The sequence below is a fragment of the Haliotis rufescens genome, unplaced genomic scaffold (genome assembly GCF_023055435.1).
Source record: "Haliotis rufescens isolate VD_foot unplaced genomic scaffold, xgHalRufe1.0.p SCAF_19, whole genome shotgun sequence".
Taxonomy (NCBI): domain Eukaryota; kingdom Metazoa; phylum Mollusca; class Gastropoda; order Lepetellida; family Haliotidae; genus Haliotis; species Haliotis rufescens.
Window position 1 is genome coordinate 8,515,796 of NW_025963879.1, and position 288,358 is coordinate 8,804,153.

The 288,358-nt window shown below is 39.3% G+C and overlaps 1 protein-coding gene across 1 annotated transcript; it reads right to left on the reverse strand.

The window, feature by feature from the left end:
• Positions 1–9,582: 9,582 nt before the first annotated feature.
• Positions 9,583–220,651, reverse strand: LOC124123236 (FMRFamide receptor-like). The gene is made up of 3 exons (XM_048398843.1): positions 220,248–220,651; positions 168,390–168,468; positions 9,583–11,445 (listed from the first exon to the last, which is right to left on the reverse strand). Exons 2-3 carry the CDS (start codon positions 168,440–168,442, stop codon positions 10,149–10,151), a joined length of 1,350 nt encoding a protein of 449 aa, XP_048254800.1. The 5' UTR covers positions 168,443–168,468; positions 220,248–220,651; the 3' UTR covers positions 9,583–10,148.
• Between the last annotated feature and the right edge of the window lie 67,707 nt (positions 220,652–288,358).

The following is a 288,358-nucleotide window of genomic DNA, read 5'->3' on the forward strand; positions in this document are numbered from 1 at the left end:
TCTGATGGAAACCCTCTCAAACTAAATCCTTTTGCTGTCTCCAAGGGCATTCAGAGTTCCTGTGGAGAAGTAAAAAACGTAACTCGTCTCCGAAATGGTTCGCTTCTTGTGGAATGTGCACGGAGACAACAATCTGTCAATCTGCTGGGTCTCCAGCAGTTTGTTAACACCCAGGTTGTTGTTTCAGTGCACAAGTCTCTGAACTCCTGTCGAGGAATTGTTAGAGATCGGGCAAAGTGTCTGTCTGACATGACGGAAGATGAAATTACAGCAGCATTGACAAATCAAGGCGTTACCTCTGTGAAACGTTTCACTAGAAAACAAGACAATAATATTATCAAAACAAACACTTACCTGTTTACTTTCAGACTCTCTACTCTCCCCAAATCACTTAAAGCAGGTTATTGTAACATCGGTGTGGAGGTATATATACCTAACCCACTCCGATGTTTTAAATGTCAACAGTTTGGCCATGGTGCCAAGACCTGCACTCACAAAACTGTCTGCATTCGTTGCAGTGGTGCTCATGAGAGCCCTGAGTGCACAAATGAAATCAAGTGTGCCAATTGTGATGGTCCACATTTGGCATCATCAAAATCCTGCCCAAAATTTGAACATCAGTCGCAAATCCTCAAAATTAAGTACACCAACAATATTTCTTTTTTTGAAGCGAAGAAATTAGTCCCTCTTCAATCTTCACCTCATTCTTATACGTATTCTGCTGCAGTTTCTTCTTCTCCTGCTCCTGTTCCAACTGCTCCCAAGGTTACAACAACTTCTATTTCATGTCAAACAGACATATCTTGGGTGACAGATCCACAGGTCACGCTTGATGAGACGCAAATTAGACAGACGAGTACATCAGCCTCTCAGACAGAGAATCCAACAGCAGATCCATTTGAACCACCATCTGACCCAACATCTGAACATGAAATTGAGACATTACCCATGACAAATAAGAAAAAGAAACAGTTGAGGAAAAAAATCAGGGCACTCCAGCATGTGGAGGTGCCTCCTATTTTAGAAACCCCTGTAACGGTTCACAATTCGTTTGAACCGCTTGATATGGATGTCACTCCATCACACCCAGTAAGTGGTAGTGGCCATTCCATACGTTCTAGATCCCCAGTTGAGCCTCCATGAGTGGCTCCCTAAATTTGATTCAGTGGAATTGCAGAGGCCTCAGGAAGAATTTTAATGAGGTACAATTGTTGGTACAAGATTTTAGACCATCTGCATTATGTCTACAAGAGACGTATCTTAAGCAGACCGACAACTTTGATTTGCGTCAGTACACGTCATATCATTCATTTTCTCCACCGGGAAATAAAGCTACGGGAGGATCTACGATTTTGGTGAAACAGGGAGTGATCCACAGCCCTGTTTCACTTCATACTAATCTTCAAGCCTGTGCAGTCCGATTAACTTTGCACCTAACAATTACTTTGTGCTCTTTGTACATTTCACCTTCATCTGCTCTTCAACAGTCTGATCTTCAGAGGCTATATGATCAGCTCCCAAAGCCCTGCATCATCATGGGCGATTTAAACGGGCATAACCCTCTATGGGGAAGTCCAAATACAAACAATAAGGGGTAAATCATTGAAGACTTTGCATCTGATAATAACTTATGTATATTTAATGACGATTCAAGCACTTATTTACATCCTGCCACGGGAACTTATTCTGCACTTGATCTATCCCTCACAGATTCAGATATTTACAATGAATTTGAATGGTCCGTACATGACGACCTTTGTGGAAGTGATCACTTCCCTACTGTTCTAAAAGCTGTAAAACCGAATGATGACCCACCTTCATCGCGGTGGAATTTTACAAAGGCAAATTGAAAGAACAAGCAAGAAAGTGTAGGAAGAAAGCGGAAAAGTATTTCCGTAAACATCCTACTGTTCACAATTTGAATTATGTCAAAATTACTAGTGCCAAAGCACGACGTGCTTATAAGCAAAATAAGCGCCGATCTTGGAGGAACTATGTCTCCAATATCAATTCACGGACACCCATGTCCAAGGTATGGAACATGGTTAAAAGAATTAAAGGCAAAGGCTCCAAATCGTCTGTACATCATCTTAAAGACGGTGACAAATGTATAACTGATAAAATTGATATTGTAAATAAACTTGGCGAAACTCTTGCCAAAAATTCTTCATCATCAAATTATGTTCCTGAATTTCAGAGTTATAAGAAACTACAGGAAAAGAAAAAAAAGTTAATTTTGATTCTAACAATGGTGAAGATTACAATGAAATTTTTTCATTGCATGAGCTACATACCGCTCTTGAGCAAGCTCATGATACTGCAGCTGGGGATGATAATATCCATTATCAGTTATTGAAGCATTTGCCTGAATCATGTCTTGTGACACTTTTGGATATTTTTGACCAAATATGGACTTCAGGGAATTTCCCTCCTTCATGGCATAATGCCATTGTTGTCCCTATACCCAAACCTGGCCGAGATCATACAGATCCCTCAAATTATCGCCCTATATCGTTAACCAGTTGTGTTTGCAAAACCATGGAACGAATGGTGAATAATAGATTAGTTTGGTACCTGGAAACCAATAACCTTCTCACAAATATTCAATGTGGTTTCCGGAAAAATAGAAGTACTATTGATCATTTAGTACGCTTAGAATCCTTTGTTAAAAATGCTATTGTCAATAAACAACACGTAGTATCAATTTTCTTTGATCTTGAGAAGGCCTACGATACTACCTGGAAGCATGGCATTTTAAAGGATTTACATGATTTTGGCTTGAGAGGTCGTTTACCTCATTTTATATCTCAGTTTTTAACAGACAGGCAATTTCAAGTCCGAGTGGGTACAACCCTGTCTGACCATTACAATCAGGATCAGGGTGTCCCACAAGGCCGTATATTGTCTGTCACTTTATTTAGTATTAAAATAAATAGTCTGTCCAAGGTTTTAAACGATTCAGTAGATGGATCACTTTTTGTGGATGATTTTAATCTATCTTGTTGTGGGAAAAATATGCATGCAATAGAGAGGCAGTTACAAATCTGTCTCAATAAAATTCACAAGTGGTGTCTAGAAAATGGGTTTAAATTTTCTAATTCTAAAACTAACTGTATACACTTCTGCAGAAAATATAAGCCGCATAAAGACCCTGAATTATTTTTGAATGGCACCTCTATCAAAGTTGTAAAGGAGGCCAAGTTCTTGGGACTCATCTTTGATAGCCATTTAACTTTCTTACCACACATTAAATCACTTAAAGCTAAATGCCTGAAGGCGCTTGATTTATTGAAAGTTGTATCAAATTCCAAGTGGGGAGGGGATCAGACATCCCTCTTACACTTATACAGGTCACTGATCCGTTCAAAACTTGATTACGGCTCCATCGTCTATGGTGGAGCCTGTAAAAGTAATTTAAAAAAACTTGATACTATCCATCACCAAGGACTGAGGCTTTGCCTTGGAGCCTTTCGCACTTCTCCTATTCCAAGTCTGTCTGTTGAGGCGGATGAGCCTTCTCTTAAACACCGCCGCCTGAAACTATCATTACAATACATCACTAAATTATATTCCAATCAGTCAAATCCAGCCTTTAATTGCGTCTTTAATCCTCTTTACGAAGATATTTACAATAAGAAAACATCTCTTGTTCCACCACTAGGAATAAGAATTAAATCAGTCGTTTCTGCTGCGAACATTACCTTTCAGGATATAGCTCCCACAAATCTTTTTTCATCGCCTCCTTGGCAGATGGTAAGACCAACTGTAGACCTCACATTAACTAGACTAAAAAAATCTGATACCAATCCACTTATTTATAAACAAGAATATAATCAATTACGAAACACTTATGACACTTATAAATCTATATTTACAGATGGATCCAAGGATGGTGGCGCAGTTGCTAGTGCCACCGTCATTGGATCCAGAACAGTATCTTCGCGCTTGCCTGATAATAGTTCCATATTCACAGCAGAAGCACATGCAATTTTAACAGCACTTCAGTATATCAAGAACAAATCCAAACACAAAGAATTCATTATTTTTTCAGATTCACTTTCGTGTCTTCAGGCTATTAAAAATATGTCCTGTAAACATCCATTTTTAATTGAAATTCTTGAGTTATTTAATGATCTTGCTACTGGCCAATGTGACATCGTCTTTTGTTGGTTACCAAGCCATGTTGGTATTACTGGTAACACTATGGCTGATGCTGCTGCAAAAGCAGCACTCAACAAATCTGTGACACCACTTCTTTTACCATACAGTGATTATAAACCTATAATTAGATCTTACATCCGTGATCTGATGCAAAAGAAGTGGGACACCCAAGTAGGTATCAATAAATTACATCAAATTAAACCAAATATTGGTTACACCTACTTGGGCTGTCAGTCCAGATTTGAAGAGGTCATTATGCGACGATGTCGTATTGGCCATTCGAGATACACGCATGAATATTTATTGAAAGGTGAGGATCCTCCGTTTTGTATCCCTTGTGATGAAAGAATCCCGGTCAGGCATGTCCTGCTTGACTGTATTGATTTTTCCATCACAAGGGATAAATATTTCAGTGCAACATCAATAATGGATCTTTTTAATAATGTTTCGTCTCATTTAATAGTTAGCTTTTTAAAAGAAATAGAACTTGTACATAAATTTTGATATACGTGTTTTGTAATTAATAAATGATCTTTTACTACTGGTCGAATAAATTGGATAACTAAGATTGTCAGTGGCTGTACCTCGAAGGGGGTTGAAGTAGTGTAAAATGATTGTCCCCCGGAGATGGTACGTCAGTCCACGTCATTCATAGTGTATTTATTACTACCATGTTTTTAATTGCAGAATATATGTTGTTTTAATTCGGCTAAATTGGCAATAATCGCCAACCACTGAAGGGATGGTGTAAATCCTGCTGGGGTCCATGCAGGTAGCTAAAGTACTGTAAGTCCCCATGGACCCTGGCGTGGTGATCTACCTTCAGTTGTTGGTGATCTACAGCCTGTTTTTATGTTGTGTTGTAAAATGTTAATAATTTTTTACATGCTCTCTGACTAGTTTTATGTGAATCTGTGATATTCTAGTTATTATACTGCCCTTCGTCGGCAGAATTGTATTCAGTTTAAAATATATTGTTCATGTCAACTTTTGTTTCGTCACGATATGGCTGAAATATTGCCGATGTGACGTTAAACTTTAACTCACTCACTCACTGTCCACTGACGACAGATTTTATATATTTATGTCTATATTTATGTATTATTACTGTACAACTTGATTTAGTCTCGATATGGCTGAAACATTGCCGATATGACTATAAATCTTAACTCACTCACCAAACAGTAGTCTGCGTATTGTTAGGATATTACAGGAATATCTTGCGAATTTCAGCTGTCCATAAGCTACTCACAGCCGCATAAAGCTGTAAGTAAAGATACTGTGTCATGTTGGATCAGTTGAGTGGAATAGACATGGACACGTTCACGCCACTCAGTACTGGAATGGCGTCGACTAGTGCCGCTTAAGGACATTCTGTGCTGCTCCAGACTATACTGAAAACGACAGGGTGGAGTAGTTCTGCGACTTTCTACATGTTCTACAACAAACCAGTGACTGACAATACGTTCGCATAGGCCATCCTCGACAACAGCTGAACCATTATGCATCTAATCATGGAGACTTGTCATATTCTAGGGCTTCAGAGGTAGAAGTACATAGACTTGCCAGTGGTTGTTTGAGATTGCTAATTTGGAAGTTTCATTTGTTCAGATTTTTTTTAACTCGCTTTCAGCTTATAATCAGCACTTGTTCTTTGTTTGAAACACCTCCTGTGCTTGAAACATCTCACGTGATCACGATCATCGTCGTGACTGGTTGAAATATAATCGTACATTAAACGAGACCTACCTGTAAGTTGAAGGTTGATAAAGATTATATGAAATACGAGGGCTGGTCAAAAAGTTCTAAGCCTAACAAACAAAACCAACAATTGTGAAAGTGTTTTTATTTTTATATTTCAACATAATCTCCCTGATTTTCAATACACATCTCATATCCATGGTGAAACTTTTCAATTCCATTCAGGAAGACGTTTTCTGAAGCCACCCTGAAAAACCCTTTCACGGCAGTTTGAGGTCATCGGCGCTTTCCACGAAGGTGTTCTTTCAGTTTAGGTAACAGATGGAAATCACTTGGTGTCAGGTCCGGTGAGCCTGGAGGGTGAGGAAGCTCTTCGAACTTACATTCTCTTTGATAGACGATGAAGCAAATCAGCAAACTAGGCACCGGTAATCGGCTTGCACTTTGAATTAACATTTTTTAACATTTTTTAGGGTATCTGGTATATGGCATTGTTAATAACTGATTATATAATTAAACCACAATATAATTACACGTTTAGCAGCTAATATGTTAAGGGTGAAGTGTCCACATTCCTTAGTAGATTTCCTTACTCCCAAAAGTCTATTAAATGTCAATATCTGTACAGATTCCAAATATTATATTTTACACAACCTTGTTGAACAGGGTGTTACATTCGAACAAGTCCGAATAAATAAAAGCAGCAGAAAGTCGAAAAAAACCAGAATTGTGTCGACAGAATCAGATGTCTGGTGGACGCTGATGAGGAAAATCATTACATGTTTGTGTAATGCTACAACTGCGACATGTGCTGAAACATGTGAACGAATTTGTCCGTTTGAGGCACGACGAGAGGAATCATAGGCAACTATATATAACACCCAACATGTATATCTATGTCGAGCAACTTTAAGACATTGCCCAAAAACCAAGTTGTTTGCTCCTTCCATGATCAACGACACAATGTACAACAGCATGCTTTAGGGGCTGTTAACTCGTATCTCAGTAGGAACATAAGAACCGCACATTGTCTACACAGCAATCACGATGGTGCTCTGTGACAACAAGCATCTAACATAAAATGCCAGCCGAATACTCATTTAGTACATTAGAAACTCAGTAGCTTATTCTCAAGTGACATATGCAAAAGACAACCTGTTCAATACACTTTCGTTCATATTGTGTTCCTACATGGAAGCACGGTATTTTAAAAGACTTACATGACTTTGGATTGCGAGGCCGTTTGCCTCAATTTATATCCAAGTTTTTATCTGACAGACAATTTCAAGTCCGCGTGGGTACTACCCTGTCTGATCATTATAATCAGGATCAGGGTGTCCCACAAGGCAGTATTTTGTCTGTCACATTGTTCAGTATTAAAATAAATAGCCTTTCTAAGGTTTTAAATGACTCCATTGATGGATCTTTATTCGTTGATGATTTTAACATATCATGTCGTGGTAAAAACATGCATACTATCGAAAGACAATTACAATTATGTCTAAATAAGATAAATAAATGGTGTTTAGAAAATGGTTTTAAATTTTCAAAATCCAAAACAAATTGTATACACTTTTGTAGGAAATACAAACCCCATAAAGACCCTGATTTAATTTTAGATAACACTCCGATTAAAGTTGTGAAAGAGGCTAAGTTCTTGGGTCTTATTTTTGACCATCATTTAACGTTTTTACCTCACATAAAATATTTGAAAAATAAATGCCTGAAGGCCCTTGATCTCCTAAAAGTTGTTTCCAATTCCAAGTGGGGAGGGGATCAGAAAACCCTCCTTCAACTGTACAGTGCACTTATTCGCTCTAAACTTGATTATGGCTCCATCATCTATGGTGGAGCCTGCAAAAGTAATCTTAAACTTTTGGACTCTATTCACCATCAAGGTCTGAGACTCTGTCTTGGATCTTTCCGAACTTCTCCTATTGACAGTTTATACGTTGAGGCTGATGAACCTTCCCTCAAACAACGCCGAATTAAATTATCCTTACAATATGTCACTAAATTACGCTCTAATACCTCGAATCCTGCATATGACTGTGTTTTTCACCCCCTTTATGAAAATCTCTATAATAAACAATCATCGGTTCTCCCCCCACTTGGTATAAGACTTCAATCTGATATTTCTGCCGCTAAAATTAATCTTGCAGCTATCGCCCCCACGCAGCTTTTGTCTTCTCCACCTTGGCAGTTGGTAAAGCCAGAGGTGGATCTGACATTAACTAAATTAAAGAAATCGGAAACAAATCAACTTATTTATCAACAAAAATATAATGAATTAAGAAACACATATAATACTTACAAATCTATATTTACTGATGGATCCAAGAATAGTGGCGCTGTTGCTAGCGCCACTGTCATTGGATCCAGGACTATCTCCTCCAGATTACCCGACAATAGTTCTATTTTTACAGCTGAGGCCAATGCCATTTTAACAGCTTTACAATATATCAGTAAACAGTCAAAATATCAGAAGTTTATCCTATTTTCCGATTCTCTTTCTTGCCTGCAGGCTATCTATAACATCTCATGTCAACATCCACTTTTAATCAAAATTATTGAATTATTTAATGAACTTGCTACTGGCCAATACGACATCGTCTTTTGTTGGTTGCCCAGTCATGTGGGCATCAAAGGCAACTCAATGGCTGATGCTGCTGCAAAAGCAGCACTCAACAAATCTGTGACACCACTTCTTATCCCATATACTGATTATAAACCTTTAATCAGATCTTATATTTGTGATCTGATGCAAAAGAAGTGGGACTCCCAAGTCGGTATCAATAAATTACATGAAATTAAACCAAATATTGGTTACACCTACTTGGGCTGTCAGTCCAGATTTGAAGAGGTCATTATGCGACGATGTCGTATTGGCCATAGCAGGTATACACACGAATATCTTTTAAAAGGTGAGGATCCTCCATTTTGTATCCCTTGTGATGAAGGAATCACCGTCAAGCATGTCCTGCTTGATTGTGTTGATTTTTCCATCACAAGGGATAAATTTTTCAAAGTTTCATCCTTAAAGGATCTTTTTAATATCAGTGTTCATTTAATTATTGACTTTTTAAAAGAAATTGAATTGTTGCTAAAATTTTGATTGATATGTTTTGTATATAGTATAGTTTTTATAATTGGTAAAATAAATTTGTTAACTGTGATTGTTAGTGGCTGTATTCTCGAAGGGGGTTGAAGTAGTGTAAAATTATTGTCCCCCTGAGAGGGTATGTAAGACCACGTCTTTCAAAGTCTATTTATTTCTACCACGTTCTTAATCGTAGTATATATGTTCATTTAACTTTGGCTAAATTTGTCATAATCGCCAACAGCTGAAGGGATGATGTAAATCCAGCTGGGGTCCATGCAGGTAGCAAAAGTACTGTAAGTCCCAATGGACCCTAGCATGGTGATCTACCTTCAGCTGCTGGCGATCTATAGCCTGTTTTTATCTTGTATCGTTATGTATAGTGATATTCTCTTTTAAAATTCCGTACTAGTTTTATATCTTTTTCTGTGATGATCTAGTAATTTTACTGTCCTTCGTTGACAGGTTTTTATACAAATTTCAATGTATGTATTATATTTAACTATTGATGGTCACGATATGGCTGAAATATTGCCGATGTGACTTTAAATTTAACTCACTCACTCATATTGTGTTCATAGTATCACACTACTGACAACAACAAGGTAACTAATGATCTGAATGTAGCTGTCCTTTTGACACAACGCAACATCTAATCACAATGAAATTTCACATCGTGTGTGAACAGCACGTGATGCACGTACTTTTAAGCAGTAATATAACTTCTTCGTTTAAAACCTGACAACTGTAACTATGAATTTAGAGATCCAACCTCACAGGACGACAATTCTATGCACAGTGGTTTATGTCACTTCGAGCAAGTGCTTCGAAATCTCCCAGACAGCTCAAGGCATGACATCAAAATAGTCAAGATGGCCGCACTTGATTGCAAATGTATGCAACTACTTTAATAATCTAAGAACATGTAGTGCAAATATACATGAAGACAATTTACTTATTGCCTGAAGAAAGGACAACTGATTTATTGAACATGCATTACGAATACACCACAACGTTTCCAAGCCAGGACATGCTATGTATTGATCATTTAGAACACACCTTGAAGCATGCATACTCCAAACTAAAGACTTCGTACATGATCCATTCGTGGTTTATATCACGAAAGATAATAATAGTAATGTTTAGCTTTCAGTATATATTTCACGCGCACATAAAAGTAATGTATTCAGAGTCTTGTCTTCATGACTTTCCTACCACAGTTAAGGGGACTACACTCAACCTTGTGATTCAACAAAAGCTCCCGTGTGTTTCTCCCTAACGATGTTGTGTTTGTGTCTTCTGTGACTGACGTCCATGACGGTGACGGATCTTTGTGACATATCAACTCGAGTACTTGTTGTCGAAACTTTTGTCCTGTGGCACAGTATAGAAAGAAATTTATGGAATGGTTGACGTACATTAACAATTCAGTGACTGTCTTTGCAAGATTGAATTGTACAGTTTCATGTGTATCATTGTTGTCGTTGCGAAATGCCAGGACAATCATTGAAACGTTCATGGGTAACGTGGTGATGAGGAAGTTGAAGGATACCGTAAGCAACATAACGGTCAGTTTGGTACTTCCTTCTCCTGGCTGTTTCTTCCCTCCTTCAAGCTTCCTTCTTTCCGTCATGCTCCTCATCCTCTCACGACTGCCTCGTGCATTGAGAACTTGTCGAATAATGAGAATATTCAAAACCAGGATAGTAACAAATGGCAGGAATGAGTAGATGATTCCGTCAACCCATGGCCAAACTTCATCCACCAATACTGTGTGGTTGGCTACTGCATCACAATTAGCAATGTTCTTTCCATCTACTGTTGTCTCTATTAATTCAACTGTCCATAAAAAGTGTAAATTTATGGCAAACATGAGGCATATTAAAATGAAAATTACCCAGCGTGCGCGGGGAACGTTGCACATTTCAGTTGCTTTGAATGGATAGCATACAACGATAAACCGCTCTACCGTGACAGCCATGATGAGCCATACTGAAGTGTCACTGGACACGTAGCCCAAAATAACTGTAAGTTTGCACAACCAGTTGGCCTGTACCTGGATATCCACACCGGTCAGTTCCCCTATCCACAACCTCAACAACCCGATGTACAGCACTAAAGAATCGGCTATGGCAAGGGAAGCAAGGTAAAAATATGTAGAAACTTTTAACATCGGTCGACGACGTAACACAACGAACGAAAACAAGTTACCAAATGTTCCGATAATAATAAGAATGGGTGGCACATATAATAACAGCAGCTTGTTAATTCTGTATTCCTGATAGTGCATGACAGGCTCCTCGAAGCCTTTAACATACATATTGTCACCATTCAGAAGCCGTTCAAGCTCATACTCTCCTTCAATGCCCGCCTGCTCAAAGAGCATCTGTCGATCTGCCGGAGATAGCTGCTGTATTAGGCTCAATACGGCTGTCAGGTTGTAGGAGTCTGCTGCGCCTGCACTGTTATCACCTTGCATTATGCTGAAACATACAGAAATAGTGTTTTCTGTTTGTAAAATAGCACCACGACGGACAGAAGATATAAACTAACTCTTATAAGGAAGTTTAGAATGGGAAAACAGAGTACCCACTTCAATTTTATGAAAAATACTGCATATCTTTAAGGCAAAACGCTTTCCGTGTCATATGAATGTACCCCACGATTAAAGACAAAGATTAAATTACTCATGCAGGAACTGATACTCTTCTATGGTTTTCATTCTCCAAATTCTGAAATTGAATATTTCGCCAAAGTTATGTAGATTGTATCATCACATGGAATTCGCTCAAGTGAGTATCAAATGTCATGCAGAGTCTGTTTGCTAGTGCCCATAATGAAGTATAATGTGACTATGGATCGAACCCGTATCCGGCCAAACGCTCTTTTCACAAGACCATTGAGGCAGCCCCTGAATGAAGCCCTTCACAACACTCAAAGGCACTTGGACAGTTCAGTTTGTGTGGTTACTGAATGAATGTTTTTGGCAATATATTCTGATGAATCTATCTAAAGTGCAGGAGTTGTTGAATATACATACTTTATACCACTTCTCGCAATAATCTTGTTATATGTCTTGAAGGTGATACCTGAAAAAGGGGTTACCATGCAGGGAATCGAACCTTGATCTTGGCACGATGAACTCTTTAATCATTCCCACTGCCCAAAATATATGTAATATTTTTACAATTGCTTCACACTGATCTCAAATATAAACCCATCCTGCCTAACAACCACTGCGGGACATGCTCTCCCTTTTTTTGTATAAACTAACTGCCTGAGATATGTACCTCATTGAAATCAGTTGTTAGTGTTTGCAGCCCGCTACACATAAATCTGAGGACATTCTGTTACACGCTAATCGCTCTTCCCCCGTGTGGACTCGGGGTAGAATTTGTCCACAGCACCCCATTGCTGGTCGTACAAGGCGACCGAATTGGGCAACCTGTTTGCCGTTGGTTGCGCCCCTGTGTCGGTGGAGGACGGGATTCTGATGGTTGAGGGCACTGGAGCCAGGAACAGTGTTCCTTTTGCCCAACACACCACTTCGACCCTTACTTCACCTAGACGGGTGGTAGAATGGGCCCGATTCTATCAATCGGCTGGTCACGCAATGCCTTGTGCATGGAAGTTTGAATTTCAAAACATTATGATCACAAAAATGCTCTTTAGTTATGAAATTGTTATTTTGATGATATTAATTTTGCCTAGAGTCCTATGCCAGAAGGCGGTGTGTTACGACGTAAATTGTAATAAAAAAGGTAAATTGTAATACTTGCAGCAAATTGTAATAATTTTGACGTAAATTGTAATAACAACGTAAATTGTAATAAAATTTGAGGTAAATTGTAATACGCAAATTGTAATAAAAATTGACGTAAATTGTAATAATCTCAACTTGCGGTAAAATGTAATAACTTTTTACGTAAATTGTAATAACCTTATAAGTTTAGTGTCAAAGGCGTTAAACGACTAGAACCTATCCTTGTCAGGGTTGGTAGAGGGTGTATCGTACAATCGTCATTAAAGTATGGGTGTGGGGGAGGATTGAGGTCGTTATCGTACATTGTTGTATAATTATATGTATATATAAACGCATTGGAATTTCATTTCTATGGTTGTCCAGAAGAGGATTTATTACTAGAATGAACTTAGTTTTCTTATTTATTTGAGAAATACTCTGTGTGTTTTGTATTATATTTTGACGAAGAATTCAAATACAACAAATGAGTGACAGATCTCCTGTGCAATGTCAAATGGAAAAAACCAGTCGTCAGCAAATGCAGCATAGATTTCCCATGCATGGGAAAGGAGAATACTTAATACATAACATTATATACAATGTTTTTATTAATATCAAAAGAGGGGCGTGGATATTCTTTACCTACATTGCATATACTATTAGATATTGTGTATTCTCGATCTCTGTAAACTTCTCACAGATAAAGAAATAATAATAAATAAATGCAAACCATGTTAACTTATGCAATATTTGTAGCAATGTATGATTAACATATGGATCATTAATATAACATAAAATAATTCCTTTCATAGGAAGAAGTACATTTAATGAAATAAATGAATAAATGAAGAACTAACAACAACTTACTGACAACCTTTGCTGGGAAAATAACTCCTTGCCAACAAAAACAGAATCCATCATGATAACAGCACGAAATCATAATTCACAAGCATATACAAATAATATCCAGTATCTTCGGGCATGTCTTGTTGAGTTTCAAAGAGCATCAGAATGTATAATAAATTTGTTGCAATCAATTATTGCTGAAATAAAACTGTTTTGATCAAAATTGAAAGGATGGAACATCTATATTGAAAAGGGTTTGTCACTAACGTAAATATTCTCTTTGACCTTATACGAAGAGTATTCTAAGATCATTAAACTCGGCAATCGTTGGTGGATTGCGCCAAGCAACCTTGATACCAAATTTGGTACCTCACGTATAATGCGGTATATAATTTTCGAAACAGATAATAACGTTTTTCATAAGTTATCACTAATTTGTGACATATACGGACAAAAATTACCTCAGAGGATAATCTTCTCTGGGGGTTAAAGAGGATTAAAATAATTCCAGCTAACATCAAGCACTGTAATAAAATATTGAAATTAAAGCATACCTTCTTTACATTCCAATGAAAAGAAAAGTGACTAACTAAATTATATTTATCTCCGATACTATGCCCTCATCAGCACACACACACACACACACACACACACACACACACACACACACATACACACACACATACATACAAACACATACACACATTGGTATGTATGTATGTATGTATGTGTGTGTTTGTGTATGTATGTATGTATGTATGTATGTATGTATGTATGTATGTATGTATGTATGTATGTATGTATGTATGCCAGTAAATACGACCTCTATATGTCATTGGCATCAGATCTATGACTGCACTTCTACATATAGTTCCAAGTGAAAGATGAGTGACACTACTTTGTGAGAGGTCCAAAAAAATGCCGATAAGAGCAATTAAAAACAAAATGTAACTAATGAACAAAGTAAGATATTATAAAAGATAAAATAGAAACACAAACCTGTAGATATACGTATTAGAATGTAGCAAATACATTAGATAAACGTATCTTCTACGTAGATAAAAGTATGTCCGACGAAGACATAAGTATATTCTTACATTCACACCCCCCCCCCCCCCCCACACACACACACACACTACATACCCATACAAAAAAACACAACACAAACACTGTATGTATGTGTGTGTGTGTGTGTGCGCGCGCATGTAGGTGTGTATGTAATCACAGTTAATGTTAGCTCTATGTCATTGTTATCACATATATGACTGCACTTCTTCATACTCTAGATGACAGTATCATGTACGTAGATGAAAGTATGTAAGTGGACGATAGTATCTAGATGGCATACTATCATCTACGTAGAAGATACTATTATATACGTAGATGAAAGTATCTTCTACGTAGATGATAGTACTATTAAGCCTATACCAGACAGACAGACAGACTAATTTATTCGTTACTTCAGGCCACCGGCCCATAATACAATGGAAATATAATGTATATATATATATTTGCATACTGGGTAGATTTAATAATGATTTACCGTTCCACACTGTTTTCTTTCAATGTTCATGAGTGAGTGAGTGAGTGAGTTAATATTTAACGTCACATCGGCAATATTTCAGCCATATCGTGACGAGAATTAATACATTAATAACATATAAGTATATATACTTTATAAAAAACCTGTCAGCAAAGGACAGTACAATAACTAGAATATCACAGAGTGTATTAAAACTAGTTGAGGAACATATAAAAGCAGAAAGAATTAACAACACAATATAAAAATGGGCTAGAGATCGTCAGTAACTTAAGGGAGATCACCATACCAGGGACCATGGGGACTTACAGTGCCTTTGCTTCCTGCATGCGCCCTGGCTGGATTTATATCATCCCTTCAGTCACCGACGATAGCTTACCAGTTAATCCTTATCTTAAAATGACAAAAATACTACGTTTTAAAATTCTGGTATGCATAACAATACATTGAATGATGTGGGACTTACATACCCTCTTAGGGGGACAATAATTTTACGCTACTTCAACCCCCTTCGAGGGTACAGCCACTAACAATCTAAGTTATATATTAGCACTACCAATATATAAAAACATATTATGTACATCAAAATTTATGTATTAAATCAATTTCCTTTTAAAAAGTGCAATACTAAATGAGAATTAACTTGACATAAAAGGTCCTTGACTGTTTTGACACTATAATATTTATCCCTTGTGATGGAAAAATCAATGCAGTCAAGCAGGACATGCTTGACTGTGATTCTTTCATCACAAGGGACACACAACGGAGAATCCTCACCTTTTAATATATACTCATGTGTATATCTGCTGTGGCCAATACGACATCGTCGCATTATGACCTCTTCAAATCTTGACTGACAGCCCAAGTAGGTGTAACCGATAGTTGGTTTAATTTCATGTAATTTATTGATACCTACTTGAGTGTCCCACTTCTTTTGCATTAGATCACGGATGTAAGATCTAATCACGGGTTTATAATCAGTGAATGGAATAAGAAGTGGTGTCACAGATTTGTTGAGTGCTGCCTTTGCAGCAGCATCAGCCATTGTGTTACCAATGATACCAACATGGCTTGGTAACCAACAAAAGACGATGTCATATTGGCCAGTAGCAAGATCATTAAATAATTCTATAATTTCGTGTAAAAGTGGATGGTCATATGAAATATTCTTAGTGGCTTGAAGACAAGAAAGGGAATCAGAAAATATGATGAAATTATTAAGTTTGGTCTGAGTATTTATATATTTGAGAGCTGTTAATATTGCCTGCGATTCTGCTGTAAAAATTGAACTTTCATTTGGTAATCTGGATGATATGGTTCTGGATCCAATGACGATGGCGCAAGCAACTGCGTCACCATCCTTGGATCCATCTGTAAATATAGACTTGTAAGTATTGTATGCGCTTCTTAATTGATTAAATTCTTGCTGATACATGAGTTGATAGGTGTCTGATTTCTTTAGTGCCGTTAATGAAAGATCTACCTGTGGCTTAACTAGTTGCCACGGAGGAGACGAGAGTATTTGAGTCGGAGATATGATTGTGAGATCAATATTTGCAGCAGAAATGTCAGGTTGTATTCTTATTCCAAGGGGTGGAACAAGCGACGGTTTCTTATGATAGAGGTCTACATGGTGAGGATGAAAAACGCAGTCATATGCAGGATTTGATTGATTTGAATATAGTTTTGTGATGTATTGTAAAGATAATTTTAGGCGGCGTTCTTTAAGGGATGGCTCATCAGCTTCAACATACAGACTAGATACAGGAGATGTTCGGAAGGCACCCAGGCAAAGCCTGAGTCCTTGATGGTGGATAGAATCAAGCAGTTTTAAGTTACTTTTGCAAGCTCCACCATAAATGATGGAGCCATAATCCAGTTTGGAGCGTATGAGAGCTCTGTACAGTTGGAGGAGAGTTTTCTGATCCCCTCCCCACTTTGCGTTGGAGACAACTTTCAACAGGTCAAGTGCCTTCAGGCATTTATTCTTTAAATATTTGATATGTGGCAAAAAGGTTAAATGATTGTCAAAAATAATGCCTAAGAACTTGGCCTCCTTTACAACTTTAATAGGAGTGCCATCTAAAACTAGATCTGAGTCCTTGTGAGGCTTGTACTGTCTACAAAAATGTATACAATTAGTTTTAGATTTTGAAAATCTAAAACCATTTTCTAATGACCACTTTTGGATTTTGTTGAGGCATAATTGTAGTTGCCTTTCAATAGTATTCATATTTTTACCACGACAGGAAATATTAAAATCATCCACGAATAAAGATCCATCAATGGAATCGTTTAAAACCTTAGACAGGCTATTTATTTTTATACTAAACAGTGTGACAGACAAAATACTGCCTTGTGGGACACCCTGATCCTGAGTATAATGATCAGACAGGGTAGAACCCACGCGGACCTGAAATTGTCTGTCGGATAAAAACTTGGATATAAATTGAGGCAAACGGCCTCGCAATCCAAAGTCATGTAAATCTTTTAAAATGCCATGCTTCCATGTAGTGTCATATGCTTTTTCCAGATCGAAAAATATAGACACTGCATGCTGTTTGTTAACAATGGCATTCTTAACAAATGACTCCAATCTAACTAAATGGTCAATGGTACTACGATTTTTACGGAATCCACATTGAATATTTGTAATTAAATTATTGGATTCTAAGTACCATGTTAATCTATTATTGACCATGCGTTCCATGGTTTTGCAAACGCAACTAGTTAATGAAATTGGTCTATAATTTGATGGATCGGTATGATCCCGTCCAGGTTTCGGTATAGAAACAACAATGGCATCACTCCACTAAGAAGGAAATTTTCCAGAGGTCCATATATCATCAAATATGAAAAGTAAGGTTTCCAAACATGATTCTGGTAAATGTTTCAGGAGTTGATAATGTATGTTTTAGCCCCTGAAGCAGTATCATGAGCTTGCCCAAGGGCAGTATGGAGCTCATGAATGGAAAAGACTTCATTATAATCTTCCCCGTTATCTGAATTAAAATTAATAGGTTTCTGTTCCTGCTGCTTTTTATATTTTTGAAATTTAGGTACATAGTTAGACGAGGAAGAATGCTCAGCTAGAGTTTCACCCAGTTTGTTTGCAATATCTGATTTATCAGTTAACAACTGATCGCCATTTTTAAGATGATGTATGCTTGATTTATTACCCTTACCTTTAATTTTCTGAATCATGTTCCACACCTTGGACATCGGCGTACGTGAATTAATTTTGGACACATAATTTTGCCAAGATTGGCGTTTGTTTTGTTTAAAAGTACGCCTGGTTTCAGCATTTACAATTTTGAATTTATTTAGGATAGCGTCGGAAGTACTTTTCAGCCTTTTTCCTTGCCTTCCTAGCTTGTTTGCAGTCGTTGGTAAACCATGGTTTTCGAATGTGAGGATTTGCGGAGGACTTCGGGATACATTCTTCAGCTATTTTATTCAGTTCGCCAGAGAAAAGTTGTATAGGGTCAGGAACATTGAGAAACTTTTCAGGTTTTAGTGCGTTAGTACAAAGTATTTCATATGAAACCCAGTTGGCCTTAGTAAAATTCCATCTCGATGACGGAGGTACATCAGATGGTGTCACAGATTTTAAGACAGTAGGAAAATGGTCACTTCCACAAAGGTCATCGTGGACTGACCATTCAAATTCACTTAGTAAATCAGAATCAACAACTGACAAGTCCAGACAAGAATACGTTCCAGTTGCAGGATGGAGATACGTTTCAGAACCATCATTGAAAATACAAGTCGTTATTAATGAAAAAATCCTCAAATAATTTACCTTTGGAATTGCTGTCATTACTACCCCAAAGTGGGTTATGGCCATTCAGATCTCCCATGAGAACACAGGGCTTAGGGAGTTGGTCATACAGTGCCTGAAGATCAGACTGTTGGAGAGAGTACGTTGGAGGGACATACAAAGAACACAAAGTAAAAACAATATTCAATGTTATACGTACTGCTACAGCCTGAAGAGGGGTATGGAGAGGAACAGGACTGTGAATGATGCCCTGCCTCACCATAACAGAAGATCCCCCAGTTGCTTTATCCCCTGGTGGGGAAAAGTAATGGTAGGAATCATATTGTCGTAAATCAAAATTATCTGTAGTTTTAAGGAACGTTTCTTGCAAACAAAAGGCCGATGGTTTAAAATCTTGAACTAAGAGCTGAAGGTCATTAAAATTGGTCCGAAGTCCTCTACAATTCCACTGGATTAAATTGGGAGAGCAACTCATGGCGGCTCAATTGGAGATCGTGAGTGTGGAGAAGGTCCTTTACGCTGTAATGACAGCGATGGAGTGACCTCCATATCTAAAGGTTCAAAGGGATTTTGAACCTCCAGAGGGAATGTCAAGGGTGAAAGCACCTTAATATGTTTAAGGGCCTTAGATTCTGTTTTCCTTTGTTGCTTTCTTTCCTTTCTGGTTTGGGTCACATCATTTTTTTTGTCACTTTCAGGTGAGGTATCAAGTTGAGAGTGAGTGAGTGAGGGAGGTTCATTTTCTGGCAGAGGTTCCGTTTGTGAAGGTGTTGAAGTGGATTTGGGGGAAGTGGTGGTATCTTCAGCATCAATTTGAAACAACTCAATGTTCATGACACACACACACACACACACACTAAAGCCTATACCAACCATCCCTAACTTAACAGTTTTGTACGTTTGTCATCATACACAGTATTTCTCGAATTGTACATGTGAAGGCACTCTTGAAGAGGAACCTCCTCGTTGTGAGTGCTGGGTAGCGCTAATAGCTCTTCCCCCGTGTGGAACCGGGGTAGAATATTTCCACAGCACCCCATTGCTGGTCGTAAGAGGCGACCAAAGTGGGCAGCCCGTTTGCCGTGGGTTGCGTCCCTGTGTCGGCGGAGGACGGGAGTCTGGTAGTTGAGGGCACTGGTTCCTGGAACTGTGTTCCTTTGCCCAACACACTACTTTGACCCTTACTTCGCCTAGACGGGTGGTAGGATGGGCCCGGTCTTATCAATCGGCTGGTCATGCCAGGCCCTGTGCGTAATATTGTATATGAACACCTGTGTTGTATTTTACTGTATATTTTGGTCTTGGCCATGCATAACTTGTGTTAATCCTAATTTTGCATTGAATAAATTGCCCAGAGTCTTACGCCAGAAGGCGGTGGCTCATGGGCCAATCTGGTGATGTTGACCTCTGTATTCTGTATGTCTCCAATTCCTGTCATGGACTGAACCTGCCTGGCACTACATCTGGTAGATAAATATAGCTATTCAAGTCATATTTTCTGGAGTATAAGATCCCTGTATCCCTGGTGTTTGCATCCTGGATATCCGGTGCAATATAACACTGTCCTTGTTGACACTCGATGGTGGGTGTGGAGCAGGGATGCTGAAACTTATACTTACAACATGTCTCTAAATCTGCACTCTGGTTCTTCAAATACAAACAAGCGTAGGCATACAGATTCTGTCTCGTCTGATGAAGATGTCTCTCCACAAGTGGCCGATTCTTGGCCTAGGTTCATCGTTATTTCATCCGCTGATGGCTCTCCTTTAAAGCTCAATCCTTTTGTCATCTCCAAGGGAATCCAAAGTACCTGTGGGGAAGTCAAGAATGTCACACGTCTTCGTTCTGGCTCAATCCTTGTTGAATGTACACGGAGACAACAATCCGTTAATCTGCTGGGTCTCCAGCAGTTTGTTAACACAAAGGTTGTTGTCTCAGTGCACAAGACACTGAATTCTTGCAGAGGTATTGTGAGAGATCGCGCTCGCTGTCTGTCAGACATGGCAGAAGAGGACATAGCAAATGAATTAAAAAATCAAGGCGTCACCGCAGGTAAGCGTTTTACCAGGAAAACACAGGAAGGAACTATTGTTAACACCCAGACTTATCTGTTCACTTTTTCAATGTCTACTATTCCAAAATCCATTAAAGCTGGCTACTTTAACATCGGAGTTGAGGTTTATATCCCAAATCCACTCCGGTGTTACAAGTGTCAAAAGTTCGGCCATGGAGCTAAATTTTGTACTGCTAAGGCAAGATGTTTCCGTTGCAGTGGAACTCATGAGAGTTCAGACTGCACAAATGAAATCAAATGTGCCAACTGCAACGGAAAGCACTTGTCCTCATCCAAATCTTGTCCTGTATTTGAGCAGGAAACTAAAATCTTGAAACTGAAATGTACAAACAACATTTCTTACACAGATGCTAAAAAATTACTCCTTCCAACGCAAACTTCTACCAGAACTTATTCAGCTGCTGTGTCCTCTCCTACTCCAGCTGTCACATTTTCAACGTCCTCCACACAAACTGATATCTCGTGGATACAGGATACACAAATTACTATTGAGGAGACCAGTAAGACATCTCGAAATGACCCATCCAAAGCAACATCAGCTTCTCAAACAGAGACTCTCTCACCAGAACCTACTACAACTATTCGTTCAGAACCAGACACCGTAATTGAAACTGTTCAGGGCAAAGCCCAAATATCAAGGTTGAACAAAAAAATCTAAGAAGAAAGGCAAGCCCATCCAGCATTTGGAGGTGCCTTCTCCTACAACAACTATTGAGGTTCATAATCCTTTTGAACCTCTGGAGATGGAGGTTAGTCACTCAGTCCCAGCTCATGGGAATGGACCTCCCTCCCGCTCACGATCTCCAGTTGAGCCGCCGTGAGTAGCTCTTCTCACATTATCCAATGGAATTGCAGAGGACTAAGGAACAACTTAAATGATTTACAATTATTAATTCAGGATTATCAACCATCAGCACTGTCCTTACAAGAGACGTACTTAAAACATACTGATTTAATTGACATCAGACAGTATGATTCGTATCATTTCTATTCACCTCCAGCTGCTAAAGCCACTGGTGGCTCTTCTGTCGTGGTGAGGCAGGGTATTATACACAGCCTTGTTCCTCTTAATACGCCATTTCAAGCTGTTGCTGTTCGGTTAACTTTAAACTTTGTTTTCACGTTATGTTCTCTTTATGTACCTCCATCTTCGACTCCTCAAATAATTGATCTTCAAGCCCTATATGACCAGCTCCCCAAGCCCTGTATCATCATGGGAGATCTCAATGGGCATAATCCACTTTGGGGTGGTACTACTACAAACCATAAAAGGAAAATATTAGAAGACTTTCTTTCGAACAATGACTTATGTATTTTTAATGATAACTCTAAAACTTATTTACATCCCGGTACAGGCACATATTCATCTCTTGATTTATCACTCACAAACTCAGAACGATTAAATGAATTTGAATGGTCAGTCCACGACGACCTCTGTGGAAGTGACCATTTCCCGACTATTCTTCAAAACATAACTCCATCTGATGTTCCTCCAACATCAAGATGGAACTTCAGTAAAGCTGATTGGTCGTTGTTCGAATTACTCTGTGAAAACAAGTTACATCCTGGTCGTTTTATTGATGTTCCTAATTCAATACAAATGTTTTCTGATGAACTAAATCACATAGCTGATGAATGTATTCCTAAGTCCTCTGCTAATCCACACATCCGTAAACCATGGTTTAATGATACTTGCAAACAAGCTAGGAAGGCACGGAAGAGAGCTGAAAAGTATTTCCGTCACCATCCTATGGTACATAATTTAAATAAATTCAAAATTGTAAATGCTAAAGCACGGCGTACGTTTAAGCAAAATTAACGCATGTCTTGGCAAGCTTATGTTTCAAAAATAAATTCACGTACGCCCATGTCGAAGGTATGGAACATGATTAAAAAAATCAAAGGTTAGGGATCTAAATCTGGTATCCACCATCTTCAAAATGGGAATGAATTATTAACTGATAAATCAGATATTGCTAATAAACTGGGTGAAACTTTGGCTAAACATTCTTCCGCATCAAATTATGTACCTCAATTCCAAAAATACCAAAAACAGCAGGAAAAGAAACCTATTAATTTTAATTTAGATAATGGAGAAGATTACAATGAAATAGTTTCTATTCATGAACTACATACTGCCCTTGGACAAGCTCACGATACTGCTACTGGAGCTGATAACATACATTATCAACTCCTGAAGCACTTACCCGAATCATGTTTACTATCTCTGTTAAATATTTTTGATAAAATCTGGACGACAGGAAGTTTTCCGCCTTCATGGCGTGCGGCTATTGTTGTTCCAATACCTAAACCAGGACGTGATCACACCGATCCATCAAATTATCGTCCAATTTCATTGACAAGCTGTGTTTGCAAAACCATTGAACGCATGATAAACAATCGACTTGTTTGGTACTTAGAAACCAATAATCTCATTACCAATATACAATGTGGTTTCCGTAAAAACAGAAGTACTATCGATCATTTAGTACGTTTAGAATCATTCGTTAAAAATGCCATAATAAACAAACAACATGCAGTGTGTATCTTTTTCGATCTCGAAAAAACATATGACACTACATGGAAACATGGTATTTTAAAAGTTACATTATTTTGGATTGCGAGGTCGTTTGCCTCAGTTTATATTCAACTTTTTAACAGACAGATAATTTCAGGTCCGCGTGGGTTCCACCCTGTCTGATCATTATAATCAGGATCAGGGTGTCCCTCAAGGCAGTATTTTGTCTGTCACATTATTCAGCATAAAGATAAATAGTTTATCAAAAGTTTTAACTGATTCGATCGACGGATCACTTTTTGTGGATGATTTTAACATTTCCTGTCGTGGTAAAAATATGCATACTATTGAAAGGCAACTTCAATTATGCTTAAATAAAATTCATAAATGGTCTCTTGAAAATGGTTTCAAGTTTTCAAAAGCTAAAACAAACTGTATTCATTTTTGTAGAAAGTATAAACCGCATAAGGACCCTGATATAGTTTTAGATGGTGTTCCTATCAAAGTTGTAAAAGAGGCCAAGTTTCTTGGTACTATTTTTGACCAGCACATGACCTTTCTGCCACATATAAATTATTTAAAGACTAAATGCCTGAAAGCATTGGATTTATTAAAAGTAGTTTCAAATTGAAATGGGGAGAGGATCAGAAAACCCTCCTCCAACTATACAGAACGCTTATCCGCTCTAAACTTGATTACGGCTCCATTATATATGGTGGAGCATGTAAAAGTAATTTAAAAAAACTTGATTCTATTCATCATCAGGGCCTGAGGATTTGCCTTGGAGCGTTTAGAACGTCTCCGGTTCATAGCCTGTATCTCGAAGCTGATGAACCATCACTTCAACAACGTCATATAAAGTTATCTTTACAGTACATTTCTAAATTGCATTCTAATAACTCCAATCCAGCCTTCGGTTGTGTTTTTACTCCCCTCTATGAAGAACACTACAATAAAAAATCAAGTCTTACTCCACCCCTTGGAATAAGAATAAAAATCATATTTCAGCTGCTAACATACATCTTGACCTTTTAGCTCCCACAGAACTTTGTCTTCCCCGCCATGGCAATTGGTAATGCCAGAGGTGGATCTATCCTTAACTAAATTCAGGAAATCGGAAACAAATCAGCTTATTTATCAACAAGAATATAATGAATTAAGAAGCAAATATGATACTTATAAATCTATATTTACCGATGGATCTAAGGATGGTGACGCAGTTGCCAGCGCCTCCATCATTGGATCCAGGACTATATCTTTAAGACTTCCAGATAACTGTTCCATTTTTACAGCCGAATCCAAGGCCATATTAACAGCATTAGAGTACATAAGTAAACATTCCAAACATAAGGAATATATTATTTTTTCAGATTCTCTTTCTTGTCTTCAGGCAATTAAAAATCAGTCTTGTAAATATCCACTTTTAATTGAAATTATTGAATTATTAAATGTTCTTGCTACTGGCCAGTGCGACATCGTTACCCCGCCATGTTGGGAACACAATGGCCGATACTGCTGCAAAAGCAGCACTCAACAAATCTGTGGGTTGTCAGTCCAGATTTGAAGAGGTCATTTTGCGGCGATGTCGGATTGGCCACACGAGATATACACATGAGTATCTTTTAAAAGGTGAAGATCCTCCGTTTTGTATCCCTTGTGATGAAAGAATCACGGTCAAGCATGTCCTGCTTGACTGTATTGATTTTTTCATCACAAGGGATAAGTACTTCAAAGTATCATCCATTAAGGATCTTTTTAATCAGATAAGTCCTCATTTTATACTTGCTTTTTTAAGAGAAATTGAATTGATTGATAAATTTTGATGACTATGTATTGTAAATAAATAAATAACTTTTACTATTGATAGTATGAATAATTCACTGAGATTGTAAGTGGCTATATCCTCGATGGGGGTTAAAGTAGTGTAAAATTATTGTCCCCCTGAGAGGATATGTAAGACCATTTCATTCAAAGTAATTTATCTATCCCTGTTTTTAAATGCAGAATATTTGTATATTTTAATTTTCGGCTACTCTCGTCAACATTCGCCAATGATTAAAGGAATGGTGTAAATCCTGCTGGGGAACCATGTAGGTAGCAAAGGTAATGTAAGTCCCCATGGTCCCTAGTATGGTGGCCTAACTTTAGTTGTTGGTGATTAATAGCCTGTTTTTATAATGTGTCGTCTGTCGTAATCCAATCATTTTATTGATCTAAAACTAGTTTTAAATTATAATCTGTGATCTATTGCTAGTTGTTGTACTGTCCTTTGACGACAGTTTTTTTTATATATGCTATACCTTGTTCAAGTCACGATATGGCTGAGATATTGCCGATGTGACTTTAAATATTAACTCACTCACTCACAATACTTGGGTTGTCAAGTCCAGATTTGAAAAGGTCGTATTAAGGCGATGTCGTATTGGCCACAGCAGATATACGCACGAATATTTATTAAAAGGTGAGGATCCTCCGTTTTGCATCCCTTGTGATGAGAGAATCACGGTCAAGCATGTCCTGCTTGACTGTGTTGATTTTTCCATCACAAGGGATAAATATTTCAAGATTACATCTATGAAGGATCTTTTTAATATCAGTTCTCATTTAGTTATTGTTTTTTTAAAAGAAATTGAATTGTTCCATAAATTTTGATTAATATGTTGTGTACATAATATAGTGTTTTATAATTGGCAGAATAAATGTGATAACTGAGATTGATAGTGGCTGTATCCTCGAAGGGGGTTGAAGTAGTGTAAAATTATTGTCCCCTGGAGAGGGTATGTAAGACCACGTCTTTCAAAGTAGATTTATTCTTACCATATCTTTTAACCGTAGAATATATGTTCGTTTAATTTGGCTAAATGTGTTAATAATTGTCAACACCTGAAGGGATGATGTAAATCCTGCTTGGGTCCATGCAGGTAACAAAAGTACTGTAAGTCCCCATGGTCCCCAGTATGGTGATCTACCTTCAGTTGTTGGAGATCATAGCCTGTTTTTATAATGTATTGTTATGTATCGTAATATCAATTTTATGATTCCATACTAGTTTTAAATATTTCTCTGTGATAAATCTAGTTATTTTACTGCCCATCGTTGGCAGGGTTTTTTATACGTTTTCAAAGTATTTATAATATTTAACCTTTGATAGTCACGATATGGCTGAAATATTGCCGATGTGACTTAAAACTTAACTCACTCACTCACTTGTACATGTGAAACGCAAGCTCAACTGACAAAAATCATTTCTAGTCAATTGGCGTTTTGGACACTACGGTAGTAAGGTTATTACAATTTACGTAATAATTTATAACATTTTACCGCAAGTAGAGATTATTACAATTTACGTCCATTTTTATTACAATTTGCGTATTACAATTTACGTCAAATATTATTACAATTTGCTGCAAGTATTACAATTTACCTTTTTATTACAATTTACGTCGTAACACGGTGGCTCATGGGCCAATCTGGTTATATAGATCTCTGAATTATGTGTTCTTGAGAAATGTGTCATGGGACGAACCAGCCTGGCACTTGTGCTTTAAGATATCATAGCTTTTTATGTCTGTATTTTCTGGAGTATGACACCTTTGTAGCCCTGATGTTGCAGACTGGCTGCCGCTGCAACATCGTCCTTGTTGTCACTCGATGGTGGGTGGGGAGCAAGGGTGTTGAATTCTATTCTTCTACCATGTCTCACCACGCTTCTTCTGGTTCATCAAAGACCTACAAACGTAGACATGTCGACTGTATTTCATCTGACGATATTGCACTCGTGAAGAGCAACCTCCTCGTGGTGAGTGCTGGGAAGCGCTAATAGCTCTTCCCCCGTGTGGAACCGGGGTAGAATATTTCCACAGCACCCCATTGCTGGTCGACCAAAGTGGGCAGCCCGTTTGCCGTGGGTTGCGTCCCTGTATCGGCGGAGGACGGGAGTCTGGTGGTTGAGGGCACTGGTTCCAGGAATAGTGTTCCTTTGCCCAATACACCACTTCGACCCTTACTTCGCCTAGACGGGTGGTAAGATGGGCCGTGTCTTATCAATCGGCTGGTCATGCCAGGCCCTGAGCACCTTACCTTTTTGCTCAATGCTCTAACTATTCGGCTTGGAAATATACATCTATAATTGAATGACTGTTTTAATTTGTTGAATTTATGAAATGTTTGAATATACATGAATATTGAATTTTGCACTACTTGTTAAAATCCAAATTTGCCTAGATGCCAGTGCCAGAAGGCGGTGGCTCATGGGCCAATCCGGTGGATTTATTTATCTTTCATTAGTACTTCTGCTTGAGTATACCCTCCTGGTATCCTTGGTGCCGTCTGATGGAGATCCACAGATGTGTGGCATCGTCCACGTAGACACTCCATGGTGTGTGGGGAGCTAGGAGGGTGAATCACATTTACTACTACCATGGCATCCCCACACAAAAAAACGTTCACACGAATCTGATGATGAAGATTCTAATAAACCTCTCATCAATCCTAATTACTGGTCTAGATTTCTCGTTCTGTCTGCTCCAGATGGTGGTCCTCTCAAACTTAATCCGTTTGCCATAGCAAAGGGAATGAAGGTTTGGCTGGTGATGTGAAAGAAGTTAAAAAACTGAGATCTGGTTCTCTATTAATTGAATGTAGAAGGGCTATACAATCTCAAATTCTGTTATCAACCAAATCACTGGCAAATGTTCCTGTTGAGGTTTCTCTTCACAGGACTTTGAATAGCTGTAAAGGCATTGTCCGTGACATTGGACGTTCCCTTTCAGATATGGCGGAGACTGACAGTGTTACAGAGTTACACTCACAAGGAGTTACTGCTGATAAACGCTTCACAGCTAAAAAGAACAATGAAGTCATAAAAACCAATCCTTATCTCTTCACATTTTGTCTTCCCGTGCGCCCAGAATCACTTAAAGCTGGTTATTGCAGCTTAAGGGTCGATACATTTATACCAAATCCCTTAAGGTGTTATACTTGCCAAAAGTATGGCCACGGATCAAAGTCATGCCATGTACCAGCTGCCTGCCATCGGTGCGCAGGAACATGTGAAGACAGTAATCTTTGTGATAAACCTCATCACTGTGTTAACTGCTCTGGAAACCATCCATCTTCTTCAAAAGAATGTCCCACCTGGAAATTACAATCCAAAATTTCAAAGGTTAAGTATGAGCAGAACATCTCTTTTTTCGATGCAAAAAAGGTTGTTCTCGATCAGGAACAACCAGGACCCTCTTTTGCCTCTGTTGTTTCTGCTTCTCTGCAGTCATCAAAGAACAAAACCGTGTCATGTCATTCTGTTGGTTGCCAAACCGACTACACGTGGGCTACGACATCTGCCCCTGCCCTGCTGTCTACAGCAGTCCAGATGAGGCCCCCACAAGAGACATCTAGCTCACAAACAGCCTCTACATCTCCAATCCTACCTCAATCTCAGGCATCTGGTGATAGGGATTCGTCTCTATCACAGAAACAATCGCCTAAATTAGCTGAAGCACCACAATCAAAAACAAATGTGAAACAAACTGCAAAAAGCAAAAGCAAACCTAAGACAAGAATCGTCACAAAAATATCTCAGCGGCAGAGCCTCAAAAGGGGACAACCAGATACAACTTTTTAATAAGTTTGGGTCCTTAGAGGACATGGATGTATCCGATAACATCCATTATCGGACACATAGCTTGTCACCCTCAAGGAAGGTGAGGGGTAGATCCCCAGTTAATCCCCCGAAAATATGTTGTACAGTGGAATTGTAGAGGAGTAAAGACTAATTTTAATGAACTACATCTATTAGTCCAGGATCTTAATCCATCAGCATTCTGCTTTCAAGAAACATATTTAAAGCAGACAGACAATTTTAATTTACGTCAGTTCAGTGCATATCATTCGTTTTCTCCTCCAGGCGATAGGGCCACTGGAAGATCTTCAATCATTGTGCGACAGAATGTTATTCACAGTCCTGTTGTACTTAAGCTGTTGCAGTGCGACTTACTTTACATGTTGCATTTACATTGTGTTCTTTGTATATTCCGCCGTCGTCAGCTCTCCAGCAGTCTGATCTTCAAACACTACACGATCAGCTCACTAAGCCCTGTATAATCATGGCCAAAATCCTCTTTGGGGTGGTACAAACACTAATACTAAAGGTAAGGTACTTGAGGATTTTATAACCAATAATGATCTGTGTATCTGTAATGATGACACTAATACTTATCTGCATCCAGCAACCGGGACTTACTCTTCTTTGGATTTGTCCCTTACTGATTCAAATCTACTAAACGATTTCGATTGGTCTGTCCACAATGATCTTTGTGGAAGTGACCACTTCCCAACTATCCTATCAACTGTGAATCCGTCTGATGTTCCTCCATCTACAAGATGGAATTTTACAAAGGCCAACTGGTCTTTATTTCAAACAATGTGCTTAAATCAAATAAAACCCGAATGTTTCACTGATGTTACGGATTCTATTCAGGATTTTTCTGACGTTTTAAATAGAATTGCTGATGAATGTATACCTAAATCCTCTACAATTCCACATATACGTAAACCATGGTTTAACAAAGAATGTAAACAAGCTAGAAAAGCGAGGAAAAAGGCAGAGAAATATTTTCGACGCCACCCAACTGTCCACAATTTAGATAAATTTAAAATGTTAAATGCTAAAGCTCGTCGAGCATTTAAACAGAATAAACGCCAATCATGGCAAAGTTATGTCTCTAAAATCAATTCCTGTTCTCCAATATCTAAGGTTTGGAATATGGTACAAAGGATTAAGGGCAAAGGATCAAATCTAGTGTTCACCATCTTAAGGAGGGTAATACACTATTAACCAATAAATGTGACATAGCAAACAAATTAGGAGAAACTCTTGATAAAACATTCTTCCTCATCAAATTATACACCAAGATTTCAAAAATATAAAGACCAACAGGAAAAAAAGAAAATTAATTTTAATTCTGATAATGGTGAGGATTACAACGAAATTTTCTCCATCCATGAGCTGCTTACCGTCCTTGGGCAAGCTCATGACACTGCCACGGGTGCTGATAATATTCATTATCAGTTACTCAAACATTTACCCGAGTCATGCTTAGAAACATTATTGACTATTTTTGATCATATCTGGACAACGGGGAATTTCCCTTCACCTTGGCGACAGGCCGTTGTTATTACAATTCCAAAACCTGGCCGTGATCATACTGATCCTTCCAATTATAGGCCGATATCGCTCACTAGCTGTGTATGTAAGACCATGGAAAGAATTGTAAATAACCGACTTATATGGTATTTAGAAACTAATAACCTTTTAACAAATATTCAGTGTGGTTTTAGAAAAAATAGAAGTACAGTTGACCATTTGGTTAGACTTGAAACATTTGTGAAAAATGCTTTAATAAATAAACAACATGCGGTATCAATATTTTTCGATTTAGAAAAAGCGTATGATATCACCTGGAAACATGGAATTTTAAAAGATCTTTATGACATGGGTTTGAGAGGGCATTTGCCAAATTTTGTATCTCAATTTTTAACAGATAGAAATTTCCAGGTTCGTGTGGGATCCACTATATCTGATTTTTACGATCAAGATCAAGGTGTCCCACAAGGTAGCATATTATCGGTAACGTTGTTTAGCATAAAAATTAACAGTTTAGCTAAGGTTTTAAAAGACTCTATTGACGGGTCTTTGTTTGTTGACGATTTTAATGTATCATGTCGAGGTAAAAATATGCACACGATCGAGAGACAATTGCAACTTTGTTTGAAAAAAATCAGTGTTTGGGCACAGCAGAACGGATTCAAGTTTTCTAAGTCTAAAACTAATTGCATTCACTTCTGTCGTAAATATAAACCACATAAGGATCCAGATTTACATCTAGCTGGATCTCCAATTAAAGTTGTAAAAGAAGCTAAATTTTTAGGAATAATTTTTGATCATCACCTCACTTTCTTACCGCATATTAAGTATTTGAAAGCTAAATGTCTGAAGGCACTAGATTTATTAAAGGTCGTTTCTTATTCCAAGTGGGGAGGAGATCAAACGACCCTCCTTCACTTATATAGATCACATCTAAGCTCGATTATGGCTCCATCATCTATGGTGGAGCCTGTAAAAGTAATCTTAAATTACTCGATCCCATACATCACCAGGGTCTAAGACTTTGTCTTGGATCTTTCAGAACCTCTCCCATTGACAGTCTGTACGTTGAGGCCGATGAGCCGCCACTTAAACTACGCCGAACTAAATTATCTTTGCAGTATATCACAAAATTATATGCTAATCCAACTAACCCTACTTATGACTGTGTGTTTAATCCTCTTTATGAGGATCTGTATAGTAAGAAGTCCTCTCTATTTCCGCCTCTTGGAATAAGAATTAAACCTTTGATTTCTGCTGCTGGTATTAAACTGGAAAATATCTCTCCTTTCCGCCTGCTTTCTTCACCTCCTTGGCAATTGGTAAAGCCACGGGTGGATCTTACATTATCTAAACTAAAAAAATCGGACAGTAATAAACTCCAATATCAACAGGAATACAATAAGTTAAGGTGTGAATATGATACGTATAAATCTATCTTTACTGATGGATCCAAGGATGGTGATGCTGTTGCCAGCGCCACTGTCATTGGATCCAGAACTATATCAACCAGATTACGCTTCAATTTTTACAGCAGAATCAAAGGCCATTTTAACTGCTTTAGAATATATTAATAAACAATCTAAACATAAAGAATTCATTATTTTTCAGACTCCTTATCCTGTCTTCAGGCCATTAAAAATACTTCGTGTAAGCATCCAATTTTACTCGACATCATTGAACTACATAAAAACCTTGCGACTGGCCAATATGACATCGTCTTTTGTTGGTTACCAAGCCATGTTGGAATTGTTGGTAATACAATGGCTGATTCTTTAAAAGAAATTGAATTGTTCCATAAATTTTGATTAATATGTTGTGTACATAATATAGTGTTTTATAATTGGCAGAATAAATGTGATAACTGAGATTGATAGTGGCTGTATCCTCGAAGGGGGTTGAAGTAGTGTAAAATTATTGTCCCCTGGAGAGGGTATGTAAGACCACGTCTTTCAAAGTAGATTTATTCTTACCATATCTTTTAACCGTAGAATATATGTTCGTTTAACTTTGGCTAAATTTGTCAATAATCGCCAACAGCTGAAGGGATGATGTAAATCCGGCTGGGGTCCATGCAGGTAGCAAAAGTACTGTAAGTCCCCATGGACCCTAGCATGGTGATCTACCTTCAGCTGCTGGCGATCTGTAGCCCATTTTTATATTGTATCGTCATGTATTGTGCTATGCTCTTTTATAATTCCTTACTAGTTTTATATCTTTTTTCTGTGATAAATCTAGTGGTTTTACTGTCCTTCGTTGACAGGTTTTTAAATCAGTTTCAATATATGTATAATGTTTAACTATTTATAGTCACGATATGGCTGAAATATTGCCGATGTGACTTAAAATTTAACTCACTCACTCACTCACTCATCTGACGATAAAGCTAATCCTCCAAATACTGTTTCTTGGCCTCGGTTTATAGTCATTGCCTCTGCCGATGGCAATCCATTGAAATTAAACCCGTTTGCTATCTCCAAGGGCATAGAAGGTGCCTGCGGAGTAGTAAAAAATGTGACCCGACTCCGAAGTGGTTCACTTCTGGTTGAATGTTTACAGAGGCAACAATCTGTTAACCTGCTGGGACTACAGCAGTTCGTTAACACCAAGGTTGTTGTCTCGGTGCACAGGACTCTGAACTCCTGTCAGGGTATCGTTAGAGACTATGCTCGTTGTCTTTCTGATATGAGCAAAGAAGAGATTGTAGATGAACTAAAGGTACAAGGTGTAACCGCTGTAAAGCGTTTCAACAAAAAAGAAAAATGAAAAAATCATCAAAAGGAACACGTACTTGTTCACTTTTGATCTGCAGAAACTCCGGACTTCTCTCAAAGCTGGCTATTTCAACATCGGAGTGGAGGTATACGTGCCAAACCCACTCCGATGTTTCAAGTGCCAAAAATTTAGCCATGGTGCTAAATTCTGCAGCCGCAACACTGTCTGCGTCCGTTGTGGTGGAGCTCATGAGAGCTGCGACTGCACAACTGAATCTATCAAATGTGCAAACTGCGATGGTGAACATGTTGCTTCATCGAAAGTCTGCACATCATATATATACGAGTCCCAAATTCTGAAAATAAAATGCACCCAAAATATCTCGTATCACGACGCAAAAAGATTAGTTCAACCGCAATCCCAAAATACTGCTGCAAAAACGTATTCTGCTACAGTCTCTTCGCCAAATCCTGTCAAGAAAGTTCAAACAATTTCCACTTCTTGTCAAACAACTTTATCTTGGGTGACAGAACGGCAGATCACCCTTGAGGATGTGGCTCCCATCACTAGAGCACCGTCACATGTCTAAACATCAGCTTCACAGACTGAATTCGAACATTATGACCAAGAAACAGTTAAAGAAACGGAACAAGTCAAGGGCGATGCCCACTTGAGCAATAAAGAAAAAAAACAGATTAAGAAAAGAGCCAGGGCCCTCCAACACTTGGAGGTGCCTTCTCATACACCTAACCCTGTTGAGATTCACAATTCGTTTGAACCTCTGGAGATGGAGGTCACTCCTTCCAACTCCATACCTGGGAGTGGTCCTCCCTCACGTTCCAGATCACCAGTTGAGCCACCATGAGTAGCTCTCCAAATATCATCCAGTGGAATTGCAGAGGACTAAATAATTTTCATGATTTGCAATTATTGATACAAGATCATAAACCATCAGCATTTTGCCTCCAAGAGACTTACTTGAAAACAACTGATCTCAGTGGATATCAGACAGTATAATTCGTATCATTTCTATTCACCTCCGGGTGCTAAAGCAACTGGAGGTTCTTCTGTCTTGGTGAGGCAGGGTGTTATTCACAGCCCTGTAATTCTTGATATTCAACTTCAAGCTATCGCTGTCCGTATAACTATGCACATTGTTCTTACCCTATGCTCTGTTAACATCCCTCCATCGTCTTCTATGACGCAGACTGACCTTCAGGCCCTGTATGACCAGCTCCCGAAGCCGTGTATTATTATGGGCGATTTCAATGGACATAACCCGCTTTGGGGCATAGAAGATTTCATTTCTGATAACGATTTGTGCATATATAATGATGGTTCGGACACTGATCTACATCCTGGAACAGGTACTTACTCTTCTCTGGATTTGTCAATTACAGATTCAGAAATACTGAATGAATTTGTATGGTCAGTCCACAATGACCTCTGTGGAAGTGACCATTTCCCTACTATTTTAAAGCCTGTGACCCCATCTGATGTTCCTCCATCATCAAGATGGAACTTGAATAGAGCTAACTTGGCCTTCTATGGAACTCTCTGTACAAACAAACTTAAACCTAATCTTTTTATTGGTGTTCCTGATCCTATCAAATGTTTTGCTGATGAATGTATTTCAAAGTCCTCTGCAGTTCCTCACATACGAAAACCATGGTTTAATGATGCGTGCAAACAAGCTAGGAAGGCCAGGAAAAAGGCCGAACATTATTTCCGCCGTCATCCAATGGTGCATAATCTAAATAAATTCAAGATTATGAATGCTAAAGCCAGGCGAATATTTAAACAAAACAAACGCCAATCTTGGCAACAATATGTCTCTAAAATAAATTCACGTACTCCATTGTCTAAGGTCTGGAACATGATTAAAAGAATTAAAGGTAAGGGTTCGAAAACTAGCATCCACCATCTTAAAAATGGGGATCACTTGTTGACAGATACTTCAGATATTGCCAATAAACTTGGTGAAACTCTGTCTAAACATTCTTCCTCGTCGAATTATGTCCCTAGATTCCAATCCTACCAAGAGCAGCAAGAAAAGAAATCTATCAATTTCAAATCAGATAATGGGGAAGATTATAATGAAATCTTCTCCATGCATGAGCTCCATACTGCTCTTGGGCAAGCTCATGATACTGCTTCAGGGTCGGATAATATACATTATCAACTCCTCAAACATTTACCACAATCATGTCTAGAAACCCTTTTAACAATATTTGATGATATCTGGACTTCAGGAGAATTTCCTTCTTCGTGGCGTGAAGCTATTATTGTTCCAATACCTAAACCTGGTCGTGATCCTACTAATCCTTCAAATTATCGACCAATTTCATTGACCAGCTGAGTTTGCAAAACTATGGAACGTATGATCAATAATCGCTTAGTTTGGTACCTGGAAACCAATAATCTACTAACACATATACAATGTGGTTTCCGTAAAAACAGAAGTACCATCGATCATTTAGCTCGTTTTGAAATTTTTGTTAAAAATGCCATCGTAAACAAACAACATGCAGTTTCTATCTTTTTCGATTTAGAAAAAGCATATGACACTACATGGAAACATGGTATTTTAAAAGATTTACATGATTTTGGGTTGCGAGGTCGTTTGCCTCAATTTATCTCAAATTTTTTTATCAGACAAGCAATTTCAAGTTCGTGTGGGTTCCACCCTGTCTGATCATTACAATCAGGGTCAGGGTGTCCCACAAGGCAGTATTTTGTCTGTTACCTTGTTTAGTATTAAAATAAATAGTCTGTCCAAGGTTTTAAGTGATTCAGTGGATGGTTCTCTGTTCGTGGATGATTTTAATGTATCTTGTTGTGGTAAAAATATGCATACCATAGAGAGGCAGTTACAAATCTGTCTCAATGAAATTCATAAGTGGTCTCTCGAAAACGGGTTCAAATTTTCTAAATCCAAAACCAACTGTATACACTTCTGCAGAAAATATAAGCCACATAAGGACCCTTAAATATTTTTGAATGGCCCCCCTATCAATGTTGTAAAAGAGGCCAAATTCTTGGGACTCATCTTTGATAGCCATTTAACTTTCTTACCACACATTAAATCACTTAAAGCTAAATGCCTGAAGGCGCTTGATTTATTGAAAGTTGTATCAAATTCCAAGTGGGGAGGGGATCAGATAACCCTCCTACACTTATACAGGTCACTGATTCGTTCAAAACTTGATTACGGCTCCATCGTCTATGGTGGAGCCTGTAAAAGTAACTTAAAAAAACTTGATACTATCCATCACCAAGGACTGAGGCTTTGCCTTGGAGCCTTTCGCACTTCTCCTATTCCAAGTCTGTCTGTTGAGGCGGATGAGCCTTCTCTTAAACAACGCCGTCTGAAACTATCTTTACAATACATCACTAAATTATATTCTAATCAGTCAAATCCAGCTTTTAATTGCGTATTTATTCCTCTTTACGATGATATTTACAATAAGAAAACATCTCTTGTTCCACCACTTGGAATAAGAATTAAATCTGTCGTTTCTGCTGCTAAGATTAACTTTCATTATATAGCTCCCATACAACTGTTTTCATCGCCTCCCTGGCAAATGATCAGGCCAAATGTAGACCTCACATTAACTAGACTTAAGAAATCTGATACAAATCAACTAATTTATAAACAAGAATACAATCAATTACGAAACAATTATGACACTTATTAATCTATATTTACAGATGGATCCAAGGATGGTGGCGCAGTTGCTAGTGCCACCATCATTGGATCCAGAACAGTATCTTCACGATTACCCGATAATAGTTCCATATTCACAGCAGAAGCACACGCCATTTTAACGGCACTAACATATATCAAGAACAAATCCAAATATAAAGAATTCATTATTTTTTCAGACTCACTTTCGTGCCTTCAGGCTATTAAAAATATGTCATGTAAACATCCATTTTTAATTGAAATTCTTGAATTATTTAATGATCTTGCGACTGGCCAATATGACATCGTCTTTTGTTGGTTACCAAGCCATGTTGGGATTGTTGGTAACACATTGGCTGATGCTGCTGCAAAAGCAGCACTCAACAAATCTGTGACACCACTCATTTTACCATACAGTGATTATAAACCTATAATTAGATCTTACATCCGTGATCTGATGCAAAAGAAGTGGGACACCCAAGTAGGTATCAATAAATTACGCGAAATTAAACCCAATATTGGTTACACCTACTTGGGCTGTCAGTCCAGATTTGAAGAGGTCATTTTGCGGCGATGTCGTATTGGCCACTCGAGATATACACACGAGTATTTATTAAAGGGTGAGGATCCTCCGTTTTGTATCCCTTGTGATGAAAGAATCACGGTCAAGCATGTCCTGCTTGACTGTATTGATTTTTCAATCACAAGGGATAAATATTTCAGTGTAAAAACAGTGAAGGACCTTTTTAGTAACGTTAACTCTCATTTAATACTATGTTTTTTAAAAGAAATAGAACTTATACATAAATTTTGATGTAATTGTTGTATTGTTTTAAAGATTGGTAGTGCAAAATTCATAACTAAGATTGTTGGTGGCTGTACCCTCGAGGGGGGTTGAAGTAGCGTAAAATTATTGTCCCCCTAAGAGGGTATGTAAGTCCCATATCATTCAAAGTATTTTTCTGCATGCCAGGTTTTTAATCGTAGAATATTCGTCATTTTAGTTTGGCTTAATTGGTACACTGTCGCCAGTGACTGAAGGGATGATATAAATCCTGCCGGGGTCCATGCAGGAAGCAAAGGTACTGTAAGTCCCCATGGACCCTAGCATGGTGATCTACCTTCAGTTGCTGGCGATCTCTAGCCCATTGTTATATTGTGTTCCCTGATACTTATGACTTTTATATATTCTCAACTAGTTTTAAATAGATTCTGTGATATTCTAGTTATTGTACTGTCCTTCGTTGACAGCGCTTTTATATTGTATACATTTATGTATTATTAATGTACTTCTCGTCACGATGTGGCTGAAATACTGCCGATGTGACGTTAAATATTAACTCACTCACTCACTCAATTATACAGGTCACTGATCCGTTCAAAACTTGATTATGGCTCCATCGTCTATGGTGGAGCCTGTAAAAGTAATTTTAAAAAACTTGATACGATACATCACCAAGGACTGAGGCTTTGCCTTGGAGCCTAACGCACTTCTCTTATTCCAAGTCTGTCTGTTGAAGCGGATGAACCTTCTCTTAAACAACGCCGTTTGAAACTATCTTTACAATACATCACTAAATTATATTCTAATCAGTCAAATCCAGTTTTTAATTGCGTATTTAATCCTCTCTACGAAGATATTTACAATAAGAAATCCTCTCTTATTCCACCACCTGGGATAAGAATAAAATCTGTCGTTTCTGCTGCGAACATTAACTTTCAAGATATAGCTCCCACACAACTTTTTTCATTACCTCCTCGGCAAATGGTAAGACCAACTGTAGATCTCGCATTAACTGATACAAACCCACTAATTTATCAACAAGAATACAATCAATTACGAAACAATTATGACACTTATAAATCTATATTTACAGATGGATCCAAGGATGGTGGCGCAGTTGCTAGTGCCACTGTCATTGGATCCAGAACAGTATCTTCACGATCACCCGATAATAGTTCCATATTCACAGCAGAAGCACACGCCATTTTAACGGCACTAACATATATCAAGAACAAATCTAAATATAAAGAATTCATTATTTTTTTAGACTCACTTTCGTGCCTTCGGGCTATTAAAAATATGTCATGTAAACATCCATTTTTAATTGAAATTCTTGAGTTATTTAATGATCTTGCGACTGGCCAATATGACATCGTCTTTTGTTGGTTACCAAGCCATGTTGGGATTGTTGGTAACACACTGGCTGATGCTGCCGCAAAAGCAGCACTCAACAAATCTGTGACACCACTTCTTTTACCATATAGTGATTATAAACCTATAATTAGATCTTACATCCGTGATCTGATGCAAAAGAAGTGGGACACACAAGTAGGTATCAATAAATTACATGAAATAAAACCCAATATTGGTTACACCTACTTGGGCTGTCAGTCCAGATTTGAAGAGGTTGTATTAAGACGATGCCGTATTGGTCACTCACGTTATACTCATGAATATTTACTTAAAGGGTGAGGATCCTCCATTATGTATCCCTTGTGATGAAAGAATCACGGTCAAGCATGTCCTGCTTGACTGTATTGATTTTTCCATCACAAGGGATCAATATTTCAAAGTATCATGTATCAAGGATCTTTTTTATCAGGTAAGTAGTCATTTAATTATTGTTTTTTTAAAGGAAATCGAATTACTACATACATTTTGATTGATATATTTTGTAAATAAATAAATAACCACGTCTTTCAAAGTATGTTTATTTCTGCTCGTTTTTAGACGTAGTATATATGTTCATTTATTCTGGCTAGATTTGTCATTACTCGCCAACAGCGGAAGGGATGATGTAAATCCGGCTTGGGTCCATGCAGGTAGCAAAAGTACTGTAAGTCCCCATGGACCCTAGCATGGTGATCTACCTTCCGCTGCTGGCGATCCATAGCCCTTTTTTATATTGTACCGTTATATATATTGATATCTTTTATAGTTGTATGCTAGTTTTAAATATTAATCTGTGATATTCTAGTAATTTTACTGTCCATCGATGACAGGTTTTAATTTAGTTAAAACATATGTCTTAATAAATGAAATTTCTCGTCACGATATGGCTGAAATATTGCTGACGTATATGTGACGTAAAGCTTTCACTCACTCAGTATTAAAATAAACAGCTTATCTAAGGTTTAAAATGATTCCATTGATGGATCTCTATTCGTGGATGATTTTAACATTTCATGTCGTGGTAAAAATATGCATACTATTGAAAGACAATTACAGTTATGTCTAAATAAAATCCATAAATGGTCATTAGAAAATGGTTTTAAATTTTCAAAATCAAAAACGAATTGAATACATTTTTGTAGAAAATACAAATCACATAAAGACCCAGAACTAGTTTTGGATAGCACTCCTACTAAAGTAGAAGCCAAGTTTTGGTGCATTATTTTTTACCACCATCTGACCTTTTTACCACACATAAAATATTTGAAAAATAAATGCCTGAAGGCCCTTGACCTTCTGAAAGTCGTTTCCAATTCAACGTGGGGAGGGGATCAGAAAACCCTACTCCAACTCTACAGAGCCCTTATCCGCTCCAAACTGGATTATGGCTCCATCATCTATGGTGGAGCCTGTAAAAGTAATTTAAAATTATTAGATACAATACATCATCAAGCCCTGCGGCTTTGCATTGGTGCATTCAGAACTTCACCCATTAATAGTCTGTACGTTGAGGCTGATGAGCCATCTCTAAAACAACGTCGTATAAAACTATCATTACAATACGTCACAAAACTATTTTCTAATCAATCTAATCCAGCATATGACTGTGTTTTTCATCCTCTGTATAAGGATCTGTATCAAAAGAAACAATCCCTCAATCCACCCCTTGGAATAAGAATAAAACCTGAAATATCTGCTGCAAAAATTGACCTCAATAACATCTCTCCTACTCAAATACTGTCGTCTCCTCCGTGGCAACTGGTAAAGCCAGAAGTAGATCTTTCCTTAACTAAACTAAAGAAATCAGACACTAACCAACTAATGTATCAGCAAGAATTTAATCAATTAAGAAGCACTTACAACACTTCCAAGTCCATATTTACTGATGGAAACAAAGGACGGTGACGCAGTTGCTAGCGCCACTGTCATTGGATCCAGAACAATATCATCCAGATTACCGAATGACAGTTCAATTTTTACAGCAGAATCACAGGCACTCTTAACAGCTCTCAAATATATTAATACTCAGTCTAAACATAAGCAGTTCATCATATTTTCTGATTCCCTTTCCTCTCTTCAGGCAATTAAAAATATTTCATCTGAACATCCACTTTTACGTCAAATAATATTAGTACAAAACGATATCGTCTTTTGTTGGTTACCTAGCCATGTTGGAATTATTGGTAACACAATGGCCGGTGCTGCTGCAAAAGCAGCACTCAACAAATCTGTGACACCACTTCTGATCCCGTACACTGATTTTAAACCCGTGATTAGATCTTACATCCGAGATCTAATGCAAAAGAAGTGGGACACCTAAGTAGGTATCAATAAATTACATGAAATTACACCAAATATTGGTTACACCTACTTGGGTTGTCAGTCCAGATTTAAAGAGGTCATTATGCGGCGATGTCGTATTGGCCACTCGATATATACACTGCAAACACGAAAACGTCGTTTTTTTTCCGTATATGGTCATTGGACGGAAAAACGACGTTATTTGGACGTTTTCAAACCATCGTTTTTCCGTCCAAATAACGTCGTTATTTGACATCGGAATTTACTGGGAGAGAACGATAGCGTTAGGCTCCTCCCTTTCTTGATTGACATTGTCAATCAAGCAACAGCGTCTACCGGTATTTCTACTTCTCAGATTTCATTGGTCAGTCCCCGCGTGTTAGATTACAGGCCCGCGTTTGACGCTGCACTCGAAGTGCTTAGCGGAAGTACTGAAATCAATCGTTCTGCGCATGCGGATTACTTAATGCCTTGACCAAATTTTCCGTTCTGTGCATGCGCGACCTCGCGTATTGTTTCCTAGATTTAATGTCACCACTATTTGACAATGGTTCATAAACACAGTCACAAGAAGGTTCGGAATCGTAACGAGTAACTCCATTTAAATTGAAGAGGATTCCCAGTGATATGGGAGATTCCAAGATGAAACTATTCTATGGCAAATAGGCTGCCACCCAAACCGATCTAAACGGGACCCGATAGCTTATTGTATGCTATAAAGTCATATGGAAGTGGACAAGAACTATACATTGTATTCCGGCCGATTGTTCTTGCATTTACTTTTAAGTCAGAAAAATGGACTTAAAAGGGGAGATGTTGAATGTAATTATTTTAATTATTAAATGTTGCCTATACACTAATCTGGACGAACTTCTCATTGTTCTGTTTATGTCATCCTATATACTATTAGTATGTTACCGTTCTAAAGTCAACCTCTCACATAACATTATATTGTTCATAGTATCAAAGTTTAATCAACAATATCAAGAGCAGCGATTTAAACCACTAAAACGCCCAAACACAAGGCTGTTATCAAGCGCTAGTGCAGACGTGATGCATCGTAAAAACTGTATCGTGGTGTCTTCAGAAATTCAATTATACTACGAGATAGTACGGCTAACGCTGACTCACCGGTGGAACAAAGACAATATCGCTAATACAGATATAACGTATTTGAATGTTAATACTAAAGACAAACAATCATTATTTTTGCAGTGACGATATAACACGTATACACGTTTATTGTTAACTTTCATCAATTTTGCTCTTCATTTTAATAACTTTGTTTTCACATATATATATGTAGCAATACCCGACAAGCATGTCATACATAATTATGGGGCAGTTTTCAATCTTGTACTGACTTACCCTGGTGTTAATGAGCGAAGTTTATTGGCTTGTGTGTAAAACCCCGTTTTTCTGGTAATCCTATTATTACTTAGTTTATTTCTATCTAATGACACCCTGTTCTCTGGATCATGGCTCCGTGCCTGTCCATAACAATTAAGATGAACATTCAGTTCAAGTAAATGAATGAGTTTGTTTTGACGCTACAGTCAGTCAAAAAACCAATGCTGTGAGGTTTGATAACACACTTCTACCAGGTCGAACATCGAGGATCCTCATTTTCTGCCTAAAGAGAATCATAGTTCATATGCTAATCCATCTGCGAATACCCTCCTACTCAAGATGACCTTACTTGTTGCTAAATCTATCATCTATCACCCTAATCTCACCCGCCCCCACCCCCCACACGCACGCACGCAAACACGCACACACGCACACACACACACACACACAAACAAACAATTGACCTAAATAACCTGGACAGGAAATACTGCTGATAGCCTCTGGTCAACTCAGCCGCGCCACCGCAGAATGTTCGTCCAACTCTGCAGGGGGCATTCTCAGTGACTTCAAACGCGCTGAAATGTTTTCGCCTTGCATCCAAGATGGTGGACAAGTGAAATCGGATGAAATTTGGCTATTTTAGGTCCTATCTCTTTTTTGATTACCCAATAAAGTCAATTCATAGTTACACGGTTGTGAAGAAGCTTACAACTTTATAAGACTTATTCATCTCATTCCAAAAAAGCTACTCGCGCTCACATAAAGTTGTAGTTATTATGTCACTGTTTTATTTCTTTAAAAATATATTACATGTTCAACAATAACAATTAAGATGAACATTCAATTTCCGATATAAGTAAATGAATAAGTGTGTTTTACGCCACAATCAGCCAAAGACCAACGTTGTCCGGTCTGATGACACACAATCTACCAGGTAGCACATTGTGTACACCCTATCCCCATTGAAGTCTCCACTGTGGGTATTCCTGGGGACGAAAAGGCCCCATGTACCTAGGAATTTCATCAATACATTCATGCGCGGCATTCTCTGCCTAAAGAAGATCATATAGTTAACATGCTAATCCAACTCGAACTACCATCCCGCTCAAGATGAATGTTTTATGTAACATCCAACAGGCCCACATTTACGCACGCACGCACGCACGCACGCACGCGCACACACATATTTGGATTTACCAATCCCTGAATTGAGAAGACGTGCGTTACGAAGCTCCTCCAAGTCATCATCAATATCCGTATATGTCTGTGATATCATTACCCATTCAAAGCCGAATATACATTTATTGTGTTTTCTTGACAACAAATGTTATAATTGGGATAACACTTTCTGAGTAAAGTACAGATTCTCGTACTTTCTTGGGTTGAGCCCCGTCCGGGATTTGAACCCACACTGTGAGTGAGGCACCCAATCAATCTAACCCAGCCACCGAACCAAAAATGTTAGTCCAGATGACGTATACTTTCTGTACTCCTCTGACAAAATGAGAAAAATGGCACGGCTTCTATGACCACAAGCTTTGAACCAACAATGCCTTTAAGAAAGTGGTCAACAGTAACACACATTATATTTGGATACCACCTTCTCAGTAAACTACATATTTTTAGGGTGGAGATCATAGACGCTGATGGTTGATTATCAATGGACAAATTAAAGCCAAAACTTAACTTATGAATGATTGGTAATGGGAAATGGACAATGGGCAAGCGGGAGGCGGGGTAATCAGCGCCATGCCAGTTATCTGTTGGCTTCCCTTGTTGCGTTCCCTTCTTTGCTATCTTTTTACTTTTGTTGTTCTTACAGGTACAAATATATGTTCTCTGCCTCATAGCATTTAATAATATGCACCTGATAAAGGAGAAAGTATATATTCCGAAACGCAGTGTTCCTCCGTTGACATCCATAAATATTTTTCCTTGTGTGTATCAGTTCTTAATGCCCTTCAAAGACTCAATCTAGCTTTGTTTTTAAATGTGGTGATATTTGCGTAGAATATAATATGGTCATGCCTATATACATTTGGGTCTTTGTCTACATAAGCATTTAGACATACAATTTAGAGCTAAGGACATTGCTAATTCTGAATTCTGGCATGAAGTACACGTCATAGCAAGCTGTGATCTTTATTCATACTTTAGATATTCGTAATGGAGATCTGTAACTGAAGTTTACCGTAATCTTCGGCAACTCTCACCTCCTGACCAGTTGAACGTCATAGTGCATTCAGATGCCATTGTAAAATTCCAGGCTGCCCCTCTTTCTGTGATGTTTTGACGGATGAAATCTATTGCGTTATAATAATCTCTGTTTGCTGATATATAATATGTACATGTTGTAAAATATTTACGATATTTTAAACGTGTAATTCGAAGCATATGCAATGCAATGTGAACATAAGTGCGGATGCACGAAGGCGGTTATAGTCATAGTTATACTGCGATGGATGTAGGGGAATGGTAGGGGGGTGTATGTATGTATGAAAGCACGAATACCGATACATGAGGGCGGATATAGTTATAGTTCGAATTGGGGAATGGTGGGAGGATGGATTATGTATGAAAGCATGCGCATGGATCCATGATGGCTGACGTAGACATAATGGTGGGGAAAGAAGAATGTGATGTGTGAGTGTGTGTGTGTGTGTGTGTGTGTGTGTGTGTGTGCATGCGTTGTGATACGAGGGTTGGCGAACATGTTGTCAGATGATTGTGTGAGTAAGTTAAGTGGTTGAGGATGTGGCAGGTATGAGTATTGATACATGCAGACTTGGGATTGGGGGACTGGGTGTGCCTGTACTGAGGTCTTTTGTTTCACTCACTTATAGTGTTTTCTTTCACTCAAATACTGTTTTACGCATTTTAATGACTGCAACTGTAGTGACTCAAAGGTCATACTGGCCGGGCATTCAACATATCTACCCCAACTACATACGTAGCCATTTTTATGGTGTACAATTCTTCTTCTACCTCACACACACACACACACACACACACACACACACACACACACACACACACACACATTAATTGTTTTATTAAATGTATCTTCGAGAGTCAGTAAGAAACTAGAAATAACTGCCTTTGTCCTGTAAACCTCACCAAGTTTCAACTTTCGCCTCTTCCTTTGTGGACTGAGGTTTCACATTTGTAAAATGATCTCTCTTATCTGTCTGTACCATCAACTTAACTGCCCTCACCCCCTGCAGTTTTCCCGTCCCATATTGCCAAGCAGGTGACCCACAAGCAGGAATACCGCCCTCCCTCAGTCCAGTGATACTGTGCCTTGCACAATATGTTGGGGATACGTAGCCTTGCTGTGGGCAAACATTTTGTAACAATTTGGCAAACTTTGATATGTAAACAGCAAATATTATTCAGTTTTATTTCAACAAAAACGGAAAAAATCGGATCCTACTTATTTTGTGGATACCATAACAATAAATCAAGCCAATAGATCGTTTGAGCTGGCATGAATATAAAAAATAATTAGCAAGTCGATAGTCATAATTCCCTCTGTTGGTCCCACGTGAAATGTTCTTCATGAATAGAATAGATGGCTGATAGACGTTCGACCGAATAATATCATTTGCTAACTTCAACTGTTCATCTAATTTCCATGAATGTATGTTACATAGTTCATATGTTCATGGGCTTCTTCACTAAATGTATAGTGTGGAGGACTACTTCACTTGAGGATAAGTAACATAAATAATGATGATAATTATGATAGTATTGCCATTATTATTCCTTCAGATTATTAAAAAAAAGTTATTATGTTTTCATAGAGAGAAAGAGGTATGGAGATTGTGAGATTATTTTTAGCATCGGATTTGTTAACATAATTCTTAAAGATATTATGTTTTGTTTGTTTATTGTTAAATGCTGCACTCAGCAACGTAAGGATATTTAAACATTACATTTAGGTTCAGTTGTATTTTTATATTTGTATCATTTTGCAAATGTTACAGAGACCTGATAAGGGATATATAATAATGTATAGTCGCTATTCTTAAAGTAAGAATATGTTAGATTTATCAACCAGAAATATTGCACACAAGAGGATAATCATATTTCATGACACTATTCAACGTCGAAGTCAACGATATTTGTGTATGTTATTGCTACATGACACTGATACGTCATGATAAAGCAATTAGAAATTGGCATTTGATGATATTAGATAGCTACGCGATAAATCACAAAGAACAAAGAAGGAAGCGATATTTATTTCACGATAAAACATTGTTCTATCATGACGTCATTTATTGAGATTCGAACATGCACTCGCAACTTGAAAAGTAAAATTTGTAAATTTGACCTTATTTTTGAGAGGTATGTGTCTAGTGAGTTGTTCCCAATAAATTTTGCTGGAGAATCCGAAAATGAGAGTGATATGACAATCGGTATTGGGAGAAAAGGTACAGATGATTGACGAGAAAATTGTGAGAATATGCGGGACCAAACTCAAATCCTAAAATGGTATTATCTAGCATGGCCACTGTCGGATTCTATTCAAGGAATCATCATTATTCAAGTACGGGTAAATATTGTAAAGCGTGTATTGTTTCCTAATTTAACACCCTAAAAGAGGCTGTACGTAATGTTGATATCTCATATAGAAATAAACGAGTCTCGGTCGTTGTTTATCGTACAATAAACAACTCCCACTCGTCGTTCGTTTCTTAATAACATGACCATATACACTAACATTATGTCTTTTCATGTTTATCGGTCAACAAAAGCGACATAAGCATTTCCATTATCATGAGAAACCCTTGCGAATTTTAAAGTAGCGCCAACTGCACCATTGCGACAACATCAGGAGCATGTTTCATGATTCATCATAATAAATGATGACATTGGATGCTCGCAAAAACGCGAGCTCATTCCGATCCACTAGTTGCACCCGCCACAAACACATCCAAAGGCAAGCCAATCGTTCACCCGAAAAGGCAGAGAAATGCATCTGATATCATTTTTGTCATTGATACGTCAAACCTGGAAATGCCGTCTACACGTCCAACACAAAGCCCAAGCCAGGACCCAAATCCTTCAAACCCGGCCAAAGTTCTGTTAATTACATACATTTCCCCCTAACCTTAAATAATCTATACTAGTTCTGAAGTAAATCGTATTTACCCGTATGAATCATCTTATGTTATTTATTGCCGATAAACAGAATATGCACACTTTCTGAAAGTACTGTGTGATAAGTCACGCACCAAACCTATACTCTCGATATACATGCTGTTCTTACTTAAAAAAGAATATTGGGTTAACAAGATACGTATATTAAAGTACCATGCTTTCCTGATGTGCTCTCATTCTAATTTGAAATATTGGCATAAATAGTTACCACTCATCTTTCAATATTTTTCAAGTTTAGGTTAATCACGAACATATGTACAACATCTTTACTTACTTATCTTTATACTTAAAGGCATCAGGTTTGTCTGTCATAAGACCCCGAAACAAATTTGTCCAACACAGCCCAATATTTGGCTCTTGGCTCCTTGTTCTTATATTTTATAAGTATTGTTTAAACAACTGTTTTTTTCTGTAAAATATGTTTATTTCAGAAATTAGATGTTATTCTAGCATTAGGTCTGTGGTACGTTTACTGCATCAGCATTACATTAAAACGATATAACATTATATAAATCCATACAGAGGAAATGCTTAACATTTATGTTTTAAGGAAGAGTGCAGGACGACTTGCTTTATACATATAAATGTGGACATATATGTATGGACATTTGGATGATACAGATATACTTCCTTAAAGATAGTGTTCGTAGATGACTGTAGAAAATGGAATAATTATGTGAGTAATCGGGTTAATACCACGTTCAGCAATATTTAGCCATATTGCGATATTGGTTTCCAACATACAAGACGGACCATGAAATTATGACTTGAATTTGGACCTGGCTTTCTGGTGTGATGTAACACCCCAGAATCTCCGGTAGAAAAAGGGCTCAAAGCACGAATTAAGATCACGAGATGATACTGATATATGCATCTGGACATATATTTGCGTAGTATTACTACCTTAATTCATCAGTATATATGTATTTTGCAAAAAAGGATATTATAGGATCGACGCTGACATGCGCATATAACCTATTCACCAGTGCTGTAATATTTCATTTCTTCTGACACATATCGACACGAGAAATTAGATTTAAATTTAAAAGGAGCCCAAGTGGGATAGAAATTTGAGTCTGAACCTGTTGAACAAGGCTTGTTTCATTTTGGGCTATAGCATTGCCGCAAGGCCTTGGCGGAAGGGAACACTTGTTTGCACCCATCAGATACCAATCACAACTTCTCTCTCCAAACGAAAACAAAATACGATAAATGTCGGAAGTGTATCCTTCTTATTTTCTATTTAGATACATGTTTTAACTTTAAAGTAATTATATGTATCTCATGTATTATTGGTATCTGTTATGCTGGTACCGTTTTGTTGCCATTGTGTAGCTTTTGTGGAGTTATTATGAATATCAAATACATGCCTTGAAATATGGACTTGTGAAAGAACTCATCATTGAATCATTTGCATTTAAATTAATGCATATACCATTTACTTGGCGTGTATGGACATATTATCCATCTACTTATACACACTTATTATGGACATATACAGAATTTCATTGTACTTTATTATTTAAAAAAATACCCGTGAAGATCCGGGTTAGAATAGGCATTCAACAACCCATGCTTCTACGAAGGCGACTTGGCTCGCTGACTTGGTTGATGCATGTCATCGTATCCCAAATGCGTAGATCGGTGCTCTTGATGATAATGACTAAATGTTTGGTCCAGACTGGATTATTTACGAACCACCGTCATAGAGCTGGTATATTGCTGAGTGCGGCGTTAAACAACAAACAATCAAACAAAATCTATATAATTATTAAACACCTTCCAACAATGAGAAATTAAACTTATATTTTCTAAATATTCTGTTATTTTTATAACATAATTTGATTCATAATTAAATTATTGCGTTGCTTTCTTCCCTGTCATTCAATGTGCATGTTCAAACCCCTAAACTTTTAATATTTCATTTTCATAAATTGCTACGTTAGTGCGTTGCCTAGATCTCTCGTTACCTACTCACAAGAATAGATTAAAATAATTTGTTTTACTATCATATTTCTGTTTATCTAATTCATAATACGAAATTGATAATTCATTTATAATAGTATAGATCATATTCGTGTATATCACTATCTGATGCTAAGGTTTTATTTCAGAAAATATAATTAATTCAAAATGTAGAAAAATACACAATTTGCCATTATTTGACTTTTAAACTGTACAAAGTATGATATAATGATCAGAATACCTGTAACGGGTAGTATTTAAGAAAGAAATATTTGTCGAGAAGTCCCATTTTTCAGATATGCCCTTCAGTAGTATTATTGCATATCTCCAGAGAGAGGTTTACATTGTAGTTCTCATTATTTGTGGATAATTAAAAAAGCAACATAGAAAATATATATGCTACCATGACGAAATAATACAGAGTATACATAACTCGCAATTCTATATATTCAGCAAACAGCCCAAAACCGAAACTCCACAACATATCCGATTACACTGATTAAGGCTGTCCCAGTTCTCCATGCGATACTGACGCCCGTTCGTCTCCCAGACCATACAGAATAAATTTAAAAGGAATCCAGCTCAAGTCTAGAACGATTTGGCAAGCCTAGATTGCCTTAATTCTATCCATGAAAGTAAGCATTAATAAAAAAAAAATATTGTTCTTGTCTGCTTCAGATTATATTTTGTAGATACTTATTTTAACTAGGAAAATTGTACTGACACCGGCGCGGTCCCTATTGAAGCTATCAATCAGAATTTCGAATTGCCGTCCATTGTTCGATGTCAATACATCGATGACAAGTGAGGATATCATAAAGTAATCGTTGATGCCGCGCTACACTTTGATAAAAATTATAATCAAGTTGACTGGTGTGTACATTACTACAGTGAACATGTACATGATCATGCCCTAATAATCAAATGCCGTAATGTCAAATACTAATGTATTATTGTGTGATGAATTTAACTGGATCAGTGGTAACATGTGATATTAATATTCCATCAATTTCTTTCCTGGTTGGTCCATCCATGTCTACAAAATGAAAATAATACAATTAAAATGAAGCATAGAACAATTCTTAATTTCAGGCTAGAGCTAGGGAAATCAAGACTTTCACAATCATTATAGACTTGAGTTGGTCACATGTTTTACATTATTCTCTTGGGTCAACGTCACAGCTCATACCATACACTAACAAGACCAGCTTGCCCCCCGCCGCAGCGCCTGGATTTTGGTTATATCATCTAACATGGCCAACTCTGCTCTTAAGTAAACAAGAACCTAATCAGCGAGGGGTCCTTTGTCATCCCTATGTGGCTGCTTATGAAAATTTGATATCTTTTCCCAAAGACCTGGTTAATAATATATTTTCTGCTGAATATTCGAAACAAATAGAGTGAGTTGGTACTACATGTACATATGTATACGGTTCTATTTTAAATGACTGCAGCGCTCCATTATGAAAACAATTTGTTTTAACGCCGCTCCCAGCAGTATTCCAGTGATATATGACGGCGGTCTGTTGTATATGAAATATATGCAAATTGAATCTTGAATCTTGAAAGTTGTAACATGTCCGCAAATAAGTATCACATGCAGTATACAGTATATCAACTGCAATATACTGTATACATCAGTATACAGTGTGTCGCGAGCTCTGTGCTGGGCTGGAGCACACATTTCCTACACCTCTCCCTTCGGCAAACACATCACGAGGGTTGCAACGAGGTCACAGGTCAGGCGTGCACTCGTCAGTTGTCTAATACGGTCAAGAGTAAGATCTTCCGGAAGACCACTGCACTGGAGGTATGTGGATTATTGAGGAGGTACTACGTGTTTGGAACTGGGAGTTGAACACTAAGCACTTTTAGAGAAGAGCTCACAATAAAACGTTATGGACTCGCGGACGGACTTGTGTTTTCATTTCAAGACGTACATTTATCAGGTTGAACTTCCTAACTGTAACAATAACTGAACATTACGCCTTTTATACACATTTGTGATGGGGCGACAATGCGACAACGAGACATATTTTGACCTTGAAAATGTCGCGTTACGGCATTGTCGCCCTTTTGTAAAATAAAGAAAAGGATTATCAAAGAGCGACAATGCGAACACGCGACAATGCGACAAATGGCCAATTGTCGCGCTTTTGTTAATTTTGACACGTTTTGCTTGTTTTTGTAAAGGCGTCAATGCGACAATGCGACAACGAGACAATGTCCCTTCCATAGTAATCCGTGCAAATAAAACTGAGTAATGAAATAGAAGTCTGACATGCCAGTTAAAAGATAGAGTGTTGCAGCTTCTGATTTCACAGATCTTCAAGAAGGGTTATCAATAATGGGATGGGTGATGAGTTCAACTGCATACGCTGTGATTAACAATAATGCTCCGAGTCAATACATTTTGTCAAATGTATGACATGTATTACGTGAATGAACATATTGTTTATACTCGTCCATGTTTTTGACGGACAAAATAATTTACATGCTCGGTAAAACTGAGGACGGGCATCATTGTGTGTTTCCGTGCTTTGTTCAGGTGAACAATTGACTTGTCCTTGCATGTTTTGTGACGGGTGCCACTTGTGTGGCAGGATACGCTCACCTTTTCCCGAACACCCATTGGATGACCTGAACCACTTCGGTTTTTATCCCACATCAGTCTGATACACCATGATATAACTGAAATACTGAAATACTGTACAGTTGAAAATGATGTTTAATGCGATTACCGTAGTGTGTTACTGCAACTGTTCATATTTTGTGCAGTGATGTTATGTAATATGTAAAAGAAAGCATATTCAATTATCCAACTGATTTGAATAGAATATACTTGCGTCAGTGTATTTTGTTAACGCCCCAAATCGTAATTTAAACACATAACAGATCACGCATGGTGCCTTGACTTACTACTAGATTTAATGGGCCACCCCGGAATAAAATAGTTCCCCCCAAAGCGAGGAACATATGTTTTAGTATGTTTACAAGAAATATATTCCAAACAATATCCTCATTAGATGAGAAGATCTTTTGCAGAATTACCTCAGTAAGTCAATTACAATGACAGAGCGTCGTAATACATTTACATCAAGTACACTACGTCAAAATGGCCGACACGATAAACGTGACGGGAGATATTTTCGAAGTTGTTAATTAACCTGTGGCTATTTCAAGCCTTTGGCATCACTGATCAATTGGCCGATCATTGAAAGGTGATTGGGAAGATGTGTCAAATATATACTAAGGTAAATTCATAGATATCTGTAAATTGTCACTGCGACAGTTTGGATTTTTTTTCGTGTTTTTTCTCTCTGGGATGGGTTGCAGCGAGGGTATTCTTAAATGGGCTTGCAACCACGCTTCTGTATGAATTCGTACCAGGGAATTCCAAGGGTTTTCCCCAGGAATGTGGAAGTAGTCAGTGTTTACGCCTTTTCAAGAATACAGTCACGTGAAGAACGTCATGTGACCGACCTCGCGCCCAAGTCGTATATCTTGCAAACTTCACATTAAAAAATTAGTTATTGTTATAACCAAATGAAACACAACCCATTATCCGATAGGGGTAACTGTACATAGCCGTTACAACAATAAACTTAGTAACATTGTTTGGTTTGACTTCTTGACGCGTGTCTGAATTCCATTAACATGTAACATATCCTAAAACTAGCTTATCAGCAAATCTCGCTGCACTGCGCGCGACAGATACTAGAGCAAGGCATGCCAGAAATACGAAACCTAAAGCTTCCGAAAGGAAGCCTTGGACATCACGTGCGTCGGTGGACCAGCGCCATCTGATTGGCCGTTAACAGTTGTACAAGGCGGAGCAAAAAGCATCGTTTTTCCGTCCATTTTACGCTTGAAAAACTCGACCCTTTTCTGGACACTTTCTAGACGCTGACCAATTAATCAATTTTAATGAATTTTTAGTCGTTTTTCCGTCCAATGACCATATACGGAAAAAAACGACGTTTTCGTGTTTGCAGTGATATACACATGAGTATATATTAGAAGGTGAAGATCCTCCATTTTGTATCCCTTGTAATGAGAGAATCATAGTCAAGCATGTGCTGCTTGACTGTATTGATTTTTCCATCACAAGGGATAAATATTTCAAATCATCTTCTCTAAAGCATCTTTTTAACAATATTAATTCTCATTTAATTACTGGGTTTTTAAAAGAAATAGAATTGTATAGTAAATTTTGATCACATGTGTTGTATAAAATGAATGACCTTTTAACATTTGTAGAATGAGTTTGTTACTGGCAGTATCCTCAAAGGGGGTTGACGTAGTGTAAAATTATTGTCCCCCTGAGAGGATATATTAAGTCCATTTCTTTATTTTGGCTAATTTTGCGTACAATCACCAGTTGCTGAAGGGATGATGTAAATCCTGCTGGGTTCCATGCAGGAAGCTAAAGAACTGTAAGTCCCCTTGGTACCTAGTATGGTGATCTACCTTCAGTTGCTGGTGATCTACAGCCCGTTTTTATACCGTGAAGTTATATTTAGTGCTATCAATTTTATGATTCCATACTAGTTTTAAAATATATTTCTGTGATAAGTCTAGTTATTTTATTGTCCTTCGTTGGCAGGTTTTTATATAAATTTCAATATATGTATTATGTTAAACAATTGCTAGTCACGATATGGCTAAAATATTGCCAATGCCAATTTTAACTCACTCACTCACATTCTGTTACAGGTCATACTAGAACAACATTACATTAGACCAATCAGATCGTTGCCTACGATATGGCAAAAGTGAAAGTCCGAATGTGTTTTCTAATCATGCACCTTCGAAATGTTTAACAGAGGGCATTCTGGAAGACAGTTCCAGTCTGTATGACAGATTCCGTCAAAATCATTGTCTATCTCTCGCTTCCAAGGGGAGTAGAAAGGGAAGTGGCGGTTCTGCGTCACCCAATTTGTGTCACTTTTTGACCCACTTTCAGACCACATGGGGTTCTTTTGTAATTACCTTTATCAAAAACTACTTTGATCACAATCCGTCCTGGACCAGGCCATGTCTTTTAAAGGGTCAAGACGCTACAGTGATGTAATCCTGAGATGTCAAAAGACCAAATAAAATGTCTATGAAATATGGTGTGACAACATTTTACCTGAACAGACTAAAATTTACATAGCCGTGTTGACCTATAATTTCAGTGACTTAGCAACTATATATGCAGGGGGTTGGTGAGTCTCCAATTCAACTTTGGTTTGTAAAGTTTCTGACAGTTCATCATGTTCCAATTTTATTTATTCTGCAAAAAAAACTCAAACATTCTGTCCCGTATGAAAACTTAGTAGGAAACCATATCTTTGTTCTTCGTTGGTGCAGGCAGCTTTTAAGACAAGGGTTGGTTCTCCTTTGAATGTGTCCTTTCATGTAAGGGCTCCAAGACCACAGATTTGACTGATACAGTTTTAATGAAGTTTAACACATCGAAAGATGATATCATACAACAGATTTACCGAAATCTATATGATCCACTTGACATAAATAACACATAAACATGATCAAATGTAGAACTCCGCCTCACTATTGCAGCATCAACACTCGTTTTCAAAAAACGTCACCGCCTACTCTGCCTTCAAACCAAGGTTGTAGACAGCCATATACCCCTTTAACATTGCCAAAAAAGCACCACTCGTCATAAGCAGTAGAACAATTGACGACTAGTTCATGCCAATTCTTTTTGATATATTAAGTTGTTGATTTCCTTTAAAAAACGGTTTAGATTTATTGATTTAAAAAAAAGATAATGGTCCATCTTTGTCAACCATAACAATTGCAGTTGTGCTAACTACATGTGCAATCAACTGGACACATGTTAAGACGTTATATAGAAATGGATTTGGGTATGTTTGGAATGACTAATTTGTAAATTTGTCACATGTAGCTGTATGTAAAGGTTTAAATATATGTTCTAAAAATGGACTACGTCGAATACATTTTCCTGTGACAGAATGTGGAAACACACATATTTAGGTGTGATGAATCGTTCTTGTAGACACTGAACTGAATTTGCATCTTTCATGTTGGATGAAGATGTTAGCAGCAAGACTTTTGTTTTGTTCAATGCGGGATATATAGTCTGTGGGTCCGTCCGTCTGTCCACCTGTCCGTCCGTATTTCACTTACGGAGAGGCACTCGTCAAGAGCAACCTCCCCGTGGTGAGTGCTGGGTAACGCTAATAGCTCTTCCCCAGTGTGGACCCGGCTGGTCATGCCAAGCCCTGTGCATAATATTGTATATGCACACGTGTGTTGTATTTTAATGTATATTTTGGTCTTGGTCATGTTAAACTTGTATGAACTCACAATTTGTGATGGAATTAATTGCCTAGAGTCTTATGCCAGAAGGCGGTGGCTCATGGGCCAATCTGGTGATGTTGATCTCCGAATAATGTATGTCTCCAATTTCTTGTCAAGGGCAGAACCAGTCTGACATTGAATTGGTAGATAAATATAGCTATTCGTGTCTTATTTGCTGGAGTATAACATCCCTGTATCCCTGGTGTTTGCATTCTAGATATCCGGTGCAATGTAACACTGTCCTTGTTGACACTCCATGGTGGGTGGGGAGCAGGGTTGCTGAATAATTTTCTTTCACCATGGCTCATAATCATCCTGGTTCAAAGCGTAGACATATAGAATTAGGCTCATTTGATGAGACAGTTGCAAATATTGATTCTTGGGCTCGTTTTTACATGTGATCGAGGCTAAAGATCATAAACCCATCAAACTGAACCCCTTTGCCATTTCTAAAGCCATTCAAGGATATTGTTGAGAGGTTAAAAACGTGACCCGACTTCGTTCTGGCTCCCTTCTTGTTGAATGTGTAAGGAAACAACAATCAATCAATCTGTTATCAATCAGTCAATTTGCAAATGTTGAGGTTGTTGTTTCTGAACACAGGACACTCAACTCCTGCCGTGGCATTGTCCGTGACAGGACTCGTTCTTTGTCGGACATGTCTGAACAAGAAATTGCTGAAGAGTTACAAACTCAAGGAGTATCTTCTGTAAAACGTTTCACCCGCAAGAGGGACGATTCAACTTTTGAACCAACAAATACGTACTTGTCCCCAATCCACTCCGATGCTTTAGATGTCAACATTTTGGCTATGGCTCTAAGTCCTGTAATCGTTCCGTGGTTTGTCAACGCTGTGGCGACAACCATGAGAGTACTGGTTGCCAACAAGCCCTCAAATGTACGAACTGTGATGGCAAACATATGGCCTCCTCCAAATTCTGCCCTATTTGGCAAAATAAATAAAAAATACTAAAGATAAAGTGTGAAAAAAACATTACTTTTGGAGAAGCTAGACAACTGTTCAAGTCCTCAATCACTACCTCAATCGACACTAAATTACTCTGCTGCTGTCTCAAAGCAAGTTCAATCTTCATCTGTCTCGTGTCAGACATAGTTGACATGGGTCAAATCTGATCGACCCCTGGCAACTGCTCCTGCCATCGAGCATGACAAATGTGATGCACAAACAACAGCACCGCCTTCAACTTCTCAGGCAGCGAGTCAGACTCCACCTGAACCAACAACTGCAAGTGTCAATCTGTCAAAACGGGTAAGAAAAATGTTAGGTAAAAAACAATTACCCAGGAATCCCTCTCCTTCAGAGGTACCTCTTCAAAACTCCTATAGTGCTCTTGACATGGAAGTAACACCATCGTCTGAGAATTCTGGTAGGAGTTCTTCCTCCTCACGTTCGCGTGAGAGATCACCTATTGAACCACCATGATTCATTCGCCTAATATACTTCAATGGAATTGCAGAGGACTAAGAAAGAATTTTAATGACATACAATTGTTAGTTCAAGATTTTAACCCATCAGCACTATGTCTCCAAGAGACATATCTTAAGCACACTGATACGTTTGATCTAAGGCAGTACAACTGTCATCATTCATTTTCTCTTCCAGGTGCTAAAGCGAGTGGAGGCTCAACTATTTTAGTCAGACAGAACGTCATTCACAGTCCTGTACATTTAAATATTAATCTTCAAGCTGTTGCTATCCGCATTACCTTGCACATTGCATTGACTTTGTGTTCTTTGTATATCCCACCTTCATCTGCTCTTCGACAGTCTGATCTACAGAATCTATATGATCAGCTCCCTAAGCCATGCATCATCATGGGCGATTTAAACGGGCATAACTCTCTATGGGTAAGTACAAACGGCAAGGGGAAAGTTATTGAAGATCTTATTTCTGATAATAGTTTATGTCTATTTAATGATGATTCAAGCATCTACTTACATCCTGCTACAGGAACCTATTCTGCCCTTGATCTGTCACATTTACAATGAATTTGAGTGGTCTGTGCATGACGACCTATGTGGAAGTGATCACTTCCCTACTGTCTTAAATACTGTAACACCGGATGATGACCCACCTTCATCACGGTGGAATTTTAGCAAGGCAAACTGGTCCTTGTATGAAACGTTATGTGTTGATATATTACAGTCTGACAACTTCATACATGTACCTGATCCCATCCAGTTATTTTCGAGCGACTCAATGATATTGCTGACAAAACAAGTCTAAAGTCCTCTGCAAATGCTCATATTCGTAAACCATGGTTTAACTATGATTGCAAACAAGCAAGAAAGTGCGGGAAGAAAGAGGAAAAATATTTTCGCCGACATCCTACAGTTCACAACTTGAATACTGTTAAAATTACTAGTGCCAAGGCACGACGAGCTTATAAACAAAATAAGCGTCAATCTTGAAGGAACTATGTCTCCAAACTTAATTCACGTACACCCATATCCAAGGTGTGGAACATGGTTCAAAGAATAAAAGGCAAAGGTTCAAAATCTTCTGTACACCATCTCAAAGAAGTTGACAGATTAATAACTGATAAATTAGATATTGCAAATAAACTTGGCGAAACTCTTGCCAAAAATTCTTCATCAACAAATTATGTCCCTGAGTTTCAGAAATATCAGAAACAACGAGAAAAGAAAAAAAGTTAATTTTAAATCAAATAATGATGAAGATTACAACGAAGTATTTTCATTGCATGAGCTACATACCGCTCTTGAGCAAGCTCATGATACTGCAGCGGGTTATGATAATATCCATTATCAGTTACTGAAGCATTTGCCTGAATCATGTCTTGAGACACTCTTAAATATCTTTGACCAAATATGGACTTCAGGGAATTTTCCTCCTTCGTGGCATAATGCTATTGTAGTACCCATACCAAAACCTGGTCGGGATCATACAGATCCCTCTAATTACCGTCATATATCTTTAACAAGTTGTGTTTGCAAAACCATGGAACGAATGTTGAATAATAGATTGCTATGGTATTTGGAAACCAATAATCTAATTACAAATATCCAATGTGGTTTCCGCAAAAATCGCAGAACTATAGATCATTTAGTACGACTAGAATCCTTTGTAAAAATACTATTGTAAGCAAACAACATGTAGTGTCAGTTTTCTTTAATCTTAAGAAGGCCTACGACACTACCTGGAAGCATGGCATTCTAAAGGATTTACATGGTTTTGGCTTGAGAGGTCGTTTACCTCATTTTATATCACAATTTTTATCAGACAGACAATTTCAAGTCCGAGTGGGTTCCACCTTGTCTGACCATTATAATCATTATTTTGTTATTTTGTCTGTTACATTATTTAGTATAAAAATAAATAGTCTTTCAAAGGTTTTAAGTGATTCAGTGGATGGATCACTTTTCGTGGATGACTTTAATGTTTCTTGCCGTGGAAAAAATATGCATACAATAGAGAGGCAGTTACAAATCTGTCTCAATAAAATTCAAAAATGGTCCCTTGAAAATGGGTTTAAATTTTCTACATCCAAAACTAATTGTATACATTTCTGAAGAAAATATAAGCCGCATAAGGACCCTGAACTGTATTTAATTGTACCCTTATCAAAGTTGTTAATGCAGGCCAAGTTCTTGGGACTTATTTTCGATAGCCATTTAACGTTTTTACCCCATATTAAATACCTTAAAGCTAATTGCCTGAAGGCACCTGATTTGTTGAAAGTCGTTTCTAATTCGAAGTGGGGAGGGGATCAGACAACACTCTTGCACTTGTACAGGTCCCTGATCCGTTCAAAACTTAATTACGGCTCCATCGTCTATGGTGGAGCCTGCAAAAGTAACTTTAAAAAACTGGATAATATCCATCATCAGGGCCTGAGGCTTTGCCTTTGGAGCCTTCAGGACGTCTCCCATTCACAGTCTATATATAGAAGCAGATGAGCCTTCTCTTAAACAACGCCGTTCAAAATTAACTCTACAATACGTCACTAAATTATATTCTAATCAGTCAAATCCAGCTTTTAATTGCGTATTTAATCCTCTCTACGAAGATATTTACAATAAGAAATCATCTCTTGTTCCACCACTTGGTTTTAGAATAAAATCAGTCGTTTCTGCTGCGAACATTAACTTTGAAGATATAGCTTTTGAATGCATATTCAATCCTCGCTACGAAGATCTTTACAATAAGAAATCAACACTCACTCCACCACTCGAAATCAGAATAAAATATGCAATATCAGCTTCTAATATTAAACTCCCAAGATATAGCTCCTACTCAACTTTTCTCCTCCTTGGCAAATGGCAAAGCCAGAGGTAGACCTTACATTAACAAAACTAAAGAAATCAGATACCAACCAATTAATTTACCAACAAGAATACAATCAATTAAGAAACTTATGAATCTATATTTACAGATGGATCCAAGGATGGTGGCGCAGTTGCTAGTGCCACCGTCATTGGATCCAGAACAATATCTTCACGTTTACCTGATAACAGTTCCATATTCACTGCAGAAGCAAACGCCATTTTTACAGCACTAAAATATATCAGTAATCAATCTTAACATAAACAATTCATACTGTTTTCAGATTCTCTTTCATGCCTTCAGGCGATTAAAATTATGTCATCCAAACATCCATTTTTAATCGAAATTCTCGAATTATTTAATGATCTTGCTACTGGCCAATATGACATCGTCTTTTGTTGGTTACCAAGCCATGTTGGTGTCACTGGTAACACAATGGCCGATGCTGCTGCTAAAGCAGCACTCAACAAATCTGTGACACCACTTCTGATCCCATACACTGATTTTAAACCCGTGATTAGATCTTACATCCGAGATCTTATGCAAAAGAAGTGGGACGCCCAAGCAGGTATCAATAAATTACATGAAATTAAACCAAATATCGGTTACACCTACTTGGGCTGTCAGTCCAGATTTAAAGAGGTCATTTTGCGGCGATGTCGTATTGGCCACTCGAGATATACCCATGAGTATTTGTTTAAAGGCGAGGATCCTCCGTTTTGTGTCCCTTGTGATGAAAGAATCACAGTCAAGCATGTCCTGCTTGACTGTAGTGATATGTCCATCACAAGGGATAAATATTTCAGTGTAAAAACAGTGAAGGACCTTTGTAGTAAAGTTTATTCTCATTTATTACTATGTTTTTTAAAAGAAATAGACCTTATTCATAAATTTTGATGTCCTTACTGTATTGTTTTAAAAGTGGTAGTGCAATTTAATAACTTAGATTGTTAATGGCTGTTGCCCTCGAGGGGGGTTGAAGTAGCGTAAAATGATTGTCCCCATAAGAGGGTATATAAGTCCCATATCATTCGAAGTATTTTTCTGCATACTAGGCTTTTAAACGTAGTATATTCGTTATTTTAATCTAAGGCTTAACTGGTACACTGTCGCCAGTGACTGAAGGGATGATATAAATCCTGCCGGGGTCCATGCAGGAAGCAAAGGTACTGTAAGTCCCCATGGTCCCAGTATGGTGATCTCCCTTCAGTGACTGACGATTTCTAGCCCATTTTTATATTGTGTTGTTCATTAATGCTTTCTGCTTTTTTAATATTCTCAACTAGTTTTAAATCAAGGCTGTGATATTCTTGTTATTCTACTGTCCATCGTTGACAGCTTTTTATTTAGTCTATATATATGTATCATAAATGTATCATAAATGTATAATTTCTCGTCACGATATGGCTGAAATACTGCCCATGTGACGTTAAATAATAACTCACTCACTCACTCACTGTGTCGGTGGAGGAAGGGATTCTGGTGGTTGAGGGCACTGGAACCAGGAACCGGTGTTCCTTTGCCCAACACACCACTTTGACCCTAACTTCACCTAGACGGGTGGTAGAATGGGCCCGATTCTATCAATCGGCTGGTCACGCCATGCCCTGTGCATGGAATAGTGTCACCTCAAAAATATATATCAAATCATTTTATTATGAAATTTGATCATATACTAATGCGTATGTAAATATTGCCTAGAGTCCTATGCCAGAAGGAGGTGGCTCATGGGCCAATCTGGTGATGTCAACCTCCGAATTCTATATGTCTCCAATGTTCTGTCATGTGCCGAACCAGCTGGACATTTCTTTTGGTATACAAATGTAGCTATTCGTGTTGTATTTGCTGGAGTATGCCACCCCTGTAGCCCTGGTGTTGCAGCCTGGCTTCCACTGCGGCATCGTCTTTTTTGTCACTCGATGGCGGGTGGGGAACAGGGTTGCTGAAAAAACTTGCTTTCACCATGTCGCAACTACTATCTGGTTCAACTCGTTTTGAAAAAAAGAGAAGACTTGAAAATGACAGTACACCTGAAAATGTGTTTCAAAACAATGATTCTTGGGCTCGTTTGCTAGTGATCGAGGCTGCTGATCATCAACCATTAAAACTGAACCCTTTTGCCATTTTCAAAGCTGTTTCTGGAATTTGTGGTGTAGTAAAAATGTTACCCGTCTTCGGTCTGGCTCCCTACATGTGGAGTGTGCACGGAGACAGCAATCTCTGAATCTTTTATCAATTACTCAGTTTGCCAATGTTGGTGTTGCTGTGTCCGTGCACAGAACACTGAACTCGTGTCGGGGAATAGTTCGGGATAGAGCTCGTTGCCTGTCTGATATATCGGAACAAGAAATTGTTGCTAAACTAGATGACCAAGGTGTTACGTTTGTCAAACGTTTGACCAAAAGCAAAGATGGGGTTGTCAGCACTACCAACTCATATCTGTTCACTTTTGCCCGTTCCTCTCTACCGCAATCAATCAAGGCTTGGAGTGGATATGTATATCCCAAATCCTCTCCGATGTTATCAATGTCAAACGTTTGGCCATGGTTCAAAATCATGTGCTAAACCTGTCAAATGTCATCATTGTGCTGGCAGCCATTAGGTTAGAGACTGTAAGGAGGACATTGTTTGCGCTAACTGTGGTGGCCAACATTTGTCTTCTTCTAAGTCATGTCCTGTGTGGCAACTTGAATCAAAAATAAATAAAATGAAGTATGAAAACAACATTTCTTTTGCAGAAGCAAGAAAGCAATTCAACAAACAATCAAACAATCAACCACTTCTAAATTACTTTGCTGCAGTTACCCGTTCTGCACCTATATCAATTGCCACTGAGTCAATCACATGCTAAACGGATCTATCATGGGTCCATTCTGATCAGCCCATTAATACCGTTGGAATCAGTCAGCCAACACCCGCTTATCAGATCAATTCAGCAACCCAGACTGCAACTCAGACTGACACTCAAGACTGCTACACTGAATGTTAGCCAGCCTGACACAGTTGTCCCAGAAAAAAACAAAAACACTGAACCACTTGACAGCACACTTGACAAAAAGAAAAAGAAGACAAACATCTCCGGCAGCCTCGCCCCAAGAGCTATCTCTTCAAAACTCCTTTGAGCCTCTTGACATGGAGGTTACTCTGTCTGTACAGAAGAGTAGGAGTTATTCTTCCTCACGTTCACGTGAGAGATCTCCAATTGCGCCTACATGACTCAATTGTCTAATATGATACAGTGGAATTGCAGAGGACTGAGAAAGAACTTTTATGAAAAACAACTTTTAATACAGGATTTTAAAACCATCGGCCGTATGTCTCCAAGAGACATATCTCAAGCATACAGATAACTTTGTCTTACGGAAATATAATTGTCATCACTCCTTTTCGCCTCCAGGCGATAAAGCTACGGGTGGTTCTACTACATTGGTACGACATGACGTCATTCATAGCGCAGTTCCTCTGAATACAAATCTTCAAGCTGTTGCCATTCGGCTTACTTTGCACATTACACTTACTTTGTGTTCCTTGTACATTCCTCCTTCGTCTACACTTCGACAGTCTGAACTTCAGAATCTCTATGATCAATTGCCAAAGCCCTGCATCATCATGGGTGATCTAAATGGGCATAACCCTTTGTGGGGAAGTTCAAATACCAACAAGAAGGGGAAAATCCTTGAATATTTTATTTCTGACAATTCTTTATGTATATTTAACGATGATTCAAACACGTATTTACATCCTGCCACTGGAACGTATTCAGCACTTGATCTTTCAATCACAGATTCAAACCTTTACAATGAATTTGAATGGTTGGTCCATGATGACCTCTGTGGGAGTGACTACTTTCCGACTATTCTTAAAACCGTTAACCCTACTGACGATCCACCATCAAGTAGGTGGAGTTTTACAAAGGCTGATTGGTCATTATATGAATTATTGTGTACTGGAAAATTAAAACGTGACATTTTTTTTAACATGTTCAAGATCCGATACATTTGTTTTCGGACCTGCTGAATGACATTGCTGATGAAGCAATTCCCAAGTCCTCTGCTAATCCACATCTTCCTAAACCATGGTTTAACAATGACTGCAAACACGCGAAAATGTAGGAAGAAAGCGGGAAAATATTTCCGCCGACATCCTACAGTCCATAATTTAGATAAGGTTAAAATTACAAATGCCAAGGCACGACGTGCTTTTAAACAAAATAAGCGTCAGTCTTGGAGGAACTATGTCTCCAAAATAAATTCCCCCACACCCATTTCCAAGGTGTGGAATATGGTACAAAAAATAAAAGGCAAGGGTTCAAAATCATCTGTTCACCATCTTAAGGAAGGTGACACGTTATTAACGGATAAAACTAACATTGCAAATAAGCTTGGAGAAACGTTATCAAAGCATTCTTCAACGTCTAATTATGTCCCGGAGTTTCAAAAAATTAAGAAACAACAGGAAAAGATAAAAGTAAATTTCACTACTGATAATGGTGAAGACTATAATGAAGTCTTCTCATTACATGAGCTACATACCGCCCTTGGGCAAGCTCATGACACAGCAACGGGAGCTGATAACATACACTAACAGCTTTTAAAACATTTACCTGAATCATGTCTGGAGACACTTTTAGATATATTTGATCAAATATGGATATCTGGGAATTTTCCTCCTTCATGGCATAATGCCATTGTAGTTCCAATACCAAAGCCTGGCCGGGATCATACAGATCCCTCTAACTATCGACCCATATCCTTAACAAGCTGCGTGTGTAAAACCATGGAACGAATGGTTAATAATAGATTAATTTGGTATCTGGAAACCAATAATCTAATTACAAATATCCAATGTGGTTTCCGAAAAAATCGAAGTACCATCGACCATTTAGTACGATTAGAATCCTTTGTGAAAAATGCTATTGTAAACAAACAGCATGTAGTGTCAGTCTTTTTCGATCTTGAGAAGGCCTATGATACTACTTGGAAGCACGGCATTCTAAAGGATTTACATGATTTTGGTTTGAGAGGCCGTTTGCCTCATTTTATATCACAGTTTTTAACAGACAGACAATTTCAAGTCCGAGGGGGCTCAACCCTGTCTGACCATTATAATCAGGATCAGGGTGTCCCACAAGGCAGTATTTTGTCTGTAACATTTAAACGATTTGGACGATTTTAACATTTCTTGCCGCGGGAAAAACACGAACACTATTTAGAGACAACTGCAGTTATGTCTCAATAAAATCCAGAAATGGTCACTTGCTAACGGCTTTAAATTTTCTAAAACAAAAACTAATTGTATACACTTCTACAGGAAATATAGACAGCACAAGGACCCCGAACTATTTCTATCTGACACACCCATAAAGGTTGTTGAGGAGACCAAGTTCTTGGGGCTTATTTTTGACCGCCACCTGACATTCTTGCCACATATAAAATATCTCAAGGCAAAGTGCCTGAAAGCATTAGACTTATTGAAAGTCGTATCAAACTCAAAGTGGGGCGGGGATCAGACAACCCAGATCTTTGATCTGCCCAAAACTTGACTACGGTTCCATCATTTATGGTGGAGCCTGTAAAAGTAACTTACAAAAACTGGATTCAATTCATCACCAGGGTTTGAGGCTCTGTCTTGGAGCTTTCAGGACCTCTCCTGTTGACAGTCTCTATGTGGAGGCTGATGAGCCTTCATTAAAACAACGCCGTTTAAAACTTGCTTTACAATATATCACAAAATTAAAATCCAATCCGTCCAATCCAGCATATGATTGCATATTTAATTCCCCCTACGAGGAATTATTCCATACAAAACCGAAGCTGGTTCCTCCACTAGGGATTAGAATAAAACCTCATGTAACAGCAGCAAATATTGACTTTGATTTTGTTGCACCATACCGATTATTGTCTAAACCTCCTTGGCAACTAGTCCACTCCGTTGTAGACCTCACACTTACTAATTTAAAAAAATCAGATACAAACCAGTTAGTCTTTCAGCAAGAATATGTCCAGTTGAGATCAAAGTATGATTCTCACCGCTCCATTTTCACTGATGGATCCAAGGATGGTGGCAAAGTTGCCAGTGCTACCATCGTTAGATCAAAAGCTATTTCTTCCAGATTACCAAGCAATTGTTCTGTCTTTACTGCTGAGGCCAAGGCTATTCTAACAGCCTTGGGATATATTCAGACACAAAATATCTGTAAAAACTTCATCATCTTCTCTGATTCTTTGTCATGCCTACAGGCACTGAAAAATGTCCGCTCAAATCATCCACTCATTCTTGATATTTTAGAATTACACAATACTCTCGCCACTGGCCAATACGACTTCGTCTTTTGCTGGTTGCCCAGTCATGTTGGAATCACGGGTAACACTATGGCGGATGCTGCAGCAAAAGCAGCTCTCAACAAATCTGTGACACCACTTCTTATACCATACAGCGACTACCAACCTTTAATTAGATGCCCTTATGCAAAAGAATAATAATAAATTACATGCATTAAAACCAACTATCGGTTACACCTACTTGGGTTGTCAGTCCAGATTTGAAGAGGTCATTATGAGACGATGTCGTATTGGCCATTCACGTTATACTCATGAATATATTTTAAAAGGTGAGGATCCTCCATTCTGCATCCCTTGTGATGAAAGAATCACGGTCAAGCATGTCCTGCTTGACTGCATTGATTTTTCCATCACAAGGGATAAGTATTTCAAAATTACATCCATAAAGGATCTTTTTAATCAAATCAGTACTCATTTAATCATCGTTTTTTTAAAAGAAATAGGATTGATAGATAAATTTTGATTGTAATATGTATAATATAAAATAGGTGATTTTTAATTGGGTAGAATGATTTCATAACTGAGATTGTTAGTGGCTGTATCCTCGCAGGGGGTTGAAGAATCGTAAAATAATTGTCCCCCCTGAAAGAGTACGTAGGTCCACTATCATTCAAAGTATTTTTTCATTTCACTGTGATTTTAATCGTAGTATTTTTGTTGATTTTAACTGTTTCGCTAATCTTTCTGACCATCGCCAGTAGCCAGAGGGATGGTGTTAATCCTGCTGGGGTACCATGTAGGTAGCCGAAGTACCGTAAGTCCCCATGGTCCCTAGTATGGTGGCCTAACTTTGGTTGCTGGCGATCTACAGCCCGTTTTTATAATGTGTCGTCTGTTATAATGTGATCATTTTATTGTTCTAAAACTAGTTTTACACTTATGATCTGTGATATATTGCTGGTTGTTGTACTGTCCATCGTTGACAGTTTTTATATATCTATATATATCTAATATAAATGCATAACTTGCCGATATTGCCGATGTGACTTTAAATTAACTCACTCACTCACTAACTTACACTGCATATTACCTTCACACTTTGCTCCTTATACATTCCACCTTCTTCAAATCTTCAGCGAAATGATCTACAAAAACTATACGACCAACTCCCAAAGCCCTGTGTCATCATGGGTGATCTAAATGGGCATAACCCTTTATGGGGAAGTGCAATCATTAATCAAAAGGGAAAAGTGATCGAGGATTTTGTTTCCGATAATGATTTATGCATCTTTAATGATGACTCCGACACGTACTTACACCCTGCTACTGGCACATATTCATCTCTAGATCTGTCTTTGACGGATTCAGTTTTGTTAAACGAATTCTCCTGGTCAGTCCACGATGACCTATGTGGAAGTGACCATTTCCCCACCGTACTTAAAAAACCCATTGGCACTCGTGAAGAGCAACCTCCTCGTGGTGAGTGCTGGGTAGCGCTAATAGCTCTTCCCCCGTGTGGAACCGGGGCAGAATATTTCCACAGCACTCCATTGCTGGTCGTAAAAGGCGACCAAAGTGGGCAGCCCGTTTGCCGCGGGTTGCGTCCCTGTGTCGGCGAAGGACGGGAGTCTGGTAGTTGAGGGCACTGGTTCCTGGAACTGTGTTCCTTTGCCCAACACACTACTTCGACCCTTACTTCGCCTAGGCGGGTGGTAAGATGGGCCCGGTCTTATCAATCGGCTGGTCATGCCAGGCCCTGTGCGTAATATTGTGTATGCACACCTGTGTTGTATTGTAATGTATATTTTGGTCTTGGCCATGCTTACGTTGTATGAATTAACAATTTTGGATGGAATATATTGCCTAGAGTCTTACGCCAGAAGGCGGTGGCTCATGGGCCAATCTGGTGATGTTGACCTCTGTATTCTGTATGTCTCCAGTTTATTGTCATGGACTGAACCTGCCTGGCACTACATCTGGTAGATAAATATAGCTATTCATGTCATATTTGCTGGAGTATAACACCCCTGTGTTGCATTTTGGATATCCAATGCAATAAGACACTGTCCTTGTTGACACTCGAAGGTGGGTGGGGAGCATGGGTGCAGCACCACTTTATCTCATTATGTCGACAATACACTCTGGTTCTAAAAAAATACACATTTAGATTACTAGCTCATCTGATGAGGAAATTGATCGCCAACTAAATTCCTGGGCTCGATTCATAGTGATCGAGGCATCTAATCATGAACCCATGAAATTAAACCCATTTGCCATTTCGAAGGCTATCAATGGCTGTTGTGGTGAGGTTAAAAATGTCACCCGCCTCCGTAATGGCTCCATACTTGTGGAGTGCGAACGGAGACAGCAATCTCTCACCTTGTTATCACTCAGCCAATTCGCAAATGTAGATGTTGCTGTCTTAGCACATCGAACACTGAACTCATGTCGAGGCATCGTACGAGACAGAGCGCGATGTCTGTCTGACATAAGTGAATATGAAATTGTTGTAGAACTGTCCAAACAAGGAGTTACAGCCGTCAAACGATTCACGAGAAAACAGGATGACAACATCATTAAAACTAACACTTATCTCTTCACATTTTCACTTTCGAGAATTCCTGATTCAATTAAAGCTGGATATTTTAATATCGGAATGGAAGTTTATGTCCCAGACCCACTCCGATGTTACAAATGTCAAAATTTTGGACACGGTGCCAAGACCTGCACCCGCAACCCAGTCTGTGTCCGCTGCATGGCTCCCATGAGGGTACTCAGTGCACAGACAACATTAAATGTGCAAACTGTGATGGGGACCACTTGGCCTCATCCAAACTTTGTCCAAAATTTATTCTCCAATCAAAAATACTGAAAGTAAAACACACAAATAATGTCTCTTCTCGTGATGCCAAGATCTTAGTTCAATCTCAATCACCAAGTATTCCCACAAAATCCTACTCGGCAGCTGTAACTTCCAATCCTTTTGTTAAGGTTGCTACAACATCTATCGGATGCCAGACAAACATCTCTTGGGTGGGTGATCAGCAGAAAACTGTACATGTCACATCTCAAACATCTTCTGATGATACTATAACAGCAACATCAGCCTCACAGACAGAGGTGCTACAATCATCACATCCTGTTCATGAAATATTGGAGCCAGAATCATTGCAAAGAGACTTACATCTAACAAAAACTGAAAAAAAGAAACTAAAGAAAACGGCGAGGGCACTCCAACACTTGGAGGTGCCTTCCTGTCAGTCCACATCTGTTAAGGTTCACAACCAATTTGAACCTTTGGCGACGGAGGTCACTCCATCGCAGACAGGCCATGGGAGTTGACCTCCCTCCAAGACAAGATCACCAATAGAACCACCATGACGAGTTCTCATCCTATCATACAGTGGAATTGCAGAGGACTAAGGAACAATTTTAATGATTTGCAGCTATTGACTCAAGATTTTATGCCATTTGCATTTTGCCTACAGGAAACGTACTTCAAAAATACTGATCAGCTCAACATTAGACAATACGATTCTTATCATTGTTTTTCACCTCCAGGGGCAAAGGCTACTGGAGGTTCTTCAGTCTTGGTGAGGCAGGGTGTCATTCATAGCCCTGTTCGTCTGAATACCCCTCTACAAGCTATCGCTGTTCGTATCACCATGCACATTGTTTTCACTCTGTGTTCTCTTTACATTCCTCCATCTGCATCTCTTCAGCTCACCGAGCTTCAGGCTCTCTATGACCAGCTTCCTAAGCCCTGTATCATAATGGGCGATATGAACGGACATAATCCACTTTGGGGTAGTGATCACACAAGCAGTAAAGGCAAGCTCCTAGAAGATTTTATTTCTAACAATACTCTATGCCTTTTTAATGATAATTCTAAAACATATTTACACCCTGGTACAGGCACATACTCTTCTCTTGATTTGTCTGTCACAGATTCCAACCTCCTAAATGAATTTGAGTGGTCAGTCCACGATGATCTCTGTGGAAGTGACCACTTTCCAACCATATTAAACCCTATTACCCCATCTGATGTTCCCTCATCATCTCGATGGAACTTTACAAGAGCCAACTGGCCTCTATATGACATTCTCTGTACAGGCAAACTAACACCTGATCGCTTTACTGACATTCCTGATCCAATACAATGCTTTTCTGATGAACTCAACAAAATAGCTGAGGAATGTGTTCCAAAGTCCTCTGGGATTCCACACATACGTAAACCATGGTTTACCGATGACTGCAAGCGAGCTAGGAAGGCGAGGAAAAAAGCAGAGCATTATTTCCGCCGCCATCCTATGGTCCATAATCTAAATAAATTTAAAATTTTAAACGCTAAAGCAAGGCGGACATTCAAACAAAGTAAACGTCAATCTTGGCAAAACTATGTGTCAAAAATAAATTCTCGAACGCCCATGTCCAAAGTATGGAACATGATCCAAAGGATCAAAGGTAAGGGCACTAAATCTAGTATTCACCATCTTAAAATTGGGGACCAACTACTTACTCATAAATCAGATATTGCTAACAAGCTTGGTGAAACTTTGGCAAAACACTCTTCCTCATCTAACTATGTACCTCAATTCCAAAAGTATCAATAAACAGCAAGAAGAGAAACCTATTAACTTTACTTCCGATAATGGGGAAGATAATAGTGAACTCTTCTCTATTCATGAACTCCACACTGCCCTCGGACAAGCTCACGATACTGCTACAGGAGCTGATAACATACATTATCAACTCCTGAAGCACTTACCAGAATCATCCTTAGAAACACTTTTGAATATTTTTGATGTCATTTGGACCTCAGGGAAGTTCCCTCCTTCGTGGCGTGATGCTATTGTTGTCCCGATACCCAAGCCCGGTCGAGATCATACTGACCCATCAAATTACCGACCAATATCATTGACAAGCTGCGTTTGCAAAACCATGGAACGCATGATAAACAATCGTCTCGTTTGGTACCTGGAATCCTATAATCTTATTACTAATATACAATGTGGTTTCCGGAAAAACAGAAGTACCATAGACCATTTGGTTCGCCTAGAATCATTTGTAAAAATGCAATAATAAATAAACAACATGCAGTGTTTATCTTTTTCGATCTTGAAAAAGCATATGACACTACATGGAAACACGGGATTTTAAAAGATTTACAGGATTTTGGATTGCGAGGTCGTTTGCCTCAATTTATATCTGAATTTTTAACTGACAGGCAATTTCAAGTCCGCGTGGGTTCTACCCTGTCTGATCATTAAAATCAGGATCAGGGTGTCCCACAAGGCAGTATCTTGTCTGTCACATTGTTTAGTATTAAGATAAATAGTTTGTCAAAAGTTTTAACTGATTCGATTGATGGATGATTTTAATATTTCTTGTCGTGGAAAAAACATGCATACTATTGAAAGGCAACTGCAGCTATGTTTAAATAAAATCCAGAAATGGTGTCTCGAAAATGGTTTAAATTCTCAAAATCTAAAACAAACTGTATACATTTTTGTAGAAAATATAATCCCCATAAAGATCCAGAATTAATTTTAGATAACACTCCCATTAATGTTGTAAAGGAATTCTTAGGTCTCATTTTCGATCATCGTCTGACCTTTCTGCCTCACATTAAATACTTAAAGAATAAATGCTTGAAGGCCCTAGATTTATTAAAAGTTGTCTCAAATTCTAAGTGGGGAGGGGATAAAAAAAACCTCCTCCATCTATATCGAACACTTATCCGCTCTAAACTTGATTATGGCTCCATCATATATTGTGGGGCTTGTAAGAGCAATTTCAAATTACTTGATGCTATTCATCATCAGGGCCTGAGACTTTGCCTTGGGGCCTTCAGAACTTCTCCTATTCATAGTTTGTATGTGGAAGCTGACGAACCATCCCTTAAACACCGTCGCATTAAATTAGCTCTACAATAAAGCTCTAAATTACGTTCTAATGACTCCAATCCAGCGCATGACTGTGTTTTTAACCCCCTTTACAGTAATCTCTACAAAACAAAATCTTCTCTTATTCCGCCACTTGGATTAAGACTACAAGCAGATATTTCTGCTGCTAAAATAAATCTTGACTATATAGCCCCAACTCAGCTTTTGTCTTCGCCGCCATGGCAGTTTGTAAAACCAGAGGTGAATCTTACATTAACTAAACTCAAGAAATCTGAAACCAATCAGCTAATTTATCAACAAGAATATAATCAATTAAGAAGCTTTCACAATACCTACAAATCTATCTTTACAGATGGATCCAAAGATGGTGAAGCAGTTGCCAGCGCCACTGTCGTTGGATCCAGAATCATATCATCCAGATTACCAAATGATAGTTCGATTTTTACAGCAGAATCAAAGGCAATCTTAACAGCCCTCACATATATAAATACTCAATCTAAACATACAAGATTTATTATACTTTCTGATTCCCTTTCCTGTCTTCAGGCCATTAAGAATATTTCCTGTCAACATCCACTTATACGTGACATCATAGAACTTCATAACGATCTTGCTATTGGCCAGTACGACATCGTCTTTTGTTGGTTACCCAGCCATGTTGGAATAACTGGTAACACAATGGCTGATGCTGCAGCCAAAGCAGCACTCAACAAATCTGTGACACCACTTCTGATCCCATACAGTGATTATAAACCCGTGATAAGATCTTACATCCATGATCTAATGCAAAAGAAGTGGGACACTCAAGTAGGTATAAATAAATTACATGAACTTAAACCAACTATTTGCTACACCTACTTGGGTTGTCAGTCCAGATTTGAAGAGGTCATAATACGACGATGTCGTATTGGTCATAGCAGGTATTCTCATGAATATATTTTAAAAGGTGAGGATCCTCCATTCTGTATCTCTTGTGATGGAAGAATCACCGTCAAGCATGTCCTGCTTGACTGTGTTGATTTTTCCATCACAAGGGATAAATATTTCAAATCATCATCAATGACGGATCTTTTTAATAGAATAACTTCTAATTTAACTATTGGCTTTTTAAAAGAAATTGAACTTATTGATAAATTTTGAATTGTGTAAATAGCTATATTTTATATTGGAAATGTATAATATGTAACTTAGATTGTTAGTGGCTATATCCTCAAAGGGGGTTGAAGTAGCGTAAAATTATATGTATAAGGATATGTAAGACATCATTCAAAGTACATTTATTCTTCCATCGGTTTTAAACGTAGTATATTTGTTTATTTTAAGTGTTGGCTTAATTGCATCCCATCACCAGCAGCTGAAGGGTTGGTATAAATCCTGCTGGGGAGCCGTGCAGGTAGCAAAAGTAATGTAAGTACCCACGGTCCCTAGTGAGGTGGCCTAACTTTGGTTGCTGGTGATCTATAGCCCAGTTGTATATTGAATTGTTGAATGAAAATGTATTCTTTTAACTGTTCTCAACTAGTTTTAACATCGAAACTGTGATGCTCTAGTGATCTTACTGTCCATCGTTGACAGGTTTTCTAATTAAATCAAAATATAATTATTATAACTGTTTCGTCACGATATGGCTGAAATACTGCCGATGTGACGATAAATTTCACTCACTCACTCACTCACTCACTAAAAAACCCATTAATCCCACTGATAATCCACCTTCACCTCGATGGAATGTTTTTAAGGCTGATTGGATTTTATTTCAATCTTTATGCAAAGATAAATTACAACCTACGTCTTTTCAGAATGTTACTGACCCGATTCAGTTGTTCTCAGATCAACTGAAGAAATTGCTGATGAATCAATTCCTAAGTCCTCTGTCAACCCACATGTTCGTAAACCATGGTTTGATGACACTTGCAAACAAGCTAGGAAATGTCGTAAGAAGGCGGAGAAATACTTCCGTAAACATCCTACTGTCAATAATTTAAACACTGTCTAAATTTCAAATGCTAAGGGAAGACGTCTATTTAAGCAAAATAAACGTCAATCGTGGAAGATCTATGTCTCCAAAATAAACTCTCGTACTCCTATGTCCAACGTATGGAACATGATTAAAAAGATCAAAGGCATGGGATCACATTCTACAGTTAACCATCTGAAGGATGGTGATACTTTACTAACTGATAAATCTGCTATTGCCAATAGACTTGGGAAAACTGTATCTTAACATTCGTCTTTATCAAATTACGTTCCTGAATTTCAAAAATACCAGCTCCAATAGGAATAGAAAAAAATAAATTTTACATCTGATAATGGTGAAGATTACAATGAAGTATTTTCACTACATGAGCTATATACTGCCTTAGGGCAAGCTCATGATACAGCAGCAGGCCCTGACAATATTCATTATCAGCCACTAAAACACTTGCCCGAATCATGTCTTGAAACTATGTTGACAATATTCGATGATATCTGGACATCAGGGACGTTTCAACCTTCATGGCATAATGCCATTGTTATCCCAATCCCAAAAACCTGGGCGGGATCATTCTGATCCATCAAATTACCGACCTATATCTCTATATAGCTGTGTTTGTAAAACTATGGAACGCATGGTAATTATTTGATAAGTGTGGTACTTGGAAACAAATAATCTTATAACCAATATACAATGTCGTTTCCGGAAAAACAGAAGTTCTACCGATCATTTAGTGCGTCGTTCATTAGAATCGTTCATTAAAAATTCTATTGTAAATAGAAAACATGCTGTATCGATCTTTTCGACTTAGAAAAAGCTGATGATACAACATGGAAACGAGGTATTTTAAAAGATCTTCATGATTTTGAATTAAGAGGCCGTCTGCCTCATTTTATATCTGAGTTTTTAACAGACAGGCAATTTGAAGTCTGAGTGGGTACAGCCCTGTCTGATCATTATAATCAGGATCAGGGTGTTCCACAAGGCAGTATTTTGTCTGTCAGTATATTCAGTATAAAAAAATTGTCAAAAGTTTTAAATTATTCAGTTGATGGATCACTTTTTGTGGATGATTTTAATATATCTTGTCGTGGTGAAAGTATGCACACAATAGAAAGGCAATTACAATTATGTCTCAATAAAATTCACAAGTGGTGTCCAGAGAACGTGTTTAAATTTTCCAAATAAAAAACTAGCTGTGTACATTTCTGTAGAAAATAAAAACCGCATAAGGACCCTGAACTATTTCTAAATGGCACCCCTATCAAAGTTGTAAAAGAGGTCAAGTTCTTGGGACTTATTTTTGATAACCATTTTAACTTTTAGGTATTTAATCTGTGGGAGGAAAGTTAATGTCTGAAGGCACTCGACTTATTGAAAGTAGTTTCAAATTCAAAGTGAGGAGGGGATCAAACAACCCTCTTACACTTGTATAGATAACTAATCCGTACAAAACTTGATTATGGCTCCATCGTCTATGGTGAAGCCTGCAAAAGGAATTTACAAAAACTAGATACTAGACTTCCTCAGGGCCTGAGGCTTTGCCTAGGAGCCTTTAGAACGTCTCCCATTCACAGTCTATATATAGAAGCAGATGAACCTTCTCTTAAACAACGCCGTCTAAAAGTATCATTACAATACATCACTTAATTATATTCTAATCAGTCAAATCCAGCTTATAAAAGCATATTCAATCCTCCCTATGAAGATCTTTACAATAAGAAGTCAACACTTACTCCACCACTCGGAATCAGAATAAAATCTGCCATATCAGCTTCTAATATTAAACTCCAACATATTACTCCAACTCAACTTTTTTCATCTCCTCCTTGGCAAATGGTAAAGCCAGAGGTAGACCTTACATTAACAAAACTAAAGAAATCAGATACTTACTAATTAATTTACCAACAAGAATACCATCAATTAAAAAAACACTTACGACACTTATAAATCTATATTTACAGATGGATCCAAGGATGGTGGCGCAGTTGCTAGTGCCACTGTCATTGGATCAAGAACAATATCTTCACGATTACCGCAGAAGCAAACGTCATTTTTACAGCACTAAAATATATCAGTATTCAATCTAAACATAAACAATTCATTTTTTTTCTGATTCACTTTCGTGCCTTCAGGCGATTAAAATATGTCTTCGAAACATCCACTTTTAATCCAAATTCTCGAATTAATTAATGATCTTGCTACTGGCCAATATGTCATTGTCATGTTGGTATCACTGGTATCACAATGGCTGATGCTGCTGCAAAAGCAGCACTCAACAAATCTGTGACACCACTTCTTATCCCATATAGTGATTATAAACCTATAATTAGATCTTACATCCGTGATCTGATGCAAAAGAAGTGGGACTCTCAAGTAGGTATGAATAAATTACATGAAATTAAACCAAATATCGGATACACTTACTTGGGCTGTCAGTCCAGATTTGAAGAGGTCATTATGCGATGATGTCGTATTGGCCACAGTAGATATAGAAATTAATACTTATTGAAAGGTGAGGCACTCGTGAAGAGCAACCTCCTCGTGGTGAGTGCTGGGTAACGCTAATCGCTCTTCCCCCGTGTGGAACCGGGGTAGAATATTTCCACAGCACCCCATTGCTGGTCGTAAGAGGCGACCAAAGTGGGCAGCCCGTTTGCCGTGGGTTGCGTCCCTGTGTCGGCGGAGGACGGGAGTCTGGTAGTTGAGGGCACTGGTTCCTGGAACTGTGTTCCTTTGCCCAACACACTACTTGGACCCTTACTTCGCCTAGACGGGTGGTAAGATGGGCCCGGTCTTATCAATCGGCTGGTCATGCCAGGCCCTGTGCGTAATATTGTATATGCACACCTGTGTTGTATTTTACTGTATATTTTGGTCTTGGCCGTGCATAACTTGTGTGATTACTAAATTTTGGATGTAATAAATTGCCTAGAGTCTTACGCCAGAAGGCGGTGGCTCATGGGCCAATCTGGTGATGTTGACCTCTGTATTCTGTATGTCTCCAGTTTCTTGTCATGGACTGAACCTGCCTGGCACTACATCTGGTAGATAAATATAGCTATTCAAGTCATATTTGCTGGAGTATAACATCCCTGTATCCCTGGTGTTTGCATCCTGGATATCCGGTGCAATATAACACTGTCCTTGTTGACACTCGATGGCGGGTGGGGAACAGGGGTGCTGAATTATATTCTTTTCATCATGGCTCAACAACAATCTGGTTCTTCTCGAAATGAAAAAAAGAGACGTCTAGAGGAAATTGAATTTACAACTGGAAATGTTTCTCAAAATATTGATTCCTGGGCTCGATTCCTGGTAATTGAGGCTGCTGACAAACTACCCATCAAATTGAATCCTTTTGCCATATCTAAGGCTGTGTCTGGGATTTGCGGTGAGGTCAAGAACGTCACCCGTCTCCGTAGTGGTTCGCTTCTGGTGGAGTGTGCACGGAGACAGCAATCTCTCAATCTTTTATCTATCTCTACCTTTGCCAATATTGAGGTTGCTGTGTCTGTGCACAGAACATTCAATTCTTGTCGAGGCATTGTTCGTGACAGAGCTCGTTGTCTGTCCGACATGTCTGAAGAAGAAATCGTTTCAGAGTTGGGAGACCAAGCCGTTACTGAAGTGAAACGTTTCACAATGAAGAAAGACGGTGTCATCACAAACACTAATACTTATCTCATAAAGTTTGCCCGTACATCCCTTCCACAGGCAATTAAAGCAGGTTATATGAACGTCGGAGTGGATGTGTATGTCCCCAATCCGCTCCGATGCTACAAGTGCCAACATTTCGGTCACGGTTCCAAATCCTGTCGCAACTCTGTGGTATGTCATCGCTGTGGTGACAGCCATGAGAGCTCTGACTGCGATCATGATTTGAAGTGTGCAAACTGTTCTGGCCCACATGTTGCTTCGTCAAAATCTTGCCCTGTGTGGCAAATGGAATCTAAAATAATGAAACTCAAATGTGAAAGAAACATATCCTACCTGGATGCCAAAAAACTATTTAAAGATCAGACCACGACTCCATCTACCATTTCCTACTCTGCTGCAGTCTCTCGCTCTGTAGCAACATCCTCTATTTCGTGCCAGACTGACTTGACATGGGTCAAGTCAGAAAAACCTGTTGCTACTATTCAACTCACTGAACATATTACTGCCACTCACTCTAGTTCAGGATCTCAAACTGAGATTCAGCCTGAGAAACATTCTCAAACGTCTATGAAAGAACCTGTTAATCAGTCAAAAGAAGGGAAAAAGAAATTGCATAGAAAACAAGCACCGATCGTCCCTTCACCCTCAGACGTTCCTTTACAGAACTCATTTGGGCCTCTGGATATGGAGGTTACTCTGTCCTCACCGGACAGGCGGAGGAGTAGTTCCTCCTCACATTCACGCGAGCGATCTCCAATTGAGCCACCATGACTCAATTGTCCAACATAATACAGTGGAATTGCAGAGGACTTAGGCATAATTTTAATGAGATACAATTATTAATACAGGATTTTCAACCGTCAGCATTGTGTCTTCAGGAAACATACCTGAAAACTACAGATCAGTTCACCTTACGACAGTACAATGACTATCATTCATTTTCTCCTCCAGGAGATAAAGCAACGGGAGGCTCTTCTATCTTGGTGCGACAGGGGATAATACATAGTCCTGTCCCCCTAAATACCAATCTTCAAACTGTTGCTGTTCGTCTGACTCTGCACATTGCTTTTACGCTGTGCTCTTTGTATATCCCTCCTTCTTCTGATCTTCGACAGTCTGATCTTCAAAATCTGTATGACCAGCTCCCAAAGCCCTGCATCATCATGGGTGATCTGAACGGACACAACCCGCTTTGGGGAAGTGCAAATACCAGTTCTAAAGGAAAAATCATTGAGGAATTTATTTCTGACAACAACCTGTGTATTTTTAATGATGATTCTGCAACATATTTACATCCAGCCACTGGAACTTATTCTGCCCTCGATCTGTCACTCACAGACTCAAACTTGTATAACGAATTTGCATGGTCAGTCCATGATGACCTGTGCGGGAGTGATCATTTTCCCACAGTACTTAAAACTGTTAATCCTACTGATGAGCCACCATCATGCAGATGGAACTTTACCAAGGCTAATTGGTCCTTATATGAGGTACTGTGTACTGACACAATAAAACATCACATTTTCAAGAATATTCCAGATCCGATACAGTTGTTTTCGGATTTACTGAATGACATTGCTGACCAAACCATTCCTAAGTCCTCTGCGAATTCCCATATTCGTAAACCATGGTTCACAAATGACTGCAAACAGGCCAGAGAGTGTAGGAAGAAAGCAGAAAAATATTTTCGCCGACATCCTACAGTCCATAATTTGAATAAGGTTAAAATTACAAATGCCAAAGCAAGACGTGCTTTTAAACAAAATAAGCGCATGTCTTGGAGGAACTATGTCTCCAAAATAAATTCCCGCACGCCCATATCCAAGGTGTGGAATATGGTGCAGAAAATAAAAGGCAAAGGTTCAAGATCGTCTGTTCACCATCTTAAGGAAGGTGACACGTTATTAACGGATAAAACAGATATTGCCAATAAACTTGGAGAAACGTTAGCGAAACATTCTTCAACTTCTAATTATGTCCCGGAGTTTCAAAAATTTAAGAAACAACAGGAGAAGATCAAAGTTAATTTCACTTCTGATAATGGTGAAGACTATAATGAAGTCTTCTCATTACATGAGCTACATACCGCCCTTGGGCAAGCTCATGACACAGCAACGGGAGCTGATAACATTCATTACCAGCTTTTAAAACATTTACCAGATTCTTGTCTGGAGACACTTTTAGACATATTTGATCAAATATGGACATCAGGGAATTTTCCTACTTCATGGCATAATGCCATTGTAGTCCCAATACCGAAGCCTGGCCGGGATCATACAGATCCCTCTAACTATCGACCTATATCCTTAACAAGCTGCGTATGTAAAACCATGGAACGAATGGTTAATAATAGATTAATTTGGTATCTGGAAACCAATAATCTAATTACAAATATCCAATGTGGTTTCCGAAAAAATAGAAGTACTATCGACCATTTAGTACGATTAGAATCCTTTGTGAAAAATGCTATTGTAAACAAACAACACGTAGTATCAATTTTCTTTGATCTTGAGAAAGCCTACGATACTACTTGGAAGCATGGCATTTTAAAGGATTTACATGATTTTGGTTTGAGAGGCCGTTTGCCTCATTTTATATCACAATTTTTAACAGACAGACAATTTCAAGTCCGAGTGGGTTCCACCCTGTCTGACCATTATAATCAGGATCAGGGTGTCCCACAAGGCAGTATATTGTCTGTCACCTTGTTTAGTATTAAAATTAATAGTCTGTCCAAGGTTTTAAGTAATTCAGTGGATGGATCACTGTTCGTGGATGATTTTAATGCATCTTGTTGTGGTAAAAATATGCATACCATAGAGAGGCAGTTACAAATCTGTCTCAATAAAATTCATAAATGGTCTCTAGAAAACGGGTTCAATTTTTCTATGTCTAAAACTAACTGTATACACTTCTGCAGAAAATATAAGCCGCATAAAGACCCTGAATTATTTTTGAATGGCACCCCTATCAAAGTTGTTAAAGAGGCCAAATTCTTGGGACTCATCTTTGATAGCCATTTAACTTTCTTACCACACATTAAATCTCTTAAAGCTAAATGCCTGAAAGCACTCGATTTGTTGAAAGTTGTTTCTAATTCCAAGTGGGGAGGGGATCAGATTACCCTCCTACACTTATACAGGTCACTGATCCGTTCCAAACTTGATTATGGCTCCATCGTCTACGGTGGAGCCTGTAAAAGTAATTTAAAAAAACTTGATACTATCCATCACCAGGGACTGAGGCTTTGCCTTGGAGCCTTTCGCACTTCTCCTATTCCGAGTCTGTCTGTTGAGGCGGATGAGCCTTCTCTTAAACAACGCCGTCTGAAACTATCTTTACAATACATCACTAAATTATATTCCAATCAGTCAAATCCAGCCTTTAATTGCGTATTTAATCCTTTGTACGAAGATATTTACAATAAGAAAACATCTCTTGTTCCACCACTAGGAATAAGAATTAAATCAGTCATTTCTGCTGCGAACATTAACTTTCAGGATATAGCTCCGACAAAACTTTTTTCATCGCCTCCTTGGCAGATGGTAAGACCAACTGTAGACCTCACATTAACAAAACTTAAGAAATCTGATACAAATCCACTTATTTATAAACAAGAATACAATCAATTACGAAACACTTATGACACATATAAATCTATATTTACAGATGGATCCAAGGATGGTGGCGCAGTTGCTAGTGCCACCGTCATTGGATCCAGAACAGTATCTTCACGTTTACCCGATAATAGTTCCATATTCACTGCAGAAGCGCACGCAATTTTAACAGCACTACAATATATCAAGAAGAAATCAAAATATAAAGACTTCATTATATTTTCAGATTCACTTTCGTGCCTTCAGGCTATCAAAAATATGTCATCTAAACATCCATTTTTAATTGAAATTCTTGAGTTATTTAATGATCTTGCGACTGGCCAATATGACATCGTTTTTTGTTGGTTACCAAGCCATGTTGGGATTGTTGGTAATACAATGGCTGATGCTGCCGCAAAAGCAGCACTCAACAAATCTGTGACACCACTTCTTTTACCATACAGTGATTATAAACCTGTCATTAGATCTTACATCAGAGATCTAATGCAGAAGAAGTGGGACACCCAAGTGGGTATAAATAAATTACATGCAATAAAAGCGAATATCGGTTATACCTACTTGGGTTGTCAGTCCAGATTTGAAGAGGTCATTTTAAGACGATGTCGTATTGGCCATTCACGTTATACTCATGAATATATTTTAAAAGGTGAAGATCCTCCATTCTGCGTCCCTTGTGATGAAAGAATCACGGTCAAGCATGTCCTGCTTGACTGCATTGATTTTTCCATCACAAGGGATAAATATTTCAAGGTATCAGGTATCAAGGATCTTTTTTATCAGGTAAGTAGTCATTTAATTATTGGTTTTTTAAAGGAAATCGAATTACTGCATAAATTTTGATTGTTATAGTTTGTAATTAAATAAATAACTTTTATAATTGGTAGAATTATTCAGTAACTGGGATTGTTAGTGGCTATATCCTCGAAGGGGGTTAAAGTAGTGTAAAATTATTGTCCCCCTGAGAGGGTATGTAAGACCACGTCTTTCAAAGTATGTTTATTTCTGCTCGTTTTTAGACGTAGTATATATGTTCATTTATTCTGGCTAGATTTGTCATTAATCGCCAACAGCGGAAGGGATGATGTAAATCCGGCTGGGGTCCATGCAGGTAGCAAAAGTACTGTAAGTCCCCATGGACCCTAGCATGGTGATCTACCTTCAGCTGCTGGCGATCTATAGCCCTTTTTTATATTGTACCGTTATATATAGTGATATCTTTTATAGTTGTATGCTAGTTTTAAATATTAATCTGTGATTTTCTAGTAATTTTACTGTCCATCGTTGACAGCTTTTTATGTTGTATACATTTATGTATTATTAATGTACTTCTCGTCACGATATGGCTGAAATACTGCCGATGTGACGTTAAATCATAACTCACTCACTCACTCACTCACTCACTATTGAAAGGTGAGGATCCTCCGTTTTGTGTCGCTTGTGATGAAAGAATCACAGTCAAGCATAGGATAACTATTTCAACGTCAAAACAGTCAAGGACCTTTTTAATGATGTTAATTCTCATTTAATTTTTTTTTTTTTAAAAGAAATAGAACTTATTCATAAATTTTGATGTGCTTACTGTATTGTTTTTTAAATTGGTAGTGCTAATAAATAACTTAGAAAGTTGGTAGCTGTACCCTCGAGGGGGGTTGAAGTAGAGTAAAATCATTGTCCCCCCTAAGAGGGTGTGTAAGTCCCACATCATTCAAAGTATTTGTATGCGTACAAGAATTTTAAAACGTAGTATTTTCGTCATTTTAAGATAAGGATTAACTGGTAAGCTATCGTCGGTGACTGAAGGGATGATATAAATCCTGCCAGGGTCCATGCAGGAAGCAAAGGCACTGTAAGTCAACATGGTCCCTGGTATGGTGACCTCCCTTTAGTTACTGACGATCTCTAGCCCAATGTTATATTGTGTTGTTCACGAAAACTTATGACTTTTTATATATCCTCAACTAGTTTTAAAAATTGACTCCGTGATATTCTAGTTATTGTACTGTCCATCGTTAACAGGTTTTTATATTGTCTAAATATTTGTATTATTAATGTACTTCTCGTCACGATACGGCTGAAATACTGCCGATGTGACGTTAAATTTTAACTCACTCACACCCTTCATTACAACTTTCAGATTGGTTAATCCCTGGCTAGTTTTCAGAAACACTATGAATATACAATGATTTCCAATTCACACATTCATTCAACTTTTCACAGTATATGTGCGCGTTGCAGTTAGCTCTCACTGGTAAACGTATTTATTGCATGTTTTTGTTTTTGATTAAGGGATACATGACTTGAACCTATCGGTCAACATCATGTTAAGTACAATGCAACACTACATAGTATCCCTTCAGAGAAATAAGGTAAACGAACAGGTGATAACAAACTTGGTAAAATAAAACGTGAAATTTGAGATAAATTATCACTAAACTTGATTGTTTACCATTTAAATTGTATTTGGGGATCTGCTAGGCATTTTTGATAAGATATTGAGTTATATTAGCTGCAACGTTTACCTACGTGCTATATATATTTAAAAAAATAATAACCATTAGCCCATAGCACTTTTTGACAACTGTTATCTGTTGCCGGATATTTTTACGTATGGGATTTCGTAATTACAACGGACAAAAGTTATATGTATAAGATTAGGCAGTTACTTCGTTCTAGGAATACACCTACATAAAGACCAATATTCCATACAGCTGAAGCTGTACAAATAAACTTGCTCGATGTCACGTGTCTTTGTAACGATGTGATATCTTAAAGTATATATAGTGTTTGGGGATATCATAATCTGCCTTCGTCTCTCAACTGATCACGTAAGTTTGTTTCAGGTGTTTCACATGGGTGACACATGTATCATTAGTCAGCGGAGATAGCACACGCGATAACTATGTTCATAATGTCCACGGCACTCGTGAAGAGCAACCTCCCCGTGGTGAGTGCTGGGTAGCGCTAATAGCTCTTCCCCCGTGTGGAACCGGGGTAGAATATTTCCACAGCACCCCATTGCTGGTCGTAAGAGGCGACCAAAGTGGGCAGCCTGTTTGCCGTGGGTTGCGCCCCTGTGTCGGTGGAGGAAGGGAGTCTGGTGGTTGAGGGCACTGGAGCCAGGATCAGTGTTCCTTTTGCCCAACACACCACTTTGACCCTAACTTCACCTAGACGGGTGGTAGAATGGGCCCGATTCTATCAATCGGCTGGTCACGCCATGTCCTGTGCATGGACAACTTAATTCCAATGTTATGCAATGGTTTTGATCAGGACATCTACAAATCTTAAATATCATGTTCTGTAATATGTTTTGCCTAGAGTCCTATGCCAGAAGGCGGTGGCTCATGGGCCAATCTGGCATTATTGACCTCCGGGTTCTTTTTGTCTTCAGGTTTCTGTCTAGGGCAGAACCAGCCTGACTTTTACCCTGTTTGACATTTTTGGCTACCTGCGTCCTTTTTGCTGGAGTATAGCACCCCTGTAGCCCTGGTGTTTGTAGTTGGTTTCCACTTCAACACTGTCCTTGTTGACGCTCCATGGTGGGTGGGGAACAGGGGTGGGGAACAGGGGTGTCGAATCTTTTCCTTTCATTATGACTACCTCACAGCTCACTGGTTCTCGTTCAAAAACGAAAAGAAGGCATCTCGATACAGATAGTGTCGTGTCGTCTGATGATGAATCTTTACTTAATGTAGAATCTTGGCCACGATTTCTAGTTGTCGAAGGAGTTGATGGAGAGCCTCTCAGAATCAACCCCTTTGTGGTTTCAAAATCTATCCAAGGGATATGTGGCACAGTAAAAAACGTCACTCGTCTCCGGTCTGGTTCCCTGCTTGTGGAATGCGCTAAGAGACCACAATCTGTCAATCTTTTACAAGCACATCATTTTGCAAATACAGAGATTGTTGTAGAGGCCTCATGTAGAGGCATTGTACGCGATCGTGCAAAGTGCCTCTCAGACATGTCGGAAGAGGAGATTGTAGCAGAAATGAAGCCTCAGAGTGTTACATCTGTCAAACGGTTCAGTAGAAAAGATGGTGAAATATTTGTGAAGACAAACACGTACCTCTTTACTTTTGCCCTTTCAAGGATCCCTTCATCAATCAAGGCCGGATATTTCAACATCGGAGTGGATGTGTATATACCAAATCCACTCCGTTGTTTTAAATGTCAGCAGTTCGGGCATGGAGCTAAATCCTGTCGCAACTCGGCAGTTTACTCCCGCTGCAGTAAGAAACATGATGGCACTGGCTGTACAGATACCATCAAATGTTCAAACTGCAGTGGTGACCACATGTCATCTAAATCATGCCCTTCCTTTGTGATTCAGACAAAAATACTCAAATTATGATATATACCAAGGATATCTCATTCGCAGATGCTAAGAAACTGCTTCAGATTGAATCAACCTCTTCCACCCATTCACTGACCTACTCTGCTGCAGTCTCCTCTGATGCTGTCTCCTCTGCTATCAAAGTGGATAACGGATGCAAAACAGCTATTAGCTGGGTGTCAAATGAACGAACCATGTTGTTTCAAATTGATGCTGAAGATATCACCACTTCCCCCCAATCCGCTTCAACACCTTCACAAACGGAACCTCTGCCGGCAAATGAACCTCCCTCACTCACTCAATCTCAACCTGATACCCCACCTGTACCTGAAAGTGACAAAAAAAGTGATGCGACCCAAACCAGAAAAGAAAGAAAGCAACAAAGGAAAAAAGAATCTAAGGCCCTTAAACATATTAAGGTGCCTTCAACCTTGACATTCCCTCTGGAGGTTCAAAATCCCTTTGAACCTTTAGATATGGAGGTCACTCCATCGCTGTCATTACAGCGTAAAGGACCTTCTCCACGCTCACGATCTCCAATTGAGCCGCCATGAGTTGCTCTCCCAATTTAATCCAGTGTAATTGTAGAGGACTTCGGACCAATTTTAATGACCTTCAGCTCTTAGTTCAAGATTTTAAGCCATCGGCCTTTTGTTTGCCAGAAACGTTCCTTAAAACTACAGATAATTTTGATTTCCGACCATATGATTCCTACCATTGCTTTTCCCCTCCAGGGGATAAAGCAACTGGGGGATCTTCAGTTATGGTGAGGCAGGGCATCATTCACAGTCCTGTTCCTCTCCATACCCCTCTTCAGGCTGTAGCAGTACGTATAACATTGAATATTGTTTTTACTTTGTGTTCTTTGTATGTCCCTCCAACGTACTCTCTACGACAGTCTGATCTTCAGGCACTGTATGACCAACTCCCTAAGCCCTGTGTTATCATGGGAGATTTGAATGGCCATAACCCACTTTGGGGTAGTAATGACAGCAATTCCAAAGGTAAATTATTGGAGGATTTTTTCATTAATAACGACTTGTATTTTCAATGATGGTTCTGAAACGTATCTCCATCCTGCAACTGGAAAGTATTCTTGTCTGGTCAGTTGTCGATTCTGATTTACTAAGTGAATTTGAATGGTCAGTCCACGATGACCTTTGTGGAACTGACCATTTTCCTACCGTCTTAAAATCTGTGACACCATCTGATGTACCTCCGTCATCGAGATGGAATTTTATTAAGGCCAACTGGGTTTCATATGAAATATTTTGTACTACCACACTAAAGCCTGAAAAGTTTCTCAATGTTCCTGACCCTATACAACTTTTCTCTGACGAACCTGAATAAAATAGCTGAAGAATGTATCCCGAAGTCCTCCGCAAATCCTCACATTCGAAAACCATGGTTTACAACGACTGCAAACAAGCTAGGAAGGCAAGGAAAAAGGCTGAAAAGTACTTCCGACGCCATGCTATGGTCCATAATCTAAATAAATTCAAAATTGTCAATGCTAAAACCAGGCGTACTTTTAAACAAAACAAACGCCAATCTTGGCAAAATTATGTGTCCAAAATTAATTCACGTACGCCGATGTCCAAGGTGTGGAACATGATTCAGAAAATAAAAGGTAAGGGTAATAAATCAAGCATACATCATCTTAAAAATAGCGATCAGTTGTTAACTAATAAATCTGATATTGCAAACAAACTGGGTGAAACTCTAGCTGAGCATTCCTCCTCGTCTAACTATGTACCTAAATTTCAAAAATATAAAAAGCAGCAGGAAAAGAAACCTATTAATTTTAATTCAGATAACGGGGAAGATTATAATGAAGTCTTTTCCATTCATGAGCTCCATACTGCCCTTGGGCAAGCTCATGATACTGCTTCAGGGGCTGATAACATACATTATCAACTCCTGAAACATTTACCAGAATCATGTTTGGAAACCTTACTTTTCATATTTGATGATATATGGACATCTGGAAAATTTCCTTCTTTGTGGCAATCCGCTCCGATGTTATACTTGCCAAAAGTTTGGCCATGGTTCAAAATCATGTGGTCGACCTCATGTTTGCCAGCGTTGTGGTGGTCAGCATGACAGCGCTGACTGTAGGGCAGATGTAAAGTGTGCCAACTGTAATGGCCAACATGAAGCCTGGTCAAAGGCCTGTCCTATATGGAAAACTGAGTCACAGATATTGAAACTGAAACACAACAACAACATTTCATATCTGGAAGCCAAAAAGCAAGTAGCTAATCAGGTGCCGTCAACTTTATCTTATTCTGCTGTAGTGTCTCGTTCTATTGCTACTTCATCAATAGAATGTCAGACTGAGTTGACGTGCGTTCACTCTGTGCAACCAGTTGATACAACATCTGTCATTCAGCCCAACAAATCAGATTGTCAGCCCACTACATCATCCTCAGAATCGCAGACTGATTCCCAATGTTTACCAGACATTGAAAAGCCAGGAAATGTTCATATGTCGAAGACAGAAAGAAAAAAACTAAATAGACAACATCTTAGGACACCCTCTCCTTCAGAGGTGCCTGTCCACAACTCCTTTGGACCTTTGGATATGGAGGTAACTCCGTCTTCTCAGGCCAGTGCTAGGAGTTCTTCACGCTCGCGTGTGAGATTACCTATTGAGCCGCCATGACTCACACGCCTCATTTGATTCAGTGGAATTGCAGAGGACTCAGGAAAATTTTTAATGAGATACAATTGCTCATTCAGGACTTTACACCATCAGCACTGTGTCTCCAAGAGACTTATCTGAAGCACAATGATATATTTGATGTAAGGCAATATAATTGCTATCATTCGTTTTCACCTCCAGGTGATAAAGCTACTGGAGGTTCTACTATATTGATCAGGCAAGGTATCATCCATAGTACTGTTCCCCTCAATACAAATCTTCAAGCTGTAGCTGTCCGACTTACCTTGCACATTGCACTTACTTTGTGCTCCTTGTATATTCCTCCTTCGAATACTCTTCAGCAGGCTGATCTTCAGAATCTCTATGATCAGTTACCAAAGCCCTGTATCATCATGGGCGATCTAAATGGGCACAACCCTCTATGGGGAAGTCCACATTCAAACAGTAAGGGAAAAGTGCTCGAAGACTTTATTTCAGACAACAATCTCTGCATATTTAATGACGATTCCAACACTTATTTGCATCCTGCTACAGGAACATATTCAGCACTGGATCTCTCCATCACAGATTCAGATATTTACAACGAATTTGAATGGTCAGTTCATGATGACCTTTGTGGGAGTGACCATTTCCCTACCATCCTTAAAACTGTTAACCCTACTGATCGTCCACCAACAACTCGGTGGAATTTTACAAAGGCTGATTGGTCTTTATATGAATTATTATCCACTGAAAAATTAACACCTGACATTTTTCAACATGTTCAAGATCCGATACAGTTGTTTTCGGACTTGCTGAATGAAATTGCTGATGAAGCAATTCCACAGTCCTCTGCAATTCCTCATATTCGTAAACCATGGTTTAACAACGAATGCAAACAGGCACGAAAATATAGGAAGAAAGCGGAAAAGTATTTCCGCCGCCATCCTACAGTCCATAATCTAGATCGAGTCAAAATTACAAATGCCAAGGCACGACGTGCTTTTAAACAAAATAAGCGTATGTCTTGGAGGAACTATGTCTCCAAAATAAATTCCCGCACGCCCATATCCAAGGTGTGGAATATGGTGCAGAAAATAAAAGGCAAAGGTTCAAGATCGTCTGTTCACCATCTTAAGGAAGGTGACACGTTATTAACGGATAAAACAGATATTGCCAATAAACTTGGAGAAACGTTAGCGAAACATTCTTCAACTTCTAATTATGTCCCGGAGTTTCAAAAATTTAAGAAACAACAGGAGAAGATCAAAGTTAATTTCACTTCTGATAATGGTGAAGACTATAATGAAGTCTTCTCATTACATGAGCTACATACCGCCCTTGGGCAAGCTCATGACACAGCAACAGGAGCTGATAACATTCATTACCAGCTTTTAAAACATTTACCAGAATCTTGTCTGGAGACACTTTTAAATATATTTGACCAAATATGGACATCAGGGAATTTTCCTACTTCATGGCATAATGCCATTGTAGTCCCAATACCGAAGCCTGGCCGGGATCATACAGATCCCTCGAACTATCGACCTATATCCTTAACAAGCTGCGTATGTAAAACCATGGAACGAATGGTTAATAATAGATTAATTTGGTATCTGGAAACCAATAATCTATTAACAAATATCCAATGTGGTTTCCGAAAAATAGAAGTACTATCGACCATTTAGTACGATTAGAATCCTTTGTGAAAAATGCTATTGTCAACAAACAACACGTAGTATCAATTTTCTTTGATCTTGAGAAAGCCTACGATACTACTTGGAAGCATGGCATTCTAAAGGATTTACATGATTTTGGTTTGAGAGGCCGTTTGCCTCATTTTATATCACAATTTTTAACAGACAGACAATTTCAAGTCCGAGTGGGTTCCACCCTGTCTGACCATTATAATCAGGATCAGGGTGTCCCACAAGGCAGTATTTTGTCTGTCACCTTGTTTAGTATTAAAATTAATAGTCTGTCCAAGGTTTTAAGTAATTCAGTGGATGGATCACTGTTCGTGGATGATTTTAATGCATCTTGTTGTGGTAAAAATATGCATACCATAGAGAGGCAGTTACAAATCTGTCTCAATAAAATTCATAAGTGGTCTCTAGAAAACGGGTTCAAATTTTCTATGTCTAAAACTAACTGTATCCACTTCTGCAGAAAATATAAGCCGCATAAAGACCCTGAACTATTTTTGAATGGCACCCCTATCAAAGTTGTAAAGGAGGCCAAATTCTTGGGACTCATCTTTGATAGCCATTTAACTTTCTTACCACACATTCAATCACTTAAAGCTAAATGCCTGAAGGCGCTTGATTTATTGAAAGTTGTATCCAATTCCAAGTGGGGAGGGGATCAGACAACCCTCCTACACTTATACAGGTCACTGATCCGTTCAAAACTTGATTACGGCTCCATCGTCTATGGTGGAGCCTGTAAAAGTAATTTAAAAAAACTTGATACTATCCATCACCAGGGACTGAGGCTTTGCCTTGGAGCCTTTCGCACTTCTCCTATTCCAAGTCTGTCTGTTGAGGCGGATGAGCCTTCTCTTAAACAACGCCGTCTGAAACTATCATTACAATACATCACTAAATTATATTCTAATCAGTCAAATCCAGCCTTTAATTGCGTATTTAATCCTCTTTACGAAGATATTTACAATAAGAAAACATCTCTTGTTCCACCACTAGGAATAAGAATTAAATCAGTCGTTTCTGCTGCGAACATTACCTTTCAGGATATAGCTCCCACAAAACTTTTTTCATCGCCTCCTTGGCAGATGGTAAGACCAACTGTAGACCTCACATTAACAAAACTTAAGAAATCTGATACAAATCCACTTATTTATAAACAAGAATACAATCAATTACGAAACACTTATGACACATATAAATCTATATTTACAGATGGATCCAAGGATGGTGGCGCAGTTGCTAGTGCCACCGTCATTGGATCCAGAACAGTATCTTCACGTTTACCCGATAATAGTTCCATATTCACAGCAGAAGCGCACGCAATTTTAACAGCACTACAATATATCAAGAAGAAATCAAAATATAAAGACTTCATTATTTTTTCAGATTCACTTTCGTGCCTTCAGGCTATTAAAAATATGTCATGTAAACATCCATTTTTAATTGAAATTCTTGAGTTATTTAATGATCTTGCGACTGGCCAATATGACATCGTTTTTTGTTGGTTACCAAGCCATGTTGGGATTGTTGGTAACACACTGGCTGATGCTGCCGCAAAAGCAGCACTCAACAAATCTGTGACACCACTTCTTTTACCATACAGTGATTATAAACCTGTCATTAGATCTTACATCCGAGATCTAATGCAGAAGAAGTGGGACACCCAAGTTGGTATAAATAAATTACATGCAATAAAAGCGAATATCGGTTATACCTACTTGGGTTGTCAGTCCAGATTTGAAGAGGTCATTTTAAGACGATGTCGTATTGGCCATTCACGTTATACTCATGAATATATTTTAAAAGGTGAAGATCCTCCATTCTGCGTCCCTTGTGATGAAAGAATCACGGTCAAGCATGTCCTGCTTGACTGCATTGATTTTTCCATCACAAGGGATAAATATTTCAAGGTATCATGTATCAAGGATCTTTTTTATCAGGTAAGTAGTCATTTAATTATTGGTTTTTTAAAGGAAATCGAATTACTGCATAAATTTTGATTGTTATAGTTTGTAATTAAATAAATAACTTTTATAATTGGTAGAATTATTCAGTAACTGGGATTGTTAGTGGCTATATCCTCGAAGGGGGTTAAAGTAGTGTAAAATTATTGTCCCCCTGAGAGGGTATGTAAGACCACGTCTTTCAAAGTATGTTTATTTCTGCTCGTTTTTAGACGTAGTATATATGTTCATTTATTCTGGCTAGATTTGTCATTAATCGCCAACAGCGGAAGGGATGATGTAAATCCGGCTGGGGTCCATGCAGGTAGCAAAAGTACTGTAAGTCCCCATGGACCCTAGCATGGTGATCTACCTTCAGCTGCTGGCGATCTATAGCCCTTTTTTATATTGTACCGTTATATATAGTGATATCTTTTATAGTTGTATGCTAGTTTTAAATATTAATCTGTGATATTCTAGTAATTTTACTGTCCATCGTTGACAGCTTTTTATGTTGTATGCATTTATGTATTATTAATGTACTTCTCGTCACGATATGGCTGAAATACTGCCGATGTGACGTTAAATCTTAACTCACTCACTCACTCCTTCTTCGTGGCGTGATGCCATTGTTGTTCCTATTCCGAAACCTGGACGGGATCATACCGATCCATCAAATTATAGACCAATTTCATTGACTAGCTGCGTTTGCAAAACCATGGAACGCATGGTCAATAATAGATTAACATGGTACTTAGAATCCAATAATTTAATTAGAAATATACAATGTGGATTCCGTAAAAACCGCAGTACCATTGACCATTTAGTTAGATTGGAGTCATTCGTTAAGAATGCCATTGTTAACAAACAGCATGCAGTGTCTATCTTTTTCGATCTGGAAAAAGCATATGACACTACATGGAAACATGATATTTTAAAAGATTTACATGACTTTGGATTGCGAGGCCGTTTGCCTCAATTTATATCCAAGTTTTTATCTGACAAACAATTTCAGGTCCGCGTGGGTTCTACCCTGTCTGATCATTATACTCAGGATCAGGGTGTCCCACAAGGCGGTATTTTGTCTGTCACACTTTTTAGTATAAAAATAAATAGCCTGTCTAAGGTTTTAAACGATTCCATTGATGGATCTTTATTCGTGGATGATTTTAATATTTCCTGTCGTGGTAACAATATGAATACTATTGAAAAGCAACTACAATTATGCCTAAACAAAATCCAAAAGTGGTCATTAGAAAATGGTTTTAGATTTTCAAAATCTAAATCTAATTGTATACATTTTTGTAGACAGTACAAGCCTCACAAGCACCCAGATCTAGTTTTAGATGACACTCCTATTAAAGTTGTAAAGGAGGCCAAGTTCTTAGGCATTATTTTTGACCATCATTTAACCTTTTTGCCACATATCAAATATTTAAAGGATAAATGCCTGAAGGCACTTGACCTGTTGAAAGTTGTCTCCAACGCAAAGTGGGGAGGGGATCAGAAAACTCTCCTTCAACTGTACAGAGCTCTCATACGCTCCAAACTGGATTATGGCTCCATCATTTATGGTGGAGCTTGCAAAAGTAACTTAAAACTGCTTGATTCTATCCACCATCAAGGACTAAGGCTTTGCCTGGGTGCCTTCCGAACATCTCCTGTATCTAGTCTGTATGTTGAAGCTGATGAGCCATCCCTTAAAGACCGCCGCCTAAAATTATCTTTATAATACATCACGAAACTATATTCAAATCAATCAAATCCTGCATATGACTGCGTTTTTCATCCTCGTCATGTAGACCTCTATCATAAGAAACCGTCGCTTGTTCCACCCCTTGGAATAAGAATACAAGCTGACATTTCTGCTGCAAATATTGATCTCACAATCATATCTCCTACGCAAATACTCTCGTCTCCTCCGTGGCAACTAGTAAAGCCACAGGTAGATCTTTCATTAACTGCTTTCAGACACCAATCAACTCCTGTATCAGCAAGAATATAATCAATTAAGAAGCGCATACAATACTTACAAGTCTATTTTTACAGATGGATCCAAGGATGGTGACGCGTCACCATCCTTGGATCCAGAACCATATCATCCAGATTACCAAATGAAAGTTCCATTTTTACAGCAGAATCGCAGGCAATATTAACAGCTCTCAAATATATAAATACTCAGTCCAAACATACTAACTTCATCATATTTTCTGATTCCCTTTCTTGTCTTCAAGCCATTAAGAATATTTCATATGAACATTTAATGATCTTGCTACTGGCCAATATGACATCGTCTTTTGTTGGTTACCCAGCCATGTTGGTATCTTTGGTAACACAATGGCCGATGCTGCTGCAAAAGAAGCACTCAACAAATCTGTGACACCACTTCTCATCCCATATACTGATTATAAACCTGTAATCAGATCTTACATCCGTGATATTATGCAAAAGAAGTGGGACAGCCAGGTAGGTACTAATAAATTACATGAAATTAAACCACATATCGGTTACACCTACTTGGGCTGTCAGTCCAGATTTGAAGAGGTCATTATGCGAAGATGTCGTATTGGCCATAGCAGGTATGCACACGAGTATCTTTCAAAAGGTGAGGATCCTCCATTTTGTATCCCTTGTGATGAGAGAATTACCGTCAAGCATGTCCTGCTTGATTGTGTAGATTTTTGCATCACAAGGGATAAATGCTTCGAATCGTCATCTATTAAGGATCTTTTTAGCAGTATCGATTCTCGCTTTATCATTGGTTTTTTAAAAGAAATAGAGTTGTGTGCAAAATTTTGATTGTGAAATATAAATGTTTTATGATTGGTAAATTAAATTAGCAACTGAGAATGTTAGTGGCTGTATCCTCGAGGGGGGTTAAAGTACTGTAAAATTATTGTCCTCCTGAGAGGGTACATAAGTTCCACTTCTTTCAAGGTAAATTTAGTACTACCGTGTTTTTAATCGTAGAATATGTGTCATTTTAAGTTGTTAGGCTAACTCTGCCAATAGTCGCCAACACTTGAAGGGATGACGTAAATCCTGCTGGGGTCCATGCAGGTAGCTAAGGTACCGTAAGTCCCCATGGTCCCCAGTATGGTGATCTCCCTTCAGGGGCTGGCGATCTATAGCCCGTTTTTATCATGTTATTGTTATGTATAAGTGTTATCCTTTTTTATGATCCCATACTAGTTTTAAAATCTTTTTCTGTGATTAGTCTAGTACTTTTTACTGTCCTTCGTTGGCAGGTTTTTATATAAGTTTAATTGTATTTATAAAAATAAAACCTTGATAGTCACGATATGACTGCAATATTGCCGATGTGACTTTAAATATAACTCACTCACTCATAATGTCCACGGTACTTTATAAAAATCCATTGAGTTAAATAACAATGAACAATCAGTCGATGTATAATCTGCCAATCCTTTGAACAAAGTATGTTGCTTCATATAGACACTTCACGCCCAGATATGGGTGTATTCCGTTTGCTTTAGTAAACTTACATATATAAACACTTACTTTTAAGAAATCCACTTTGCAAGATACCGTATTATAAGTTAATCCCTGAAATAGAGGAAACGCTAATTAATCGGTGAATCGCCTGCGGGTGGCCATGCTCCAGAGTGGTTACTACCTATGTAAACACCCGAGCCTAAAGCCATAGAGTCAAGTCCCTTACAGTTGTTTACTTCCAAATCCACGAGGCCACGGCGAGTCCATTTTGCTCTAGTATTAAATCTATGAATTATTAACGTACCTCCATTGTATGGATGTTTAAGAATATTTTTTTAGAACAACAAAATGCCAAGAGTAAAGATGAACGTCGACGAAGTTACATCTCCGTGAGATATAAGTAAGTGACAGACAGCTGCCATTACATGGAAACCATGTTGAGGGTTTCTGTCGCGAAATGGCACTCGTGAAGAGCAACCTCCCTGTGGTGAGTGCTGGGTAACGCTAATAGCTCTTCCCCCGTGAAGAACCGGGGTAGAATATTTCCACAGCACCCCATTGCTGGTCGTAAGAGGCGACCAAAGTGGGCAGTCCGTTTGCCGTGGGTTGCGTCCCTGTGTCGGCGGAGGACGGGAGTCTGGTAGTTGAGGGCACTGGTTCCTGGAACTGTGTTCCTTTGCCCAACACACTACTTCGACCCTTACTTCGCCTAGACGGGTGGTAAGATGGGCCCGGTCTTATCAATCGGCTGGTCATGCCAGGCCCTGTGCGTAATATTGTATATGAACACCTGTGTTGTATTTTACTGTATATTTTGGTCTTGGCCATGCATAACTTGTGTTAATCCTAATTTTGCATTGAATAAATTGCCCAGAGTCTTACGCCAGAAGGCGGTGGCTCATGGGCCAATCTGGTGATGTTGACCTCTGTATTCTGTATGTCTCCAGTTTCTTGTCATGGACTGAACCTGCCTGGCACTACATCTGGTAGATAAATATAGCTATTCAAGTCATATTTTCTGGAGTATAACATCCCTGTATCCCTGGTGTTTGCATCCTGGATATCCGGTGCAATATAACACTGTCCTTGTTGACACTCGATGGCGGGTGGGGAACAGGGGTGCTGAATTATATTCTTTTCATCATGGCTCAACAACAATCTGGTTCTTCTCGAAATGAAAAAAAGAGGCGTCTAGAGGAAATTGAAATTACAACTGGAAATGTTTCTCAAAATATTGATTCCTGGGCTCGATTCCTGGTTATTGAGGCTGCTGACAAACTACCCATCAAATTGAATCCTTTTGCCATATGTAAGGCTGTGTCTGGGATTTGCGGTGAGGTCAAGAACGTCACCCGTCTCCGTAGTGGTTCGCTTCTGGTGGAGTGTGCACGGAGACAGCAATCTCTCAATCTTTTATCTATCTCTACCTTTGCCAATATTGAGGTTGCTGAGTCTTTGCACAGAACATTAAATTCTTGTCGAGGCATTGTTCGTGACAGGGCTCGTTGTCTGTCCGACATATCTGAAGAAGAAATCGTTCCAGAGTTGGGAGACCAGGCCGTTACTGAAGTTAAACGTTTCACAATGAAGAAAGACGGTGTCATCACAAACACTAATACTTATCTCATAACGTTTGCCCGTACATCCCTTCCACAGTCAATTAAAGCAGGTTATTTCCACATCGGAGTGGATGTGTATGTCCCCAATCCGCTCCGATGCTACAAGTGCCAACATTTCGGTCACGGTTCCAAATCCTGTCGTAACTCTATAGTATGTCATCGCTGTGGTGACAGCCATGAGAGCTCTGACTGTGATCATGATTTGAAGTGTGCAAACTGTTCTGGCCCACATGTTGCTTCATCAAAATCTTGCCCTCTGTGGCAAATGGAATCTAAAATAATGAAACTCAAATGTGAAAGAAACATATCCTACCTGGATGCCAAAAAACTATTTAAAGATCAGACCATGACTCCATCTACCATTTCCTACTCTGCTGCAGTCTCTCGCTCTGTAGCAACATCCTCTATTTCGTGCCAGACTGACTTGACATGGGTCAAATCAGAAAACCTGTTGCTACTATTCAACTCACTGAACATATTCCTGCCACTCACTCTAGTTCAGGATCTCAAACTGAGATTCAGCCTGAGAAACGTCTATGAATGAACCTGTTAATCAGTCGAAAAAAGGGAAAAAGAAATTGAATAGAAAACAAGCACCGATCTTCCCTTCACCTTCAGAGGTTCCTTTACAGAACTCCTTTGGGCCTCTGGATATGGAGGTTACTCTGTCCTCACCGGGCAGGCGGAGGAGTAGTTCCTCCTCATATTCACGCGAGCGATCTCCAATTGAGCCACCATGACTCAATTGTCCAACATAATACAGTGGAATTGCAGAGGACTTAGGCATAATTTTAATGAGATACAATTATTAATACAGGATTTTCAACCGTCAGCATTGTGTCTTCAGGAAACATACCTGAAAACTACAGATCAGTTCACCTTACGACAGTACAATGACTATCATTCATTTTCTCCTCCAGGAGATAAAGCAAAGGGAGGCTCTTCTATCTTGGTGCGACAGGGGATAATACATAGTCCTGTCCCTCTTAATACCAATCTTCAAACTGTTGCTGTTCGTCTGACGCTGCACATTGCTTTTACGCTGTGCTCTTTGTATATCCCTCCTTCTTCTGATCATCGACAGTCTGATCTTCAAAGTCTGTATGACCAGCTCCCAAAGCCCTGCATCATCATGGGTGATCTGAACGGACACAACCCGCTTTGGGGAAGTGCAAATACAAGTTCTAAAGGAAAAATCATTGAGGAATTTATTTCTGACAACAACCTGTGTATTTTTAATGATGATTCTGCCACATATTTACATCCAGCCACTGGAACTTATTCTGCCCTCGATCTGTCACTCACAGACTCAAACTTGTATAATGAATTTGCATGGTCAGTCCATGATGACCTGTGCGGGAGTGATCATTTTCCCACAATACTTAAAACTGTTTATCCTACTGATGAGCCACCATCATGCAGATGGAACTATACCAAGGCTAATTGGTCCTTATATGAGGAATTGTGTACTGACAAAATAAAACATGATATTTTTCAGAATATTCCAGATCCGATACAGTTGTTTTCGGATTTACTAAATGACATTGCTGACCAAACCATTCCTAAGTCCTCTGCGAATCCCCATATTCGTAAACCATGGTTTACACATGACTGCAAACAGGCCAGAAAGTGTAGGAAGAAAGCAGAAAAATATTTTCGCCGACATCCTACAGTCCATAATTTGGATAAGGTTAAAATTACAAATGCCAAGGCACGACGGTCTTTTAAACAAAATAAGCGACAATCTTGGAGGAACTATGTCTCTAAAATAAATTCCCGTACACCCATGTCCAAGGTGTGGAACATGGTTCAGAAAATAAAAGGCAAAGGCTCAAAATCTTCTGTTTATCATCTTAAAGATGGTGATCAGTTATTAACTAATGAAAATTAGAGAAACGTTAGAAAAACATTCTTCAACATCTAATTATGTCCCGGAGTTACAAAAAATTAAGAAACAACAGGAAAAGATAAAAGTAAATTTCACTTCTGATAATGGTGAAGACTATAATGAAGTCTTCTCATTACATGAGCTACATACCGCCCTTGGGCAAGCTCATGATACTGCTGCAGGGGATGATAATATCCACTACCAGCTTTTAAAACATTTACCTGAATCATGTCTGGAGACACTTTTAGATATTTTTGATCAAATATGGACCTCAGGGAATTTTCCTCCTTCATGGCATAATGTCATTGTAGTCCCAATACCAAAGCCTGGCCGGGATCATACAGATCCCTCTAACTATCGACCTATATCCTTAACAAGTTGCGTATGTAAAACCATGGAACGAATGGTGAATAATAGATTAATTTGGTATCTGGAAACCAATAATCTAATTACAAATATCCAATGTGGTTTCCGGAAAAATCGAAGTACTATCGACCATTTAGTACGATTAGAATCCTTTGTGAAAAATGCTATTGTAAATAAACAACACGTAGTATCAATTTTCTTTGATCTTGAGAAAGCATACGATACTACTTGGAAACATGGCATTTTAAATGATTTACATGAATTCTTGGGACTCATCTTTGATAGCCATTTAACTTTCTTACCATACATTAAATCACTGAAAGCTAAATGCCTGAAGGCACTCGATTTGTTGAAAGTTGTATCAAATTCAAAGTGGGGAGGGGATCAGACAACCGTCCTACACTTATACAGGTCACTGATCCGTTCAAAACCTGATTATGGCTCCATCGTCTATGGTGGAGCCTGTAAAAGTAATTTAAAAAAACTTGATACTATCCATCACCAAGGACTGAGGCTTTGCCTAGGATCCTTTCGCACTTCTCCTATTCCGAGTCTGTCTGTTGAAGCGGATGAGCCTTCTCTCAAACAACGCCGACTGAAACTGTCTTTACAGTACATCACTAAATTATATTCTAATCAGTCAAATCAAGCTTTTAATTGCATATTTAATCCTCTTTACGGAGATATTTACAATAAGAAAACATCTCTTGTTCCACCCCTAGGAATAAGAATTAAATCAGTCGTTTCTGCTGCGAACATTAACTTTCAGGATATAGCTCCCACACAACTTTTTTCATCGCCTCCTTGGCAAATGGTAAGGCCAAATGTAGACCTCACATTAACTAGACTTAAGAAATCTGATACAAATCCTCTTATTTATAAACAAGAATACAATCAATTAAGAAACACTTATGACACTTATAAATCTATATTTACAGATGGATCCAAGGATGATGGCGCCGTTGCTAGTGCCACCATCATTTGATCCAGAACAGTATCTTCACGATTACCCGATAATAGTTCCATATTCACAGCAGAAGCGCACGCAATTTTAACAGCACTAAAATATATCAAGAACAAATCCAAATATAAAGACTTCATTATTATTTCAGATTCACTTTCGTGCCTTCAGGCTATTAAAAATATGTCATGTAAACATCCATTTTTAACTGAAATTCTTGAGTTATTTAATGATCTTGCGACTGGCCAATATGACATCGTCTTTTGTTGGTTACCAAGCCATGTTGGTATCACTGGTAACAGAATGGCTGCTGCTGCCGCAAAAGCAGCACTCGACAAATCGGTGACACCACTTCTTTTACCATACAGTGATTATAAACCTATAAATAGATCTTACATCCGTGATCTGATGCAAAAGAAGTGAGACGCCCAAAGAGGTATCAATAAATTACATGAAATAAAACCAAATACTGGTTACACCTTCTTGGGCTGTCAGTCCAGATTTGAAGAGGTTGTATTAAGACGATGTCGTATTGGTCACTCACGTTATACTCATGAATATTTACTTAAAGGTGAGGATCCTCCATTCTGTATCCCTTGTGATGAAAGAATCACGGTCAAGCATGTCCTGCTTGACTGTATTGAATTTTCCATCACAAGGGATCAATATTTCAAAGTATCATGTATCAAGGATCTTTTTTATCAGGTAAGTAAACATTTAATTATTGTTTTTTTTTAAGGAAATCGAAATACTACATAAATTTTGATTGCTATATTTTGTAAATAAATAAATAACTTTTATAATTGGTTGAATTATTCAATAACTGAGATTGTTAGTGGCTATATCCTCGAAGGGGGGTAAAGTAGTGTAAAATTATTGTCCCCCTGAGGGGGTATGTAAGACCACGTCTTTCAAAGTATGTTATTTCTGCTCGGTTTTTAGCCGTAGTATATATGTTCATTTATTCTGGCTAGATTTGTCATTAATCGCCAACAGCGGAAGGGATGATGTAAATCCGGCTTGGGTCCATTCAGGTGGCAAAAGTACTGTAAGTCCCCATGGACCCTAGCATGGTGATCTACCTTTAGCTGCTGGCGATCTATAGCCCTTTTTTATATTGTAGGCACTCGTGAAGAGCAACCTCCTCGTGGTGAGTGCTGGGTAACGCTAATCGCTCTTCCCCCGTGTGGAACCGGGGCAGAATATTTCCACAGCCTCCCATTGCTGGTTGTATGAGGCGAGTAAAATGGGCAACCTGTTTGCCGTGGGTTGCGCCCCTGTGTCGGCGGAGGACGGGATTCTGGTGGTTGAGGGCATTGGAGCCAGGAACCGGTGTTCCTTTTGCCCAACACACCACTTTGACCCCTACTTCGCCTAGACGGGTGGTAGAATGGGCCCGATTCTATCAATCGGCTGGTCACGCCATGCCCTGAGCATGGAAAATATTCACGTTGAATGTATTTTGCTTTTGCAATATTTTGATGCTGTTTAGGCAAAATTTGTATTGTCAATATAAAATGTTGTACAGAGTCCTATGCCAGAAGGCGGTGGCTCATGGGCCAATCTGGTTATACGGACCCCTGAATTCTGTGTTTCTTGAGACGCGTGTTATGGGCAGAACCAGCCTGGCACTTGTTCTTTTAGTTATCATAGCTATTCATGTCTTTATGTACTGGAGTATAACACCCCTGTAGCCCTGGTGTCGCAGACTGGCTTCCACTGCAGCATCGTCCTTGTTGACACTCCATGGCGGGTGGGGAGCAGGGTTGTCGAATTTTATTATCACATCATGTCTCTCCACAATCAATCTGGTTCTTCTAAAGCAAACAAACGTAGACATATTGAGTCTGATGAAGAAGTGTCTTCACACAGTTCTGATTCTTGGCCACGGTTTATCGTCATTGCTTCTGCAGACGGTCTTCCATTGAAGCTGAACCCTTTTGCTATCTCCAAGGGCATCCAAGGTGTCTGTGGAGAAGTTAAAAATGTCACTTGCCTCCGTAATGGTTCACTGTTGGTGGAATGTGCTACGAGGCAACAATCTGTCAATCTGCTAGGTCTCAAGCAGTTTGTTAATACTCAGGTTGTTGTCTCGGTGCATAGGACACTGAACTCAAGCAGAGGGATTATAAGAGATAGAGCTCGATGTCTTTCATACATGAGTGAAGAGGAAATTGTAGCTGAACTTACCAGTCAAGGTGTCACGGCTGTAAAGCGTTTCACCAGAAAGCAAGAAAACATTATTATCAACACAAATACGTACCTGTTTACGTTTGACTGTCCGACTGTTCCGAAATCCATTAAAGCGGGATATTTCAATATTGTAGTGGATGTATACATACCGAACCCTCTCCGTTGTTTTAAGTGCCAAAACTTTGGTCATGGGGCAAAGTCCTGTCGTAGGAATAAGACCATTTGCTTCCGTTGCAGTGGAGCTCATGAGAGTTCCGAGTGCACATCTGAAACTCTCAAGTGTGCAAACTGTAGCGGGGAGCATGTAGCCTCTTCCAAGTCATGCCCTGTCTTTGAGCATGAATCAAAGATCCTGAAAATCAAACACACTAATAACATTCCATATCACGAAGCCAAAAAACAAGTTCCTATCTCTTCTTCAGCTACTTCAACAGTTACCTATTCAGCTGCAGTTTCCTCTCCTCATCGACCCGTTGTTAAGCCGACCAGTGTCTCTATGTCTTGCCAAACGTCAATCAGTTGGGTCAATGATGATTGGATCATTCTTGAACCAGTTGTCTCTGTACCATCAACTTCAGTATCAGAAACACAAACAGATGTCCAACTGACGCAACAACCAGACATAACATCCGAACCAGAATCTGTTACGGAAAATGAAGTAGTCCAGGGCGTTGCCCATAAAACCAGACATGAAAAGAGACAGATGAGGAAAAAGACCAAGGCCCTCCAACACTTGGAGGTGCCTTCTTCCCTCTCAGCCCCTGTCCAGGTTCACAATCAGTTTGAACCTTTGGACATGGAGGTCAGCCCTACACTCCCTGTTCTTAGGAGTGGCCCTCCATCACGCTCGCGTTCACCGGTTGAACCACCATGAATGGTCACAGCCATGTACTACAGTGGAATTGCAGAGGACTTAAGAATAATTATAATGATTTGCAGTTATTGACTCAAGATTTGGAGCCATCAGCATTTTGTTTACAAGAAACATTCTTGAAAAATACCGATCAACTCAATATCAGAAAATATGATTCATATCATTTCTTTTCTCCTCCAGGAGCTAAGGCAACTGGGGGTTCTTCCATCTTTGTGAGGCAAGGCGTTATTCATAGTCCGGTTCTTCTCACTACCCCTCTTCAAGCTGTTGCAGCACGCATCACCTTGCACGTCGTTTTTACTTTGTGCTCCCTTTACATTCCTCCGTCTTCTTCACTTCAACAAAGTGATCTTCAAGCTCTTTATGACCAGCTTCCTAAGCCCTGTATCATAATGGGCGATTTGAACGGGCATAATCCACTCTGGTGTAGTGTCCATACAAGTAGTAAGGGAAAGATTCTAGAAGATTTTATTTCTAATAATGATTTATGCATTTTTAATGACAGTTCGAAAACTTATCTACATCCTGGTACAGGTACTTACTCATCACTTGATTTGTCCATTACAGACCCAGATCTGCTGAATGAATTTGAGTGGTCAGTCCACGATGACCTCTGTGGAAGTGACCACTTTCCAACCATTCTAAAACCTGTTATACCAACTGATGTTCCGCCATCCTCCAGATGGAATTTTTCGAAAGCAAACTGGCCTTTGTTTGAAGTACTGTCTTCAAGCAAATTAACACCCGATATGTTTATCGACGTTCCTGACCCCGTTCAATTATTCTCTGATGAACTCAACAAAATTGCTGATGAATGTATTCCGAAGTCCTCTGCAAATCCACACATCCGTAAACCATGGTTTAACACTGACTGCAAGCAAGCAAGGAAGGCACGGAAAAAGGCTGAGAATTATTTCCGTCGCCATCCTATGGTGCATAATTTGAATAAATTTAAAATGTTAACTGCTAAAGCGAGACGTACTTTTAAGCAAAATAAACGCCAGTCTTGGCAAACGTATGTCTCAAAAATCAATTCACGTACGCCCATGTCTAAAGTTTGGAACATGATTCAGAAAATTAAAGGTAAGGGTTCCAAATCCAGTATCCACCATCTACAAAATGGGGATGTCCTACTAACTGATAAATCTGATATTGCAAACAAGCTTGGTGAAACTTTGGCTAAACATTCTTCCTCGTCTAACTATGATCCTAAATTCCAAAAATATCAAAAACAGCAAGAAAAGAAAACTATTAATTTTAAATCAGATAACGGGGAAGATTATAATGAACTTTTCTCTATTCATGAACTCCTTACAGCACTTGAACAAGCTCACGATACGGCTGCCGGAGCTGATAATATTCATTATCAACTCCTGAAACACTTACCAGAATCATCTTTAGTAACATTATTGACTATTTTTGATCAAATTTGGACATCTGGAAAATTTCCACCTTCATGGCGTGATGCTATAGTTATCCCGATACCCAAACCTGGGCGAGATCATACAGACCCTTCAAATTATCGACCGATATCACTAACAAGCTGCGTTTGCAAAACCATGGAACGCATGATTAATAATCGCTTAGTTTGGTACTTAGAGACCAACAATCTCATAACAAACATACAATGTGGTTTCCGGAAAAATAGAAGTACCATCGATCATTTGGTTCGATTAGAATCATTTGTTAAAAATGCAATAATAAATAAACAACATGCAGTGTCTATCTTTTTCGATCTAGAAAAAGCATATGACACTGCATGGAAACATGGTATTTTAAAAGATTTACACGATTTTGGATTACGAGGCCGTTTGCCTCAATTCATATCTGAGTTTTTAACCGACAGGCAATTTCAGGTCCGCGTGGGTTCTACCCTGTCTGATCATTATAATCAGGATCAGGGTGTCCCACAAGGCAGTATTTTGTCTGTCACACTATTTAGCATTAAGATCAATAGTTTATCAAAGGTTTTAACTGATTCAATTGATGGATCGCTTTTTGTGGATGATTTTAACATTTCTTGTCGTGGTAAAAACATGCGTACTATTGAAAGGCAACTCCAATTATGTTTAAATAAGATTCATAAATGGTGTCTCGAAAATGGTTTTAAGTTTTCCAAAGCTAAAACCAACTGCATTCATTTTTGTAGGAAATATAGGACACATAATGACCCTGATTTAGTTTTAGATGGATCTCCGATCAAAGTTGTCAAGGAGGCCAAGTTTCTTGGTATTATTTTTGACCATCACTTGACCTTTCTACCGCATATTAACTATTTAAAGACCAAATGCCTGAAGGCTATTGATTTATTAAAAGTAGTTTCAAATTCCAAATGGGGAGGGGATCAGAAAACCCTCCTCCAACTGTACAGAGCCCTCATTCGTTCTAAACTTGATTACGGCTCCATCATCTATGGTGGAGCCTGTAAAAGCAATTTTAAAAAAATTAGATACAATTCATCATCAAGGCCTAAGGCTCTGCCTTGGAGCCTTTCGAACTTCTCCGATTCAAAGTCTATATGCAGAGGCAGATGAACCGTCACTAACGCAACGTCGCATTAAATTGTCTTTACAGTACATTTCCAAATTACAGTCTAATAACTCCAATCCAGCTTTCCATTGTGTTTTTAATCCTCTCTATTCCGATCTCTATAATACAAAATCGTCTCTTACTCCACCCCTTGGTATAAGAATCAAACATGATATTTCTGCTGCTAACATAACACTTGAAAATATAGCCCCAACTCGTCTTTTGTCGTCTCCACCGTGGCAGTTAGTTAAGCCAGAGGTGGATCTATCATTAACTAAATTGAAGAAATCTGAAACAAATCAACTTATTTATCAACAAGAGTATAATCAGTTAAGAGCCAAATATGATAGTTATAAATCTATATTTACCGATGGATCTAAGGATGGTGCCGCAGTTGCCAGCGCCACCATCATTGGATCCAGGACTATATCTTCCAGACTTCCAGATAACTGTTCCATTTTTACGGCCGAATCCAAGGCCATATTAACAGCATTAGAGTACATAAGTAAACATTCCAAACATAAGCAATTTATTATATTTTCTGATTCTCTTTCTTGTCTTCAGGCAATTAAAAATCAGTCTTGTAAACATCCACTTTTAATTGACATTATTGAATTATTAAATGTTCTTGCTACTGGCCAGTGCGACATCGTTTTTTGTTGGTTACCCAGCCATGTTGGTATTGTTGGGAACACAATGGCCGATACTGCTGCAAAAGCAGCTCTCAACAAATCTGTGACACCACTTCTTTTACCTTATAGTGATTATAAACCTGTCATTGGATCTTACATCAGAGATCTAATGCAGAAGAAGTGGGACGCCCAAGTAGACAATAAATTACATGAAATTAAACCCACTATTGGTTATACCTACTTGGGTTGTCAGTCCAGATTTGAGGAGGTCATACTACGACGATGTCGTATTGGCCATGGCAGGTATACAAATGAATTTTTATTGAAAGGTGAGGATCCTCCATTTTGTATCCCTTGTGATGAAAGAATCACTGTCAAGCATGTCCTGCTTGACTGTATTGATTTTTCCATCACAAGGGATAAATATTTCAAAGTGTCCTCTATAAAGGATCTTTTTAATCAAATCAGTGCTCATTTAATCATCGGTTTTTTAAAAGAAATAGAATTAATCGATAAATTTTGATAATAAGATGTATAGTATAAAGTAAATGAATTTTAATTTGGTGAAAATGAAATCATAACTTAGATTGTTGGTGGCTGTATCTTCACAGGGGGTTGAAGTATCGTAAAACAATTGTCCCCCTGGGAAGGTACGTAAGTCCAGTATCATTCAACGTATCATTTCCTTTCTCTGTGCTTTTAATCGTAGTATTTTTGTTGATTTTAACTCTTTGGCTAATCTGTCTGATAATCGCCAGTGGCCAGAGGGATGGTGTAAATCCTGCTGGGGTATCATGTAGGTAGCAGAAGTACCGTAAGTCCCCATGGTCCCTAGTATGGTGGCCTAACTTTGGTTGCTTGCGACCTACAGCCCGTTTTTATATTGTATCGTTTGTATTGTATCTGATTATTTTATTGCTCTAAAACTAGTTTTAAAATTATAATTTGTGATATATTGCTGGTTGTTGTACTGTCCTTCGATGACAGCTTTTAATATATAATATAAATGCCTAACTTGTTCAACCTAGTTCACATCGCTATATGGCTGAAATATTGCCGATGCGATGTAAAATTTAACTCACTCACTCACTTTTATATTGTACCGTTATATATAGTGATATCTTTTATAGTTGTATGCTAGTTTTAAATATTAATCTGTGATATTCTAGTAATTTTACTGTCCATCGATGACAGGTTTTAATTTAGTTTAAACATATGTATTAATAAATGAAATTTCTCGTCACGATATGGCTGACGTAAAGCTTTAACTCACTCACTCACTCACTCTGTCGCAAAATTGTCTTTCCGTGTGTACTATATCAGTTAGCATTCCATATTTGCGAAGAGAACGTATTTTAGAAGATCTTACATTGCAGCTCATGCGCAGGCAAAGTGCAGCCAATGTGGCAATGTTGTGCAAGCGTCCCACCCTCAATGTGGTAAAATGACATGTGATTTAAAATGATCTCTATCGGTAGGTGTTGTCAAGTACGCCTGCTTAAGTATCTACATATTCACACGTTAAATTTGTATTGTAGCTGTATTATTTCCGTGTGTACTATATCAGTTCGCATTCCATATTTGCGAAGAGAACGTATTGTAGAAGATCTTACATTGCAGCTCATGCGCAGGCAAAGTGCAGCCAATGTGGCAATGTTGTGCAAGCGTCCCACCCTCAATGTGATAAAATGACATGTGATTTAAAATGATCTCTATCGGTAGGTGTTGTCAAGTACACCTGCTTAAGTATCTACATATTCACACGTTAAATTTGTATTGTAGCTGTATTATTAAATTCCAAATATATTCTAACTTGAAAAGTTCAATTACGTCTTATGATTATAATAGTTACACCATTACACATGTCGTGATACTTGTTTTAAATACCGCCAAAATTGGTTGAATTTTGTTACAAATTATATCATGATGCGTCATGCTAATTCTAGTTACGCATTTGTGATTTTACGAAACTCAAATACGTAGATTTGAGTAAACATATAGAACGTTAACGCCAGAGATTAACCAGTTTCAGTTATCTGACGAAACAAAATGCATTGGGTGTAAAAGGCAAAATTATATCAATTGATCACCGAAAATCAGATATGACAGGGGTTTTCGCTAAACGGGTAAGCGTGTCCTGCCCTAATGAACACTTTAATGGCAAGGGCTAAACTATTTCGAACACAGACTAAACATTTTGATAACGCTATAAATTAGCTGAATGAAGTAAAAATGAGTTTTCTCATTGTACCATGATACTTGTTGACACAGCTTTATTTATTACCGAAACAAAAACCATGAGTATTGAGCAAATGAAGCTATTCCCGCCCGTGGACATATTTTGAAAACACTGTAAACTGGTTGAATACATTTTAAATGAGTCGAATTATGTGTCATCATACTTATACACACACTTTTATTAATTTGCAAAACAAATCCATGAGTTTTGAGCATGGAAAATATTCTCGCCCCTGTGTCGAATGATTTCGCCGAAGGGCGAGATATTTTAATAACAATATAAATTATTTGAATTATGTTTTGTGTTGAATGAGTACAATTATGTGTCATGATACTTGTAGACACACAGTTATTCGTGAGCAAAACAAAACTCATGAGTATTGAGCAAATTTCTCGCCCATGGGTGACATATTCTAATAACGCTGTAAACTTGTTGAATAAAGTTAAAATGAGTTGAGTTTTGAGCAAATGAAAACTTTCGCGACCATGGGCCTGCCCATGGACGACTGGATATTGGGTTTTCGAAACATGGTATTTTCATTGTCGCTTCCTAAGAATGTACCCTTGGAAATAGCATGTCGAATATTGTAAATACCTTTGTCAGAAACTGGCCACAGCACGGAGAGTTTCTGTACAAATGGGTTTACAGAACCAATATGGGACGTGTATTAATGTTTTTGGAGATGCGGGAGAATCAACTCAATCAATTGTTTCGATCTTGGATTTGTTACAAGACGTGCAATCTTTACAGTTACATACACTGTCAAGAATCCTTCTGGGAACATACAACAACTGTGTATCATTTGCCAGAATCCATTAAGTACAATACAGCATACAATAAGTGATATTACCTTCTCCTTTTATCATGATGTTTTGTGGTCAAGTGGAGGCGAAGAAAGCATCTCCTCTTGTTGACTGCAATATCCATTGATTCTTGCAGACTCAAGATTGCTCCCCGACGTAATGGAGAACTGTTGATTCCAGAAGAAGAATCAACGAATCCCTTCCGAAATCAACAGGTCCGAATGAATTCTCCGACTTATACCATGCTAGGGTTGATAAATAATTTTGCACAATGACCTATAGCTTAAATGCCAGTGAATTCCACGACGTCATCACGATGGTATTTCCTAAATGGCAAGTGCCACGCAGTGTAATCGAACCAACAACCTACCACTCTCCAAACAGACGCTCTATCCCTTAGACCACGGCGGCGGTTCCAATAGGGAAGAACGCAGTACATACGACTGACCCATGGTGGTCCCGGTGGAAAAGAGCGCAGCATATGCAACTGAATGATTCTGTTCTCAGTGGAAAAAAAACAGTATATACAAACAACACATGATGTTCCCTGTGAGAACAACACTGTATTTCTGTTCTTCTCACTGTTCTTCCCTGTGGGGAAAACGCAGAATCTACAACTGACCGATGATGTTCTGTGCATTTACGTCGGGTCTGCTGTGTATTAGAACTGACAAGTTACTGTCAGTGCTGCAAACTAGTGGATAATCGCCTGTTAGACGTATTCACGCTATGTGAGTCCAACTGTTGATTTATTATTTTAATCCTTATTGCTTTAGCTTGGTTGTCATTGCTTTGTGTTATTTAATCCTTTAGCATTCAGTCGATTTATCCTTGTCTATCAGCCTTAATGCAACAGGTCTGTATATATATTTATTCTTCGAATTGTGTGTATTCAAGTCCGCTCTCATAACACTTTGAGAACTTCGAGTCGGCTACTCTGTGGGTGAGACGTTACTCTAGAGTAGGTGGAGTAATAGTTAACCACCGTGGCACCGTTCCTTGTTGGAAGAACGTAGTATATAGAACTGACCCACGGTGTTTTCCTCTGTAGTGGTGTTCCCTTCGGAATAACGTGGTATATACAAGTGACTCGTTGTATTCCTTGAAGGGAGAACGACCTTGCTGGAAGAACTCAAAATATACAACTTACCCATGCTACTCCCTGTAAGAAGAACGCAGTCCATATTATCGGCCCATGTTCTTTGCTCGAAGAACGTAGCATATACAACGCTTGTGGAAGAACACGTTGCATACAACTTCCCCACAGTGTTCATTGTTGGAAGAACTCAGTATATACTTTTGATCCATTACATTCCTTTGTGGAAGAAGAGACTACTAACCCGTTACATTCCTTTGTTGGAGAACATGCTGTTCCTTATTAGAATATAATAGAATATACAACTGATCCACAATGTTCCCTGCGGAAAGAACGTAGTGTATACAACTGACCAATGCTCTTCCCCATGGTCCGCCGTGATGTTGCTGCAATAGTGCTAAAAGAGGCGTAAAACCATACTCATTCACCCTTTCCCATGGGAAGAACGCAGTATAAGCACTAACCAAGCTGTTACCCGAGGGGGGCGCAGTATATACAAATGACCAATGCTTTTGTCCTGTGGGAAGAACGCAGTATATACAACTGTCCCATGGACTCCATGTGAGCAGAACGACACATGTTGTTCCCTGTGGGAAGAAGCGCAGTAAATTCCTGTGGTGTTCCTTGTTCGAACATCGGAGTGCAAACAACTAACCCATGGTGTTCCCTGTGGGCAGAAAAATAGTAAATACAACTGATCCACGGTCTTTTCTGTGGAAGAACAGAGTATACACATACAACCGACCCTTGCTATTCCCTGTTCGAAGATTAGACATTTTCTCGCCGCGAATAGCTGCAAGATTGCTGATGCGGCGTTAAGCAAAAATTACTCACTCACTCACTCCCTGTTCGAAGAACGTAGGCTATACAAATGACAAATGGTGGTTCATGTTCGAAGAATGAATTGCCACTAGATTTGCTTGTTCACTGTTTAAAAACGCAGTATAATACCTGACCCGTGGTGTTCCTTGTCGGAATAACGGAGTAATGTTGTTCCCATACTGTTCCCCGTGGGAGAATGCATCATATAACTGAACCATGTTGTTCCCTGCGTGAGTGCGCAGTATACTCAACTGACGGGAAGAACGTAGTCCATGTAAGTGACCAATTATGTTTAATGAGGACAAGAGGATCATCAGACAAATACATGTATGCAAAATGCAATTATATAAAAGCACGCCCCTCCATTATAATTGGTAAATATAAGCGAATGAGGGAAGAGCGAGGGTGGTTGATCTATTGTCAGACATGATTCTTCGTGTGAGGGTGTCAATATTATTATTATTACTATTATTATTATTTACAGATTTAAATAGATAAAAGCAGAAAAGAGGGTTTTGGGGATCCTGGTACGGTCAGGCTGGTTAGACTCATCATCAGCTCAGGGACCTTGCCCCCTCTACACGCTGTTAGGTAGCGCTGCCTGGTCGAACCCACCCTGAACGTTTCGGAGAATGTGAAGACTCCCCAACACTGCAGCCTTCTGCATTACCCAGATTGTCAGAAGGGCTGTATTCCCGGCAGCAAACCCGGGTAATCTCCCAATGTCAGTCAACATATTGGATGGTACCAAGCCTAAAACACCGAGAACAATGAGGCGTCGGACAACTTGGTACTTGGGATGCACAATTGTTATTATTATTATGTACAGATTAAAATAAAAAAATGCAGCAAAGAGGCTTTTGGTGATCTTGGCACAGTCAGTCTGGTGAGGCTCATCATCAGCTCGGGGCCCTTGCCCCTTTTACACGCAACCCAGACAGCGATTGGGACTTCTCCCAGGAAAATATGCCTTGTCAAACCCACTCAGAGCTTTTCGGAGAATGTGAAGACTCCCCCAACACTGCAAGCCTTCTGCATTATCCAGATTGTCAGAAGGGCTGTATTCCTGGTAGCAAACCCGAGTACTCTCCCAATGTCAGTCATCAGATTGGTAGGTACCAAACCTAAGGCACCGAGAACAATGGGGAGTCGGACAACTTGGTACTTCGGATGCAAGCGTGACATTTCGAAAGCTAGGTCTACATATTTGCCATGTTTTTCCTGAATCTTGTCAATCACATTTTTGGGGTACATGTCTTCAAAAGCATAGAACTCTGAATCCACTGAATTAAATGCTTCGAAATCAGCTGAGAATTTGTCTCCATACACAACAAATCAAAACTTTAAGAATAAATAAGATCCCTCCAAGCCGGGATCTAACTTTTAAAAATTTACTGTTAGATCCCTAAGCCCGCAGGGTCTAACTGTCAAATTTTTACAGTTACAGCTACATTAAGCTGGTCATGTCGAGCCCAGTGCATTATTTTATTTGCACAAAATTTGAATTCGATTTTCCTTCTTACTTTAGTTCTTGACAAATTGTTTATGTAACAGAACTTGATTGACTTTTGATTGACAAATCTTTCATATGTGGCACTCGTGAAGAGCAACCTCCTCGTGGTGAGTGCTGGGTAGCGCTAATAGCTCTTCCCCCGTGTGGAACCGGGGTAGAATATTTCCACAGCACCCCATTGCTGGTCGTAAGAGGCGACCAAAGTGGGCAGCCCGTTTGCCGTGGGTTGCATCCCTTTGTCGGCGGAGGACGGGAGTCTGGTAGTTGAGGGCACTGGTTCCTGGAACTGTGTTCCTTTGCCCAACACACTACTTCGACCCTTACTTCGCCTAGACGGGTGGTAAGATGGGCCCGGTCTTATCAATCGGCTGGTCATGCCAGGCCCTGTGCGTAATATTGTGTATGCACACCTGTGTTGTATTGTAATGTATATTTTGGTCTTTGTCATCCATAACTTGTGTGAATTGAATTACTTGCCTAGAGTCTTACGCCAGAAGGCGGTGGCTCATGGGCCAATCTGGTGATGTTGACCTCCGAATAATGTATGTTTTCAATTTCTTGTCATGGGCCGAACCAGTCTGGTATTGAGTTGGTAAACAAATACAGCTGTTCGCGTCATATTCCCTGGAGCATAACATCCCTGTATCCCTGGTGTTTGCATCCTGGATATCCGATGAAACATAACACTGTCCCTGGTGACACTCGGTGGCGGGTGGGGAGCAGGGGTGCTGAATAATTTTCTTTCATCATGGCTCAACAACAATCTGGTGCATCTCGAAATGAAAAAAAGAGAAGATTAGAAGAAATCGATATTTCAACTGGAAGTATTGCTCAAAATATTGATACCTGGGCTAGATTCCTGGTTATTGAGGCTGCTGATAACCTTCCCATCAAACTCAATCCTTTTGCTATTTCTAAGGCTGTTTCTGGGATTTGCGGTGAGGTGAAGAACGTTACCCGTCTCCGTAGTGGTTCGCTTCTGGTGGAGTGTGCTCGGAGACAGCAATCTCTCAATCTTTTATCTATCTCTACATTTGCAAATATCGAGGTTGCTGTGTCTGAGCACAGAACATTAAATTCTTGTCGAGGCATTGTTCGTGACAGAGCTCGTTGTCTGTCCGACATGTCTGAAGACGAAATCACTACAGAGTTGGGAGACCAGGCTGTAACTGCAGTTAGACGCTTCACATTCAAGAAAGACGGTGTCATCACGAACACAAATACGTACCTTATGACGTTTGCCCGTACAACCCTCCCACAGTCAATAAAAGCAGGTTATTTCAGTATCGGAGTGGATGTGTATGTCCCCAATCCGCTCCGATGCTACAAGTGTCAACGTTTTGGTCATGGATCAAAGTCCTGTCATAGCTCTGTGGCATGTCATCGGTGTGGTGACAGCCATGATAGCATTGACTGTGAGAAGGATTTGAAGTGCGCCAACTGTTCTGGACCACATGTTGCTTCTTCCAAATCATGCCCCGTATGGCAAATGGAATCACAAATCATGAAACTGAAATGCGAACGAAACATATCCTACTTGGATGCCAAAAAAATATTCAAAAATCAGACCACTACTCCCTCAAATTTTTCTTACTCTGCTGCAGTCACTCGCTCTGTTGCGACATCAACTATTTCGTGCCAGACTGACTTGACATGGGTCAAGTCAGAACAACCAGTTGAGACTGTTCCAATAGATCAGGATATTCCTAGCATCGTTGTATCTAGTTCAGGATCTCAGACTGAGATTCAGGCTGAGAAACAATCACAAACATCAGTCAAACAACCAGTCATTGTTCAATTGTCAAATAAAGAAAAAAAGAAATTGAAGAAAAAACAACTACCAATCGTCCCTCCGCCTTCAGAGGTTCCTTTACAGAACTCCTTTGGGCCTCTGGACATGGAGGTTACTCTGTCCTCACAGGACAGGCAGAGGAGTAGTTCCTCCTCCCATTCACGTGAGCGATCTCCAATTGAGCCACCATGACTCAATTGGCCAATCTTATGCAATGGAATTGCAGAGGACTTCGCCATAATTTTAATGAACTGCAGTTATTAACAAGTGATTTAAATACATCAGCAATTTCTTTACAAGAGACGTACCTTAAAAATACAGATAAGTTTGATTTAAAGCAGTATAGTTCATATCATTACTTCTCTCCTCCGGGAGATAAAGCTACTGGAGGTGCTTCTATTTTAGTGCGGCGGGGCGTTGTTCACAGTCCTGTTCCGCTTGACTCGACTCTGCAGGCAGTTGCAGTTAGAATTACACTGCATATTGCCTTCACACTTTGCTCCTTATACATTCCTCCTTCTTCAAATCTTCAGCGTAATGATCTACAAAAACTATATGACCAGCTCCCAAAGCCCTGTGTCATCATGGGTGATCTAAATGGACATAATCCTTTATGGGGAAGTTCAATACTTAATCAAAAGGGTAAAGTGATCGAGGATTTTGTTTCCGATAATGATTTATGCATCTTTAATGATGACTCGGACACTTACTTACACCCTGCAACTGGTACGTATTCATCATTAGATCTGTCTTTGACGGATTCTGTTTTGTTGAATGAATTCTCCTGGTCAGTCCACGATGACCTCTGTGGGAGTGACCATTTCCCCACGGTGCTTAAACCCATTAATCCCACTGATGATCCTCCTTCACCTCGATGGAATTTTGTGAAGGCTGATTGGCTTTTATTTCAATCTTTATGCAAAGATAACTTACAACCTGCGTCTTTTCAGAATGTTAATGACCCAATTCAGTTGTTTTCAGATCAACTGAATGAAATTGCTAATGCATCAATTCCTAAGTCCTCTGTCAACCCACGTGTTCGTAAACCATGGTTTGATGCTAATTGCAAACAAGCTAGGAAATGTCGTAAGAAGGCGGAGAAGTACTTCCGTAAACATCCCACTGTCCATAATTTAAATACTGTTAAAATTTCAAATGCCAAGGCAAGACGTCTATTTAAGCAAAATAAACGTCAATCCTGGCAGACTTATGTCTCAAAAATTAACTCTCGTACCCCTATCTCCAAGGTATGGAACATGATAAAAAAGATCAAAGGCAAGGGATCAAATTCTACAGTTAACCATCTGAAGGATGGCGATACTTTGTTAACTGATAAATATGCCATTGCCAATAGCATTGGGGAAACTTTATCTCATCATTCTTCCTCATCTAATTACGCTCCTGAATTTCAAAAATATCAGCTCCAACAGGAAAAGAAAAAAGTAAATTTTACATCTGATAATGGTGAAGATTACAATGAGGTATTTTCACTACATGAGCTATATACTGCCTTAGGGCAAGCTCATGATACAGCAACAGGCGCCGATAATATTCATTATCAGCTGCTGAAACACTTGCCCGAATCATGCCTTGAAACTATGTTAAATATATTCGATGATATTTGGACATCAGGGACGTTTCCACCTTCATGGCATAATGCCATTGTTATACCAATACCCAAACCTGGGCGGGATCTTTCTGATCCATCAAATTACAGACCTATCTCACTAACTAGCTGTGTTTGTAAAACGATGGTAAATAATCGATTAGTGTGGTACTTGGAAACAAATAATCTTCTTACCAATATACAATGTGGTTTCCGGAAAAAAAGAAGTACTATCGATCATTTAGTGCGTTTAGAATCGTTCATTAAAAATTCCATTGTAAATAGACAACATGCTGTATCGATCTTTTTCGATTTAGAAAAAGCATACGATACAACATGGAAACATGGTATTTTAAAAGATCTTCATGATTTTGGATTAAGAGGCCGTCTGCCTCATTTTATATCCCAGTTTTTAACAGACAGGCAATTTCAAGTCCGAGTGGGTACAACCCTGTCTGATCATTATAATCAGGATAAGGGTGTCCCACAAGGCAGTATTTTGTCTGTCACTTTATTCAGTATAAAAATTAACAGTTTGTCAAAAGTTTTAAATGATTCCATTGATGGTTCCCTTTTTGTGGACGATTTTAATATTTCATGTCGTGGAAAAAATATGCGTACCATCGAGAGACAGTTACAGCTATGTCTCAACAAAATCGAAAAATGGTGTCTTGAAAATGGTTTTAGGTTTTCAAAAGCTAAGACCAATTGTATTCATTTTTGTAGAAAATACAAGCACCACAAAGATCCAGAACTATTTTTACATGGCACACCTATCAAGGTTGTAGAAGAGGCCAAGTTCCTGGGTCTCATTTTCGATCACCATTTAACTTTTAAGCCGCATATTAACTATCTTAAAACTAAATGCCTGAAGGCTCTAGATTTGTTGAAAGTTGTTGCCAACACGAAGTGGGGAGGTGATCAGTCAACTCTCCTACACTTGTATAGGTCTCTGATCCGCTCTAAATTAGATTATGGCTCCATCGTTTATGGTGGAGCCTGTAAGAGTAATTTACAAAAATTAGATTCCATTCACCATCAGGGCCTAAGACTATATCTTGGCGCATTTCGAACGTCTCCTGTGGATAGTTTATATGTAGAAGCTGATGAACCATCGTTAAAGCAGCGGCGTATCAAATTATCGCTTCAATATATTGCAAAATTACGTTCTAACCCGTTAAACCCTGCATATAACTGTATATTTCAACCCCTTTATGAAGACCTTTTTCATAGTAAGCCTAAGCTGGTCCCACCACTAGGCATTCGGATTAAACCCCACATTACAGCTGCACATATTGATTTAGATAATATTTCTCCTTTCAGGCTTTTGTCTTCCCCTCCTTGGCAACTTATCAGACCGGAGGTGGACTTGACTCTCACACAATTTACAAAACAAGACACCAATCAATTAGTATATCAGCAAGAATATTTACAAGTTAGAGCTAAATACGAATCCCACCGTTCCTTTTTTACAGATGGATCCAAGGACGGCAGCACAGTCTCCAGTGCTGCTGTCATTGGATCCAAAACCGTCTCATCTCGTTTACCAGACCATAGCTCAATTTTCACCGCTGAAGCCGAAGCAATATTAACTGCTTTGGAATATATCCAAAAACAGTAGAGTTGTAAACGGTTCATCATCTTTTCAGATTCATTATCGTGTCTACAGGCAATCAAATCTAGCTCTTCACATCATCAATTCATTTTAGATATCTTAGAATTGTATAATGACCTTGCTACTGGCCAATACGACATCGTCTTTTGCTGGTTGCCCAGTCATGTTGGAATCACGGGTAACACTATGGCTGATGCTGCAGCAAAGGCAGCTCTCAACAAATCTGTGACACCACTTCTCCTACCATACAGTGACTATAAACCTGTTATTAGATCCTATATCAAAGACCTAATGCAGAAGAAGTGGGACACTCAAGTGGGTATAAATAAATTACATGCAATTAAAGCAGATATCGGTTATACCTACTTGGGCTGTCAGTCCAGATTTGAAAGGTTTTGGATCCAATGACAGCAGCACTGGAGACTGTGCTGCCATCCTTGGATCCATCTGTAAAAATGGAACGGTGGGATTCATTTTTATTTCTAACTTGTATATATTCTTGTTGATATATCAACTGATTTGTGTCTGATTTTTTAAATTGAGAAAGGGTAATATCTACTTCCGGTCTGATCAGGTGCCAAGGAGGAGAAGACAATAGCCTAAAAGGAGAAATATTATCAAGATTAATATTTGCAGCTGTAATGTGGGGTTTAATCCGAATGCCTAATGATGGAACCAGCTTAGGCTTACTGTGAAAAAGTTATTCGTAGAGGGGTTGAAATATACAGTCATTTGCAGGGTTTAACGGGTTAAAACGTAATTTTGTAATGTATTGGAGTGATTATTTGATACGCCGTTGTTTCAAAGATGGTTCATCAGCTTCTACATATAGGCTTTCCACGGGAGATGTTCGAAATGCACCTAGACAAAGTCGTAGGCCCTGATGGTGAATTGAATCTAATTTTTGTAAATTGCTCTTACAGGCTCCACCATAAACGATGGAGCCATAATCTAATTTAGAGCGGATCAGAGACCTATATACAAGTGTAGGAGGGTTGACTGATCACCTCCCCACTTTGTGTTGGCAACAACTTTCAACAAATCTAGAGCCTTGAGGCATTTCGTTTTAAGATACCTAATATGTGGCTTAAAAGTAAAGTGGTGATCGAAAATGAGACCCAGGAACTTGGCCTCTTCTACAACCTTGATAGGAGTGCCATGTAAAAAGAGCTCATTATGATGCTTGTATTTCCTACAAAAATGAATACAATTGGTCTTAGCTTTTGAAAACCTAAAACCATTTTCGAGACACCATTTTTGGATTTTGTTGAGACAAAGCTGCAACTGTCTCTCGATGGTATGCATATTTTTGCCACGACATGAAATATTAAAATCGTCCACAAAAAGGGAACCATCAATGGAATCATTTAAAACCTTTGACAGACTATCAATCTTTATACTAAACAGAGTTACAGACAAAATACTGCCTTGTGGGACACCCTGATCCTGAGTATAATGGTCAGACAGGTTGGAACCCACACGAACCTGAAATTGTCGGTCTGTTAAAAATTGGGATATAAATTGAGGCAAACGGCCTCTTAACCCCAAATTATGTAGATCTTTTAAAATACCATGCTTCCAAGTGGTATCATACGCTTTTTCTAAATCAAAAAAGATTAAAACTGCATGCTGATTATTGACAATTGCATTTTCGACAAAGGATTCTAAACGTACAAGTTGGTCAATGGTACTTCTATTTTGACGGAAACCACATTGAATGTTACTTATAAGATTGTTAGTTTCCAAGTACCACACCAGTCGATTATTTACCATACGTTCCATGGTTTTGCACACACAGCTAGTTAGTGATATTGGTCGATAATTAGATGCATCACTATGGTTCCTACCAGGTTTAGGTATGGGAACTATTGCATTACGCCACGAAGGAGGAGAACTCCCTGATGTCCAAACTTCATCAAATATACTGAACAGCATTGAAAACGCACCAGCAATAAATCTTGAAATATTATAAAAACAACTTGACCAATGACCGGTTTTGATTAGAACAGACATAGACGGATTATTAAGAAAGACGACAAAGGAAACAGGAATACCACACAGTTATTACAATTACGTCATCAGTGTAAGGAAGACACATAGGGTTAAAATGAAAAGTCAATATCTGGTATGTCCGCTATTGACAGCAACACAGGCCATGCAACATCTTCTCATTGATCGAATAAGTCTGCGAATAGTGTTCTGGGGCATTCCACTCTTGACGTAGTGTATCTTCAAGTTCTGTCAGGTTCTGTACTTGCAGACGACGTAAGACCGTTGACCCAGGTAATCCCATAGATGTTCAATTGGCGATAGATCGGGTGACAGGGCTGGCCATGGAAGCAGAGGCACAATATTGTTCGCTAGGTACTGTGTTGAAACACGTGCTGTGTGCGCTCTTGCATTATCTTGCTGGAAGGTGTGCATATCCTGGTGCTGATGAAAGAATGGGATGAAGTGATTTGCCAATATGTTATTCCTGTAGTAAAGGGCTTTAACTATTCCACGACAAACATGGAGCTCTGTTCGATGGTTATGACTGATGCCGCCCCACACCATGACACTCCCAATGACGATGCCTTTTGGCCGAACGCAGACGTTCATTTCGATGTCGATCAGTGAGTATTGGTCCAACATATGGACGTCGAGCTCGTAGCCCTGCTGAGCGGAGACGTCGACGTACGGTGTCAGCACTGATCAATTCCGTCGGCCTTGTACGGTTGCTGCAGTCCTGGTAGCCGGAAGTGTACGATCACGAAGATGCCGACGAACAATATGGCGATCCTGACGTGGTGTAGTTACACGACGTTGACCCGGACGTGGTCGATCTCTGGTGGTTCTTGCCTGTTGGTATCTGCTCAGTAGCCTGAGGACTGTTGAATGATGGCATTGAAACCGTTGTGTAACGACTCTACTTTACGTACCAACTTGAAGCATGCAAAAGGCACGTTCACGTTCCTCTGCTGTTAATCTTGGCATTTCTTGTGTCAGTACCCTTTACGTCTGCAGCAACAAGTGATGTGGCTTTTAAAAGTCTGTCTTTTATAGCCCTATTCTGCATGCTTCCCGTGTAACAAAACACGTTTTCCATGATGTGCACGCAATTGATTGCGTTTTGGCGATTTCGCTAACCAAAAATTTAGGAATGTGTTTTGACGAGCTGTTCTTCTTCATGCTTCGTCCAGAACGTCGTATATTACTCATTCACTTATACATTTTCATATGGCCCGGACTTAGGCCCGGATAAAAATACATCCATTTTCATGGTGGTGCGTTTTCAATGCTGTTCAGTATATATCAAGAAGTGTCTCTAGTGAGTGAGTGATCGAGTGAGTTAAATTTAACGTCAATATTTCAGCCATATCGTGACGAGAAGTTATTATATATGTGGGATCAGCAGCTGTGACACGCATCCCTGCCAAATCTGTTATCTCTGTTGAATGCCAGACAGATATAACTTGGGTCTCAACAGCGAACAACTCTTTTCTACAATCCAGTTCATCTTCCCAAACAGATGATATACTCCAGTGTCAACTCACATGGCAACAGCACCGACGCCAACACTGGCACCAGAGCCAGAACCGGCATTAAACCCAGCCCCTGTTAAAAGTGCAAACAAAAACGTTGACTATGCAAAAAAATCAGATCGTGTACCAAAGGGTCAGCGCGACCCTATACAAATGTATAACCCCTATCAAACCTTGAAGGACATGGATGTCTCTCCTCATCCTAATGGGCGCAACAGAAGTAAATCGCCTCGAAATGGGAGACGTGGATCTCCTGTTCACCCGCCAGTAACTTGAACATTATGAATCCACTGATTCAAATTTTAATTAAATACATTTATTAATACAAGATTTTAACCCATCGGCAATCTGTCTCCAGAAGACATATCTCAAAGAGACTGATAAATTTGATTTGCGTCGGTATAGTTCCTACCATTCATTTTCTGCTCCAGGTGTTAAAGCTACTGGAGGATCTTCTGTTTTAGTGAAGCAGGGAGTGATCCACAGCCCTGTTTCACTTCATACCAATCTACAAGCTGTTGCAGTCCGACTGACATAACCTTTACACTGTGTTCTCTGTACATTTCACCTTCTTCTGTGCTTCAACGATCAGATCTTCAATCCTTATATGATCAACTCCCTAAGCCTTGCATGATTGTGGGTGATTTAAACGGCCATAACCCATTATGGGGAAATGTTCAATCCAAAGGGGAAAATACTTGAAGATTTTATTTCTGATAACAATTTATGCATTTACAATGATGGATCAGATACTTATTTACATCCCGCTACTGGAACCTATTCCGCTTTAGATCTGTCACTAACAGATTCAAATCTATTAAACGAATTTACGTGGTCGGTCCATGATGACTTGTGTGGAAGCGACCATTTTCCCTCAATATTAACAGCAAATAATCCAACTGATGTTCTACCTACATCTAGGTGGAATTTTACCAAGGCAAACTGGCCTTTATTTCAGGAACTCTGTACTGATAGATTGACACCGGATACGTTAAGAACCGTTACCAAACCTATTCAGTTGTTCTCGGATAAGTTGAATGAAATTGCTGAGATAACCATTCCTAAGTCCTCTGCAAATCCACACATTCGAAATCACAAATGCCAAGGCACGTGGTACATTCAAACAGAATAAGCGTAAGTCTTGGAGGAATTATGTGTCTAAAATAAATTCTCGCACGCCGATATCCAAGGTGTGGAACATGATTGCAAAAATTATAGGTAAAGGCTCAAAATCGACTGTCCAACATCTTAAGGAAGGTGACCATTTATTAACACATAAAGTGGACATTGCTAATAAATTGGGCGAGACGCTGGCCAAACACTCTTCATCAACAAATTATGATCCCAAGTTTCAAACATATCAGAAACAACAGGAAAAAAAGAGGGTTGGTTTTACTTCTCAAAATGGAGAAGATTATAATGAGGTATTTTCGCTCCACGAGCTTAATACTGCACTAGGTCAAGCACACGATACTGCAACGGGAGCTGATAATATTCATTATCAACTCCTGAAGCATTTGCCTGAGTCATGTTTAGAGACACTTCTGTAAATCCTGCTGGGGTACCATGTAGGTAGCAGAAGTACCGTAAGTCCCCATGATCTCTAGTATGGTGGCCTAACTTTGGTTGCTGGTGATCTATAGCTCATTTTTATATTGTATTGTGACATATAGTGATATCTTTTTTATGATTGCATGCTAGTTTTAACGATTTATCTGTGATATTCTAGTTATTTTACTGTCCATTGATGACAGGTTTTTATTAATTGATAATATATAATAACTTCTCGTCACGATATGGCTGAAATATTGCCGATGTGACGTTAAATTTAACTCACTCGATCACTCACTCACTAGAGACACTTCTTGATATATACTGAACAGCATTGAAAACGCACCACCATGAAAATGGATGTATTTTTATCCGGGCCTAAGTCCGGGCCATATGAAAATGTATAAGTGAATGAGTAATATACGACGTTCTGGACGAAGCATGAAGAAGAACAGCTCGTCAAAACACATTCCTAAATTTTTGGTTAGCGAAATCGTCAAAACGCAATCAATTGCGTGCACATGGAAAACGTGTTTTGTTACACGGGAAGCATGCAGAATAGGGCTATAAAAGACAGACTTTTAAAAGCCACATCACTTGTTGCTGCAGACGTAAAGGGTACTGACACAAGAAATGCCAAGATTAACAGCAGAGGAACGTGAACGTGCCTTTTGCATGCTTCAAGTTGGTACGTAAAGAAGAGTCGTTACACAACGGTTTCAATGCCATCATTCAACAGTCCTCAGGCTACTGAGCAGATACCAACAGGCAAGAACCACCAGAGATCGACCACGTCCGGGTCAACGTCGTGTAACTACACCACGTCAGGATCGCCATATTGTTCGTCGGCATCTTCGTGATCGTACACTTCCGGCTACCAGGACTGCAGCAACCGTACAAGGCCGACGGAATTGATCAGTGCTGACACCGTACGTCGACGTCTCCGCTCAGCAGGGCTACGTGCTCGACGTCCATATGTTGGACCCATACTCACTGATCGACATCGAAATGAACGTCTGCGTTCGGCCAAAAGGCATCGTCATTGGGAGTGTCATGGTGTGGGGCGGCATCAGTCATAACCATCGAACAGAGCTCCATGTTTGTCGTGGAATAGTTAAAGCCCTTTACTACAGGAATAACATATCGGCAAATCACTTCATCCCATTCTTTCATCAGCACCAGGATATGCACACCTTCCAGCAAGATAATGCAAGAGCGCACACAGCACGTGTTTCAACACAGTACCTAGCGAACAATATTGTGCCTCTGCTTCCATGGCCAGCCCTGTCACCCGATCTATCGCCAATTGAACATCTATGGGATTACCTGGGTCAACGGTCTTACGTCGTCTGCAAGTACAGAACCTGACAGAACTTGAAGATACACTACGTCAAGAGTGGAATGCCCCAGAACACTATTCGCAGACTTATTCGATCAATGAGAAGATGTTGCATGGCCTGTGTTGCTGTCAATGGCGGACATACCAGATATTGACTTTTCATTTTAACCCTATGTGTCTTCCTTACACTGATGACGTAATTGTAATAACTGTGTGGTATTCCTGTTTCCTTTGTCGTCTTTCTTAATAATCCGTCTATGTCTGTTCTAATCAAAACCGGTCATTGCTCAAGTTGTTTTTATAATATTTCAAGATTTATTGCTGGTGCGTTTTCAATGCTGTTCAGTATATTTGATGAAGTTTGGACATCAGGGAGTTTTCCTCCTTCGTGGCGTAATGCAACAGTTGTTCCCATACCTAAACCTGGTAGGAACCATAGTGATGCATCTAATTATCGACCAATATCACTAACTAGCTGTGTGTGCAAAACCATGGAACGTATGGTAAATAATCGACTGGTGTGGTACTTGGAAACTAACAATCTTATAAGTAACATTCAATGTGGTTTCCGTCAAAATAGAAGTACCATTGACCAACTTGTACGTTTAGAATCCTTTGTCGAAAATGCAATTGTCAATAATCAGCATGCAGTTTTAATCTTTTTTGATTTAGAAAAAGCGTATGATACCACTTGGAAGCATGGTATTTTAAAAGATCTACATAATTTGGGGTTAAGAGGCCGTTTGCCTCAATTTATATCCCAATTTTTAACAGACCGACAATTTCAAGTTCGTGTGGGTTCCAACCTGTCTGACCATTATACTCAGGATCAGGGTGTCCCACAAGGCAGTATTTTGTCTGTAACTCTGTTTAGTATAAAGATTGATAGTCTGTCAAAGGTTTTAAATGATTCCATTGATGGTTCCCTTTTTGTGGACGATTTTAATATTTCATGTCGTGGCAAAAATATGCATACCATCGAGAGACAGTTGCAGCTTTGTCTCAACAAAATCCAAAAATGGTGTCTCGAAAATGGTTTTAGGTTTTCAAAAGCTAAGACCAATTGTATTCATTTTTGTAGGAAATACAAGCATCATAATGAGCTCTTTTTACATGGCACTCCTATCAAGGTTGTAGAAGAGGCCAAGTTCCTGGGTCTCATTTTCGATCACCACTTTACTTTTAAGCCACATATTAGGTATCTTAAAACTAAATGCCTCAAGGCTCTAGATTTGTTGAAAGTTGTTGCCAACACAAAGTGGGGAGGTGATCAGTCAACCCTCCTACACTTGTATATAGGTCTCTGATCCGCTCTAAATTAGATTATGGCTCCATCGTTTATGGTGGAGCCTGTAAGAGCAATTTACAAAAATTAGATTCAATTCACCATCAGGGCCTACGACTTTGTCTAGGTGCATTTCGAACATCTCCCGTGGAAAGCCTATATGTAGAAGCTGATGAACCATCTTTGAAACAACGGCGTATCAAATTATCACTCCAATACATTACAAAATTACGTTTTAACCCGTTAAACCCTGCAAATGACTGTATATTTCAACCCCTCTACGAATAACTTTTTCACAGTAAGCCTAAGCTGGTTCCAACATTAGGCATTCGGATTAAACCCCACATTACAGCTGCAAATATTAATCTTGATAATATTTCTCCTTTTAGGCTATTGTCTTCTCCTCCTTGGCACCTGATCAGACCGGAAGTAGATATTACCCTTTCTCAATTTAAAAAATCAGACACAAATCAGTTGATATATCAACAAGAATATATACAAGTTAGAAATAAAAATGAATCCCACCGTTCCATTTTTACAGATGGATCCAAGGATGGCAGCACAGTCTCCAGTGCTGCTGTCATTGGATCCAAAACCTTTATATTCCGATTACCTGACCATAGCTCGATTTTCACCACTGAAGCCAAAGCGATTTTAACCGCTTTGGAATATATTAAAAAACAATCCAGCAGTAAACGGTTCATCATCTTTTCAGATTCACTTTCCTGTCTACAGGCAATCAAATCTAGCTCTTCACGTCATCCATTTATTTTAGATATTCTGGAACTATATAATGACCTTGCTACTGGCCAATACGACATCGTCTTTTGCTGGTTGCCCAGTCATGTTGGAATCATGGGTAACACTATGGCTGATGCTGCAGCAAAGGCAGCTCTCAACAAATCTGTGACACCACTTCTGATACCATACAGTGACTACAAGCCTCTCATCAGGTACTATATCAAAGATCTGATGCAAAAGAAGTGGGACACCCAAGTGGGTATAAATAAATTACATGCAATAAACGCAAATATCGGTTATACCTACTTGGGTTGTCAGTCCAGATTTGAAGAGGTCATTATGCGACGATGTCTAATTTGCCATTCACGGTATACACATGAATATTTATTGAAAGGCGAAGATCCTCCATTCCGCATCCCTTGTAATGAAAGAATCACAGTTAAGCATATCCTTCTTGACTGTATCGATTTTTCAATCACAAGGGATATTTATTTTCAGGTTTCATCAATCAAGGATCTTTTTAATCAGGTAAGTACTCATTTAATTCTACGTTTTTTAAAAGAAATTGAACTGATTGATAAAGATAAAGCTATATTTTATATTGGTAACGTATAATTTGTAACTTAGATTGTTAGTGGCCATATCCTCAAAGGGTGTTGAAGTAGCGTAAAATTATTGTCCCCCAGAGAGGATATGTAAGACCACATCATTCAAAGTACATTTATTCTTACCACAGTTTTAAGCGTAGTATATTTGTTTATTTTAACTGTTGGCTAACTTGCATATCATCACCAGCGGCTGAAGGGATGGTGTAAATCCTGCTGGGGAGTCGTGCAGGTAGCAGAAGCATTGTAAGTCCCCACGGTCCCCAGTAAGGTGGCCTAACTTTGGTTGCTGGTGATCTATAGCCCATTTTTATATTGTATTGTTTATTGAAAATGTATTCTTTTTAATGTTCTCAACTAGTTTTAAATCGAAACTGTGATAATCTATTTATTTTTACTGTCCTTCGCTGACAGATATTCATTCCATTTAAATCTATGTGTTATATGTCAGTTTTCGTCACGATATGGCTGAAATACTGCCGATGTGACGTTAAATAAAAACTCACTCACTATGCTCAACTGAGAGAATTGTGTTAGTCTGCCGTGCGTGAAGCACGTGAAATGTGTTCCCCGAGCCTTTCGCACGTGCACATCGCACTTTGCCGATTTGGGTTATGAAATGGATGTCCCGGGGCAAGTATACCATTCGTTTTGGACCAACTCGAGCACATTTATCAATCAACTAAATATTACTTGCCCATGTTGATGGGCCTATTATGAGCAAATATAGCCCTGATCAAGATAATAGTAATTTCTTTTCTGTCTGTTCGTTTCGTTGAACGAAAAGCTTCGAAAAGCTGAAAGAAAATCACAAGTACTGTACAAATACTAGAATGCATAGAGTACCATACTGTACAAACATTGCATAACACACATTTCGCAGTTTGTAAAGGGATAAGCAATTGGTACTAATGTAAGTAAATTTAGTTGTTAATTTCACACCCTTTCTCCCATGTCGCCGTGGCGGAAGACTACATTCGTTAGCCTTCCGTGCGGACTCCGCGGGTTGGAATCCCGCTGGCGACAAACGATTTTCATGAAATTGTTCAATCATCAAGACAAATGATAGGGGAAAAAAGAAGTTCCGTCATTGCCAACAGGTGTTTAACTAACAATTCAGTTAGTTAGACCACGGTCAAAGACAAAGGAGCCATGGTTTGATAGCTGTTATTGGCTATCTTTGGTAGTTGCGGCCAAATTGGATTTCTATTTTGATCATTCTTTTTCACCGAAATTTTACTTTACTTAAAAGATCATATCTAGTAAGGTTCTTTACGAAAGCTATTGAAAGTTTGCATGTAGTTAGTTTCTCATATGTACCTCATTTTTTGTTCTTTGTTGCATGCTAAAAGTAACACCGCTTGGTGGTAATATTTGATTTTAAAATACTGAGAATGAAGCTCTAGGTAGGATTATATCCCTTTGAATGTCGACGACCCTTGGAGATGAGGGTTTGAATTTTATCTTTAGCAACTCATGCATGTCTGAAGAGGCGATTATCGGGATCAGGTGGTCAGGCTCCCTGACCTACTACTTTATTAACCTAACTGCCAAATGCTACCGTACTTACTTACTTACTACCGTGCTTACTTTTGACGGCCTTGTTAAAGCAAATGATGGATTTCTAGGTCGGAAATGGGTTTAGAACACTCTGGTTCAGTCTCGCACACTCCAACTTCGTAGCGGTGATGTCCTGCAAACGGTTAACTATCTTTTGACGGAGTTGGTACAAGCAAACCCTTTGATTATTCGAACATGAGGATTCGAGGTCGAAGATGGGTTTAGAACAGCTTTGGACACCCGGCACATGCAAATGTCACAGCGGCGATGTCCGCAGCCGGTTGACACCCAGGCATATGTCAATTTCTTAGTGGTGATGCCTCACAAGCGGTTCCTTACAAAGCAAACCCTGGAACCATCAATTTCCTAGCGGCGCTGTCCCGCAAGTGCTGCATACATTTGACGGCGTTGGTACAAGCAAACCATTTGAGGATTCGAACATGGATGAAGTCGGAAATGAGGTAAGTGGCACTCTGACACTCCGGCACAAGCCAATTTCGTAACGACTATGTTCTGCAAGCGGTGACTATCTTTTGACGGGGTGTGGTACAAGCAAACCATGTGAGGATTTAAACATGGTCGAGGTAGGAAATGTGCTTAGAACAACCTTGGATTCTCCGGAACATGCCAATGTCGTAGCAGTGATATGCCACAACCAGTGCTAAATCTTTGGGGGCTTTGGTAGAAGCAAACCATTTGAGGATTTGAACATGGTCGAGATCTGAAATGGATTTAGAACACCTTGGGACACTCCGGCACACGCCAATTTTGTATCGGCGATATCCTGCTAACGATGACTTTATTTTGACGGAGTTGATTCAAGCAAACCATTTGAGGATTCGAACATGGTCGAGGCCGGAAATGAGTTTACAACGCTCCTTGACACCCTGGCACATTCGTAGCGACGATGTTCTGCAATCGGTGAAGACCGCCTCCGTGGTCTAGTGGTAGAGCGTCCGCCCGGAGAACGGGAGATCCGGTGTTCGATCCCCGGCCGCGTCATACCAAAAGACGTTAAAAGATGGTACTTGTTGTTACCCTTTCTGGCGCTTGGCATTAAGGGGCTAAAACAAGGACTGGTCGGCTCGGAGTCAGTATACTGTCTCTGAGTGGGGTATTCATGTTAAACTGCGGCATTGCGGCGCCTTAGACGACTGGGCCACCCGTGCCCTCAAAATGTGTCAAGAGTACACTGAGACACTCGTAGCGGTAATACGACGCAAGCGGTGCCCTTCTTTTGACAACACTGGTACATGAAGCCATTCGAGAATTCGAATATGGACGATGCCTAAAATGGGTTGAGAACACCTTTAATGCTACGGCACACGCCAATTTCGTAGCGGCGATATGCCGCAAGCGGTTAGTTACTTTTGATTACATTGGTACGAGCAAACCATTTCAGGATTCGAATATGAACGATGACTGAAATTGGTTACGAACACTCAAGGATGCTCCGGCACCCACCAATTTCGTCAAAACGTACCAATGAAAGATCCAATTATTAATTACATTATATAATTCTCTTGTGTACTATATTAATAAAGTGGATTCAAGTAGGGTCGAACTAAATGACTCGGTGGTATGAGAAATCATAGAGCCCGACATCGCTGCGCGCATCTATATTTATATTTATTATTATTATTATTATTATTATTATTATTAAATCGTTTGTTTTGTTCTAGAACTTACTCAACAACCAGTGACCAGAAGCTCTTAAGAATATTCAACAAAGACTGAAGCAGGATTTTAGCATCTTCGCTAGGTTTTAGTGATGAGTTTGTAGTAATGAAATAGCTGGAACGTGTCTTTAAAACACAAACAACCATTATTAATATTTCCTTCTTTCCTTAACTCAAGATGTCACAACCAGAATAATTTTGGCTGTATTGCTTCGGTAAGGAGCTTCATAAAATGTTATAAAGTTTTTATTTGACTTTACTACACCACTTCCTCTGCCGATGTGAAGGCAGTGACGCTTCTTTCGACACAAATAGGAAGCGTCAATAAAATGTTGTAAGTACTCCCATTAACTGCCTTTTCATCGACGGACGGTCTGGTGTAAAATAAAACAATTCGTAACAATCGTAATTTGTGTATTAATTTTCAAATGTCCATGATTGTAAACGTGTTGTTTTCGTTGTAACAGACAGAGTAACAATTAAAAACATATAACTATAATTACAATTAGGGGGCACGGGTGGCCCAGTCGTCTAAGGCGCCGCGATTCGCTGTGCAGAGTTGCGTCCCTTGGGCACGCCAGAAACCTATGATAGTTGGTTCGAATCCCGGTTCGCCCCGATTATGTTTCTAGGATTGTCAGCGCCATACCCGTGCTCGTGGGTTTCACCGAAGTGGTAAACGTCTGAGACCTGCATTACTTCAGGCTTTCCTCAAACAATAAGCTGACACTCCGTGATATAACTGGAATACTGTTAAAAGCGGCGCTAAACTCACTAACTCACTAATTACAATTAACTTTGTGCCTCGTTCGCCTAGGGCTACATAATTTTCGACTTTGCTGACTGTGGATGGGTTCTTTAGTTTTGAGGTTCATATTTGTTTCTTGTAGACAGTGTGTATCTAAATATTGAGAAGTCAAGTTTTCACTTCTTTTTATTAAACTGTGATCTGATCAAGACTGCTCAAGCTGGGATGGCATTGGTAACAAGCAGCAATCGGGCACTTCAAAACCAGATCCTTTGAACAAAGGGGTCTTCTCAGCCTTGGCTGGTTGCTCTTCTCGGAGAAGGTAAACGCTTATTCCAAACCCTTAGCCTTATGCCAATGTAGGAGTCACTAAGGCAGTATGCTGTTGTCTTCAAAAACCTTCAGGTGGCTCTTGCGACGCCTCTAATACCAAGTAGTATTGAATTGTGCCTTTCTCTTTCTGTCAACGCAGAGAGGCGAGGGGGTTGGTTGGGGGCTATTGCATCATGCTGCTCAGGCCTGCGCACTGGAGAGGTACCTGCAGCATCGCCTCCGAGTGACGGCACACAGCCCACTCCTGCGACCTCATCCCTGTCATTGAGGAATTTGTGCAATACCAATGGAATTGAAACGCTACCCGAACCAAACGACCCTGCAAGCTATGCAAATTATAGAAAACAGCAATAATATCAATGAACTACTTGCTGCATGTCTACGAGGGCATTCAATTATCAACTGATGGTGCTATCATCCAAGGTGTGTACGGCGGCATCAATAAAGACATCTGTTCCAACTCAGAACAAGACGGTGTCCATTAAAGCTGCAACGGGGAAAAGGATAAGCGACAGAGGCAAGCAGATGGAGGGGTGGGTTGAGCACTACTCAACTAGTAGCTCTCAGTGTGTGTGCAGAGAGCAGAAGCAGCTCATCTATGTCGCATTCATCAAAACCTTCAACTGTGTGTCTTGAGATTGACTCCTCAATATGATCAATGTGAGAGAGAGCTGACAACCAACACCAAAGTTGTTGTCTACAGAGCCTGCTTCTTAAACACATTGATGTACGTTAGCGGGTCTTGGACTCTGTTCTATAGACAAGAAAAGAGTGCCATCACCTTCCACAAGAGTGGCCTGGTTACGCATGCTCTGAATTAGCTGGAGTGACAAAAACATAAACACTGAAGTCCTTTCCCCCACCTTGCTCCAACAGCACCGACGTTACTGGCTCAGCCACGTCCATCACATGAAGGACGGGACATTAAAGGACCTCCTTTATGGAGAGCTCGCATTCAGCAAATGAGAGGTGGGAGAAACACGCCGAAGACAAAAACTCACTGTTTGATTTTTCTTATTTGTTTAAGAACATATTTATGCTGAAGAACCTGATTTGAATTGAGCTTCAAAACATTAAGAAATAAATGCTGATCTCATACACACACAATTGAAAGCAAACCAATTCTTCACCTGAAAATAACGGGAACTCACAGTTATATTGAAAGTAGGGAATTGCATCCCCAAAGTTTTGGTGATTGTCATTGTCATGATAAATATATGTGAGATGACGTTTGTTCATACTTGTTTATCAGGTTCTGGAGTAAATGTAATGTGTAAAAATGTAAAACAAGAGTCATCAGAAAGATGACATATCCCCCCGGCAGCTGTCTGTAAAGTAACCACAAGTAAATGTGCAATTCTGTATGTAATGAGTCAAGAGTTGAATGTTCTTTAAGCAGCATACATTGTTTACGAACAAAAGATCCACCATGGTCGCATCCATTTGAAATGGAAAGTAAAACGTGTGTTTCCGTGGTTTTTTTTATGCAAACAAATGACAAATTACAAGAAACAATAACTAAACAAGCGTATAGTCAACGAAGTCATCTATATCCCCCGCCCATTTTAACACGTTATGGTCCCAAACCAGGTAACTGACCCAACATTTCTCTTAGCCCATGTCAAAATAGCTGCAATGGAAATTCTCAAATAAACATTTCTAAAACTCCTTAATATCAAATGGCACCAGTTCAGTATGTACTTTACATATAGACATGCAATGTTTGGCAAGGAAATATTTAACAGATAACTTCATAAATGAACCCACCCTATATGAAAACTTAAATCCAACTTTTTGCCATGGAAACGTCAAAAATATAAATTTATAAAATTCCTAAATAGCAGAAGGCACCAGTTCAGTATGTGCCTGGTAGACATGCAAAGTTTGTTAGAAAGTTTTGAGTTATGCTCCGGAAACGAACTCTACCCCATAGTACCTAATTCCAACTGGCTGCCATGGAAACGTAAAAATAATAATAATCCTAAATAGCAAAAGGCACCAGTTCAGTATGTGCCTGGTAGACATGCAAAGTTTTGTAAGAAAGTATTTAACGGTTTTTGAGTTACGCTCCGGAAACGAACACCACCCTTATAGAACCTAGTCCAACTTGTTACCATGGAAACGTAAAAAATAAAAATGTCTAAAATTCCTAACTAGCAAAAGGCACACCTTTAGTATGTGACTGATAGATAACCAAGTTTCGATCAAATACACTGAATTGTTTTCGAGTTCTGCCCCGGAAAGGGAAATGATTACGGACGGACAGACAGACAGACTGGCTGATCGCTATATATATATATATATATATATATATATATATATATATATATATATATATAAACCTATATTCCTGAAGTACAGGTTATGTTGGGTTAAAAAGATACATGTATATGCTATGAGGCCCTGCGGTGTTATAATGCAAAGTTAAAGGGAAACAACATTCCAAGTTTGAAAGTATTGAAATATGGATCATCTATTTTTCGCGGATTCCAAATTTCCTTATTATGGACTATAATTTCGACTGGGTTGACTTGTGTTAGACACCGACTGGAGGACTGAAGAATGAGAAGCCGTATATCACTTCAAACACGTACAATAACTAGCCGCAGACAAACTGACATGCATTTTGAAAAAAAAGTATTTATTTATGTCCTGTTTCATATTAAAAATAGCATATCATGATTTATTATCTAATCATAAAAGATATGTACACAAATTACACAATTCTGAACAGTTTTCAACTAAACAATGAGTGATAATTTGACAAAAAATAGTTAAAGAGGTTCGTGCTGTCACACTGTATTTGGTCGTGTAGTTAGGTTGTGAGAGCTCGTCTTTAAGTTGGTTAAATGTAGGCGGTTTGTTGCAAAACATTATATCTATAAATCATGAACTTTGATACTATGATTAGTGCATTGCTTGGGTTGTAGTTCTGTGCTTGATAACCCATTAAGACAACGTCTTTAGTAATTTTAATTTTGATTTGTATTTTATTTTCTATCCCGTTTTCTAAATCCGAAGAGAATTAATTTTTTTACACGACCAAAATATGTGTTCAATAGTTTCTTTGAAATCTGAACAGAAGCTACATAAGTTGTTGTCTTGTTCAATTTATTGTTTTTTGTAAAACAAGATGCATTATTTGGTATTGAAACTTTTTGAGTTTCGTGTTGGTTACCCACCTAAAAGGTATTAGCTTGTGGTTAAGCTTATCGTATCCGTCATCTGAATTTCCAATTTATCAAAGTTGAGTAGTAATGTTGACTTACCTTGATGTTTTAAGTAGGTGAAAGTATACAGCCTATCGATTTGTTAAGGTAATTTCTTGTTTTTATTTTACATAATAACTCTTCATTTACAATATCAATTTCCATTGAAGATTCTTTTTTGGTTTCTATTCTGTCTGATTCATCTAACTTAATGGCTACTTTATTGAGGTTATTTGGTATATCCTTTTCGTTTTTTCACGTTCTTTCTTTATGTGGGATGAGTGTTGAATGGTTCTCCCCCCAACATTAAAAAAAAGGTTTCCCAAAGAAGCTTGTCACTAATAATAAAATAACCAATACATTCTTTATTATTGTTTCGATAGTAGTCTGTTTCTTTTATAACACTTTTTACTAGATTTACATATTCAGGGTAGGATAAGTCTTCAGTAACCCAATATTGCCGTAAAAGGCGACTATGCTTGTAAGAGGCGACAAACGGGATCGTGTGGTCAGGCTCGCTGACTTTGTTGATACATGGCATTGATCCCAATTGCGTGGATCGATGCTCATAATATTAATCACTGGATTGTCTGGTCCAGACTCGATTATTTAAAGACCGCCGTCATATAGCTGGAATATTGCTGAGTGCGGCGTTAAACAACAAACCAACCAACGCTCATGATGTCAATCACTGGTTTGTCTGGTTCAGCATCAATTATTTACAGACCGACGTCATTTAGCGGGAATCTGGCTGAGTGCGGCGTTGAACAACTAACAAACAAACTTATCAAAGTGAATCGGTAAATTTCCAAATTTCTTTACCACGCTATACGTGGGAAAGTTTAAAAGTTATTGATATGGGGAATGATCCGATTTAAAGCTGGGTTTAAGTTCTGCTCTAACAATAGATGAGATCATGTTGGGAGAAACTAGAAAATAAAGAAGACGTGCTTGTTTCAGAGGGTTTGGTTGTCGCCAAGTGCTTCGTTTTTCAAACTTGTATGGGACATTTTGGATAATCAGTCTCCAAGCCCCTAGAAAATAAAGTAAAAAATGAATCCAACTCGTCAGTAATGATTTGGCAAGTCTAGATTTCCTCAGCTCTCGTCATTGTTCTGGGCTTCATTTGGATCTTATCTTTTATTTTATAGATATATATTTACAAATAAGACCGGTCGACAGTTTAACAGGCCATGGGCTTCCCATCGTGACTTTTGGGGCTAAGCAAATCGAGCAATCTGAGACAGCGACTTGACACCTGTTGTACCCAGGTACCATTCACTACTGTCACTACTTCTCTCCGCTGAAGAAAAATAAACGAGATAAGCCGGAATTATATGGTTCTAAAACTTCAAAAAAGATATTTACATACATGATTTAACCTCCAAGTAAGCAATATGTCTTATGTACAAAAAATAATAGTCATACATTTGATGAGTGTACAGTTGTTTTCCACCATGACGTAGCTTCAGTGGATTTATTATCAATATGAAATACATGTATTGAATACATGCTTGAAATATGGACTATTGAAACAGCTCAGCATTGAACAATGTGCAAACAAACCCATTTCATGGCATGTACCGATATATGGCTCCACCTACACTTATAAACACTTATACTCAACATAAACATCCTCCAACAATAAGAAATTAAACTTCAAAATGTCTGTCTAACTCAATTCGAGAATGATTTTCAAGTCTCAACTCCGTTGTCATGTTGAAAGATAATGCCTGGGCCATGACGACGCAAAAACGGTAGACCAACAGGGCTGATGATCTCGTCGCGGTAGCGTTGTCCATTGAGATTTCCCTCTACCACTATCAAACGGGTCCTCTGTCTTGCTGGTATCCCACCCCATACCATAACGCTGCCGCCCCCGAACCAATCTCCTCTATGACACAATGGTTGACGTAACGTTCACCTCGACATCGGTACACTCGAATCCGTCCATCGCTGTGGCTGAGGTGAAAACGAGACTCGTCAGTGAAAAGAACTTGTCCCCACTGCATGGCCGGCCAGCGTAGGCGCTGTCTGCACCACTGTCGACGTGCTTGACGGTGGTTTCCTGTCGAAATGGGACGTCTGGCGGGTCTTCAGGCGACAATCCTGCACATCTGAGGCGACGACGTACGGTTTTTGAAGATATTCGACGAAGGCCACGGATGCTTCATGAAGTCACTGTTGCATGGCTGGAATCGATTTCGTAGGTATGTTGTTCGAATTTTACAGATTGTGGTCCACAAGATTGTGTTCTTACATTTACTTTTAAATCAGGAACAAATGACTTAAACGAGAACTATTGGATTTAATTATTTAATTATTAAACGTGCATATGATTTGTGCATATTCTATAATACTGTAATAGGTATTTAGATAATTTAGTTGTGGGGACTTGAAATTAACATGTACAAAACCGAAAATTAGGGTATTCGGAAGAGGTGCCACAATGGATAATGAAAAATGGTTATTAAATGACAAGCATAGAAACATTTGTAATTATTATAGTTATTTTGGTGTTCTGTTTTCAAATAGATTGTCTTGGTCTAAATGCATTGATACCCTCAAGTTTAAAAGTTTAAAGCCAGTAAGGCTTTGTTCGCCATCAATAAGCTGCAGGAGTTCGGTCTTGACTGCCGTCGAGTTCGGACGTCTTTTGCTTCTTACACAACAAACTTGACTGTTTATGGTACTTCCTCTTTGGTTCTCTTGGTTTTTTATACCTCTTGTGTTGAAGTGCATTCAAATTTTTAATTTTTATTTGGTGTTTGCTGTTTGTTACAGTCAGTTGTTGGGGATTGTCCTCGGCAATGGCTGACAACAGAATGGAATGTGAGGAAGGATTTAAAGTGGTGGCTTTCAGGGAGGAAACGAATTGGTCGTATTCCAGATGGAATAAAAAAGCCTGTGTTGCAAAGCCACCAAATACTGTACCTCCTTCTGCATAGTCTGATCTTACTTTTGTATTTGATGATCCAACACGTGTCAAATCAACCACTGTCATCTTTAAAGCCGATGTAGATGAATATGATGATGGTTCAACGACACTCTGTCAACTTATGACACAGCGTGCTTTGGCTAGAGCCTTGGCTAAGGTCTCTACAGAAATAGTGTTAAGCAGATGGCCAGGGGAGATGTAAGTGTCACAGCAAAGACTGTTGAGGCTGCCAAAACATTTTCGCAGGTCACAGAACTTGATGAACATTTTGTCACCACACATGAACCTGAATCATTAATGAGAACACGTGGAGACATCTATGGTATTGATCTGGATATTGAGATGAATGAACTTGAGGACGAGTTAAAACCTGTGTTACCATTAATGTGCTCTGCTGTGCGTCTGATTCGTAGACCTGATAAAGTTCCCATCAAAACTGTTCTGCTTACATTTACTGGTCAGTCTTTATCAGATCATGTTGTCATTTTTTTCAGAGATTTCCAATCCGGGTGTATGTTCCTCCTGCTCTGGGATGCTTCAAGCGTCAGTCCTTTGGGCATGTCTCTGCTAAGTGTAGGAGCACTCATCATGTGTGCGCTAAATGTGGAGGGAAGCACAAATATGAGGAGTGCAATGAAAGTTCTCTTAAATGTAAGAACTCTGGTGGTGCTCACTCTGCGGCATACGAAGGTTGTATTCAGATCCAGATCAGAGGTGAGGGTAGGTTGTCTTATTCTCAGTCGGTTCGAAAGGTGCATTGTGATTTAGATGTTGATCAGGTTTCAACAGTCCCTAAACAACCTCCTGCAGCTAAACCATTGTCTCAGGTTGTTACAATTTCTGACGTTGTTTCTCCTTCAGTCATGGTGACTGCTAGTACTCAGACTGACCCTGTTATTATCCCCCGCCACGAAGTGGGAGGGGGATATAGGAATGAGTGCCGTCCGTCCGTCACATTTCGTTTCCGGAGCAGATCTTGAAACCTGTACCATATTTCTTCACCAAACTTGGCACATAGACAGATCTAGTGGTGAACTGGTGCCTTTTGATAGTTTGGGATTTTAAAAAAAGTTATTTTTCGAGTTTCCATGGCAACGACTTTGATTAAGACTGAAAATGGCGGTAGTCCTCGTTTCCGGAGCAGATCTTGAAAACCGTACTATTTTTCTTCACCATATTTTGCATATTGATAGGTCTAGTGGTGAACTGGTGCCTTTGGATAGTTTTGGATTTTAAAAAAAGTTATTTTTCGAGTTTCCATGGCAACAACTTTGATTTAGACTGAAAATGGCGGTAGTCCTTGTTTCCGGAGCAGATCTTGAAAACCGTACCATATTTATTCACCATACTTGGCACATAGATAGAGTGAGTGAGTGAGTTATTATTTAACGTCACATGGGCAATATTTCAGCCATATCGTGACGAGAAGTTACATTTATGATACATTTATGATACATTTATGATACATATATTTAAACTGAATAAAAAGCTGTCAACGAAGGACAGTAGAATAACTAGAATATCACAGACTTGATTTAAAACTAGTTGAGAATATTAAAAGGCAGTAAGCATTAATGAACACCACAATATAAAAATGGGCTAGAAATCGTCAGCAACAGAAGGGAGATCACCATACTGGGGACCATGGGGACTTACAGTACTTTTGCTTCCTGCATGGACCCCGGCAGGATTTATATCATCCCTTCAGTCACTGGCGACAGTGTACCAGTTAAGCCTTAGATTAAAAGAACGAAGATACTACGTTTAAAAGCCTAGTGTGCAGAAAAATACTTCGAATGATATGGGACTGACATACCCTCTAAGGGGGACAATAATTTTACGCTACTTCAACCCCCCTCAAGGGTACAGCCACTAACAATCTCAGTTATGAATTTCGCACTACCAATTTTTAAAACAATACATTGAACACATCAAAATTTATGAACAAGTTCTATTTCCTTTAAAAAACATAATATTAAACGAGAATTAACATCATTAAAAAGGTCCTTAATTGTTTTTACATTGAAATATTTATCCCTTGTGATGGAAAAATCAACACAGTCAAGCAGGACATGCTTGACTGTGATTCTTTCATCACAAGGGATACAAAACGGAGGATCCTCACCTTTTAGTAAATATTCATGAGTATATCTGCTGTGGCCAATACGACATCGTCGCATAATGACCTCTTCAAATCTGGACTGACATCCCAAGAAAGTATAACCGATATTTGGTTTAATTTCATGTAATTTATTGATACCTACTTGGGCGTCCCACTTCTGTTGCATAAGATCTCGGATGTAAGAACGAATCATGGGTTTAAAATGAGTGTATGGGATCAGAAGTGGTGTCACAGATTTGTTGAGCGCTGCTTTTGCAGCAGCATCGGCCATTGTGTTACCTTTGATACCAACATGGCTTGGTAACCCACAAAAGACGACGTCATATTGGCCAGTAACAATATCATTAAATAACTCAAGAATTTGGATTAAAAGTGGATGTTGTGAAGACATATTTTTAATTGCCTGAAGGCATGAAAGAGAATCTGAAAACAGTATGAATTGTTTATGTTTAAATTGATTACTGATATATTTAAGTGCTGTAAAAATGGCGTTTGCTTCTGCAGTGAATATTGAACTGTTATCAGGTAAACGTGAAGAGATTGTTCTGGATCCAATGACAGTGGCACTAGCAACTGCGCCACCATCCTTGGATCCATCTGTAAATATAGATTTATAAGTGTCGTTAATGTTTCTTAGTTGATGGTATTCTTGTTGGTAAATTAATTGGTTAGTATCAGTTTTCTTTAATTTTGTTAATGTAAGGTCTACCTCTGGCCGTACCATTTGCCAAGGAGGTGTTGAAAACAGTTGAGTGGGAGCTATATCTTGCAGTTTAATATTGGAAGCAAACATGGCAGACTGGATTCTGATTCCGAGTGGTGGAACAAGAGATGATTTTTTATTGTAAATATCTTGGTAAAGAGGATTAAAGACTCAATTCAAAGCTGGATTGGACTGATTAGAATATAATTTAGTGACATATTGTAAAGATAATTTTAGACGGCGTTGTTTAAGAGAAGGTTCATCCGCTTCTACATACAGACAGTGAATTGGAGACGTCCTGAAGGCACCAAGGCAAAGCCTCAGGCCCTGATGATGTATCGTATCAAGTTTTTTAAAATTACTTTTACAGGCTCCACCATAGACGATGGAGCCATAATCAAGTTTTGAACGGATCAGTGACCTCTATAAGTGTAAGAGGGTTGTTTGATCCCCTCCTCACTTTGAATTGGAAACAACTTTCAAGAGATCGAGTGCCTTCAGGCATTTAGCTTTTAAGTATTTTATATGTGGAAGGAAAGTTAAGTGGTTATCAAAAATAAGTCCCAAGAACTTGGCCTCCTTAACAACTTTGATAGGAGTGCCATTCAGAAATAGTTCAGGGTCCTTATGTGGCTTATATTTTCTGCAGAAATGTATACAATTAGTTTTTGATTTGGAAAATTTAAACCCGTTTTCTAAACACCACTTGTGAATTTTATTAAGACATAATTGTAATTGCCTTTCTATTGTGCGCATATTTTTACCACGACAAGATAGATTAAAATCATCCACAAAAAGTGATCCATCAACTGAATCATTTAAAACTTTTGACAAACTGTTAATTTTTATACTGAATAAAGTGACAGACAAAATACTGCCTTGTGGGACACCCTGATCCTGATTATAATGATCAGACAGGGTTGTACCCACTCGGACTTGAAATTGCCTGTCTGTTAAAAACTGTGATATAAAATGAGGCAGACGGCCTCTTAATCCAAAATTATGAAGATCTTTTAAAATACCATGTTTCCATGTTGTATCGTATGCTTTTTCTAAATCGAAAAAGATCGATACAGCATGTTGTCTATTTACAATGGAATTTTTAATAAACGATTCTAAACGCACTAAATGATCGATAGTACTTCTGTTTTCCGGAAACCGCATTGTATATTGGTAAGAAGATTATTTGTTTCCAAGTACCACACTAATCGATTATTTACCATGCGTTCCATCGTTTTACAAACACAGCTAGTTAGAGAGATAGGTCGGTAATTGGAAGGATCAGAATGATCCCGCCCAGGTTTGGGTATTGGTATAACAATGGCATTATGCCATGAAGGTGGAAACGTCCCTGATGTCCAAATGTCATCGAATATAGTCAACAAAGTTTCAAGGCATGATTCGGGCAAGTGTTTCAGTAGCTGATAATGAATATTATCAGCGCCTGCTGCTGTATCATGAGCTTGCCCTAAGGCAGTATATAGCTCATGTAGTGAAAATACCTCATTGTAATCTTCACCATTATCAGATGTAAAATTTACTTTTTTCTTTTCCTGTTGGAGCTGATATTTTTGAAATTCGGGAACGTAATTAGATGAAGACGAATGTTGAGATAATGTTTTCCCAAGTCTATTGGCAATAGCAGTTTTATCAGTTAGTAAAGTATCGCCATCCTTCAGATGGTTAACTGTAGAACTTGATCCCTTGCCTTTGATCTTTTTAATCATGTTCCATACCTTGGACATAGGGGTACGAGTGTTTATTTTGGAGACATAGTTCCTCCATGATAAACGTTTATTTTGCTTAAATAGACGTCTTGCCTTAGCATTTAAAATTTTGACAGTGTTTAAATTATGGACAGTGGGATGTTTACGGAAGTATTTCTCCGCCTTCTTACGACATTTCCTAGCTTGTTTGCAAGTGTCATCAAACCATGGTTTACGAACACGTGGGTTGATAGAGGACTTAGGAATTGATTCATCAGCAATTTCATTCAGTTGATCTGAGAACAACTGAATCGGGTTAGTAACATTTTGAAAGGACGTAGGTTGTAATTTATCTTTGCATAAAGATTGAAATAAAGGCCAATCAGCCTTCAAAAAATTCCATCGAGTTGAAGGAGGATCATCAGTGGGATTAATGGGTTTAAGCACCGTGGGGAAATGGTCACCCCCACATAGGTCATCGTGAACGGACCATGAGAATTCGTTTAACAAAACTGAGTCCGTCAGAGACAGATCTAAAGATGAATATGTGCCAGTAGCAGGGTGTAAGTAAGTGTCGGAGTCATCATTAAAAATGCAAAGATCATTATCGGAAACAAAATCCTCCATCACTTTTCCCTTTTGATTAATGGTTGAACTTCCCCATAAAGGATTATGCCCATTTAGATCACCCATGATGACACAGGGCTGTGGGAGCTGGTCGTATAGTTTTTGTAGATCATTACGCTGAAGATTTGAAGATGGAGGAATGTATAAGGAGCAAAGTGTGAAGGCAATATGCAGTGTAAGTCTAACTGCAACTGCTTGCAAATTCGTGTCAAGCGGAACAGGACTGTGAACAACGCCCCGCTGCACCAACATAGAAGCACCTCCAGTAGCTTTATCTCCCGGAGGAGAAAAAGAATGATAGGAACTATACTGCCTTAATTCAAATTTATCAGTATTTTTTAAGTACGTCTCTTGTAAACAAATTGCTGATGGAATAAAATCAGTTGTTGATAAATGTAGTTCGTTAAAATTGTGCCTAAGCCCTCTGCAATTCCATTGAAGTACATTTGAATGATTCATGGCGGTTCCACAGTAGATTGCTCACGTGAATGTGAAGAGGAGTCACAACTGTTGTTGTGATGTGAGGATGGAGTAACATCCACCTCTAAAGGATCAAAGAAGTTGTGAACATCTACAGATGTTTCAGTAGGAGTCGGGATCTTTGTTGTAATTTTCCTGTTTTGTTTTTTCTTTTGTTTTCTTGACGTGTCAGTTGATGTTTGTATAGTAGCTGACATTTCTGGAGCTGCTGAAGATTGTGTCAAATTTTCACTCATAATCTTAGATGGTGGAGAAATGTCACATCTTGTAGTATCTAATTGAGGTGTCTGGCTTTCAGAAGTTGTCGTAAGAGGCATTGGATGTTCTGAATTTGCCCATGTCAAATCTGTTTGACATTCTATGGATCTAGTTGTGGAAGGGCGAGAGACAGCTGCAGCATAGGTTTGTGTTGATGGAGGAGACCGGCTGGCAACAAGTTTTTTAGCATCCAGATAGGACAAATTATTTTGACATTTGACAGTCAAAATATCCTTTTCAAGTTTCCACAGTGGACAGGATTTGGAAGATGCAACATGTCGGCCATTACAATTAACACATTTGAGTTCAGCTGTACAGGCACTCGTGAAGAGCAAACTCCTCGTGGTGAGTGCTGGGTAGCGCTAATAGCTCTTCCCCCGTGTGGAACCAGGGTAGAATATTTCCACAGCACCCCATTGCTGGTCGTAAGAGGCGACCAAAGTGGGCAGCCCGTTTGCCGTGGGTTGCGTCCCTGTGTCGGCGGAAATCAATCAATGTCTTTGCCATGGAAACTCGAAAAATAACTTTTTAAAAAAATCCAAAACTATCAAAAGGCACCAGTTCACCACTAGATCTATCTATGTGCCAAGTTTGGTGAAGAAATATGGTACGGTTTTCAAGATCTGCTCCGGAAACGAGGAGTACCGCCATTTTCAGTCTAAATCAAAGTCGTTGCCATGGAAACTCGAAAAATAACTTTTTTTAAAATCCCAAACTATTTAAAGGCACCAGTTCACCACTAGATCTATCTATGTCAACCTCCTCGTGGTGAGTGCTGGGTTGCGCTAATAGCTCTTCCCCCGTGTGGAACCGGGGTAGAATATTTCCACAGCACCCCATTGCTGGTCGTAAGTGGCGACCAAAGTGGGCAGACCGTTTGCCGTGGGTTGCGTCCCTGTGTCGGCGGAGGACGGGAGTCTGGTAGTTGAGGGCACTGGTTCCTGGAACTGTGTTCCTTTGCCCAACACACTACTTCGACCCTTACTTCGCCTAGACGGGCCCGGTCTTATCAATCGGCTGGTCATGCCAGGCCCTGTGTATGTATATTTGCATACCTGTGTTGTATTTTAGTATATATTTTGGTCTTGGCAATGCATAATTTGTATGAATTAACAATTTTGGATGGACTAAACTGCCTAGAGTCTTACGCCTCTGTATTCTGTATGTCTCCAGTTTCTTGTCATGGACTGAACCTGCCTGGCACTATATCTGGTAGATAAATATAGCTATTCAAGTCATATTTGCTGGAGTATAACATCCCTGTATCCCTGGTGTTTGCATACTGGATATCTGGTGCAATATAACACTGTCCTTGTTGACACTCGATGGTTGGTGGGGAACAGGGGTGCTGAATCATTTTCTTTTCAACATGGCTCTCCCACAATCTGGTTCATCTCGTTATGTAAAAAAAGAGACGTCTTGAGGAAATTGAAATTTCAGCTGGAAATTGTTCTCAAAATATTGATTCCTGGGCTAAATTCCTGGTGATTGAGGCTACTGATAACTTACCCATCAAACTGAATCCTTTTGCTGTTCCTAAGGCTGTGTCCGGGATTTGCGGTGAGGTCAAGAACGTCACCCGTCTCCTTAGTGGTTCACTTCTTGTGGAGTGTGCATGGAGACAGCAATCTCTCAATCTGTTATCTATCTCTACATTTGCCAATATTGAGGTTGCTGTGTCTGTGCACAGAACATTAAATTCTTGTCGAGGCATTGTTCGTGACAGGGCTCGTTGTCTGTCCGACATGTCTGAGGAAGAAATCGCTACGGAGTTGGAAGACCAGGCTGTTACTGCAGTTAAACGTTTTACGATAAAGAAAGATGGTGTCATCACAAACACAAATACTTATCTCATGACGTTTGCCCGTACATCTCTTCCCCAGTCAATTAAAGCAGGTTATTTCCACATCAAAGTGGGTGTGTATGTCCCCAATCCGCTCCGATGCTACAAGTGCCAACATTTCGGTCATGGTTCCAAATCTTGTCATAACTCTGTGATATGTCATCGTTGTGGTGACAATCATGAGAGCACTGACTGTGATCATGATTTAAAGTGTGCAAACTGTTCTGGCCCACATGTTGCTTCGTCAAAATCTTGCCCTGTGTGGCAAATGGAATCTTAAATAATGAAACTCAAATGTGAAAGAAACATATCCTACCTGGATGCCAAAAAAATATTTAAAGATCAGACCACGACTCCATCTACCATTTCTTACTCTGCTGCAGTCTCCCGCTCTGTAGCAACATCCTCTATTTCGTGCCAGACTGACTTGACATGGGTCAAGTCAGAAGACCCTGTTGCTAATGTTCAAATCCATCGACCTCTTCCTGCCACTCAATCTAGTTCAGGATCTCAGACTGAGATTCAGCCTGAGAAACATTTTCAAACGTCTAAGACAGAACCAGTAAATCAGTCAAAAAAAGGGAAAAAGAAATTGAATAGAAAACAAGCACCGATCGTCCCTTCACCTTCAGAGGTTCCTTTACAGAACTAATTTGGGCCTCTGGATATGGAGGTTACTCTGTCCTCACCGGGCAGGCGGAGGAGTAGTTCCTCCTCACATTCACGCGAGCGATCTCCAATTGAGCCACCATGACTCAATTGTCCAACATAATACAGTGGAATTGCAGAGGACTTAGGCATAATTTTAATGAGATACAATTATTAATACAGGATTTTCAACCGTCAGCATTGTGTCTTCAGGAAACATACCTGAAAACTACAGATCAGTTCACCTTACGACAGTACAATGACTATCATTCATTTTCTCCTCCAGGAGATAAAGCAACTGGAGGCTCTACTATCTTGGTGCGACAGGGGATAATACATAGTCCTGTCCCTCTTAATACCAATCTTCAAACTGTTGCTGTTCGTCTGACTCTGCACATTGCTTTTACGCTGTGCTCTTTGTATATCCCTCCTTCTTCTGATCTTCGACAGTCTGATCTTCAAAGTCTGTATGACCAGTTCCCAAAGCCCTGCATCATCATGGGTGATCTGAACGGACACAACCTGCTTTGGGGAAGTGCAAATACAAGTTCTAAAGGAAAAATCATTGAGGAATTTATTTCTGACAACAACCTGTGTATTTTTAATGATGATTCTGCCACATATTTACATCCAGCCACTGGAACTTATTCTGCCCTCGATCTGTCACTCACAGACTCTAACTTGTATAATGAATTTGCATGGTCAGTCCACGATGACCTCTGCGGGTGTGATCATTTTCCCACAATACTTAAAACTGTTAATCCTACTGATGAGCCACCATCATGCACATGGAACTTTACCAAGGCTAATTGGTCCTTATATGAGGTACTGTGTACTGACAAAATAAAACATCACATTTTCCAGAATATTCCAGATCCGATACAGTTGTTTTCGGATTTACTGAATGACATTGCTGACCAAACCATTCCTAAGTCCTCTGCGAATCCCCATATTCGTAAACCATGGTTTACAAATGACTGCAAACAGGCCAGAAAGTGTAGGAAGAAAGCAGAAAAATATTTTTGCCGACATCCTACAGTCCATAATTTGGATAAGGTTAAAATTACAAATGCCAAGGCACGACGTGCTTTTAAACAAAATAAGCGACAATCTTGGAGGAACTATGTCTCTAAAATAAATTCCCGTACACCCATGTCCAAGGTGTGGAACATGGTTCAGAATATAAAAGGGAAAGGCTCAAAATCTTCTGTTCATCATCTTAGTGAGTGAGTGAGTTAATGCTTTACGTCACATCGGCAATATTTCAGCGATATCGTGACGAGAAGTTAGACATGAAATATACATATATTTAAACTTTAGAAAAATCTGTCATCGAAGGACAGTATGATAACTAGAATATCACAGATAAGATTTAAAACTGTTCATCATCTTAAGGATGGTGATCAGTTATTTACTAATAAAAATGAAATTGCAAATAAGCTTGGAGAAAAGTTAGCAAAACATTCTTCAACATCAAATTATGTCCCGGAGTCTCAAAAATTAAGAAACAACAGGAAAAGATAAAAGTAAATTTCACTTCTGATAATGGTGAAGACTATAATGAAGTCTTCTCATTACATGAGCTACATACCGCCCTTGGGCAAGCTCATGATACTGCTGCAGGGGATGATAATATCCACTACCAGCTTTTAAAACATTTACCTGAATCATGTCTGGAGACACTTTTAGATATTTTTGATCAAATATGGACCTCAGGGGATTTCCTCCTTCATGGCATAATGCTATTGTAGTCCCAATACCAAAGCCTGGCCGGGATCATACAGATCCCTCTAACTATAGACCTATATCCTTAACAAGTTGCGTATGTAAAACCATGGAACGAATGGTGAATAATAGATTAATTTGGTATCTGGAAACCAATAATTTAATTACCAATATCCAATGTGGTTTCCGCAAAAATCGAAGTACTATCAACCATTTAGTACGATTAGAATCCTTTGTGAAAAATGATATTGTAAATAAACAACACGTTGTATCAATTTTGTTTGATCTTGAGAAAGCATACGATACTACTTGGAAACATGGCATTTTAAAGGATTTACATGATTTTGGTTTGAGAGGTCGTTTACCTCATTTTATATCCCAGTTTTTAACAGACAGACAATTTCAAGTCCGAGTGGGTACCACCCTGTCTGACCATTATAATCAGGATCAGGGTGTCCCACAAGGCAGTATTTTGTCTGTTACCTTGTTTAGTATTAAAATAAATAGTCTTTCCAAGGTTATAACTGATTCAGTGGATGGTTCACTGTTCGTGGATGATTTTAATGTATCTTGTTGTGGTAAAAATATGAATACCATAGAGAGGCAGTTACAAATCTGTCTCAATAAAATTCATAAGTGGTCTCTCGAAAACGGTTTCAAATTTTCTAAATCCAAAACCAACTGTATACACTTCTGCAGAAAATATAAGCCGCATAAGGACCCTGAAATATTTTTGAATGGCACCCCTATCAAAGTTGTAAAAGAGGCCAAATTCTTGGGACTCATCTTTGATAGCCATTTAACTTTCTTACCACACATTAAATCACTTAAAGCTAAATGCCTGAGAGCACTCGATTTGTTGAAAGTTGTATCAAATTCAAAGTGGGGAGGGGATCAGACAACCCTCCTCCACTTATACAGGTCACTGATCCGTTCAAAACTTGATTATGGCTCCATCGTCTATGGTGGAGCCTGTAAAAGTAATTTTAAAAAACTTGATACTATCCATCACCAAGGACTGAGGGTTTGCCTTGGAGCCTTTCGCACTTCTCCTATTCCAAGTCTGTGTGTTGAAGCGGATGAGCCTTCTCTTAAACAACGCCGTTTGAAACTATCTTTACAATACATCACTAAATTATATTCAAATCAGTCAAATCCAGCTTTTAATTGCGTATTTAATCCTCTCTACGAAGATATTTACAATAAGAAATCATCTCTTGTTCCACCACTTGGTATAAGAATAAAATCAGTCGTTTCTGCTGCGAACATTAACTTTGAAGATATAGCTCTCACACAACTTTTTTCATCACCTCCTTGGCAAATGGTAAGAGCAACTGTCGATCTCACATTAACTAGTCTTAAGAAATCTGATACAAACCCACTATTTTATCAACAAGAATACAATCAATTACGAAACAATTATGACACTTATAAATCTATATTTACAGATGGATCCAAGGATGGTGGCGCAGTTGCTAGTGCCACTGTCATTGGATCCAGAACTGTATCTTCAAGATTATCCGAAAATAGTTCCATATTCACAGCAGAAGCACACGCCATTTTAACGGCACTAAAATATATCAAGAACAAATCCATATATAAAGAATTCATTATTTTTTCAGACTCACTTTCGTGCCTTCAGGCTATTAAAAATATGTCATGTAAGCATCCATTTTTAATTGAAATTCTTGAGTTATTTAATGATCTTGCGACTGGCCAATATGACATCGTTTTTTGTTGGTTACCCAGCCATGTTGGAATTGTTGGTAATACAATGGCTAATGCTGCTGCAAAAGCAGCAATCAACAAATCTGTGACACCACTTCTGATACCATACAGTGATTATAAACCTATAATTAGATCTTACATCCGTGATCTGATGCAAAAGAAGTGGGACACCCAAGTAGGTATCAATAAATTACATGAAATAAAACCAAATACTGGTTACACCTACTTGGGCTGTCAGTCCAGATTTGAAGAGGTTGTATTAAGACGATGTCGTATTGGTCACTCACGTTATACTCATGAATATTTACTTAAAGGTGAGGATCCTCCATTCTGTATCCCTTGTGATGAAAGAATCACAGTCAAGCATGTCCTGCTTGACTGTATTGATTTTTCCATCACAAGGGATAAATATTTCAAAGTATCATGTATCAAGGATCTTTTTTATCAGGTAAGTAGTCATTTAATTATTGGTTTTTTAAAGGAAATCGAATAACTACATAAATTTTGATTGCTATATTTTGTAAATAAATAAATAACTTTTATAATTGGTAGAATTATTCAATAACTGAGATTGTTAGTGGGTATATCCTCGAAGGGGGTTAAAGTAGTGTAAAATTATTGTCCCCCTGAGAGGGTATGTAAGACCACGTCTTTCAAAGTATGTTTATTTCTGCTCGTTTTTAGACGTAGTATATATGTTCATTTATTTCGGCTAGATTTGTCATTAATCGCCAACAGCGGAAGGGATGATGTAAATCCGGCTGGGGTCCATGCAGGTAGCAAAAGTACTGTAAGTCCCCATGGACCCTAGCATGGTGATCTACCTTCCGCTGCTGGCGATCCATAGCCCTTTTTTATATTGTACCGTTATATATATTGATATCTTTTATAGTTGTATGCTAGTTTTAATTATTAATCTGTGATATTCTAGTAATTTTAATGTCCATCGATGACAGGTTTTAATTTAGTTAAAACATATGGCTTAATAAATGAAATTTCTCGTCACGATATGGCTGAAATATTGCCGATGTGACGTAAAGCTTTAACTCACTCACTCACTCACTCAGCTGTACAATCAGAACCGTCATGATTGCTACCACAGCGGCAAGAAACAGACGATCGATTGCATGTCTTGGACCCATGTCCAAACTTCTGACACTTATAACGTCGGAGTGGATTGGGGACATACACCTCCACTCCGATGTTGAAATAGCCTGCCTTTATTGATTGTGGTATGGTTGAAAGGGAGAAGGTGAACAAATATGTGCTCGTAGGAACGAAGGTCTCACCATCTTTTCTTGAGAAACGTTTCACTGACGTGACATGTTGTTCCTTTAATTCATCAAGTATTTCGTCCTCTGACATCTCAGCCAGACAACGGGCTCCGTCGCGGATGATACCTCGACTTGAATTTAGCGTTCTGTGCTGAGAGACAGCTACTGCAGTGTTTGCAAACATTGTACAATTCAAAAGATTGATAGCTTGCTGTCTCCGTGCACCCTCCACCAAAAGAGAGCCGCCCCGGAGCCGTGAAACATTTTTTACCTCTCCGCAAATACCTTCAATGGCTTTGCAAATTGCAAATGGATTCATTTTTAAAGGATGTTCAGTTCCAGATTCAACTACAAGAAATCGTGACCAATTTGAATTTTGTTGAACAGAAGCAGCGTCAGATGAGAAAGTCTCAGCTTCTAAACGTCTTTTCTTTTCGTTGCGGTTTGAACCAGAGTGATTGTTTGCCATGATGAAAGTAAATTATTCAGCACCCCTGCTCCCCACCCACCATGGAGTGCTACAAAGAGCGATGTTTTCCTGCACCGGATCTCCAACATGCAAACATCAGGGATACAGAGGTGTTATACTCCAGTAAGAACAACATGAATAGCTGTATTTGTCTATCAAATAAAATGTCAGGCTGGTTCGGCCCATGGCAAGAAATTGAAGACATACAGAACTCAGAGGTCGAAAGTACCAGATTGGCCCATGAGCCACCGCCTTCTGGCGTAAGACTCTAGGCAATTTATTCAATCCAAAATTGAGAATTCACACAAGTAATGCACGGCCAAGACCAAAATATGCATTAAAATACAACACAGGTGTGCATACACAATATTACACACAGGGCCTGGCATGACCAGCCGATTGATAAGACCGGGCCCATCTTACCACCCGTCTAGGCGAAGTAAGGGTCGAAGTAGTGTGTTGGGCAAAGGAACACAGTTCCAGGAACCAGTGCCCTCAGCTACCAGACTCCCGTCCTCCGCCGACACAGGGACGCAACCCACGGCAAACGGTCTGCCCACTTTGGTCGCCACTTACGACCAGCAATGGGGTGCTGTGGAAATATTCTACCCCGGTTCCACACGGGGGAAGAGCTATTAGCGCAACCCAGCACTCACCACGAGGAGGTTGACATAGATAGATCTAGTGGTGAACTGGTGCCTTTAAATAGTTTGGGATTTTAAAAAAAGTTATTTTTCGAGTTTCCATGGCAACGACTTTGATTTAGACTGAAAATGGCGGTACTCCTCGTTTCCGGAGCAGATCTTGAAAACCGTACCATATTTCTTCACCAAACTTGGCACATAGATAGATCTAGTGGTGAACTGGTGCCTTTTGATAGTTTTGGATTTTTTTAAAAAGTTATTTTTCGAGTTTCCATGGCAAAGACATTGATTTAGACTGAAAATGGTGGTAGTCCTCGTTTCCGGAGCAGATCTTGAAAAACGTACTTTATTTCTTTACAAAAAGGCCCAGAAAACATAGTTCACAGGAGCTAATGCATTGCACACACCCGACATGTCATATTGGCGGGGGATGTGAGTATTTCATGCTTGTTGACGTTATGTCTGAATCATCGTGCAAACCTCTCTTCACCAATGTGTCATGTTAATTTTCTCAACTTTGTTATTTGTATAGTTGCTAATCTTGGCACTACTCGTGCATTCAAGTCTGATGGTCTCCAGATGATAGCATCAGCTGCCCAGTCCCTCTTGGGGTTAAAATTGCCCCCTGACGATCTGACGAGCATGGTTAAGGGTCAACAATGGAAGTCTTAATCCTTCTTGTGGCCCTCTTGATCCTTCAGTGGAATGCTGAATCAATAAATGCTAATGGTCCGGGATTCAAGGTTTTCATTAACAGTCTTGACCAAATGCCTGATGTTATATGTCTTCAGGAGACGTTTCTGAATCCTAAACAGCAATTCCGTTGGGAAGGGTGTGTCTACTTAAAGATCATCAGGTTGGTTTTAGAGGTGGTTGTGCTATACTCATAAAGGACACTTTGTCATTTAGTGAACTTAGGTTGCCACAATCCGATTTAGAAGTGAATGCAGTCAATATTTTTTTGAAGGATAAAAGATCGGTCTCCATTTTTAATTTCTATAATAATGCTCTTGCTACCTATAATGACTATATTTCTCTTTTGAACATGTCAGACAATCTTACAGTAGTGTGTGGTGATTTTAATAGTCACAGTCCATTGTGGGGAGCAAGTAAGTTGGATGCTGGAGGTAAAGTCATTGAGACACTACTTGATGAAAGGAATCTTTTCCTTCTAAATGATAGTTCTATGACCCGGTATGACTTGGCTTCTGCTTCATTTTCGGCCCTGGATTTGACCATTGTCAGTCCACAATTTGAAACACCATACGACCTATTCAAAGCAACGTCATTGACAAAACCATAAATCACGTCCGACATCCTCGGTTGTGGTGGAGGAGTCCCGTTTTTACAGACGTGTCCAGACTCAACATTTCCCATAGTGACGGACGTCAACGTGTCTACGGACGTCTTGGGAAGTGTTATGCTCAAGCCTGTGTCGTGGATAAGTATCGCTTTTGGGGTGGTTCCGTGATGATTTGGTGTGGGATAAGTGCACTTCAGAGAACACCTTCAGTTGTTGTTCAGGTGTGGGCTAAAGATTCTCGGGCCAGTGGCAATTTCGTGTCGTCAACGTCATAGCCCAGGACATTCCAGCGGGATAATTCTCGTCCTCACATGGCTAGGGTTGCTATGGCAATTCTTCAAGAGCACTATGTTCAAGTACTGCCATGGCCTGCAAATCCACCGGATCTCTTGCCAAAAGGGCATGTGTTGGATGAAATGGAGCGAGGTCTACAGCTTGTACCAAATCCGCCAGATGACGTTCGTGATTTGGCAGCAGAGTTGCAGAGAATATGGCAAGCCATTCCACAAGCCTTCCATGCCCACTTGATAGAATCTATGCGTCGGGGATGCAATTCTGTTATGGCTGCTCACAGTGGGCATACCCATTATTGACCCCTGCCCTGCATGTGGACTCATAACGTCAATGTCAATGACATTAAACATGCTGTTCTGCCGTATTCTTCCTTTCAATATCCACCTATTAAACATTGCACAGTTTCTTTTTGTGGCTAGTATAATTACCCATCACGGTGACGGACATTCCCTCAGTATAAGTATCGTACTAATACCTTATAACTCAGTAGTGTGCCATACTTGCAAATGCACGTTTGGTTTGGTTTGGTTTGTTTTGGTTCGTTGTTTTACGCCGTACTCAGCAATATTCCAGCTATATGACGGCGGTCTGTAAATAATCGAGCCTGGACCAGACAATCCAGTGATTTACATCATGAACATGGATCCACGCATTTGGAATCGATGACATGCATCAACCAAGTCAGCGAGCCTGACCACCCGATCCCGTTAGTCGGCTTTTACGGCATGCATGGGTTGCTGAAGACCTATTCTACCCCGGAATCTTCACGGGTCTGCACGTTTGGGAGGATACCAGATAGTGTATTCTTCTCCCTTGTCCATCCCTTAGAAATGGGATCATACCAGTGTTGTTGTCTCAAAAAGTGGGCGGAGGATGACCAGAGTTTGGGAAACCTTCTCGGTGAACAGGGGAAATAGACTTTAATTTAAAAATATGCATGTTTGAGAGCTGATTATTTAGCAAATGCTTTAGTATAATGAACCAGATACAACAAAATGAGCATTTGTTCATTCTTCAACATGAACAAACAAGAGGATGCCGTTTGAGGAAATGCTAAGAGTAAGAGGGGATTGAGGTTGGGTGGGCACTAATTTCGGCCGTTGACTGGTCATGCTTCGGTGAATTTGAGCGAGGAGCTGCAATGCATTCCAGCATGGGGCTTTGATTATACCATCAGGTATCGCCTGTATCAATACGGGGCAAACCGAACTTATATGCATTTTTATCTTTAGGTTGAAGACTACTTCCTTGAGCTAATGGAGCACTAATTTCGGCCGTTGACTGGTCATGCTTCGGTGAATTTGAGCGAGGAGCTGCAATGCATTCCAGCATGGGGCTTTGATTATACCATCAGGTATCGCCTGTATCAATACGGGGCAAACCGAACTTATATGCATTTTTATCTTTAGGTTGAAGTCTACTTCCTTGAGCTAATGGAGCGCATTCAAGACGATCAAAGATGTCAAAGACTTGCAGACTACATGACCAGCTAGTGGATCGAGGGCGATCTCCACATCCACCAGTGGAACCACTTCAACAATGATGGGCCACGTACAAATACCACCTAGAGGGATGGTGGGAAAGGCACATCCCAACATTTTCGAGGTGAATATCTTCATTTCCAAAGAGCAGAAGTCATCAGAAATTCACAGAGTGCAGTACGAAGCAGGACAGAAAAGATCTCCCAAGAAGAAGAAATACCCAGAAGTCGACCGCAAGATCGCAAATTTGAAGATGAGGTTGGAGAGGCAAGAAATCGACATCATCCACTATGCCGATGTTGCATCAGCCATTCTAACCAAGTTAAATAAATAATGTTAATTCATGTAAATCATGTTCGGTTCGTTGTAACAAATTGAAATGTATCAACTGTTGCCTGATCATGTTGCTGTTTTTGATACAATATAATGTGTGGAATAAATGACACAGAATTGTATCATAAATCTGTTATATGTTTCTACTGTTAGAATGTGTCCTGAACACCATCCAAAAACACCTTTCAATGCGTGCTTGTAACAACCTCGACTGTTAACATAACATGCACATATCATCAAAGAAAAAACGCTGGTTGGCGTAACGCGAATAATTTTTTTCTGAAAGTCGGCGTAACGCAAATGAACCAACCGAACAGGGCAGACGGTTTGGGTACGGAATGGAGCTGGCAGTATTGTCTGCGATGTACGATGTCAGGGTGCCTCAACAGTTTCCCGGTTTAATAAACTATTGCTGATTGCCATGGATGTCAATTTTCACCATGCATAGTATCCGGCAAACTTTCCATACTTCGATCGATATTTTCTTGAATGAAATGGTTGTATAGGTTCGTATTCAGGGAGGTCTCTATGAAAAGAAAGGGTTTTTTCCCTTCTTTTTCAGAGGCATTTTGCTTCCTGGCTTTCTTTGGCGCGTAACATAGAAGTGTAATTGAATCACAAATGCAATCATATATTTAACAACGAAGGACACTAACTACAAGGAAGCTCTTGACAACTGATACGCAATTTATGATAAAATTGACAACAATTGACGGATAATCCGGCATGTGCACATCGACTTAGATTATTTAATCTGGATGATTAGTACATTCGCTATTAAAGGACAATACCCAAGCAACAAATACGTTAATCAGTTATAGCTTATTGCTCCATGTACATATACATTGAGAAATTTGATGAAATGTGTGCATGAGCAATCTCTGTACAGTCATAGTATATCTGAAGAGTGTCTATTGTTTTTACAACGTTCAGTGCTGTGTTCGTTTCAACGGTTTATCCACCTCCTGTTTGATGTTAAGGGTGGACTTAAACAGGGCTGCCTGTTGTCCCCACTTATTTGTATATTAATGATACGTTGTGTAAATTAGAAAGCTTGTCTTTAGGCGTCGCCATCATCAATGTACTAGCCTATGCTGATGATATTGTTTTAATGGCTGAATTGGAGACAGATCTTAACATTATGCTTGACTATCTCGGTGCCTTCTGTAATAACAACACAATATTTGTAAATAGCAATAAGTCAAAGATCATATATTTTTTACAACAACCAGTCTTGTTTACTGTCTCTAAATATAAAATATTAGGTGGCATGCAATACCGTACATTTACAATGTTATATGGCACGATAGTGTGGGCTGCTGTAGAATATGGTTCTTGTTCATTGGGAATGAATAATATGCCGTCTATTAATGCTGTACAGCATCGTGCAGTGAGTTTTTATCTGAGTTCGAAATTGAGTGAGTGAGTGAGTTAAAAATTTAAGTCACATCGGCAGTATTTCAGCCATATCGTGACTATCAATAGTTAAATATAATACATATATTGAAAGGTATGTAAAAACCTGTCAACGAGGGACAGTAAAACAACTAGACTTATCACAGCAATAAATTTAAAACTAGTATGTAATCATAAAATCAATAGCACTATACATATACATTACATTATAAAAACGGGCTATAGATCGCCAGCAACTGAAGGTAGATCACCATACTAGGGACCAAGGGGACTTACAGTACCTTTGCTACCTGCATGGACCCTAGAAGGATTTACATCATCCCTTCAGTCGCTGGCGATTGTACATAATGTTAGCCACAATTAAAATGACAGAAATTCTACGTTTAAAAGCGTAGTAAATGTAAATATTCTGTGAATGACACGGACTTACGATATCCTCTCAGGGGGACAATAATTTTACAGTACTTTAACCCCCTTCGAGGATACTGCCACTAACAATCTCAGATATAAATGCATTCTACTAAATTAAAAAAAGTTGTTATACACAAAATATATTAACAGAATTTATGATACAATTCAATTTCTTTTAAAAAACCAATAACTAAATGAGTACTTATAGTATTAAAAAGAAATCTATAGTTTTGACCTGGAAATATTTATCCCTTGTGATAGAAAAATCAACGCAGTCAAGCAAGATATGCTTGACAGTTTTTCTTTCATCACAAGGGATGCAGAACGGAGGATCCTCACCTTTCAACAAATATTCATGGGTGTAACGGCAATGGCCAATACGGCATCGTCGCATAATGACCTCCTCAAATCTGGACTGACAACCCAAGTAGGTGTATCCGATATTGGTTTGATTTCATGTAATTTATTTATACCTACTTGGATGTCCCACTTCTTATGCATTAGATCTCTGATGTAAGATCTAATCACGGGTTTATAATCGGTGTACGGGATCAGAAGTGGTGTCACAGATTTGTTGAGTGCCTGAGTTTTAAAGAGTATCTCCAAACTTAGCTGTAAGCGGTGACATGACAAGGGACCCAACTCGTAGTCCGCCAATAGGGAAGTGAAGTTCGACCACATAAATGTCTTTGTAATATAAACAAGGATCGTATCGCTCTAAAAATATATTTAGGGAGTAATCTCTGGCCAACCAGAAGAAAGAAAAATCTTAACTTCTGCACCAATTGTGAAATAGTAGATCTGGGTTTGGAACATTTTATTATCCCCAGACAATTGTTTTAGCTCAGGTTTTATTGTTACAGAGGTAAAATGTTTGTTTTTTAATTCACATAAAATTTAATGTAAAAATGCAATTTCACACCCGTTGGTCAATCGCGCAGGGGTACTGTTGATGAGTATGTCAACCGCCCGATGCCCCGAGTCCACAGAAGCGCTTTGGTTAAATTCAGATGTGGCACCGCTCTGATCCAAATTGTATTAGGACGGTATTTTCACATGCCTTTGGAAGACAAGAAGTGTTTTCAGTGACTTAACGTTTTTGAAGATTGTCCTATGTGTAGTGATGGGCGCTGTAGTCTCTTAAACAAGTGCCACAAGTTAAACTCAAATTTTGTCAACCTGTGTGATGTACAGAAAATAACCTCGGATAATATTATGTGTGCTCATACCGCCAACACCTGCAATGGCATTTTACAAATAAGAAAACGTGTTTTATACAGTTGCTCGTCAGCTCTTGTTTATATTATATATGCTATGTATACACTAAGAAAAAGTTAAGCACAACCCTATTTCTGAACCATGACAAATGGCAAAAATCATGGCATGGGATGACTGACTACAGGAGCTTGGTGATGTCAATGTCATCGGATAGAACAAACATTTGACAACAAATAAAGAAGATATTGCTGAGCTGTGATTGAAATGTACTGACAAAAACATCATCAATCAATCAATCAATCAGTTTATTCGGTAACAAGGCCTCAGGCCCACGTACAGATATATACTTCAAGTGCTGCATGAAATAATATTTACAGGTAAGAAGAACGAAGACAGAGCATCTTTAACATCATTGGCTTAGTTCTCAAGACAGTTTACATCAGAAGAGTTTAACAATCTAACCAGCGTGTCTTTACGATTATTACCAGTAATGAAGTCTAAATATGGGAAATATTTTGAGCGGATAATTTCATAAATAAGGCAAACAAGAATGAAATGAATTTCATTTTCAACTGCCCTTAACGTGTACAATTGACAAAACAATCTTATCTATGCCATCCCTCCTTCCTGTGTTATGCATAATTCCCAGTTCTCCAATACGAAAAAGGGGAAGCATACGTCGCTTTTCTTTTGATAATACATTTAATAGATACGGTTCAACTGATAATGATGTCTTAAATAATGAATACAGTTCTAATTTCGACAACATTTCGACAAAATCATCATGGTAATACACGTACTGTTTTTGACCTTAGACAATACCAAACAAAGTATGGAGCTGCAGGATTAAGTAAACGAGTTCCGTTTGATGTTTCATTTCAAAATGGTCCTTAAAGTCTCTACTTGACATGACACGTGAAAGAGATCAGAAGCGGGTATAACCGCCACGTGCCCGGATGACGTATTGCACCTTACGTCTCATGCCTCCAGTCAGACGTTGGATCTGTTTATGGGTTAACAACAACCACTCCTGATGCAATACTGCTTCCAGTTGGCGTAAATCTTGTACAGGAGGATCTCGTGCATGTATGCGACGCCCCAGAATATCCTAAACATGTTCAAGGGGGTTCAAATCTGGGGCCATTGCTGGTCAGCGTAGAGTCGTTATTGCATTGGCCCTCATGTAATCCACGACAGCTTGCGAAGGATGAGACATGGCATTGTCATCCAAGAACTGAGGTCGAGTAGCAAGAGGGTGGTTGTCAAAATGAGGAACGAAGACTGGCCTCCAAACGTCCCGGATGTACTGAGCCCCTGTTAAGTTGCCCCTTATGGTGACCAAATCCAACCTGCAATCATGAGAGGTACACCCCAAACCTTTACCGAGCCCCCGCTGTATGCAACAGACGGTTTAATGTTCCTTACGGTGTAGGCCGTGTTCCAGTGCCTCCAAACTCTCGTTCTTCCATCAGTGACGTGGAGCAGAAAGCGACTTTCGTCTGACCAATTCCAGTTCCGTCGCGCAGTACACAATGCTAAACGATCAGCTTTCTGCTGATCTCTCAACGAGGGACGCTTTATGACTCGTCTAGCCCTCAATCCTGCTGCTTTCAGCCGGTTCTTGACGGTTCTGGTGCTGATACGACGATTGGGCAACCACAGCCGTACACACTGTTAAAAAGGTTCTCGGCGTATGAGACGACGAAGGTCCCTATCTTCGCGATGTGTCGTCACAGGAGGTTTTCCGGATCTGGGATGGTCTTGTACATCACCAGTCCTGTACATCACCGGTTTCTCGACTAAACTGCTTACGACAGTGTGATGATACCCCAAATTCCGACCAATGGCATCACAACACATTCATGCGTTACGCATGCCGATTATTTACTAGTCTGTGGCGTTTGATAATCGCCTTCGTGCCATGGTCACTGATTGTCATGGAATAACTGTTTAAACCCGAGCTTAAGAATTCAATGTTAACGTTTGGATATACTGCTTTTAGAGATACTCGAGGGTAGCATGCTGCACGGGCATACCATGCATGGCACGTGATCTTTCGTCAAGCATGACTGATTACATCACCTCGAGAAAACATAATTCTTCCCGTATTAATATATTTCATGACTGTTACAAATATTGGGACAAAACAATAATAAAATATATTAGGGTGTGCTTAATTTTTTTCTTTGAGTATATGTGAATACATTTTTTTTAGAAGAGTCTCACGTTACAAAATTGCTCATACATGTATTTTATTATGTAACAATATTGGAATGAATTGGGGTGAGACTGTAATAACAATCTGCCTGTTTGAGTTATGAATAACATCTAATTATTGTAAAGGCTTTGTTATGGGGGACGATTACTGGCTAATCACTGTCCCGTCACAGTCGGTTAAACTTGGCGATGAACTTGGCTTAGGATATTTAGGTACCAGCCCTTTGTTAAAAATAACTAAAGAGGAGAATGATAAATATTGTGTTGAGTGAAAATGATGTATGTCCGATGTAAATCTTATCGGTCAATTTGAAAGTCATCATTGCTGAGAGTGAGAAGCGTATATATTCGAGCTGATAATGCCACAAAGGGCACGGATCGGTCAATAATTTATTTACATCCGTAGGCAGGGCAATTAAATTTTGTTTTTTAGTTTCCATCGTAATTCTATGGAAACCGTGAACACACGCACATGTGAAAGTTGCAAGTGGATATCTATCAGTCGATTGTCAACAGTAACACCATTGGCCTGTGTTGCCTAAGTATTATATCTACAGCACAGATTAAACCGATAATCTGAAAGGTGAGTGAATGAATGAGTAGAAATTTTAAGTCATATCGGCAATATTTCAGCCATATCGTGACTATCAAGGGTTAAATATAATATATACAATAAAACTTATATAAAAAAACCTGCCAACGAAGGACAGTAAAATTACTAGACTTATCACAGAAAAAGATTTTAAAACTAGTATGGAATCATAAAAAAGGATAGCACTTATACTCGATAAAATCGGGGTATAGATCGCCAGCCACTGAAGGGAGATCACCACACTGGGGACCTTGTGGACTTACAGTACCTTTGCTATTTGCATGGACCCCAGCAGGGTTTACGTCATCCCTTCAAGTGTTGGCGATTATTGGCAGAGTCATCTTAAAATGACTCATATTCTACGATTAAAAACACGGAAGTTCTAAATTTACCTTGAAAGAAATGGAACTTACGTACCCTCTCAGGCGGACAATAATTTTACAATACTTTAACCCCCCCTCGAGGATACAGCCACTAACATTCTCAGTTGCTCATTTAATCTACCAATCATATAAACATTTATATTTTACAAGACACAATCAACATTTTGCAAACAACTCTATTTCCTTAAAAACAAAACAATGATTAAACGAGAATTGATACTGTTAAAAAGATCCTTAATAGATGATGATTTGAAATATTTATCACTTGTGATGACAAAACCAATACACTCAAGCAGGATATGCTTGACTGATTCTCTCATCACAATGGATACGGAATGGAGGATCCTCACCTTTCAATAAATGCTCATGTGTATACCTGCAATGACCAATACGACATCGTCCTATTATGACCTCTTCAAATCTGGACTGACAACCCAAGTAGGTGTAACCAATATTTGGCTTTATTTCATGTAATTTATTTACACCAACTTGGGTGTCCTACTTCTTTTGCATCAGATCTCGAATATAGGAGTGAGTGAGTGAGTGAGTGAGTGAGTGAGTGAGTGAGTGAGTGAGTGAAATTTAACGTCACATCGGCAATATTTCAGCCATATCGTGACGAAACAGTTATAATAATCGAATATAGGATCAGCATCAGCCATTGTGTTTCCAATGGTTTCCAACATGGCTGGGTAACCAACAAAAGACGATGTCGTAATGGACAGAAGCAATTTCATTAAATAATTCAATAATTTTGATTGAAAGTGGATGTTGACATGATATGTTATGGATAGCCTGCAGGCAAGAGAGACAATCGGAAAATATGATAAACTTCTTATATTTTGATTGTTTACTGATATCGTAAAGCTGTTAAAATTGCATCGGCCTCGGCTGTGAAAATAGAACTATTATCAGGTAACCTAGAGGAGATAGTCCTGGATCCAATGACAGTGGCGCGTTGATTTGTTTCAGATTTCTTTAGTTTAGTTAACGTAAGATCTACCTCTGGCTTTACTAACTGCCAAGGTGGAGAAGACAAAAGCCGCGTGGGGGCTATATTTTCAAGACTAATTTTGGCGGCAGAAATATCAGACGGAAGTCTCATTCCAAGTGGGTGGGTTGGGGTGGGGTGGGGGGTGATAGAACCGGTGATTTTTTATTATAGAGATTTTCTTAAAGGGGGCTGATCATATGCTGAATTCAATTATTAGAGCGTAGAGTAAAGACATGCTATAAGGATAATTTAATTCGGCGTTGTTTAAAAGATGGCTCATCAGCCTCAACGTACAGTCTGTCAATTGAAGTTCGGAAAGATCCAAGACATTCTCAGACCTTGGTGATGGATAGTATCAAAAAGTTTAAGGTTGTTTTTGCAGGCTCCACCATGGCATTTATTCTTCAAACACTTCATGTGTGGCAAAAAGGTCAAATGGTGATCAAAAACAACACCCAGGATCTTTGCCTCCTTTACAACTTTAATAAAAGTGACATCTAAAACCAAATCAGGGTCCTTATGAGGTTTTTATTTCCCACAAAAATGTACACAATCTGCCTCTGACTCCGAAAACTTAAAAAAACATTTTCCAACGACCATCTACCTATCTCATTTAGACATTCGCAATTGTCTTTCGAAGTGTGCACGCCTCCACCACCACACGAAATGCCAAAATAATCCACGAATAGCGACCCATCAATGGAATCATTTATAACCTCAGACAGGACACCCACCTCAACACTTTACAACGTAACATAATCTGAAAGGAATAGAGTAAGTGTATTTCATGAAGAAAAGTAAAAGAATATTTGTAAAATTAAAGCAGTAAATCATTTTCCCTCTCTGCTATATAGTTCTTTTTTTCATATAATAATTGAATCATAACTGGACATCTCGAGTATGTGATGGGCATGTCATGTATCTACACCTGCGCAGATGCTGATATTCATCCCCAGATCTGCTGCAAATGTCAGTAAAATGTTCATCTTCAAACGTTTTAACATGTATATGCTATGCTATAATAACTCAGAATTTAAGGAAATTATTAGTTAAAATCCCAATTTTGAACAAATCATTTCTTTCCAATTTGTCCCAAGGGCACTTTGTTTGCAGTCCTAAATGTACATACACATCTTTGGTCACACTTCCAGGATATTGTACTTAATGAACTGTCAGTCTTTACGTATGTGACAAAAGAGAAAATATTGAGAGGATCCAGATAAAGCAATGAGTATGGCTAAACTATCGGATCCATATTTCTGTAAAAGGAAACCGCTAAATTAACTTTGATTGAAATGAGATAGAACAAGAATTAAAATGTAGTTATTATTCTTTATTTAAAAGAATTGTCATGATTCCAAAACGTCATACTGTTAACGACTAAACATATAAATGAAGTACAATGATAAGCTCAAAGCTTTTATCTCTAAATTACATGTTGACAACATCACTGTTACTGATTAAGAATCAGTAATTGTTTTATTGCATCAGAGACCAAATGCCTACAAGACATATCACAACATAATACATATATTTCATTTAACAAATCAGAGAAAAAGGTATATTCTATTTAAAACAAACATGTCTTATACGTAGCAAAAGCCAACAAGCTAAGTTCGTACCAAATGGTTATTGTACTACGAATCATTCATATTATTCTGATTTTGACATCGAATCAATTAAATGATTGATTTGAATAATTATTTATTACTGGATTATAATTTCTCATTACTTTACCATGTTTACGTTTAAAGGAACATGTCATCTTTAATAAACTCTTTCTATTATTACAAGTAAATTAATTAAAATGAATTGTTACGATGGTTTTTTATAATAGTTGTATATATATATTAATAAGCCTCCTCTACCAGTGAATAACGTATGTTCAAGCATTTCACTATTCTTCTCACATATTTAGGTTTTCTTTCTAACTTGAACGGGGTGCATCCATTCACAGATAAAGGATCAAGTTGTTCATTACCGGGTTCCGCCTCTTCATAAAAAAATACTGAAATACTCAAGGCATGGTTTAATTAGAACTTACTTGAATTAAATTGAAGCTCTTTCGTTACTTCCATGCTTAACAAATGATTACTGCTCAAGTAATTTTCAACATTAGATAGGCCCACTGGGAATTTTGTGATTTTCAAACAAATATAAAAATCAGTGACAAAATCAATAATATCTCGGAGAGAGGATCAAAATATCCAACAGAGTGCACTTTAATGTCAGGGATGGTACGATTTCGATCTGCAGTGACCGAAATCAGATCACGGTCGTATTTGTTTACAGTTTGTCATGGCTGTCCTATTTCAATAATATGCATGGCCCAATATCGACAGAAAACCTAAATAAGGAACGAGTTTGCAGTTACGAGCGTTATCCTTGTTTATAACTTGTGCAAAGTCTTCACTTGCTACTTGTCATTTGCTCGTATTGAATATGTATATGTGAAAAAGTGCGAAAATTCGTGGAAATTCTCACCTTCGAGTAGTAGTAGGTCTCCGCAAAATTTTTCTCCCAGCCCGTATGTGTTTGGGTGAAGTTATGCATCTATGATGGATATCGCGAGTGATAATAGCACGAACCGGAGGCACATCGCTTCACAGACATCGTTTGACCCCGGAAGTAGGTCTGACAAATCCTCAAAGCGCGCCCGGGCTTCTTATTGGCATGCGCCAGTTGTGATTGACAGGTTGGACTGGTCTTTTGTCGATCGCTAATATGGTCTCTTTAAACTTTTCGAATAATGGATAATTTTTACCTGGAGAGAAATATGGCAAAATAAAGACTACTATCCCTCATATCGCGGGTCTTCTATTCAATCCTGCACTGATCTCAGTCGATGGTTTCTTATGGGATAATAAATGTCTACCTAGGCATCTTACCATAATGTCAAGTATTATTAATCAAAGTATGAAGACAGATTCGTGTGCTACATCTAGCGGTGTGCGTAGCGGCTGCATGTTGAGCCCCGTTCAAATGTTGTCCAAATACTGTCTTCAGGTTTAAGGGGTACAGTTAGTCAAGGCAATCTAGGTGCCATGTGCCACTCATTGATAAGAGCTATTGGTTCCCAGACAAGATGAATGCATTTAAATGTATTGTAAGAAAAAAGGACAGGAATCTGTGTAAACCTCAAATGATAGATTGGCCATGGGGACATCACCCCACCTCTCTACACAAGCACGCAGGCACACACACATATTCATGCTTTTATATATCCTCCAGGAGGGCTTAAATCAGCGGTTTCTGATCGCATAGCGAATCAAAGCCTCATACAAGAGGCTGCTTAGTGAGCCTTGGAGTGATAATGTACACCAGAAGCAACGCCATTTCGTCATGTGGTCACATCTATTTGATATTGCTTATATTTTTACATATGACGTGTTTCGAGAATGGCTGCACATGTTAAAGCTTTATATACTCGGACCCCTGACACGTCATTATTAAATGACACCTTTGTGATAATGACAGTGTAAGTAACCAACGGCTGCTGGGTGCTGTAATAAGTTCTTTGTCAGATTACCTTAACAAGGCCACTGACCACTCTGAATGATTATTGAACTACCATTGTGACATTTTATCCAATGTAATAGAATCATGAGAGTGAAGACATGAAGTTTCACACAACCCAGATCCTATTAGTGATCTCTTGTTTTCAAAAGAGTATCTTAATGAGATCTTCTTCTGAAGCATGCTGTCGATATCGTTACTTGACAATAATGTTTCGCATTTTATAAAAAAAGCGCTTCCGAGCAATCTGAGTGATATGGTGATTGTATAATCCTTAACAGTTACAATTTACCAGGACATATTTGACAGCAACGAACACCATCGTACATGCATATTTATGTTTTGGGCATCATGATGTTTCCAGATGGAGTCAATTGCGCAATGTGCATATCGTCAGCTTGAAATGTCGATTTCCTGCAGATCATCTTGACGTGCTTCACATCAATAGCACCCTCCTTTCGAATTGTTCATTACACTGCAGGGATATCCGGTACATACATACGCATCTATCACGCCATAAATACTGCTAAACACAGAGACATCATCACGACAATTGTTAGACAAAATAACACTGTTTTACTGAGATGAAGCATTGGTTTGGTTATTTCGGTCGAGCCTTAACAACCATCAGCAGAAATGGCATACAGTAATTAAGCAGCCTGTGAGCACCAGCTTGAGGAGATTGTGAGTGGCCTTGCACGACAAAGCAGGTCGATCACACCTGCCAATCATGCCGAGGACTCGGTATTCACAAGTCGAGAAATGGCATTGAGGTCAAAACACAATTAACGAGGCGGATTTCCATAGCTCATGAAGTGGAATGATGGTCGGCCCCATTCCATAACGACTCGGACTTGGCGTGAGAGGAAATACATTTTCAATATGATAACATCGTATCTGAGAAGGTTAGTCTTGTAAAGCAAAGTGAAAATTCGTACACAAATGATGACACATTGCATTCCTTCGTTTCTGACCTTTATTGCATATACCATCCAATAATTATGGTTTGTGTTTTCTTTCTCGATTTAAGTACAACTAGAACATATTTAGAAAGAGTGGGTGAGTAGGGTCCAACGCCGCTGTGAACAGTTTTCCAGTATCACGGCGTGTCAGCTTAATGTGGTAGGAAAGCCCGAAGTGATGCAGGTTTCAGACGTTTACCGCTTTGGTGAAACCAGCGAGCACGGGTATGGGTGCTGACAAACCTAGAAACATAATCGGGGCGAACGGGAGTTTTGAGAGAGAAGAGAAAGAGGTCCATATAACAAAAGGATACACCACTAGCTGAATAATTAAAGCAAGGATTCTAGTGATTAATAATTATCACTATGCAAATACTTTGAAAACGGAATGGATTTTAGTCAAAACACGCACACTGCCTGTCTCAATGGAAGTATCAGTGAAATCAGCAAAACCATTTTCTTAGTACCACAATTAGTTATATTTTTCAAAAGTAACGTTTACATGATATGTGGCTTCCAGTGGATGAGAGGTCGGTCACATGGCCGCGATACTGTTGTTCATAAGTTTATAAACAAAACATCTCGAAGTTTATACGTTTTAGTTATGTTTGTTGTTTAATGCCGCCCTCGTCAATGTTCCATCTATATGACAGCGGTCTGTAAATAATCGTGTCTCGACCAGACAATCCAGTGATTGACACAATAAACATCGATGTACACAACTGGGATACGATGACATGCAAGTCAACAAGCCTGACCAACCGATCCCGTTAGTCGCCTCTTATGACAAGCATGGGTTGCTGAAAGACCTATTCTTAACCGGATCTTCACGGGTCCATTTTGTCTGTACGTACCTGTGCAACATTCTTTCAAGGCCAGTTGGTGTATATCGTTCGTCTTCCTCCATTTCTACTCTGTACAGTAGACACTATCCTGAAAGACGAAATGTCTCAATAAAAACACAACTATTGCAGAGAATAGGGTGGGTTTATTGTTGGAATGGGTATTCTTTTAATTTTGTCCTCCCTTTACAAACCCGCTTTTTAGCGGCGCTGATCAAGAATGTCTATGAATAGCAACTGTAATATGAGCATGTATGCGTGTCTAGGTCTCCGTTTCCATTGGTGTTAACAAATATACTGAACCGCAAAAGAAACGTCACCCCAAGTAACATTGCATGAATAGTTGTCATTTAAATATCTGGGTAATCTTTGTCAAAGTTTCTAAAATTTAACATTACCTTGTCCGAAAGAAATGAAATTTGATGATAAAAAAAAACAGATGACGAAAAAACCGATGGCCCAAACGCATCGGTAACCCGATGCACGTGTGTTCCGTGCAAATTGAAATGCACATGCATTCCCCCTATTCTTGCCCTATAAAACCCCACCCAGATCGGATAATATTCGTTCGTTATTGAATTGCTACAACATGCCAAGATTGACAAGAAATCAGCGACACCAAGTCCTTTGACGATTTCAAGCTGGACAAACCGCCCGGCAAGTAGGCAATGCATTTCAAGTCCACGTAGTAACATATAGAGGGTCCAGCAACGGTACCAGACCACCAACACTACAGATGGCCGACCACGTAGTGGAAGACCAAGGGTCACCACCCGACGTCAGGATCATCAGATTGTGCGACAGCATCTTCAAGATCGCTTTGTAACTGCTGCGGAAACTGCTCGACAGACCATGGGGACACACCAGCGACACATTAGTGCGGACACCGTGCGTCGACGATTGACGAAGCAGACACTCCACTGTCACAGGCCACACCGAGGACCCATTCTGACACCAGGTCCTCGCCGGGACCGTCTTCAGTGGTCAACACAGCACCAGCAATGACGCCACCAGCAGTGGAGAAGAGTCCTCTTCCCAGACGAGAGCCGTTACTGTATCTCGACAGCAGATGGCAGAGAGAGAGTCTGGCGACGCCGTGGGGCACGCTCTTCGGATGCTTTTGTTGTTGAGAGAGAATCGTGGGGTTGTCCGAGCATCATGGTGTGGGGTAGAATTGGTCTTCACAGAGAGTCGGCCCTGTGGTCTTCCAGAACATCGGTCCAGGGATAGGAAAAGGTGTCAAAGCAGCTCGGTACATTGATCAAGTCTTGAGACCTCACGCCATACCTCATTTGGCACGTCGCCGCAACCACGAGTTTCAGCATGATGCTGTCCGTGTCGACACTGCGAGAGCAACAAGAGACTTCCTCCAGCAGAGTGGCATCAGAACCATGCAGTGGCCTGCCCTCAGTGCCGATTTAAATCCCATTGAGTCCCTGTGGGACGAGATTCAAAGACGGCTGAATGACGTCCGACCAAGGCAGACAACTGCAGCTGAACTGCGTCAGGCGGTCCTCAGAGTGTGGGCTCAAGTGCCTATGGCTTTCATCAACCGCCTCACCCGTTCCATGTATCGACGTTGCACGAGTCATCAATGCACATGGCGGACACACGAGATACTCACTTGTTATGCCATTTTCTCAGAGATTAGTGTTGTGTTTTACTTCTCATCTTTGTAATATGTCTCAAAGTATGTTTACAGTGTTTGGACAAATAAGGTTTCCCATATATCTATCCATGGTGACGTTTCTTTTGCGGTTCAGTATATTGCCAACCTAATACAGACTAGATGACACCACTGTGAAAACTGTATTGTTTCAAGAGACCAAACTGCTTGTTGCTGAATTACTTGGACTTGTATCAGAAGAAGCATCCTTGCACAATGTAAATACTGAGGTGCTTGTCCCCCACACGTAGGGGCGACTTGTAGTCGATCCGTCATTGTACACACAGGATCGACATTGTACACACATTCACTGAAAAATATAGTCAAGTTACCACCGCTAACTTATTCATAAACAGCGATCACAGGGTAAGTAAACAGCGAGTTTACAATCCTGAATGGTAGATTGCAAGCCATAGCGATGGAGAGAAGTGGTATCATATTTCAGTTTCGGCGTCAAGACCACGTATCTGACTATGATTCAGAGTGTAGCTATATATTGGCTTGATGACGTCAATGTTATTTTCATAACTGTATTGCATGTTGTTGGTTGTGCTTAACGCCACACTCAGCAATATTCCATCAAAAGGACAGCGGTCTGTAAATAATCGAGTCTGGACCAGACAATCCCATTATATCATGTCCATCGATCAACACAATTGGGTTACAATGACATGCATCAACCAAGTCAGCGAGCCTGACCACCCGATCCCGTTAGTCGCCTCTCACGACAACCATAGTCACCTGCTACGACTAGCATCGGTTGCTGAAGACCTATTCTTGTGAGTGAGTTAAATTTTAACGTCGCATCTGCATTATTTCAGCAATATAGTACTGCCGATGCGATGTAAAAGGTGACCAAATTGACCAAGTTGACCATATATTCATAAATACAGAGTAATATTTAAAAACAATGTAACAAACATATTTGGGCATAAAGATATAGTCCAGGAGCCAGGGGTCATTTATCTGCATGAAATGAGAGAGTCTTTCATTGGTATTTCTGAAAGGGGTATCCCATGGGGTATCCAAAACAGAACTGCTTGAATGGCACAGCCGGGGCATTTAGCCAGAATTAACCCTTTTCTCTCATTTTGCCGGTATGGACTATCTGGCGAAAAAGTGGGGTAGGGCAACTTCAAAATTGAAATGCACTCTTATTAATGGACCTATAAAAGAGATCTAGGTGTCAAAATGAACATCGCGGTAAGCTCCATTGGATCCAATCATGAAATATGCAAATTGACCTTTTTACAGGTCAGTAGGGGGTCAAAGGTCACGTGACGACCCTTGAGCTAATAATTCCGCCTTTTTTCTTATCCAAGCCCAGTTTAGTAGGAAAGACAACAAATATTTTCATAAAGTGAATATGTTTTATTAGATAAGATGCCAGGTAAGTTTTTAAACCATTTTTGAAGCAATATCTTGAGGTTAGGCTAGCCAACAGCACTGCAGATAATGTGCATTTTTAGCTCTCAGCCCATATATGTCTCAAAAGTTACGATTTTCACCACGAGATGGCACTTCCATACGAATCCACACATGCAGAGGAAATGTTGTAGCCAAGTTATTTTGAATACAGGATGATAATATGATAAACTGCGAAGTAGGCCTTTGGTAATCTTTTCCTGGGTTCAAGGGTCAAGGGTCCAACAAGGGTGCAAAGGTCTGATAGTATGCAAAAGAATTGCATCCACTTGTAATGAATTTATGCAGGCAATGAACAAATATGGCCTACATAACCAGGGCAACTTGAAAGACAATATATGGTCTTCTGCCCTAAATAAAGGATCAAGAACAACGATAGATCAGGTTAATCTTGGTACACCCAAATTACCCATTTGCCATTTCTAATGCCACCATTATGAGGATCTGATATTCCGGTATTAAAACTTATTTACCAGATTATAAGTCATCACTATAAAACCGCAGTGACGTCCAGTTATCATGCTGTTGACTTCAATGATACTATTCGTCATCAGACTCCTCTTCATCTTGGCACTCGTGAAGAGCAACCTCCTCGTGGTGAGTGCTGGGTAATGCGAATAGCTCTTCCCCCGTGTGGAACCGGGGCAGAATATTTCCACAGCCTCCCATTGCTTGTCGTATGAGGCGACTAAAATGGGCAACCTGTTTGCCGTGGGTTGCGTCCCTGTGTCGGCGGAGGACGGGAGTCTGGTAGTTGAGGGCACTGGTTCCTGGAACTGTGTTCCTTTGCCCAACACACTACTTCGACCCTTACTTCGCCTAGACGGGTGGTAAGATGGGCCCGGTCTTATCAATCGGCTGGTCATGCCAGGCCCTGTGCGTAATATTGTATATGCACTCCTGTGTTGTATTATAATGTATATTTTGGACTTGGCCATGCATACTTTGTATGAATTACCAATTTTTGATGGAATAAATTGCCTAGAGTCTTACGCCAGAAGGCGGTGGCTCATGGGCCAATCTGGTGATGTTGACCTCTGTATTCTGTATGTCTCCAGTTTCTTGTCATGGACTGAACCTGCCTGGCACTACATCTGGTAGATAAATATAGCTATTCAAGTCATATTTGCTGGAGTATAACATCCCTGTATCCCTGGTGTTTGCATGCTGGAAATCCGATGCGCTACAACACTGTCCTTGTTGACACTCCATGGTGGGTGGGGAACAGGTATGATGAAACACTTTTATTTCACCATGGCTCACAATCATTCTGGTTCAAAGCGTCGACATTTAGAATCAGGCTCATCTGATGAGGCTGTTGCAAATTTTGATTCCTGGGCTCGATTCCTCGTGATCGAAGCTAAAGATCATCAACCTATCAAACTTAATCCCTTTGCCATTTCTAAGGCAATCCATGGCTATTGTGGTGATGTTAAAAATGTGACCCGACTTCGTTCTGGCTCCCTTCTTGTTGAATGTGTCAGAAAACAACAATCCCTCAATCTATTATCAGTAAGTACATTTGCCAATGTTGAGGTTGTTGTTACTGAACACCGTACACTCAACTCTTGCAGAGGAATTGTTCGTGACAGGACTCGTTCCTTGTCCGACATGTCAGAACAAGAAATAGCAGATGAATTGGTAAATCAAGGTGTGTCTTCTGTGAAACGTTTCACAAGAAAGAAGGACGATTCAACTATTGAAAAGACTAACACCTACCTATTCACATTTTGTAGATCTTCATTACCTCAGTCAATCAAAGCTGGTTACGTCAACATCGGAGTGGAGGTGTAGGTCCCCAATCCACTCCGGTGCTTTAGGTGTCAACATTTTGGCCATGGCTCTAAATCATGTACTCGCTCCGTTGTTTGCCAACGTTGTGGTGACAACCATGACAGTACTGATTGCCAGCAAACACTCAAATGTGTAAACTGTGATGGAAAACATATGGCATCCTCTAAACTCTGCCCTGTATGGCAAAATGAATAAAAAATACTGAAAATAAAATGTGAAAAAAACGTCACCTTTGGAGAGGCTAGACAACTCTTTCAATCTCAGTCACCACATCAATCAACCCTTAACTACTCTGCTGCTATCAATAAGCCAGTTCAATCTTCTTCTGTCTCGTGTCAGACGGAATTGACTTGGGTCAAATCTGATCGACCCGTGGCAACTACAACTGATATCGAGCTTGACAAATCTAATGCTCCTACATTAGCACCACCTACAACATCTCAGGCAGAGAGTCAGACTCCTCCTGACTTAGTACTTGAACGACCTGCTACTGAATCTGTCCATCGGAAAAAAAATGAAAAGAAAAAGTCACAAAGAAATAAATCATCCAGGAATCTCGACCTTTCAGAGGTGCCTATCCACAACTCTTACAGTGCTCTGGATATGGAAGTAACTCCATCCTCACAGCATACTGATGGGAGTTCTCAACCCTCACGTTCACGTGAGAGGTCGCCTATTGAACCACCATGAGTCATTCACCTACTATACTCCAATGGAATTGTAGAGGACTTAGGAATAATTTTAATGACCTTCAATTATTGATACAGGATCTCAAACCGTCTGCTTTATGTCTACAGGAGACATACCTTAAAAGTACAGATAAATTTGATATTAGGCAGTATAACTGTCATCATTCATATTCCCCCCCAGGTGACAAAGCAACTGGAGGGTCGTCTATCTTGGTTAGACAGGGCGTGATTCACAGCCCTGTTGCTCTCAATTCAAATCTTCAAGCTGTTGCTGTTCGTTTAACTTTGAACATTGTCTTTACTCTGTGTTCCTTGTATATTCCTCCATCTACTTTGCTTCGACAATCTGATCTTCAAAATCTATATGATCAGCTCCCCAAGCCATGTATCATTGTGGGGGATCTGAATGGACACAACCCCCTGTGGGGAAGTGTTACCACAAACAATAAAGGGAAAATACTTGAGGAATTCATTTCTGATAATAATTTGTGTATATGTAATGATGATTCGAACACCTATTTACATCCTGCCACTGGAACATACTCAGCACTTGATCTGTCTCTCACAGATTCAAATCTCTTTAACGAGTTTGAATGGCTTGTCCATGATGACCTCTGTGGAAGCGATCACTTTCCCACCATTCTTAAATCTGTGAACCCGAATCCTGAAATCTCCACATCCAGGTGGAATTTTACAAAGGCCAATTGGTCATTGTATGAAACATTGTGTACTGCAAAATTAATCCCTCATCATTTTCAGAATGTTGAAGATCCGATTCAATTGTTTTCAGATCAGCTCCATGCAATAGCTGATGAGGCAATTCCTAAGTCCTCTGCAAATCCTCATATTCGCAAACCATGGTTTACCTACGAATGTAAACAGGCACGGAAGTGTAGGAAGAAAGCGGAAAAGTTCTTCCGCCGACATCCCACAGTTCATAATTTAGATCAAGTAAAAATTACAAATGCAAAAGCCAGGCGGGCTTATAAACAAAATAAGCGCCAATCTTGGAGGAACTACGTCTCCAGGATAAATTCACGTACTCCTATATCCAAAGTTTGGAACATGATACAAAAAATTAAAGGCAAAGGATCAAAGTCTTCTGTTCACCATCTTAAGGAAGGTGATCAGTTATTAACTGATAAATCAGACATTGCCAATAAACTTGGTGAAACATTGGCAAAACATTCATCATCGTCTAATTATGTCCCTGAATTCATAAAATATCAGAAACAACAGGAAAAGAAAACTGTTAATTTTAACTCTGATAATGGGGAGGACTATAATGAAGTATTTTCCTTCCATGAGCTACTTACAGCCCTAGGGCAAGCTCATGATACAGCGGCTGGTGCTGATAATATTCACTATCAGCTCCTAAAACATTTGCCTATATCATGTCTAGAAACACTTTTAGATATATTTGACCAAATATGGACGTCGGGGAATTTTCCTCCTTCTTGGCATAATGCCATTGTAGTCCCTATCCCAAAACCTGGTCGGGATCATACAGATCCATCAAATTACCGTCCTATATCCTTAACAAGCTGCGTATGTAAAACCATGGAGCGAATGGTAAATAATCGTTTAGTTTGGTTCTTAGAAACCAATAACCTACTAACAAATATTCAATGTGGTTTCCGCAAAAATCGTAGTACTATTGATCATTTAGTACGATTGGAATCGTTTGTGAAAAATGCTATTGTTAACAAACAACATGCAGTGTCAATATTTTTCGATCTTGAGAAAGCTTACGACACTACCTGGAAACATGGCATTTTAAAAGATTTACACGAGTTTGGTCTGAGAGGCCGCTTACCACATTTTATATCACAGTTTTTAACCGGCAGGCAATTTCAAGTCCGAGTGGGTTCAACCCTGTCTGACCATTATAATCAGGAGCAGGGTGTCCCACAAGGAAGTATTTTGTCAGTTACTCTATTTAGTATTAAAATCAATAGTCTTTCAAAAGTTTTAAATGATGCAGTGGATGGATCACTTTTCGTAGATGATTTTAATATATCTTGTCGTGGTAAAAATATGCACACTATTGAGAGACAGCTACAATTATGCCTCAACAAAATACAGAAATGGTGTCTAGAGAATGGGTTTAAGTTCTCCAAAGTCAAAACAAACTGTATCCATTTTTGCCGCAAATATAAGCCGCATAAAGACCCTGAACTATTTTTGGCTGGTTTTCCTATTAAAGTTGTTAAGGAAGCCAAGTTCTTGGGTATTATATTCGATAATCATCTAACATTTTTACCACATATCAAATATCTGAAGACTAAATGTCTGAAGGCAATTGACTTGTTGAAAGTCGTTTCTCATTCAAAATGGGGAGGGGATCAGACAACTCTCCTTCATTTATATCGTTCTCTTATCCGTTCCAAACTCGATTATGGCTCCATCATTTATGGTGGGGCCTGTAAAAGCAACTTAAAATTATTAGATTCAGTACATCATCAAGGCCTGAGACTTTGTCTTGGTGCCTTTAGAACATCACCAGTCGATAGCTTATATGTAGAGGCCGATGAGCCATCTCTAAAACAACGTCGAATCAAACTTTCGTTACAATATGTGACTAAATTGTACTCAAATCCTTCGAATCCAGCATATGAGTGTGTGTTTAATCCCATGTATGCCACATTATTTCAATCAAAACCAACACTTGTTCCTCCACTAGGGTTCAGAATTCAGCCACATATTACAGCAGCTAATATTGATCTTTCTATTATCTCACCTACCCGGCTACTGTCTACACCTCCTTGGCAACTAGTTAAACCAGAGGTAGACCTAACACTAACTACCCTAAAGAAATCTGACACAAACCCATTGGTATATCAACAAGAATATGCCCAATTAAGGTCAAAATATGATTCTCATCGCTCTATTTTTACCGATGGTTCAAAGGACGGTGGCAAAGTTTCAAGTGCCACTGTCATTGGATCTAAAAGAGTGTCTTCACGAATTCCTGGTAATAGTTCTATTTTTAAGGCTGAGGCCAATGCTATTCTTCCAGCATTGGAATACATTCAAAACCAAACATCTCAACAGTTCATAATCTTTTCTGATTCATTGTCATGCCTTCAGGCCATACATAATTGTTCTTCAGATCATCCACTGCTTCTTGATATTTTAGAATTGTATAATGTTCTCGCCACTGCCCAATACGACATCGTCTTTTGTTGGTTGCCGAGCCATGTTGGAATTGTTGGTAATACAATGGCCGATGCTGCTGCAAAAGCAGCACTCAGCAAATCTGTGACACCACTTCTTCTACCATACAGTGATTATAAACCTGTTATTAGATGTTACATCAGAGATCTAATGCAGAAGAAGTGGGACACTCAAGTAGGTATAAATAAATTACATGCAATAAAAGCAAATATCGGTTATACCTACTTGGGTTGTCAGTCCAGATTTGAAGAGGTCATTTTAAGACGATGTCGTATTGGCCATTCACGTTACACTCAGGAATATATTTTAAAAGGTGAAGATCCTCCCTTCTGCATCCCTTGTGATGAAAGGATCACAGTCAAGCATGTCCTGCTTGACTGTATTGATTTTTCCATCACAAGGGATAACTATTTCAAAGTTTCATCACTCAAGGATCTTTTTAACATAAACTCTCATTTAATCATTGATTTTTTAAAAGAAATTGAATTGCTTAATAAATTTTGATGTAGAAAGTTATATATTTTATAAATTGGTACTATATAATTATGAACTGAGATTGTTAGTGGTTGTACCCTTGATGGGGGTTGAAGTAGCGTAAAATTATTGTCCCCCTGAGAGGGTGCGTAAGCCCACTTCATTCAAAGTAATTCATATATGCCAGGTTTTTAATCGTAGAATGATTGTTTATTTTAATTTTGGCTAAATTCTCCACACTCACCAATAACTGAAGGGTTGGTGTAAATCCTGCCGGGGTCCATGCAGGTAGCAAAAGTACTGTAAGCCCCCTTGGTCCCTGGTATGGTGGCCTACCTTTAGTTGTTGGTGATCAATCGCCTGTTTTTATGATGTGTCGTCGGTCATAATCCAATCATTTTATTGTTCTAAAACTAGTTTTAAAGTTATAATCTGTGATATCTTGCTAGTTGTTGTACTGTCCTTTGACGACAGTTTTTTTGTATAAGCTATACCTTGTTCAAGTCACGATATGGCTGAAATATTGCCGCTGTGACTTTAAATAATAACTCACTCACTCCTCTTCATCTTAAGAAAGGCTTGGGGTCAGCCTACCGTCATCTTCATCTTCATCATTCAAGTCCAAATCATCTACCGACAAGTTTCGAGGCACCTGCGGGCACTCAAACCACACCATAGCCAACCTGTTATTGTCATCCACTTTCCAACCATGCCCGATGGAACCAAATCCTACTGGCTCTGCACTGCATGCATTCTTCCAGATAAATGCCACATGGTTGGTTCGCTTTAGTTCTTCAAGAACTGCTCTGCATGGTGGTAGGCAACATGGATCAGAGGACTTGATTTTCTCCAATAGGTCTGACTGCTTCTTGGGTGCATACATTTTTTGGAAAAGTTGCAGTCTTGCATCGTTGGTCCTTTGAGCATTCTTCAACCCGTACATGCAGCAGACGTATTCCTGGAGTGTGGCCGCAACATCCACATCAATCGTATCCGACATTCCTAGCATGGATAATGCCTTAACAAATCATTCATTCTTCACCATAATTTCATATGGTTTCGAATTCGCCTTCCACCTGAATGCTGCAGTGACGTCGCAGCCTGTGAAGGCATGGAAGCTGGGCAGTGCTTCATCCACAACTTCGCATTGATATATTTCGCGTGGTATAGCAGAAGAATGAATACATCCGTATCGATGCTGCGGACCACCACTCCTGGCATCTCCTCAGAGGCAGCAACGAAGTTTGTGTGAAACACCAGCCTCGTGTCGGCCTCCTCATGGGTACACCCGAGGTCATTAACTGTTATCCTCTCTACCTGTTTACCATTTGATGTGAAGAGGAAGCATAATACAGCTTGTTGCCCTCCAGAATACTTGCATAACTTGAACAGAGCCACTCATCTTTCAAAAAGGAAAGCAATTCCCGTTTGAAATCAGCAGATTTCAAGGCATTTTGGAAGTCAGCTGGTCTTTTCTGTAGAGGACCGGTGATCTTGTAAGAATGCATCACCGAACAACCATGATTGTCATGCTCCTGAATTTTGATTGATGGTCCATCCGGATATGTATCACAGATGAGATGAACGGTTTTGGCATTGGTACAGATGAGCTGAAGGATTGACCTGGCTACACCGCCGAAGGAAGATGGCAGGGGAGGAAGAGTACGTATGAAGAACATGGCATCAACCAGATAGGCATCGACTGAATCTGGCTCATTGTTAGCAGCTGTCCCCAGTGCCTCAAGCTTTTCCATGAACATACTCTTTGCAGTCTTATTCATATCCCCTGTGATGTGACAGAGAGAGAACGGAACTGGTGTAAGAGGGTGCAACAAGATAGTGCCCAAATCAATCTTCTGCGTCACAGCAAGATACGCGAGTTTTCCGAACAAATCTCTGGTGCAGCTGACCTCCCTAATCTTTTGATCTTTGGCGGGGAATTTCATCTTTACTGCCTCTTGAGCGAAATTCTTCACCTTCTGGCGTTTGATTGGTTTCTCGAATCTGGCTGCGTCTTCCTTGCACTCATTGACAAATTTCTGATGCCATTCTGAACCTTTCTCTTGCAATTGCAGAAGATCATCCTTGACAGTGTCAGAGGCAGCCTTTCCGGTCGCGAGACAATACAGTTTGTCATCACCAAGAATGAATGGGTTCTGGGTGCCTTCGATTTCTCTGATGAGGTCTTAGAGATGAGAATTGTCTTTCTCAATTCTGGCTGGCATCAATTCTCTTGACACTTCTTCTGGGGCTGTTAATCCTGCCATTTCTAACAGACAACTCACCACTGCACCTCGAAATGAACGTGTAACTGTCCAGCGCTTGCGTGCATTTACATTTTGCGTAAATGCGGCAATACCCCCATGCCTTGAAGCAGCATCTTTATTGATGGTCTGCTCTAGGGTTAAATCGACCGCACTTGCCGGTTTGACGGATGGATAGGGTACCAGCATCAAACACATCTCTAATACCAGGATGTGTATGCTCCATGTTCATGAGGTTGAGGTGATATCCATCTTGCATAGTTTGGACGATGTGTGGCGAAGAACATGGGTATCATCTCACCCAGTGCAAAGATGAACAGAGTTGTGTCATTAGTTCTACATGCCCGGTCGAGGAGGAGGTACATGTGAACTAGATCAATTTACAGCATCCAGTACTGTGCAGTAGGACCATGACGTCCGGCTCTCGTTTCGTCGCAGTATTGCGCATATCTCTCAAGCAAATCCACAATGGCAGAGGAATCAATGAGAGCAGACAACGATCCAGGGCTCGGTGCTTCAGAAAAGGCATTCAGCAATGCCATGCATTCATCAGATATGTGTCCATGGGACTCCAGGAATTGCTTGAAGTGAATGATTTGCAACGCTGTCGCAAACAGGGAATGCAAACGCTTACTCCTGTTGAAGTGTTTCCCGCGAATGAAGCCACGCATGGAACCAGAAGCTAGCACATCAGAACCACATTTTGAACCATCCTCCAGATGATTCCAAGAAGTAGCCTAAGCAAGCAAAATATGTCATGAAGATATCGAAAGCTCCAAAGCACACAAAGACATAACCAAAGAGGAGAGATTCCTGAGCCTGTATCTGCAGGGCTACGTCGAACGTCACCACTGCATACTTATCACCGCACTCTGATGCAACCTTCTGTGATTGCCATCGTTTCCCTTGCAACATCTAAATTTGTCGGGGGCGGCTCTATGTTCTCCATGTAGCCTATGACCTGTCTTGGCAGTGGATCATGACATACCAACGAATTCCAGCCACGCCACATCGGTGTCTTCGTATGGATACAACAACAAATCATCCAAATCATGGTGAGGATAGGCCTACACGTTTTCACTAGACTCTTACAGCTTGTCAATTTCTTAACTCTCATTTTAGGGCAACACATCATAGTGTAGGGACTTACCAGAACTGATGACTACATCTCCACTATTTGAAATGATGCTGTAAAAACAGGAATCTACATTATTTGTTTCAAGAACATTATACTTGTTACATTGTTATACAAAACAATCCTTCATCATAAGACAGAAGATCAGTTATTTGTGAGAAGTGCCATCTGGTGGTGAAAATCGTAACTTGAGACATATCTGGGCTGAGAGCTAAAAATGCACATTATCTGCAGTGCTGTTGGCTAGCCTAACCTCAAGATATTGCTTCAAAAATGGTTTAAAAACTTACCTGGCATCTTATCTAATAAAACATATTCACTTTATGAAAATAGTTGTTGTCTTTCTTACTAAACTGGGCTTGGATAAGAAAAAAGGCGGAATTTTTAGCTCAAGGGTCGTCACGTGACCTTTGACCCCCCTACTGACCTGTAAAAAGGTCAATTTGCATATTTCATGATTGGATCCAATGGAGCTTACCACGATGTTCATTTTGACACCTAGATCTCTTTTATAGGTCCATTAATAAGAGTGCATTTCAATTTTGAAGTTGCCCTACCCCACTTTTTCGCCAGATAGTCCATACCGGCAAAATGAGAGAAAAGGGTTAATTCTGGCTAAATGCCCCGGGGATGCCATTCAAGCAGTTCTGTTTTGGATACCCCATGGGATACCCCTTTCAGAAATACCAATGAAAGACTCTCTCATTTCATACAGATAAATGACCCCTGGCTCCTGGACTAATATCATGTATTTAGTTTTAAAACACGGGCTATAAGTCACCAGTAACCAAAGCTAGGCCACCTCGCTGGGGATCATGAGGACTTACTGTGCCTCTGCTTCCTGCACGATACCATGTTTTACGTCATCACTTTAGCTGCAGGTGATTGTGCTCAATAAAAGCCAATTTTCACAAATACTCAGCAACGAGTTTAAAACACTGGTTGTTGATATTTACGATACTTACATCGTGTGTTATTATACAGACCAATTTCTTTCAAGTAGCTGAGAATGAGATTGTCCGCTTACACAGGAAAAGATATCTTTCAGATTTTCGCTTTGATAATGTGAATCCCTTGAGATTGCAAAGTACACACAGTCAATATATGCTTGGAACTTTTCATCACAAGGGATACACTTAGGAGGTTCGTCCTCACCAGCAGATAATCGTGGGTAAACCGACTGTGGTCAATACGACATCGTCGTAAAACGACCTCATCATGTCTTGACTGACAACCCCAGCTGGTTTGACCGATTGTTGGTATCAGTTCGTGAAGTTTATTTATTCCCACCTGGGTGCGCCATCCCTATTGCATGAGATCCCGAGTATAACTCTAGATAGTTGGTTTCTAATTACTGCATGGGATAAGTTGGGGAGATAACGGTTTGTCAAGAGCTGCTTTAGCTGCAGCATCGGCTTTTGTGTTACTTGTTACATGACTTGGTAACCAGCATTGGCCAGTAGAAATATTATTATACAGTTTTAAAATGTCCAAGATAATAGGGACTTATGACGAAACACTTTTAACTGATACACTATTGACCGATAAAAGTGAAATAGCAAACAAATTAGGAGAAACTTTAGCTAAACATTCTTCCTCATCAAATTATATATCAAAATTTCAAAAATCTAAAGACCAAAAAGAAAATTAATTTTACTTCTGAATATGGAGAGGATCATTACGATTTTTTTCCATCCATAAGCTGCATACCGCCCTAGGGCAAGCTCATGATACAGCCACGGGTGCTGATATTAATCGTTATCAGTTACTCAAACATTTACAGGAGTCATGCTTAGAAACATTATAAAAATATTTTCGATCATATCTGGACAACGGGAATTTCCCTTCATCATGGCGAAATGCTGTTGTAATACCTATACACAAACCTGGCCGTGATCATACTGATCCTTCTAATTATAGGCCAATATAGCTTACTAGCTGTGTAGCTGTGTATGCAAAACCATGGAAAGAATAGATAATAGTAGACTTATATGGTATTTAAAAACCAATAATCTTTTAACAAATATTCAATTTGCTTTTATAAAAAAATAGAAGTACCGTTGACCATTTGGTTAGACTGGAAATATTTTTGAAACATGCTTTCATTGATAAACAACATGCGGTATTAATCTTTTTCGATTTAGAAAAAGCGTATGAAACCACCAGGAAACATGGATTTTTAAAAGATCTTTATGACATGGGATTGAGAGGGCGTTTGCCTAAATTTGTAGATAAGTTTTTAACAGATAGAAATTTCCAGGTTCGTATGGGATCCATCATGTCTTACTTTTACGATCAAGACCAAGGTGTCCAACAAGAAAGCATATTATCGGTAACATTGTTTAGCATAAAATTTAATAGTTTATCTAAAGTTTTAAATGACTCTGTTGACTCTGTCATTAGATGTTACATCAGAGATCTAATGCAGAAGAAGGGGACAACCAAGTGGGTATAAATAAATTACATGAAAAAAGTAAATATTGGTTATATCTACTTGGGTTGTCAGTCCAGATTTGAGGAGGTCGTATTAAGACGATGTCGTATTGGCCATTCTCGATATACTCATGAATATTTACTAAAAGTTGAGGATCCTCCATTCTGCATCCCTTGTGATGAAAGAATCATGGTCAAGCATATCCTGCTTGACTGTGTTGATTTTGCCATCACAAGGGATAACTATTTCAAAGTTTCATCACTCAAGGATCTTTTTTATCAGGTAAGTTCTCATTTAATTTTTTTTTTTTTAAAGAAATAGAATCTGATTGGTTCATAGGAGAGGCTTCGAAGAGACATAACTCTAACAGCCACTGGTGGCGCTACGATGGAACCCAGGAATTTCAGCCTTGTTCGGCAAGGGTGGAAACTGGACTTTTAAAGTCAGTTAACTCCCTTGCCTCGGGAAGATGGGTTTGTATTTACGACAAAAATAACTGCAGTCGGACGGAGGGAAATTTCTGGTTGTCCATAAAATATACATATTAAGGAAAGTTTCCAAACATGAATCGGGCAAGAGGTTCAGGTGCTGGTATTTTATGTTGTCGGTTTCGGCTGAAGTGTCATGAGCTTGCCCCAGGGCAGTATGTAATTCATGGAGTGAAAATGTTTCATTATAATGCTCACCATTATGAAAAGTTAAAATTTACTTTTTCCTTTCCTGCTGTTTTTGTAACCTCTGCCATTAAGGGTTATGATGAGTTGATGAGGAATGATTTGCCAAAGTTTCACCAAGCTTGGTGGGAATTACCATCTTTGAGATGGTGAACTTCAGATCTGGATCCTTTGCCCTTAACATGGACACCTTGGACATGGGTGTGCGGGAATTGGTTCCTCCGTCTCGCTTTGGCGCCCGTGATTCAACGACATTATTCAAGTTGTAGACAGTGGGATGTCGGCGGAAATATTTCTCAGGTTTCTTCCGATTGTTCCTAATTGTTTACAATCATTATCAAACCATGGTTTACGTATATGAAGGTTTGCAAGGGAGTAAGGAATGCTTTCGTGTCCAATAGCATTTAACTGATCTGACAAAAGTTGCATAGGATCAGGAACATTCCTGAAATTGTCAGGTTTTAGTTTTTCTGTACAGAGTGTTTGGAATAAAGACCATTTGGCCTTTGTAAAGTTCGACCTTGTTGCAGGCGGTTCGTCAGCAGGATTGATAGTTATGAGTATTGTTGGAAAGTGGTCACTTCCCCTAAGGTCATCAACGACCGACCATTCGAATTCTTTTAAAATATTTGAATCTGTCCGTGAGAGATCAAGGGCAGACTATGTGCCAGTGAGAGGATGCAGATAAGTATAAGATTAATCATTGAAGATGCAAAGAGGATGGTTGAGGGCACTGGTTCCAGGGATAGCGTTCCTTTGCCCAATATACCACTTCGACCCTAACTTCACCTAGACGGGTGGTAGAATGGGCCCGGTTCTATCAATCGGCAGGTCACGCCATGCCCTGTGTATTAACATTGTATTGCACAAATTTGGAAAAAGTTGTAAATGTTTCATTTACAATGTAAAGGCTATTTGCACAAAGATGTTATATTCAATTGTATATTTTTGGGTCTTGGTCACTCAGTTCATTGAATTTCAATACTTGTTGAAAATGATGATTAAAATTCATTGCCTAGAGTCAAATATGCCCAGAAGGCGGTGGCCAATCTGGTGAATTAATTAATTTTCAATTAATTCTTCTGCTTGTGTATACCACCTCAGTATCCTTGGTGCTGCCAGTTGGAGGCCCACTGGTGTTAAGCATTGTTTTTATGACACTCTGTGGTGGGTAACCCAGTGAGTTAGGTTGGCGAACCATATAAACAATCAACATGGCACAAACAAAAAACCAAACGTGCACTAGATGATTCCTCTGATGATGAAAATACTTTTTCGAAGAATTCTTCGAACAGCTGGTCTCGATTTTTAGTGGTTACTGCTGCTGATGGTACACCATTGAAGCTTTACCCATTTGCCACTTCTAAGGCGATTAATGGCATTGCAGGCGATGTTCAGGATGTGAAAAAAATTCGTTCAGGATAAGGCAGTATTTTGTCTGTAACTCTGTTTAGCATAAAGATTAATAGACTGTCAAAGGTTTTAAATGATTCCATTGATGGTTCACTTTTTGTCAAGGATTTTAATATTTCATGTCGTGGCAAAAATATGCATACAATCGAGAGACAGTTGCAGCTATGTCTCAACAAAATCGAAAAATGGTGTCTTGAAAATGGTTATAAGTTTTCAAAAGCTAAGACCAATTGTATCAATGTTTGTAGGAAATACAAGCATGATAAAGACCCAGAGCTATTTTTGGTGTCTTGAAAATGGTTATAGTTTTCAAAAGCTAAGACCAATTGTATCAATGTTTGTAGGAAATACAAGCATGATAAAGACCCAGAGCTATTTTTACATGGCACTCCTATCAAGGTTGTAGAAGAGGCCAAGTTCCTGGGTCTCATTTTCGATCACCACTTTACTTTTAAGCCACATATTAGCTATCTTAAAACTAAATGCCTCAAGGCTCTAGATTTGTTGAAAGTTGTTGCAAACACAAAGTGGGGAGGTGATCAGTCAACCCTCCTACACTTGTATATAGGTCTCTAATCCGCTCTAAATTAGATTATAGCTCCATCGTTTATGGTGGAGCCTGTAAGAGCAATTTACAAAAATTAGATTCAATTCCACCATCAGGGCCTAAGACTATGTCTTGGCGCATTTCGAACGTCTCCTGTGGATAGCTTATATGTAGAAGCTGATGAACCATCGTTGAAGCAGCGGCGTATCAAATTTTCACTTCAATAGATTACATAATTACGTTCTAACCCGTTAAACCCTGCATATAACTGTATATTTCAACCCCTTTACGAAGAACTTTTTCATAGTAAGCCTAAGCTGGTCCCACCACTAGGCAATCGGATTAAACTCCACATCACAGGTGCCAATACTGCTTTAGATAATATTTCTCCTTTCAGGCATTGGTCTTCTCCTCCTTGGCAACTTATCAGAAAAAATCAGACACAAATCAATTAATATACCAACAAGATTATATAGAACTAAATATAAATCCCACCGTTCCATTTTTACAGTTGGATCCAAGGAAGGTGGCACAGTCTCCAGTGCTGCTGTCATTTAATTAAAAACCGTATCATCCCGCTTACCAGACCATAGCTCAATTTTCACTGATGAAGCCAAAGCAATATTATCTGCTTTGGAATATGTACAAAAACAGTCCAGTTGTAAACGGTTGATCATCTTTTCAGATTCATTATCGTGTCTACAGGCAATCAGGCACTCATGAAGAGCAACGTCCCCGTGGTGAGTGCTGGGTAGCGCTAATAGCTCTTACCCCGTGTGGACTCGGGGCAGAATGTGTCCACAGCACCCCATTGCTGGTCGTAAAAGGCGACCAAATTTGGCAACCTGTTTGCCGTGGGTTGCGCCCCTGTGTCGGTGGAGGAAGGGAGTCTGGTGGTTGAGGGCTCTTGAGCCAGGACCAACACACCACTTCGACCCTTACTTCACCTAGACGGGTGGTAGAATGGGCCCGTTTCTATCAATCGGCTGGTGACGCCATGCCCTGTGCATGGAAACTTGTATTTAGAAATCACTAAAGAAATAAATTGTTTATCATGAAATATGATAATGTTATTAATGCCAATTTATATTTTGCCTAGAGTCCTATGCCAGAAGGTGGGGGCTCATGGGCCAATCTAGTGAAACGGACTGCTGAATTCTGTGTTTTTATAGGAAAATGCCATGGGCTGACACTCGATGGCGGGTGGGGAGCAGGGGTGCTGAAATATTTTCTTACAACATGGCTTCCAATATTCATTCTGGTTCATATAAAACAAACAAACGCAGGCATATTGATTCTCTTTCATCTGATGAAGATGTCCCTTCACAGGCTACTGACTCATGGCCAAGGTTCATTGCCATTTCATCCGTTGATGGCAATCCCCTAAAACTGAACCTTTTGCAATCTCAAAGGGAATGCAAAGTATTTGTGGGGAAGTTAAGAACGTCACCCCTCTTCGTTCTGGTTCAATGCTTGTTGAGTGTGATCGGAAGCAACAATCTGTTAATCTGCTGAGTATCCAGCAATTTGTTAACACAAAGGTTGGTGTTTCTGCACACACATCGCTTAATTCCTGCAAAGGTATTGTCTGAGATCATGCTCGCTGTCTCGCAGACATGACAGAGGATGAAATAGCGCATGAATCGTCAAACCAAGGTGTTACCTCAGTTCACAAGAAAAACACAAGATGGCAGTATTGTCAACACCCAGACATACCTTTTCAATTGTTCGCTCTCTGCCATCCCGAAAAACATTAAAGCTGGATATTTTAACATCGGAGTGGAGATGTATGTCCCCAATCCACTCCGATGTTACAAATGCCAAAAGTTCGGCCAAATTTTGCACTGGCAGGACAAGATGCTTCCGTTGTAGTGGAACTCATGAGAGTTCAGAAGATTGCACAAATGACATCACATGTGCCAACTGCGACAGACAGTACTTGTCCTCATCAAAATCCTGTCCTGCCTTTGATTGTGAATCAAAAATACTAAAAATCAAATGTACCAACAATATTTCATATACAGAAGCCAAAAAATTATGCCTTCAATCACAAGCAACTTTCACAATTTCAGCTGCTGTGTCTGCCCCAACTCCAGTTGTCAAAGTATCGACAGCCTGCACTCAAACTGTTATCTCTTGGGTTAAGGATACTCAGATTGCACTTGATGACACTACCCAGATATCTCAAAATGGCCCCTTGCTGGTAACATCTGCTTCCCAAACAGAGAATCCTTTATCTGAACCTACATCAACTCAAAAATTAGAATCAGAATCTGTCAATGGCATTGAAGATTTACAAGGTGAATCCCACTTGTCTAACAAAAAAAAAAACAACAGAGGAGAAGGGCCAGGGCTCTCCAGCACTCGGAGGTACCTTCTCCTACTACAACCCCTGTAGAGGTACATAATACTTTTTGACCTCTGGAAATGGAGGTAAGTCCCTCATCCCAGATCAAGGGCATGGACCTCCTTCCCGCTCTCGATCTCCAGTCGAGCCACCATGAGTTGCTCTTCAACTATGATCCAATGGAATTGCAGAGGACAAAGGAACAATTTCAGTGATTTGCAATTATTAATCCAGGATTTTAAACCATCGGCTTTTTGTTTACAGGAAACTTATTATAAAGGTACTGACCAAATCCAGATAAAACAATATAATGCATATAACTACTTCTCTCCTCCAGGACCTAGAGCCACTGGAGGATCTTCAGTATTGGTGAGACAGGATGTTATACATAGCCCTGTTTACTAGATACGCCACTTCAAGCTGTTGCTGTACGATTAACTCTTAACATTGTATTGACATTATGTTCACTTTATGTCCCGCCATCTTCTACTCTTCAACAGACTGATCTCTATAACCTGCTCCCCAAGCCCTGTGTCATTATGGGCGATTTAAATGGACATAATCCACTTTGGGGTAGTGCTGATTCAAACCGCAAAGGGAAGACATTAGAAGATTTCATTTATGACAAGGGGGCACGGGTGGCCCAGTCGTCTAAGGCGCCGCGATTCGCTGTGCAGAGTTGCATCCCTTGGGCACGCCAGAAACCTATGATTGTGGGTTCGAATCCCGGTTCGCCCCGTTTATGTTTCTAGGTTTGTCAGCATCATACCCGTGCTCGTGGGTTTCACCGAAGGGGTAAACGTCTGAGACCTGCATCACTTCGGGCTTTCCTCCCATTTTCAGCTGACACGCCGCGATATAACTGAAAAAGCGGCGTTAAACCCAACTCACTCACTCACTCACTCACTCATTTCTGACAACGCTCTATGCATTTTTAATGATAACACTAAAACCTATTTACATCCAGGTACAGGCACCTATTCATCTCTAGATCTATCACTTACCAACTCTGAGCTTCTAAATGAATACGAATGGTCAGTCCACCACGACCTATGTGGAAGTGACCATTTTCCGACTATTCTTCAAACAATAACTGGAATTTCACTAAAGCTAACTGGTCATTGTTCGAGTTACTTTGTACGAGCAACTTAAATCCTGATCGTTTTGTTGATATTCCTGATTCAATAAAACTGTTTTCTGATGAACTTAACAAAATAGCTGATGAATGCATTCTCAAGTCCTCTGCAAATCCACACATCCGTAAACCATGGTTTAATGATACTTGCAAACAAGCTAGGAAGGCACGGAAGAAAGCTGAACATTTTTTTCCGTCGCCATCCTGTGGTACATAATTTAAATAAATTCAAAATTGCAAATGCTAAAGCACGGCGTACGTTTCAAAAATCAATTCACGAACGCCCATGTCCAAGGTATGGAACATGATCCAGAAAATCAAAGGTAAAGGATCTAAATCTGGCATTCACCATCTTAAGAATGGGAATGAGTTGTTACCTGATAAATCTGATATTGCAAATAAACTGGGAGAAACTTTGGCCAAACATTCTTCCTCTTCCAATTATGTGCCTCAATTTCAAAAATACCAAAAAACAGCAGGAAAACAAACCTATTAATTTTAATTCAGATGGGTAAGATTACAATGAAATATTTTCTATTCATGAACTACATACTGCCCTCGGACAATCTCACGATACTGCTACTGGAGCTGATAACATACATTATCAACTCCTGAAGCACTTACCAGAATCACTGTTAAATATTTTTGATGAAATTTGGACGTCGGGGCGATTTCCACCGTCTTGGCGTGATGCCATTGTTGTTCCAATACCTAAACCAATACGTGATCACACAGATCCATCAAATTATCGACCAATATCATTGACAAGCTTCGTTTGCAAAACCATGGAACGCATGATAAATAATCGACTTATTTGGTACTTAGAAACCAATAATCTCATTACAAATATCGTACAATCGATAATTTAGTACGTTTAGAGACATTTGTCAAAAATACCATAATAAATAAACAACATGCAGTGTCTATCTTTTCAATCTCGAAAAAGCATATGACACTACATGGAAACAGTGTATTTTAAAAGATTTACATAACTTTGGATTGCGAGGTCGTTTGCCTCAGTTTATATCCAACTTTTTAACAGACAGACAAAGTCCGCGTTGGTACTACCCTGTCTGATCATTATAATCAGGATCAGGGCGTCCCACAGGGCAGTATTTTGTCTGTCACATTATTCAGCATAAAGATCAATAGTTTATTGAAAGTTTTAAATGATTCCACTGATGGATCCCTTTTTGTGGATGATTTTAATATTTCCTGTCGTGGTAAAAACATGCATACTATTGAAAAGGCAACTCCAGTTATGTTTAAATAAAATTTATAAATGGTCACTTGAAAATGGTTTTAAGTTTTCTAAATCAAAAACGAATTGCATTCCTTTTTATAGAAAATATAAGCCACATAAGGACCCCGATTTAGTTTTAGATGGAACTCCTATCAAAATAGTAAAGGAAGCCAAGTTCCTTGGTATTATATTTGACAATAACTTGACCCTTCTACCACATATTAATTACTTAAAAACTAAATGTCTGAAGGCTATTGATCTGTTGAAAGTCGTTTCAAATTCAAAGTGGGGAGGGGATCAGAAAACCCCCCTCCAACGGTACAGAGCGCTCATCCGCTCAAAATTGGATTATGGCTCCATCATATATGGTGGAACTTGTAAAAGCAATTTAAAAAAACTGGATGCTGTTCATCATCAGGGCCTCAGACTTGACCTTGGAGCTTTTAGTACTTCTCCAATACAGAGCCTGTATGTGGAGGCTGATGAGCCGTCCCTTGCGCAACGCCGCATTAAATTGTCTTTACAGTACATTTCTAAATTAAATTCTTCAAAATCGAATCCAGCGTACAACTGTGTTTCTAATCCACTTTATGAGGAACTTTATAATAGAAATCATCACTTATTCCACCTCTAGGAATAAGAATACAATCTCATTTTTTTGCTGCTAACATAAATCTTGAAAATATAGCCCCCATTCAGCTTTTCTCTTCTCCACCATAGCAGTTGGTACAGCCAGAGGTGTACCTTACCTTAACTAAACTCAAGAAATATGACACAAATCAACTAATTTATCAACAGCAATATAATGAATTACGAAGGAAATATGACACTTACAAATCTATATTTACAGATGGATCCAAGGATGGTGACAACTGTTGCAAGCGCCACTGTCATTGGATCTAGGACTATCTCATCCAGATTACCTGATAACTTCTATTTTCACAGCAGAAGCAAATGCTAATTTAACAGCATTTAGATATATCAACAGCCAAACTAAACATAAACAGTACATATTTTTTTCAGATTCTCTTTCTTGCCTTCAGGCTATTAAAAACTTGTCATTCACACATCCACTTTTAATTGAAATTGTTGAATTATATAATGAACTTGCTACTGGCCAATACGACATCGTTTTCTGTTGGTTACCCAGCCATGTTGGAATTACTGGGAACACAATGGCTGATGCTGCTGCAAAAGCAGCACTCAACAAATCTGTGACACCACTTCTTATTCCATACACAGATTCGGGGCACGGGTGGCCCAGTCGTCTAAGGCGCCGCGATTCGCTGTGCAGAGTTGCGTCCCTTGGGCACGCCAGAAACCTATGATTGTGGGTTCGAATCCCGGTTCGCCCCAATTATGTTTCTAGGTTTGTCAGCACCATACCCGTGCTCGTGGGTTTCACCGAAGTGGTAGACGTCTAAGACCTGCATCACTTCGAGCTTTCCTCCCACTTTAAGCTGACACGCCGTGATATAACTGGAATACTGTTAAACGCGGCGTTAGACCCAACTCACTCACCCATACACAGATTATAAGCCAGTGATTGGATCATATATCCGAGATCTGATGCAGAAGAAATGGGACGGCCAACTCGGTGTCAATAAATTACATGAAATAAAACCAACTATTAGCTACACCTACTTGGGCTGTCAGTCCAGATTTGAAGAGGTTATAATACGACAATGTCGTATTGGCCATAGCAGGTATACAAATGAATATTCATTGAAAGGTGAGGATCCTCCTTTTTGTGTCCCTTGTGATGAGAGAATCACAGTCAAGCATGTCCTGCTTGACTGTATAGACTTTTCTCTCACAAGGGATACCTATTATCATTCAACTTCTTTTAAGGATCTTTTTACCAATGTTAATGCTCGATAATTCTCGATTTTTTAAAAGAAATATAATTATTTGAATTTTTTTGAATTTTGAATGTTTAAAAATAGTGTGATGTTATTTACAACTGAAACTATTGAAGGCTGTGCCACTCAGGGGGTTAACGTAGTGTAAAATTATTGTCCCCCTGACTGTGGCACGTGAGTCCATCTATGTTGAAGTCTTTAATATCACCTAGTGTTTTAATGTATTGATTGTGCTTCTATTTTTAATATTGGTTAGTATGACACACAACCACTGGTGACCAAAGTGATGGCATAAATCCTGCTGGAAGTCATGCAGGAAGTCATGCAGGAAGCAAAAGCACTGTAAGTCCCCATGATTACCAATGAGGTGGTCTAGCTTTGGTTGCTTGTGGTCTAAAGCCTGGTTTTAATTCATATGAACTTATCTACTGCAAATTCTTTGTTTTATTATTGCTAAGGTTTGTTTTATATCTAAACTGTGATATTTAGTGTCCTTATACGACAGGTCTTTAATTATAGTACCTACCTTGTTCTCATCGCGATATGTGGAGCCTGTAAACGTAATTTAAAAAAACTTGATACTATACATCACCAAGGACTGAGGCTTTGCCTTGGAGCCTTTCGCACTTCTCCTATTCCAAGTCTGTCTGTTGAAGCAGATGAGCCGTCTCTAAAACATCGCCGTTTGAAACTTTCTTTACAATACATCACTAAATTATATTCCAACCAGTCAAATCCAGCTTTTAATTGCGTATTTAATCCACTTCATGAGGATATTTACAATAAGAAAACATCTCTTGTTCCACCTCTAGGAATAAGAATTAAATCAGTCGTTTCTGCTGCGAACATTAACTTTCAGCATATAGCTCCAACACAACTTTTTTCATCGCCTCCTTGGCAAATGGTAAGGCCAGAGGTAGACCTTACATTAACTAGTCTGAAGAAATCTGAAACGAATCCACTAATTTATAAACAAGAATACAATCAATTACGAAACACTTATGACACATATAAATCTATATTTACAGATGGTTCCAAGGATGGTGGCGCCGATGCTAGTGACACCATCATTGGATCCAGAACAGTATCTTCACGATTACCCGATAATAGTTCCATCTTCACAGCAGAAGCGCACGCAATTTTAACAGCACTAAAATATATCAAGAAGAAATCCAAATATAAAGACTTCATTATTTTTTCAGATTCACTTTCGTGCCTTCAGGCTATTAAAAATATGTCATGTAAGCATCCATTTTTAATTGAAATTCTTGAGTTATTTAATGATCTTGCGACTGGCCAATACGACATCGTTTTTTGTTGGTTACCCAGCCATGTCGGAATTGTTGGTAATACAATGGCTGATGCTGCTGCAAAAGCAGCACTCAACAAATCTGTGACACCACTTCTTCTACCCTACAGTGATTATAAACCTGTTATTAGATGTTATATCAGAGAACTAATGCAGAAGAAGTGGGACACCCAAGTGGGTATAAATAAATTACATGCAATAAAAGCAAATATCGGTTATACCTACTTGGGTTGTCAGTCCAGATTTGAAGAGGTCATTTTAAGACGATGTCGTATTGGCCATTCACGTTACACTCATGAATATATTTTAAAAGGTGAAGATCCTCCATTTTGCATCCCTTGTGTCCTGCTTGACTGTATTGAATTTTCAATCACAAGGGATAACTATTTCAAGGTTAAATCTATGACGGATCTTTTTAACACTATTAGTTCTCATTTAATTATTGCGTTTTTAAAGGAAATTGAATTGCTTCATAAGTTTTGATTATTATGTTTTGTAAATAAATAAATGCATTTTTATAATTGGTTGAATAAATCAATAACTGAGATTGTTAGTGGCTATATCCTCGAAGGGGGTTAAAGTAGTGTAAAAGTATTGTCCCCCTGAGAGGGTTTGTAAGACCACGTCTTTCAAGGTATATTTACTTCTTCCACGTTTTGAATAGTAGTATATGTGTAATTTTACTGTTTGGCTAAATTTGTCAGTCATCGCCAGCAACTGAAGGGATGATGTAAATCCGACTGGGGTCCATGCAGGTAGCAAAAGTACTGTAAGTCCCCGGTGATCAACCTTCATTTGGTGGCGATCTATAGCCTGTTTTTATAATTAGTTGTTAAATGATTAGTTAGTTATCTATTTTTACTTGTTCTCAAACTAGTTTTACGAATGTCTATGATGTTCTAGTTATTATACTGCTCTTTGTCAGCAGAATTTTAAACAGTTTAATATATATTGTTCATATCAAATTTTGTTTCGTCACGATATGGCTGAAATATTGCCGATGTAACGTTAAACTTTAACTCACTCACTCACTCACTCATCGCGATATGGCTGCAATACTGCCGATGCGATGTAAAATTTTAACTCACTCACTCAAGTTACTATCTAGTATACATCTGTATTTTGTACTATTTTGATCTAGTACACATCAGTATTACGTTACTATCTTGTATATATCAGGCGGACTCAGTTTTACGTTATTATCTAGTATACATAAGGTGCCATCAGTATCACGTTACTATGTAGTATACATCGGTATTGCGTTACTATCTAGTATACATCAGTGGTATGTTACTATCTAATGTTCTAACCATAACTAAATTTAAAAAATCTGAAACCAATCAACTAATTTTTCAACAAGAGTATAATCAGTTAAGAAACAAATATGATACTTATAAATCTATATTTACCGATGGATCAAAGGATGGTGACTCAGTTGCCAGTGCCACTATCATTGGATCAAGGACAATATCATCTCGAATACCAGATAACTGTTCCATTTTTACAGCCGAATCAAAGGCCATATTAACAGCACTAGAATACATTCGTAAACAATCAAAGCATAAACAATTTATTATATATTCCGACTCTCTTTCCTGTCTTCAGGCAATTACAAATCAATCTACCAAACATCCACTTTTAATCGAAATACTTGAATTATATAATGAACTTGCTACTGGCCAATACGACATCGTTTTTTCCTGGCTACCAAGCCATGTTGGCATCAAAGGTAACACAATGGCCGATGCTGCTGCTAAAGCTGCACTCAACAAATCTGTGACACCACTTCTTGTTCCATACACTGATTACAGGCCTGTGATTCGATCATATATACAAGATCTAATGTAAAAGAAGTGGGACACCCAAGTAGGTATTAATAAATTACATGACATTAAACCAAACATCGGTTACACCTACTTGGGTTGTCAGTCCAGATTTGAAGAGGTCATTATGCGACGATGTCGTATTGGCCATTGCACCCACGAATATTTGTTGAAAGGTGAGGATCCTCCGTTCTGTATCCCTTGTGATGAAAGAATCACTGTCAAGCATGTTCTGCTTGACGGTGTTGATTTTTCTATCACAAGGGATAACTATTTTCAGGTCAAATCTACAAAGGATCTTTTTAATACTCATAAATTTGGCACTCGTGAAGAGCAACCTCCTCGTGGTGAGTGCTTCGTAGCGCTAATAGCTCTTCCCCCGTGTGGACTCGGGGTAGAATTTGTCCACAGCACCCCATTGCTGGTCGTACAAGGCGACCGAATTGGGCAACCCGTTTGCCGTGGGTTGCGCCCCTGTGTCCGTGGAGAACGGGATTCTGGTGGTTGAGGGCTTTGGAGACAGGAACCGGTGTTCCTTTTGCCCAACACACCACTTCGACCCTTACTTCGCCTAGACGGGTGGTAGAATTGGCCCGATTCTATCACGCCATGCCCTGTGCATGGAAAACCTATCTCAGAAATATCTTTTTCTAAACTTGTTTATTGTGAAATATGATATCAGTACTGATGCCAAGTTATATTTTGCCTAGAGTCCTATGCCAGAAGGCGGTGGCTCATGGGCCAATCTGGTGATACGGACCTCTGAAATCTGTGGTTCTTGGGAATTTTGTCATGGGCCGAACCAGCCTGACATAAATTCTTTTAGTCTTCATAGCTTTTCATGTCTTTATTTCTGGAGTATAGCATTCCTGTAGCCCTGGTGTTGCAGTCTGGCTTCCACTGCGACACCGTCCATGTTGACACTCGATGGCGGGAGGGGAGCAGGGATGTCGAATCTTTTTACTTTTACCATGTCTCACCCACAATCCGCTGGTTCTTGTTCCAAAACCAAACGAAGACATGTAGAAACAGATGCTGTTTTATCATCAGATGATGAACATATCGAACAAAACCCAGATTCTTGACCACGATTTCTGGTTTGTGGAAGGAATTGATGGCAACCCACTCAAGGTCAACCCTTTCGTTATTTCAAAAGCAATAGAGGGAATTTGTGGTAATGTCAAAAACGTCACTCGTCTCCGTAGTGGCTCCTTGTTGGTGGAATGTGCAAGGCAACAACAATCTCTGAATCTGCTCAACGCACATTATTTTGCAAACACGGAGATTGTTGTCTCTGAGCACAAATCATTGAATTCGTGCAAAGGTATTGTCCGGGATCGCTCCAAATGTCTGTCAGAGGAGGAAATTGTGACAGAGTTGAAACTTCAAGGTGTTATCTCAGTTAAACGTTTTACCAGAAAAGAACGTGACAACATCATCAAAACAAATACTTACCTTTTTACATTTGCTCTTTCAAAACTTCCAAAATCTATCAAAGCTGGCTACTTAAACCTGGGAGTGGATATTTTTGTACCAAGTCCACTCCGTTGCTTCAAGTGTCAGCAATTTAGACATGGTGCAAGATTCTGCAGAAATTCTCCAGTTTGCTCCCGTTGTAGTGAAAAACATGAGAGCACTGACTGCACAAATGTTATTAAGTGTGCAAACTGCAACGGTAAGCACATGTCATCTTCCAAATTATGTCCGAAATTTGAAAGAGAAAGTAAAATCAACACAATCAAGTACACCAATAACATCTCTTTTTCTGACGCCAAAAAACTTGTTGCAGAACTGTCACCACTAAATCCTTCCACAAAATCTTACTCTGCCACGGTATCATCTTGTATCCGCAAAGTAGATATTGACTGCCAGAAAGCAATTTCCTGGGTCTCGGACCGACAAACTGTCTTGTATTCCATTTCTGACGAATCTGTTTCATCTGACACACAAACCGAGATTCAACTGACCCTTCTGCCTGAGTCACAAAAAAAGCCTCTTACTGAGACACAAAAAGACGCTCTGACTAAAACACAAACTGTGCCACACCAGGAAGTAAAAGAATCTACAGTTCATTTATCAAAAAATGAAAAGAAATTAAGAAAAAAAGAATTAAAGGCACTGAAACATGTTGCGGTACCAATGCCTTTGAACCTCCATGACTTCTCCCAATTTAATTCAGTGGAATTGCAGAGGACTTAGGAACAATTTTCATGAAGTACAATTATTAGCACAAGATTTTCAACCGTCAGCATTTAGTTTACAAGAAACGTATCTTAAACAAAATGATAAATTTGAAATGCGTCAGTATATATCTTATCATTCTTTTTCACCACCCGGTGATAAAGCCACTGGCGGTGCTTCCGTTTTGGTGAGGCAGGGCATCATCCACAGCCCTGTTCCTCTAAACTGCAACCTTCAGGCTGTTGCTGTTCGTCTCACTTTACAAATAACCTTTACACTTCGTTCCTTGTATATTTCACCATCTTCAAATCTTCAGCAGTCCAATCTTCAGGACTTATTTGATCAGCTCCCTAAGCCCTGTATCATCATGGGTGATCTTAATGGACATAACCCTCTATGGGGTAGTTCCGTTACAAATAATAAAGGGAAACTTCTTGAAGATTTCATTTCACATAATAATTTATGCATATTTAACGATGGCTCGAACACATATTTACATCCTGCAACCGTAACATACTCTGCTTTAGATCTGTCGGCACTCGTGAAGAGCAACCTCCTCGTGGTGAGTGCTGGGTAACGCTAATCGCTCTTCCCCCGTGTGAAACCGGGGTAGAATATTTCCACAGCCTCCCATTGCTGGTCGTATGAGGCGACTAAAATGGGCAACCTGTTTGCCGTGGGTTGCGTCCCTGTGTCGGCGGAGGACGGGAGTCTGGTGGTTGAGGGCACTGGTTCCAGGATTAGCGTTCCTTTGCTCAATATACCACTTTGACCCTTACTTCGCCTAGACGGGTGGTAGGATGGGCCCGGTCCTATCAATCGGCTGGTCATGCCGAGCCCTGTGCATTCAAAATTGTATTTGCACAAATTATATTTTACTTGAGGTTTGGCCTTGTTTATTACAACTGTTGTATTAGTTGTGTTTCAAATGTATGTGTTTCAAATATATGTATTTCAAGTATGAAATTTGCCTAGAGTCCTATGCCCAGAAGGCGGTGGCTCATGGGCCAATCTGGTGGAAAAATTGATTTTTTTATTTTTCTGCTTGAGTATCTCATCCGAGTATCCTTGGTGCTACAAGTCGGAGGTCCACTTGTTCATAGCATTGTCATTTTGATACTCCATGGTGGGTGGGGAGCTCGGATGATGAAACATTTAACCACTCAACATGGATTACGAAACCCCCTCAAAGAAAACAAAACGTCCACTTGACAATGATGATTCTGAACAGCGTCGATCCAACTTGGTAGAATACTGGCCTTGGTTTCTAGTTATTGAAACTCAAGACAAAACACCTCTCAAGCTAAACCCTTTTGCCATTTCTAAGGGAATATATGGCATAGCAGGTGATGTTAAAAACATTAAACGCTTACGTTCAGGCTCTCTATTGATTGAATGCAATAGAAAACAGCAGGCTACAAACCTGATGTCAACAGAAATGTTTGTTGGAGTCTCGGTTTCTGTCACAGCGCACAGAACACTGAACACCAGTAAAGGCATTGTGAGAGACCGTGATCGTTTGTTAGCTGATATGAGTGAATTTGACATTGTATGTGAAATGAAAGATCAAGGAGTTATCACTGTCAAACGATTTACAAGCCGCAGAAACAATGAAACTATCCAAACAAACACCTACCTATTTTCGTTCTCCTCTCCTACCGCTCCAAAATCAATCAAGGTAGGTTATTGCAATGTTACAGTTGACACCTATATTCCCAATCCGCTGAGATGCTTTAAATGTCAAAAGTACGGCCATGGTGTCAATACCTGCACAAAGGCTGTTACATGTGCTCACTGTAGCGAGACCACTCATGTAACGGAGGACTGTGATAGTAATTTCAAAAAGTGTGCCAATTGTTCAGGGAGTCATTCATCTTTTTCTAAAGATTGTTCTATTTGGAAAAAACAAATGGAAATAAATAAAATTAAGTTCACCAGGAACATTAGCTTTGCTGATGCAAAAAAAACTTGTTGACGACAAAGCAGCAACAGAAACTTATGCTTATGTCACTAGAACACCCACTCAATCCACCCCAAAAGTAACGACATCGTCTATGACGTGTCAAACTGACTTGACTTGGGTTAAAAGTGACACACCTCAGATTGTCGCAACTGAACAGTCCACACAGACCACTAAATCTAGTCCTGACACACAGCTGCTATCTCAAGTTCACTCACAGTCATCTTCTCAGAATTCTTCAATATCTCAGGAACCAACATCTCAGCCTGCTCAACAACCTCGCTCTGAATCAGATTTGGAACTTGCCAAAAGCAAAATGAAACCAAAATCAGAAACTTCAAAAAATTATCAAAGAGGCAGAGCCTCAAAGGGGACAGAAAATCCGATTCAACTTTTTAATAAGTTTGGATCCCTGGAGGACATGGATGTGTCCGAAAACATCCATCCTAGGGCACATAGCTTGTCGCCCTCCAAGAAAGTGCGGGGTAGATCCCCCATCAATCCCCCGAAGAGATAGTTTCTTTTAATAATGTTGTACAGTGGAATTTTAGAGGACTACGGACTAATTTTAACGAATTACATCTATTAGTTCAGGATTTAAAACCTTCGGCATTCTGTCTACAGGAGACTTATCTAAAGCAGACAGATACTTTTAACTTACGCCAATTTCAAGCATATCATTATTTTTCTCCTCCTGGTGATAGGGCCACTGGAGGATCTTCAATCATAGTTAAGAATGATGTTATCCACAGTCCAATTATACTCAACACAACACAAATCTCCAAGCTTTTGCAGTGCGACTAACTTTGAACGTTGTTTTTACTCTGTGCTCACTGTATATTCCGCCTTCTTCAGCTCCCAGGCTGTCACATCTTCAAGCTCTCTATGATGAACTACCTAAACCCTGTATAATCATGGGTGATCTAAATGGCCACAACCCCCTCTGGGGTGGTACACACACTAACACTAAAGATAAAATCCTTGAGGATTTCATCTCTAATAATGATCTATGCATTTTTAATGATGAATCTAGCACTTATCTGCATCCTGCAACTGGGACCTATTCTTCTCTCGATTTGTCACTAACTGATTCTGACCTTCTCAATGAATTTGAATGGTCGGTACACAATGACTTTTGTGGAAGTGACCACTTCCCAACTATGATTAAAACAATAATTCCATCTGTTCTTCCACCTTCAACCAGATGGAATTTTGAAAAGGCAAATTGGCCTTATTTCAAACTCTATGCATAAACAAAATAACTCCTGATTGTTTCAGTAATGTTGCTGATCCTATTCAGTTGTTTTCTGACGTTGTAAATGAAATTGCTAATGAATGTATTCAAAAGTCCTCTACAAATCCGCATGTTCGTAAACCATGGTTCAACACTGATTGTAAACAAGCTAGGAAAGCTAGAAAAAAGGCAGAAAAATATTTCTGCCGCCACCCAACTGTCCATAATTTAAATAACTTTAAAATGTTAAATGCTAAAGCTCGTCGCACCTTTAAGCAAAATAAACGCCACTCTTGGCGGGCCTTTGTTTCCAAATTAAACTCCAGAACACCAATGTCTAAAGTGTGGAATATGGTGCAAAGGATAACGGGTAAAGGATCAACACCTAATGTTCATCATCTCAAGGTGGGTGACACACTATTGACCAATAAATGCGATCTAGCGAACAAATTAGAAGAAACTTTAATAAACATTCGTCCTCATCAAATTATACCCCTAAATTTCAAAAGTTTAAAGAACAAGAAGAAAGAAAGAAAATTAATTTTAAATCAGATAATGGTGAGGATTATAATGAAGTATTTTCCATTCATGAGCTAAATACTGCCTTAGGGCAAGCTCATGATACTGCTACAGGTGCTGATAATATCCACTATCAGTTACTGAAACATTTACCTGACTCGTGTTTAGACACTCTATTGACTCTATTTGATAATATCTGGACAACGGGAAATTTCCCCTCATCGTGGCGGAATGCTGTTATAATACCAATACCAAAACCTGGCCGGGATCACACTGATCCTTCAAATCATAGGCCAATATCGCTTACTAGCTGTGTTTGTAAGACCATGGAGAGAATTGTCAATAATAGATTAATATGGTACTTAGAAACAAATAATCTAATAACAAATATTCAATGTGGTTTCAGGAAAAATAGAAGTACTATTGACCATTTAGTTAGATTAGAATCATTTGTAAAAAATGCAATCATCAATAAACAACACACCGTATCTATATTTTTCGATTTAGAAAAAGCATACGATACGACCTGGAAACATGGAATTTTAAAGGATCTTCATGAGATGGGGTTGAGAGGCCATTTGCCTTCTTTTATATCTCAGTTTTTAACAGATAGACATTTCCAGGTACGTGTGGGATCCACTTTGTCTGATTTTTACGATCAAGATCAAGGTGTCCCCCAAGGTAGCATCTTATCAGTAACGTTGTTTAGTATAAAGATTAATAGTTTAGCTAAGGTTTTGAATGACTCCATTGATGGGTCGTTATTTGTTGACGATTTTAATATATCATGTCGAGGTAAAAATATGAACACGATTGAAAGACAGTTGCAACTATGTCTAAATAAAATCAATAATTGGGCAGAGCAGAACGGCTTTAAATTTTCTAAATCTAAAACTAATAGTATCCATTTCTGTCGAAAATATCAACCACATAAGGACCCGGAATAACATCTAGCTGGATCTCCAATAAAAGTCGTAAAAGAAGCTTAATTTTTAGGAATAATTTTTGATCATCACCTTACTTTCTTACCGCATATTAAGTATTTGAAAGCTAAATGTCTAAAGGCACTAGATTTATTAAAAGTCGTTTCTAATTCCAAGTGGGGAGGAGATCAGGCGACCCTCCTTCACTTATATAGATCACTTGTTCATTCTAAACTTGACTATGGCTCCATCATTTATGGTGGAGCCTGTAAAAGCAATCTCAAACTTTTAGATTCCATCCACCATCAAGGTCTAAGACTCTGTCTTGGATCTTTTAGAACATCCCCTATTGACAGTTTATACATTGAAGCTGATGAACCTTCTCTTAAACAATGCAGTATAAAACTATCGTTGCAATACATAACTAAATTATATTAAAACACGTCCAATCCAGGTTACAACTGCGTTTTTAATCCTCTTTATGAGGATCTTTTCATTAAAAAGTCCTCCCTTATTCCACCACTAGGAATCAGAATTAAACCTTTCATTTCTGCTGCAGGACTTGAGCTCCAGAATATATCTCCTTTCCGTCTGCTTTCTTCTCCTCCTTGGCAATTGGTAAAGCCACAGGTGGATCTTACCTTATCTAAACTAAAGAAATCTGACACCAACCAACTACAATATCAACAGGAATATAATCAGTTACGTAGCGAATATAACACTTACAAATCAATATTTACAGATGGATCCAAGGATGAGGTGCTGTTGCCAGCGCCACCGTCATTGGATCCAGAACTACATCAATTAGATTACCTGATGACTCTTCAATTTTTACTGCTGAATCAAAGGCCATTTTAACTGCTCTAGAATATATAAATAAACATTCTAAACATAAGGAATTCGTTATTTTTTCGTACCCCTTATCATGTCTTCAGGCAATAAAAAATACTTCGTGTCAACATCCAATTTTACTTAACATCATTGAGTTTCATAATAATCTTGCTACTGGCCAATACGACATCGTTTTTTGTTGGTTACCCAGCCATGTCGGAATTGTTGGTAATACAATGGCTGATGCTGCTGCAAAAGCAGCACTCAACAAATCTGTGACACCACTTCTTCTACCCTACAGTGATTATAAACCTGTTATTAGATGTTATATCAGAGAACTAATGCAGAAGAAGTGGGACACCCAAGTGGGTATAAATAAATTACATGCAATAAAAGCAAATATCGGTTATACCTACTTGGGTTGTCAGTCCAGATTTGAAGAGGTCATTTTAGGACGATGTCGTATTGGCCATTCAAGGTACACTCATGAATATATTTCAAAAGCTGAGGATCCTCCATTTTGCATCCCTTGTGATGAAAGAATCACAGTCAAGCATGTCCTGCTTGACTGTGCTGACTTTCCCATCACAAGGGATAAGTATTTCAAAGTTTCATCCATCAAGGATCTTTTCAATCACGTAAGTAGTCATTTAATTATTGGTTTTTTAAAAGAAAAAGAATTATTACATAAATTTTGATGCTATGTTCTGTAAATATTACATATTTTAGTATTGGTAGCGGAAAACTTGTTAACTGAGATTGTTTGTGGCTTTACCCTTGATGGGGGTTGAAGTAGTGTAAAATTATTGTCCCCCTGAGAGGGTATGTCAGACCACGTCCTTCAAAGTAATGTTTTTTCACCACAATTTTAATCGTAGTATATATGTTTATTTAACCTGGCTAAATTTGTCATTAATCGCCAACAGCGGAAGGGATGATGTAAATCCGGCTGGGGTCCATGCAGGTAGCAAAAGTACTGTAAGTCCCCATGGACCCTAGCATGGTGATCTACCTTCAGTTGCCAGCGATCTCTAGCCCATTTTTATACTGTGTTCTCTGATATTTATGACTTTTATATATTCTCAACTAGTTTTAAATAGATTCTGTGATATTCTAGTTATTGTACTGTCCTTCGTTGACAGCTTTTTATATTGTATAAATATATGTATTATTAATGTACTTCTCGTCACGATATGGCAGAAATATTGCCGATGTGACGTTAAATATTAACTCACTCACTTTAGATCTGTCAATCAAAGATTCCAATCTATACAATGAATTTGAATGGTCAGTTCATGATTACCTTTGTGGCAGTGACCATTTTCCAACAGTAATTACAGCTATTAATCCCACCGATGATCCACCTAAAACAAGATGGAATTTTTCCAAGGCCAATTGGCCATTATTTCAGGCCATCTGCACTGACAAATTGCAACAAGACCTTTATATGGATGTTCCTGACCGTATTCAGTTGTTCTCCGATCAACTGAATGGTATAGCGGATGAAACTATTCCTAAGTCCTCTGTGAACCCACATATTCGGAAACCGTGGTTTAATGACGAATGCAAACAAGCTAGGAAGCGTAGGAAGAAGGCAAGGAAGTATTTTCGACGCCATCCTACTGTTCATAATTTAAATCATGTCAAAATCAATTTTGCCAAGGCTCGGAGACTTTTTAAACATACTTGGAAAAGTTATGTTTCCAAAATAAATTCACGCACGCCAATGTCAAAGGTATGGATTATGATACAGAAAATCAAAGGCAAAGGTTCCACATCTGCTATTCATCATCTCAAAGATGACAATACTTTATTGACTGAAAAATCTGAAATTGCAAATAAGTTGGGTGCAACTTTAGCTCAACACTCTTCTTCGTCAAATTATCGCCCAAAGTTTCAGAAATATCAACAACAACAGGAAAGTAAAAAAGTCAATTTTACTTCTGACAATGGCGAAGATTATAATGAAATATTTTCACTACATGAGCTACACACTGCTTTAGCACAAGCTCATGATACTGCACCTGGTGCTGATAATATCCATTATCAGCTTCTAAAACACTTGCCTGACTCTTGTCTCACAACACTATTAAATATTTTCGATGATATTTGGACAACAGGACATTTTCCCCCTTCGTGGAGAAATGCCACCGTTGTACCCATACCAAAGCCTGGCAGGGATCATACAGATCCATCCAATTACCGATCTATTTCATTAACTAGCTGTGTTTGTAAAACCATGGAGCGCATGGTGAATAATCGCTTGGTTTGGTTTTTAGAAACCAACCATTTAATCAGTGATATCCAGTGCGGTTTTCGTAAAAACCGAAGTACAATTGATCATTTGGTTCGTTTAGAACCTTTTATTAAAAATGCTTTTATAAACAAACAACATGCTGTATCTATCTTTTTCGATCTTGAAAAAGCTTATGATACCACTTGGAAGCATGGTATTTTAAAAGATTTACATGACTTTGGTTTAAGAGGCCGCTTGCCTCAATTTGTATCACAGTTTTTAACTGACAGACAATTTCAAGTTCGTGTTGGATCAACCCTGTCTGATCATTATAATCAGGATCAGGGGGTTCCACAAGGCAGTATTTTGTCTGTTACCTTGTTTAGCATAAAAATAAATAGTTTATCTAAAGTGTTACATGACTCAATCGATGGGTCATTGTTTGTGGATGATTTTAATATTTCATGTCGTGGTAAAAATATGCGTACAATTGAAACCAAAGCTGGTTCCCCCACTTGGAATTCGGTTTAAATCAAATGTTATTGCTGCCCATATAGATTTAGATCTCATCTCTCCTTACCGCCTTTTGTCTTCTCCTCCCTGGCAGTTGTTGAGGCCAGAAGTAGACATTTCACTGACACGCTTTCTAAAGTCTGACACAAATCAACTAGTATATCAACAGGAATATTTACAATTAAGGAACAAATATGACACTCACCGTTCAATCTTTACTGATGGATCCAAGGATGTGGCAAAGTAGCATCTGCCACCGTCATTGGCTCAAAACATTTATCCTCCAGAATACCAGATAATAGTTCTATATTCACTGCTGAGGCCAATGCTATCCTTACAGCCTTGTTATACATTCAGAAACAGTCTGCATATAAACAATTTATAATCTTTTCTGATTCTCTATCTTGCCTTCAGGCACTGAAAAACGTCTCTTCCAATCATCCAATTATTTTAAACATTTTAGAACTTTATAATGATCTTTCAACTGGCCAATACGACATCGTCTTTTGTTGGTTGCCCAGTCATGTGGGCATAAAAGGCAACACAATGGCTGATGCTGCAGCTAAAGCAGCACTCAACAAATCTGTGACACCACTTCTAATTCCATACAGTGATTACAAACCTGTGATCAGATGTTACATCCGAGATCTTATGCAAAAGAAGTGGGACAACCAAGTAGGTATCAATAAATTACATCAAATTAAGCCCAATATCGGTTATACCTACTTGGGTTGTCAGTCCAGATTTGAAGAGGTCATTTTACGACGATGTCGTATTGGCCATTCAAGGTATACCCACGAATATCTTTTAAAAAGGTGAGGATCCTCCGTTTTGTATCCTTTGTGATGAGAATATCACAGTCAAGCATGTCCTGCTTGACTGTATTGATTTTTCCATTACAAGGGATAAGTATTTCAAAGTTTCGTCAATCAAGGATCTTTTTAGTATCAGTGCTCATTTACTCATCGGTTTTTTAAAAGAAATAGAATTAATAGATAAATTTTGATTATAATATGTATAGTATATAGAAAGTGATTTTAATTTGGTAAATTGAATTCATAACTTAGATTGTTAGTGGCTGTAATCTTCACAGGGGGTTGAAGTATCGTAAAACAATTGTCCCCCTGGGAAGGTACGTAAGTCCGGTATCATTCAAAGTATCTTTTCATTTTGCTGTGATTTTAATCGTAGCATTATTGTTGCTTTTAACTGTTTGGCTAATCTTTCTGATCATCGCCAGTAGCCCGAGGGATGGTGTAAATCCTGCTGGGGACCATGTAGGTAGCAGAAGTACCGTAATTCCCCATGGTCCCTAGTATGGTGGCCGAACTTTGGTTGCTGGCGATCTACAGCCCGTTTTTATACTGTGTCGTCTGATATAATTTGATCATTTTATTGCTCTAAAATTAGTTTTTAAAATTATAATCTGTGATATATTGCTAATTGTTTTACTGTCCTTCGGCGACAGGTTTTTATATATAATTTAAATGTTAAACTTGATCAAGTCACGATATGGCTGAAATAGTGCCGATGTGACTTTAAATATTAACTCACTCACTCACTCATAAATTTTGTTAATATGATTTGTGAATAATACTTTTTTTCAAATTAGTACAATGAAATTATATCTGAGTTTGTTACTGGCCGTATCCTCAAAGGGGGTTGACGTAGTGTAAAAATATTGTCCCCCTGAGAGGATATAGTAAATCCATGTCATTCAAAGAATATTAGTCTGCCTATTACTATTTTAAACGTAGAATATTTGTATTTTTACTTGTGGCTAATTTTGCATACAATCGCCAGTTACTGAAGGGATGATGTAAATCCTGCTGGGGTCCATGCAGGTAGCAAAGGTACTGTAAGTCCCCATGGTCCCCAGTATGGTGATCTACCTTCAGTTGCTGGCGATCTATAGCCTGTTTTTATAATGTAATGTTATGTATAGTGCTATTGATTTTATGATTAGATACTACTTTTAAATATATTTCTGTGATAAGCCTAGTTATTTTACTGTCCCTCGTTGGCAGGTTTTTATATAAGTTTCAATGTATGTATAATATTTAACTATTGATAGTCACGATATGGCTGAAATATTGCCGATGTGACTTATAATTTTAACTCACTCACTCACTCACTACTATCTAATGTATATCCGATTTATGTAACTATCCATTATACATTATGTACCATCACAGTCTCGCCAAAGTGCTAAATGAACACACTTGATGGTTCCTTGTTTGTTGACGACTTTAATGTGTCTTGTCGCGGAACTAACATGCATACTATTGAGAGACAGCTGCAAATGTGTTTCAACAAAATTCATAAGTGGTCTCAGGAGAATGGTTTGAAGTTTTCACTGAACAAGACATGTTGTCTCCATTTCTGCAATAAGAGGAAAATATAGTGAGTCAAATTAAAAACTTCATAATCCCATAATCCCGTATATGATATACAACGGTAATTTGTAATCATTAATGTCCAAAGAAGGATTTTAATTAACGGTGGAAACCATAATTTGTTCCAAGCACCTACGGTATTCGGTAATACCATCAATAGTTTAAGTCCCAAGCACGAGAATCTGATGGCACACAAGTTCACTAGCGTGTATGGCCACCATGTGCGTTGACAACTGCAACACAACGCCTCCGCATGGACCTTGTGATGCTTGTGAACACATGATTGGGAAGACGACGCCATTGTTGCTGCAAAATGGTGCCAAGATCTTGCAAATTCTGTGGTTGGTTCTGGAGAGTGCGCAGACTTCTGCCAAGAGCATCCCAGACGTGTTCGATGGGATTGAGGTCGGGAGACCTTGACGGCCAGTCCATGACGTTGACTCCCGCATTCTGAAGGAAATTCCTTGTCAAAATTGCTGTGTGGGGTCTGGCATTGTCGTGTTGGAAGATCAAACCGGGTCCATGTGCTGCCATAAAAGGCTGAAGTTCTGGTGCCAGTACCTGGTCGCGGTAAGCAGCAGCGTTGAGATTGCCACGGATGACAAGAAGCCTGGAACGTGCATTGCCACAGAAAGCACCCCACACCATGACACTTCCGTCTCGAAATCTGTCAACTTCCTGTACATAACACTTGGCCTAACGTTCATGACGTCGCCGGCACTCGTGCAGAGCAACCTCCTCGTGGTGAGTGCTGGGTAACGCTAATAGCTCTTCCCCCGTGTGGAACCGGGGTAGAATATTTCCACAGCACCCCATTGCTGGTCGTAAGAGGCGACCAAAGTGGGCAGCCCGTTTGCCGTGGGTTGCGTCCCTGTGTCGGCGGAGGACGGGAGTCTGGTGGGTGAGGGCACTGGTTCCAGGAAAAGTGTTCCTTTGCCCAATACACCACTTCGACCCTTACTTCGCCTAGACGGGTGGTAGGATGGGCCCGGTCCTATCAATCGGCTGGTCATGCCGAGCCCTGTGCACTTATTGTGTTTATAATTGTGTGACTTTTGATTTAAGTTTCTAATTTAGGACTTGGCCAAATTTTGATGTGACGAATCTAGTATTTTGTTTGTGAAATATTTGAATTGCCTAGAGTCGTATGCCCAGAAGGCGGTGGCTCATGGGCCAATCTGGTAGATTAATTGATTTTTTTGGTTAATCTGCTTGAGTATGCCATCCCAGTATCCTTGGTGCTGCCAGTTGGAGCTCCACTGGCTTACAGCATTGTCCGTGTGATACTCCGTGGTGGGTGGGGAGCTGGGTTGGTGAACCATATACAACTCCACCATGGCTCAACCAAAAAAACCCAAAAGAGCATTAGATGATTCCTCTGACGAGGATCATTTTACACCAAAATCTTGTTCAAATAGTTGGTCTCGATTTTTAGTCGTTTCTGCTGCTGATGGTACGCCATTGAGACTAAATCCTTTTGCCATCTCCAAGGCTCTTTATGGCATTGCCGGCGACGTGCAAAATGTTAAAAAACTTCGTTCCAGTTTGCTATTGGTCGAATGTAAAACAGAAAAACAGTCTACAACCTTACAAGCTGCCAAACATTTAGTCTCTACTGCTGTTCTGATTTCGCCACACAAAACTCTCAACTCGAGCAAAGGCATTATCAGAGATAGAGATCGGTGTCTCTATGATATGTCCGAAATTGAAATTGCGGAAGAATTAAAAGATCAGGGAATCACACATGTCAGACGCTTCACATACAAAAGAGATGATACCATCTATAAATCAAACACATATTTAATGACTTTTGCAAAGCCAACTCCTCCAAAAAGTATCAAAGCAGGCTATTTCAACATCGAGGTGGATAAATACATTCCAAATCCACTTCGGTGTTACAAATGTCAGCAGTTTGGGCATGGAGCCCGCTCATGTGACAACCGCAAGAAATGCCATCAATGTGGTGAAACTGATCATGAAAGTGATGACAAATGTACTAAAATTCCTAAATGTGCAAACTGCTCTGGTAACCATGTTGCTTCGTCGAAGTCATGTCCGAAGTTTAAAATCCAACACCAGATTGTTCAGTTAAAACATGAGAGGAACATCACCTTCCTCGAAGCAAAACGAATAATCATGGTCACTGTCTCTCCGACCACAGCTGTCTCCTACTCGACAGCAGTGTCACGCCCACCTTCAAAAACAGTTACATCTGTTCAGTGTCAGACGGATATAACTTGGCTTTCATCAGACAACTATTCCTTGATACAGTCTTCTTCTGCTTCTCAAACTGATTCATCGCCATCACCAAATGTGTCACCATCGTTAATGGCAACAGCACCAGAGCCAGCATCGGAACCAAAACCATCACCTGTGGTGAAACATGCTAACAAGAATGTTGATTATTCAAGGATTTCAGATCGTGTATCTAAGGGTCGCCGTGACCCGATTCAAATTTACAATCGATATCAGACCTTGGAGGACATGGATGTCTCTCCACAATCTCAAGGGCGCAACAGAAGTAAGTCGCCAAGAAATGGGAGAAATAGATCTCCTGTACATCCACCAGTAACTTAAATATTATGAATCCACTGCTTCAGTGGAATTGCAGAGGTCTTAGGACCAATTTAAATGAACTACATTTATTAGTCCAAGATTTTACGCCGTCAGCAATCTGTCTCCAGGAGACATATCTCAAAGAGACTGACAACTTTGATTTGCGTCGGTACAGTTCCTACCATTCGTTTTCTCCTCCAGGTGCTAAAGCTACTGGAGGATCTTCTGTTTTAGTGAAGCAGGGAGTGATCCACAGCCCTGTTTCACTTCATACCAATCTGCAAGCTGTTGCAGTCCGACTGACTTTACATATAACATTTACTCTGTGTTCTCTATATATTTCTCCATCTTCTGTGCTTCAGAAATCAGATCTTCAATCTCTGTACGATCAGCTTCCTAAGCCCTGCGTGATCATGGGCGATTTGAACGGCCATAACCCCTTATGGGGAAGTGTTGACGTTAATACCAAAGGTAAAGTCCTTGAAGATTTTATTTCCGATAACAACTTGTGCATTTTTAATGATGGAACATGTACATATTTACATCCTGCTACTGGAACCTATTCCGCTTTAGATCTGTCATTAACAGATTCAAATCTGTTAACTGAATTTACGTGGTCGGTCCATAATGATTTGTGTGGCAGCGACCACTTTCCTTCACTATTAACAACAAATAATCCATCTGATGTTCCACCAACATCAAGTTGGAACTTTACCAAGGCCAACTGGCCTTCCTTTCAGGAACTCTGCACAGACAGATTAACACCTGTTATGTTCAGGACTGTTACCGACCCAATTCAATTGTTTTCGGATAAGCTAAATGAAATTGCTGATATAACCATCCCTAAGTCCTCTGCAAATCCACACATTCGAAAACCATGGTTTGATCTAGAGTGCAAACAGGCTAGAAAGTGTAGGAAAAAAGCGGAGAAATATTTCCGCCGACATCCAACTGTTCATAATTTGGATCGTGTAAAAATCACAAATGCCAAGGCACGCCGTACATTCAAACAGAATAAGCGTAAGTCTTGGAGGAATTATGTCTCTAAAATAAATTCTCGCACGCCGATATCCAAGGTTTGGAACATGATTGCTAAAATTAAAGGTAAAGGCTCTAAATCGACTGTCCACCATCTCAAGGAAGGTGACCATTTATTAACTGATAAAGTGGACATTGCTAATAAATTGGGCGAGACGCTGGCCAAACACTCTTCATCGACGAATTACGATCCCAAGTTTCAAACATATCAGAAACAGCAGGAAATGAAGAAGGTTGATTTTACTTCTCAAAATGGTGAAGATTATAATGAGGTATTTTCGCTACACGAGCTAAATATTGCACTTGGTCAAGCGCACGACACTGCAACGGGAGATGATAATATTCATTATCAGCTCCTAAAGCATTTACCTAATTCATGTTTAGAGACGCTTCTTGATATATTTGATCAGATATGGACGTCAGGAAATTTTCCTCCCTCATGGCGTAATGCTATAGTTATCCCCATACCTAAACCTGGTAGGGACCATAGTGATGCTTCTAATTATAGACCAATATCACTAACTAGCTGTGTGTGCAAAACCATGGAGCGAATGGTAAACAATCGACTGGTGTGGTACTTGGAAACTAACAATCTTATAAGTAACATACAATGTGGTTTCCGTCAGAATAGAAGTACCATTGATCATCTGGTACGTTTAGAATCCTTTGTCAAGAATGCAATTGTTAATAATCAGCATGCAGTATCAATCTTTTTTGATTTAGAAAAAGCGTATGATACCACTTGGAAGCATGGTATTTTAAAAGATCTCCATAATTTGGGGTTAAGAGGCCGTTTGCCTCAATTTATATCCCAATTTTTAACAGACCGACAATTTCAGGTTCGTGTGGGTTCCACCCTGTCTGACCATTATAATCAGGATCAGGGTGTCCCACAAGGCAGTATTTTGTCTGTAACTCTGTTTAGCATCAAGATTGATAGTCTGTCAAAGGTTTTAAATGATTCCATTGATGGTTCACTGTTTGTGGACGATTTTAATATTTCATGTCGTGGTAAAAATATGCGTACCATAGAGAGACAGTTACAGCTATGTCTCAACAAAATCGAAAAATGGTGTCTTGAAAATGGTTTTAGGTTTTCAAAAGCTAAGACCAATTGTATTCATTTTTGTAGAAAATACAAGCACCACAAAGATCCAGAACTATTTTTACATGGCACTCCTATCAAGGTTGTAGAAGAGGCCAAGTTCCTGGGTCTCATTTTCGATCACCATTTTACTTTTAAGCCGCATATTAACTATCTTAAAACAAAATGCCTGAAGGCTCTAGATTTGTTGAAAGTTGTTGCCAACACGAAGTGGGGAGGTGATCAGTCAACTCTCCTACACTTGTATAGGTCTCTAATCCGCTCTAAATTAGATTATGGCTCCATCGTTTATGGTGGAGCCTGTAAGAGCAATTTACAAAAATTAGATTCCATTCACCATCAGGGCCTAAGACTATGTCTTGGCGCCTTTCGAACGTCTCCTGTGGAAAGCTTATATGTAGAAGCTGATGAACCATCGTTAAAGCAGCGGCGTATCAAATTATCGCTTCAATATATTGCAAAATTACGTTCTAACCCGTTAAACCCTGCATATAACTGTATATTTCAACCCCATTACGAAGACCTTTTTCATAGTAAGCCTAAGCTGGTCCCACCACTAGGCATTCGGATAAAACCCCACATTACAGCTGCACATATTGATTTAGATAATATTTCTCCTTTCAGGCTTCTGTCTTCCCCTCCTTGGCAACTTATCAGACCGGAGGTGGACTTGACTCTCACACAATTTAAAAAACAAGACACAAATCAATTAGTATATCAGCAAGAATATTTACAAGTTAGAGCTAAATACGAATCCCACCGTTCTATTTTTACAGATGGATCCAAGGACGGTAGCACAGTCTCCAGTGCTGCTGTCATTGGATCCAAAACCGTCTCATCTCGCTTACCAGACCATAGCTCAATTTTCACTGCTGAAGCCAAGGCAATATTAACTGCTTTGGAATATATCCAAAAACAGTCCAGTTGTAAACGGTTCATCATCTTTTCAGATTCATTATCGTGTCTACAGGCAATCAAATCTAGCTCTTCACATCATCCATTCATTTTAGATATTTTAGAATTGTATAATGACCTTGCTACTGGCCAATACGACATCGTCTTTTGCTGGTTGCCCAGTCATGTTGGAATCACGGGTAACACTATGGCTGATGCTGCAGCAAAGGCAGCTCTCAACAAATCTGTGACACCACTTCTACTACCATACAGTGACTATAAACCTGTTATTAGATCCTATATCAAAGACCTAATGCAGAAGAAGTGGGACACTCAAGTGGGTATAAATAAATTACATGCAATTAAAGCAGATATTGGTTATACCTACTTGGGCTGTCAGTCCAGATTTGAAGAAGTCGTATTAAGACGATGTCGTATTGGCCATTCTCGTTATACTCATGAATATTTGTTAAAAGGTGAGGATCCTCCATTCTGTATCCCTTGTGATGAAAGAATCACAGTCAAGCATGTCCTGCTTGACTGTGTGGATTTTTCCATCACAAGGGACAATTATTTCCAGGTTTCATCTATGAAGGATCTTTTTAAGGTAAGTTCTCATTTAATTATTGCTTTTTTAAACGAAATAGAATTGATTGATAAATTTTGATATGTATTGTATAAAGTATGTGCTTTTAATTTGGTAAAATGATTATATAACTGTGATTGTTAGTGGCTGTACCTTCAAAGGGGGTTGAAGTAGCGTAAAATAATTGTCCCCCTGAGAGGGTACGTAAGTCCTATTTCATTCAAAGTATTTTTCATTTTTTCATGTTTTTAATCGTAGAATTCCTGTTGTTTTTAACTGATTTGGCTTAAACTTGCTGACAATCACCAGTGGCCGGAGCGATGGTGTAAATCCTGCTGGGTTACCATGTAGGTAGCAGAAGTATCGTAAGTCCCCATGGTACCTAGTATGGTGTCCTACCTTTGGCTAATGGTGACATATAGCCCATTTTTATTGTGTATTGTTATGAATTGTTACAAATTTTATTATGTTATGCTAGTTTTAAAATCTACATCTGTGATGGTCTAGTGTTTTTACTGTCCTTTGTCGACAGATTTTAATGTCTATATTTATGTATTATTAATGTCCAACTTGATTTAGTCACGATATGGCTGAAATATTGCCGATGTGACTATAAATCTTAACTCACTCACTCACTCATGACGTCGCCTCGACACCCTCGCCCTACCATCAGCAAATCGAAGATTAAATCGGGAATTATCACTGAAGACGACTTGATTCCAATTCCTCTGAGTTGATCGTGAGTGTCGCTGTGCCCACAATTGACGTTGACGTCTGTGTAATTGAGTCAGAATCGGCCCGCAGTATGGCCGTCGTGCTTGAAGGTGAGCAGTTCTCAGACGGTTTCGAACAGTTTGCGCACTCAGTCTACCCCTAAACAGTTCATTTCTGGTTGATGTAGCCGTCAAAAATCGGTTACGGAGGTGACGTAAGACAATCTGACGATCCTCTGCATGTGACGTCACACGTGGTCGACCTGGCCGAGGGCGACCAACGGTGGTACCCGTTTGCTGAAGACGCGTCTGTAAAGCATAAACAGTCCGTCGACTACAACCCATCGTCCTTGCGACTTCAGCTACGGACGTTCCCGTCTGCAACATGCCGAGGGCACGTTCACGTTGCACATTTGAAAGGCGTGGCATCACAAATGGCCGTAAAGACTTTTTTTTTTCTTGTGTATTTCTTTTTTTGTTAATGACTGCTAACATTTTGATCGATTCACCTGCACAAAAACGGTTGTTATCTAAAGACAATACGTGGCCATTACTGTTTAAATACACAATAAGGGCGCCGGCCCACAATGATAACTGGACAAAATGTTAAAATTATAAGATTGTGAAGTTTTTAATTTGGTTCAGTATACATAAGGATCCTGAATTGTTCTTGAATACTACACCGATCAAAGTAGTTATAGAGTCAAAGTTTTTAGGTATTACATTTGATAGCAAACTATCGATTATTCCTCATATTAAAAATCTGAAGACCAAATGTCTAAAGGCACTTGATATTCTTAAAGTTGTGTCAAATGCTCATTGGGGTGGGGATAAAGAAACACTTCTGCATCTCTACAGGGCGTTAGTTCGATCTAAGCTGGACTATGGATGTTTTATTTATGGGAGTGAGTGAGTTAAATATTACATCGCATCGGCAATATTTCAGCCATATTCTTTTTATGGTTCAGCCCGTCAAACATATTTACGGAAACTAGATAGTATTCACTATCAGGGTTGTGCTTAGGTGCCTTCAGAACCTCTCCTATCGAAAGTCTGTATGTTGAAGCCAAAGAACCGTGTCTCAAATTAAGACGGATTAAACTTGCTCTTCAATATATCACTAAACTCAAATCGAATTCTTCTAATGCAGCCTTTGACAATGTTTTTAAACCTTTGTATGTGGGTTTGTATGCTGTAAAGTGTAACGCAATACCGCCATTAGGCATTCGCATGGAACCTCTTACGTCCATTGCCAGGTTGCAAATGTCAGATATACCTCCATGGCAATTTATACAGCCTGTGGTCAATCTTGAACTAACAAGGCTGAAAAAGGCCAATACAAATGCATTACAATATCAACAAGCTTTTCTAGAAGTTAGAGATGAATACCCCTCTTACACATGCATTTACACAGATGGCTCAAAAGAAGGGGAGAAAGTATCTGCTGCTGCTGCAGTAACAACTGATGGTACGTTTTCGATTAGACTGACTAATGACAGTTCCATTTTTACTGCAGAGGCAAAGGCTATTTTGTTACCTTTGCAGTATATTGAGCAATTGCCGAACAGACACTTTATTATTTTTTCTGATAGTTTGTCCTGCTTGCAGGCGATAAATGGTCGTAAATCTGATCATCCTTAATTTGCTGAAATTTTAGAACGCAACCTGAATTTATCAGTGGCCGATAATGATATTGTCTTTTGTTGGCTTCAAAGCCATGTTGGAATAAAAGGTAACAACAAAGCTGATGCAGCAGCAAAAGCTGCTAATGAACAAAGAGTAACACAGACTAAATACCCTTATAGTGATTGTAAACTAGTTATTAGGCAATATGTTAATAAATGTTGGCAGTCAAATTGGAATACTCAAACCACTAACAAGCTGCACAATATTCAATATTCATAACAATATCAGTGTTGGTTGTCGTAGAGATGACGTTGTTTCAAGCCGATGCCGTATAGAACATTCACATTTTACTCATGCTTTCCTTTTAAAGGGAGAAGATGCTCCCATGTGTATTCCTTGTCAATGTCAAGTTACCATGAAACACAAACTTATTGACTGTGTGGATACTGATTTAATACGTGCGACATATTTTAATGTTTCTACTTTGAAACAACTTTTTACCCAAGTTCATAGCCATACAGTTACAGCATTTTTGAAAGAAATCCATCTAAGATATAGGTTTTAACCCAAATAGTCAGTTTTTTTTCCATTTGTCTGTCATTTATGACTGATATTTTATGTGATCTTGGATATAATACTTTTATGGTTGTTCTTTATTAGTACATGTTTGAACTTTTAACTGGTTCTCGCCGTGAATAGCTGGTTAATTGCTGATGCGGCGTAAAACAATATTCATTCATTCATTCATTCATTCATTAGGTACCATCAGTATCACGTTACAATCTAGTGGGGGGCACGGGTGGCCCAGTCGTCTAAGGCGCAGCGATTCGCTGTGCAGAGTTGCGTCCCCTTGGCACACCAGAAACCTATGATTGTGGGTTCGAATCCCGGTTCGCCCCGATTATGTTTCTAGGTTTGTCAGCACCATACCCGTGCTAAACGTCTGAGACCTGCATCACTTCGGGCTTTCCACCCACATTAAGCTGGCACGCCGCGATATAACTGGAATATTGTTAAAAGCGGCGTTAAACATAACTCACTCACTCACTCACTCACTACAATCTAGTGTACATCAGTGTCATGTTACTATCTGGTAAACGTCAGTATCACGTTGCAATCTAGTCTACATCAGTATTATGTTACAATCTAGTATACATGGACCCGTGAAGATTCCGGGGTAGAATAGGTCTTCAGCAACCAATGCTTGTAAAGGGTGACTATGCTTGTCGTAAAAGGGGACTAACGGGATCGGCTGGTCAGGCTCGCTGACTTGGTTGATGCATGTCATCGATCCCAATTGCATGGATCGATACTCATGATATTAATCACTGGATTGCCTGGTCCAGACTCGATTATTTACAGACCGCCGTCATATAGCTGGAATATTGCTGAGTGCGGCGTTAAACAACAAACCAACCAACCAAATCTAGTATACATGAGTATTATGATACTATCTTCTGTAATATAAGTCAGTATCATGTTAGAATCTTGTCTACATTGGTACCATCTTACCACCTAATGCACAACAGGGTGCATCGGTATAACGTTACTATCTTGTGTACACCTCGCGAGATCACAATCGCGTTACTATGTCGTACGAAAAAGGTGAGATCAGTGTTGCGTTACTGTCTTCAATACAGCAGTGATGTTTACTATCCAGTAAACAAGCGAGATCAGAATCACTATACTAGGTAGTATACATCCGTATTATGATACTATTAATTAAACACCATGTGGAAACAGTATCACGTTACTATCCAGTATACACAAAGTGAGATACTATCTGGTAAAAATCAGTATTATGTTGCTGTCCAAAATACACCCGTTGAGATGAATACTATGCTATTTTCCAATAAACAACGGGTAAAGTCAATATTATGTTACTATCTTGCATGTACCGGTATTCTATTATTATCCTATATGCATCAGGTGAAATCTGTATTTTGTATGTGACTATTTAGTACACACCAGGCAAGATCAATATTATGTTAGTATCCAACATACATCAAGTCGTTTCTAACGTGATCGTAAGTTCCAAAAATGTCTCTCGGTAAGTCAGCATCTTTTTTATGAGTGTGAGATATCAGCACTTCCCTGGTATACTTCAATGAAAAGGGACAAATATGCACAAAATGCTTTAAACCCGATGGTACTTTATTCATTGGTCACTAGAAGCCTGCTGTTAGCATGCAAAGTGAATGTGCTAGCAAGTACATAGGAGGATATAAACCATATTTTGTTAATAGTAATTGACCGTATTGTAAGTATCCAATGAAAGACGATGTTTACAATATTGGGCCCTGTGGTAAGTATCTCAGTCAAACATAATCACCCCTGCGTGTGTCAACGACTTACCCTTCCTATAATCGCATTTTGCCCCGCAAAGGGCCCCCAACAGTCTTTGGCGATGAATAAGACATGTCGAGTATAGTTAATGTTTGCTTATACATGATATTTCGCAATGTTCTCCACATAAGCTTCGAGCAAATGCTGAATAATCATCTTCTTGGTATGTTTATTAAGATATGTTTAATACGAAGTAAATCTTCACAGTACTATGCATGTATGTATTATTTAATGCCCAACAATGAACTATTTGAATTTCTACGGTAAGAGAGCGAAATTCATTTGAGGAAATCAATGATTGTTCAAATAACCCTTCAACATATCCAACGATACTTCATACCGTGTGAAATTACACGGGCGTGGTGACGTTGACACTAATGTGAATACATGTATGGAGGAACACTGGGATGGTAATAGTAAATCTGACCTATACACACGTGAGGTGAGGTGAATTTGGGTTTAGCGTCGCGTTTAAGATTAGTGCACTTATATAGCGACGGGCATGCACGAGTGCGTGTGTATGGGGCTGCATGTTCTAGTCCGGTTTAATTTTACAGTGCTAGCCCACAGAAATACCATGTCGCAGTTTAACATGAATACCCCACTCAGACCCACACTGACTCCGAGCTGACCAATCCTTGTTTTAGCACCTTAATGCCGAGCGACAGGCAGAGTAAATGCAAGTACCATATTTAAACTCCTTTGGAATGACGCGGTCGAAGGTTCAACCCCAGAAGACCGGGAAGACGCCATTCATTCATTCATTCATCCATATAGAAATTAAAGACAATGGATTTCTTACCTTTGATTGCTGACTGCCTACAAATGTGTTGAAAACTGGTAAGGTATGTATTACAGTTCCTGAAGCTGTTTCCACAGGCACGTTGTGCGTTAGGTTTCGCAGTTGTGGGATGCTGTCTTGAGATCTCGGCAATGATTAGTCGTGGCTTTTCGCATCACCTGAGCCAAGACACAAGGCACACCACAGCCCTTGCTTTTGTAAGTATGATTTACTTACATTTAAATACTAAATGAACTATCGTCTGTTTCCATCCATCATGAATGTGATGTAGGAGAGACCTACTCGTGGACGAATGAGTATTAAACGTTGCTTTCCCCGGAAGCAAAATCGTTCTGGCTATTTAGAAGCCCTTTCTCCGTGACTCAAAGGCACGTACGTAGCCCGTTTTGATTAGCGAACATCGAATCACATCATCGTGTATGAGAAGAGCCACCACGCAGCTGCCATGTCGATCCAATAGGAAATGTTTGATCGGCAACGCATACTGTTCCTCATACAAGGAGGAGTGCTATCTCTGCAGTATCGTTTAGCCCAAAAGCTTTATATCACAGCCAATTTCATAACTTTTTGACAAAAGACTACAGAATGATGCTATTTGCATGGGATTTTGAATTAATGGTTTTATGTGGTTCCACCATTTTCACGTCGCCTTTATGCATGGTGTCAATATCTCACTGAGGGATATCTCACTGAGGGATCAAATAGATTTATAGATCAAACAGCCTGTGCATCAGCTTTATCACAACCACAGTGGACAATAGTAATTGGATGATTGGAGGTAAACATTTCAGGATGCATGTCTTGCTATCACACTATGACACAACTCCTTTGGTAACTGCTGTGTACCGGAGAATCATGACGAGGTCATTATCGCACCATTCATATCATCCATTTGACGGAATCAGAAACTGATCAGCACTAAGTGTGTGCTCGTATTATGTGCATGTTTATTCATTATTCATTCACCCGTGGCTTCATACTCCACGCACAAAAATATATATATATATATATATATATATATATATATATATATATATATATATATATATATATATATATACTGAACAGCATTGAAAACGCACCCGCACTAAATCTTGAAATATTACAAAAACAACTTGAGCAATGACCGATTTTGATTAGAGTGAGTGAGTGAGTTAAAGCTTTACGTCACATCGGCAATATTTCAGCCATATCGTGACGAGAAATTTCATTTATTAATACATATGTTTAAACTAAATTAAAACCTGTCATCGATGGACAGTAAAATTACTAGAATATCACAGATTAATATTTAAAACTAGCATACAACTATAAAAGATATCACTATATATAACGGTACAATATAAAAAAGGGCTATAGATCGCCAGCAGCTGAAGGTAGATCACCATGCTAGGGTCCATGGGGACTTACAGTACTTTTGCTACCTGCATGGGTGAGTGAGTGAGTTAAGATTTAACGTCACATCGGCAGTAGTTCAGCCATATCGTGACGAGAAGTACATTAATAATACACATATTTATATGAAATAAAAACCTGTCATCGAAGGACAGTAAAATAACTAGATTTATCACAGATTATATCTAAAACTAGTAGTTAGCCATAAAAATATAACATCATACGAAACAATACAAGATAAAAATGAGCTATAGATCGCCAGCCACTGAAGAGAGATCACCATGCTAGGGTCCATGGGGACTTACAGTACTTTTGCTACCTGCATGGACCCCAGCCGGATTTACATCATCCCTTACGCTGTTGGCAATTAATGACAAATCTAGCCAGAATAAATAAACATATATACTACGGCTAAAAACGAGCAGAAATAAACATACTTTGAAAGACGTGGTCTCACATACCCCCTCAGGGGGACAATAATTTTACACTACTTTAACCCCCTTCGAGGATATAGCCACTAACAATCTCAGTTATTGAAAAATTCAACCAATGATAAAAGTTATTTATTCATTTACAAAATATAGCAATCAAAATTTATGTAGTAATTCGATTTCCTTTAAAAAAACAATAATTAAATGACTACTTACCTGATAAAAAAGATCCTTGATACATGATACTTTGAAATATTTATCCCATTGTGATGGAAAAATCAATGCAGTCAAGCAGGACATGCTTGACCGTGATTCTTTCATCACAAGGATCCTCACCTTTAAGTAAATATTCATGAGTATAACGTGAGTGACCAATACGACATCGTCTTAATACAGGGGGCGGTCGGGTAGCCTAGTGGTTAAAGCGTTCGCTCGTCACGCCGAAGACCCGGGTTCGATCCCCGACATGGGTACAATGTGTGAAGCCCATTTTCCGGTGTCCCCCTCCATGATATTGCTGGAATATTGCTAAAAGCGGCGTAAAACCATACTCACTCACTCGTCTTAATACAACCTCTTCAAATCTGGACTGACAGCCCAAGTAGGTGTAACCAGTATTTGGTTTTATTTCATGTAATTTATTGATACCTACTTGGGTGTCCCACTTCTTTTGCATCAGATCACGGATGTAAGATCTAATTATAGGTTTATAATCACTGTATGGTAAAAGAAGTGGATTTTGATTAGAGTGAGTGAGTGAGTGAAAATTATCGTCACATCGGCAGTATTTCAGCCATATCGCGACGAAACAGTTATAATAATTACATTTTGATTTAATAAAAAGCTGTCAACGATGGACAGTAAGATAACTAGAATATCACAGGTTCAGTAGTAAAACTAGTTGAGAACAGTTAAAACAATACATTTATAATCAACAAGACAATATCAAATTGGGCTATAGATCACCAGCAACCAAAGTTAGGCCACCTTACAAGGGACCGAGGGGACTTACATTACTTTTGCTACCTGCACGGCTCCCCAGTAGGATTTACACCAACCCTTCAGCTGCTGGTAATGGTATGCAATTTTAGCCAACCATTAAAAGAAACAAATATACTACGTTGTAAAACCGAGGTAAGAATAAATGTACTTTGATGTGGTCTTACATATCCTCTCAGGGGGACAATAATTTTACGCTACTTCAACCCCCTTTGAGGATATAGCCACTGACCATCTAAGTTACAAATTATACATTACCAATATAAAATAGAGCTATGTACACAATTCAAAATTTATCAAAAAGTTCAATTTGTTTTAAAAAACCTATGATTAAATGAGAATTGATTCTATTAAAAAGATCCTTAATTGATGATGTAAAATATTTATCCCTTGTGATGGAAAAATCAACACAGTCAAGCAGGACATGCTTGACGGTGATTCTTTCATCACAAGGGATACAAAACGGAGGATCCTCACCTTTCAATAAATAATCGTTTGTATACCTGCTATGGCCAATACGACATCGTCGTATTATGACCTCCTCAAATCTGGACTGACAGCCCAAGTAGGTGTAACCAGTATTTGGTTTTATTTCATGTAATTTATTGATACCTACTTGGGTGTCCCACTTCTTTTGCATCAGATCACGGATGTAAGATCTAATTATAGGTTTATAATCACTGTATGGTAAAAGAAGTGGATTTTGATTAGAACAGACATAGACGGATTATTAAGAAAGACGACAAACGAAACAGGAATACCACAAAGTAATTACAATTACGTCATCAGTGTAAGGAAGACACATAGGGTTAAAATGAAAAGTCAATACCTGGTATGTCCGCCATTGACAGCAACACAGGCCATGCAACGTCTTCTCATTTGATCGAATAAGTCTGCGATTAGTGTTCTGGGGCATTCCACTCTTGACGTAGTGTATCTTCAAGTTCTCTCAGGTTCTGTACTTGCGGACGACGTGAGAGGCGTTGACCCAGGTAATCCCATAGATCTTCAATTGGCGATAGATCGGGTGACAGGGCTGTCCATGGAAGCAGAGGCACATTATTGTTCGCTAGGTACTGTGTTGAAACACGTGCTGTGTGCGCTCTTGCATTATCTTGCTGGAAGGTGTGCATATCCTGGTGCTGATGAAAGAATGGGATGACGTGATTTGCCAATATGTTATTCCTGTAGTAAAGAGCATTAACAATTCCACGACAAACATGTAGCTCTGTTCGATGGTTATGACTGAAGCCGCCCCCCACCATGACACTCCCTCCGTTGACCCGGACGTGGTCGATCTCTGGTGGTTCTTGTCTGCTGGTATCTGCTCAGTAGCCTGAGGACTGTTGAATGATGGCATTGAAACCGTTGTGCAACGACTACTTGACGTACCAACTTGAAGCATGTCAAAGGCACGTTCACGTTCCTCTGCTGTTAATCTTGGCATTTCTTGTGTCAGTACCCTTTACGTCTGCAGCAACAAGTGATGTGGCTTTTAAAAGTCTGTCTTTTATAGCCCTATTCTGCATGCTTCCCGTGAAACAAAACACGTTTTCCATGATGTGCTCGCAATCTGTTGCGTTTTGGCGATTTCGATTACAAAAAAATTAGGAATGTGTTTTGACGAGCTGTTCTTCTTCATGCTTCGTCCAGAACGTCGTATATTACTCATTCACTTATATATTTTCATATGACTTAAGCCCGGATAAAAATACATTCTCCTACAAGTTTAGCTTTATCTACAGGGGGAGAAGTCTCTACATATACTACCCTCTTATGTCCACTGTCTATAGTTACACATGTCACAAGTTTCGCGAATAACGAATAAAGAAGGATCGTTATAACGGTAACTGATAAGATCCCCCTTTGGAGATACTTCAGATAATATATTGTGCAGTAATGTGCACTGGATCTTGGTATATTCTTCTATTGTTTCCTTATACATATGTACTGGTTTTGTCGTGTCCACCTGTGTCACAATTGTACCGCCGATTTAATTACCTGTTTAAATTGTGTCTGTGCATATTTTGCTTTGTTTACCATAGGTACATATCGCATAACGTCTTTTTTCAGTAGGTTGTATTGTTAAGGCAAATCCGTTTTTCTGCAGGTGAAACGTCACAGTCCGATACTTTCTGTACTGCCGTTTCTACTGCCACATGATATACATCTAACTGTGCAAACCTCGGTGACAAATAAACAAATGATAACGGTATAGCGTCGTGTTGTTACTCAACATATGACAGCATATACGATGTACATGGGGGGCTAAGAGGCGCAATCACTTCAAACAGTGTGTATAATCTGTACACGGATCAGTTATGACCTCCTGACTGCTGCCAACAACTGCATACAAATTAAAGCTATTTGTGTTAAACGGACTAGGCATGTAATTCGATGCCTGGTTTAAGATAAATGTCAATTGCCTGACCTACGTTTCGTATTCGGAGAGAGGGCATTATACTGTCTCTACAATTTTTCAATGAAATGAGAGCAGACTTTAATTTGATAGAAGATGTGATGAATATTGTGGATAAGATAGAATATATTCGGCATTCGGCTTGATTAATCATATTTGAATATTGTGGAACAATAAACTATATCACGAAGTAATCTTTCCCCCAAGTATGTTTTCGTTAGCAGAAGACTCTGTAGACAGCTGGTGATATGTACAAGTCTGGTCCCAAATGGGTACGATTATAGACACGACACATGATAGTGAAATGTACATCACGCTGAAATAGACTTTGATTGATTTACAAACTACGCTTGTCCCTGTAGAGTGTTCTGTCTGGCGGTGACACGAGGACTTTGCTATTAGTTACCCCTCAACACCAGCAAGTGGTTGGTCTGTCATTCACCCGCGATACTCGACCTCTATAAGCTCTGCATTTGATATAAGATTGAAATTAGAGTCCCTGGATGTTCTCCTATGAAACTATTGCATCGACTTAAAAATCCCGTATATCCCGTATCGCCGTAAATGACGATTAAATCAGTGGCCAGTCTCCATCCATGATCACTCTGAATGTTCTATAACGTGCCGATCGACCGCAATATCGACACTTGTTAAATTATGTTTAAGGAAAAAAACGTATTTGAGTCTAGGTTTGCAAACACGCCTTTTAACCCGTTCCCTGTATTATCTCGATCGTTTCGGTCATGTTAATTAAATATAGCAACATTGTGTTGGTAAACAACTTTCCTTAAACTGGCGTTCTGCTTCTTGTTGCGTTAAGTGAATCTTTAAATGCTGTGCTGTCACTAATGATGTGAGTGCACCATCTAATGATTCGCTGAAGAAAAGAGTGCGCCAGCTGATGATATAACGTGACATTGTATACAGTCAAGTATGTTGAACCTTCGAACCCTAACTATATATATATATATAGGCACTCATGAAGAGCAACCTCCTCGTGGTGAGTGCTGGGTAGCGCTAATCGCTCTTCCCCCGTGTGGAACCCGGGCAGAATATTTCCACAGCACCCCATTGCTGGTCGTACGAGGCGACCGAATTGGGCAACCTGTTTGCCATGGGTTGCGCCCCTGTGTCGGTGGAGGAAGGGATTCTGCCGGTTGAGGGCACTGGAGCCAGGAACAGTGTTCCTTTGCCCAACACACAACTTCGACCCTTACTTCACCAAGACGGGTGGTAGAATGGGCCCGATTCTATCAATCGGCTGGTCACGCCAGGCCCTGTGCATGGAAGCTGTGTATTATTCTATTTCACCCAATATTTCTTAAACGTGAACATGTTTACAACATCATTGTGTGTGTACTTTTTGCCTAGAGTCCTGTGCCAGAAGGCGGTGGCTCATGGGCCAATCTGGTGATATGGACCTCTGTATTCTGAGTTTCTCAAGATAAATGTCAAAGGTCGAACCAGCCTGGCGTTTCTTCTTTCAGATCTCTTAGCTATACAAGTCTGTGTTTCTGGAGTATACCACCCCTGTAGCCCTGATGTTGCAGTCTGGTTTCCACTGCAACATCGTCTTTGTTGACACTCGGTGGCGGGTGGGGAACAGGGTTGCTGAAACGCATCACTATACCATGGCTAATACATTACACTCTGGTTCTGTAAAAGCAAATAAAAGAAGGCATCTTTCTTCGTCGTCAGATGAAGAAGTTTCTCCATTATTATCTGATTCCTGTCCAAAATTCTTGGTTATTGAAGCTGCGGACGGAAGTCCATTGAAACTCAATCCTTTTGCTGTCTCCAAGGGCATCCAAGGTGTCTGCGGAGACGTAAAAAATGTCACTCGACTCAGAGGTGGTTCTCTTTTAGTGGAATGTGTAAGGAGACGGCAATCTGTCAACCTGCTAGGTCTACTCCTCTCGAATCGCTCCTAAATATTTTTCATAATATTTGGACATCAGGATACTTTCCTCCTTCGTGGCACAATGCCATTGTTTATCCCTATACCAAAACCTGGCCGGGATCATACCGATCCATCTAACTATCGACCTATTTCGTTAACTAGCTGCGTTTGTAAAACCATGGAACGCATGGTCAATAATCGACTAGTATGGTTTTTAGAAACCAATGATCTTATTTCAAATATTCAATGTGGTTTCCGCAAGAATCGAAGTACTATTGACCATCTGGTTCGTTTAGAATCATTCATTAAAAATTCCATTGTAAATAACCAGCATGCTGTATCAATCTTTTTCGATCTTGAAAAAGCTTATGATACAACATGGAAACATGGTATTTTAAAAGATTTACATGACTTTGGTTTAAGAGGCCGTTTGCCTCATTTTATATTGCAGTTTTTAACGGACAGAAAATTTCAAGTTCTTGTTGGATCAACCCTGTCTGATCATTATAATCAGGATCAGGGAGTTCCACAAGGCAGTATTTTGTCTGTCACATTGTTCAGTATAAAATTAAATAGTTTGTCAAAAGTATTAAATGACTCAATTGATGGGTCATTGTTTGTGGATGATTTTAATATTTCATGTCGTGGTAAAAATATGCGTTCTATTGAACGCCAATTACAGTTGTGTCTTAATCAAATTCATAAATGGTGTCTTGAGAATGGCTTTAAGTTCTCACAGACGAAGACCAATTGAATACATTTCTGTCGGAAATATAAACCCCATAAAGATCCTGACCTCTTTTTAGATGGCACTCAAATCAGGATTGTAAAAGAAGCCAAATTTTTCGGATTAATTTTCGACCATCATTTAACCTTTTTGCCACATATTAATTATCTGAAGACAAAATGCCTGAAGGCCCTAGATTTGTTAAAAGTCATCTCAAATTCAAAGTGGGGAGGGGATCAGAAAACCCTTCTTCACTTATATCGATCATTGATCCGTTCTAAATTGGACTATGGCTCCATTGTGTATGCTGGAGCTTGCAAGAGCAATTTAAAAAAGTTGGATTCAATCCACCATCAAGGACTACGACTATGTCTTGGTGCTTTTCGAACTTCTCCGGTTGACAGCCTCTATGTGGAGGCTGATGAACCTTCCTTAAAACAACGCCGTACTAAATTGTCTCTTCAATATATTACCAAGTTACGTTCGAACCCCTCTAATCCTGCTTATGACTCTGTTTTCTACCCCCTCTATGAAAATCTTTTTCCGACGAAACCGAAGCTGGTTCCTCCACTTGGAATTTGGCTCAAATCCAATATTACTGCTATAAATCTAGATCTGGAGCTTGTCTCTCCTTCTCGGCTTTTGTCTACTCCTCCCTGGCAGTTGTTGAGGCCAGAAGTAGACATTTCACTGACACGCTTTCTAAAGTCTGACACAAATCAACTAGTATATCAACAGGAATATTTACAATTAAGGAACAAATATGACACTCACCGTTCAATCTTTACTGATGGGTCCAAGGATGGTGGCAAAGTAGCAAGTGCCACTGTCGTTGGATCACAAACCATATCATCTAGAATACCAGACAATAGCTCTATTTTCACTGCTGAGGCCAATGCTATCCTTACAGCTTTGATATATATTAAACAACAGTCTTCAAGTAAACAGTTTATCATCTTTTCTGATTCTCTTTCTTGTCTTCAGGCACTGAATAATGTATCTTCGACTCATCCAATAATTTTAGATATTTTAGAACTTTACAATGATCTTTCAACTGGCCAGTCATGTGGGCATAAAAGGTAACACAATGGCTGCTGCAAAAGCAGCACTCAACGAATTTGTGAGACCACTTCTTATCCTATACAGTGATTATAAACCTGTTATTAGATGCTACATCAGAGATATAATGCAAAAGAAGTGGGACACCCAAGTAGATAATAACAAATTACATGCAATAAAACCAACTATTGGTAACACCTACTTGGGTTGTCAATCCAGATTCGAAGAGGTCATTTTGCGGCGTTGTCGTATTGGCCACTCGCGATATATAAGGTGAAGATCCTCCGTTCTGTTTCCCTTGTGATGAAAGAATCACGGTCAAGCATGTCCTGCTTGACTGTATTGATTTTTCCATCACAAGGGATAAGTATTTCAAAGTTTAATCCATCAAGGATCTTTTTAATCAGATTAATTCTCATTTAATTCTTGGATTTGTAAAAGAAATAGAATTGATTGATAAATTTTTATATGTATTGTAAAAAGTATGTGATTTTAATTTGGTAGAATGGAGTAATAACTGTGATTGTTAGTGGCTGTACCTTCAAAGCGGGTTGAAGTAATGTAAAATAATTGTCCCCCTGAGAGGGTATGTAAGTCCCATTTCATTTTCAAGTATTTTTCATTTTCCATGTTTTTAATCGTAGAATTCTTGTTCATTTTTAAGAATCACCAGTAGCCAGAGCGATGGTGTAAATCCTGCTGGGTTACCATGTAGGTAGCAGAAGTATCGTAAGTCCCCATGGTACCTAGTATGGTGACCTACCTTTGGTTATTGGTGATCTATAGCCTATTTTTATTGTGTACTGTTATGAATTGTTCCAATTTTATGATGATATGCTAGTTTTATATCTACATCTGTGTTAGTCTAGTGTTTTTACTGTCCTTTGTCGACAGATTTAAATGTCTTTATTTATATATGATTCATGTACAACTTGATTTAGTCACGATATGGCTGAAATATTGCCGATGTGACTATAAATCTTAACTCACTCACTAACTATATATATCGTCACACATGTTGTGAGCGCGCCGATGGCTGCATACCGTCAAGTATGTTGTGAGCGCGTCATCTGACATTACAGTCAAGAATGTGTCAAGCGTCCGTCCGCCCGCCCACCCTTGAATGGGGACAAATTTTCTCAAAAACTATTTAAGTTAAAAAAATTAAACTTTTGGCCTTTTTAACTCTGTGCATACTGTATGAGTGAGTGAGTTAATATTTAAAATCACATCGGCAGTATTTCAGCCATATCGTGACTTGGAACAAGTTATTCATTTATATTATATATTAAAAACTGTCATCGAAGGACAGTACAACAAGTAGCAATATATCACAGATTATTTTAAAACTAGTTTTAGAACAATAAAAAGATCAGATTATGACAGACGACACACAATCAAAACAGGCTATATATCACCAATAACTAAAGCCACCATACCAGGGACCATGGGGACTTACAGTAACTTTGCTACCTGCATGGTTCCCCAGTAGGATTTACACCATCCCTCCAGTCATTGGCGATTGTTGATGAGATTAGCCGAAAATTAAAATATACAAATATTCTGCGTTTAAAAACAGTGATAGATAAATTACTTTGAATGAAGTGGTCTTACATATCCTCTCAGGGGGACAATAACTTTACACCACTTTAACCCCCTCCGAAGATATAGCCACTTACAATCTCAGTTAATGATTCATACTATCAATAGGCACTCGTAAAGAGCAACCTCCTCGTGGTGAGTGCTGGGTAGCGCTTATAGCTCTTCCCCCGTGTGGACTCGGGGCAGAATGTGTCCACAGCACCCAACTGCTGGTCGTAAAAGGCGACCGAATTGGGCAACCCGTTTGCCGTGGGTTGCGTCCCTGTGTTGGTGGAGGAAGGGATTCTGGTGGTTGAGGGCACTGGAGCCAGGAACAGTGTTCCTTTTGCCCAACACACCACTTTGACCCTAAGTTCACCTAGATGGGTGGTAGAATGGGTCCGGTTTTATCAATCGGCTGTTCACGCCATGCCCTGTGCATGAATAAGTTGCACTTCAAAATCATTGTTATAACTGTATCTTCAACATGTAATATTATAATAAGAGTCATGTTGTAAATAACTTTGCCTAGAGTCCTATACCAGAAGGCGGTGGCTCATGGGCCAATCTGGCATTATTGACCTCCAGGTTCTATTGGTCTTCAGGTAACTGTCTTGGGCGGAACCAGCCTGACTTTTACCCTGTTTCACAATTTTAGATACCTGTGTCCTTTTTGCTGGAGTATAGCACTCTTGTAACCCTGGGGTTTGTAGTCGGTTTCCACTACAGCACTGTCCTTGTTGACACTCCATGGCGGGTGAGAGCAGGGGTGTCGAATATCTTTCTTTTATCATGGCTACCCCCATGTTCACTGGTTCTCGATCAAAAACAAAAAGACGTCATATTGACACAAATAATGCAACATCTTCTGATGAAGAGTCTGCACCATGTTGATTCTTGGCCCCGTTTTCTTGTTGTAGAAGAAGTTGATCGTGAACCCCTCAAAATCAACCCCTTTGTAGTTTCCAAATCCATAAAAGGTATATGAGGAATGTGACTAATGTTACTCGTCTCCGTTCCGGCTCCTTGCTTGTGGAATGTGCACGGAGACAACAGTCTCTAAATCTACTCCAAGCTCATCACTTTGCAAATACTGAGATTGTTGTCTCAGTGCACAAATATCTGAATTCATGTCGAGGCATTGTACGTGATCGTGCAAAATGTCTTTCAGACATGTCTGGGAGGGGATTGCAACAGAACCGAAACATCAGGGTGTGATTTCTGTGAAGAGTGAGTGAGTGAGTTAAAATTTTACGTCACATCGGCAATATTTCAGCCATATAGTGACGAGAACATTAATACAATTTAAACTTTGATGAATAAAAACCTGTCAACGACGGACAGTATAATAACTAGACTATCAGAGTTTAGAAGTAAAACTAGTTGTGAACAATTAAAAGAATAATCTATGATTCGACAATACATTATAAAAACGGGCTATAGATCGCCAGCAACCAAAGTTAGGCCACCATACTAGGGACCATGGGGACTTAAGATTCTTCTGCTACCTAGACGGTTCCCCAGCAGGATTTACACCATCGCTTCCGCTGCCGCCGATTGTAGTCAATTTTAGCCACTATTTAAAATCAACAGATATTCTGCGATTAAAAATCACGGTAGGAATAACAAACTGAGTGATTGGGTCTTATGATACCCTCTCAGGGGGACAATAATTTTACGCTACTTCCACCCCCTTCGAGGGCACAGCCACAAACAATCTAGGTTAATAATTATACACTACCATTTCGTAAAAAATAACTATGTACATCAAAATATATCAATTAATTCTACTTCTTTTAAAAAACTTATTATTAAATGAGAACTTAGATTAAAAATATCCTTTATGGATGAATCTTTGAAATATTGATCCCTTGTAATGGCAAAATCAATACAGTCAAGGGATACAAAACGGAGGATCCTCACCTTTTAATAAATATTCATTTGTATATCTTGAATGGCCAATACAACATCGTCGTAAAATGACCTTTTCAAATCTGGACTGACAACCCAAGTAGGTGTAACCGAAAGTTAGCTTAATTTGATGTAATTTATTCATACCTACTTGGGTGTCCCACTTCTTTTGCATAAAATCTCTGATATAACATCTGATCACAGGTTTATAATCACTGTATGGAATTAGAAGTGGTGTCACAGATTTGTTAAGTGCTGCTTTAGCAGCAGCATCAGCCAATGTGTTGCCTTTTATGCCCACATGACTGGGCAACCAACAAGAGACGATGTCGTATTTGGCCAGTTGAAAGATCATTATCAAATTCTAAAATGTTTAAAATAATTGGATGATTAGAAGAGACGTTTTTCAGTGCCTGAAGACAAGATAGAGATTCAGAAAAGATGATAAACTGTTTTTGTTTTTGAATGTCGTCGTCTTCCACATCCTCCAGATAACGTCCGTGACTTGGCACAGGATTTGAGGAGGATATGGCAGGCCCATTTCCCAGGCCTTCCATGCCCATTTGGTGGACTCCATGCGTCGCCTATGCACTGCTGTGATTCACGCACAGTGAGTGAGTGAGTGAGTGAGTGAGTGAGTGAGTTAAGATTTTAAGTCACATCGGCAATATTTCAGCCATATCGGTACTTTCAAAAGTTATATATAATAAATACATGTAAACTATAAAAACCTGTCTACAAGGGACAGTAAAATAACTAGACTTATCACAGATTAGTATGTAAAACTAGCAGGGAACCATAAAAATACATCACTAGCTATAGATAGGACAATACATTATAAAATGGGCTATAGATCGCCAGCAACTGACGGTAGATCACCATACTGGGGACCATGGGGACTTACAGTACCTTTGCTACCTGCATGGACCCCAGCCGGATTTACATCATCCCTTCAGTTGTTGGCGACGATTAGGGAATTTAGCTGAATTTAAAAGAACATATATTCTACGATTAAAACTATGATAGGAATAACAGACTTCGAAGGATATGGACTTACTATGCCCTCTCAGGGGGACAATAATTTTACAGTACTTTAACCCCCGTCAAGGGCACAGCCAATAACAATCTCAGTTCACAATTAGACACTATCAAATTAAGAAACAATTATGTACATCAAAATTTATTTATCAGTTCAATTTCTTTTAAAAATGCAATTACTAAATGAGGACTAATATTGGTAAAAAGATCCTTAAGCGATGATGATTTGAAATATTTATCCCTAGTGATGGAAAAATCAACACAGCCAAGCAGGACATGCTTGACTGTGATTCTTTCATCACAAGGGATACAAAATGGAGGATCCTCACCTTTCAATAAAAATTCATTCGTATATCTGCTGTGGCCAATGCAACATCGTCGTACAATGACCTCTTCAAATCTGGACTGACAACCCAAGTAGGTGTAACCGATGGTTGATGTTAAAGCATGTAATTTATTGATACCTACTTGAGTGTCCCACTTCTTTTGCATTAGATCACGGATATAAGATCTAATCACGGGTTTATAATCGCTGTATGGAAGCAGAAGTGGTGTCACAGATTTGTTGAGTGCTGCTTTAGCTGCAGCATCGGCCATGGTATTACCAGTGATTCCAACATGGCTTGGTAACCAACAGAAAACGATGTCGTATTGGCCAGTAGCAAGCTCATTAAACAATTCAACAATTTCCATTAAAAGTGGATGCGTGGAAGACATGTTTTTAATAGCTTGAATGCAAGAAAGAGAGTCTGAAAAAATAATGAACTGTTTATGTTTAGTTTGGCTGTTGATGTATTTTAGAGCCGTTAAAATAGCACTTGCCTCTGCTGTGAAGATAGAACAGTGATCTGGTAATCTGGTTGAGATAGTTCTGGATCCAATGACGGTGGCGCTGGCAACAGCATCACCATCCTTGGATCCATCTGTAAATATAGATTTATGAGTATCATACGTGCCTCGTAATTCATTATATTGCTGTTGATAAATTAATTGATTTGTGTCGGATTTCCTTAGTTTACTTAATGTTAGGTCTACCTCGGGCTTCACTAACTGCCATGGTGGAGAAGTGAACAGCCGAGTGGGGGCTATGGTTTCAAGATTGATTTGTGCAGCAGAAACATCAGTTTGTATTCTTATTCCAAGGGGTGGAATAAGATGTCTTTTTATTCTATACATTTTTGTACAGAGGATTAAAAACACAGTCATATGCTGGATTGGATTCAGTAGAACGTAATTTAGATATATACTGTAAAGATAATTTAATGCGTCGGTGTTGAAGGGATGGCTCATCAGCCTCCACATACAAACTGTGAAGAGGTGAAGTACGGAAAGCTCCAAGACAAAGCCTCAGGCCTTGGTGATGAGGCACTCGTGAAGAGCAACCTCCTCGTGGTGAGTGCTGGGTAGCGCTAATAGCTCTTCCCCCGTGTGGAACCGGGGTAGAATATTTCCACAGCCTCCCATTGCTTGTCGTATGAGGCGACTAAAATGGGCAACCTGTTTGCCATGGGTTGCGCCCCTGTGTCGGTGGAGGAAGGTAGTCTGGTGGTTGAGTGAGTGAGTGAGTTAAATTTTACATCGCATCGGCAATACTGCAGCCATATCGCGATGAGAACAAGATAATAATTTCGATATTCCTGTCAACAAAGGACAGTAAAACGGTAGGGTAAATATCACAATTAAACAATAAAACAAACCAGATCAAATTTAAAACAGCAGTAAATACATAGAATAATAATAGCAATTAAAAATAGGCTATACACCACCAGCAACCAAAGTAAGACCACCTCACTGAGAATCATGGGGACTTACATTACCTTTGCTTCCTGCATGAATCCCCAGCAGGATTTATGTCATCACTTTGGACATCAGTGGCTGACCATATGCTAGCCAATAGTAAAAAGTCACAACTGAATTTCTAAAACCCTAGTCAATATTATATACTTTGATTGATAATGGATTTATGTGTCACTGGCAGGAGGACAATATTTTTACATTACTTTAACCCCCGAGTGACACCACCATCTATAATCTCAGTTGATGATAATATTACACTAAATTTAAAACACATAGCAATACTTCAAAATTTATCCATTAGTTCTATTTCTTTTAAAAAGCCAATAATTAAATGAGCATTTACATTATTAAAAAGATCCTTTAAAGAAGATGAATGATAATAGATATCCCTTGTGAGAGAAAAATCTACACAGTCAAGCAAAACATGCCTGACTGTGATTCTCTCATCACAAGTGACACAAAACGGAGGATCCTCGCCTTTTAATAAGTATTCATGAGTAAAACGTGTATGGCCAATTCGACATCGTCGGAGGACAACTTCATCACGTCTTGAATGACAACCCAAGTAGGTATAACCTAAAGTTTGTTTGATTTCATGAAGTTTGTTTATACCTACTTGGGTGTTCCACTTTGTTTGCCTCAACTGTCGGATATACACTTTGATTGATGGTATAAAATCAGAGTGAGGTATCAGAAGTGGGGAGATCTGCTTATCAAGAGCTGCTTTAGCAGCAGCATCAGCCCTGGTGTTACCCACAATGCCGACGTGACTCGGTAACCAACAAAAGACAATGTCGAACTGGCCAGTAGATAGATCATTGTATAATTCTAAAATAGCAAGTATTCATGGATGATTTGACGACATATTTTTAAGTGCTTGAAGACAGGAAAGAGAATCAGAGAAGATAATGAATTGGTTATATTTAGATTGGCGCTGAATGTATTCCAAGGCAACGTGGATAGCCTTGGCTTCGGCAGTGAAAATTTAACTATTATCAGGTATCCTGGAAGATATGATTTTCGTTCCAACGACAGTGGCACTTGAAACAACGTCACCATCCTTAGATCCATCTGTAAAGATGGAACGATGACGTTCATATTTAGTACGTAATTGAACATATTCCTGTTGATATATAATTTGATTCGTGTCAGATTTTTTAAACTTAGTGAGAGAAAGGTCTACTTCAGGCCTGACTAATTGCCAAGGTGGAGTAGACAGAAGCTCGTATGGAGATATGATATCTAAATCAATAGCAGCAGCCGTAATATGTGGTTTGATCCAAATTCCAAGTGGTGGGATAAGCTTGGGCTTGTTTTGAAACAGTTCCTCATTAAGAGGATTAAAAACGCAATTATATGCTGGATTAGATGGGTTTGAACGTAATTTTGTTACATACTGAAGAGATAATTTCAAGCGACGTTGTGCAAGTGAAGGCTCATCCGCCTCCACATACAAACTATCTACAGGAGAAGTTCTAAATGCTCCAAGGCAGAGCCTGAGTCCTTGATGGTGTATACTATCCAATTTCTCTAAATTACTTTTAGCAGCTCCGCCATATACTATTGAACCATAATCTAATTTGGATCGAATAAGGGATCTATACAGGTGAAGTAAGGTTGTCTGATCCCCACCCCATTTAGTATTTGCAACCACTTTCAGTAGGTCCAGAGCCTTCAAGCACTTAGTTTTAAGATATTTTATATGAGGTAAAAACGTCAGGTGGCGGTCAAATATAAGACCCAAGAACTTGGTCTCCTCTACAACCTTGATGGGAGTACCGTTTAATAACAGTTCCGGGTCTTTATGCGGTCTATAATTTCTACAAAAATGTATACAATTTGTTTTTGCTTTGGAAAATCTAAAACCATTCTCAAGCGACCATTTTTGAATTTTATTTAGGCAAAGCTGAAGTTGCCTTTCAATTGTGTTCATATTTTTGCCACGACACGATATATTAAAGTCATCTACGAATAGTGACCCATCAATTGAGTCATTCAATACCTTGGACAGACTGTTAATTTTGATGCTGAATAATGTGACAGACAAAATACTTCCTTGAGGGACACCCTGATCCTGATTATAATGATCAGACAGGGATGAACCCACGCGGACTTGAAATTGTCTGTCGGATAAAAAACGGGATATAAACTGGGGCAAACGGCCTCTCAGTCCGAAATCATGAAGATCTCTTAAAATGCCATGCTTCCAAGTTGTATCATAAGCTTTTCCTAAATCGAAAAAGATGGACACAGCATGTTGTTTATGTACAATGGAATTTTTTAGGAACGATTCTAAACGCACAAGATGATCAATGGTACTTCTATTTTTACGGAAACCACACTGGATATCTGTAATGAGATGATTGGTTTCCAAATACCAAACTAAGCGATTATTCACCATACGCTCCATAGTTTTGCAAACGCAGCTAGTTAGTGATATCGGACGGTAATTTGATGGATCTGTATGATCCCGACCAGGTTTTGGTATAGGGACTACAATCGCATCACGCCACGAAGGGGGAAAAGTACCTGATGTCCAAATATCATCAAATATAGTTAAAAGTGCCTGGAGACATGATTCAGGCAAGTGTTTTAAGAGCTGATAATGAATATTATCAGCTCCAGTTGCAGTATCATGAGCTTGCCCAAGGGCCGTATTGAGCTCATGCATTGAAAATATTTCATTATAATCTTCACCATTTTCAGAATGAAAATTAATCTTTTTCTTTTCCTGTTGTTGCTGCAACTTCTGAAATTTAGGATCATAATTGGTTGAAGAAGAATGCTTTGCTAAAGTTTCGCCTAATTTATTTGCGATGTCAGATTTCTCTGTTAGTATATCATTTCCAACTTTGAGATGTTTTATGCTGGATGTTGAACCCTTGCCTTTAATATGCCTTTGAATCATATTCCACACCTTTGATAAAGGTGTACTTGAATTGATTTTCGTCACATAATTTCTCCAAGACTGACGTTTATTTTGTTTGAAAGTTCGTCTAGCCTTTGCACTGTTTATTTTGACAATATTTAAATTATGGACTGTCGGGTGGCGGCGGAAAAACTTTTCTGCCTTTTTTCTACGCTTTCTAGCCTGTTTGCAATCATCGCTAAACCATGGTTTACGAATGTGCGGGTTCACAGAGGACTGAGGAATGGTTTCATCAGCTATGTTTTTCAGTTGTTCAGAGAAGACCTGAATAGGGTCTGGAGTATTTCTAAATGTATCAGGTTGCAGTGTTTCATAACAACGGGTTTGAAATAGTGGCCAATTTGCTCTATGAAAATTCCACCTTGTTGAAGGTGGCTCATCAGTTGGGATAATAGATTTTAGTAGTGTGGGGAAATGGTCACTTCCACATTGGTCATCATGAACTGACCAATCAAATTCGTTTAGTAAACTGGCATCTGTAAATGACAGATCCAATGCTGAATAAATTCCTGTTGCAGGATGTAAATACGTGTTTGAGCCATCATTAAATATGCATAAATTGTTGTTTGTAATAAAATCCTCAAGGACCGCGCCCTTAGCGTTGGTATCAACACTTCCCCACAGAGGGTTATGGCCATTCAGGTCACCCATGATGACACAGGGCGTCGGGAGTTGGTCAAATAAAGACTGCTAAAGAAGTTCAGCCTGCTGAAGGGGTGAAGATGGTGGAATATATAAAGAGCAAAGTGTGAAGGCAATGTGAAACGTTAGCCGGACTGCAACGGCTTGAAGATTGGTGGTAAGAGGAACAGCACTATGAATTATGTCCCGTCTGACTAAGATAGAAGAACCTCCAGTGGCTTTTGCTCCTGGAGGCGAGAATGAGTTGTACATATTATACTTCCTGATATCACATTTATCTGTGTTCTTAAGATATGTTTCTTGCAAACACATGGCTGATGGATGAAAATCCTGAATTAAAAGCTGCAAATCATTTAAATTATTCCCAAGTCCTCTACAATTCCATTGAATTATGTTGGACGATTGAGTCATGGTGGCTCAATCGGTGAACGTTCACGTGCACGTGAGGATGAAGGACTCCTACTACTGCTCTGAGACGATGGGGTGACATCCATGTCCAGAGCATCAAAGGAGTTATGGACAACTATATCTGAAGATGAGGAGTTCCTAGTTGTCTGTTTCCTATTTAGTTTTTTCCTTTCTTTTCTGGTCAGAGGAACATCGGTAGATCCAAGTGTTCCTTGTTCAACAGTAGCCTCTGGCTCTTTAGTAGCTGATGCAACAGCATCAGGGTTAACAGACAAAGTTTCAGTTTGACTCGAGGATGAATTTGACGTAATCACAGAAGTTATGCTGATAGGTGTATTTGATTTGATCCATGTCAATTCTGTCTGAACAGAAATCGATACTGTTGGAGGAGTTGGAGGAGCAGAGATAGTAGCAGCAGAGTAGGTTCTTGTAAGTGGAGTAGACGGGGACTGACTTTCAATAACTTTCTTAGCCTCGTAAAACGAGATATTTTGTTCATGTTTGAGCTTTATGATTTTTGATTGCTTTTGCCACACTGGACATAATTTAGATGAAGCCAGATGTTTGCCGTTACAGTTTGAACATTTAATGTCAGCTGTGCATCCAGTGCTGTCATGGTCGTCACCACAGCGCTGACAAACTACAGAGTGAATACAAGATTTTGATCCATGTCCATATTTTTGGCACTTGAAACAACGGAGTGGATGGGGGACATACACCTCCACTCCGATGTTTAGATAACCAGCTTTAATAGACTTAGGAAGGGCCGACAGGGCAAAAGTAAGCATATAAGTATTGGACGGGATGATGTCACCGTCTCTGGATTTCATGGTGAAACGCTTAACTGCAGTTACCCCTTGACTAGCCAATTCATCTGTAATGTCTTGCTCCGACATGTCGGACAGGCAACGAGCTCTGTCTCGAACAATGCCTCGGCAAGAATTCAAAGTTTTGTGTACAGACACAGCAACCTCAATATTTGCAAATGTAGTTACAGATAGCAAATTAAGAGATTGCTGTCTCCGTGAACACTCAACAAGAAGAGAGCCACTACGAAGACGTGTTACATTTTTAACTTCTCCGCAAATTCCTGAAACTGCTTTTGAGAAGGCGAAAGGATTAAGTTTTAGTGGTTGTTTATCAGCTGCCTCGATCACAATAAATCGGGCCCAGGAATCCAATTCACGAGATAAGTTTTCAGTTTGATCAGATACATCTAGATCGACATGTCTGCGTTTCGAACGGTTTGAACCAGGGTATTGGAGAGACATGATGAAAGGAAATAATTCAGCACCTCAGCTCCCCACCCACCATGGAGTGCCACAAAGAGCGATGTTTTATTGCACCGGATCTCCAACATGCAAACATCAGGGTTACAGAGGTGGTATACTCCAGTAAGAACAACATGAATAGCTATATTTGTCTAACAAATAAAATGCCAGGCTGGTCCGGCCCATGACAAGAAATTGAAGACATACAGAACTCAGAGGTCGAAAGTACCAGATTGGCCCATGAGCCACCGCCTTCTGGCGTAAGACTCTAGGCAAATTATTCCATCCAAAATTGAGAATACACACAAGTAATGGACGGCCAAGGCCAAAATATACATTAAAATACAACACATGTGTGTGCATATACAATATTAAGCACAGGGCCTGGCGTGACCAGCCGATTGATAAGACCGGGCCCATCTTACCACCCGTCTAGGCGAAGTAAGGGTCGAATTAGTGTGTTGGGCAAAGGAACACAGTTCCAGGAACCAGTGCCCTCAACTACCAGACTCCCGTCCTCCGCCGACACAGGGACGCAACCCACGGCAAACGGGCTGCCCACTTTGGTCGCCTCTTACGACCAGCAATGGGAGGCTGTGGAAATATTCTGCCCCGGTTCCACACGGGGGAAGAGCGATTAGCGCTACCCAGCACCCACCACGAGGAGGTTGCTCTTCACGAGTGCCTCTGGTGGTTGAGGGCACTGGTTCCAGGATTAGCGTTCCTTTGCCCAATACACCACTTTGACCCTGACTTCACCTAGACGGGTGGTAGAATGGGCCCGGTTCTATCAATCGGCTGGTCACGCCAAGCCCTGTGCATTAACATTGTCTTGCACAAAATTGAACAAACTACAATCTGTCAACAGTTGCAGTTAATCTGTTTTCAACTTGGACAAGTTCATTGAATTTATAATAGTTCATTACAATGTGAAGTTTCTTTGTTTTGCACATATATGTTCTATTTAAATGTATAGTTTTTGGTCTTGGTCACTCAGTTCATTTAATCTCAATACATGTTGAAAAAAATGAATACTAATCATTGCCTAGAGTCAAATATGCCCAGAAGGCGGTGGCTCATGGGCCAATCCGGTGGATCTATTAATCTTGCATTAATACTTCTGCTTGAGTATCCTTGGTGCTGTCAGTTGGAGACCCGCATTGTCTTATTGATACTCCGTGGTGGGTGGGGAGCTGGGCCGATGAATCTCTATACACTTACCATGATACCCCCAAAACAACTAAAACGTACGTTAGATGATAGTTCATCTGATGATGATACTGTTTCAAGGAAAAAGTCTGACTTTTGGTCTCGATTTTTGGTAATCTCAGCATCTGATGATGGTCCCTTGAAGATAAATCCCTTTGCTCTTTCCAAAGCAATTTATGGTTTTGCTGGAGACGTCGTGACCATGAAAAAGATACGATCTGGCTGTATCCTGGTTGAATGTAAATCTGCTTCACAATCAGCTACGCTGTTGGCTGTTAAACATCTCATTTCTGTGCCAGTTACTGTATCAGCACACAAATCACTCAACAGTTCTAAAGGCATTGTCAGGGATCGGGAACGTTGTCTCTCAGACATGTCTGAAGATGATATAGCCTTTGAACTGAAAGAACAGAGTGTTTAGGTGTCAAACGATTTACCAAGAGACAGAATGGTCAAATTGAAAAGCTAAACACGTATCTCTTTACCTTTTCTCTTCCGGTTCCACCTCCACCAAATTCCATCAGAGCAGGTTATTGTAATATTGGTGTGGACAAGTACATTCCGAATCCACTCCGGTGTTACTCATGTCAAAAGTTTGGGCATGGTGCCCAATCATGTACCAACAGAAAAAAGGGTCACCGATGTGGACAAACTGACCATGATATATTAGATTGCTCAAACGATCCGGAATGTGCTAACTGCTCTGGAGATCATGTTGCATCTTCTAAATCCTGTCCTGTCTGGCAACAACAACACCAGATAGTAAAATTGAAACATGAGAGGAATATTTCTTTTTCAGATGCCAAACATTTGGTAATGTCATCTACCACTCCAACTGCAGTTGTATCATATTCAGCAGCCGTTGCACGTACACCTAAACAAAACTCCAAATCTGTTCACTCTGTTGAATGCCAGACGGACGTCACCTGGGTTAAGACCAAGGAGTATTCACTTCTCGATACTCAGTCCGTTGCATCTACCCAAACAAACTCTCCATCTAAATCACTGTCTCGTTCAACATCTCGTTCACCATCTCCCTCTGTGGTAAATGCCAGCAAGACATTCAACTATTCACAGAAATCTGATCGAATACCAAAAGGTCAACGTGATCCTGTCCAACTTTTCAACAAATTTCAGATACTAGAGGACATGGATGTCACACCTCATTCCCGAACGCGAAAGCATAGTCATTCGCCTCGGGCTAGAAACAGATCACCTGTAATGCCACCTCCTGTAACATGAACACTAACTACCCACTAATTCAGTGGAACTGCAGAGGTCTTAGGACCAATTTTAATGAAGTACAGTTATTGGTACAAGATGTTAAACCTTCTGTTTTCTGTCTTCAAGAAACATATTTAAAGCAGACAGATAAATTTGATTTGCGTCAGTATAATGCTTACCATTCCTTTTCTCCACCAGGCGACAAAGCCACTGGCGGTTCCTCTATCTTGGTGAGGAAGGGTATTATACATAGCCCTGTTCATCTTAACACTACTCTTCAGGCTGTTGCCGTCCGTCTAACTTTGCACCTTGCATTTACTCTGTGCTCTTTGTACATATCAATCCCTTTGTGTCATATGCTTTTTCTAGATCGAAAAAGATAGACACTGCATGTTGCTTATTTACAATGGCATTCTTAACGAATGACTCCAGTCGAACTAAATGGTCAATGGTACTGCGATTTTTACGGAAACCACATTGAATGTTTGTAATTAAGTCATTTGATTCCAAGTACCATGTTAATCTATTATTGACCATGCGTTCCATGGTTTTGCAAACGCAGCTTGATAATGAAATGGGTCTATAATTGGAAGGATCAGTATGATCACGTCCAGGTTTGGGTATGGGAACAATTATAGCATCACGCCATGAAGAAGGAAATTCTCCTGACGTCCAGATTTTATCAAAAATCATCAAAAGGGTTTCTAAACAGAGTTGCGGTAAATGTTTTAAGAGTTGATAATGTATATTATCAGACCCTGAAGCAGTGTCATGAGCTTGCCCAAGGGCAGTATTGAGCTCATGAATGGAAAATATTTCATTGTAATCCTCCCCATTGTCTGAATTAAAATTTATTGGTTTCTTTTCTTGCTGCTTTTGATATTTTTGGAATTTAGGGGCATAGTTCGAGGAGGAAGAATGTTGAGCCAGAGTTTCACCAAGTTTATTAGCAATATCAGAAGTATTTGTTAATAATTCATTCCCATTTTTAAGGTGGTGAACACTAGATTTAGAACCCTTACCTTTAATTTTCTTAATCATGTTCCATACCTTAGATATCGGCGTACGTGAATTTATCTTGGAGACATAATTTTGCCAAGACTGACGCTTGTTTTGTTTAAAAGTACGCCGTGCTTTAGCGTTTAATATTTTAAATTTATTTAAATTCTGGGCCATAGGATGGCGACGGAAATACTGTTCAGCTTTTTTCCTTGCCTTCCTAGCTAGTTTGCAATTATTGGTGAACCATGGTTTACGTATGTGAGTGAGTGAGGTAAGATTTAACGTCACATCGGCAGTATTTCAGCCATATCGTGACGAGAAGTACATTAATAATACACATAATTATACGAAATAAAAACCTGTCGACGAAGGACAGTAGAATAACTAGAATATCACAGACTTGATTTAAAACTAGTTTTGAATAATAAAAACAGTAAGCAGTAATGAACATCACAATATAAAAATGGGCTAGAAATCGTCAGCCACTGAAAGGAGATCACCATACTGGGGACCATGGGGACTAACAGTACCTTAGCTTCCTGCACGGACCCCGGCAGGATTTATATCATCCCTTCAGTCACTGACGACAGTGTATCAGTTAAGCCTTAGATTAAAATAACGAATATACTACGTTTAAAAGCCTGGTATGCAGAAAAATACCTGGAATGAAATGGGACTTACATACCCTCTTAGGGGGACAATAATTTTACGCTACTTCAACCCCCCTCGAGGGTATAGCCACTAACAATATACGTTATTAAATTGCACTACCAATTTTTAAAACAATACAGTTAGCACATCAAAATTTATGAAAAAGCTCTATTTCTTTTAAAAAACATAACAGTAAAAAGAGAATTAACATCATTAAAAAGGTCCTTAATTGTTTTAACATTGAAATATGTATCCCTTGTGATGGAAAAATCAATACAATCAAGCAGGACATGCTTGACTGTGATTCTTTCATCACAAGGGATGCAAAACGGAGGATCCTTACCATTTAAAAGATACTCATGTGTATATCTTGAATGGCCAATACGACATCGTCGCATAATGACCTCTTCAAATCTGGACTGACAGCCCAAGTAGGTGTAACCGATATTTGGTTTAATTTCATGTAATTTATTGATACCTACTTGGGCGTCCCACTTCTGTTGCATAAGATCTCGGATGTAAGATCGAATCATGGGTTTAAAATCAGTGTATGGGATCAGAAGTGGTGTCACAGATTTGTTGAGGGCTGCTTTTGCAGCAGCATCGGTCATTGTGTTACCTTTGATACCAACATGGCTTGGTAACCAACAAAAGACGATGTCATATTGGCCAGTAGCAAGATCATTAAGTAATTCGAGAATTTGGATTAAAAGTGGATGTTTTGATGACATATTTTTAATCCCCTGAAGGCATGAAAGAGAATCTGAAAACAGTATGAATTGTTTATGTTTAGCTTGATTACTGATATATTTAAGTGCTGTAAAAATGGCGTTTGCTTCTGCAGTGAAGATGGAACTGTTATCAGGTAAACGTGAAGATATTGTTCTCGATCCAATGACGGTGGCACTAGCAACTGCGCCACCATCCTTGGATCCATCTGTAAAGATAGATTTATAAGTGTCATAATTGTTTCTTAATTGACTGTATTCTTGTTGGTAAATTAATTCGTTAGTATCTGATTTCTTTAGTTTTGTTAATGTAAGGTCAACCTCTGGCCGTACCATTTGCCAAGGAGGTGATGAAAACAGTTGAGAGGGAGCTATATCTTGCAGTTTAATATTGGAAGCAAACAAGGCAGACTGGATTCTGAATCCGAGTGGTGGAACAAGAGATGACTTTTTATTGTAAATATCTTGGTAAAGAGGATTGAAGACGCAATTAAAAGCTGGATTGGACTGATTAGAATATAATTTAGTGACATATTGTAAAGGTAATTTTAGACGGCGTTGTTTAAGAAAAGGTTCATCCGCTTCTACATATAGACTGTGAATTGGAGACGTCCTGAAGGCACCAAGGCAAAGCCTCAGGCCCTGATGATGTATCGTATCAAGTTTTTTAAAATTGCTTTTACAGGCTCCACCATAGACGATGGAGCCATAATCAAGTTTTGAACGGATGAGTGACCTGTATAAGTGTAAGAGGGTTGTTTGATCCCCTCCCCTCTTTGAATTAGAAACAACTTTCAATAGATCGAGTGCCTTCAGGCATTTAGCTTTTAGGTATTTAATGTGCGGGAGGAAAGTTAAGTGATGATCAAAAATAAGTCCCAAGTACTTGGCTTCCTTAACAACTTTGATAGGGGTGCCATTCAGAAATAGTTCAGGGTCCTTATGCGGTTTATATTTTCGGCAGAAATGTATGCAATTAGTTTTTGATTTGGAAAATTTAAACCCGTTTTCTAGACACCACTTGTTAATTTTATTAAGACATAATTGTAATTGCCTTTCTATTGTGCGCATATTTTTACCACGACAAGATAGATTAAAATCATCCACAAAAAGTGATCCATCAACTGAATCATTTAAAACTTTGGACAAACTGTTAATTTTTATACTGAATAAAGTGACAGACAAAATACTGCCTTGTGGGACACCCTGATCCTGATTATAATAATCAGACAGGGTTGTACCCACTCGGACTTGAAATTGCCTGTCTGTTAAAAACTGTGATATGAAATGAGGCAAACGGCCTCTTAATCCAAAATCATGAAGATCTTTTAAAATACCATGTTTCCATGTTGTATCGTATGCTTTTTCTAAATCTAAAAAGATCGATACAGCATGTTGTCTATTTACAATGGAATTTTTAATAAACGATTCTAAACGCACTAAATGATCGATAGTACTTCTGTTTTTCCGGAAACCGCATTGTATATTGGTAAGGAGATTATTTGTTTCCAAGTACCACACTAATCGATTATTTACCATGCGTTCCATCGTTTTACAAACACAGCTAGTTAGAGAGATAGGTCGGTAATTTGAAGGATCATTATGATCCCGCCCAGGTTTTGGTATTGGTATAACAATGGCATTATGCCATGAAGTTGGAAACGTCCCAGATGTCCAAATGTCATCGAATATAGTCAACAAAGTTTCAAGGCATGATTCGGGCAAGTGTTTCAGTAGCTGATAATGAATATTATCAGCGCCTGCTGCTGTATCATGAGCTTGCCCTAGGGCAGTATATAGCTCATGTAATGAAAATACCTCATTGTAATCTTCACCATTATCAGATGTAAAATTTACTTTTTTCTTTTCCTGTTGGAGCTGAAATTCGGGAACGTAATTAGATGAAGACGAATGTTGAGATAATGTTTTCCCAAGTCTATTGGCAATAGCAGTTTTATCAGTTAGTAAAGTATCGCCATCCTTCAGATGGTTAACTGTAGAATTTGATCCCTTCTCTTTGATCTTTTTGATCATGTTCCATACCTTGGACATAGGGGTACGAGTGTTTATTTTGGAGACATAGTTTCTCCATGATAGACGTTTATTTTGCTTAAATAGACGTCTTGCCTTAGCATTTGAAATTTTGACAGTGTTTAAATTATGGACAGTGGGATGTTTACGGAAGTATTTCTCCGCCTTCTTACGACATTTCCTAGCTTGTTTGCAAGTGTCATCAAACCATGGTTTACGAACACGTGGGTTGACGGAGGACTTAGGAATTGATTCATCAGCAATTGTATTCAGTTGATCTGAGAACAACTGAATCGGGTCAGTAATATTCTGAAAAGACGTAGGTTGCAATTTATCTTTGCATAAAGACTGAAATAAAAGCCAATCAGCCTTCAAAAAATTCCATCGAGGTGACGGTGGATCATCAGCGGGATTAATGGGTTTAAGTACAGTGGGGAAATGGTCACTTCCACACAGGTCATCGTGGACTGACCAGGAAAATTCGTGTAACAAAACTGAATCTGTCAGAGACAGATCTAATGATGAATACGTGCCAGTAGCAGGGTGTTAATACGTATCGGGGCACTCGTGAAGAGCACCCTCCTCGTGGTGAGTGCTGGGTAGCGCTAATAGCTCTTCCCCCGTGTGGAACCGGGGTAGAATATTTCCACAGCACCCCATTGCTGGTCGTAAGAGGCGACCAAAGTGGGCAGCCCGTTTGCCGTGGGTTGCGTCCCTGTGTCGGCGGAGGACGGGAGTCTGGTAGTTGAGGGCACTGGTTCCTGGAACTGTGTTCCTTTGCCCAACACACTACTTCGACCCTTACTTCGCCTAGACGGGTGGTAAGATGGGCCCGGTCTTATCAATCGGCTGGTCATGCCAGGCCCTGTGCGTAATATTGTAAATGCACACCTCTGTTGTATTTTGATGTATATTTTGGTCTTGGCCGTCCATAACTTGTGTGAATTATCAATTTTGGATTGAAAAATTGCCTAGAGTCTTACGCCAGAAGGCGGTGGCTCATGGGCCAATCTGGCTATATATCAACCTCTAGGTTCTATGTGACTTCAGATTACTGTCAAGGGCCGAACCAGCCTGACTTTAAATTCTGTTTGTCAAAAATAGCTACCTATGTTTATATTGCTTGAGTATAACACCTTTGTAACCCTGGCGTTGTAGATTGGTTTCCTCTGCAGCATCGTCCTTGTTGACACTCGATGGCGGGTGGGGAGCAGAGATGTCGAATTACATACTCACACCATGTGTCACAACAAATCCCCTGGTTCTTTCAAAGCAAACAAACGTCGTCATGTCGATTCTGTTTCGTCTGACGATGAGGTTTCGCCTATTGTTGCAGATTCTTGGCCTCGATTCATTGTTATTGCATCGGTCGATGAAACTCCTTTAAAACTTAATCCGTTTGCCATATCAAAGGGCATCCAAAGTACTTGTGGTGAAGTGAAGAACGTTACACGTCTTCGTTCTGGTTCCATACTTGTGGAATGTGCACGGAGACAGCAATCTATCAACTTGCTGGGTCTCCAGCAGTTTGTTAACACGCAGGTTGCTGTCTCAGTGCACAGGACATTGAATTCTAGCCGTGGTATCGTGCGAGATCGAGCACGATGTCTTTCAGAAATGACTGAAGAAGAGATTGCAGCAGAACTTAAGCATCAAGGTGTCACCGCTGTCAAGCGATTCACACGCAAAACAGAAGATGGAAATATATTAAAAACTCAGACATATCTTTTCACATTTTCAACTTCTACTGTTCCATCATCAATAAAAGCTGGATACTTTAACATCGGAGTGGAGGTTTATGTTCCAAATCCACTCCGCTGTTTCAAGTGTCAACGCTTCGGTCACGGGGCCAAATCTTGCACGGCCAAGACAAGATGCTCCCGTTGCAGTGGTCCTCATGAGGGCACAGAGTGCACAAATGAGATCAAATGTGCTAACTGCAGCGGTGAGCACTTGTCGTCCTCCAAATCATGCCCGATTTTCGATCACGAATCGAAAATACTAAAAATCAAACATACAAATAACATTTCCTACTCTGATGCTAAAAAACTACTTGTTCCCTCTCAGAGCACTTCAAATAGATTATATTCAGCTGCAGTCTCTTCTCCGAGTCAAGGTCACAAAATCACAATGAGATCCACTCATTGTCAAACTGAAATCTCTTGGGTCCACAATGACCAGATCATCATTGATGACGCACCTAAATTGTCTCCGGATAAGCCTTCAACAATGACGTCTTCATCTCAAACGGAAAACTTGCCAACTTCGCATATTCAACCAACTGAACCAGAAATTATAACGGAAATCGAATCAGTTCAGGGCGAAGCCCATCTATCTAAAAAACAGACCAAAAAGCAAATGAGGAGAAAGGCCAGAGCACTCCAGCACTTGGAGGAGCCTTCTCCTGACGCGTGCCCTGTAGCGGTTCATAATTCTTATGAACCATTGGACATGGAGGTCACTCCTTCTCTCCCAGTACATGGGAATGTTCCTTCTACTCGTTCACGTCTCCCGGTTGAACCTCCATGAGTGGAGCCACTAATTTAATACAATGGAATTGCAGAGGACTTAGGAACAATTTCAATGATCTACAGTTATTATCACAAGATTTTAAACCATCAGCTTTTAGCTTACAAGAAACCTACCTGAAAAATACAGATACATTTGATTTTCGTCAGTACAATTCGTATCATTCGTTTTCACCTCCAGGTGACAAGGCGACAGGTGGCGCTTCCATTTTGGTGAGGCAGGATGTCATCCATAGCCCCGTCCCTCTTAAATGCAACCTTCAAGCTGTTGCTGTCCGTCTGTCTTTACATATAACTTTCACACTTTGCTCTTTATACATTTCACCATCGTCTCCTCTTCAGCAGTCTGATCTTCAGGATTTGTTTGATCAGCTCCCAAGACCCTGTGTCATTATGGGTGACCTGAATGGGCATAACCCTCTGTGGGGTAGCACAGATACCAACAACAAAGGGAAAATCCTGGAAGACTTCATTTCAAATAATAATTTATGCATATATAATGATGGATCAGACACATATCTACATCCCGCTACTGGAACTTATTCTGCTCTTGATTTGTCACTCACAGATCCAAATGTATATAACGAATTTGAGTGGTCAGTCCACAATGATCTATGTGGAAGCGACCATTTCCCCACGATACTTTCTGCTATTAACCCGAATAATGAGCCACCTGTGTCAAGGTGGAATTTTAAAAGGGCCAACTGGCCATTATTTCAGACACTTTGTACTGACAAATTGATATCTGACGTTTTTCTTAACGTCCCTGATCCTCTTCAGTTATTCACGGACACGCTGAATAATATTGCTGATGTAACTATTCCTAAGTCCTCTGTTAAACCACACATTCGTAAACCATGGTTTACAGATGATTGCAAACAGGCTAGGAAGAATAGGAGGAAGGCTGAAAAATACTTTCGCCGTCACCCTACAGTTCACAATTTCAATAATGTAAAGATAAATGGTGCCAAGGCTCGACGTACGTTCAAACAAAATCGGCGACAGTCTTGGAGAAACTTTGTATCAAAGATTAATTCCCGTACACCAATGACAAAGGTGTGGAACATGGTACAAAGAATCAAAGGGAAGGGTTCATATTCTGGCGTTCATCATCTTAAAGATGGTCATGGTCTACTTACTGACAAAGTGGACATCGCAAATAAGTTGGGTGAAACTTTAGCCAAACACTCTTCATCAGCCAATTATAATCCCAAATTTCAGAAATATAAAAATCAACAAGAAAAGAAAACTATTAACTTTAATTCGGATAATGGTGAAGACTACAATGAAGTATTTTCACTACATGAGCTCAATACTGCCCTAACGCAAGCTCATGATACCGCAACAGGAACTGATAATATCCACTATCAGCTCCTTAAACATTTACCCAATCCATGTCTAGAAACACTGCTAAATATTTTTGATCATATTTGGACAACTGGACACTTTCCTCCTTCCTGGCACAATGCCATTGTTCTTCCTATACCGAAACCTGGTCGGGATCATACTGATCCATCTAACTATCGACCTATTTCGTTAACTAGCTGCGTTTGTAAAACCATGGAACGCATGGTCAATAACCGTTTAGTATGGTTTTTAGAAACCAATAATCTTATTAACAATATTCAATGTGGTTTCCGCAAAAATCGAAGTACTATTGACCATCTGGTTCGTTTAGAATCATTCATTAAAAATTCCATTGTAAATAGCCAGCATGCTGTATCAATCTTTTTTGATCTTGAAAAAGCTTATGATACAACATGGAAACATGGTATTTTAAAAGATTTACACGACTTTGGTTTCAGAGGCCGTTTGCCTCATTTTATATCGCAGTTTTTAACGGACAGACAATTTCAAGTTCGTGTTGGATCAACCCTGTCTGATCATTATAATCAGGATCAGGGGGTTCCACAAGGCAGTATTTTGTCTGTTACATTGTTTATCATAAAAATAAATAGTTTATCTAAAGTATTAAATGACTCAATTGATGGGTCTTTGTTTGTAGATGATTTTAATATCTCATGTCGTGGTAAAAATATGCGTACTATTGAACGCCAATTACAGTTGTGTCTTAATAAAATTCATAAATGGTGTCTTGAGAATGGCTTTAAGTTCTCACAGACCAAGACCAATTGTATCCATTTTTGTCGGAAATATAAACCTCATAAAGATCCTGAACTCTTTTTAGATGGCACTCCAATCAAGATTGTAAAAGAAGCCAAATTTTTAGGATTTATTTTCGACCATCATCTAACTTTTTTGCCACATATTAAATATCTAAAGACAAAATGCCTGAAGGCCTTAGATTTGCTAAAAGTCGTCTCAAACTCAAAGTGGGGAGGGGATCAGAAAACCCTTCTTCACTTATATAGATCTCTTATTCGCTCTAAGCTGGACTATGGCTCCATTGTGTATGCTGGAGCTTGTAAGAGTAATTTAAAAAAACTGGATTCAATCCACCATCAAGGATTAAGACTTTGTCTTGGTGCTTTTCGAACTTCTCCGGTTGACAGCCTCTATGTAGAGGCTGATGAACCTTCCTTAAAACATCGCCGTATTAAATTGTCTCTTCAATATGTTACTAAATTACGTTCGAACCCCTCTAATCCTGCTTATGACTCCGTTTTCTATCCCCTGTATGAAAATCTATTTCAGAAGAAACCGAAACTGATCCCTCCACTTGGAATCCGGCTCAAATCCCATATTACTAATGCAAATCTAGATCTGGATCTTATCTCTCCTTCCCGGCTTTTGTCAACTCCTCCCTGGCAGTTGGTGAGGCCAGAAGTAGACATTTCACTGACACGCTTTCTAAAATCTGACACAAATCAACTAGTATATCAACAGGAATATTTACAACTGAGAAGCAAATATGACACTCACCGTTCAATTTTTACTGATGGATCCAAGGACGGTGGCAAAGTAGCAAGTGCCACTGTCGTTGGATCCAAGATTATATCGTCTAGAATACCAGACAATAGCTCTATTTTCACTGCTGAGGCCAATGCTATCCTTACAGCCTTGGTATATATTCAACGACAGTCTTCATGTAAACAGTTCATCATTTTTTCGGATTCTCTTTCTTGTCTTCAGGCGTTAACTAAGGTATCTTCTACTCATCCGATTATTTTACATATTTTAGAACTATACAATGATCTTTCAACTGGCCAATGCGACATCGTATTTTGTTGGTTGCCGAGCCATGTGGGCATAACTGGAAATACCATGGCCGATGCTGCTGCAAAGGCGGCGCTCAACAAGTCTGTGACACCACTTCTGCTACCATATAGTGATTTGAAACCTGCAATAAGATCTTACATCTGTGATCTAATGCAACAGAAGTGGGACACCCAAGTAGACAATAAATTACATGCCATTCAACCCAATATTGGTTACACCTACTTGGGTTGTCAGTCCAGATTTGATGAGGTCGTTATGCGACGATGTCGTATTGGCCACAGCAGATATACTCATGATTATCTATTGAAAGGTGAGGATCCTCCGTTTTGCATCCCTTGTGATGAAAGAATCACAGTCAGGCATGTCCTGCTTGACTGTATCGATTTTTCCATCACAAGGGATCAATATTTCAGTGTCAAAACAGTTAAGGACCTTTTTAACAATGTTAATTCATATTTAATCCTTAACTTTTTAAAAGATATTGAACTAGTTCACAAATTTTGATATGTATTTTATGAATCGGTAGTGTATGATTATTAACAGAGATTGTTCGTGGCTATGCCCTTGACGGGGGTTGACGTAGCGTAAAATTATTGTCCCCCTGAGAGGGTATGTAAGACCACCTCTTTCAATGTATATTTATATCTACCTCTATTTTAACTGCAGAATATTTGTTGATTTTAATCTCTGGCTAAACTTGCAACAATCACCGGTAACTTTGGTAAAGGTGTAAATCCTGCTGGGGAACCATGCAGGTAGCAGAGGTACAGTAAGTCCCCTTGGTCCCTAGTATGGTGACCTTCACCTTGTGATCTATAGCCCCATTTTTATATTGTGTCGTATCCAACTGTTCAAATAGTTTTAATGTTCTACAACTAGTTTTAAGTCAATCTGTGATATACTGCTAGTTATTCTACTGTCCTTCGTCGACAGTTTTTTATTAATCTTGTCCAACTCTTTCAAGTCACATTATGGCTGAAATATTGCCGACGTGACTTTAATTAAACTCACTCACTAATACGTATCGGAGTCATCATTAAAGATGCAGAGATCATTATCGGAAACAAAATCCTCGATCACTTTTCCCTTTTGATTAATGATTGCACTTCCCCATAAGGATTATGCCCATTTAGATCACCCATGATAACACAGGGCTTTGGGAGCTGATCGTATAGTTTTTGTAGATCATTACGCTGAAGATTTGAAGAAGGTGGAATGTATAAGGAGCAAAGTGTCAAGGCAATATGCAGTGTAAGTCTAACTGCAACTGCTTGCAGATTTGTGTCAAGCGGAACAGGACTGTTAACAACGCCCCGCCGCATCAAAATAGTAGCTCCTCCAGTAGCTTTATCACCCGGAGGAGAAAAAGAATGATAGGAACTATACTGCCTTAATTCAAATTTATCTGTATGTTTTAGGTACGTCTCTTGTAAACAAATTGCTGATGGACTTAAATCTGTTGTTAATAATTGCAATTCGTGAAAATTATGCCTAAGTCCTCTGCAATTCCATTGAAATATATTTGAATGGTTAATGGCGGTTCTATAGGAGATCGCTCACGTGAACGTGAAGAAGAGTCACCACTCATGGAAGATGGAGTAACATCCATCTCGAGAGGATCAAAGTAATTGTGAACATCTACAGATGTTTCAGTGAGAGTAGGGATCTTAGTAGAAATTTTCTTGTTTTGTTTCTTCTTTTGTTTTTTGGGCATTTCAGGCGATGGTTTGTTAGGTGCTGGTAATTCAGGAGTTGGTTTAGGTGGGACCATAGTCTGAGTCACAACCTGAGATGCTGAAGAGATGCCACATGATTGACTATCGGAATCATTGGTCTGACTCTCTGATGTTGTAACCATAGGCACAGGGTGTTCAGAGTGTGTCCATGTCAAGTCAGTTTGACATTCTATAGATCTTGCGGTAGAAGGTCGAGAGACAGCAGCAGCATAGGTGTGCGCTGATGGAGGTGACCGGCTGGCAACGACTTTTTTAGCCTCCTGAAAGAAATGTTGTTTTTACATTTGACAGTTAAGATTTCCTTTTCATGATTCCAAAGAGGACAGGATTTCGAAGACGCAACATGTTTACCCATACAATTAGCACATTTGGGGTCAGCTGTACAATCTGAGGCGTCATGATTTGCACCACAACGGTGACAATCAATCGGCCGATCGCATGATTTGGAGCCATGCCCAAACTTCTGACACTGGTAACATCGGAGTGGATTTGGGACATACACCTACACTCCGATGTTGAAATAGCCTGCCTTAATTGATTGTGGTATAGTCAACAGTGCAAATGTGAACAAATAAGTATTTGTTTTGATAATGTTTTCTCTGTCTTTTCGAGTAAACCGTTTCACTGAAGTGACATGTTGATCTTTGAGTTCGTCAAGAATATCATCTTCATTCATTTCCGCCAGACAACGGCCTATGTCGCGGATGATCCCCCGACTCGAGTTCAACGTTCTGTGCGCAGAGACAGCAACTTCAGTGTTTGCAAATGTAGTACATTTCAAAAGATTGACAGCTTGCTGTCTCCGTGCACACTCTACCAAAAGAGAACCGCCCCGGAGCCGTGAAACATTCTTAACTTCACCACAAATACCTGCAATGGCTTTAGATATGGCAAAAGGATTTATTTTTAGTGGTAATTCATTTCTGGATTCAACTACCAAAAAACGTGCCCAAGAATTATTATTTGGTATGACAGAAGCATCATCATCAGATGATAAAATCTCAGTTTCCAAACGTCTCTTCTTTTCATTGCGGTTCGAACCAGAGTGATTGTGAGCCATGGGGAAAGTAATTGATTCAGCACCCCTGCTCCCCACCCACCATGGAGTGCTACAAAGAGCGATGTTTGCACCGGATCTCTAACATGCAAACATCAGGGATACAGAGGTGTTATACTCCAGTAAGAACAACATGAATAGCTGTATTTGTCTATCAAATAAAATGTCAGGCTGGTTCGGCCCATGGCAAGAAATTGAAGACATACAGAACTCAGAGGTCGAAAGTACCAGATTGGCCCATGAGCCACCGCCTTCTGGCGTAGGACTCTAGGCAATGTATGGCACTCGTGAAGAGCAACCTCCTCGTGGTGAGTGCTGGGTAACGCTAATCGCTCTTCCCCCGTGTGGAACCGGGGTAGAATATTTCCACAGCACCCCATTGCTGGTCGTATGAGGCGACTAAAATGGGCAACCTGTTTGCCGTGGGTTGCGTCCCTGTGTCGGCGGAGGACGGGAGTCTGGTGGTTGAGGGCACTGGTTCCAGGAATAGCGTTCCTTTGCCCAATACACCACTTCGACCCTTACTTCGCCTAGACGGGTGGTAGGATGGGCCCGGTCCTATCAATCGGCTGGTCATGCCGAGCCCTGTGTGTATCAATTGTATTGCACAAATTTCTCAATTATTTCAACATTTCAACAGTTTCTGTGAATCTGTTTTTGACTTGGCACAACGTTGTACTCATTGAATTTCAAATGTATTATTTACAAGTATGTTCTTTGCCTAGAGTCGTATGCCCAGAAGGCGGTGGCTCATGGGCCAATCTGGTGGAATGATTACTTGTTTAATTTTTCTGCTTGAGTATATCATCCCAGTATCCTTGGTGCTGCAAGTCGGAGATCCACTTGTTTATAGCACTGTCTATATGACACTCCGTGGAGGGTGGGGAGCTGGGATGATGAAACATTATACATACCAACATGGATCTTGAAACCCCTTTGAAAAAAAAACGTCAGCTTGACAATGATCCAAGTACCATTGATAGTCATCGACCTCCGAAACAAGTTGAATACTGGCCAAGGTTTTTGGTTGTTGAGTCTCCTGATAAAGAACCAATTAAACTCAACCCGTTTGCTATTTCAAAAGGAGTGTATGGAATAGCAGGCGATGTCAAGAATATCAAACGCATGAGATCTGGTTCCCTTCTCATAGAATGTGCTAGAAGACAGCAATCAACTAACCTGCTATCTGCTGATACATTGGCTGGACTTCCTGTTTCTGTCTCTGCCCATAGGTCTCTAAATTCAAGTAAAGGCATTGTTAGAGATCGTGATCATCTTTTAGAGGATATGACAGAGTTTGACATACTCTGTGAGCTTAAAGACCAAGGTGTCACAGAGGTAAAACGGTTCACCAGGCGTCAGAACTCTCAAGTGATTCAAACCAACACATACCTGTTTTCGTTTGTCTTTCCAACTGCACCAAAATCCATTAAAGCAGGTTATTGCAATCTTAAAGTTGAAATGTATATCCCAAATCCTTTAAGATGTTATAAATGTCAGAAATTTGGTCATGGGGTCAATTCATGCACAAATCCTATAACATGTGCTCATTGTGGTGAACAATCACATGTGACTGAAGATTGCAACAGCAACTTTAAAAAATGTGTCAACTGCGCGGGTCAGCATTCATCTTCATCAAAAGAGTGCTCTGTGTGGAAAAGGGAAATGGAAATCAGTAAATTAAAATGTACTCAGAACATTAGTTACACTGATGCCAAGAAACTTGTTCCACCCCTCCACCAAAATGAATCTTATGCATCTGTAGCGAAAAAAACATCTGTGACAACAGCTTCTATTGAATGTCAGACAGACCTTACATGGACAAAATCTACCAACCCTGAACTTGTCCGAAGTGAAGATATGGTTCCTCATGGAGAGTTTGCTACACAAACTGCTGAATTGCTACCAGCTAGTTTACTGCCATCTCAATCTCCTACTACCTCTTTTTCACAAAAGGAATCCTCATCTCACATACAATCTGGTCTCGGAAAGCATAAAAATACCACTGCTCACTATCATATCAAAACAGATTCTTTGCCAAAGCAACAGTCACAAAGTGTACCTGAAACTCATGTCAAGCAAATTGTAAAAGTGAACCAAAAGTTAACTAGGATCACTCACAGCGATAGGCTCGCTAAGGGTTCAACAGATCAAATCCAGCTTTACAATAAGTTTGGATCCCTCGAAGATATGGATGTGTCTGAACACATCTATCATCGGACAGGCAGTTTATCGCCTACAAATTCTAGGCGTGGTAGATCACCAATAAATGCACCCAAATCATGACTCATTCACAAAATATAATACAGTGGAATTGTAGAGGTTTTAGGGCTAATTTTAATGAACTCGGGCTTCTTCAGCAGGACTTCAATCCCGTAGCATTTTGTCTCCAGGAAACATTCCTGAAGAAAACTGATAGAGTTGATTTTCGCAGGTATGATATTCATCAAGGTTATTCCTCAAACACAGAGAAAGCATCGGGTGGTGTATCCGTGATGGTTCGTCGAAATATACTACAAAGTCCAGTGCCACTTAAAACTGAACTTCAAGCGGTTGCGGTACGAATAACTTTACATGTGGCAATTACGCTCTGTTCTTTATATGTACCACCTTCTTCGTCTCCTCAACTTCTGACATTTCAGAATTTAATTGATCAGCTTCCCAGGCCCTTCATTATAATGGGCGATTTGAATGGACACAGTCCCTTGTGGGGCAGCACTACATTGAACAACAAGGGTAAGATAATAGAACAATTACTTCTCAACAATAATCTGTGTATTTTCAATGATGACTCCAATACATACCTGCATCCGGCTACTGGGACATATTCAGCCCTCGATCTTACAATTGCAGATCCTTCACTTTTGAATGATTTTGAATGGACAGTACATGATGATCTTTGTGGGAGTGATCACTTTCCAACGCTCCTTAAAAACATCACACCAAACACAGACATTCCAGTTTCAAGATGGAATTTTAATAAAGCTGACTGGCCTCTATTCCATCAGTTATGTACTGACAACCTTTTATCTGCATCGTATCAGAACGTAGATGATCCTATTGAATCCTTTTCACAGGATCTCATTAATATTGCCATGAACACTATTCCTAAATCCTCGACAGTTCCCCGTATTAGAAAGCCATGGTTCAATGATGAATGCAGACAAGCTAGAAGACAAAGAAAAAAGGCAGAAAAACGTTTTAATGCTAGTCCATCACTCACTCATCTAAACAATCTTAAAATATTACGAGCAAAAGCTCGTCGGACTATGAAAGGAACGAAACGTTCTTCATGGCGTACATTTGTTTCTAAAATAAATACTCGAACGCCTCTTAATAAGGTGTGGAACATGGTCCAGAAAATTAAGGGTAAGGGATCTCGACATACTCTGCATCATCTGAAGGTGCATGATCATGTTTTAACAGGTAAACAGGACATCGCAAACAAATTAGGGGAAACATTCGCAAATAGTTCTTCCTCTTCTAATTACACTCCTAAATTTCAAAAATACAAAACTACGCAGGAGCAGAAGCATATAAATTTTTCCTCCGATATTCGGAAGATTATAATGAATCATTTTCTCTTGATGAGCTCTCTGCAGCTCTTGATAAATCCCATGACACTGCAACTGGGCCGGATGAGATACATTACCAATTGTTGAAGCACCTCCCTCATAAATCGTTGTTAGTGCTTCTTAGTATATTTAATAATATATGGGAACAAGGTACATTCCCAGATTCCTGGCACAAAGCAATCATCATTCCTATTCCTAAGCCAGGCAAAGATACTACCAATCCAACAAATTACCGCCCAATTGCCTTGACTAGCTGTGTTTGTAAAACGTTGGAAAGAATGATTAACAATAGACTTGTTTGGCATCTTGAATCTAATAACCTAATAACAGATATCCAATGTGGATTTAGACGTCATAGAAGTACAGTTGATCGTCTTGTTCGGCTTGAGTCATTTGTTCGTAATGCCTTCGTAAATAAACAACATGCAGTTTCCATATTCTTTGATTTAGAGAAGGCCTATGATACCACTTGGAAGTATGGTATATTGAATGACCTCTATACTATGGGATTCCGTGGGCGCATGCCTGCTTTTATATCTCAATTCCTTGACAATAGACAATTCCAGGTTCGTGTGGGATCAACTCTGTCAGATAATTTTTATCAAGAAATGGGTGTGCCACAGGGGAGTATTCTTTCAGTCACCTTGTTTAGCATTAAGATCAACAGTCTAGCCAAAGTGCTAAATGAACACACTGATGGTTCCTTGTTTGTTGACGACTTTAATGTGTCTTGTCGCGGAACTAACATGCATACTATTGAGAGACAGCTGCAAATGTGTCTCAACAAAATTCATAGGTGGTCTCAGGAGAATGGTTTTAAGTTTTCACTGAACAAGACATGTTGTCTCCATTTCTGCAATAAGAGGAAAATACATAAGGATCCTGAATTGTTCTTAAATACTACACCGATCAAAGTAGTTAAAGAGACAAAGTTTTTAGGTATTACATTTGACAGCAAACTGTCGTTTATTCCCCATATTAAAAATCTTAAGACCAAATGTCTCAAGGCACTTGATATTCTTAAAGTTGTCTCAAATGCTCATTGGGGTGGGGATAAAGAAACACTTCTGCATCTCTACAGGGCGTTAGTTCGATCTAAGCTGGACTATGGTTGTTTTATTTATGGTTCAGCCCGTCAATCATATTTACGGGACCTAGATAGTATTCACCATCAGGGACTAAGGTTGTGCTTAGGTGCCTTCAGAACCTCTCCTATCGAAAGTCTGTATGTTGAAGCCAAAGAACCGTGTCTCAAATTAAGACGGATTAAACTTGCTCTTCAATATATCACTAAACTCAAATCGAATCCTTCTAATCCAGCCTTTGACAATGTTTTTAAACCACTGTATGTGGGTCTGTATGCCAAAAAGTGTAACACAATACCGCCATTGGGCATCCGCATGAAACCTCACATACTGGATGCTAATTTAAATCTTACATCTATTGCCAAGTTGCAAATGTCAGATATCCCTCCATGGCAATCTATACATCCTGTGGTCAATCTTGACCTAACAAGGCTGAAAAAAGCCACTACAAATGCCTTACAGTATCAACAAGGTTTTCTAGAAGTTAGAGATGAATACCCCTCTTACACATGCATTTACACAGATGGCTCAAAAGAAGGGGAGAAAGTATCTGCTGCTGCAGTAACACCTGATGGTACGTTTTCGCTGAGACTGACTAATGACAGTTCCATTTTCACTGCAGAGGCAAAAGCTATTTTGTTAGCTTTGCAGTATATTGAGCACTCGCCGAACAGACAATTTATTATTTTTTCTGATAGTTTGTCCTGCTTGCAGGCGATAAATGGTCGGAAATTTGATCATCCTTATTTGGCTGAAATTTTAGAACGAAACCTGAATTTATCAGTGGCCGATAACGATATTACCTTTTGTTGGCTTCCAAGCCATGTTGGAATAAAAGGTAACAACAAAGCTGATGCAGCAGCAAAAGCTGCTATTGACCAAAGAGTAACAAAGACTAAATTCCCTTATACTGATTGTAAAGAGGTTATTAGGCAATATGTTAATAAATGTTGGCAGTCACATTGGGATAATCAAACCAATAACAAGCTGTACAATATTCAACCACTTATATGTCATAACAATATCAGTGTTGGTTGTCGTAGAGATGACGTTGTTTTAAGCCGATGCCGTATAGGACATTCACATTTTACTCATGCTTTCCTTTTAAAGGGAGAAGATGCTCCCCTGTGTATTCCTTGTCAATGTCAAGTTACAATGAAACACATACTTTTAGACTGTGTGGATACTGATTTAATACGTGCAACATATTTTAATGTTTCTACTTTGAAACAACTTTTTACTCAAGTTCCTAGCCACACAATTATAGCATTTTTGAAAGAAATCCATCTTTATGACAAGATTTAGGTTTTAACCCAAATAGTCAGTTTTTTTCCATTTGTCTGTGATATATGACTGATATTTTATATGATCTTCGATATCATACTTTTATGGTTGCTCTTTCTCAATACATGTTTGATAGTTTACATGGTTCTCGCCGTGAATGGCTGGAAAACTGCTGATGCGGCGTAAAACAATATTCATTCATTCATTCATTCATTCTAGGCAATGTATACAATCCAAAATTGAGAACATACACAAGGTATGCATGGCCAAGACCAAAATATAAATTAAAATACAACACAGATGTGCATATACAATATTACGCACAGGGCCTGGCATGACCAGCCGATTGATAAGACCGGGCCCATCTTACCACCCGTCTAGGCGAAGTAAGGGTCGAAGTAGTGTGTTGGGCAAAGGAACACGGTTCCAGGAACCAGTGCCCTCAACTACCAGACTCCCGTCCTCCGCCGACACAGGGACGCAACCCACGGCAAACGGGCTGCCCACTTTGGTCGCCTCTTACGACCAGCAATGGGAGGCTGTGGAAATATTCTGCCCCGGTTCCACACGGGGGAAGAGCGATTAGCGCTACCCAGCACTCACCACGAGGAGGTTGCTCTTCACGAGTGCCTTTTACGTATGTGAGGATTTGAAGAGGACTTCGGAATACATTCATCAGCTATTTTGTTGAGTTTATCAGAAAAAAGTTGAATAGGGTCGGAAACATCAAGAAAACCATCGGGTTTTAGATGATTAGTGCAAAGGACTTCATATAAAACCCAGTTTGCCTTAGTAAAATTCCATCGTGATGACGGAGAAACATCAGATGGTGTCACAGATTGTAAAATAGTAGGAAAATGGTCACTTCCACTAAGGTCATCGTGGACTGACCATTCAAATTCCTGAAGTAAACTAGAATCTACAACTGACAGGTCTAAACAAGAGTAAGTGCCAGTTGCAGGATGTAGATATGTGTGAGTACCATCATTTAAAATGCACAAATCATTATTGAAAAGAAAATCTTCAAGTACTTTTCCTTTATTATTAGTGGCATGACTACCCCAAAGTGGGTCATGGCCATTCAAATCTACCATGATAACACATGGCTTAGGGAGTTGGTCATATAGTGCTTGAATATCAGACTGTCGGAGAGAGTACGATGGTGGTATATACAAAGAACATAAAGTAAAAACAATATTTAGTGTTATACGTACTGCAATGGCCTGAAGAGGGGTATTGAGAGGAACAGGACTGTGAATGACGCCCTGCCTCACCATAACAGAAGATCCTCCAGTAGCTTTATCACCTGGAGGAGAAAAGCAATGGTAAGAAACATACTGTCGTAAATCAAAATTATCTGTTGGTTTAAGAAAAGTTTCTTGTAGGCAAATTGCAGATGGTTTGAAATCCTGAATTAATAGCTGAAGATCATTGAAATTGTTCCGAAGTCCTTTTTACAATTCCATTAGATTAAATTGGGGGAGCAACTCATGGAGGTTCAATTGGAGAACGGGAGCGTGGGGAAGGTCCTCTACGCTGCAATGGCAGCGATGGAGTGACCTCCATATCTAGAGGTTCAAAAGAGTTATGAACCTCCAGTGGGGCTGTGAATGTAGAAGGCACCTCAGTGTGTTTAAGGGCCTTAGACTTTTTCTTTTGTTGTTTATTTGCTTTTCTGGTAACAGTAACATTTTGTTTCAATACAGCCACAGGTTCGGGGGGAGTTTCAGGGTCAGGCACAGTGTCAGTCTCTGGTACAGGTTCTGCTGAAAGCTCAGTTTGTGAACCTGATGTAGAGGAAGTATGGGTGACGGCAGCATCAATTTTATATAACATGGTCTGTACATCGGAGACCCAGGTAATTGCCGTTTGGCACCCATGATCGACTTTGAGAGTTGAAGAGGAAACTGCTGCAGAGTAAGATAGAGTAGAAGGGGAAGGGGATGACTCCTTCTCTAGTAATTTCTTTGCATCAGCAAATGAAATGTCATTGCTGTACTTGATTTTAAGAATCTTAGTTTGTCTGACAAAAGAGGGGCATGATTTTGAAAAGGACATGTGTTCACCACTGCAGTTGGCACATTAGATGGATTCTGTGCACTCAGTACCATCATGGTTTTGACTGCAGCGGGAGCAAACTTGTTTGTTGCGACAGGATTTTGCGCCATGTCCGAACTGTTGACATTTAAAACATCGGAGTGGATTGGGGATGTACACATCAACCCCGATGTTGAAATACCCGGCTTTGATGGAAGAAGGGAGCTTTGTCAGTGCAAACGTAAAAAGGTAGGTATTCGTTTTAATGAATGTATCACCATCCTTCCTAGAGATTCTTTTGACAGAAGTAACGCCTTGATTTTTAAGCTCTGCATCAATTTCATCTTCAGACATATCTGAAAGGCATTTCGCATAGTCGCGAACAATACAACAGATCTCAGACAACAATCTCAGTATCAGCGAAATGATGTGCCTGGAGCAGATTTTGAGATTGTTGTCTCCGAGCACATTCAACAAGTAATGAACCGGACCGGAGACGAGTAACATTTTTTACAGTTCCACATATTCCTTCAATAGATTTTGATACTACAAAGGGGTTGATTTTAAGGGGTTCACCATCAACACCTTCAATAACCAGAAAACGTGGCCAAGAATCAATATGTGGTACAGAATCCTCATCTGAAGATACTGCAGGATCTGAATCAATATGCCTGCGTTTACTTTTTGAGCGAGAACCAGATAAGTTTGGGGTAGCTAGCCATAATGAAAGAAAGTTTTTCGACACCCCTGATCCCCACCCACCATGGAGTGTCAACAAGGACAGTGATGTAGTGGAAGCCGACTACAAACACCAGGGCTACAAGGGTGTTATACTCAAGCAATAAGGACACAGGTAGCTATTTTTGTCAAACAGGGTTAAAAGTCAGGCCGGGTTCTGCCCTAGACAGTTATCTGATGACAAATAGAACCCAGAGGTCCGTAATGCCAGATTGGCCCATGAGCCACCGCCTTCTGGCGTAAGACTCTAGGCAATTTATTCAATCAGAAATTGTGAACTCATACAAGTTATGCATGGCCAAGACCAAAAATATACATGAAAATACAACACAGGTGTGCATACACAATATTACGCACAGGGCCTGGCATGACCAGCCGATTGATAAGACCGGGCCCATCTTACCACCCGTCTAGGCGAAGTAAGGGTCGAAGTAGTGTGTTGGGCAAAGGAACACAGTTCCAGGAACCAGTGCCCTAAACTACCAGACTCCCGTCCTCCGCCGATACAGGGACGCAACCCACGGCAAACAGGTTGCCCATTTTAGTCGCCTCATACGACCAGCAATTGGAGGCTGTGGAAATATTCTGCCCCGGTTCCACACGGGGGAAGAGCTATTAGCGTTACCCAGCACTCATCACGAGGAGGTTGCTCTTCACGAGTGCCGATTCACGCACAGGGTGGTCATACCCGTTATTGACTTTGTGACTTTGTCGTTTGACCCCCTACTCCATTTTGATCTTCTGACGTCATCGTAACAGATGTTGTTCAGGTCCCGTTGACATTTTCTAATGGTCCGATCATTCAGCTGCTACAGCGTCTGCATCATTTTGTTCTTGCTGTGTTGTATTTCAATCGAGAATATATTTTCTCCGTGCACAGTTTCTTTATGTGGCTAAAATATCGGTTACACCTACTTGGGCTGTCAGTCCAGATTTGAAGAGGTCATTATGCGACGATGTCGTATTGGCCATTCCAGATATACACATGAGTATCTTTTGAATGGTGAGGATCCTCCGTTTTGCATCCCTTGTGATGAAAGAATCACAGTCAAGCATGTCCTGCTTGATTGTATTGATTTTTCCATCACAAGGGATAAATATTATCATGTAAAAACAGTAAAGGACCTTTTTAATCACGTACATTCTCATTTATTATTGTGCTTTTTAAAAGAAATTGAATTAATTCATAAATTTTGATGTCCATAAAAAGTTTTTAGACATTGGTAGTGCTAATTTATAACTTAGATTGTTAGTGGCTGTACCCTCGAGGGGGGTTGAAGTAGCGTAAAATTATTGTCCCCCTAAGAGGGTATGAAAGTCCCAAATCATTAGAAGTATTTTTATGCATGCCAGGCTTTTAAACGTAGTATTTTTGTCATTTTAATCTTAGGCTTAACTGGTCAATTATCGTCAGTGACTGTAGGGTGATATAAATCCTGCCAGGGCCCATGCAGGAAGCAAAGGTACTGTAAGTCCCCATGGTCCCTGGTGCGGTGATCTCCCTTTAGTTACTGACGATCTCTAGCCCATTTTTATATTGTGTTGTTCCTTAATACGTAATGCTTTTTAAATGTTCCACAACTAGTTTTAAATCTTATCTGTGATATTCTAGTTATCATACTGTCCTTCGATGACAGATTTTTCTAAAGTTTAAATATATGTATATTTCATGTCTAACTTCTCGTCACGATATGGCTGAAATATTGCCGATGTGACGTAAAGCACTTTATGTGGCTAGTATATTATTTACACTTGGCCATGTACATGTATAACATGTTTAAGTTCTCAAATTATATTTATATATATATAACAATTTGCCTAGAGTCTTATGCCAGAAGGCAGTGGCTCATGGGCCAATCTGGTGATGTTGACCTCCGAATAATATATGTCTTCAATTTTTTGTCATGGGCCGAACCAGTCTGGCATAGAGTTGGTAGATAAATATAGCTATTCGCGTCATATTTGCTGGAGTATGGCGCTCCTGTATCCATGGTGTTTGCATCTTGGATATCCGTTGCAGTGTGACACCGCCCTTGTTGACGCTCCATGGTGGGTAGGGAGCAGGAGTTCTGAATTATTTTCTGTCATCGTGACACTTGGTTCAAATCGAAATGTAAAAAAGAGAAGACTTGAATTTGATAATTCAACAGACAATGTTTCTCAAAATATAGATTCGTGGGCTAGATGTTGAGGTTGCTGTGTCCGCACACTCCTGCAGAGGCATTATTCGAGACAGGGCTCGTTGTCTGGCCGATATCTCAGAAGATGAAATCACTGCAGAATTGGAGAATTAGGCTGTCACGGCTGTTAAACGTTTTTACTGTTAAGAAAGAGAATAGCAGGCAAAACACAAATACCTATTTGTTGACCTTTGCACGTGCATCTCTTCCACAATCTATCAAAGCAGGCTATAAAAACATCGGAGTGAAGGTGTATGTCCCCAATCCACTCCGATGCTTCAATTGTCAACACTTTGGCCACGGATCTAAATGATGTGGTTACACAGTTATTTGTAATCGCTGCGGTGGCGATCATGATGGCACCAGTTGTGTAAAAGAGATCAAGTGTGCCAACTGTGGAAATGACCATGTTGCTTCTTCGAAGTCCTGCCCTGTGTGGCAGACAGAATAAAAAATAATGAATGTCAAATGCGAACAAAACATGACATACCTTGACGCAAAAAAGCTTGTTAAAAACCAGTCCACAACTCCCTCAACCTTGAATTATTCCGCAGCTGTCTCTCAACCCGTCTCTACTTCTTCTATCCAATGTCAGACAGATTTGTCTTGGGTTCTTTCTGATCAGCCTGTCCTCACCAACTCTATCTCTCCAACAAAGTCATCTGAAAGTCAGCCCTGTTCATCAATCAGCCAAAATACAGTCCAAACTCAAACTGTGCCTCCATCTGACCCAGTTGTCACAGAAACGGCTTTTGAAATTGTCCATTTATCAAAACAAGAAAAAAAAAAGAGGAAAAAACTGAATCGACAAACTGCCAGGACACCCTCTCCATCAGAGGTACCGGCCGTTCACAACTCCTTTGAACTCCAGAGTCCAGAAGGAGTTCTTCTTCCTCACATTCTCGTGAGCGTTCACCAATTGAGCCACCGTGACTCAATCATCACATTTAATACAGTGGAACTGTAGAGGACTTAGGAATAATTATAACGATTTACAACTCTGAATTCAAGATTTTAAACCATCAGCGTTATGTTTACAAGAAACATACTACAAAGAAACTGACACATGTGATATACGAGGTTATTCCTCCTACAATGACTTTTCACCTCCTGGTGCTAAGGCCACTGGGTGCTTTTCAATCTTAATAAAACAAGGTGTTATCCATAACCCCGTCCATCTTGCAACCCCCCTTCAAGCTGTTGCAGTCCGTGTGACTTTGCCGTTTATGTTTACATTGTGCTCGCTCTGTATTCCACCATCTTCTTCTCTCCGACAGTCTGAACTTCAAGCTCTCTATGATCTTGGGGTAGTGTTCAGACTAATAACAAGGGGAAACTTTTGGAAGATTTCATTTCCGGCAACGACTTGTGTATCCATAATGATAGTTCAAATACGTATCTGCATCCCGGTACAGGTACCTACTCTGCTCTCGATTTGTCAGTAACAGATTCTGAATTACTAAACGAATTTGAATGGTCCGTCCATGAAGACCTCTATGGAAGTGATAATTTCCCAACCATTTTAAAACCCGTCTTACCTTCCGATGTTCCTCCTTCAACAAGATGGAACTTTTCCAAGGCTAACTGGCCTTTATTTGAAATACTTGCATCCAATAAACTAAAACCTGATCTGTTTCTTGATGCTACTGACCCTGTACAATTATTTTCTGATGAATTAAACAAAATCGCTGATAAAAGTATTCCTAAGTCCTCTACAAATCCTCACATTCGTAAGCCATGGTTTAACGATGACTGCAAACAAGCTAGGAAGGCACGGAAAAAGGCTGAACACTACTTCCGTCGCCATCCCATGGTACATAATTTGAATAAATTTAAAATTCTAAATGCTAAAGCCAGGCGTAATCTTAAACTTTTGGACTCTATCCACCATCAAGGTCTGAGACTCTGTCTTGGATCTTTCCGAACTTCTCCTATTGACAGTCTGTACGTTGAGGCTGATGAACCATCCCTCAAACAACGCCGAATAAAATTGTCCTTACAATATGTCACTAAATTACGCTCTAATAACTCGAATCCAGCATATGACTGTGTTTTTCACCCCCTTTATGAAAATCTCTATAATAAAAAATCATCGGTTCTCCCCCCACTTGGAATAAGACTTCAATCTGATATTTCTGCTGCTAAAATTAATCTTGATGCTATAGCCCCCACGCAGCTTTTGTCTTCTCCACCTTTGCAGTTGGTAAAGCCAGAGGTGGATCTGACATTAACTAAATTAAAGAAATCGGAAACAAATCAACTTATTTGTCAACAAAAATATAATGAATTAAGAAACACGTATAATACTAACAAATCTATATTTACTGACGGATCCAAGGATAGTGGCGCTGTTGCTAGCGCCACTGTCATTGGATCCAGGACTATCTCCTCCAGATTACCCGATAATAGTTCTATTTTCACAGCAGAGGCCAATGCCATTTTAACAGCTTTACAATATATCAGTAAACAGTCAAAATATCAGACGTTTATCCTATTTTCCGATTCTCTTTCTTGCCTGCAGGCTATCCATAACATCTCATGTCAACATCCACTTTTAATCAAAATTATTGAATTATTTAATGAACTTGCTACTGGCCAATACGACATCGTCTTTTGTTGGTTGCCCAGTCATGTGGGCATCAAAGGCAACTCAATGGCTGATGCTGCTGCAAAAGCAGCACTCAACAAATCTGTGACACCACTTCTTATCCCATATACTGATTATAAACCTGTAATCAGATCTTATATTTGTGATCTGATGCAAAAGAAGTGGGACTGCCAAGTCGGTATCAATAAATTACATGAAATTAAACCAAATATTGGTTACACCTACTTGGGCTGTCAGTCCAGATTTGAGGAGGTCATAATACGACGATGTGGTATTGGCCATAGCAGGTATACAAATGAATTTTTATTGAAAGGTGAGGATCCTCCATTTTGTATCCCTTGTGATGAAAGAATCACTGTCAAGCATGTCCTGCTTGACTGTATTGATTTTTCCATCACAAGGGATAAATATTTCAAAGTGTCCTCTATAAAGGATCTTTTTAATCAAATCAGTGCTCATTTAATCATCGGTTTTTTAAAAGAAATAGAATTAATAGATAAATTTTGATAATAATATGTATAGTATAAAGTAAATGAATTTTAATTTGGTTAAATGAAATCATAACTGAGATTGTTGGTGGCTGTATCTTCACAGGGGGTTGAAGTATCGTAAAACAATTGTCCCCCTGGGAAGGTACGTAAGTCCAGTATCATTCAACGTATCATTTCCTTTTTCTGTGCTTTTAATCGTAGTATTTTTGTTGATTTTAACTCTTTGGCTAATCTGTCTGATCATCGCCAGTGGCCAGAGGGATGGTGTAAATCCTGCTGGGGGGGTACCATGTAGGTAGCAGAAGTACCGTAAGTCCCCATGGTCCCTAGTATGGTGGCCTAACTTTGGTTGCTGGCGATCTACAGCCCGTTTTTATATTGTATCGTTTGTATTGTATCTGATTATTTTATTGCTCTAAAACTAGTTTTAAAATTATAATCTGTGATATATTGCTGGTTGTTGTACTGTCCTTCGATGACAGCTTTTAATATATAATATCAATGCCTAACTTGTTCAAGTCACGATGTGGCTGAAATACTGCCGATGTGACTTTAAATATTAACTCACTCACTCACTCTAATCAGTCCAATCCAGCTTTTGAATGCATCTTCAATCCTCTCTACGAAGATCTTTACAGTAAGAAATCAACTCTCACTCCACCACTCGGAATCAGAATAAAATCTGCAATATCAGCTTCTGATATTAAACTGCAAGATATAGCTCCTACTAAACTTTTCTCCTCTCCTCCTTGGCAAATGGTAAAGCCAGAAGTAGACCTGACATTAACAAAACTAAAGAAATCAGATACTAACCAATTAATTTACCAACAAGAATACCCTCAACTAAGAAACACTTACGACACTTATAAATCTATATTTACCGATGGATCCAAGGATGGTGGCGCAGTTGCTAGTGCCACTGTCATTGGATCCAGAACAATCTCTTCACGTTTACCTGATAACAGTTCAATATTCACTGCAGAAGCAAACGCCATTTTTACAGCACTTAAATATATCAGTAATCAATCTAAACATAAACAATTCATACTGTTTTCAGATTCTCTTTCATGTCTTCAGGCAGTTAAAAATATGTCTTCAAAACATCCACTTTTAATCCAAATTCTTGAGTTATTTAATGATCTTGCTACTGGCCAATATGACATCGTCTTTTGTTGGTTACCAAGCCATGTTGGTATCAAAGGTAACACAATGGCCGATGCTGCTGCAAAAGCAGCCCTCAACAAATCTGTGACACCACTTCTGATCCCATACACTGATTTTAAACCCATGATTCGATCTTACATCCGAGATCTTATGCAACAGAAGTGGGACGCCCAAGTAGGTATCAATAAATTACATGAAATTAAACCAAATATCGGTTACACCTACTTGGGCTGTCAGTCCAGATTTGAAGAGGTCATTATGCGACGATGTCGTATTGGCCACAGCAGATATACTCATGAATATTTACTAAAAGGTGAGGATCCTCCGTTTTGTATCCCTTGTGATGAAAGAATCACAGTCGAGCATGTCCTGCTTGACTGTGTTGATTTTTCCATCACAAGGGATAAATATTTCAATGTAAAAACAATTAAGGACCTTTTTAATGATGTTAATTCTCGTTTAATATTATGTTTTTTAAAGGAAATAGAACTTGTTCATAAATTTTGATGTGTTCAATGTATTGTTTTAAAAATTGGTAGTGCGAAATTCATAACTGAGATTGTTAGTGGCTGTACCCTTGAGGGTAAAATTATTGTCCCCCTAAGAGGGTATGTAAGTCCCAAATCATTCGAAGTATTTTTCTGCACACTAGGCTTTTAAACGTAGTATCTTCGCTCTTTTAATCTAAGGCTTAACTGGTACACTGTCGCCAGTGACTGAAGGGATGATATAAATCCTGCCGGGGTCCATGCAGGAAGCAAAAGTACTGTAAGTCCCCATGGTCCCCAGTATGGTGATCTCCCTTCAGTTGCTGACGATTTCTAGCCCATTTTTAAATTGTGGTGTTCATTAATGCTTACTGCCTTTTAATATTCTCAACTAGTTTTAAATCAAGTCTGTGATATTCTAGTTATTCTACTGTCCTTCGTTGACTGCTTTTTATTCAGTTTAAATATATGTATCATAAATGTATCATAAATGTATCATAAATGTAATTTCTCGTCACGATATGGCTGAAATATTGCCCATGTGACGTTAAATAATAACTCACTCACTCAGGCTGTTGCGGTACGTGTAACATTTATCATTGTTTTTACATTATGTTCATTGTATGTACCACCGTCGTACTCTCTTCGACAGTCTGATATTCAAGCACTATATGACCAACTCCCTAAGCCATGTGTTATCATGGGAGATTTGAATGGCCATAACCCTCTTTGGGGTAGTAATGACACTAATAATAAAGGAAAGATACTTGAGGATTTTCTCTTGAATAATGATTTGTGTATTTTCAATGATGGTACTCACACATATCTACATCCTGCAACTGGCACTTACTCTTGTTTAGACCTGTCAGTTGTAGATTCTACTTTACTTCAGGCATTTGAATGGTCAGTCCACGATGATCTATGTGGAAGTGACCATTTTCCTACTATTGTACAATCTGTGACACCATCTGATGTTTCTCCGTCATCACGATGGAATTTTGCTAAGGCAAACTGGGCGTTATATGAAGTCCTTTGCACTAGTCATCTAAAACCTGATGGTTTTCTTGATGTTTCCGACCCTATAAAACTTTTTTCTGATAAATTAAATCAAATAGCTGATATATGTATTCCGAAGTCCTCTTCAAATCCTCACACACGTAAACCATGGTTCAGCAATGATTGCAAACTAGCTAGGAAGGCAAGGAAAACAGCTGAACAGTATTTCCGTCGCCATCCTATGGTCCACAATTTAAATAAATTTCAGATACTGAACGCTAAAGCATGGCGTACATTTAAACAAAACAAGCGTCAGTCTTGGCAAAATTAGGTCTCCAAGATAAATTCACGTACGCCGATATCCAAGGTATGGAACATGATTAAGAAAATTAGAGGTAAGGGCTCTAAATCTAGTGTTCACCACCTTAAAAGTGGGAATGAATTATAAACCAATACTTCTGATATTGCTAATAAACTTGGTGAAACTCTGGCTCAACATTCTTCCTCCTCGAACTATGCCCCTAAATTCCAAAAATATCAAACGCAGCAAGAAAAGAAACCTATAAATTTTAATTCAGATAATGGGGAGGATTACAATGAAATCTTTTCCATTCATGAGCTCAATACTGCACTTTGGTAATCTCATAATACTGCTACAGGGTCTGATAATATACATTATAAACTCTTAAAACATTTACCGCAATCCTGTTTAGAAACCCTCTTGATGATATTTGATGAAATCTCGACGTCCGGAGTATTTCCTTCTTCATGGCCTGAAGCTATAATTGTACCTATACCTAAACCTGGACGTGATCATACTGATCCTTCCAATTATCGACCCATTTCATTGACTTGTTGCGTTTGCAAAACCATGGAACGCATGGTCAATAACAGATTAAGCTGGTACTTAGAATCCAATAACTTAATCACAAATATCCAATGTGGATTTCGTAAAAATCGCAGTACCATTGACCACTTAGTTCGACTGGAGTCATTCGTTTAGAATGCCATTGTAAATAAGCAACATGCAGTGTCTATCCTTTTTTATCTAGGAAAAGCATATGACACTACATGGAAGCACGGTATTTTAAAAGACTTACACGACTTTGGATTGCGAGGCCGTTTGCCTCAATTTATATCCAAGATTTTATCTGACAGACAATTTCAAGTCCGCGTGGGTACTACCCTGTCTGATCATTATAGTCAGGATCAGGGTGTCCCACAAGGCAGTATTTTGTCTGTCAAATTGTTTAGTATTAAAATAAATAGCCTCTATAAAGTTTTAAATGATTCAATTGATGGATCACTTTTTGTGGATGATTTCAATATTTCCTGTCGTGGCAAAAACATGCATACAATTGAAAGACAAATGCAACTATGTTTAAGTTAAATCCAAAAATGGTCCTTGGAAAATGGATTTAAGTTCTCAAAAACTCAGACAAATTGTATTCATTTTTGTAGAAAATATAAACCGCACAGAGATCCGGAACTTACTTTAGATAACACTCCTATTAAGGTTGTAAAAGAAGCCAAGTTCCTGGGTATAATTTTTTATCACCATTTGACTTTTCTGCCTCACATTAAATATTTGAAGAACAAATGTCTGAAAGTTGTCTCAAACTCTAAGTGGGGAGGAGACCAGAAAAGCCTCCTTCAACTATACAGAGCACTTATCCGCTCCAAACTAGATTATGGCTCCATCATTTATGGTGGAGCTTGTAAAAGCAATTTAAAATTTCTAGATCCTAGTCACCATCAAGGACTGAGCCTTTGCCTTGGAACCTTCCGAACTTCACCGATACAAAGTCGGTATGTGGAGGCTGATGAACCGTCCCTTCATCAACGTCGCATTAAATTGTCTTTGCAATATATATCTAAATTACGTTCTTCGAAATCCAATCCAGCTTATGACTGTGTTTTTAATCCACTGTATGGAAATCTCTACCAAACAAAATCATCTCTTATTCCACCTCTTGGAATAAGAATACAATCTCACCTTTCTGCTGCGAAATTAAATCTTGAAAACATTGCCCCCACTCAGCTTTTCTCTTCTCCACCCTGGCAGTTTGTGAAGCCAGAGGTGGACCTAACATTAACTAAACTAAAGAAATCTGACAGAAACCAACTAATCTATCAACAACAATATAACGAATTACGAAGCACATATGATACTTACAGATCTATATTTACAGATGGATCCAAAGATGGTGAGGCGTTGCCAGCGCCACCGTCATTGGATCCAGGATTATCTCATCCCGATTACCAGAAAACTGTTCAATTTTTACAGCAGAAGCAAATGCTATTTTAACAGCACTTAAATACATCAACAGACAATCTAAACATAACCAGTTCATAATTTTTTCAGATTCTCTTTCTTGCCTCCAGGCTATTAAAAACATGTCAACCACACATCCATTTATAATAGAAATTGTTGAATTGTTGAATGATCTTGCTACTGGCCAATGCGACATCGTTTTCTGATGGTTACCCCGCCATGTTGGAATCACTGAGAACGCAATGGCCAATGCTGCTGCAAAAGCAGCACTCAACAAATCTGTGACACAACTTTGTATCCCATACACTGATATCAAACCTCTCATCAGATGTTACATCCGACATCTGATGCAAACGAAGTGGGACACCCAGGTAGGTATCAATAAATTACATGAAATTAAACCAAATATCGGTTACACCTACTTGGGCTGTCAGATTTGAAGAGGTCATTATGCGACGATGTCGTATTGGCCACTCAAGATATACCCATGAATATTTGTTAAAAGGTGAGGAACCTCCGTTTTGTATCCCTTGTGATGAAAGAATCACCGTCAAGCATGTCCTGCTTGACTGTATTGATTTTTCGATCACAAGGGATAAATATTTCAATGTTAAAACAATTAAGGACCTTTTTAATGATGTTAATTCTCGTTTAATATTATGTTTCTTAAAAGAAATTGAACTTGTTCATCAATTTTGATGTATTTATGTATTCTTTATAAATTGGTAGTGCAAATTCATAACTTAGATGGTTAGTGGCTGTACCCTCGAGGGGGGTTGAAGTAGCGTAAAATTATTATCCCCCTAAAAGGGTACGTGAGTACCACCATCATTTAAAGTATTTTTATGCTTGCCAGAATTTTAAAACGTAGTATTTTTGTCATTTTAATATAAGGCTTAACTGGTAAACTATCGCCAGTGACTGGAGGGTTGATATAAATCCAGCCAGGGTCCATGCAGGAAGCAAAGGTACTGTAAGTCCCCATGGTCCCTGGTATGGTGATCTCCCTTTAGTTACTGACGATCTTTAGCCCATTTTTATATTGTGTTGTTAACTTATTTTTGTTGCTTTTAGATGTTCCTCAACTAGTTTTAAATCTTATCTGTGATATTCTAGTTATCATACTGTCCTTCGATGACAGGTTTTTATAATGTCTAAATTTATGTATATTTAATATATAACTTCTCGTCACGGTATGGTTGAAATATTGCCGATGTGACGTTAAATATTAACTCAATCACTATCATGTATTGTTATGTATTGTAATAACGTTTTATCCTTCACTACTAGTTTTAAATATGGCTGGGATACTCTAGTTATTTTACTGTCCTTTGTTGACAGGTATTTTAGAAAGTTTACAGATATTTCGTATGTATGTTTAAATTGGTGTAGTCACCATATGGCTGAAATACTGCCGATGTGACTGTAAATCTTAACTCACTCACTCAAAGTTTCAGGAATCAAGGATCTTTTTAATCAGGTAATTCATCATTTTATTCTTGGTTTTTTAAAGGATATTGAATTGTTTCATAAATTTTGAATATGTTTTGTATATAAATAAGTTCACTTATATAATTGGTAAAATAAATCAGTAACTGAGATTGTTATCCTCGAAGGGGGTTGAAGTAGTGTAAAATTATTGTCCCCCTGAGAGGATATGTAAGACCACGTCTTTCAAAGTATATTTATTTCTACCACGTTTTTAATCGTAGCATATGTGTTGTTTTAATGTTTGCTAAATTTGTTAATAATCGCCAACTGCTGAAGGGATGATGTAAATCCGGCTGGGGTCCATGCAGGTAGCAAAAGTACTGTCAGTGTCGGTGGACCCTAGCATGGTGATCTCTCTTCAGTGGCTGGCGATCAATAGCTCATTTTTATCTTGTATTGTTTCGTATGATGTTATATTTTTATTGCTAACTACTAGTTTTAGATATAATCTGTGAAAAATCTAGTTATTTTACTGTCCATCGTTGACAGGTTTTTATTCATTCCAAATATATGTATTATTAATGTACTTCTTGTCACGATATGACTGAAATACTGCCGATGTGACGTTAAATATTAACTCACTCACTCACTATTAGTAGAGAACCCGACCGTAAACGAGTGACGTTCTTAACATAACCACATATACCTTTAACTGCTTTTGAAACAACAATAGGGTTTAATCTTGAGTGGCAGGCCATTAACACCTCCCACAGCCAGAAATCGAGGCCATGAATCAACATTTGTAACAGAAGTTTTATCATCAGAAGATGAAACTAAATCAACGTGTCTTCTCTTATTTTTGGAACGAGAACCAGTGATTTGTGGGGAATCCATGATGAAAGACAATAAATTCAAAAAACCCGCTCCCCACCCACCATCGAGTGACAACAAGGACAGTGTTGCAGTGGAAACCGACGACAAACATTAGGGTTACAGGGGTGCTATACTCAAGCAATACAAACACAGGTAGCTAAGAAAGCCGAACAGAATACAAGTCAGGTTGGTTCTGCCCTATACAGTTATCTGAAGGCTATTAGAACCTGGCACTCGTGAAGAGCAACCTCCTCGTGGTGAGTGCTGGGTAGCGCTAATAGCTCTTCCCCCGTGTGGAACCGGGGTAGAATTTGGACGGGAGTCTGGTAGTTGAGGGCACTGGTTCCAGGAACAGTGTTCCTTTTGCCCAACACACCACTTCGACCCTTACTTCGCCCCTTACTTCGCCTAGACGGGTGGTAGAATGGGCCCGGTTCTATCAATCGGCCGGTCACGCCAAGCCCTGTGCATAAACATTGTCTTGCACAAAATTGAACAAACTTTAAAATGATATGTCAACAGTCAACTTGGACAATTTCATTGAATTTTTAACGGTTCATTTCAATGTGAAGTCTATTTGTTTTGCACATAAATGTTATATTAAATGTATATTTTTGAGTCTTGGTCATTAAATTTCAATATTTGATGGAAAAAAAATGAGTACAAATCATTGCCTAGAGTCAAATATGCCCAGAAGGCGGTGGCTCAGGGGCCAATCTGGTGGATTAATTAATTTTCAAATAATTCTGGCACTCGTGAAGTCTATTTGTTTTGCACATAAATGTTATATTAAATGTATATTTTTGAGTCTTGGTCATTAAATTTCAATATATGATGGAAAAAAATGAGTACAAATCATTGCCTAGAGTCAAATATGCCCAGAAGGCGGTGGCTCAGGGGCCAATCTGGTGGATTAATTAATTTTCAAATAATTCTGGCACTCGTGAAGAGCAACCTCCTCGTGGTGAGTGCTGGGTAGCGCTAATAGCTCTTCCCCCGTGTGGAACCGGGGCAGAATATTTCCACAGCACCCCATTGCTGGTCGTATGAGGCGACCAAAGTGGGCAGCCCGTTTGCCGTGGGTTGCGTCCCTGGGTCGGCGGAGGACGGTAGTCTGGTGGTTGAGGGCACTGGATCCAGGAATAGCGTTCCTTTGCCTAATACACCACTTCGACCCTTACTTGGCCTAGACGGGTGGTAAGATGGGCCCGGTCTTATCAATCGGCTGGTCATGCCAAGCCCTGAGCACCTTCCTTTTTGCTCACTGTTCTCACTATTTGGCTTGGAAATTTATACCTATTATTGAATTGTTTCCGTTTATGACTGAAATGTTATATATGAATATATATGAATATTGATTTTTGTACTACTTGATATATTCAAAAGTTGCCTAGATGCCAGTGCCAGAAGGCGGTGGCTCATGGGCCAATCCGGTGGTTTATTGATCTTTGATTAGTACTTCAACTTGAGTATACCCTCCTGGTATCCTTGGTGCCGTCTGTTGGAGACCCACAGACGTGTGGCATCGTCCACGTAGACACTCCATGGTGGGTTGGGAGCCAGGAGGGCGAATCACATTTAATACTACCATGGCACCCCCACTCAAAAAACGCTCTCACGAATCGGATGATTCTGGAGATGAAGATTCTCCTCACCCTCTCAACAATCCTGATGCTTGGTCTCGTTTTCTCGTAATGTCTGCGCCAAATGGAGATCCACTAAAACTGAACCCATTTGCTATATCAAAGGGTATTGAAGGTTTAGTTGGTGAAGTACAGGAAGTAAAAAAGTTACGATCTGGCTCGCTACTTATCCACTGCAAAAAACAAATCCAGTCACAAATTCTCCTTTCCACCAAATCCTGAGGTATCCCCTCACATGACATTGAATTGTAGTAAAGGAATCGTCCTAGATATCGGACGATGCTTTTGCGATATGACTGAAACCGAAATTGTCGCAGAGCTTCACTCCCAAGGAGTTACTGCTGTAAAACGTTTTACAGCAAAAAGAAATAACGAAATCACAAAAACTAACACGTATCTGTTTACTTTTTGTCTTTGGCTGGTTATTGTAACTTGAGGGTGGATACTTTTATCCCTAATCCCTTAAGGTGCTACACTTGCCAAAAATATGTCCATGGCTCGAAATCTTGCCATGATCCAGCCGCATGTCATCGATGTGCTGGAGCATGTGCAGACAGTAACCTCTGTGACAACCCACCTCGCTGTGTGAACTGTTCAGGTAACCATCCCTTTCTTCAAAAGATTGCCCTACTTGGAAACTACAGTCCAAAATATCAAAGATCAAACATGAACGGAACATATCTTTTTTTGATGCAAAAAAAGGTTGTTCTTGCTCTCGAACAAGCAGGTCCGACATATTCTACTGCTGTTTCTGCTTCTCTTCAGGTTTCCAAGCCTAAACATGTATCATGTCAATCCATAGCCTGCCAGACTGATTACACATGGGCTAAAACCTCTGGGCCAACATTATTATCTTCAGCAGTTCAGGTGAGACAACTACAAGAGACCTCCAGCTGTCAAACGTCACAGGTATTCACCCAATTCATGACATCATGTGATACAGACGCAGCTCTAACTCTGGACCAGTCATCAAAACAGATTTCTGAACAGTCAGTAACAACCGTCAAAAAAAATTCAAAAACCAAATCCAAACCCAGAACCGAACAATCTAACAAATATCGAAGTGGCAGAGCCTCAAAAAGGGCAGAAAACAAGATCCAGCTATTTAATAAGTTTGGATCCCTTGAGGGCATGGATGTGTCCGACGTGAGCAATCACAGGGCACAAAGCTTATCGCCCTCAAGGAAGGTGAGGGGTAGGTCCCCAGTCAATCCTCCTAAAAGATAGTGTCAACAAATATAGTACAGTGGAATTGTAGAGGATTAAAGACTAATTTTAATGAATTACATCTATTAGTCCAAGATCTTAATCCGTCAGCGTTCTGCTTACAAGAGACATATTTAAAGCAGACAGACAATTTTAACTTACGTCAGTTAAGTGCATATCATTCGTTTTTTCCTCCAGGTGATAGGGCCACTGGAGGATCTTCAATCATTGTGCGACAGAATATTATACACAGTCCTATTGTTCTAAATACTAATCTGCAAGCTGTTGCAGTGCGACTTACTTTACACGTTGCACTTACATTGTGTTCTTTGTATATTCCGCCGTCGTCAGCTCTCCAGCAGTCTGATCTTCAAAATCTTTATGATCAACTACCTAAGCCATGTATTATCATGGGTGATTTAAATGGTCACAATCCTCTTTGGAGTGGTACAACCACTAATACTAAAGGTAAAGTACTTGAAGATTTTATAACCAGTAATGATCTGTGTATCTTTAATGATGATACACATACTTATCTGCATCCCGCAACCGGGACTTACTCTTCTTTGGATTTGTCCCTTACTGACTATAATCTTCTAAACGAATTCGATTGGTCTGTCCACAACGATCTTTGTGGAAGTGACCACTTCCCAACTATCCTATCAACTGTAAATCCGTCTGATGTTCCTCCATCTACAAGATGGAATTTTACAAAGGCCAACTGGTCTTTATTTCAAACAATGTGCTTAAATCAAATAAAACCCTAAATCCTCTGCAATTCCACATATACGTAAACCATGGTTTAACCTCGAATGTAAACAGGCTAGAAAAGTTAGGAAAAAGGCGGAGAACTATTTTCGACGCCACCCAACTGTCCATAATTTCAATAAATTTAAAATGTTAAATGCTAAAGCTCGTCGAGCATTTAAACAGAATAAACGCCAATCTTGGCAAAGCTATGTCTCGAAAATAAATACCCGCACACCAATATCTAAGGTGTGGAATATGGTGCAAAGAATAAAGGGTAAAGGATCCAAATCTAGTGTTCACCATCTTAAGGAGGGTGATACACTCTTAACTGATAAATGTGATATAGCAAACAAACTAGGAGAAACTTTAGCTAAACATTCTTCCTCAGCAAATTATACACCAAAATTTCAAAAAATAAAAGACCAACATGAAAAAAAGACAATTAATTTTCATTCTGATAATGGTGAGGATTATAACGAAATGTTCTCCATCCATGAGCTGCCCACCGCCCTTGGGCAAGCTCATGACACTGCCACGGGTGCTGATAATGTTCATTATCAGTTACTCAAACATTTACCCGAGTCATGCTTAGAAACATTATTAAATATTTTCGATCATATCTGGACAACTGGGAACTTTCCTTCATCATGGCGAAATGCCGTTGTTATTCCAATACCAAAACCTGGCCGTGATCATTCTGATCCTTCTAATTATAGGCCGATATCGCTTACTAGCTGTGTATGCAAGACCATGGAAAGAATAGTAAATAACAGACTTACATGGTATTTAGAAACTAATAACCTTTTAACAAATATTCAATGTGGTTTTAGAAAAAATAGAAGTACAGTTGACCATTTGGTTAGACTGGAAACATTTGTGAAAAATGCTTTAATTAATAAACAACATGCGGTATCGTATTTTTCGATTTAGAAAAAGCGTATGATACCACCTGGAAACATGGAATTTTAAAAGATCTTTATGACATGGGTTTGAGAGGGCGTTTGCCAAATTTTGTATCTCAATTTTTAACAGATAGAAATTTCCAGGTTCGTGTGGGATCCACCTTGTCTGATTTTTACGATCAAGATCAAGGTGTCCCACAAGGTAGCATATTATCGGTAACGTTGTTTAGCATAAAAATTAATAGTTTAGCTAAGGTTTTAAATGACTCTATTGACGGTCTTTGTTTGTTGACGATTTTAATATATCATGTCGAGGTAAAAATATGCACACGATCGAGAGACAATTGCTACTTTGTTTGAATAAAATCAATGTTTGGGCAGAGCAGAACGGATTCAAGTTTTCTAAGTCTAAAACTAATTGCATTCATTTCTGTCGTAAATATAAACCGCATAAGGATCCAGAATTACATCTAGCTGGAACTCCAATTAAAGTTGTAAAAGAAGCTAAATTTTTAGGATTAATTTTTGATCATCACCTTACTTTCCTACCGCATATTAAATATTTGAAAGCTAAATGTCTGAAGGCACTAGATTAATTAAAGGTTGTTTCTAATTCCAAGTGGGGAGGAGATCAAACGACCCTCCTTCACTTATATAGATCACTTGTCCGTTCTAAGCTCGATTATGGCTCCATCATCTGTGGTGGAGCCTGTAAAAGTAATCTTAAATTACTTGATCCCATACATCACCAGGGGCTAAGACTTTGTCTTGGATCTTTCAGAACCTCTCCCATCGACAGTCTGTACGTTCAGGCCGATGAGCCACCACTTAAACTACGACGATCTAAACTATCTTTGCAGTATATCACAAAATTATATGCTAATCCATCTAACCCTGCTCACAACTGTGTGTTTAATCCCCTTTACGAGGATCTCTATAGTAAGAAGACCTCTCTTATTCCGCCTCTTGGAATAGTGAGTGAGTTAAGATTTAACGTCACATCGGCAGTATCTCAGCCATATCGTGACGAGAAGTACATTAATAATACACATAATTATACGAAATAAAAACCTGTCGACGAAGGACAGTAAACTAACTAGATTTATCACAGATGATGTCTAAAACTAGTAGTTAGCAATAAAAATATAACATCATACGAAACAATACAAGATAAAAATGAGCTGTAGATCGCCAGCCACTGAAGAGAGATCACCATGCTAGGGTCCACGGGGACTTACAGTACTTTTGCTACCTGCATGGACCCCAGCCGGATTTACATCATCCCTTCAGCTGTTGGCGATTATTGACAAATTTAGCAAACATTAAAATAACACATATGCAACGATTTAAACCGTGGTATAAATAAATATACTTTGAAAGACGTGGTCGTACATACCCTCTTAGGGGGACAATAATTTTACACTACTTCAACCCCCTTCGAGGATATAGCCACTAACGATCAATTTTATTCAACCAATTATAAAAAAAAACACTGATTATGTACAGAATATATCATTCAAAATTTATGCAATAATTCAATTTCCTTTAAAAAAGCAATAATTAAATGAGAACTAACAGTATTAAAAAGATCCTTCATAGATTTAACCTTGAAATAGTTATCCCTTGTGATGGAAAAATCAATGCAGTCAAGCAGGACATGCTTGACCGTGATTCTTTCATCACAAGGGATGCAGAATGGAGGATCCTCACCTTTTAAAATATATTCATGAGTGTAACGGGAATGGCCAATACGACATCGTCTTAAAATGACCTCTTATATTTTCTGCAGAAGTTTATACAGTTAGTTTTAGACATAGAAAATTTGAACCCGTTTTCGAGAGACCACTTATGAATTTTATTGAGACAGATTTGTAACTGCCTCTCTATGGTATGCATATTTTTATCACGACAAGATGCATTAAAATCATCCACGAACAGTGATCCATCAACTGAATCACTTAAAACCTTGGACAAACTATTAATTTTAATACTAAACAAGGTGACAGACAAAACACTGCCTTGTGGGACACCCTGATCCTGATTTTAATGGTCAGACAGGGTTGAACCCACTCGGACTTGAAATTGTCTGTCTGTTAAAAATTGGGATATAAAATGAGGTAAACGACTTCTCAAACCAAAATCATGTAAATCCTTTAGAATGCCATGCTTCCAAGTAGTATCGTAGGCTTTCTCAAGATCAAAGAAAATTGATACTACGTGTTGTTTGTTTACAATAGCATTTTTCACAAAGGATTCTAATCGTACTAAAACGTCGATAGTACTTCTATTTTTTCGGAAACCACATTGGATATTTGTAATTAGATTATTGGTTTCCAGATACCAAATTAATCTATTATTAACCATTCGTTCCATGGTTTTACATACGCAGCTTGTTAAGGATATAGGTCGATAGTTAGAGGGATCTGTATGATCCCGGCCAGGCTTCGGTATTGGGACTACAATGGCATTATGCCATGAAGTAGGAAAATTCCCTGATGTCCATATTTGATCAAATATGTCTAAAAGTGTTTCCAGACAAGATTCTGGTAAATGTTTTAAAAGCTGGTAATAAATGTTATCAGCTCCTGTTGCTGTGTCATGAGCTTGCCCAAGGGCGGTATGTAGCTCATGGAATGAGAAGACTTCATTATAGTCTTCACCATTATCAGAAGTGAAATTAACTTTTATCTTTTCCTGTTGTTTCTTAAATTTTTTTAACTCCGGGACATAGTTAGATGTTGACGAATGTTTTGCTAACGTTTCTCCAAGTTTATTGGCAATATCTGTTTTATCCGTTAATAACGTGTCACCTTCCTTAAGATGGTGAACAGACGATCTTGAACCTTTGTCTTTTATTTTCTGCACCATATTCCACACCTTGGATATTGGCGTGCGGGAATTTATTTTGGAGACATAGTTCCTCCAAGACATACGCTTATTTTGTTTAAAAGCACGTCGTGCCTTGGCATTTGTAATTTTGACTCGATCTAGATTAGGGACTGTAGGATGGCGGCGGAAATACTTTTCCGCTTTCTTCCTATATTTTCGTGCCTGTTTGCATTCGTTGTTAAACCATGGTTTACGAATATGAGGAATTGCAGAGGACTGTGGAATTGCTTCATCAGCAATTTCATTCAGCAAGTCCGAAAACAACTGTATCGGATCTTGAACATGTTGAAAAATGTCAGGTGTTAATTTTTCAGTGGATAATAATTCATATAAAGACCAATCAGCCTTTATAAAATTCCACCGAGTTGTTGGTGGACGATCAGTAGGGTTAACAGTTTTAAGGATGGCAGGGAAATGGTCACTCCCACAAAGGTCATCATGAACTGACCATTCAAATTCGTTGTAAAGATCTGAATCTGTGATAGAGAGATCAAGCGCTGAATATGTTCCTGTAGCAGGATGTAAATAAGTGTTTGAATCGTCATTAAAAAGGCAGAGATTGTTGTCCGAAATAAAGTCTTCGAGCACTTTTCCCTTACTGTTTGTATTTGGACTTCCCCATAGAGGGTTATGCCCATTTAGATCGCCCATGATGATACAGGGCTTTGGTAACTGATCATAAAGATTCTGAAGATCAGCCTGCTGAAGAGTAGTCGAAGGAGGAATATATACGGAGCACAAAGTAAGTGCAATGTGCAAGGTAAGTCGGACAGCTACAGCTTGAAGATTTGTATTGAGGGGAACAGAACTATGGATGATACCTTGCCTGATCAATAAAGTAGAACCTCCAGTAGCTTTATCACCAGGTAGTGAAAACGAATGATAGCAATTATATTGCCGTAAATCAAATATATCGGTGTGCTTAAGATAAGTCTCTTGGAGACACAGTGCTGATGGTGTAAAGTCCTGAATTAGCAATTGTATCTCATTAAAAATTTTCCTGAGTTCTCTGCAATTCCACTGAATCAAATGAGGCGTTTGAGTCATGGCGGCTCAATGGATGACCTCACACGCGAGCGTGAAGAACTCCTAGCACTGGCCTGTGAAGACGGAGTTACCTCCATATCCAAAGGTCCAAAGGAGTTATGGACAGGCACCTCTGAAGGAGAGGGTGTCCTAAGATGTTGTCTATTAAGTTTTTTTCTTTCTGTCTTTGAAATGTGACCATTTCCTGGTTTTTCAATTTCTGGTAAACATTGTGAATCAGTCTGTGATTCTGAAGATGATGTAGTGGGCTGAATGACAGATGTTGTTTCTACTGGTTGATCAGAGTGAACCCATGTCAACGCAGTCTGACATTCGATTGATGAAGTGGAAACAGAGCGAGACACTACAGCAGAATAAGTAGTAGTTGACGTTAACTGGTTAATGACTTGGTTACTGACTTGCTTCTTGGCTTCCAGATATGAAATAGTGTTGGTGTGTTTCAGTTTCAATATCTGTGACTCAGTTTTCCATACAGGACAGGACTTTGACCAAGCTTCATGTTGGCCACTACAGTTGATACACTTGGCATCTTCCCTACATTCGTTGCTGTCATGTTTACCACCACAACGCTGGCAAACAGCTGGGCGATTACAGGACTTGGAACCATGGCCAAACTTTGGCAAGTATAACATCGGAGTGGATTGGGGACATACACCTCCACCCCGATGTTAACATAACCAGCTTTAATTGAACGAGGAATGGTTGTTCGATCAAAAGTGAACAGATAGGTGTTCAGGGGAGTAATAACACCATTGATTTTTTTTGTAAAACGTTTTACAGCTGTCACTGCTTGATCCTTCAACTCTGTGACGATATCTTGTTCTGACATGTCAGAAAGGCATCGAGCTCTGTCACGAACAATGCCTCGACTGGAGTTTAAAGTCTTATGTGCTGAAACAGCAACCTCAACATTAGCAAACTGACTGATGGACAACAGATTCAGAGATTGCTGCTTCTTCACACATTCAACAAGAATGGAACCACTACGGAGTCGTGTTACATTTTTTACTTCTCCACAATGTCCGTTAATAGCTGTTGAGTTTAATAGGTTGTTTGTCAGCAGCCTCGATCACCAAGAATCGGGCCCATGAATCATATTTGTTGGGAATGTTCCCAGAATCATCATCTTCAAGACGTCTTTTTTTGTCATTGCGAATAGAACCAGGTTGTTGGGTAGACATAGTGAAAGAAAGGTGTTTCAGCATACCTGCTCCCCACCCACCATGGAGTGTCAACAAGGACAGTGTTGTAGCGCATCGGATGTCCAGCATGCAAACACCAGGGATACAGGGATGTTATACTCCAGCAAATATGACTTGAATAGCTATATTTATCTACCAGATGTAGTGCCAGGCAGGTTCAGTCCATGACAAGAAACTAGAGACATACAGAATACAGAGGTCAGAGTGGCCCATGAGCCACCGCCTTCTGGCGTAAGACTCTAGGCAATTTATTCCATCAAAAATTGGTAATTCATACAAAGTATGCATGGCCAAGACCAAAATATACATTATAATACAACACATGAGAGCATATACAATATTACGCACAGGGCCTGGCATGACCAGCCGATTGATAAGACCGGGCCCATCTTACCACCCGTCTAGGCAAAGTAAGGGTCGAAGTAGTGTGTTGGGCAAAGGAAAACAGTTCCAGGAACAAGTGCCCTCAACTACCAGAATCCCGTCCTCCGCCGACACAGGGACGCAACCCACGGCAAACAGGTTGCCCATTTTAGTCGCCTCATACGACCAGCAATGGGGTGCTATGGAAATATTCTACCCCGGTTCCACACGGGGGAAGAACGATTAGCGCTACCTAGCACTCACCACGAGGAGGTTGCTCTTCACGAGTGCCCCTCTTGGAATAAGAATAAAACCTTTAATTTCTTCTGCCGATATTAACCTTGAAATTATATCTCCTTTCCGCCTGCTTTCGTCTCCTCCTTGGCAATTGGTAAAGCCACAGGTGGATATTACCTTATCTAAACTAAAGAAATCTGACACTAATCAATTACAATATCAACAAGAATACAATCAGTTGAGATGTGAATATGATACTTATAAATCTATTTTTACTGATGGATCAAAGGATGGTGATGCTGTTGCCAGCGCCACCGTCATTGGATCCAGAACTATATCAACTAGATTACCAGATGAATCTTCAATTTTTACAGCAAAAGCAATATTAACTGCTTTAGAATATATAAATAACCAATCTAAACATAAAGAATTCATTATTGTTTCAGACTCCTTATCCTGTCTTCAGGCTATTAAAAATAATTCGTGTCGGCAACCAATTTTACTCGACATCATAGAACTACATAATGATCTTGCTACTGGCCAATATGACATCGTCTTTTGTTGGTTACCAAGCCATGTTGGAATTGTTGGTAACACAATGGCTGATGCTGCTGCAAAAGCAGCACTCAACAAATCTGTGACACCACTTCTTATACCATACAGTGATTTTAAACCTGTCATTAGATGTTTCATAACTATTTCACAGTTTCATCGCTAAAGGATCTTTTTAATCACATAAGTAGTCATTTAATTATTGGTTTTTTAAAAGAAATAGAATTATTACATAAATTTTG

What these genes read in the sequence shown, in the direction of transcription:
- LOC124123236 (XM_048398843.1), bottom strand. Translation starts at nt 168,442, where the DNA reads ATGGAGGAAGACGAACGATATACACCAACTGGCCTTGAAAGAATGTTG. An exon ending in CTTGAAAGAATGTTGCACAG is followed by an intron (nt 11,446 to 168,389) that starts GTACGTACAGAC and finishes TGTATGTTTCAG; the next exon opens with CATAATGCAAGGTGATAACA.